This window comes from Carettochelys insculpta, chromosome 7 (genome assembly GCF_033958435.1).
Source record: "Carettochelys insculpta isolate YL-2023 chromosome 7, ASM3395843v1, whole genome shotgun sequence".
Taxonomy (NCBI): Eukaryota; Metazoa; Chordata; order Testudines; family Carettochelyidae; genus Carettochelys; species Carettochelys insculpta.
This window is the reverse complement of record NC_134143.1, coordinates 33,605,803-33,891,736: the sequence shown is the minus strand read 5'-3', so window position 1 is coordinate 33,891,736 and position 285,934 is coordinate 33,605,803. Positions and strand designations below refer to the sequence as shown.

The 285,934-nt window shown below is 45.0% G+C and overlaps 7 protein-coding genes and 1 long non-coding RNA gene across 14 annotated transcripts; 3 read left to right on the top strand and 5 right to left on the bottom strand.

Moving 5' to 3' along the window:
* Positions 1-25,498: 25,498 nt before the first annotated feature.
* DDIT4 (DNA damage inducible transcript 4) lies at positions 25,499-27,945 on the bottom strand. Its single transcript, XM_074999500.1, has 3 exons — positions 27,798-27,945; positions 27,348-27,592; positions 25,499-26,876 (listed from the first exon to the last, which is right to left on the bottom strand). Exons 2-3 carry the CDS (start codon positions 27,526-27,528, stop codon positions 26,386-26,388), a joined length of 672 nt encoding a protein of 223 aa, XP_074855601.1. The 5' UTR covers positions 27,529-27,592; positions 27,798-27,945; the 3' UTR covers positions 25,499-26,385.
* Positions 27,946-28,058: 113 nt separating this feature from the next.
* On the top strand, positions 28,059-31,777 carry LOC142015720 (uncharacterized). The gene is made up of 2 exons (XR_012646220.1): positions 28,059-28,365; positions 31,669-31,777. It is a non-coding gene; the product is annotated as an uncharacterized LOC142015720 (long non-coding RNA).
* Positions 31,778-47,246: 15,469 nt separating this feature from the next.
* ANAPC16 (anaphase promoting complex subunit 16) lies at positions 47,247-63,222 on the bottom strand. Of its 2 annotated transcripts, none has more exons than XM_075000290.1 (4): positions 62,928-63,222; positions 59,575-59,729; positions 49,509-49,583; positions 47,247-48,059 (listed from the first exon to the last, which is right to left on the bottom strand). In XM_075000290.1, the coding sequence occupies exons 2-4, from the start codon at positions 59,714-59,716 to the stop codon at positions 47,944-47,946; spliced, it is 333 nt and encodes a 110-aa protein (XP_074856391.1). In that variant the 5' UTR covers positions 59,717-59,729; positions 62,928-63,222; the 3' UTR covers positions 47,247-47,943. The 2 variants fall into 2 exon arrangements, with proteins under 2 accessions (XP_074856391.1, XP_074856390.1); XM_075000289.1 differs by lacking the exon at positions 62,928-63,222 and adding an exon at positions 62,731-62,777.
* ASCC1 (activating signal cointegrator 1 complex subunit 1) lies at positions 62,112-126,955 on the top strand. Of its 3 annotated transcripts, XM_075000286.1 has the most exons (11): positions 62,112-62,200; positions 66,859-66,997; positions 68,176-68,275; positions 71,259-71,356; positions 73,404-73,582; positions 88,918-89,054; positions 91,303-91,422; positions 95,265-95,389; positions 97,146-97,225; positions 110,419-110,480; positions 125,909-126,955. In XM_075000286.1, exons 2-10 carry the CDS (start codon positions 66,880-66,882, stop codon positions 110,437-110,439), a joined length of 978 nt encoding a protein of 325 aa, XP_074856387.1. In that variant the 5' UTR covers positions 62,112-62,200; positions 66,859-66,879; the 3' UTR covers positions 110,440-110,480; positions 125,909-126,955. The 3 variants fall into 3 exon arrangements, with proteins under 3 accessions (XP_074856387.1, XP_074856386.1, XP_074856388.1); XM_075000285.1 differs by lacking the exon at positions 110,419-110,480 and having other exon boundaries at positions 62,117-62,200; XM_075000287.1 differs by lacking the exons at positions 62,112-62,200; positions 110,419-110,480 and adding an exon at positions 62,815-62,915.
* Positions 126,956-133,673: 6,718 nt separating this feature from the next.
* On the top strand, positions 133,674-183,413 carry SPOCK2 (SPARC (osteonectin), cwcv and kazal like domains proteoglycan 2). Its single transcript, XM_074999497.1, has 11 exons — positions 133,674-133,922; positions 157,839-157,847; positions 160,573-160,618; positions 166,213-166,327; positions 169,692-169,806; positions 170,852-170,966; positions 172,223-172,342; positions 177,635-177,853; positions 178,877-178,939; positions 179,535-179,672; positions 180,768-183,413. Exons 1-11 carry the CDS (start codon positions 133,740-133,742, stop codon positions 180,902-180,904), a joined length of 1,260 nt encoding a protein of 419 aa, XP_074855598.1. The 5' UTR covers positions 133,674-133,739; the 3' UTR covers positions 180,905-183,413.
* A 30,763-nt stretch (positions 183,414-214,176) lies between these two features.
* Positions 214,177-226,994, bottom strand: TYSND1 (trypsin like peroxisomal matrix peptidase 1). 3 transcript variants are annotated; one of them, XR_012646218.1, is made up of 5 exons: positions 225,542-226,994; positions 223,498-223,628; positions 221,889-222,074; positions 216,698-217,489; positions 214,177-215,886 (listed from the first exon to the last, which is right to left on the bottom strand). XR_012646218.1 is itself a non-coding variant. In XM_074999496.1 (4 exons), exons 1-4 carry the CDS (start codon positions 226,684-226,686, stop codon positions 217,272-217,274), a joined length of 1,680 nt encoding a protein of 559 aa, XP_074855597.1. In that variant the 5' UTR covers positions 226,687-226,994; the 3' UTR covers positions 215,899-217,271. The 3 variants fall into 3 exon arrangements, 1 of the variants encoding a protein (XP_074855597.1); XR_012646219.1 differs by lacking the exon at positions 221,889-222,074; XM_074999496.1 differs by lacking the exon at positions 214,177-215,886 and having other exon boundaries at positions 215,899-217,489.
* Positions 226,995-235,186: 8,192 nt separating this feature from the next.
* On the bottom strand, positions 235,187-248,375 carry SAR1A (secretion associated Ras related GTPase 1A). 2 transcript variants are annotated; one of them, XM_075000283.1, is made up of 7 exons: positions 248,311-248,375; positions 245,746-245,820; positions 240,627-240,746; positions 239,379-239,444; positions 238,092-238,195; positions 237,408-237,539; positions 235,187-236,566 (listed from the first exon to the last, which is right to left on the bottom strand). In XM_075000283.1, exons 2-7 carry the CDS (start codon positions 245,801-245,803, stop codon positions 236,450-236,452), a joined length of 597 nt encoding a protein of 198 aa, XP_074856384.1. In that variant the 5' UTR covers positions 245,804-245,820; positions 248,311-248,375; the 3' UTR covers positions 235,187-236,449. The 2 variants fall into 2 exon arrangements, with proteins under 2 accessions (XP_074856384.1, XP_074856383.1); XM_075000282.1 differs by having other exon boundaries at positions 248,267-248,362.
* Positions 248,376-256,875: 8,500 nt separating this feature from the next.
* Positions 256,876-283,919, bottom strand: PPA1 (inorganic pyrophosphatase 1). The gene is made up of 11 exons (XM_074999494.1): positions 283,773-283,919; positions 279,959-280,023; positions 276,466-276,519; positions 275,251-275,370; positions 273,965-274,051; positions 273,367-273,493; positions 272,271-272,398; positions 264,836-264,921; positions 264,537-264,606; positions 263,753-263,792; positions 256,876-257,244 (listed from the first exon to the last, which is right to left on the bottom strand). The coding sequence occupies exons 1-11, from the start codon at positions 283,834-283,836 to the stop codon at positions 257,192-257,194; spliced, it is 894 nt and encodes a 297-aa protein (XP_074855595.1). The 5' UTR covers positions 283,837-283,919; the 3' UTR covers positions 256,876-257,191.
* Positions 283,920-285,934: the final 2,015 nt, after the last annotated feature.

Sequence of the window (285,934 nt, the reverse complement as noted above, 5' to 3'; positions counted from 1 at the left end):
TGTGGGATGAGTCGCGTGTTTCCTGCCCAGGGATGGGCTGTTGCCAGAACTGGCAGCTGCTAACGTGTGTGTCTGCTGCAAGGAGGTTAATGAAAGAGGCAGCATGAGGTTGCACTGAACTGCACTGTCTGTGGCTCACACATGACATCATGCCTGGTGAGGAGTGGCAAACCCAGTCAGTACCAGTCCAGGGTGAGGCCTCTCCTCTGTTGTCTCATCTCTTGCTCAGATCATCCTGTTTTGCTGGGTGAGACTTTGCACCTGCCTGACCTCAGTTCCTTTCTAGCACACCCGGAAAATTTCCAGGCTGCTGCTGCCGCCTTGACTGTACCCTTTCAGTGTTCCAGTTGCTCCTTTATGTCCGTTCCCCAGTTTATACAACTGGTGTGTGGTTTTTATTCTGTGCTTAAACACTTGGTCTAAACAGGCCCAGGCTGTGTCTACACTGCCCCTTTCGGTGCCAAAACCTGAGTCATTCAGGGGTGTGAAAAAACGCCTCCTGTGCGATAAACGTTTCAGTGCTGAAAAGCCACAGTATAGACGGCAATAAGGCTGCCGTCCTTCATTGGGGTGGTTTTCCTTTATTGCTGGGACAATTTAGGGGAACACTTTAACCCCCCCAGACATTCAGTAGAGGATTTAAAAGTAGCCACCTTTCTACCAAAAACCTTCAAAACTCAGTTACAAAGGGAAACAGCTGACCTAGAGCTTATTTGAAATGCAAAATTATACCACCTGTTCAATAGGGATCCAAATTGGTTAACCATTAGGGGCTCATACGCCTGTACAGCCGCTAATGTGATATATGCCATCATGTGCCAGCAATGCCCCTCCACCATGTACATGGACAAGCTGGACAGTCCCTGCGCCAAAGGGGAATACTTTAATCTCGCAGGGCATACATGAAGGGCTCTAAGATAACAACCTTGTTAAAAAGGGATTTTAATACCAGATTACAAAGGGAGACATCTGATTTCTTATTCATTTGCAAGTTCGACACATTGAACCTGGGGCAGCCATTGGGGGAGGGGGGCGGTGCAGGGAAAAATTAACAGAGATCTCAATTATCTTATACATTACAAGGACAATTTCCTCACCTTTTGATATTTGCAGGAATGCAGACATCCCACTTCATTTACTTTTTCCAGACAGTGTTCCCCAAACTTGAAACATCTGCATACCCCTTTCAAGAATTCAGCCTTATCAGCGTACTCCCTCTTCCGGTGCCATCCCAGTACTTATCTCCTGATTTTTTTTAGTAAATTGTTTTCTGCCGTATGCCCCTGGAAATCCTTTCTCGTATCACCAGTAGTATGCATACCACACTTTGGGAAACACTGATAGGTAACTTCCCCTCCCTTTGTCGTTTCTTTTTTTCCCCATCTTTCTTCCCCTTGTTCCTGATATATATCCTGTGTTCTCGTTTTTGCTCCAGAATCTGAAGAACTGAGTCTTACCCATGAAAGCTCACTGCAGAATAAATACAATTGTTAGTCTTTAAGGTGCTACAGGACTGCTTGGGGTTTTTTTGTTTTTGTTTTTTTTTAAACAATGGCTAGTAACTTCTTTCTTTTGCAGTCATTTTCTTATCTAGATACCTGCCTTTTTTTCCACTCCAGTTCAGCTGATGAAGTGAGTTTCCCCCATGAAAGCTTATACCCTGACACCCTAATACATCTGTCAGTCTTAAAGTGCTACCAGATGCCTTGTTGGTTTTGTTTGTTTTGTAGCTTCTTCCGGACAGGGGGATTGGTATGGTTCAAGAGCCTTGTTATCCCATGGCTAAGTAACTGTACTTTGAGGCATTCAGTGATACAAAAATTTGCTAAAGTTAACTAGAATTCATAAACTCTACATAGGTAGATTCCCCGCAATGTCACATAAGGCCTTTCATGACAGCAGCAGATGAGTTACTAAAGCTTTGCCTTTATATGCTTAGTGAATTGCACCTTTATAACTTGGCTCATTTCAAACTTTTGTGCCTTAGATATATTGATCAAGTTGGACAGGCCCAGTAGCAACTTTGGAGCAGACTCTGCTGGCATATGTGCATGAAAATATTGCTTATCCAAACCTAGCTGATGAAAGTATTTCTGAATCTAAAGCAGACTTCTTCAATGCCCACTGTTGCCCTAAGGGCTGCCTGTACTTACCAGAAGATCAACGCACTGGCAGTCGATCTTCCAGAGTTCGATTTTTGCACATCTGGTGAGGACGTGTCAAAAATCAACCTCTCTGGGCTCGGACGTCGACTCCATAGCCCATGCTATTGCGTGGAGTAAGAGACGTCAATGGAAGACGATAGAGGATCGTTCTTCACTAGGGAAGTAAGTCAATTCTGATACGTCGATTTTAGCTACACAAATGCCACAGCCAGAATTGCGTAGCTGAAATCAACTTATTTCCCTAGTATAGACTTACCCTAAACCTCTCTCTCCAATTCTCCACCTTCTTTCTCCTTTTGACCCTTCAGAGGCCCTGCCCACAGGATTTTGACTTGCCATCCCCCTGCCATAGCTGTAAAATGTATCACACCAGACACAGGAATGCTTGACGGGTATTGTGCACTGGGCCGATGCCGCATGCGTTTATGCTATAAGCACTGCAGGCATCGACCCACCGTCGCAATAGGCGGGCTGGGCTTTCTAACACAGTCCCACAATGCTCCTGCCTCTCATTCTGTGACTACTCAGTTCAGCGTCTCCCGCATTCTTGATTCTGAAATTGTTGTCGTTCAGAACAAAATCATCGTACATCCTCAAGCTTTCTGGTTCCCAGAGTGCAATGCAGGTAATCTCAAAAGTTTGTTGGGAGTTGTAAGTGACACCAACACAATTTTATTTTACAAAACTCATGTAGTTTATACACTGGAAAATGTTGGCTTATTCCGGTCAGATTTTAAAACAAAACAAAGGTCCCACGTGGGTCAGCTCATCAACTGTTCTCAACCAGCACTGTTCCACTGAGTTCAGGAACAGAAAGAACACTTGTGTTCTGGCTGTGCTCCTTGCACTGGCAAGTTTTGGAGATATTCGGCCAGCTTTGCACCTCTGTCTGTGTGAAGGGATTTCCCAATGGCCTGAGTCACCAGTATTATGGCTCTTTTCTGCTAACAGTTCTGTTGCAAAAGCGTTACAATGCAATGGAGAATTTGGCCCTTACATTGTAATCGCCTCAGGCCAGGTAATTAATGTTATTTGCGACTTAAACAGCAACAGGTACGCTGTCAGCACTTGTGTAATAATCTTTCAAAAGTTGGATGTTGTTTATCCTGGCTAGAGACAAATTCAAACCAGCTCTACAGTTCCAAACTTTAAGTAAGTTTGGAGATAATGAGGGCCAGGCTACCATAGTTTCTAGGGGCCCTTTCTCCATTAGCACATTATTGCATTAGCTTATTTTCATGAATTAATAACCTTTCTGTTCAGGGTAATCTGAAAGTAATTCATATCACTAGCCCCAAAGCCGCTCCTTTCTTCATCACATTAATTACGTATATTTGCTGACTTGAGCTCTATTCTTTAGTAAGATACACTGGCCAGAACTAGAAATAGGCAAAATCACAGTGCAGATGCTGCAGCTCCCCATAACATTAGACCCACCAAAGCGTTCTGCTTACCGTCAGCCCTGTTACTAAATGTATGAGAGTTTTAAACTTCAAGTCCACACTGAGGAGGAAATCTTAAGATATTATTTGCCTGTTCTAACACGGAGATGTCTGTGGAAAACCAAAGACTGAGACACAAGCCACAACATACCATACAGTAAGATGCAGTAAAATTTGCTTACTTGGGACACTTCAGTAGACAGCCTAGACTGGGAGAAAAGTAGCTGTAATAAGTGGCCTCGTGGGGCTCTATAGTTCAGTGTCACTGATTTCATGCAAAATGCACTCAGTTTACAAGTAAAAAGACTGGGGTGGGGCCATGGCATAGTGTAACTCCAGCCCTCCGCAGACACATAAGGAATTGGAAACTGAAGCTGGCTTCTCGCCATCTGACAGACTATAAAGAGCACTGGGGCTGACAGCCACCCCAGGCCTCAGGGAAAGGTTTTAGCCCATCTGAGGTATTTATTTTGCTGCCATAACCATGTTCTTGGTTTTGTACATCTCTTGATGGACTTATTTTTTCTGTTTGTCTCTTTTGCAAAGTCCCTGTCATCCTATGTCTATACATTGGTCTAAATGCCAGAAAGCTTCTTTTTCTCTTACAAAATATTGATTCCAGATTGACAATGGGAGAAACAGAGTTGGTAGTTATCTGTAGGTGTGAGAAACCTAAAAGTCCCAAGATCTTAGGCTCTTCCTGTTATTTTTTTCATAAATTGTATTATTTCCTCCCACATCCAAACTTCTGTTTTTTTAAAAGAGAAATTTAGCCTCTGTTATGACTAAACTAACCTTTACAATGTCACTGAACACTACTCCTCCCCCTGAATGTCCAGAGAGACTGGAACAAGAGGAGTGGGAATTCCCTCCATTGACTTTAAATGAGACCCAGTTGTTGCCATTAGTATTTAAGTATTAGCATTGTTAACCATTTCAAGGATAATAACAGAGAGATAGTTGTGTTAGTATGTATTCTAGCAAAGCGAACCAGCAGTCATGTAGCACTTTAAAGACTAACAAAATGATTTATTAGATGATGAGCTTTCATGGGACAGAGCCACTTCTTCAGGTCTATAGCATTTGCAGGCCAGACTCAGTTACATAGCATAGAGGTCCAAAAAGTCTGACCATCCTAGCAGTAATGATATCCAGCTTTTCCAGTTGGCCAAACTTGTTGTGACCTGGTAGCCCAATTCAAAGGAATTTTGGAAAGGAAGAAGGCAAGTATTCAAGATGCTAAGAGTTCAATATTTTATCAGGTTGCCTTTAATTAGTCACACACTAGGTAATATCCTTTAAAACTTAACATGAATCTAGTGTTTATGGTGCCAACTGCCAAAGCTTGCTTGATTTTTGCAGTGCAGTGTATAGGACTGTGCCAGTTTCCTGTAAAATGATACAATAGTAGATCGCCTTAATAAGATAATCCATATTTTTGGCTGGCTACATTGTTTTTGTTGCAATGGCTGGCACTATAGTATTCTCCAGCAAACATTTTTTTTAATAAAATAAGTTGTGTGCCAAACTTTCTCCTCAATCCCCATCCCCTCCAAATGTTTTACCCCAAACATCTAGCAATCCAGAACAAAGCAAAACTCATTGCCCGAGTTGAAAATGATCAGTTAAGGAATCTGGCTGATCCCAACCTGTAAAACTGCAACTAATTTATACTGCCCCCTGCAACCTCAACTTTGTCCCCTTGTGCCTATGAAAATGTGTCTCAATCTAGTCACCTAGCCAGTGAGGCATATCAAATTAGTGAACATGTTTCAAAATGGGGTGATCTCTTACACTGGCATGTAAAGTATGGTCCAGCAGAAGGGAGTACTGCTCCAACAGGTCTTCTGAGGCCCATCAAACCAGGGCACCCTCTCTGTGGACTTTAGTGAGTTGTAGAACGTTTTCTTGGACTAGTTCTCCCAGCACTGCTTCTTAGCTGTAGCACAGTGAGTATGCTCTATCACCCTGAGTTAAAATGTCAGAAATGTTATGACAGCTGTCGCCAAGTGGTGCGGTTAAACATAGGTGCCCAAGTTCTTAGCATGAGAGCAAATATTGTCTCTTGGAAAGAAACGCTGATTTGGGGTTATGTCAGGTTTGCACAGAGGCTGCTTGGGGATAAAAGAGTTTGCTTTCTGACTTTTTAGTCCGCTTAGAGTCAAGTTTTGAGACAATATTTCTTCCTGGAAAGCAGACATTGGTGTTGGGCTGAGATTCGTTGAAGGTGATTTTCATGAATGCTGTTTGACCATTTCCTTTCAGGACACATGTAAAGAAAGCAAATTACATTTAATATAAGCCCTTGTAACTGATCTCTGCTCCCCTGGGGAGCCACCCTGCAGGTTCAAACATGTACTAGCATTCCACAAAGGGCAGCATTGGTATTATCAGAAGGGAAAATAGTATTTATTCAACAGACGTCTCCAATGACCATCATGTAGAAATAAATAGATGCACTTTTACTATCCGTTGTTGTTAAGGATCCCAAGATATTTACAATATGCCTATTTCACAGGTAGAAAATACTACAAATAGCATTATCATAGAATTCTAGGGCTGGAAGGGACTTCAGGAGGTCATCTAGTCTACCCCCCTGCCTAAAGCAGGAGCAACCCCAGCTTAATCAACTCAGCCATGACTATGTCAAGCCAGCACTTAAAAACCTCTAGGGATGGATATTCCACCACCTGTCTCAGTAACACATTCCAGTGCTTCACCACCCTTCTGGTGAAACAGTTTTTCCTAATATCCAACCTACACCTCCCCCTCTGTAACTTCAGACCATTGCTCCTTGTTCTGCCATCTGTCATCACTGAGAACAGTCTCTTTCCACCCTCTTCAGAGCCCCCTTTCAGGAAGCTAAAGGCTGCTATCAAATCGCCCTGCCAGGCTTGTCTTCTGCAAACTAAGTAAGCCCAAATCTCTCACCCTCTCCTCTTAGGTCATGTGCTCCAGCCCCTTAATGATTTTCATTGCCCTCTGCTGAACCCACTCCAATGAGTCCACATCCTTTCTATACTGGGGGGCCCCAAAACTGGATGCAGTACTCCAGATGTGGCCTCACCAGTGCCAAACAGGGGAAAAAATAACCTCTCTAGATCTGCTGGAAATGCTCTTCCTAATGCACCCCAATATACTATTAGCCTTCTTGGCTACAAGGGCACATTGGTGACTCATATCCACTGTAATCCCCAGGTCCTTTTCTGCTGCACTGCTACTTAGCCAGTCGGTCCCCAGTCTATAACTGTGCTTGGGATTCTTCTGTCCCAAGTTCAGGAGTCTGCACTCGTCCATGTTGAACCTCATCAGATTTCTTTTGGCCCAATCCTCCAATTTGTCTAGGTCACTCTGGATGCAACCCCCCGCGTAAGTCGGGGGTCTACTGTGGTGACAATAATGGTGTCCTCCAGTCTTTGCAGTAGTTCCCCAAAATTGCCAGGCATCTTCCAATCACAAAACAAGATGGTTGCCACCCTGGGTGGTGGTAGATGCAGGCAGTCCATGACCGGCAAACACCTGCCCATACAAACAAAAATTCACCTGCAACCTCAGGCAGGAAATCCTTAGGATTTATGGGGCCCTCCGCAGTACTATTAAACTGGTGCCCCAAGGCCCAACGGCAACCTGGCAGTGGGGAGAGGATTTTTTAGAGATGTAGTTTTTATAATCTTCATCAACATGCTAATGAAATATTTTTAAAGTAAATTTTAAACTAAGGTCCCATAGATTAACACAATAAATCCAGGTTGGCAAATGTCTGCTAAAGGCCTTAATTTCCACTTGAATGGCTCTTTCACAGGCTCAGTGTTCTGCTGATAGGCCTGGCAGCTTCTTCACTTAACGGGATCTTCCCTGGAGGAAGCAGAGCCACAGAACAGGGATGGGAAGAGCTGGGTGGACATTGAGACCCGGTGCTGCCCCAGATTTTCAGATGCCCTTCACAGCTGCATGTTCTGTGCAGGGGTAAGGCCCTGGCCTCAGGGGAGGCAGCAGGAGGCACAGGTGTTAGCGACCAGCACAAGCGCTGGACAGAGGACTCGGAAAAAACAGGAGGTGGTTGTGCAGCCAGAGGCTGGAGAGAAGCAACACTCTGAATGGGAAACTGCTGCTTCTCTCCAGCTGCCAGTTGCTTGGCCACCTGCTGCTACTCTGGCCTGCACTCACGTCATTCACTGCCCTCTAGTGAACGGGGCTGGGTGTAGTCTATGGGTAGAGGCAGGGAATGGGACTTGCTGCAGCAGCTGGTGCAGATCCCTGGCTGGGGATGGAGTAGGGGATGGCAGCCCAGGGGTGCCCAGAAGTCCACTTCAGAATCTCCACCTCCCTTCTCATTCTCCTCTTATTAAATCTGCCTTTCTTCAAGCACCACCATTCAAGGTTAAACCAAAATCTCTTTCTACTGTTTTTCATTGCAAGCATGCAGTATTTCAGCTACATCATGGGATAAATAGGCTTTTGTGGGCTGGCCTGGGACCCAAATCGCCATTTATAACATTGTTTCTGTGGGAAAAGGGATTCCAAGTGCCAAATAAGTGAGACTTACAAACTTTTGAAATGCAGACCATAAATTCATAAGCTGGGGACTTCCTGTACTTGGACGATAGTACCAAGAAAGAGGTTTTCATAGCCGGATGTTGAAAGGGTTCCAGCAGACACAGATTTGCCGGCAATGTGAGCAAGGACATAATTTAATTAAACAGTTTTTATTGTCCTTGTGAATATAAGATCACTGCATGTTACAGTTTAATCCTCAGAATGGATTTCATATACCAAGTTAGTAAAATTCTGCCCTGTTCACACCAGGGGCAAAACTGTGCCAACTTAAATCATAATTTAAATGGTGGGTGGGTGTGAGGGAGAAAGCACAGCATGGTAGTGGCCCCAGCATGAAATTTGGCTGGTCCTCTCCAAAATATGTTGCAGCATAGGAACGTCTCTCACCATACAATCTGCTCAGATGGATTGGTAACTCTCCAATGACATATCAACCTATTTTTAAAAATGGCAATCATTAAAAGTGAAACTTCTTAGTGGTCCAAGAACCCCAAAGTTGGGGATTGTGTGTTTCTCCTGCAGCAAATTAGAGATGACCTTCCTTGGGTAAGGTGGTGACGAAAGGAGTTCAAGATAAGAGGTGCAACAAGTTAGAAGTCAGAAACCGGTAACCAAAGCAGGCTTTTGGGTCGGTATTTTCCATGAGCGTTTGAGTGGGGCTTTAGGTTTGGGGTTTTGGTAGCCAAGAAATCCCTGTTAACACCAGAATTATTGGAACAGGCTTGAAAAAAAAAGCCTGCTACTCCCTTAGTTCCACACACCCCCAATCCCCACAAGTTGAGACTGCCCATAAAGTCTGAAGTTTTCAGGATCTCTGCTTTTGAGGAATTCAACACTGGCTGGAATTCAGTCCACCTCCATCATGCTCCAGCATGTCAACTAACTCTTCTGTCCCCCTCCCACGCAGGCTCCAAGGAACATTTCACCCTCAGGCTGTGTTTACATGAGAGGCTTTTCCCAGCAAAACCAGTCTTTTGTTGGGAAAAACTGTCGGGGCAGAAGGTTGTGGAGGGGGGAGTCAAGAATTCTTGACTATCGAATTCTTGACTACCTAATACTAAGTCAATTTAATTCTTGACTCCCCCCGCCGACCTTCTGCCTCTCTACTCTCTGATTTGCTCACCTTGATAATATTTTTCTGAATTGTCGACCTTGATGACTATTTTTGGTTCTCTGTGTCTTAAATATTGAGTCTGTTCTGGTATGGCTATGGTCTGAAGAAGTGGGTCTGTCCCACAAAAGCTCATCACCTAATAAATTATTCTGTTAGTCTTTAAAGTGCTACTGGACTGCTTTTTTGTTTTAAATCTTCTCATCTCTGTATCTTTGATACTTAAAAGTCATCCAGAATTATTCCCTCAATTCTAATAAAACAAGAAGCAAAACAAATAATTCCGTCAATTCTAACAAAACAAATGAGCAGTCATGTAGCACTTAAAAGTTTGTTTTGTTAGAATTCAGACTGACACAGCCATCTCTCTGTTAGTCTCTCAATTCTAGGCTGATGGGGCTAGAACACTGCATGTGTTGGATGCCTGCAGGGAAAATAACAGGGAAGGAAACATTGTATGTCTTTTTATCTAGCAGCTCACAGAAGAAAACACAAGAAATGATGCTGACCGCTTCAACATTAAGAGTACCCAAATCCTCCTTTCCTAAATGGATAATTACTGTGAGACTAGAAGGAGCTGGACGAGGAGAACAGGGCAAGTCCGTAGAGCCTGCAGGAAATAGTAAACACATTCAGCCCCATGTGGAATTTTCCAACGTAGCCAAGCCTTTCTAAAGAGATGAGCCTGGCGTCAGTATCTCTCTGCATCTACTGTTCTGTTCAGCTTGATCCTCATGTCAGCATTGTCAAGTGCCTGTTATTACCACAATACCAACCCTGCCCTGTATAATTAGCTCGGGCCCACTGCTGCCGAAGAACAACCCTCTTTGTGGCTTCTTTTTGTCTCTGCATGGAGCTAAATAAAATCTTTTCAAGTAAAAGGACTCTGATTCCTCCCAGAAAAGCAGGAACACCATTCTGTCTCCATACAGTCCCTGAATTTTTCTCCCCTCTTTTCATAGGGAAAAGCCCTTTTTGTTATCAATAAGATTGCTTCAAACTCATTCACTTGTTTCTTGTGCTTATCCTCCCTGGACAGCAGATTCCTGTGTGTGCCGCTGGAATCACTTCCACAGTATCCACTTCAGACCTAAATCTTTTTGGTTAGGAGCTATTTTTTATTTTGTTCAGCAACCAGTACCAATGGGGACCTGACCCAGACGGGAGCCTTTGCGCGCTACTATAAAACAACTAACATCAGATTTCTCAGTCACTGAAGGTCAGGTAGAAAACATACTTACATAAAGTAGGAGTAGATGAGTGCCTAAAGAACAGTGAGGTGGGGGGGATGCAAATTATATTTCCTTGTGTCCAAGGCAGCAATTCACAGAGAAAACAGTAAGAGGCATTTACATACTGTCAACAAAACATATTTTGTGGGTCAAAAACACTCTCTAGTGCAGCCTAGAAGAGACCTCATGAAGTCACCAAGTCCAGCCCGTCTAAACCCTAAATAAGTCATCCCAGCCAGGACTTTGTCAAGCTGGGACTTAAAAACCTCTAGGGATGGAGATGCCACAACCTCTCTGGGTAACGCATTCTCGTGCTTCACCACCCTCCTGGTGAAATAGTTTTTCCTAATATCCAACCTACACCTCCCCCTCTGTAACTTGAGACTATTGCTCCTTGTTCTGCCATCCATCACAACTGAAAAAAGCCTCTCTCCATCCTCTTTAGAGCCCCCCCTTCAGGAAGCTGAAGGCTGCTATCAAATTGCCCCTCACTCTTCTCTTCTACAAACTAAATAAGCCCAAATCCCGCAGCCTCTCCTCATAGGTCATGTGCTCCAGACCCCTAATAATTTTTGTTGCCCTCTGCTGAACCTTTCCAGTGCATCCACATCCTTTCTACACTGGGAGGCCCAGAACTGGATGCAATATTCCAGATGTGGCAGACCTCTCTTGGTCAGACCTCTCTCACTTTTGGGATCAGAATAGAGTGGCCAAGGCTGATCTATGTGCAGTGCATATCTCTGTGAAATTCCCTTTTACAGGATTGTTTTATGCCTGGGTGCTGCAGTGTAAAAGGTGAATCTGGCTCCCTGCATCTCTAGACAAATGTCCTTGCAATAGGGAAGGAGGGGTTCTCAGTCTGATGTAGTATCAGAGGGGTAGCCGTGTTAGTCTGTATCTTCGAGAACAACAAGAAGTCCTGTGGCACCTTATAGAGTAACATATTTTGGATCATAAGCTTTCGTGGGCAAAGACCCACTTCATCAGATGTTGTATCTGATGAAGCAGGTCTTTGCCCACGAAAGCTTATGCTCCAAAATATCTGTTACTCTATAAGGTGCCACAGGACTTGTTGTTCAGTCTGATACAGAAGTGGGAATATTCCAAGTATGTATGTGAGAGAGAGTTTCTCTGAAGCCTCAGCAATTCTTTAAACAATGTTTTTTAAACATATGCTTGTTGCATGTTTTAGGCTAGCAGAACAGGACACTGAATTCCCATTTCATGCCTTCTGTAATCAAACATCCTGAGAGTGGATTTTGAACCTACAGAGAGGCCAAAGCAGTTTTAATGTTCAAGTTTGTGTTTTGGGGGGCAGGTGCTAAGGGACTCCCTATGTGTTATAACAGCTCACTGGCCAGGGGAGAAAGCAGGTGAGGGAATATAGCTGTGGTTTGCTTAGTGGACCTGTACATGACTATGAACCCCTGGAGAGAAAAGCAACAGAACACATCTGTTTGCCTCAGCATCCAGAGCTAGACGAGCAGGTCCCCCACCTGCCAGTTGTTTCAGAATTACTCAAGCCCTGTAGAGATCCATGTCAACACTTGCTCAGTAGCAGCTTTGGCTGGTTTCTGGTGATGAAATCGAGGTTGGGCAAGAGATGTCACCTGTGCCCAGCTTATGTAGAGCAGGGTACACAATAAAGCCCCAAACCCTGCTCCCTTTTGCATTGAGGAACCTTTTCTGTTGGCTTAAGTAGAAGCAGGATTTGATCCTGTGTCTCACACTGGATTGCTTTTTGCGTTCCCTTCTTTCTTGCAATAGTCCAGGCATTGGTTCCAATGTGAAATGTACTCAGAAGAATCCCAAAGGCAAGAGCTCCAGTGAAAACACAGTGGCACAAATGACTGTTTCCAAATGAGATATTGGGACCAGGCTGAGACAAAATCAGGGTTCTGTGTGCCTAAATACCTCATGGATGCCCCATATTTTCCCAAACAACCTTCCACTTGACAGACTGCCCCCAACTTTAGCTGACAGTTGTCTTCTGTGGAGAGGGTTGGTGTCCTCTAAAGCCTGCCCCTCCGTGGTATCTTCAAGGAGGAGTAGCAGACCGCTTCCCTATGATGATGAATTGAGGGAGCCCCCCTCAACATTCCCTCCATGGGGGTGGACACCATCTCCCCAAAGCTCTTCACTGGGTTGGAGGCTCCAGCTTCTTATCTGCCTTTCTCCAGGATTTGAGGAAGTTGGGTTTTTTCTCCCCTTATTTTGTATCCCCCGTCCCCAGGTATTCCCATGTCCTGGTGAAACCCTAAAAGTTCCTTTCCCTTTTGCCCATCCCTGAGAAATCAAATCCCAAATCTCACCTGAGCTGCTGACTGACCTCAGTAGCCTCTAAGGACTGCATCATGGCCACTTTCTGCTGCATGACCAACCATCCCATCATTTCTCTCTCATTCTCTTCTTTTTGGCTGAGACATCTGATTGCGAGGATCATTTGTAAAGACTTGAACTCTCCTAGCAAACTACCTGGCAGCTGTGGAGCTGGGGTGGAAGTAACTTTTAGGACTCTCTAAGTAGCTTCTAAATAGTACCAATGCAGTAGGTTTCCTAGGGTGCATGCTGATCAGTACAAATGTGGAAGAAACACGATGATTATGATGAACACAGTGATTCCTAAGTGACCAGCACTGTATCTGGTCAGTCAAGCCAGGTTTTTAACTCTGAACTAGTGCTGCTGACTTTAGAGTTTTTGTTGTCCCTACCAGTCACTGATACTACAGTCACTCAATATGTTGCCGACCTTAATAATTTAACTATCCAAAGCAACCTTGCCTTGCTTCTAAGACCTAGCTAGTCCAGCCCTAAATCTGACCCATAAGCCTCTACCAGGAACCAAACAAGACCCAAAACATGGAGAGTTTTATTTAATTTCTTCTGGCTTAGCAGAGTCTGAAAAGAACATCCAAACTGGGGTTGCTTATATGCTCCAAAGTGGACATGGTTTATGTCACGCATGGGATTTTAGGTTAGGGCTTTGCACAAAACAACCTCAAAAAGACTCTTTTATAAAGGGAAATAAAAAGATGCAGCAAAATGTTCACCATTTGAGCCTTGTTTGGTCAAGGTTTCCAATGCCTACAACCTCCTCTTGATGCTTACCTCATTTAACCTTGCCACCATTTCAGACGCATCTGTTTGAGATACCCCTGAAGATTAATTAAATGTTCTTTAATATTGTTCAAATGGGGTTAAAAACAGTCCAAAATTGCGCCCCGAGGGTATGCCCCAGCAATAGTTCTGACCATGAGAATCTTAAGAATGCATTGCTCTTCTTAGACTAGAGCCTTGGTAACTTTTTTTAAAAATAAAATATAAGTTTTTATGTCCATTAAGCAGTGCCACAGTAAGCACAGCAATGCTAAATACTTTTGAAACTCCATTGTTTTTGGTCTTTTTGCAACCACGTTGAACCCAGAACATTAGACAAATGGTAATACAGTTCACCAGAGATGAACCATGCTAAAGTATCAGAGAGGTAGCCATGTTAGTCTGTATCTTCGAGAACAAGAAGAAGCCCTGCGGCATCTTACAGACTAACAGATATTTTGGAGCATAAGCTTTCGTGGGCAGAGACCCACTTCATCAGATCACCCACTCATGCATCTGATGAAGCAGCTCTTTGCCCACGAAAGCTTATGCTCCAAAATATCTGTTAGTCTAAGACATGCGAAAGTAATCATCTTACATGGTTAAACCATGCTGTAAACAGTTATATTGATTGGACATCACTTATACTGGCCAGGGAACCTGCTGGTAAACTTTTAGTAGGCGCCATGTGAAAATTAGAGGTGGGCCTGATCCAAACATTCTTCAAGATTCTTTCTGTAGTAATCCAATCCAGGTAATGGACAAAACCAAAATTCCAGAACTCTGAGGACGTTTGGGTCAAGATCCTGGTCCGGGTATCATGGTTCAGTCCCATCTCTAGTTTAATTTAAAAATTGCTCTCTAGAAAGATGCCAGCCCAATTCAATACTTCATATAGACAGGGCCTCGTAGTTTTACAAAGCTTTGAAGAGTGTTCTGCCAAGGCAATGGGCAGAGGAGTGGGACAGAAATTTGACATGATGGAAAAGAAGAAAAAGATGAAGCTTGTCCTTTTCACTATCCAGATACAAGGTATTTTATCTGACCATGGGAAAGGGTTGCTGACAGAAGACCAAATGCTGTTGACAAATAGCAAGACACATTACACTGCTTGGAGCAGTGAGCAGTCCTGTGGCACCTTAAAGACTATCAAATTTATTAGGTTATGAGCTTTTGTAGGTAAAACCCACTTCCCTCAGATGAACTGCAGTGGAAATTACAGAATCCAGGGTATATATAAGAGCAAAAGAAGTTACCTGGGAGGTAAATCCAAGGTGAAGCAGTAAGGACTTGCTGGGGAAAAGGCTATTATGGACAACTAAAATATTTCATTGATTCAAGGTCTGTTCACGGGAGAGAATTCATGACTCTCTGTTATTTTCCAACCACCTGGACTTGTTAAAGAATCACCTATATGCCTTCCTAAAAATACAATTCCCATAGCCCAAGTGGCTTTTTGACAAATTGTTTTTATAGAGATAGTCAACTAATGCCTATGCTCAACGATCAATACATCTTAGCAGCCAGTTGAAGTGAGTATGTTTGATTTTGTGCAGTACAGTAGCTAGCCAAAGGAAGGTGTAGGGGCCTTTGCATGAGGCAATTTATGCTATTTAAGCCTACATATCAGATATATTGTTACCACAGTGTTTGCTAAAATGGTACAGAATTCATACTTCTGTTGCTATACACACACTGTGGCTCAGTAAAATTAATGGCTTAATCTAGCAGTAGTGTAATGTTTAGAGGGTCTGTCCACATTTATACTGTTCTAACTTTTTACTTTATTGAACTTTTTTGTAGAAGTGTACACCTCCGTCGTTTGAATGTGGTTTTGACGCTGGGAAATGTGGCTTTTGTAGTCATTTTACTCAGATGTCATCAAAGTTGCTATTTTTGCCCTTCATCTAACTTTAAAAAAATAATTTGGCTTAATTTCTCCATTTTTTTATTTGCACTGAAATGATAGTCTGTTAGACTTTAATAGACTGGAGCTCCTGAGTGCTGGCAGACTCCTAGAGCAGAGCATGTTTCTACAGATCGCGTCAGGCCTGTTGACAGCGGGAGGGGAGGATGACAAGGAGGGCAATTGCCTCCAGGCATGGCAAGCCAAAGAGGCCTGAAGTTCCTGGCTGCCATCCTAGTTCTTTGAGTTGCCACTGGATCACTCCTCTGCGTGGCTCTGGGGGATGAGGGGGTGGGATGTTGCACAATCTGAGCAGCACTACCAGCTGACCGCCCGAGGCCCTGCACTTCCTGTGTGAGGTCTTGCACCTGCCAGGAGCATGGAGCCATACTCCTCCCTGCCCCCCCCGCGCGTGCACACATACACACACACACACGCACGCACGCACGCACCCCTTGCCCTGGGGCCCCCAGTGGCTGTCAGCCTTGCAGGATCATGTACAGTACAATACCTTAATACTGAGCTGCCCAAACTGTGGTCCATGGCCTCCATTCAGGGGATTCACTTTTAGATTCCTCTAAGGTGCATGCCTAGGTGGCTGCACACAAGAGCATGAAGAGCTGCCCACCTCATTAACAGCTTGCAGTTGTGGCTCCACTGATTAGCTACCAGGACCCTGGCGAAGGCATACATGTGAGGTGAGGTTATGCCCTTCGGGGGGCTAGAGGAAAAGTGGGGGGGCACACTGAGGTGAGAAGAGGGGATGGGGGGTTTTGGGACATGCAGGGCTCCAATGGCTAGAGACAGAGGTAACTTTCCCCAGCTCCATGGCTATGGCTGCTGGGGAGAGATCCTGCTCTTTCCCAGCCCCAGTTTAGGGGCTGCTGCAACAGGGGAAAGGCTCCTATCAATATTAAAATACTAGATGTGTGTTTTTATTTCTAGAACAAAAGTGTTAATTATTAGGGGTTTTAATATAGCACTTTAATCCAAGGTGCTTTACAATAGGCTGTGGCCGCACTAGCCCCTCCTTTCGGAAGGGCTATGGTAATACGACACTTGGGAATATGCTAATGAGGCTCTGTCATGAATCTGCAGTGCCTCATTAGCATAATGACAGCCACACATGCTTCAAAACTGCCAGTTTCAAAACACACGCTGCCCGTGTAGCTGGGAGCCTTTCGAAATGGCCCCCTGATTTTGAAAACCCTTCTTCCCATAAGGTTTTGGGAAGAAGGGGCTTTCAAAATCAGGGGAGGTCATTTCGAAAGGCTCCCAGCTACACCGCTGGCGTGCATTTCGAAAGCAGCAGTTGTGAAGTGTGCGGGGCTGTCATTATGCTAATGAGGCACTGCATATTCATGGTAGCACCTCATTAGCGTATTCTGAAGTGCCACATTACCATAGCCCTTCCGAAAAGAGGGGCTAGTGTGCCCACAGCCTTAATGGTACCAAAACATTTGGAAAGATCATTAAGTGGTCTGCTGAGACCCTTGGCAATTTTCAGGTGGTCTGCAGGAAAAAACATTTGAGAACTACTGCCTTAATATGTTAGCGCTGAATGCGCTGGCATATGTTGGGTCAAGCCAACACTGCTGGGTTTTTTTAATCTTTCTTCTAAATCTTCATGTATAGCAGAATCTGCGACAAAGTTGTAATACATATAAACACTCATAATTGCCTTTTGGACACTAATTTGGGAAGCATAATCAGTCTCTGAGATCAGTTGATGATGTCTCCTTCAAGTGTCTGCTGGTATAAGAGGTAGAGGTAGAAGAGGGTCCATTCTTCAATAAAACTGTATCCCTTTGTATATGAATAACTCTGAGATTATTTTCTTGAGCTAATAACGTTTTCACAGTGAACAGTCAACTTGTGGAACTTCTTTCCAGAGGATGTTGTGAAGGCCAAGACTGAGAGGGTTTAAAAGAGAATGAGATGAATTCATGGGGTTGCATCTGGCGCAGCAGGTCTTTGCCTGCAAAAGCTTATGCTCCAAAATATCTGTTAGTCTATAAGGTCCCTCAGGACTTCTTGTTGTTTTTGAAGATACAGACTAACTGGGCTACCCCTCTGATTCATGGGGGATAGGTCCGTTAGGTGGCTATAAGCCAAGATGGGCAGAAATTGTGTCCTTAACCAGTGTTTGCCAGAAGCTGAGAATGGGTGATGGGGGACAGATCACTTAGGCTGTAGCCACACTACCCCTCCCTTTCAGAAGGGACATGTTAATGAGGCAGTTCAGAAGATGCTAATGAGGTGCTGACATGAATATGCAGCACCTCATTATCATAACAGCAGTCAGTTGTGCAATTCAAAAAAACACGGAATTAGAGTCCGGAGAAGGGCAATAGACTGATTAGATGCACTGGAAAAAAGGATTGCATATTCTGTACTTAATACTTATATCTATATGACCCTTTTGATCTTCAAAGTGCTGTGCAAATATTAATGAATTAATCCTCACAAGAACTTTTGAGGTGCAGAGGTGTATCCCATTTTACAGACTGTGAAACTGTGACAGGGAAGTTAAGTGATCTGTCCAAGACTTGCAGATCAGGAGTTCATGGTTCCTTACTAGAGCACACCTCTTCCTGAGATAATAGGACTGTTTAGTTTAGAAAGAGGTGGAGGAGGTGGCAGCTATCTGACACAAGTATATCTAATAGTGACTAATGTAGGATTCAGGCAAGGAAATTGCTTGATCTCTCAGTTAATAATGAAAGAGCTGTAGCACAATTGTTCACTGTAGGACAGGCACTCTCACCTGCACAAAATACATTGTGGTATACAAAACCCTAACAAGGAGGTAAATGAATACAACCCGTGGAGAAGGAAAAATCAGTTAATTTTTAAAAATCTTTAATTATCTGAGAGGGAGAAGCACCTCTGAGAGTGAAGGGTTACAATCCACCCAAAAGGCATATCGTTTGCTTGTTTATCATACAGGGACCTTTTTTGCGGGGACAGTTAATACCCATGGGAAGTTTGCTCACTGTCCCAGGACAGAATGCTCCGCCTATAAGTAAGCAAGTAACTGGCTTCCTCTGAGAGCACATGCACATGTACGGCCATTCACATTTTGTATTCAAAGTTCTTCTTGGCTCAGGTTCACTAGCAGCTGGTGCTAGGCATTTTGCTCCCTGCCTATGTCACAGAGGTGGAGGAAGTTGCGCTAACACGGCTGTCCACGGGGCAGATGCATGCCATTCCCATAAAAAGAAAGGGTGAATTAATTGAAAATTCTGGTGGGGTTTGGGGGGAGAGGGGAATGTAGCTTCTAAAAGATTGTCTCAATCCAACCACGCCATATATTCAGGACACAAAATTAGGTTTTTCCTTAAAGCTGAAGACTCTTTTTGTGAATAAGGATGAGTGAAAAAAACAAACAAACAAGCAGTCCTGTAGCACCTCAAAGACTGACAATTTTATTTATTAGATAATGAGCTTTCATGGGTAAGATCCAAAAGCTCATTACCTAATAAATAAAATTGTTAGTCTTTAAGGTGCTACAGGACTGCTTCATTTTTTGTGTTTGACTAATAGGGCAACCCCTCTGAGACTATGTACCATGCAAGGATGACTAAGTTCTTTGGGCTGCTCCTTGAGAGGCTGAGCTGCAGCTTCAAAACATTTGCCCATACAGCTCTTTTTAGAGCCCTACCCAGAACTCCACTAGCCTGAGTCGGTCCACCCAGTTGGGAGCTTGCTCCCACAGTACTGTGTAAACATACCTAAACACAAAAGTCACAAAGAAGAAATTGGTATGAGAACTACATTCAACAAACGTTTCTTAAAACATTTTACAGAAACCCTCTATTTACAAGTTATTCTGCTAACGAGCTATCCATGTTCTGTACTGTCTCTGCTCTGGTCTTCATCGCAACGAATGTCAGCCCTTCTGTAAATACAGTACACACAAAGTGGCAGAAAAATTAGAACTGAGGCAAAACATTCCATCTTCAGTCCCCATTGCCGGGAGAGAGAGATGCAAAGGGGAAAAAACACCTGTGGTAACATTCTGCTTGTTCTTTGCATTCAGGATCTTTGTATCGGCCTCTGAGGCAGTGCAGTGCATAGCACAGACAGTTGCACTATAGACTTGTCTGTGCTGTGGGTAAGACAGTGAAAGTAAAAACTATAAAAACCACAATCCTGTAGTATGCAGTTTCAACCAGAGTGTAGGCAGAGCCTTGTTTAGATCACGATGCACAGTTCCATCACAGGCACAGAGACAGGTTGTCTAGCTCGTCTTAATTTTAGTCAGACCTTTTTTCCAGATACACTGTCAAAATCAGCCAGGTTGGTCAATTTTTACAGATCTACATTAGTAATCCCCTTCATGATTTATCCTGAGTCAGGGCCTGATACAGTCATGGTTCATATTCATTTTTGTGTTGTTATCAGTCATTACATAACTGATAGGCTTGGTCTCTGAAAGTTTTCTTATGTATCTGTGTACAGCATTTAATAGTGCTTCCATTCTCTTTGCCTGGTAGGAATCCAGCAATACTTGACATACGTAATCCCTAACTGATTGTGTGTGTGTGTGTGTGCACGCGCACGCGTACACACACGCTCTCTTGCAGGCCCGCCGGTGGAGGGTGGGGGGAAGTGGGCAATCGCCGGTGGCCCAGAGACTCTAACTGGCCAGGGGCTCCCCATTAGCGCTGCTGTTACTGCAGCAGTGGCTGGAGCCCAGACCCTTTAGAACTGCTGCTGGAACACTGGGAGATGCACGCCACAGCCCCACGCTGCGTGCTCCTGATGGCTCTGAGAGCTGGCAAGGAGGGCACCACATGACCTGGGCAGTACTGAGAGCTGGCTGCTCCAGCCCCGACCCTTTCACCCAAGGTCTCTCCCAGTCTGTGTGTGTGGAGCAGGGCCCTCTCCATATATTACCCAGAGGCCTGGCAATCCTGCCAGCCCCCCTGAATACTTGTTACAGACTCAGGGCACTTAAATACAGAACAGTAGTTGAAGGCAGATGTACCGGCCACAACATAATCAGGTCTCTATTCTCTGGGTAACCAAACAGAGTCTCCTCCATGCTAATTCATGACAATTAGCCTACAAAGAGTCAATTGAGACCACCAGGTGAATTAAGGCACCTGAGGCCAGTGTGGTTGAAAAGAGTCATTTGAGGCCATTAGGCCATTGGAGGCACCTGAAATCAATTAAGGAGGCCCTATTAGCTCTGTTTGTTAACCTGTAAGGTGCCACAGGACTTCTTGTTTTTGTGGATACAGACTAACAGGGCTACCCCTCTGATACTAGGCCTGTTTAAGACCCCACCCTTCTGAGTCAGAGGAGCTAGAGCGGAGGAACTGCTACTAGAAGACTGGGAAGAACAGAAGAACAGTGAGTTATAGATGAAGGAAGTCTGCCTAAGGTAAGGGTGAAGGAGGTGTTGAGAGAGGAGCAGGTAGGAGGAGGAACTACATGGAAGTGGCCCAGGGAATTATAGCATCTCTGGTGATGGCATATTTAAATCCAATGTCGTTGGCATATAGAAGAGATTCCCTTTTACCAAAAAGCCTACTGTTAAATGTAGCTAATAATGGACTAGGTGTATTGAATGGCTACAGTTTCTATGTACCCAAGTAGAATATTGAGGAAATCCTTTGGGAAATCCTCTGGAACAAATGCCTATTAACCCCTTGTCAGCTGCCAAACAGACACATGCACCTATTGCATCCATGTGCTAAATACACTTTTGATTTACCATACACTGAACATTTTACCTTAAAATCATTGAGTACCTTAAAGGGACACTGTCAGGAAATCTAGTTATTCATTTATTTAGAAAGGGGTTATAATAATTTCAGGTCCTAAACCTGCCCGAATTCTTCTGCTAAATGTTTGTGGTTTTATAATCTCATTTTTTGTAAACACTCCCCTCTACCCCCATATCCCACTGCTACATGAGTGACCCCTCTTCTACACTCCACCCCCCACAGAGGAAACTGATTTTACACCAGAAAGCTCACCATATGCAAAGTTCTATCAAATGCACAAACAAACCAAAGAAAGGTCACATCTGCCCACTCACAAACTTCTTTCAGACATAGTCTCCTTTGGTGTTACCTATAACAATAACAGGTCCAACATCTCAGACAAAAGTGTGGTTTTTAAATTCACCGTCTTAAATAAGACATCCACCAATCCTGGATTTTACCTTATATTGGCTTCTCATGTTTAGATTTTTAATTTCTTGAAACGGGTTCTACCTTTAACTGTGTCTGAGTTGCAAAATACATTGCTGGCATGTGGACTCAGATTTTCAAGAGCAGCTCTCAAGGCTTGTGTATATCAAATCTCATACAGCCCTATGGCTCCTAGGGCTGGAAGGGACCTCAGGAGGTTGAGTCCAGCCCCTGCCCAGAGCAGGATCAAACCTATCTGAATAATCCCAACCAGGACTTTGTCAAGCCAGGATTTATAAACCACTAGGAATGGCGATTCCACCACCTCCTTAGGTAACAGTCCACGCTGGGAGTTTGCATTACTTTAACTATAGCAGTATAGTGGTATAACCTTATGTGCAGACAGAGCCCAATTCTGCATTCTTCACTCTAGCAAACCTTCCACTGATGTCAACAGGGAACTATCTTATTAACAGTGTGGCAAAACATACCCTTTCTCGCCTGACCACTGGACACTACAGATTTTTGCCAGCATTGCTAAGCGAGAAAAGGTGTAATCCTTGACTAACCTTGCTGTGCCAACAGCTGTCCCTAGGAGGAGTGCTTGGCAGTACATTGTAGGAACAGAACTGTATCAGTGAAGTTTAGTGTGCTCATCATGGCCTCATTTATGTCCTATCTCATTAAATGTGACGTAATTTCATGCAACATTGTGCAGGTCCTGCGGCCGTAGATCCTGAATAAAGAACTAGTGCCTGGGCCTCTGACTTGGCTGCAAATCCATCAGCTGATCAGGAGTCAACAGCGGGTGACACAGAAATGAGATGTTTGGCTCGGACTGCCTATATCCTCACTCTTCTCCATAGTGAGAAATGTCCATTTTGGACTGCATGGCCCAGACTCCTGGCCTCTTGTCAAGACCTGCTTGTTTGCTGGGGCCAAGAGCCACCTGATCTGTTTTTCTCAGCTTAGTGCTTTGTGTGCTAAGAATCCATTCATTAGTTTGTGTCTGCAGAATCCCAGAAAGTGGATATTTTGCTTCTGGAAACATGCCAGAAGTTCCTTTTAGTCATTCTGAGGGTCTCCTCTAAGAACTGAGTAAAGGGGAGGAGTCAAGCTATTAAAATGTCATGGTGGGATGATGACTTTTCATATAACTTTAAAAACAACATTACATTTCTGCATTCCTGCATCACTTTTGAGCCTGACTTGGCCACTCCTACTCTCTCTGAGTAGTAATTAAGTCAAAGTAATTACTTACCCCAGTTTTTCTTAAGGAAACTTTTTTTTTGAAGGGCGGTGTCAAAAACAGATTTTTGTGGAAAATCCACTTTAATTGAAAAAGTCCATTTCCACTGAAGAAAAATCTACATGAATATTTTTTAAAAATAGTTCTATCCTCTTCATCCCATATCTGATCCATTTTGCTTAGTTCTTAACTTATCAAGCAATTTAATTTATGTATTAGTGCATGCTTTTTTGAGTCCATAATTATAGGCTTATGTAATTCCTTTCATTACTTTGCATCAAAGGTCAAAGTAGTGGACAATCTATTATGGAGAATACTCCTTCACTGGGGATTAGAATGATCTAACTCATCTTTCTACAATTCTGTCTCTTCTCTGATTTTCCTTTCAGTGGCTATTTTGGCATAATTTCCTCTGCTTACAGATTATTGGCAGTGGCCCATTTGAACTCTTCATTTCCCATTCTAAGAATCAGCCAGACGTAAAATACAAATCAACTCAACTAAATTGTTATCTCAGCACTTGTACCTGAGCCACATGGGTGTAGTTTACACAGCTAAATGAAATATGGTATTTCTGACAAAACACAAAAGCAGTCATGTAGTGTTTAAAGACTAATACAATTTATTGGTTGATGAGATTTTGTGGGGCAGACAGACCTCCAGATCTGTAGATAGTCTGGCAATCAGATGGCCAAATGTAACGGTGGCAAGTAGCCATGACTTTTGAAAGAAAGAAAATTACCTATTCAAGACTACAGGCCATATTATATTTAAATTTATATGCAGTACCACTTACTAGGTGTAAGTCAAGGTAGAATTTTGCTCATTTAATGCCCTTTTCTGTATTGTGACTATTGTATTTTAATGGGGAAATAGGATTCTGAGGAATCTTTCACTGCACCATCCTCTTTTAAAGGCTTCCTGTCACAATGATCTTTAAGGAAGGATGGACACAGCTCCTTGAGTCTTCACTATGGCTCAAAGATATTTGAGAGAAGTGTTTCCTTTCGCAAGGGGAAAGCATGCTGCTTCCACAATGCAATGGACTGAAACAGACCAAAACTTCCATCTCATCCTATTACACAGACTCCTAGCTAGCTTGATGTGAAATTTGGGCTGGCAGACAAAAGCCTTGTACACTCTAAAGCTGTTGCTTCATTAGGTAATATCATTAAGTTAAACCAAAATATTTTGCTAAAACATGGGGACATCATTGGTGCTCTCCTATACACATTTCCTTTCCTAATCTTTTTAGGGGCTGCAGTAATCCCCAAAGAGGGACAAAATTGACCAGCCATATGAAGTTAACCAGAAACATATGGAACTAGGCAACAGGAACCATGAGCCTGCTTTAAACTCACTCCTGTTGTCAGCAAATGTATTTCCTCCTCCCTCAGGATTGGTACTGCTATCTTTAAATGTAAGGTTTAATAAGCTCCTTGGAGAAGCCATCTTGGAACAAGTTCATCCTGCCTGTAATTGTATTTATTTCAATTAATGTACAAAGAGCCACTCATCTCTGGGCTGTTGAAAGTGCCATACATACAGATTGTTTTAAATATTTACGTGTATCTTTATGGGGGAGGGGGAGCACACTAAAATGACTTAATAGGTGATGAGCTTTCATGGCACAGACCCACTTCAGACCTATGAACTCAGTCTGAGCCACAAAAACTCACTACCTAATGAATCATTGTTAGTCTTAAAAGTGCTACGTGACTGTTTTGTTAGAATACAGCCTAACACAGCTTCCTCTGTTACTATTCAGCATAAGAAGTGGTTCCAAATGAAAGCATTTGGGGATAGCTGAGAACTGCCTAGAGAAGGGAAGTGTAGGTGTCTCTTCCATCACCTGCCCATCAGAAGCAGGATTTTTTAAAATGGCTTTTAACCCCTTTGTTAGTGAGCAGCAGGTAATCAGTATTTTGTTCCCATGGCACTGCCTCAGACCCATTAGTACTGTCATTTGCACCTTGCTCAAGTGGCAGACATCAGTGCTTTATGGCAAGAGCTCATTTGTGGGCTCTAGGACTTGAGTTAGGGTGCTTGCTTGCTAATAATTAACCTCTATCCATTTAGCATGTCCAGCAATTAGAAGTTAATTGACGTGATTGTAGGTTTCATAACTGTACTTTGCTGACTTGAAGTACAGAGGTTGACACCATCAGTTTAGTCAAGTAAAAGACCTGTCCCCCCAAAATGCCAGGCCCATACATGATTTCTGAGCTAGATGAAGGACTATATTCTGTCACCTTTGTGTTCAGTAGCAGAGTGAGGGGGAAATCAGTGCTACAGCTGCTCAGTGGATGAAGGTACTACTGCACATGCAAAGCAGGACCTGGCCTTTATGGTGTATTATGCAAAACATTCTAAGTCTCATTTTGTAGGCTAAGCAGCCACTAATTTCAAGATGATTCTAGAAGCCTTGTTGCAGATCCATGTGCTAGCAGAAAGTTCTAGACAGGAGCTTGTAATACACATGCAAAGTGTATGGGCCACAGCCCAGGCTGCAGCAAACATGGTAGAAATCTTGCCTGGCCAGACAGACACCACCAAAAATAGATGATTGATGTTAAACAGAAGACACTAAAAAGGACAAGTTGTCAGATTTTATTAGAAAAGTAAAAAACCCACAAAATGATACAGTTGCATAGACATGTTGCACTTGAACATCAAGTGCATTAATGTAAACTGTAATCAACAGAAGCACTATGTGGCATATTACATAGGTGTTTGTGAGGGTTCCTGCCCTCATCTATAGCATCACACCACACCTCCCTCTGGCATGCAGTATTGGAGAGGAGGCAGTTCCCAGCAGCCATTTTCTTCACGCATCAAAGAGCCAAAGTCATCACAACTTTTGCATCTACATTCAACTTGGAGGCTATATGTAGCTGCCCTAATGTCAGTAGTGGAGCTTCATCTTTTGAGCCAAGTCCCATACTTGGTCCAAATCAGACTTTTGTTTCACCAGCACTCACACACATGCACCACCTGCTCTCCACAATATAAATGCATTAGGTACAATGTACTGTTACCAAAAATAAAAAAAAACAAGACAGCCAGGAATAGGGGGGACTGTCTACCCCCCAAAACAGTCCTGCTGCTGCATCTGGCATCAGAAGTGTCACAAGACTAACTGAAGTCAGTACAATAAAAATTGTCCTACAATCACTGAAAGGTTAAAGCTAGCACTAACTTGCTATGGAAGCTCACTCAGAGGTAGGGCAGCAGAGTGCAGTTTTGTTCTCCATCAACCTTTCTCCTTGCCCTCCCTCTGTTTTTGGGCTATTTTCTTCTATATTTCTACAGTCAGACTCCAGCTAACCTAACCATGGTGGCTCTAAGAAGAGCTGCCACACTTTAACCTGCTTATCTCCACTTTTTCAAAGCACTTGAGTAAGCAGAGAAACTCCAGTTTCTCTTGGTGCTGTACACCAGTTTAAAGAGTAATGATCAGTCATTCCTCTTTGAGGCACCTTCAGCACTCCTCTATTAGCAACTGCTCAGAGCTGTAGAGCTTCTTTTTAATGACTCTGAACCCAGTGCTCAGCTTCAGTGACTGACTAAAGCCCGGAGTGAAAGAAGTCCCAGAACTAAAAAGTCCCTGGATTTTAGGCCATAGTCGGGAGTCCAATCTTAACACAAGGGTCAGCTGGAAAGTAGGCACAAGATTCGGATCCACTGCAATCTGCCCCACACTGTGACACTCCTTCCCTTGTTCAACACACAGGTCAATGAGGGCACCTCTGAGGCCACAGGGCTCACTATAAGCCAGGTGAAGCAGCTCTTTGCTGACTTGAGAGACGAGTTGGCCTGGCATCACAAGTCTGGAGCAGCGCTTGGAATTGATGTTAGCTTTGTTCAGACTGACTTGAATTAGTTTCATGAGATTGTTACACAGAAGTTCATCTTCTGGGTCATTTAACAAGTCAAAGTCTGGCAGAGAAATGTCATCCAGGTACTCTGCATCTGTGAATGAAAAGAAACAAAAAAGGTGGCAGGTCAATATTGGCCAATTTACAAACTTGGCTTTTGTTTTACAAACTACCTACCCAAAAAAAAAAAAATCCTACAAAGGACTAAATGTTATGGGAAAGAATACTGATCAATTGACCCAAAACGCTTTTCTGAAGCAGAATGATGTAGATATAGGGAGAGATTTCCTGGCATAGGGGGAGAGAGGCTGCTCCAGTTTTATGGAACGGTCTTCTTTGTAAACTTAAACCTCTCCATTGTGTATTTTAGCTTTACTGAATTACAGCAATGGGGTATATTCACTGATTATTATAACTCTTAAAGCATATTTATTGAGCACAGTTTACTAAAAATTTTTTTTGCTAATCGTGTGCCCTATGCCCATAACGCTGTCCTGAATTGTTCATTATCGCCTACCCATAACGCCAAGCCACACTGCACTTTTCAGCCCAAAGATTTACTTACCGCCCTCCCAGCTCAAGCTGCTGTCCAGGGATTCACAGTCGGAGCTTTCGGCTCTGGCATAGCGATCGGGCACCTCCTGCTGCCAGCTCGCTCCCCGGGAGAGGGCGGGTGAGGGCTGGTTCTCCCTCTGCTCCGGGATGGAAGGCAGCGAGGACGAGAAGCTGTCCCAGACGCCGGGCATCGCGGCTGCTCGTCACCCTCCGGACTGGGAGCGGGGCCGTGGAGAGCAGCACGATCGGCCGGTCCTGCAGTGCGAGGGGGGCAGAGAAAGAGGCGGTCAGTAACGCGTGGATCTGGCGGCCGGGGAAAGATCTCGAATGCAACCGCGACTTAAGCGGCTCTACCCCGGGATCCGACAGCCCGCGGGCAAGACAGCGGGGCTCCGCACCCCCCACCCCTACGCTGCGGGCATAGCAGCGGCACGACAGACCATCTCAGCCCGATACTTACCGGCCTGGGCGCACTGGAAGAGGCCGGCGAAGCGTCCCTCGCGGGGATGGAGGCGGGGCGGGATAGCGCTGTGCTGCAGCCACCAACAACTCAGTCTCTGCTTCTCGAGGCTGGAGTGCCCCCGACCCTGGCCAGGCCCTTTAAATAGACAGCTCGGGAGCGGCCGCCCCCTGCCTGCCCAGCCAGAAAGCCTGAGCCAGCCCCTCTGCGCGGCAGCCGCCAGTGGCGAGCCGGGAGCGTGCTGAGGGCTCGGCCAATGGCAGGCGGGCGCACGTTCGCAGCGTTCTCCTGCCCGGTGACAGCAGCCGCGGCTCCGCCCCCCATTGTGCGCGGAGTCGGAGCTGCAGGCTGGGGCCTTGGGGCTGCGGAGTAATGGTGGGGGAGGGGCTGTTTGCTGGAGTCTCAGCGCTTGGCTGCACCCCGCGACCCCGAACGGAAAGAGGGGCCTCTCGGTTCTGCCTGGGAAGTAGCTGATGTGCACTGGGCTAGCCAAGTCCCGGACACCTGAGCCCCAGCTGCACTGCCGGGCCCCGAGCAAGGGGGAGCGTTTTGCTCGTAGCTGATAGCGGTGAGAGCAAAAGGAACTGCTGTTTCTCGTTTTAGCCAACTTTGAGTACTCTTAATTGCGCCCCTCCGGTACACACATGGCCATTATGCTGCTGCTCGTGTCCTGCTGGGTAATTTTTTTCCAAAGGGCGATGTGTGAATGTGGATGCTGCTGGCAGTTTGGGAGAGGGGGGAATCTGGGTTCATAGCAAGCCATTTATAACATGAGAGAAACCTTGGCATATTGGGTGTTAGGTGCTGTAACAAAGACAAGTGATTGCCTCGTATAAAATCAGTTCAACCCACTCCAGGCTGAGGAATAAAAACACCTCCTCGTTGGTAAACGTTTAGGCACTTGGGTTCACTTTAAAGGATGCGATAAATTCAGATTCTACATAAAATCCTCTGATCATCTCAACACCAAAGACGCTACAGTAAATTGCATCAGCTGTGTTGGAGGTAATCTTAGAGAGAGAGGTGAAGGCTGAGTGTATTTTCAGAGCTAAACATTTCCCCCATCCCTAACACACTATAAACATATGCTTTGTCAACTGTACACTGAGCTAACACGTTCCAGCCTTGGATTATTTATCAAGGTCAGGACATTATTGCATGATTTTCCTAACTTTTAGTTCTTAAAGCGCTATTGAGAAACTAGTTTATTGCACCTTCTTTACGTCAATTGATTTTTAAGGGATGGTGAAAGGGGTCGGACGCCTGATCGTGCTATTGATCACTCGAGTCGATAAGTTCCTTTGCTTGTTGCAATTCTGATCATGGGAATTCAGGGCACACGGTGAATTGTGCACGTATAAACCTAGCTCTAGGTAAACAATCCAGTGCAAGCTGCAGCAGTTCCGCGGGGTCCTAGAGTCCGCTACGAACTCTGGCTGCTTTGTGCAAATGACTGGGAGGATTGCATCAGGAGGGATGAGCCGGAGAGAAGAAAATTCCCAGCCAGTGCAATAAAGCAGGTCGTTTCATCAGAGAGAAACTACCAGCTCTACAACAGGAACAATCAAGCGCATAACTTTTGAAATGAGGGCTTAAAACTTGAAGCAGTCTAGTCTGAAGGAAATAGGTTTTCTTTGGTTTTAAAAAACTAAGCGTAGTGTAGCCTGTTTGATTATAATTATGAACTTTATAATTATAATGAACTTTAAATCATGGGTTGCTATGCTAGTATATGTGTAGTTAACTATCTTTTCTAGCTTAAGAGCCACACACCCATCTGTTGTCCTATAGCTCCAGATGGGTCCATAACAGCATATTAAGTACACAAATAGTTTAAAATGAAAAAGTAAAGTCTCTGAAATAAGGACCAGGTGGGAGGAGCTGAAACAAAGTGGAAGAAGAAAAAACACCAAATTATTAATAATAAAAACATCACAAACCAAGTAAAGACAAACATAGAAAACAGTAAAATAATTTCCCTGAATAAACAGAACCAATAGCACTATTAAGTAATTATAGCATTATAGATATGGGAGCAAGCCACTCAAAATTATAAGATTAGCCATAAGTGCTGCAGTTATGCCGTTCTAAGCCCTAGGTTTGTTCCATCAACATAGCTATTGCTGTTTGAGGAGGCAGATCACCCATCCTTCCATACAAAGGTGGGAAAAAGTAACCAAAAGTTACTTGATTAAAAATCAAGTATCGGATTAAAAATTGATTAAAAATGCGGCTGTTAGGGTGTGGTGGTGGGTTTACTTAAGTACAAGTTTCCCTTTGGAAAACTACTTGAGTAAAAGTACACACACATGCGGATCACATTTTGATTGTACTAGAATCCAGAGGTGAAAGAAGCTGCACTTGATAACTCAAGCAACTTTTTTGGGTACTTTTGCCACCTCTGCTTCCATAGCTGTAGAAAGTGCCTGTACTATAGCGTTATAGTCAGTGTGCATACAGACAAATGCAAGTATAGAGGGGTTTGTACTCAGCACAGGAGTACACTTTTTTCCATAGGTCAGTTCATACTGTGAGCTGGGACACACGCTGGAGATAACTGTTGCTCTTGGTTTCCCTCATTCACACAATAGACTTATTAAATGTCTTGCCGCCTTTCTCCTTTATGCCTGGCTGTAGAGGCTGAAAGTCATTTCAGTTCTCGGACATCCTCAGTTCACTGAGTTGGTAGTCCCTTGGCAGCTGCTTGGAGTCAAAGTGCATTATAAGCAGTGCTTTTTTTGTGCCCATACTCGCTGGTACTGAGTATAGGCAACTTGGCAGCCCCAGCTGTGGGATTCATTGTGGGAGGGAAGGTGGAGGCAGCTGATTACTGGCCTTTCTTTCTTTCCTTCTTCCTTCAAAAACAAAACAAAACAAAAAAATACCCTGCTTATAAGCATAGCTGTACATGTTAGGCCTCACAGACAAAGGGCAAAATGGGAACTACAAGTCAGTGGTTTGGGTAAACTGAGGACCTCAGTCTTGAATACTTTTGATGATCTTTGATCCAGCACCTTTCACAATACTGATTTTACTTAACATCTATATGCATATTGCTGCCCTTACCAGATTTTTTCTGGCTTAGGTAAGTTTCTATCTAGTCTGTATTCCTGGGGTGTCCAATCCATTTGGAAGCAGTAGTCACCATAGCTGTTATAGCAAACTACCCACATTATTCTTAAAATATATTTATTGTTCAAGCCACACTCAGCTGGCCAAATAGCCACATGTGCTTAGTGACTAGCATGTTGGACACCACAGCTATTCATCTGTAAACGTGTATAGTAACGATCACCTTGCTACAACATTTAAGTCACAGTCTCTGCTATTTTCTGCCTGGTTAGCTGTGGAATATAGCTTCTTCTAAAGCAACATGGAAGAATTTAGCATTGCTGAAGATGGTGATGGCACAGGTGGACAGGGATTGTGGACTGAACTCTGGTTCTCATGTTAATGTAAACAGCAATGCAAAACAAAACTTGGGGTTGTTGGGAAGATTATTATTACAGCAAGCTCTTTCATATCCACCAGCCCTGGGACTGGAAGGTTGCTGTGCCTGATATTCAAATATTCTGGATAATAGAGCAGTATACCTAGCAATGCATAACACTAAAGAAAGGTGAGATTAGATATCAATAAACAAACAAAAGTACTCTACCAACAACAGTAGTATTGTACACTGTAAACTTACACTATATTTGCTGTATTTATTTGTATTTACTTTCACTATACTGTACTTACGAAAAGTGTAACTGAAATTTACTTATGGTTAAAATGCTGGTTATTTGAGAGTTTTGGATAATAGAATGTTGGATATGAAAGAGCTTACTATATTAATGAATTAATACATTCTCATTTCTGTGTATTACAGCATTTGAAAATTGCGAGAAAATCAACAGCATTAAGTACAGACAAGTCCTCTCATTCACTCTGGTTTTCTTTTCATCTGTAATCATATAACATTCCTGCAGCAGCTACAAGCAACTACTTCTATTGTATACTTTCCTAACATTTTTTCAATGGAAGCAATTGCTATTTACTACAGTGACATTATGTCTACACTTATGTGCTTGTGAATTATTGGGGAGGCGGTTCCTTGGATAACAAATGGAAGTTGAGGTGGGTCCATGAAACGGTCTCTGGATTCAGATATTAGGTGATGAGCTTTCATGGGGCAGACCCACAAAAACTCATCATCTAATAAATAATACTGTTAGTCTTTAAGGTGCTATGGGACTTCTTTGTTTTGTGAAGATACAGACTAACATGTTTACCTTTCTGAGACTCTTGATTCAGATGTAATCCATGATATAAAATTGTTTGAGAATGCCTAGTCTAGGAATATTTTTCCCTATTTTTATTGGCATTCCTAACACAGGATACTAGCCATGCTACAGTATGTGAACATGCTAACCCCAGTCCAATCTCGCTCTAAGGTAACAGCTCTGCATTGTGAAATTGACCTATACTAGTCTGAAACTTGTCACTGCAAGTGTAGAGATCGCAAACAGCATACATTTAACATGCCCATTTTCAGGATTAACTCATATTCATTTATCAGTAATTGTATCATTAATCAGGCTTCTTGGCAATATTTAGGCAACGTATAAGAATGTTTGCTTAGTAGTTACCAGATTGGGAATTCTTCATGACCTGGTATTTCCAATAATACCTTCATTGCTAAAATAAAATAATTGCCATTTTGGCTGAAAGTTTATGTGCTTGATCCCAGTCTAGAGCGGAATTGATTTTAAGCCTGAGGTAAATCAGTTAACTACTTTCTTTTTTTAGATGCACAAGGAAATTATATTGGGCTTGCAATTCTTGTTCCTGTAACTAATACTTACTTCATGACATGGAAAAAGCAAAGACTTTCCCTGTACCAGCTCTTAGTCAGATGATCCTTATTCTGACTAACTCTCTCACTTTCTTTTGTCCTACACAGGATTGTAAATCAAACATGGGCCTCAGGGCATAGGGTCATTAGTGTGTTAACCATGATGGTTATAGGATACTGTATTTCTAAAAAATGACTTTGCCTTTTGTTATATAAAAAATGATTATCCAAAATCTGACTTAAGCTGTGAATTAGAAACAAGGAGTAGGCTTTTAAATTTTTAACACTTTACTACACTAAGATGGAATGTTATTTAGAGTAGGGGACCATGAGGACGTGCTTGCAGTTCAGGGAAGTGCTATAAACTAAAAGCACAGTAATTAGCTAGTATAAACTATGGGGAATTGGGCAGTGGATATCGCCGGTTTCACTTTGCCAGTGTATCCCAAAGTGTAGACAAGAACTCAGTAGAGCTGTGTCTACATGAGCCCCTTCCTTTCGGAAGAGGCATGTTATTGAGCAAGTTTGAAAGATGCTAATGAGGTGCTACTGTGAATATGCAGTGCCTCATTAGCATAATGGCAGCTATGGCGATTTGAAAGTGCGGCTTTCAAATCATGCGCCACCCGTGGAGATAGGGACCTTTGGAAAGGACCCCCCAGTCTTCGAAAGCCGCCTCTTACGAACACCAGATAGGAAGAAGGGGCTTTTGAAAACTGTGGGGGGGGTCCTTTCAAAAGGTCCCCATCTTCACGGGCGGCAAGCGATTCGAAAGCCGCACTTTGGAATCACCGCAGCTGCCATTATGCTAATGAGGCGCTGCATATTCACAACAGCGCCTCATTAGCATCTTTCGAACTTGCTCATTAACATGCCCCTTCAGAAAGGAAGGGGCTCATGTAGATACAGCTTGTGTGTGATTCTTGAAAAGATCAAATTAATCTCTTTTTGCTTTTATAAACTAACCTATAAAAGAGGAGTTAAGATTTCCCTGCAAATTGCGTAGGTCACTATTACTGTGAACTTCTAAAAATTAGAAACTGCAAATGTTAAATATCTGGGAGAAATCACACTGAACATCTCTGATTTGTTTGTTTTCTATGGTACTGATTACAAATTTGTAATTGAAATTGATCATGTTCTTAATCTGTTTTATGAGCTGTATTGGGTACTACCCTTCTTGAGCAGAGACTGAGAAAGCAGAGTGGAATAATATATATGGGTACAGTAGGAACTTGACTGAGAGACCTTCAAGGTCATATGGTTTAGGAATATGGATTAAGCTCAAACTTATTTTGCCAGTACTGTATTCCTTAAGCAATTTTTGCTTACTGGCTGCTGCAGATTACTTGGGAAGTGTCATAGCTCATTTTAGAGAACAGTTCACTGCCACTGACCTCAATTCCATCTACTAGAAACAGATCATTTTGTCTGCAGTCAGTCTGGCACCAGGTCAGCATTACAGATGTCAGTGCAAATTCCCTGTTGCTGACAGTATATGCAACGTGCAATGAAATTTTATGCTAGTTGTTACTGAAATAAGTTGAAGATGGACAAAGGAGAGTGTCCTTGTGGGAAGAGTTTTCCCTAGTATTTTCACCAATGTTACCATTCTGGTATGGCTATGGTTTGAAGAAGTGGGTCTGTCCCACAAAAGCTCATCACCTAATACATTATTCTGTTAGTCTTTTTAAAGTGCTACATCACTGCTTTTTTGTTTTCATAGGTGGAAGCAGTGATTGGAATATCAATGTAGGGCGGCATTCAATTTAACTCTGCTAAGAGCATGTTGAAATGATACAGTAGTTGAAAGGCTGCTGGTCATCTGCACTTTAGCAGTTGTGAAGCTGAAGCAGAGATGGGAACAATGAGAAATTTGGTGGGGATAGGGAATGTGGATGGGGTCTAAGGAGAAACTCAACATGGATCCATTAGTTCTGGAAGATTAGGTCATATTTAACGTATTGAGAGACTGAATAGCCCAGGAAATAGGTCAGGGAACTGATACTCTTGAGGGTGCCAATGGCTTTCTGGGTGACTGTCAGCATGCTGGATAAATTTCTGCATCTGTTTCCCCATTTGTTAAAAATTGACTGTATGTAGCACGGCTCGCTAATAACGAAAGGGAGATGAGCTAACAGTCTACAAGTACCCTATCTAAAGCAGTGATACTCCAATCTCAGTGATTCAGTAGCCAAATTAGTTCTTAGTATTACCCACATTGTGTGAATTTTCATTTTATATATACATATAATTTTTTTCACAGCAAAATGACTGACCAAGTATCCTACACTATATTAAAACACAGTAAAAACATCCTTAAGATTTGTTAATGATTAACACCATGTGTTGCAGAGACACAGAAGACACATTAACGAGCCCCTTGCAGCTCCCAAGCCTTAGCCTGAGTACCATGATCTAAGGTCAAAACTTCAAGGAGGGAATAGTAGTATTAAGAGGTTTACATGAAATGTTTATATATTAGTTATAATCATGAATAATTAGGTGTAAGGAAAGGAAGTTTCTGAGAAAAATATCCGGGAAACATTGGGTTAAAAATCTGAAGTCCTGTTGTGTGTAAATGGTTCTTGTTAATGATAACGTCTTGCATGCATAAGAAGCCCTTAGGGCTGTAATTTGCTGTGAAGTTTCTTTGTTCACGTTAGCCTCAATCCTTTAGTTTTGCGGAGTGCCTTCAAGTCCCATTTTTAATAAGATGATGGCGCAAATCTCATTAAAAGACCGTCTCTATTGTACCTGCAAAAAAAATCAATAACAAGTTTACAGGGTAAGGGTGCTGGATCCGTTGCAGATTAAGGGCGGTTTTTAAAGACGTCTGGACAAGAGGGAAATCAAAGTTCTACAGTATGAAAAGCTACAGCAGCTATTTGAAGAGGGCTAACCTTTTGGCACAGCTTTAACCATTGCTCTTCATTTGCCTGGGTTGATACTTATTTCCATACCCCGGTGCATATTTAACCCAGGAATAAGAAGTGGGTTATTGAGGGGTATTTTTTTTTTGTAAGGGCAAAGATGAACTGAGCTGAGTGATGCCCGTCCCCGGTTGGGGGGCTGCTTATTTTGTGTGCTGCCGTGTGGCTCTTCCGCCTGGTTTTACGTTGTGATCCAGGCAGAAGGGGCATGAAACGTGCCCAGAGAAGCGTTGCATGTGTAAGCCGAGGGACGGGCTGTACCAGTAAAGGGTTAACCGCACTCGGGAGCTGGAACGTGCCAGCCGAGGCGTAGGCCGGGGGCGGGAGCAGCTCGCCCGGGATTTGCCTAGGGGCGGCCGGGGCGCAGGCTGCTTGCAGCGGACGTGCTGAGCTCAGCGATTTTGCAAGCCGGCGAGCGGCGGGGCCAGGGGACGGCCTGCACGTCGGCAGGAGGCGGAGCCAGGAACCAGTGCCTAGGGCAAGGCGGGGAGAAGCGCTCAGCTGCGGGAAGGGTGACCAGGGCAAGGCAAGGGCGCTGGGAGCGGCGGCAGCCGGGATTGGGCGGGGAGACCCGCACAGAGTCGCCGGGCTCCTTCTCTGCCACGGGGAGAGCCCGCTCGCTTGGAGAGCGCGGGTTGCTACCCCCCGACCCCTTCTGCGCCTCGCCGGCCCTGGCCCAGCTGTTACGTGGCTAGAACCTCCCCAGAAATACGCGGCACCCTGGCCTGGCGTCTCCGTCCCCGCAAGCGGTTGCTGTGTTGGCGGCACGGGCTCTAGGGGGCAGCCGGAGCGGGTGTGTAGCTGGGGCAGGAGCGGGGCCCAAGGCGCAGGCGTTGCGGAGTGCAGGCCCGGGGGGGCGGATCCCATTGCCAGCGTGGGAAGCCGCTGCAGCTGCACCCTGGTACTGTGGTGCCCCCGGTGGGTGCGCGAGAACCCTAGCGAGCAGCCTCGGGCTGGGCGTGCAGCAGACTTGGGAAAGAGCCGGAGGGTGCAGCTCCAGCCGGGAATAGCTTTTAATGCTGCTCCCACTGAGGCTCACCAGAGCGGCATACAGAAGAGGGGAGGCGGGGAGAGAGGAGCCCTGCTGGTATGATGGGGAAAGGAAGAAAGCAAGTCCGGCTCTCAGTTAGGCGGAGCTGGCGGGAGAAGAACCTTGAGCACAAGAGGGCTGGCGTGGGGGCAGTACTCTAGGACGGGGTGAGCAAGCTTTTTATATCGGGTCCCACTTTTCCTTTCTCTGCAGTTAGCAGCCCCACGCCCATCTAATACAATCCAAACTGATGGAAATTTTGGTTATGCTGATGTTCAGCATGTGTAAGAAAATAAGTATGTAGAAACTTTGTTATTAATTAAATTTAATTGTCATATAAATGTGATGACACGCACATAAAAACAGTACCACGTTTCTAGCTTTCTTATGAGATGGATGAGTCTGAGACCCAGAAGCCAGTTACGCTGCGCTTAGGAAATTTCATGCCCCCCATAGGGGCCTATGTCCCACTTTGTGCACCCCTGCTCTAGGGTGAAGAAAAATGATGGCTCAGAGATAAGTGTTGGGAAGGGCGAGCCCAGTACAGGTTTTTGTGGTGGGAGGGAGGCGGTGGGGTGGAATATGATAAGAGAGGCAGCAAGGGAGAGCGAGCCAGTGAGACATGGAAACATGCACACAGACACACTTGAAAAATTGTGCGACTAAGGGGAAGTCAGACAACGGGAAAGGAGAGATGATTATCACGGTATATATTATACTGATGACATGCTTGGTGCTCTGAAGAACTGTAGCAAGTCAACATTTATGTAGAGCAATGTACAGCTTACCTGCAGAAGAGGGGCTGGTATACAGAGGTTGAACCTGATGGATGAGGGATTTTGAAGCAAGACAAGAAACTAGTGTGATTTTAAATGTAATAATAAAGAAAGGGACTAAAAGGAGGTGGATGAAGGGAAATCTAAGGAGCACAAGAGGAAGTAGAATGTCAGAGACAAGTGAAGAGAAAAGGGACAGAGAAGAAGAAGCAAGAGATGTCTGAGACCATGTTGAGCTTCCTGTCCTTTCTGTGATGCATCCCTGTTGGAGTCACTGGGGCCTGTCTCTCTTGGGCATGTTTGTATTCCTATGGGCCTCAGTGCTATATATGCTTAAAGCGCTTTCAGATTTCAAGCGTTGAATTGGCATTGAGGGAAATATTCAAAATCTCTAACAACCTCAAAGAGATTCAGAGAGAAATAAAAATAAGGGTCTGGACAGCAGCATAGTGGCAGTTAGCCAGCAGTGAGCCTGATGGGAGACACCCTGCCCAGCAAGGCTCCATGAATACTAATGTATCTCAAAACAAGCCAGTCAGCCTGCAAGATACCAAAATCATCCTGCCAGAGAAAGCAAGAGCTTTTCTTGTTTTTTGTGGTGGGTGGGTGGAGAGCTTTTCTGTTTATTGTGGCTAAATAGCTGTAGTTCTGGTATCAGGCTGCATTTAATCTTCAGCTCTGCACTGAGTCTGGAGATGCTATGCTGGTGGAACTGTCATCTTTCAGAAAAAATGTGATCAGTCAGAGGCCAGAGTGGAAAAAATTAAGGAGATACTGTGTTCTCTCAAATTCCACCCACAAGTTAAACTTCACACACTACTGGTACCAACAGTAGTAACTGGTACTACTACTACTGTACCTCTCACAGTACATTGTGCCAGCTCCTTGTAACCTTTGATGGGAGATATGGTAGCAGGGTGGCTCCTCTTGGCTCCACTGAGGACCAGGGAGCCGGAATCAGGTGTCAGCCATGTGGTTGGGTTCCTGGCTCCTGACACCTCCAGGAGCTAGGTGACAGCCATGCTGATCCGGCTCCTGGCTCCACTCAGGAGAGCCAGGCATAGCCATGTGGGTGCGTCTCCTGAGCCATGGGGAGCTGGCAACCAGGTGGCAGCCATTCCCTCTGCAAATACGGGACAATTAGCCCCATTTTTTAAAATAAATCAGGATGCCTTCTTGGTGCCTGAAATACAGGGCTGTCCTGCCAGAAGTGGGATGGATGGTCACCCAACTAACCAGGAGGAATTGGATGTGACTTTGAAGATGGAAGGCAATGTGTGGGGAAGGATGAAATAATAGATTTAATGGGTCTGAGGAAAAGGGAGTGAGAGCAGGAGACTAAGGAGATTAGACTTTAACAAACTCAGAGAGTTGCTTGGTAAAGTCCTCATGGGAAGAAAATCTAATAGGAAGTTAAGGAGGGCTGTCTGTTTCTCAGAGACATTTTTTGAGATATTCACCAAACTATACAGCTGTGAAGGAAAGAGAGGAGGAATAGTGCACTAGATGTGAGAGTGGAGAGTATTATAAAATTTGCAGATGACACCAAGCAGAGAAGCATGGACAAGCACTTGGAAAGATAAAATTAGAATTTAGCATCACCATAACAAATTGGAGAAGTGGTCTGAAATCACCAAGATGAAATTCAGTAAAAATGAGCACAGTACTGCACTCAGGAAGGAAACAATCAAATCCCCAATTACAAAATGTGGAATAATTGGCTAGGCAGTAGTAATGCTGAAAAGCACATGGGTTTATAGTGGCTCACAGATGGAATGAGTCAATGTGATGCAGTCCTAAAAAAAAGAGCTAATATTCAGAGGTGTATCAACAGGAGTGTTGTGCATTTAAAAAAACATAAATGCAGGAGGTGATTGTCCACTTCACTTACAACTGGTGAAGCCTCTGCTGGAACACTGCAGGAATTGTGTGTGTCACACTTTAAAAATGATATTGACAAAATTGAGATAGTCCAGAAGAAAACAACAAAAATGGTAGCAGGTAGTCCGTCGTATCCGACAATGACATCTTGAGCTTGCACAGGCTCATCGGTTGTGGACTCGCATGTGGCTGAGGAGTCCAGGCTTTGAACGGCATGGGCGTTCACAGTGGGGGGCAAGGGAAACATCCTGGCTCTGTTGGTGTGGCTGCTACTGTTGCTTTCTTCCTCTCACACGCATCAGAGGTGTATGTGTTGCTGCTCTTCAAAGTTGTCATATGCATGTCGTACGAGAGCACACCAGCCTGTTTGGTCTTTTGCATGCTGCTCTGGCTGATCTGGTTTTAAACCAGCATGAGCAATGTTGGCCTTCATGCAGTCTTTATATCTCTTGTGAGGCTAACCTTGATTCCTTTTGCCCTGGGAGAGTTCACCATAGAGGAGGTGCTTAGGGATTCTTGACTCCTCCATTTGTATGACGTGCCCTGTCCAGCAAAGCTGGGCTTTCAGAATCATGGCTTCAATGCTCATGGTTCCTGCTCTGTCCAGGACTTCCACGTTCATAACTCTGTCCTGCCATCGAATGTGCAGTATTGACCTCAGGCTGCATGTGTGGAAGTGCACCAGCAGTTTTATATGTTTTCTGTACAAGGTCCAGGTTTCACAGCCATATAGGAGACTGGTCAGGACTACAGCCTGGTACACTTTCAGTTTAGTGGACTGTCAGATATTGTGCTGATTCAACACTTGCGCTCTCAGAGGTCCTAGTGCTGGGCTGGCCTGGCAGATTCTGAGATAGTCCAGAAGAAAACAACAAAAATGGTAAGATGTTTTAAAAAACCTGACCTATGAGCAGTGTTCCTGCTTGGGTGGCTGCCCAGGAGAGATTCAGGTGCTACCCAGCTGATTAGCAGAGTGCCCAAAGCTACTCACAGTGGACACTGCATGTTTCTATTGGTGGTGCCCATAACAAAATTTATTTTGACCATGGATGGGAAAAAATAGAAGGAACAAAAGAAGATGAAATGTGGATCTAATAATGGCCATTTACCCCTTTGAAGGCTGTTACACAGAGAACAATGATCAGTTGTTCTCTGTGACCACTAGAGTGCAGGACAAGAAGTAATGGGCTGAAACTGCAGCAAGAGAGATTTATAATTGGAGATGCACATCTCCTAGAACTGGAAGGGACCTTAGAAGGTCATCTAGTCTGGCCCCCTGCCTGGACCAAGTGCCATCGCTGGTGTCTATTTGCCAGTCCCTAAACAGCCTCCACAAAGGTTGAGCTCACAACCCTGGGTTTAGCAGGCTAACGCTCAAGGCACTGTTTTATGCCTCCACCCAGTAACAAGCAGGAGAGGATGCCTTGCCTGACCAAAGACTTGAACCCTGGGACCTCAGATTAAAAGGCTGAGGGTCTACCAACTGAGCTAGCCAGGCTTGCAGAAAGGGATGCTAGTTTTATTTAGATTAGATACTAGGGGAAAAATCTAATATAGTGCTAGTTAAGCACTGGAATGGGCTTCCAAGTGAGGTTGCAGAATTCTTGTGCAAGATTAACAGATGAGACAAACATACATGGTTGGTCCTGCCTCAGTGCAGGGGACTGGACTAGTTGACCTCTTAAGGTTCTTTTAAACCCCATATTTTTATGGGGCTGCTGTACAGAGTAAAATGTCCTTTTCTGCATGTTATGTATTGCTCCAACCCCATCTGCTGATGGCATGACCCTTTTGGGGGTCGCAGTCCCTAGTTTGGGAACTGATGATGCAACTGATCACCATATTTGAGGTTCAGAAGGAATTTTCTCTCAGGTCAGTTTGGCAGAGACCCTGGTTTTTGCTTTTCTCTGAGACACAGGTCACGTGCTTCTTTGACCTAGGAATGCACATATTAATCATAAGTGGACTGGTTAAACAATTAAAGTTATATTGATGCCAGTAGTTGGGGCAGGGCAGCCAGGGTGGGGGAGCTTAGCAAGACAGGCATGATGAAGCTGCTGTGGAGCAGCTGGGGGCTAGAGGCTGGGCTGCTTCAGTGCTGCTGAGGTCTGGGGCCACAGTGGGGCAGTTGGGTCCCACAATCTGGATTCAGTGCTGGGATCCAGGGTGACTGTGATGCGATTGGGTTCCCACTGGCCAGCATGATGTGACTGGCAGTCTGGTTAACTGGCTACCAAGTAAGCATTCTGGTAAGACTAACACTAACTTGGTAACTGTTTAACCTTTTACATGTCTAGTTTGAAGAAAAGTAACTTGTGGATTTTGTGTAACTTGAAATCTTTCAGTCGTGATTCAAGGACTTCAGTAACTCAGCCAAAGAGAATGGGTTTATCACTAGTGTAGGTGGACAAAAAACAAGCAGTCCTGTAGCACCTTAAAGGCTAAATATTATTTATTCGGTAATGGGCTTTCATGGTAAGACCCACTTCATCAACTTTGGAGGAGATAATCATAATCCAGAGTTTAGACAGAAGGGAGTGGGGGAAAGGTGTGTAGGCAAGTGAGGTTCTCTGGCTTGTAATGTGCCAGAGGTCAGACGAGGTGATACAATAGGTCCCTCATGGTCTTAAGATCTATGAGACCCTGCTGTTATTCCAGCCAGCAGGTAGTATATGTAGTAGAAGTTTTTCCTCACAGAGAAATCCTCTGCCTTTAGTACAGCTGGTTACAGAGCTGCTGCATGTAGGCTACTCTATACGAGAGGGTTTTTCTGGCAAAACTGGCCTTTTGTGGGAAAAAACCCGCAGAGCATATACACACAAAATGCAGTTTGTCGACGGACTGTTGGCAAAACCAGACACATCTGTGCTGGCAGCATCCTTTGGAATTTAAGCATTTGGCTCATTACTTATGATTGTTCAGTGCAGTAAAATCTTTGTGTTTTAGAAAAGAGGTTAAAGAATATATGCTGAAAGTGTGCACAGAGATGATAACAGCTGCACTGATTTTTCTCCACTTCTTCCCAAGCTACAGTTAGTTTGTGGTTCACATGGCTATTCTCTCACCACAGAATAATTGTCCACAGTTAACAGTGAAAGTCTCAAACTATTACAAAAGAGAACCCAGTAAAATCATTCTGAGGTAAAAAATAATCAGAGATATGGACACCTCTCACTCTATAGTCTCCTTGAACATTGCTTAAGATTGTATTTGCAGAATTTTGCAGTCTGTATGGAGGCATGACTTTTATCAGTTAAAGGAATTTCACTAAAAGTTGTTTAACTTGTACTTCAGCACCTGTCTCTGTCTTCTGGTTAACCCTCTTTCAGTGACCTAAGACAGTGTAATGTAGTGCCCTTTGTTAGTAATGCACTAAAGCTAGTCTAATTTCCTGAAATGTCCTCCTCCTTGCTTAGTCCTAAGAAAAACATTTCCCCTGCTCTTCCAAACCCATTCCCATCGCTAAGGCCCTGGACAGTAGCAGCCACCCTTTCAAATAAATGGAGCGTTCTCCTTTTGGTAAACCACTGAAGCTGCTTTTTGACCAGTTTAAAAGTAATTGTCTGAAGTTACTTGACATAACCTCTTCATGCCAATGCAGTCTTTGGGGTTGTCCCCCACCTTCCCTGCCTTTCCCATACCCCTCCGTTCTTTTCGTCTCTGACCCACCACGTTCTCTCTTTCTGCACTGAATCCTAAACCCTCAGCTACACTAGGGCTGTGTCTACACGTGCCCCGAACTTCGAAATGGCCATGCAAATGGCCATTTCGAAGTTTACTAATGAAGCGCTGAAATGCATATGCAGCGCTTCATTAGCATGCGGGCGGCAGCGGCGCTTCGAAATTGACGAGCCTTGCCGCTGCGCGGCGCGTCCAGACAGGGCTCCTTTTCGAAAGGACGCCACCTTCTTCGAAGTCCCCTTATTCCCATGAGCTCATGGGAATAAGGGGACTTCGAAGTAGGCGGGGCCCTTTCGAAAAGGAGCCCCGTCTGGACGCGCCGCGCGGCGGCAAGGCTCGTCAATTTCGAAGCGCCGCTGCCGCCCGCATGCTAATGAAGTGCTGAATATGCATTTCAGCGCTTCATTAGTAAACTTCGAAATGGCCATTTCGAAGTTTGGGGCACGTGTAGACACAGCCTATAAGTCCAGTCACATTGGAGGATCTCGCATATTTCTGCTCATTAGTTTAGGGAGCTATCCAAGGCATTAACACACTTGATGGGAAAGATTAGGGCCCATTTACTTTACGTAACAGAACTGTACTTTTACTCTGTTGGAGGGAATGAGCAAAGTATAACCAGGTCCTCCTCAGCCCCAAAATTTTTTATTTTGCATACAGACAGAATTGTTGATCTCTATCTGCACCACGTATAAAGAGCAAGGTGACATTTATAATACTTTTTTTTTTCTAGAATGCTGCAGTATTGAATTACGAAGCACATTCTTGCAGGGTTATCAGTAGGAACCAAACCTGGTATCTTCAGCAAAACAAGCCTCTGCCACTTGAGCTGAAGTTATATAGGCTATGTCTACATTACGACCCTCCTTTGAAGGAAGGATGGTAATTAGGGTGTTGGGAGTTTACTAATGAAGTGCTGCTGTGCATATGCAGCACTTCATTAAGCAAATTCCCCTCTCCCTCACCCCCCGGTGGCAACTTCGAAGTTAGCCCGGCACTTCAAAGTACCAGCGAGTGAGCCGTGGCTAGATGCGAGCCGGTACTTCGAAGTTGCCGTGGGGGGGCGGAATTTGCTTAATGAAGTGCTACATATGCAGAGCAGCACTTCATTAGTAAACTCCCAATACCCTAATTACCATCCTTCCTTCGAAGGAGGGTGGTAGTGTAGACAAGCCCATAGAGCAGTTATATAGAAAAACTCTTTTTATTGGGGCCAACCACCAGGACAACACAATGATTTTATGCTGTAAATCAGCAGTGGTGTACTGCCAGCATTTCAGAAATGACATTAATTTGTGTATGTACAGATGGGGTGGGGCAGAAAGACAGATGTCTCATGTTGGCACATACTGCCCTAGTTTGAGCTTTGATTGAAAAGATTTGTTAAGTAACATTTTTTGAATTTATATAAAAACTTCTCAGACATTGCATTTTTCTTTTCTTCTTCAAGGGTGTGGTTGTGGGGCTGGGAGTCAGGTTCATTAATTTAGTTTTGGTATCCATAAAGCAGCACTAGAGCTGAGGTAAAGAGGAATTTGGAGCTATTTAGCTTGAGTTAGTACAAAATGTTCTTGTACTACCCACAGGAAACCCCAAGAACATCACTGAATAAGTACTTTGAGGTTTTTTTCTCTTGCAAACTTTTAATGGCACTTCACAGCCTTTCCCTCACTCACCCTTTAATAAAAATGTTGTGTTCTGCAGCTCAGGCAAGATGTAAAATAGCACAAAGTGATCACTGTAATGTGGGGATTAATTTGACCTGTTTCCTGATTCAGCATGTGTGATGTCTATTTTTTAATGATAAATGTGAAAGAACTCCAAGTTCATGTGGGGCAGAGAAAAATCAGACTAAATGAGCCTAGTACAACTAATGAGGAACGGTTAACTATATCCATAGCTGCCACCCCCACATCCCTGTGCATTGGATTCCATAACGGCAAGTGCCCTGTAGAACCATACCCTAGAGAAAAAACAGCTAGGGGCAGGGGGGAGGAGGTATTAAATCTGTAAAGAATAAACTGCATTTAGAGTACATAGAACCATATTCTCAGGAAACCTACTGTATTTGCTGTTATAAAACTGTTCATTGGAAGAAAAAAACATGTTGTTCCATTTGTGGTACAGTACATGAACTTTTCACTTCCTCTGACAGCACAGGAGGACATGTCTATTTTGGTATTACACACAGATACAAACAACTCATGTATAATACAGAGCTTGGTTTGTTTCTTCCTTGTTTTGCTAGTTGCAGTGACAAGACTGAGCACATTGGTTTGAATACCACTTGCATATGACTTAAATTTAGTCTTCATTACAGAAAGAGTGGGATTAAGTCATATGGTTATAACAGACAACTGCATCAGGATTTCTAGGTTCTCCTCCTAACTGATGTTGACTTGCTGTGCAACTTTGGGATAGTCACCTAGGCAAATATTTTAAAAGCAAGAACAGATTTTGGGTGTCCAACTTGAAATGCCTCAAACCTGCTTGTTAGGAAAGCAGAACCTGCCACAACTTATTGGAGTCAGTGGGAGCTGCTGGCATCCAACATATTTGATGATCAGGCACAAGGTGTCTCCAGTTTGCCACCCATAGAGGAAGGGGTGAGAGGCCATTTCTGAAAACTTTGGCCTTAACCCCTTTGTGCCTAATCTTATACATCTGTAAAACTGGGATACCAGTTCCCATAGAGGTTTATTGTGAGGCTTAATTATTTAAAGTGCATGAGCTCCTGAGACCAAATAGTAAACTATATTTCATCATTTGAGAGCCAACCTACCAACTACCAACCTATACATACATGTTGGATAGATAGTAAATAAAGGAGTTGGTGCTGGAAACCTGTAGGTTTCGGTGCAGGGCTTGATTCCAAATCAGCATTACGTGGCAGCCAGAGATTTGATAACAGATAAACTATTAAATTGTGCCACTAGTGTTGGCCTTGCTTTTGTTCAGTGTTGGAAATGTTGATAGAGGAACAGTATACTGACTTCTTATAGGGTTTGAATCAAAGTTAAATTCCTATTTCAAAAGCAATAGACTCAGGTTACCATACACTTGTAGAAGAAAGTTGTAAATTTTGGTGGTGTGACGTGCTGAGGAAAATGGTCCAGTGATTAGTGGGTCATCTTGGAACACCAGAGTTCAAATCTGCAATCTTTCACAGGCTTCCCATGTCTTAATTTCTCTGTGCTTTAGTTTCTGATCTGTGAAATGGGGTTGATATTGTGATAGGGTATGACACTACCCTGCAATGTTCTTGACAAATCTTATGGAATTAAAATAACCATTACTGAATTAAGGTGGATATCTTTGGGGTCCAGTCTATTGGAATGCAGTTAATGAAGTTACCTTCCTGGAGGGGTGTTCACAGATAAAGTCAAACTGGATTTGTGAGGGAACAACAGATAAAGGATATTTCGATAAATAGCCTGCTTTTAAATAAGCTCAGGACCTTCTTTCTGATCCAGCATGTGGAGAGGATCGCTGCCCCACTAAGGCTCCCGGTACTTAGGGAAGAGTGTGAAGGACTCAATCTGCTGAGGTCCATAAGAGTCTGTGTTGCTTTTATTTTAAGAATAAAATAGGCTTGTAAAGGAACCACTGTTTGGTAACTTGTTGATAACACTTTATCATTCTCTGAAGAGACAGCAAAGCAGGCCTGCTTTGGAAGTTACTTGCTGCAATATCACAGCATAGTCAGGGAACTGTATAGCCTGGAAATATCCCACTCAGAAGGGAGAGATGTGCATGTCCCCTTGAGAGGTAACAGCCAGAATAGTTGGAAGGTTGAGTGTGGGTTCCCTTGCTTTACCATAGAGGTGAATACAGGTGCAGTTGTCAGCTATTCAGATACATTTTTTCTGGGTGCAAAGTAAGTACTAAGACTGCTATTCGTAATCTGATATGAATTGCATCAGCCCATGACACCATACGCATTTCCAACTATGCAGAAATAGTGAATTAACTATACAGTGTAGCAAGTAACTGAGTAATATTGTAGTATATACTACTGGTCCACTATATTAGAAATGGATTCCTTGTCTAACAAATAGAATTTTATAACCTAGTAATATTGTTTCACACTTATATATATTTTGGCACATTGTACAGGGCTGGCCAGAGTAAGACAAGGGGTATTCGGTGTCTTTTTGGGGATTTTCTTAAAATTGGGTGTAAGCTTGGAAGAAGATTGCCATTGTAACTATGGTGCTGCCTCTGTTTTTCCATAACATTCTACCTAAGCCCACAAAAATGTTGATTTCCTTTCCTCACATCTACAAATTAATAAAATTCAAAAAACTTCAGCAGATTTCTTGAAATTTATTTGCCATGGAAAAATTGTAGTACATTATGGTAAAGTGAGAGCAGATTTCAGTGTCTCGAGTCACTGCCTATGCATTAAGCAGTAATTCCATCCTCCTCATACTCTGGACAGTCAAATAAAACAAAAGAAACATACCAGCGGAGAGAAAAGACTCAGCAAAAACAAGGAGATCTAAATATAGAAATCAGTTAACATTTTTTCTTTCAGCTGACTCCATACAGATCATTATCACATTCATCTTCAACAAGAACCTTCTTTCCATTCAGTACCTTATCTTTGCTACTATAGTCAAAATGCTCTAGGTCCTGAATGATATTACCTGGCCAGTTCAAGCATGTACATGCCATCATGAATATAAATAATAGTTTAAAAAAAAAAACAAAACACCTTCCCATCGCATTTAAACAAACAGGTAATTATCTAAGTCTTAAAAACTTATTACATCTCAGATGGTAGAAAAATTGGGCCCTGCTGAATTATTACCAAATGTCTACACTGCAGAAGATTAAAAGGATTTACAGTTTTGTGGTTGTAACCTACTGGATACTATTACAGAGCCACCTGGTGTAGATTTTAAAAAACATGATGAAGCTGGGAACACACTATAAATGGCAGCACATCTGAGTCCTGAGTGTTATATATTTGTGTTGTCTTTCAACACCAGTGATCCCAAAGCTTTCATCCTGAGGATGGAGTGAAGCCCAGCAACTGCTCTATTGGCTTGTACCGCCACTCATCTGCTTCGAGTTCTTCCACTAAACCAGCTAGTTTTTCCATCCGAGCAACTTGTTGATCTATAAAAAGTCCAAAGATAAACATTGTTTGCAATAATATTTCACTTAAATCTTTTAATTACATGTATTACCATTTGCAGCACGGATGTCCTTTCCTAATAAACCAGGCAATAGAAAATGGTTATGCTCCATTATGTCAGACTCGTCTGAATATTAAAAGAAACACACAGATGTGGTATTTTCCCTACATAAGTGGAGATTTCATCAATCATACGCGAGAACAGATTTCATTAACCTTTTTCAAGGACTAACAATGATATGTCAGGTGTGGAACAGGAGGTTTTTCTGTAGCTCCTTCAACATACTGATGCCATAATATGGATCAGAAACACAAGCAGGAAACACAAATTTACAAATATAAAAACTTGAAAACATTAATATATTGTCACTTTCTTTAGCATAAATAATTGGTGGAGCGTTTGTGGAGGGCTTAAATGGAACTCATTGGTAATTCTATGTATATTATATGTTTGAATATTGCTGCTGATCAATTCCAGAAAAGGTTTTAGACATCAGTGACCAGAACCCTGTAGATCTAGAGGGAAAGTGGAAAACTTAAAGGGGAAGAAATAGGAGAGAGGAAGACATGCTTGGAGACCCTGCCATCTGATAAGCACAGCCAGATTTCAGTATCTCTCTTACAGGTCAAACAGTTGCTAGCTGGCACACATTAATGGCCTCCAGCATAATAATCTCATATCGGCTCATGCTGCCATTAGAATTTAACATGTTGAGACTGTGAATGACTTACCTCCCACATCAGTAATAATGGGGAGTATGGAGGTAAGCAAAGAATACTTGACATGGGGATCTGGAGTAGGGAACACACAAAACCTGTGGCTAGGGGGCAGGGGGGTGGGGGAAGATAAAATCAGGAGAGCCTGGTACAGGGAAAGAAGTTGCAGTGGAAATGCTTGGGCTGGAGCTTAGACTCGGGACCTTCCCTCCTGGAGCATCCTGCAGCTTGGGCTCCAGCCTGAGCCTGAACATTTACACCACTATCTTACAGTTTCTCAGCCCAATACCTGCAAACCTGATCCATACGACGCAGGCCTGTCCCAAGTGTTTAACTGCAGCGTACATGTGTGATTATGATCAGACAGTGACTATTATAGATAAGATTAGAATTTCTGAGGTTTCCCCTCTCTGCCCACTGTTCAGACCTCACTTCTTACATATACAGTACAGCGAGCAAACAACAATGGAAAAATGAGGTTAGGAACGCTTCTCTGCTCCCACCCACACAGTGTGAGAGTTTAATTCAATATTTGCATCATGTTTAAAAAAGGACCTAATAATAACCTCACTTAGTGCTAATTTGGGAAGTTAAATAACCATTCTAATTTTGTGGCTGATGGCACAATATGTTGGCCTTTGCTATATTCACCTGTGCAGCTTCGGCAGTAAACATATGCATGTTGACAAAACATACAACATTTGAGAGCTTACCATGTTTCACTTGCTTTAATGTAGAGGCAACCTGATAACTGAAAACGGATTCACATAGGAATCTTTCTGAGCCATCTGTAAATGGAAGAGAGATGTGATTTAATTTTTCCTAAAAGTTTTCTGATTGAAAAGCTTTCAATAAGTGCTGTCAGTCTCTTGTTTTTTGATTATGTTCAGAATATATTTTTTCCCCTCTGCTCATCTACTAGACACTGTTCTATTTTGGAAACAAGCAGTACTCTGGTTTCTGAGCCAGGAAGTAGTGGTTCACGTCCCACACCAGAGCTTTGACTTTACACTCAGTGCTGATGACAAAATGCAGCACAGAGTGAGTATGCTACTGCACTGTGTGGTTTCATGGTATCCCTTGTCCCTGTTTCTGATAGTTGCTGTTGAAAAGGATATGAAAAGTGCCATAGTATTCTGATTTAAAGGAAATCAGCCTCTGGGCCAACAATATTTTCCTTAATAAAACAAGCTTAAATATTCTACAGCCGGAAAACTACTGCTGCATTTACAACCATTGTATTTGTCCACAAAATCATGGCTCTTAAGATCTAACTCTAATCCTTAGGAAGTCTTTTTGAGATGTAATTTGAAAACTGCTTCATATAAAGCTCAAGCTTTTCCTATGTTTCTGGAAATAAGGATAAAAATGAGTCGACTAACCCTGTCCTCATACAAAATGATGTAAGATTTCATCCTTAAAACTACATTGGTTTATTGAAAGTGTAACAGAAGTAACAGAAGTATTGCAATTTCAATTAAGGCTTAATTGTTCTGCAATGCAATTATAGAACAAAGCAGTGTGTCAGTGCCACAGTGTACTGAAAACCAGAAGGAGAATCATAACTGAAGACACTGTAGAAACTCAGCTGGAAATAGCTTTATGGGAGGTTGTAGGGTGAGTGACTTGTGTTCATAATGGTGAATTACTCCTTAGCTGAGGGCAGTGCAATGAAATATGAAAGTATATGTTTAGCACAAATGCTTTTTTGAAAGGTGTATCAATTCATAATCCTGGCCCGAATGAAAAGGAAAGAAATGTCTGTTTCTCTTTAAATTATATTAGTACTATGGCTTGCCACATCTCAGGTTAGTCAGGTGCACTTTTGTCATATAAAAAGCACAATGAAAAAAGATCAGGTTCTACAGAGACATAGTAGTTGACACACACTGTACTTTTTTTCAAATACAAGTGTTAAAGCAAGCCTTGGTCCATCAGCCTATCTATTGCACAAACACTATTATCTTTGTTATATGCAAATACAGACTCACAATAAATCAGAAAAAAAGGATACTTACAGCGGAGGAAAAAAAGGGGTCTGATCCTGCAAAGGACAGAGCTCTTTAACTCCCACTGTTACTGCTTTTTTGTGTTGTCAACAAGAGTTTACAGTATGCAACAATTCACAAGAGTGTTTTCAACTCTTTAGTACCTCCTCATATCAAACCCTGACTGGGCATTATTGCCTAATATAAAGGATGTTCTCAGGGAAAAACAAGGTGTATTATTCCATTAACTGATTTCTGCACCTGTAGGCAGAGCTTCCAGTATTCACCACTTTAAAATATTTTTTTCAGCAGCTGAAAAGGCTACAATACATAGCCTTCCTTAAGGCTGATAAAATCTAATTATCTTCAAGTTCTGAGGTAGACTTGAGTACATCTGATACTACACATTACTGAATATATGAAGCAATGGATAACCTTACCTTATAGTGAACCATGATTTCATACTGTAAGTGATATTTCCAGCCCTTATTATCTAATCCCATTTCATATGTACAAAATGGGCAATGGAGTTACAATGCTGTGGATCACTCCTACTCTTTCTCTCAGCACAAGAAGGGAAACTTATATACAGACTGATTTGCTAGTATTTGTGGATATTAGGATAAATGATACAGTTAAAATGTTTATACACATTCATTGCTAAATGAACTCTAACTCCAAAGGACACAGAGTCATCCAATGAAGAGAGATCTTTGTTGTGCAAGGCTACCTTTCAGTGCATCAACTATGATGGCCAAGCATTACAACTAAGATTCCCTCTAAATGCTGCAGCTGCACAACTGCCTAATAAGCCCTGATCTCCTCCAGCCACAGCAGCAGTGCTGGGTTTAAAAAGGCACTTCGGGGGCTGCAGCCCAGGGATGTGGGCTGCAGCCGGTAAAGTGCCTGTGTTCTGGGCCAGCCCTTCCAGATGGGGAGGTAGTGCCTTTGCATACTGCTGTTCCCCACTCCCTCACACCTCGAGCCACATCACCACAAGCACTGGAAAACTCTGTCCCCACATCTCTCCTTGGCCAGGAATCATGCCAATAAGGACTGCAGGGGGCAGTGCCTACAGGCGAGTTCAGGGCAGCAAGGAGCCATCTGTTCCCCCTTCCCCAGGTAAGCACTCCACACTCCAATCCCATGCTGCAGCTCCCATCCCAACCCTAGTTCCCTCCTGGAGCCCACACCCCAAGCCTGCGCTCCATCTTGCACCCTAACTCCTGCCCAGACCCTGTACCCCCAACCCAACCTTCTGCCTTGAGTCTGCACTAAACCCCTCAGCCCAAGCCTGGAGCCTCCCCATGCATGCCAAACACTTCATCCCAGAGCCCACACAGCTAGCCAAAGCTATCATCCCTCCAACCCTGTCCCATACACCGAACCTTTCAGCTCTACCCCTACCACACATCATCCAGACGTAGAATGAATTTTGTTATGCGCACAAATATGGGTTTGATGTGTTACAAACCATCTCCATATGGGTGCATATAAAATTCATTCTGCGCAGGTACAAAAGATTAGAGGAAACACTGATTAAAATATCCATCTATTAACAATGTCCTTCACTATTTTGCCACATCTTATTGCATGTAATGTAGCACTTCAACAGCAGTTTTAAAAATGAGCTGCTAACAAAATCTGACAAGTTAAATACATATTTCCATGTTAAAATGTCCCTACTAACCAGCTGTGGGAGGCAGTCAGCTTAGAAGTCATCTTGCATTGACCTTTCACAGTTATTTCTCCTACCTCTTGCCTATTTGGCCCTTCATGGGTCACTGAATAAATCTCAGACCATGACACCACAAATAGTAGAAACCTTTTGCAATCTATAATACCTGTATTGTCATAGAATTGCCTGCACTTAGCTCTAGGCCTAGATTCTCAAGGACATGAACAGACTGGAACTTTCCATATCCTGCCAAACCCTTTAATAAACTAATTTAAAATCTCATTCCTCTTTAAAAGGATGGAACAGCTACAAATACAAAGCAATCTATGCATTATTAGATAGAATATTCAGGTTCAACTCTGTCCTCAACCTAGCAGGTACGTAATAACTCTAGAAGATTCTCATCTGACAATGGGAATCTAACAGACACGTTTAAAAAAAACAAACAAACCACATTTTACCACAGTTATCAAATATTAACAATGGGTTGTCTACATTACCTGACAAAGTCTACCATTAATTTTAACTAACATTTAGTTGTTTAAACATGACAGGACATATTTTCAAAGGCATCACACCTATCAAACACGTGAAACTGCATGTTACATTCATTTTAGTTCTCTTGGTTCATCCTACAATAAGCCCATTTCCACACTACCGTGAAAGATTGACCTGCTCAGGGTCGATCTTCTGTGGTTTTATTTCACACATGTACTCAATGGTGCTTTCCGGGGTCGTCAACAACTCCAGAACTCCTCGTGAGTGGCAAGGATTAAGGCAGGTCAACAGGAGAAACAGTCCTGTCAACCTTCTTCTGCGAGGACAGCCTGTTAAGTCAATTTTAGCTATGCAATTGGTGTAACTAAAATTGTGCATCAGTGGTTGACTGCTATGTCTAGTAAAGATATAGACTAAGAGTCAGCAGTTGCCATATGCAGGTCTCCAGCAAAATGTCTGATAGAGCTTAACAATACTCTTCAATTGTGCATGTCACTTAATATTCAGAAATCCTATTTTCCTCCTTCCTTTTTCATGCAATGCTCCTTTTCCTACAGCCTGAAAAACACTCTTGCCTGGAAAAGCTTTCTAATGTCCTTAGACAACTGCTATCATCTACCGTATTTATTTTATCATTTTATTATTTTCTGGCTCTTATTGTTAACATTATCTTCACAACACACACCAGAGCTGTTTTGTCTGCAGATGACTCAAGTAAGTACCTCTGCCACTGTAAACATCTTCAAGCTACAGCACAATAAAAACAGTCTTTTTGGTCTTACTGTAGCTATTCAGAGCTCAGTGAATGGGAGTAAAACAGATCTGCAAGTTATTCCATTCTGCTTTTGCTGGAGAAACTGGGCAACAGCAGAGACAGGTGATAGAGAAATGCAGTGAGTAACATAACTAAAAACCAAACTGGTGGTGGCATACAGTATACCAGAGACCAGCTTGTTGCTTTCCTACACTGCATCAGGGAGCGGCACTAGTCCACGGACCAGTCATTGAGAAACACTGGCACAGAGTAGTTTAGCTCCCATTACAGCAGCCAGGATGCACAGGAAGAATGGGCTGGTAAAAGGGCACCCACCTCCATAGCATGCAGGTCACTTTGGTGGAACGGAAATAAAATGCTTTGTTCTTCCAGCAGCCAGAGGTGGAATGGGAGAAAGGAGACGATCCAATTTATTAAATAACCACTAGCTATCAATGATACTAAAAATTTAACCAAAGTGCAGTGGCAGTAACACTGTAGAAGTGCCAGGATCCTTCACTATCTAAGCAGCACAGTAATGGAGAGAAGTTGGCTCCTGACCTAGGACTTGTCCCTAAACAGAGGGGCCCCTCATCTTTCATACCAGTCCTTGGCTAGTGGTTTAGTTCTGTTTATTCAGGGCACGTCTTCGCTACTGGCTGAATTAGTTGGCGGCATAAGTACAGCAGGGATTGACAGAGTGCTCGCCCATCCATTCTGGTACTCCACCAAACTGAGAAAAGTAAGCAAAATCAAGAAGGAAGTGTCAGCTATTGACTTCCAGAGGTGAAGATACCAAAGTAAGCAGACCTAAGTACATTGACTTGAACTATGTTATTAGCATAGCTTAAGCTGAGTAACTGAGGTTGATGTCCCCTGGTAGAATAGATAAGGCCTATGTATCTAATAAAAACTTTCCTAGTTTTGTATATTAATACACAGGAGTGAGCAGATATAAGCGGAGCAGGCCAGAAAGGCTGATTGGATAAGCATACTGAGCTTGGAGAGAAGATCAACAATATAAGAGAAGAGAGACGTAATACAATATGGTATAAGACGACAAATGAAGAAATGGACACTGAAGACAACACAAGAATCTATAATAGGGACAGTGGAGTGAAACCAGGATGGAGAAGGAAGTTCAACAAAATCATAGGAGGTACATTTTGAAAATAACCTAGCACGTTAATAGACAGTCACACTGTCTTATTCTTTTACATTGCAGGATTAATGGTAGCACAGTATATTTGACTCTAGTCAACAAAACCTGAGTAGAGTTTAAGCCTTCCCCATTAGCGCTATTGGGAACTTTGCCTGACCAAGGGGCTGGACAACAAGGCCTAAGGAAAATGAATTTCCAACACACTGAATAGAAATTGAATGGAGGCTAATGTATATACAATACCCAGACTTCACCCGATTTATCTAAAATGACAATGTGATTATCCTGTATTACATCTTTTATTTTTTGTTTAGATAAACAGGCTGCACTTACAGAAATGCTACAAAACCATAAATGTGACATCATTCCTTTTTCAACTGACTTTAGCAAATATGAACCTGGAAGCAAACTAGAAGTCAGCTAATCTTCTGTCTGACTTACTCACATTTTAAACAATCAAATATATTAACTGCCTTCAATTTCCATAAAAATTATGATAGCCCTCTGCAGGTCTCTTAAAATTACCCATGCATTTTACAATAAACTGATAACACAATTATCTAAGAAATAAGGGAGTCTGCAATACTTTGACAAATCTGCTCAATATTTAATAGTACGGCTGGAAAGCCCAAAATTCTGTGGAGATTCCAAAGATACATTATTTTAAATTCTGAAACTACTTGAAAAAGATGTACAATTGGATAACACTTATATTTTAAATGCTTTCTTTTAAAGATGACCATCACATGGACAATTGCATCTATTTGAAGAAAAAAATGAATGCCTGGAATGTTATCTAAGAAATTTAGATCCTAAATTAAGCATCCTGTAAGGAGGATATCATTAAACTGCTACTGTCCCTCAAAACCGATTAGTTACCATATTATCAGGAACGGATTAACCAAAAGCCAGATCTAATACATGTACCTTGCCTCATGCCATATAGGGCTCCTAAACTAAAGAGCAGAAAATTTCAAAACCTTTCAGTATCAGAACCTTGCCACCAGTCCTGGAAAATACCATCCCAGGATCCAGTTCTATTTAAAAGGGATGAGTCAGAGGTTGATATACCATTCATTGTCATACTAGCTCATCTTCCAAGCCTCCTTTGCAATTAGAATGTGCTCAAAGGCATGAGTGATGTGCTCAACTAAAAGAATTTCTATGTTTCATACTATCTATCTATCTATCTATATATATATATATATATATATATATATATGCAACCCACCTTGTCTTTCAAATGAAACAATGGTAATACCAGCCTGCCAAGGCCCTTTAAGCCTACACACCAAAAATCATATTCTGCTGGCTGGATCTTGTGAAGCAGAATCACCTATCAATTCAGTAGCTTGAAGTATTTCATAGTTTTTATTTGTTTTGAGGGCTTAATAAGTTCTGTGAACAAGTCTTTAGACAATTATTTAAAGTCTGGCATACAGACTAATGTGTAAAAAACCTTAATTAGTGATATGGCATAATATGTAATTACTACAATGCTATAAGTATCCACCACACCAACTAACCAGGCTAGTATTACATGATAATTTACATTTACTAATGCCTTTCACTGAGAATTACACATACAGCTCCACTGAAGTGCAGCCACTTCCAAAGTAGAGGACTGGAATCAGACACAAAGCTCACTGCACAGCAGCAAAGGGAGGGGAAATTCTGGCCATGATATGGAGGCAAACAGCTGGGCTTACACATTCAGTGCAGCTGTATAAATATGGAGCATTGACTTAAATGGGAGCAGGAGACCCATGTATTTTCATAAATGCAGCATATTGTGCAATACAAAAACTTCAGTGGGACCAACTAAAACACAGGAATGTTGTGTTGCCCATAACCAACTGAAGAACCATTTTGCCTGCCCTGGCACTCTTCCATTCTATAGCTAAAAAGGAGAAAAATGAAGGTGGCAAATAGAAAAAACAACAGGAATAGTAAGCTGGTCAACTTTCATTTGAGCACATAACTAATTATTTACCATGGTCAAATACTGTAAATATTCCAACAAAAAAGCTGTGAGACAGGCAGTGGCCTTATCTTTTGGATTGCATAATGGTGCCATCCTAGCAAGTACAGTAAACCCTCGAATGAGCGATTTCAACTTGTGAACCCAAGTTAAACGCAAATCAGCAAATCAAATCAAAATCCCACACCCCCCACCCCCATTCAACCCCCTCTTCCCTGCCCTGCTCACCACCTGTACACAGCTCCAGTTCACACCCCAGCTCCAGCTCACCACCCCTCATGCACAGCTCCAGCGCAACCCCACCCCCAGCCCTGGTTCAAACCCCCAGCGGCCCAACTCACCCTTCCTGCTGGATCACCACCCAAGCATGACTCTGGCTAACCCCCCCACGTGCAGCTCCAGCTCAACCCCCACAAACCCGGTTCAAACCCTTGCACATGGCTCTGGCTCAACCCCCCTGTCCTGGTTCAAACCCCTGCACGTGGCCTAACCCACCCCAGGCTTAACGTCTTTGTCCCATCCCATGGCCCCAACTCACCGCCAGGCTTAACCCTCCCCAACTGTCCCCCCCAGCCCAGGACGTACCTTTCCAAAGGAGCTCCAGGTGCTCCTGCTGCTCCCCAGCTGCAGAATATGCATTCTGCCAGGGAAAAAAAGCTCCCCAACTTACCCAAAATTCAGGTCACACGAGGGCTGCACAGGAACGGAACCCTCGTGTAAACTGAGGGACTACTGTATACTTAAATGTCTTGATCACTCACTTCATTACATACTAATGCTACCCATTGAGGAAAAAGGTAAACAAACAAAGTTGAGCATCCTCAGTCTGAATCTTAAAAATAAACCTTGCATATATAATTTATTTGTATACTAAGCCATTTATTTGCAAAGCAGCTTACAAAGGACATTAAGCAAGTTAAAAGACGTAGTCCCTGCCCCAGAGAGGTTACAGTCTAAACTGACTAGAAGGGAGTTGGGAGGGAGAGGAAGGTTTACAATCATTAAACTGCCTCACCCAACACAAAGAGAACAGATTCACAACTATTAAGCTGCTCAAAGAGTTGGGCTGCTGTCTACCTAACAAAACTGTATTTAAAAATTACTTGCTTATAGTTGCTATATGTTTATTTCTGCTTAATTTCATTTTTCTTTTGTAACTATTCAGTCTTGAATAATATTCACACAAATGTTAATATAAAATTGCTAAAAAGGTAACTGTAGTAATTCTTTTTTAGAACTTTGTTTTGCATTCTTCTGAGTTAAAATAACTCAGTTAACTAACTTTTTTTTTCTAATTAGGCATACATATTTATGTAAGGATATGCCTACTGAAAAGCACAGAATCTTATCTTTTTGTTATTGGTTTAATAAATTAGTGCTTTAAAATATTTGACCATATTTGATAGTATTTCAAGGATCATCTGACCAATTATTTTGTACCAGTCAAATGGCCAACCCTATAAAAACAGAAGCAGTTTTCTAACTTGCATAAATCACAGGGGCACAAATATAGCAGCTCCAGGCTAATGAGCAGTCTTGCAATTGCAAATGGCTAAACCCTTCAGGGATAAGGAGCTGGTGACAGAGGCAGGTTTAGCTGGCAGAGGCACATCCATGAGGCCTCTCTCCTGCCAGCAGCCACCTCTGCTGAGTGAAACCTTGCACAGCCACATGATTATGCTAATAAGCATCCATTTGCAATTGTGAGATTGCTCATTAGCTTGGAGCTGCTAGGAGTCCAACTTCATGTAGACATGGCCATATCTAACCGGGAAGTACCCTGTGATTAGATTTTAAACAAATACAGTGGCATTTCAGGTACTCAAAAGAAACACATAAGGCCAAGTTCATCCCTGCTTTAACTCCACTGATTTCAATGAAGTAACACCAGGGATGAATTTACCCATATTCAGCGATCTGAAAAGCACAGGATAGGCCAGATTCATCTTTGTGCTGTTGCATAAACATAAACCATGTGACACACACATGCCGAGGGCCTGTATTCTGCTTCTATGAATGGCTCTGCAGCTTTATGCTACCACTGTGAGTCCCCTTTCCCTGGCATGGGCCCAGGAGTGCACAGAGTGGGTGAAGGTAACCTTCACAACTGCAGTGGCCTACTGGAGGAGGGGGTGCAAGTTAGCCCTGAAGTCTAAGCTAGCCTATGCTGCAGCCTGAACAGGCCATCTGTGTACTGGAGACACAAGCTGCCTTTGTTTCTATGATAGTTATGAATTTGATCCTAGGAACCTAAATATAAGAGGACTTACTGAAAAATAACAACTCTAACAGTAATCTCTACAGTAACTTTCAGTTAACACCGATAAGAAGCTAATGCAATCATGCTCTCATTTTTTCAGATACAGTCTTTCCTGTCACAACTCCTGCCATACCTGCTGCAACGTCTCAGATTGTTGTATTTATGGACCAAACTGGTAAGATAAGTTTTGAACCTACGAGGGGAAAAAAAAATACTATTGCATTTTAAAGTTTGAAATGAACAGGCATAAAGAATGTATCATAATTTTGGAATGAAGGAAAGAAACTGAAACCAGATATAAACCTAGAATCTGCCAACCCAAATCTCTTTGCTTTTAGAATTAAATCCTTTGACTACTTTCTGCCTAACATGACATTAAAGATTCTAACTTTGTATACATTCTGTCAACTTTATCAATAATAGTCCAATGATAGCAAATTGTGAAACAAAGCAATCACCTTCTAACATTTCTCCAGCTCCTTTGGGGTATGTAAAGAGTGCTTTCCGTGGCGGGGCAAGTTCTGAAACGCTGAACCCGGATCCAGTTACAGAGCTTCCACTGACACCACCAGCTGAGGAGGATGAAGAAGAGGCTGCCATTTCTCCCTTTAGACTGAAGGCAACAGAGAAGACATTACTGTTCCCATCTTTAAGTCTTGCTAAGGCAAATAGCACAGCATTTGGCCTTCTGAGACCTAACTTAAAATTGACTCACATACATAGGTGAAAATTTATATAGAGATTCCTATCTTAATCTTCCTCCATCCGCATCGCAAGCCCAACACAGTACTTGACATCAATGGTTACCTGATTGCAGGATGCAAATAAGGTCCACAGAGAGAGTGGCTAAGTTTCTAGACCAGCAATTCTTAAATTGTGGGTTGGCACGCCAATGTGGGTCACATGACTCTGTTTTAATGGGGTCTTGAGCACTGACCAGGAGGACTGAGGCCAGAGCCCCAATACCCAGAGAAAAAGCTGAGGCCAAATGGCTTCAGCCCTGGGTGACAGGGTTCAGGCCTCCCCACCTGGTACTGAAGCCCTTTACAGCAGATTCCTTATATCTACAGGTTGAACTTCTCCAACGTAGAACTCCCTCATCTGGCAACATCCATAATCTGGAATGATTTTATTTAGCTAGACAACCACTTATCATGGGTGTAGCCAAGTTTCCTTGGTCCCATAAAGTTTGTTTATAGCCACCAGTCCTGGCTCTCAGTGCTGTGTGCTATTATTTAGTTGCAATTTACCCCTAAATTTCTTCTAGTGGCCCAGTAAGCAGTGTAAGTGTTGGTAATGTGCTAGACGATATTGACCTCCTGTGGTCTGGGAAATTCTCTCATTCAACGTTGGTCAGGTTCTGAGAGTGCTGGACGAGAGAGGTTCAACCTGTATTTTAGTACAAAATGCAGTTCAGAATTTTACCACATGGTGGCACACAAAAAAAGGAAAATGCTCAAATGCCTTGGCAAAATGTAAGTATGAGTGGGACAAGAGTCAGATCAGGACTTTTTTCCACTATCCACAAATATGAAGAGAAAGCTTTACTCCTCAGCATGCCAGCACTTCAAAGTTTGACACTTAGAAGTTGCTGTGAGGAGAATTAGCCTAACTAAGTGCTGCATATTCATCACAGCACTTCATGAGTAATTGCCCATCACCCTGATTACCATGCCCCCCTTAAAGCATGGGGCAAGTGTAGACACAAGCCGACGAGAAGAAATTATATGGTTTTTAAAAGGATCTTGATTCCTCTGCTACATTTGACTCCCAAATATGCTTTTTGTGTTTTATCTTTTTATTTAAAACTTCATTTGACAACACTACCCGTTGGGAATCTTTTGCCATTTAGCATATTCTGCCATCTGCTAATTTTAATTCCTCACATACTGACCTCCCATCCTGCCTTCAATATTTGCCCTCCCTACTGTTTCAGCAAAGCAGAACTGCTTCAACGTATTTTGATAGGCCATTTGATCTGTCGGCCAGTCCTAGTGATCATTGTCCAGTTAGATACCAAAGTGTTTTTTGTTTTTATTATCCCCTAATTTCTTTCTCCTGCTCCAGATTTTTCAGTTATGAATTTCTTCAGTGCTACGCTCAGCCTACTGACTCCTTCTTCCTCTGTTCCATTATCCTTATCCTAGGGCCTATATCATCTTCATTCTCTATCACCTTCACTCACTTCCCTCCTCATTACCAATTCAGAATTTCCTCCTTGAAACCCAGGAAAGCTGGATGTCAAGTTCAAGGCAGGAGCAATATATTCATCCACTCCATGCCAATTTGAAACTACATTTCAGCTCAACATTTTGGGAAGAGATGCTGGTTCACCTGCAGGTCCATGTTTTGAACAAAAAGCTGACTGCAAAGAGAACTGTTCATGGTTGCATGGATTTCAGACAAGGTTCTCAAAGGTATTTAGACCATTTATTAAGTCAGGAGATAAATGAGGATCTGGGCCCTAATCTGATGGAACAAAGAGTGTCTGAGTTTGACCAGAAACAAACTAATGAGAGTTTAGTAAGTTTCCTTTTGAGTCTGACTACCTCTCAAAAGGGAAACTAACCAGGGTGCCACAAACTTAGCCACCCCCTATTAATAGTAGCAGGCCCTGTCGTTAAACTTTGATGCTGGATAAAAACAAAAGGCACATATAAATGGGAAGAGAATATGGGGAAAAATACAAAAGAGGGAAGTGAGCAAGGAGCAAAAGGGGGGGAGAGAAAACACATATGGGGAAGAAAACAAAGCAGGTGACGGGGGTAAAGAAAGAAGAAACTTGAAATAATTTTAGGGCAAATCCTTTTCTTCACAGTGAGCAAAAATGCAAGTACTAAAATGTTACACTCATATTGTGCTATATTGAATCTTTGCATGACACTCCTCAACATTAGTGGGAGCTTTACAGAGGATTGAGTGTGGCACTGGCCCTAACTTGTAGCCGCACTTAGAGGCCTCTTCCTAAAATCTGGCATCCCTCACTGCAGGGAAACAGGCTCCCACTTGGAAGAGGAGGATGTCCGTGCATGCGTGGAAGAGGGAAGGCAAAAGGAAACCACCAGGCGAGGAAGGCTGCGTTGGGTAAGGACTGAGACACCTCGATCCCCTCCAGGTGGATACTTAGCAGCCCCAGCAGTACTTGGTGTCTGTTTGCTCTGCCCATGACGGCTGGAGGGACGTTTCCCCTTTGCTCTAGGCGCGGGGTCTGCACATCCTGCACCCGGAGGTATTTCTGTCGGTCACCTCCCTCCCGCCAAGCGCTGCTGGCCTGACCAGCGCCCCAGGGGGGAGGGACCCCTCGCTCCGCGGGGCCGGGGAAGGGCCAGGCTGCCGAAGAGACCGCCACGCGCTCGGGACACGGGCGGGAGCGGGCCCTGAGCGCCGCCAGCCCCCCACCTTCTCCTCCAGCAAAGGAGCGGGGGCGCCAGGCGAGCTCTCCCCGCCCACAGCCGCGGCGCCTCCGCAGGCACAGCCCACGCGCGGAGCTGCGGCCCGCTTCCCCCTGAAACCGCCGCCTGTCCCCACGCAACGGTGCCCCGCTCGGTGAGGCGCCTGGGTTCGAACCCCTTCCGGCTCACACCTCGCACCAACCGCCCCCACCCGCATCTCACCTGGTGCCCGGCCCGCTCGGCGAAGGCGGCCTGCGTGCGCGCGTACATGCGTGCGCGCGCGCGAGTGCTACGTTTGGGGCGCGCGCGAGCACGAGCCCGCCCGCCTCTGCGCCTCTCTATCGGCCTCTGGCGGCGGTGCCCGACGTTGAGGGGGGGAGACCAGCCCCGGGACTGCCGCGCCCTGGGTAGGTTCTCACCTGTATCCGTTGCGTGGTGCGGTCCGGTACGGTGCGGGGAGCCGCCCGCCCGTGCTTGGGCCCCCCGGGGCCGGGCCGCTGCGCCACGTAAGCGAGTGCCGTCCCGCCAGGGCCCGTCGGCCTGTGTGCTGCAGCTTCGTAAGCGGCACATGGGCGGGGCGCCGCTCGCCTCCTTACCAGGGGCCCGGCATGGCGGGAGCCGGGCCGGCGGCTGTTCAGCGGCACACTGATGGCCGCGCACTGCTGTGGAGTTGCTCCATCGTCCCCGTGCGCTGCACCTGGCGCGGTCGCTAAGGCGTTATTCTGCAACACTCTTTCTGTGCCCCGTCTCGCGGTGATGGTGCACTGCAGAGGTGCACACACCCCCTCCCCCGCCCCACTGCCACAGTTGGGATAGCTAAAGGGGCTGCCCCCTCATACCTCTGTTCCCCTGGGTGGGACTCCCTCTGCCCCTTCCGTCCACAGGCACCAGCTGTCTGTGCATCCACCCCAGTATTGTTTTGCCCTTCCTGCAGTTCCGTTAAGTTTATTTACAGCCACCAGTCCTGGCTCTTAGTGTTGTGTGCTGTTATTTAGCTCTAACTTACCCCTAAATGTCTTCTAAGAGTCTACTAAGTGAGGAAGTGTTGGTAATACTGCTAGTCAATCTTGACCTGTGCTTTGGCAAATTCTGGGGTTCAGCATTGGTTAGGTCCAGAGGGTGCCAGGCTAGCATAGTCCAACCCCTAACTGATATAGCTTCAGTCATGCAGGGGGCTAGAGTACATGACCTCTTGAGGTCCTTTCCAGTTCTATGATTTTATACATCAGGGGTTTTGAGCAGACGCCTGCAAAATGTATTCAAAAGTTACACTACAAAAATAACAAAATTGGCTTTAAAATCTAGACACTTAAAAATCCCTATCAAAGTAAAAAAGCTTTATGTACCTTTTTGTCTTCTGATTTCTTTAGCTTTTTCTCACATATCTGCAACCACAAGAGATAAGAATTAGTTACACTCATCCCTTGCTATGTGAGCACAGTTGGTTTCCAAATTTCTGCTTGTAGGCAAAAACTCAAAAAAGTGACACTAATTCCCATTAAAATACATGTAGAAGTCTCCAATTTATTCTAAGTGCTTGTAATTTGACATAAAACAATTAAGTTTAGGTAATTTTTCTGATGTATTTGAATAGTTTGGCACCAGAAATAAGATGTAGTGTATGTATGTAGAGCAGGGATTCCCAATCTATGAGTTGGGACCCAAACGTTGGTCCCATTACATTTGTTAAGGGTCACCAGCTGGGCAGTTCTGAGCTGCAGGTGGCTGTTAAAAAAGCCATTTGCAGTTTCTTAACGCTGCTGCCTCAGGCAGAAATCTATCAATAGATCTCTGTCACTAGCAACAGCAAATTACCTAATGCCTTGGTGCTGAAAGTTTAACACTTGAGTTAACTGGTTTTAAGACTAGTACCTGCTGGGAGCAGGAGGGCTGGGGGAGGCATTTAAGAGGCTGCGGGAGGAGGAGGAGTGTCTGAGGCTGTGGTGGGGGGTGGGGAACCTAAGCTTGGGGGTGGTTTAGGGATGCAGGGGAGTGTGACTGGGGGGAGTTTGGGGCTGCTGGATGGTGTATAAGGCTGGGCGTGGTTTGGGGCTGCTGGGTGGGGAGGGAAGTTAAAACCTGGTTGAGGGTGAGATCTGCCATGTGGGCAGGGGGGACTAATACAGTAAACCCTCAAGTTATGCAGGGGTTGTTCCTGCAACCTGTGCATAACTCAAGTTTTCCTGCAACAGGAGAGAAGTAGGGAACCACCAGGGCTGGTCAGTTTCTTGGTTCCCAGAATGGCAGGATCTGGGACCCAGGGGCAGTCTGGTTCCAGTCTCATGGCTGGTCAGTTTCACATTCCAGCCAGCACAGGAGAGCCAGGAACCAGGCTAAGAGCCTTCTCCCACTTTTCCCCCAGCCACAGGGCTGTCAGACAGCTACATGTCTGAGGGAAGGGAGGGAGGGAGGGAGAAGACTCCAGCTGCAGGTCTCCCCCCGCCAACCCTGCCAGGGACCCCACACCTGCAGCAGAGCTAGCTATGGGGCTACAGAAATTCCCACCCCCAGCCAGGGACCTTGTGGCTGGCTCATATTAGTGGGGGAAGTTCACTCATCTAAGTGAACATGGTAGGTATATGTTTCCCTCGTTTTAGCAAGTATTCATAAGTAAAGTACTCGTTAAAAGAGGGATGAGTGTATTTAAATTAAAAAAAAAAAACCTCAGAGGTTCTTACACAATTACCTCTTGAACCTGGAGCTTTAAGGAAAGCACTAATGTTGTGGGACTGGTGGAAGAAGTATTTCTGGACCCAGATTAGGTTTTTTTTTTTTTTTAAAGGAGTATTTTTCCCCCCTTTATAGTGTTGTCATAATACAGAGTTCAGGTTTCTGATAAAGGGGAAATTCTTCGTTATGAAGATTAATGGGAGGAGGAAATGAACATTCATCTTCAAACTTCAGTAGTTGTCTATATGCAAGTTTTTAATGCATTCTGATTGTGTGGGTGTTGGTGACTGTGGCACGACAAAGTTAAAGTTTGGGTGCTTGAACTTTTTTTTACTGCTTATATACTTTAATATGTTTAGGATTATTTTGAAGTTTAATTAAATTTCCTATTTACATACTACCTGGCTTTTGGCTATTTACAATATTGCTAAAATACTGTTTACCCTAAATTTTTGATTTACATTTCAGTCTTCAGTTCATTTTAACACTGCTTTTGTTATGGAGTTTCTTTTTTAATGTAATTAAAAATTTCCTACACAGACACACTCTAAAGAATAAACTCAAAATATGTTGCCATATAATATATCTAATAATTTGAATTAATACAGTTTCACAAATAATTTTAAACCTTTATTATGAGGCACACAGTGGCTGGTTTATCTCATTCTGGAGTAGCACAAAACAGCTAGAACGTTTTGCATTCTTAATCCTGGATTCGCAGCTGCTTTTTGCCAGCACAGTGCAAAACAGCTGTAAATGTACCCAGCACTTCCTTGTGCTCTCACACACACAGTGTATTTTTCTCTTGTCTTCTGGCCTGTGCCTTGAGTAGATCTGGAGCAATGGATTACATTTGAAAAGATATATGTGAAATATATATATAGGATTAAAGATTATTTTTGTTAGTTTTCATAACCAAAATTTTACCTGTCAGGGAGATGTCCTCTTTTAAAATGGCTTTCATCTCCCATTGCTCTCTATTATCCTGAAGCCACAGCAGCTATCAGGGAAGATGGAGGCCTCCTGTGCTTTATGGAGGCAGACAGACACAGATCCATTCAGAATAGCAAGAGAGAGACTAGTGTGACTTTGCTTCTTTTGAGCACAGTGGGAAATGGCAGTGGTTTTGAAAAAAGTTATGTGTGGAATTTTGTGTAGTAAACCTTTATATTTTTCAGTCTCTGCTAAAGGAGAAACTTTCAGTTACAAAGAATGGGGAAAATTAACTGCTAATCCTTTAAAAAAAATTGTGTAGTGTATGCACAACATTTCAGTGAGCTTTTAATTATGGCACAGGAATTGCAAAGATTTTGAGGTTGACATTTGGGATCCCAAAAGAGTCTGGTGTTGGGAGCTAAATAGCTTACTCTTATTTCTTAAAGTTTGCTTTTATTTCTCAGTTTTAGTTATTTTAATTGTTTACACTAATTAAGTCTACTTGCGAATTCTCCAAAAATTAATTTCTTACTGAAAGGCAAAGTGCTGTTATATTGGGAAAGAGCCATTGTTGCTGTATTATTCATGCATAACAGAAGGTTCAATCCTTTGTTTTAAATGCATAATTCTGCCTTAACTACAGAGTCCGTACTGATGCCTGGATGATAGTCCATACAGTACATATGGAAAACATGGGAATTTATAATTTCTAGGGAGATGTCGACAGAATTATTTTTATTTCAGCAGGGTGTCATCATTGGCAGAATGAACTCAATGGAAGTTCTACGTCCAACACTTATAAGGATTGGAGGGCGCATTTATAGGAAAAATAATATTCAACAACAGTCCTATCCAAATGAAGAAGAGGATGAGTTCTATGCAGGTAAAAACTAATATGCAGGGGCTGAGTCCTATGTTAATATAGTATTTAAGAAAGTGGGGAATCAGCATTCGAGACTTATAGGGAGTTAGCAACTTCAAGATCTGAGCCTGTGATGAGCTCCTGACTGGGTAGAGGCATCTGTCCTTATAGCAGGATGGAGGACATAGTCTTTGGAATGCATTGTTCTCTAGCAGTCCTGGCCCAGAAGTAGAGAAAACTGTGGTTACAAAACACTGGTTTAGGGGATTGTGCAATTGTCTTGTGTTGCTCGCTATCAGTTAATTTGTTGACTGAAAAATTCAGCAGAACAATATCACCTGTGTTAAAAAAAAAAAAGGTCTTTTATTTAAAGTGTTCAGTAAAAATATTAAGACTTTGTATAAAATATTTTCCCTATTTGTGCATTTCCTTGAATTTTCCACAGTGAGTGTAATCTCAGAATTAATAGTAGGGGTTGAGGTAATTTATTACATCCCTGGAAGTGCTCAGGATCTTTTGAGATTTGCCCTAAATGGGTGTCTTGTTCTAGCTATCTAATATGGGTTTCGAAAGGCATCACCTGTTTACCTGTTCCTAACATGGTGTTCTCGCCTGTATGTATAACATATGAAGTGATGGTTGCATGCATCCTTGTAAATATAGTTAAACTCAAAAATATCTGGTAAGTATCTGCCATTTGTTTAAAGTAGAAAATACTGAAAGAACTGAGCAAAATCTACTATTTCTTGCTACCCAAACCCACCCCTACCCACACCGATCTAACCAAGTTTGGCCAAAAAACAAAATGACTAAGTGGTCCATGGGTGAGAAGTACACCTTTATTTCATCTAAGACTTAGTTCTCTGAAAAGGCCAGTGGTCTACTGCTCAACAGGCAGCACAGTTCTTTAAAAATTTCCTATTTGGCTTGTTTGTAAATTTAAGCCAAGAGAAAAACTGGTGTATAGTGGTCTGAAATGGCTACTTTCTTAACCCTGAGAGAATGGAACATTTAAAATTAGTGTCATGATGATGATTTTCTGAACAGGTAGTAACGTGAAATAAAAGCCAACTGGCTGTGGCAGAAAGAGTCCCTTTCCTTCTTTTATTTAACCTTGGTAGAAGAAAGCCAGTGACAGTATTGCATCACATAAAGCAATGTTGGCCTTTACAGGGCAGTGTGATTTTTCTAAATTGTAGGCCCTGGGGATCCTATGGATGAACCTTTTGATGCCTTCATGGTGGAAGAGACTGAGAGAGGTTTCCAGTGTGCAGTGGAGGTTCCCAGTCCACTATATAAGTGAGCCAACCTGTTTTATTTGAATTCTCTTTTACAGAAGAATCTGTCAGGGAGCTTGGATTCTGAGAGACAGCTGCAGGTTTTAGACCTCCCACATATTTTCCATTTTGTTGAGAGTTCTGCATTGTGCAGGGGAAAGCGGTGTGGGCCCCTTTCCAATGCATGTCTTGCACATTTGGTACTTGGCTCTTCACATGGTGGCAGCTGCATCCTGAGACTTCTTCCTGATACAGGTTGAACCTCTCTAATCTAGCATTCTCTCATCTGGCAGCATCCCTGGTACGGCATGGTTTTATTTAGACCAGCAGTGTCCAACAGGAATTCAAAGATTGTCACACTTGTGGTTGTTGTCTTTCCATTTTTGCCTCAGGCTCTCCCCACGTAGCCCTGCTCTAACTGAATGCCCTCCCCCAGAGCCAGGCACTCCCATCCTTACCCTAAATACAGGCTTCACCACCAGCCCTCCCCTTCTAATTTAATGCCGGCGAATTACCAGAGTCGCTGCTGAATCAGCAGCGAGGGCTGCTGCCACATCTGCTGCTGCTGAAGCCATCACCGGGGCCACCACGCTCCTCTCCCACCAAGCAGTGGGACATGCACACAGCGTGGCAGATGGCACTCCCCGTGTGCAGCTCTCAGGAGGAGCCGCATTTAAAGGTCTCAAGAGCTGCATGCGGCTCCAGAGCCTTATTCACCACAATATGGTGTCCTGTTCGCCACATGTAGAGAGTGACAAACGTATTGGGCACTGTGGATTTATACAGGTGGCCACACCCATGGTAGGTGGACAAGTTGTCCATGGTCCCACAAAGTTTATATACAGACACCAGTCCTGGCCCTCAGTGTTCTATGTTGTTATTTAGCTCTAATTTACCCCTAAATGTCTCCTAAGAGCCCAGTAAGCAGTGGAAGCATTGGCAATGCTGCTAGACAGTATTGAATTTCCCATGGTTCAGCAAATTCTTTGGTTTGGTACCAGACAGGTACCTACAGTGTTGAACTAGAGAGGTTCAACCTCTAGCAACTCAAAATCCCTCTCCCCCCAGCCCTGGCTCAACCCTTCCGGTCCTGTACAGCCTGGCTCACCACCCTTGGGCTACGTCTACACGTGCCCCAAACTTCGAAATGGCCACGCAAATGGCCATTTCGAAGTTTACTAATGAAGCACTGAAATGCATATTCAGCGCTTCATTAGCATGCGGGCGGCAGCGGCGCTTCGAAATTGCCGCGGATTGCCGCCGCGCGTCTCGTCCAGACGGGGCTCCTTTTCGAAAGGACCCCGCCTACTTCAAAGTCCAAGGTCTTTGGTCCCCTTGGACTTTGAAGTAGGCGGGGTCCTTTCGAAAAGGAGCCCCGTCTGGACAAGACGCGCGGCGGCAATCCGCGTCAATTTTGAAGCGCCGCTGCCGCCCGCATGCTAATGAAGCGCTGAATATGCATTTCAGCGCTTCATTAGTAAACTTCGAAATGGCCATTTGCGTGGCCATTTCGAAGTTTGGGGCACATGTACACACGTCCTTGATGTGTGGCTCCGGTTCAAACCCTATGTGGCACAGCCCACCACCCCCACACGCGGCTCCAGTTCGCTATCCCTGCGCGTGGCTCTGGTTTAACTCCCCCATGCCCCAGTTCAATCCTTGTGTCTCTGGTTTACCCCTCCCCGCGGCCCAGCTCCGTCTCAACTCCACCTCCCCCACCCTTCTGGAGCCCTAACCCACCCCAGGCTTAACTCCCCTGCCCCCTCCCATGGCCCCACACCACTGCCACTGCTTAATCCCCCCCAACCCCAGGACTTACCTTGCAAAAGGAGCTCCAGGTGCTCTGGCTGCAGAATGTGCATTCCGCCTGGGAAAAAACATCCCCCCCCCCACCCCGACTTACACAGACTTTGAGTTACGCAAGGGTACGTGGGCATGCAACCCTCACGTAACTCGGGGGCTGCTGAATTCCACTTAGGAAGGAACAATCAGTTTCGCACATATGGATTGGGAAGCAACTGTCTAGGAAGGACTCATAATCATTGTCTCATAATCATGTTTGCTTTTTATGGGATGCTGTTGCATAAAAAGCAAACGTGATTATGAGATGCATGAATAGGAGTGTTGTAAGCAAAACATGAGAAGTCATTCTTCCATTCTACTCTGTATTGAGTAGGCGTCAGTTGGAGTGTTGTGTCCAGCTCTGTGCACTATATGTCAAGAAAGACGTGAATAAATTGGAGAAGTCTCAGAAAAGAGCAACAAGAATGATGAAATGTCTAGCAAACATGAGCTATGAGGGAAGACTGAAACAATTGTTTAGTTTCGAAAAAAGAAGACTGAGAGAGGACAGGATAGTGGTTTTCCAGTACCTAAAAAAATGTCACAAGGAGGAGGAAGAAAAATTGTTCTCTTCCTTGGCCTCCAAGGGTCAGACAAGAAGCAATTAGCTTAAACTGCCCCAAGGGAGGTTTAGGTTGGACATTAGGAAAAGCTTCCTAACTGTCAGGGGGGTTATACACTGGAATAAATTGCCTAGGAAAGTTGTGGAATCACCATTATTGGAGATATTTCAGAACAGGTTTCAGAGCCCATTTTAGTACTGTAGATTGCTCAAACTTACTGCATGTATGCCTCCTCAACTTGGAAACTGCACCCTTCCTTTGAAGTGTAGACATACCCTTGGAAGTTTCTAGCTGGTATGATAGCTTTGTTTAGTGATATTTGCCAATTTTTTTTAGGAATGGTTGTATTACAATTATATAATAATTTTTTTTATTTTGGTGTGGATTTTTCTAATGACTGTGGTGAATTGTGTTCATGTGTTGCATGTTTGTTGGTCTCTGATATTCCCTTGGAGGTTGAATGTTATGGTGCTTTCAGAGGACCTTACTGGAGGAATCTCCTCCTCCCTCCAACCCCCAAAAGAAAAGAATAAAGCAACAAAACCCTACTCAGAAAAAGAAAATAGTGCCATTTTGTACATAACATTTGTATGTGTATAGGTATATAATTGGGAAGAAAGGAGAAACCAGGAAGAGGCTGGAAACAGAGACTCGAACTTCCATCAGCATTCCCAAACCTGGCATGGAAGGACAAATTGGTGAGCTTTAATGTGTGCAAGAGGAATGAATGTGCTCTTATTCTTTGTTTTTTATGTACAGGACTGGGAATCAGGAAATAGCTTTTTGCTTCTGAGCTCTAATATATCACTGATTCCGGGACCTTTTTCACGTCACTAAACTTTTCTCTCACTTACAAACCTTTGTAAAGTGCTGTAGTATTTGTAGATGAAAAGTATTATTTAAGATCTAATCTTGCTACCACTTAAGCATGTTCATGAATTGAAGTCTATGGGTAGTGCCTTTGAAGTTAGTCCTAGGAGTAGGCAGAAGTTAAGCATGTGCACAAGTGTCTGCATGGCTTAAGGTCTAAGAGCTTTTTATATTATTAATAGCAGTACTCATGGTGAGTTGTACATACATACCAAAAGATCTTCTCTGTGTGTATGTACATGTGGAATAAACTTTCTGTATATGCATAATAGGTCGTTTTAAAGCTGGGTTTCAAAAATTAGATGTATGCAAGTAACATTGTTGCATTTTTATTATTAGAATGTCACAATGCAAATTCATTTGTAATGTATACTCCTGTTACTTAGTTTGATGACAACAAAGATCATCATCATGCCCATAACATGCTGTACTTGATGGCTTCTGCAAAAGGAATGAAATGTGTGAAGTAGACCTATGATGCCACATGTTATGGGTGGTGGTGTGCCCATATTAGTGCCTGATGTCACAGTAATTGTATACATAAGTAATTAAAAAAAAAGTTGGTAGCATTTAAAATTTCCTGTCTCTTATTCTTGTTCAGAAGTGAACCTCCAGGCCAGAAGTTTCTCAGTCAGTGGGATGTGATTGTTTGGGAAGTCATGAAAGGGAATCAGGAGAATTGTGAGGACTTAAAAAATTAATTACAATTTAAGCAATTTCCTGTCTCCACAAGCCCTTTTCTTTCATGAACACGCATTCTCTTTCATCATCTCAAAGCACACACAAATTGTATGTAACTACTATTGTTATAATTGATGCATTTTTTACCTTCTTTTGCAGTACATACAAGGGTGTAATAAAGTATTCCCCTAAGCTGTGTGCTTGTGTGGTCACTCAAATGCGGCCCAGTTGATTAGCTAGGTTTTTGATTCTGCTGATGGTGCACACTCGCACATGCCTCGTTGCACATAAAAATTATTCTGCACATGGATGGGAAAATATCCACACATGGAAGAAAAAGATCAGAGGGAACACTGGTGTCATAAAAATATTTGATTTCAAATAAAGAGTTGTCAGCCTGACAAGTTGAGAGACAATTATGTAGACATTTCAAGAGCAACTGGACTGAGAGACTCTTAGAGTTTTGTTTTGGCCTCACAGCCCTATCAGCAATCTAGGCGCTACCTTTTTTAAGGTTGCTGAGGAGAAGGGGAAACAAACTTTTGAATGACATCCTCAGTTTATAGCGAAAATCAAAAATGTAAAGTATTGAAGTACAATTAATAGTTTAGCAAGACTTCTCTGTCTGTGTTTAAGGGATGTAGGATATCTTATCTTATTTTTCAACCTTAATACCTGGAATAAAAATACAATGCTGCCTGGTAATTAAAAAAATTTGTAGCCCCATATATTTCTCAAGTCAGTCTGCAGTCATCAATACTGCTATATCTAAATTCAACAAGGCTAATAGTATTGTAGACACCTGTCAAATAGGATCATAATTTTATTTTTATTTTGTATACTGATTGGAATAGTGACTGTTTTTTACATTGCCTAGTACAATAGGCCCAAAATAGTTGAAGTCTCTCGGTGCTACAGCAGTATAAATGCTAAATAATAATATTGGCTATTGCGAATTAAATTATTATTGGAATTCTACTTGACTGTCTTCTCCCCTGAGTCTTCTAGAACTTAATTCATATCTTTACTTTTCAATATCCTGCGGTATGGACACCATTAAAGTTATTAAAAAATACAGTGGAAAATCAGTGTCTTTTAAATTAGTTCTTAGCTCTTATGCACATTATAGCAAAATGTCACCAATCTTGTATGGATTTTATATAGCTACAGTTAGTGTCACTTCTTTGCTTTTAGTGATTACTGGGCAGCAGCGAAGTGGTGTCATTTCAGCCCGAACACGGATTGATGTTCTTGTTGAGAGTTTCCGCAAGAAGCAGCCATTCACGCACTTCTTATCCCTTGCTCTTAACCAGCCTGCAATTCAGGAAAAGTTTCTGCAGTTCAAGGAGGAAGTATTGGAGAAATGCTCCAAGGTAGGGAACCATATTGCTTAAAAGTAACCAATATAAAAATGGACACTCTCTTTTCCAAGATGGTATTTTATCATCATAAACACAAATTAAAATATATGCCATTACAGGAGATTGTCACTTGTAATTGTGAAATGCATAAGTAGTTTAATTATGGTGCCTTAAACGTAGACGTGGAAAACTAGTTATGCTTTAGATATTGAGAGCACTGTAATAAATGCTTTTGGAACATAGAATTGCTTTTATAATAAGTTTGCAGTTAAATGTTTTGGCCCCCTTAGGGATTTCCACAGATGTGGAGAAAACTCTGAGATTCAAAAGTTTGGTTTTTAAATACTTCAAAACCATTTATGTATGCATGTAATCTTTAACTGCATTTTGTGTGGTTCTTACTATAAATATCCAGCATATAACTCGTGGTTTTATGAGTTTGCTGCTGCTTTTTCACTATCCTTTTGGCCTCTGACATTGAACAAATGTGGGAGTCATTACCTTAACTTATAGCCAGACATGAGTTAGCTTGCTTCATGTCAAGTGTTACTTGCTTTTATCCTTGCAAAGCTGTGCTGATAACAACTGTTGACTGTCTTCAGATCTTCTTCCAGTGCTCACTCATATCTGTTTGAGTTAGGCTTCCGCATGCACATGGTTGTTGGAAAGTTTTCTGTAGCAATTACCAGCCAGGTCAGCTGGGGAACCCCCCTGGAGTGGTGCCTGTGCAAAGCCTTTGTATGACCCAGCTGACCCAGCACCCCTCACTTCTTTTCTTACTGCCTGTGTGGTTGTTCCATTGTGTGGTGAAGTACTTGTTGCTACGCCACAGCTCCCTAGCTCTTTCTGTGCAAATATAGGTTGAATCTCTACGAGACAATTTGCTGAACCATGGGAGGTCAATATCGTCTAGCACATAACCACGACTTGTACTGCTTACTGGGCTCTTGGAAGACATTTAAGGGTAAATTACAGCTAATAACACAGAACACTGAGAGCCTGGACTGGTGGCTGAAAACAAACTTTATGGGACCACAGGAAACTTAGCCACATTTCCATCTGTTCCTCTTACTGGTGGTACTTGAGGTTCTCAGTGGGCCACCTGCCCCTTCAGTTTACAGCACTTCCCTTTGGGCTCTCAGGCTGTTTACCAAAAGTATGGCAATGGTGGCTGCCACACTGTCTGGGTGTACCCATATCTGGACAATTGGCTCTTCCGGGGCTGGACCACAAAGTAGGTGCAGGCTCAGGTGGCATTCGCTAGACAGACTCTGGACTTCTACTCAATCTGACGAAGTCCTTGCTGACTGCCTACTCAGTGTATAGAGTTCATTGGAGCACTTCTTGATGCCATGTAAGCCAGGGGGCAATCCTCTCCCATCAGTGTTACCAGGCTCTTATCCAGCTCCTGTGCTCCATCTCCAAGGTTCCCCTTGCCACAGTGTGCACGTACCTCCAGCTGCAGGGGTACACGGCAACCTGCACATACTTGGTGCCATTCGCTAGGCTCCAGCTCTGTCTTTTCCAGGCATGATTGACTTTGCTGGGCCGTCTTCGACAGTACAGCCTGTACGTGGTTGTGGGCTTGCCTTGCCATGTCTCCAGCTCTCTCCGCTAATGGGTGTGCCCGCAGATCATTCTCATATGCATTCCCTTTCATGCAACTCAGCTCACAATGTCCCTTGTCACAAACACGTCAGCTTTTTGTTGGGGTGCTCACCTGGGTCATCTCACAACTCGGCTGTTGTGGATAGCGGAGGAGCTATCTCTCCACATCTACCTGTGCTAGTTCTGGGCCATTAACCTCACTTGTTTGGTACATCTGCCTCATCTCCACAGCCACAGTGCAGCAGTAAAGACAGACAATACAATGGTCATATATTACATTAACCGGGGGCATTCAATTGGGAGTGGAGAGAGGGGGTGCTCCTCTCCGCTCTGCTCAGAAGCTCTGCACCTGTGGGAGCTCTGCACAGCCCACTCTATTCACCTGGAGGTGTCCTTTCTCCAAGGGTTCCACAACCAGCTGTCGGACCATCTCAGTCATCGGTTCCTAGCCCTTGAGTGGTCAATCTGCGTAGACAGCCTCCACGCAATCTTCTGAAAGTGGGGCTTTTCCTGGCTGGACCTCTTCATGTCCCAGAGCAACTGCAAGTGTCCTGCATTCTGCTCTCTCTGGGACCTCAGCCTGGGCTCTGTAGCAGATGCATTCCTCATTCCGTGGACCCTGGATTGTTACCCACACAAATTACTTGTTCCCTTCCACACTTCAGGGACAAACACACAATTCCCAGTTCCTAGGGCTCAAGGTGAAACCCTGTTAATTCAAACACCCACCCTTACCCAATTCGTAGGGCCCAGGGCGTAACTTCCTTCAAGTCTGCAGGATCTATGGCATTGAAAAAGCCTTACATACATGTGTGTGCGTGTGTGCGCGCACACACACGTGCACTAGTAATATTCTTGGTCTTTATTTATTGACAATTACCAAATAAGCAGAATATATGCTGAGCACAAAGTGTCATGCTTACCAATCCTGATAAAGGCAGGCAGACTTCCCTTGTTGTCCAAACAAAATCAGTCTCTCTGGATGCTGGTTGCTGCATCTTATGGGCATGCAGAAGAGTTCTGGCAGCTCTGGTCTTAGGCTGTCTTGGAGGTGAGTTCTTCTTCCAGGTCTTTCCCTCCTTCTTTTCGCTGTTCCTTTCCCTTTCTTGATTCCCTTCCTTCCTGCTGTTTTCCTCCTTGGACTCCAGTTTATGTAGTGAAATTTGAGTCCTGCTTAGCTATATCTTGACCAATTATTTTAGTATAATTTTACTGGCCAGTAGTAATCTATTGTAACAGAATTACCTAAGCAATCAGACTCCACCACCTTAGTTGATTTACACTTAGTAAAATTAATTATACAGCATATAGAAACAATTACAAACCCAACAGATCATACAGACAACTAATAAGAAGAGTGAAGACAATCATCATAGAATGGGTATTCCACAACCTCAGCTATTGATAAATAGTTTCTTGCCAGATGAAATGCTGCTAAGTAAGTTTTCTCTATCCATCTTGAGGTCTGTTTATTAGGTGACAGTGGATGCCATCAGGTCAGGGTCGTCTTCTTAACAGCCTGGTGTGGCATTATTGTAATGATATTTAGATGGAGTGTGAGCATGTGACTCCCAGCTTTACAGCTAATGGCTGCTGCTCTTCATTTTGGCTGCAGAGGAAGGCTTTTAGGCCTTTTAGTGCAGTTACAGAAAAAGCATATTATACTGTTACAGGGTCTGCTCTGTTCCTTTCCTGCATTTCCACTTGTGCACAAGGTGCTTCTCAAAGTTCTTGGGGATAAGGCGGATGTAATCCTCATAGGCCCAGTGCGGGCTCATCCCATGCTAATGGATTGCTCTGTTCTTCCACCCATTCAACTTCCCCCTGGTTATGGACCTCATCACACAGAAATACGGTCCCCTCCTCTGGTCCCTTCACCTCATGGCATGACGGCTTTGTGTTTGACACCTGCCAAGCAGGCTCGCTTAAGGCCAGTGCAGTGGGTTCTCCTCAGCACCCACAAGCCATCTACATGACTGTCCTACCTGGCCAAATAGTTACGCTTTCCCTGCTGATGCAGTCAGAACAATCTTTTCTCTCTGTCTACCTCTGTTGTGCAGATGCTAGACTACCTAGTTTCTCTGAAGCACCAAGACCTTTCTTCTTCATCTGCAAATGTTCACCTGGCAGCCATATTGGCGTTTCATCCTGGGGAGGCGAGGGCTCCATTTCTGCATACCGCATGGCAGGGCGCTTCCTCAAGGGCGTGGACTGACTTCAATAATCTGGTCCTCTAGGTGCATATGGGTTCTCCTTCAAATCTCTGGCCCCTTGTTCTTTCCTCAGCCTCTCCTGGAAAGTGGCCTTCCCTGGTGGCTGTCACCTCTGCCAGAAGGGGGTCTGAGATCTGGGCCCTCACGTCTGAGCCCCCTTACATGGTGTTCCAGAAAGACAAGGTCCAACTCCATCCTCACCCAGCTTTCTTTCCAAAAGTGGTCTCCAGGTTCCATGCTCATCAGGACATTTTCTCGCCTGTTTTCTGTCTGAAGCCTCATAGCTCCTAGTGGGAGCAGCAGCTGAACTCTTGATGTGAGAAAGGTGCTTGCCTTCTATATTGACCAGACTAAGCCCTCACTGTTGTAAGTATTGTTCTTTGAGATGCGTTGCTGATATCTATTCAAAACCCACCCTCCTACCCCACTGTCAGAGTGGATGGCAAGAAGGAACTGAGGGCTGCTGGATCAGGTGTCATATATAAGCATAAGCACTGTGAGGGCTGATCCTCACTCTGACACTCTGAGTGCAGAAAGTGGGGGTCCACAAAAACCTTAAAAAATATCTTGCCTCTATAAGCTCTGCTTAAAAGAAACTCCCCAAGGTCACAGATTCCCTGACCTCGGAGGGGTGATTGCCACCACCACCAAGTGAAAAAAAACCAAACCCTTAAAACCCAGGAAGACACAGTTGGATATCTCCCTGTGGGGTAACCCCAAGCTTCGCCCTTTCCTTTGGAGATAGGCTGGAAACAAAAAGCTGTAATCTGATAGCTGACCCTTCGGCCTAGGCAGGCATTTACACAGACGCTCCTCTAGGACACAGAAATCAAATTGTTGCTTTTAAAAAAAGTAATTTTATTCACAAAACAAAAGATGAAAAAAATACCAAGAAAGTAAGCAAGCGTACTTGGTTGCTAGATGTAATTAAATCAACTAAAATTATCCAGGCTAGAGCACAGAGAATTACTTCCCAGGGTTTCAGCTTAGAGGTTACAGAGTACAGGGGAAAAATATATCAACTAGCCTAGAAAGTCCCACACCAAATCCAAAATAAAAATAACCTCCATCTCTAAACATTTCCTTTCTACTTACACATCTATGTGCTGATTATGACGTGGCCAGGTTATTTACTGGATTTATTCATCCTGGTTAAGCAGCTTGTCTGTGTCTTTCTGCTTCAGCCCAGAGCAAAGACACTCTCTCTCTGGAGGCAATTTATTTCAATTCAAAAATCCCTCTTTCTCCTCATTGCCTCGCCTGGCTGCTTCCCACAGAGGACCCTTGTTCTGGGTATAACCTTTTACAGGCATTCATTTATAACAGGCACCACTCCAGAGGGCTCCCTAGCTTACCCGGTTGGTAGTTGCTACAGAAAACTTGCTGACAGCCATGCACACGCACACCTAACTCAAATAGATACGAGCAACACATCGCAAAGAACGGTAGTTACATTGGTGAGTAACCATTTTGTACACTGATAACAGCAGAAAATAACTAGGAACATAATTGAGAACAGAATGCAGTGAATGCTGTATAGTCCTTTTTTAAAAAGTGGCTAATTTATTATGGAATTCAGAGTTGGTGAAAGCTAGCAACTAAAGAGCCATTGAATCAGTTCAGAAAAGAAAGCAGTGTTTCAACAGAAAACTGGGAGGACTATCTTTTAGGGAAGAGAGACTAATTTAGTTTAAATACCCATTCATTCGTTGGCCTCATTGAGGAGGCTAACAATGAGAATGCTAGATTGTGTGTATGTGACAGTCACTTCATTTATCTAGGGTCTGATACTGGTGTTTATCACAGTACCTGAGTACTTGTGCAGAATAACTCTTTTGCTATGAGGAAGGCTTCGTTTTTAAAAACTGAATATGAAAGATCGGGGGTTTTGGTGTAGGAGTGCTATTGCAGGAAGGCTTTGCATTCAGCTCTGTGCAGCAAGGATAGTGTTCATTTTTGTCTAACTGGGAGTGCCATAATATTTGCCTGCCTTTTTGCTGTTGGCTTGCAGTTCCATTGTTCCAGTGGAACAAAGCGGTTGTTGAAAGAGATGACTTTCAGATCATTAGCACATTCTAAAGCAGAGCTCTTCATGTATGATTTTTTTGTAATAAGCACCTTAGTGACATCCTTGTTCACAGTCTGGAGTTCCTCTTCTCCAGGTTCGTTAAAGGTGTTTTCCAGTCTGCCTTCCACCTCTTGCGTATCACTGGAACTGTTTTCACAAAAATACCTCTTCACAGTCAGAAGCAGTACTTAGTTCTTGGCCACCTTTTACACAGCCATGTTCCTTCTTTCTTTTTGAAATCTCTTCCTCCTTGGCTTCTGCACCTCTGCCCTTGCCTAGTTCTCCTTCTGCACTGCTATTTGCTTTTTTCAGTGTGTCCTTTGAGGGATCATTTTCTTTTTACCTTATCTCTGGGTTATCTCATCCACAAACAAAAATTCAACTACTATGTCTATGCTGATGACTCACACAGCTCTCTCACTTTTCTAGACCTGTCTCCTTTCTAGCCGGTCTAAAATCTCAGGCTGTCGCTCTGGCATCTTTTGGTGAATGTTGCGCCATTAGCTCGAGTTCATTATAGCAAAAACAGGGCTATTGTCTCTTCCCTCCCTTTCCTTTATTGATATTTAACCTCCTTTATTGAAGGTTTGGTCCATAGGTGACTATTAGCAAGGGGTAAGATATGGTGCCCAGCCTTTTGTCGAAGCCGGGAGATGGATGGCAGGAGACAAATCGCTTGATCATTGTCTTCCGTTCACCTCCTCTGGGGCACCAGGCAGTGGCTACTGTTGGCAGACAGGATACTGGGCTAGATGGACCTTTGTTCTGAGCCAATATGGCCGTTTTTTATGTATCTCAGACAACTCATCCTGTTTCTTGGCCCATGTGACTTGGATATCATTTGCAAATCAGATCTGTCCTCACGTCCAGCGTATTTCTCAGTCTTGCCATTTCTGTCTGTGTGACATCTCTAAGATGAAATATGGATGAATAGAAAGTATGCATCTTGAGTCTCCGCAATGTCCTTTTCTCTGTTCTTGACAAATGAAATTTTGCCCCTCTCATATCCATTCAGAATGTTTCTGCAAAGGTCATTTTCTCAGCCTGGGGACTGTCCTCTGTATAACAAACACATAAATTACTTGTCTTCACTTTCAAGGCCCTTCTTGGCCCACCTTAGCTTTAGCAGAAATGAGTAATGATAGGTAATGACTTTTTTTTCCTCACCTCTGACTGGCCCATGGCATCAGCTTGTTCAGGGGGGGATGGCGGGCAAACAGTCAGCAGTCTGGCCCTGATTCAGGGCGGGGCGGCAGGCAAACAAATAGCTACCAAAGCGGTGTTGCTTGGGAGAGGTGAGGGGTTGCCTCTCCAGCGGTAGGGTAGGGGGATGCAGGCCCTCCCACTCCACTGCGTCCTGGCCGGGGTCCCTAGCAACAGCTCTCGCTGAGCTGGGTAGTGGGGATCCAGGCTGCAGCACTCTACCTTGGGCTTAGGCGGAGCATTCCCTGGGCCACTTCCTACCTCCACTTCCATCAGCGTTTGGTCCCACTCGGAGATGTGGAGATACCTGACTGACTGGGCAAGCTCAGGAAGGTGGGTCTCCTCTGGGTAGGTAGAAGCTAGCAGGGTCAGGCTCGCTGACTGGTTGCCTGCCCCTCCACCCTGAACCAGGGCCTGGGTGTGTACGCTGCTGGGCAGTGACCCCTTTTAAAGGTGACAAGACCCCAGGGAGACGGCTGCCAGCCCCAAGGTCGGCCATATGCAGACTGGGGCAAGGTGCGGAGGCCCACGCTGCCCAGAGGGGGTACCCGCCACAGGCCGAGATTGTTACAGGCCTGGATAGGGATGTGTGTACTGTTGATAGCCCCTGCACAGCTGGGGAAGCCCAGGGTGCTGAATCCCACAGTGACCATATCCATGTCTACTGGGCGGATGACCCTGTGCAGTAGGATGCTGTTTCTCGCACTGACTACCTGCAGTGGGGGGACAGATAAAGCAGAAATCACAGGGGTGCCAGAACACCTGCCAGTTTCACCCCACTTATGAGGAGCAGCCCCCTGAAACCACACCCATCCTTTTTCGGGCTTTGCGGGAGCGGGACAGAATGAACTCTATTGGGGGATCTAGGGATGCCCATCCCATCCACCCTTGCTCTGGGTCAGTGGCGCAAGACTGCCATACTGGCATGAGCAGGGCCCTGGCTGTTGACCTCCCCATGCCGAACTGGTTCCTGATCGATTGGCAGCTGTCTGGTGCTGTGATTTTCCAGAGAACGATGGTGATACGCTTCTGGAGGGGGATAGAGGGCCTTTTATGTGTCCCGTTGCCGCATGGCAGGTGTGAGCCATTTACGGATCTCGAAGAAGGTCGCCTTCTTCATTCTTAAGTTGTGGAGCCACTGCTGGTCTCCCCAGGGCTCCAGGATGATGTGGTCCCACTACTGTGCACTGTTGTCCAAATGCTGCAGGGCACAGTGTCCAGTCCCTGGGAGGCAGCCTGCAGCTGCTGGATACCCCAGATACCCAAGTAGGGTCTGCCACACAGGCAGGGGTTGGGTCCTGCAGGTCCAGCATGGCAGCCTACAGAAAGTGCTGCGTAACTTGCAGTAGGAGGAGCAGCAGCTGAAGACTGGCCAGGGGCAGCTCTGGCTCCATGGCAGGGAGTGTTGTGGTGCCCTGGATCAGGGCAACCAGAGCGCACAGTGGCTACCCAGAGGGGTAGGCAAGCAGGCAGGGAAACTGAGAAGCAGCTGTCCAAGGTGGTTCCTTTAAGAACGAGCCTCAGATGCCATCAGGGAGCAGCCACAGGAAGCAGCTTCAGCCCTGGTGCCCTGCTTGAACTGTTTCTGGGTGGCCCTGAATGCGAGATAGCATCCTAACTGTGTGGAGGCCCCACTCCTGAGTGCAGTTTTGAAATACATTTTGTATGTAGATTTGTTGTTTCGAAATACGATATTTCCAAACATCTTATTTTGAACTAATGTTGCAGTGTAGAGGTAGCCTTGGGGACTGTGGTGCTTTTAACTTTTCACTCTTTTCCCTCTCATCTCGACTATCATTATTGTTCATACATTCATAAAAGTATATTTCAACTCCATATCTTTCAATCGTGCTACTGTGTCACACAACAAGGTCTGCTAGAAGGCATATCAGTATTGAAAACCGTTGTGCTTCACAGTGCCATAAGAGAGCTTATAGAGGTGTCTAAAGGAATAGAGGATTTTTCAGGATGCTTAAGGAAACCTGAACAGACTTCAAGTAAGGAAACTGTATCTTTGTTTCTGCTACAGCTTCAAAAGAGTATGGAGTCATTTAATGACTCCAGTACACACAGAAGTTTACTAATGATAGTGAAAAGCACATTTGTGTAAGTTAGCATTTCTTCTGTTTGCTGAGCATTTGTGCAGGATTCTTTCTGCTCTAAAATTGTTACCATGACAACCATTCATCCATACATTGTAATAATGTAGTCTGTGTCCGTATATATTTTGCATTACTTTTTCGATTTCATGAGGATTTTTAAGTTGATATTTGTATTAAAACATCAAAAATCATAAGCATTATCAGAGCCACTTCTTTTGGTTAGACAACCAGGCAGTGAAGTGGCAAAATCGAATACAAGGGCTAATATTTAAATGTGTGCCAGCTGCATCTGACTGGGAGGATGGTACTGTTGTGATATGGAAGGGTGACTGTGACAGGCTTGAATCACCAATGGGTGGGGAGTACCGAAATGTTTATAGCTGATCCTGGGGGTGGAAGAGGAGGTATGCTTTGCTCTCCACCATGCTTTAATGGTTGGTTATGGAGCAATATTGCTAAGAAAAATCTGGAATGGGTCTTTCAGTCGCTGCAAGTGCTACCTTTATGTTTTGCAGACTGCAGCTGTAATGTGGGATGGAAAATACAACTACTGTAGTGGTTTGGCAGTCTATAAATATCCAATGTAGATAACTACATAGAATGAAAGGAAGGTATCCTGGGGTGGGGGGAGGTAGAGGGAGAGGATGTGTGTGTGTGAGAGAGAGAGAGAGAGAGACTTTCTCCATTCCAGTGTCTAGTACATCTGTGATTCTTTAGATTGTTTTGACGAATGGTAAAGTACCCTGCTTATTCCTTATAGATGTATACATCAGGATTCAAGTGGGCATGTAATTTTGGGTAAGAAATAAAAATGCTTATAAATTGTCTTGTAAATATTATGTTCTTGGGTAATAAAAAGGATAAAACTGGGAAGGAGGAAGCTCAGTATCGAATAGTCTTGTCAGATATCTTGCCATAGAGGATTTTTTTCTGAAACGTGGTCTCACGAATTAGGAGTAATGAAAATACAATGATGCTTGGGCTCTGGGACAAGAAACAGGTGCTTCAATGAAAATTTTATCTGGCATTCTATCAAAATAGTCATATCCAGGAACAAAGGCATCAGCAGTGGGGAGGTAGTCAGATATTTAGTGGTGAAGAAATTGGATCTCCCCACCTGTCACTCTCTGGAAGTGGAAATGGTGGTCCATTTCCCTTCTACCATACCTCTGGGACTGTGAATGTGGTTGTCATATTTTTGTTGTATCACAGTCATGGAAGATTGGACAATTGAATTCAGGATTTTATCAATGTTCGTAAAAGGCCTGCTTTCCTTCTCAGCAAGCTCTGTATTGAACATGGTGCCTCTGTTTATGTTGGTATTTAAATATAGATGCACAAGAGCAGTAGGCTTAGATAGGGAACACAGTTATTTTGTTCCACATATAGACTTGCAAATTTTTTAGTATGAATGACATATGTGACTCTTTGGGGAAAGTATGTATAAAGTTAGTGGGCACTCAGTGTGTTTGGTGTCATAAAATCTTCATGTATAGTTGAAACACTTTTTTTTCTGGGAAAAAAAAACAAAACCCAAAACCATAATTATTTTCCTACCACTACCCCTTCTTTGGTTGAGGAAAAATCACAACCCTGTCATCTCTTTCCCTTCCCTTCTATAGTGCTTATTGTGTTCTCTGTACACGGGAGAGACATAACGCTTGTTGGCAGGTCAAACAAAAGGTATCACAATAGCTTTCTGCCCAGTAGAGAGCAGTGTTTGGAAGGCAGGAATACACAAAAAAATTATTATGTAGATATTACTTGAAGGCAATTTTCCCAAGATCCCCGCATGCATTATTAAAATTGGCTTACTGAGACGCGATTGCTGTTACTGGCTTATAAATATAAATATGTATAACTCAAAGGTGCTTTATGCTAAACAGGCCATGCAGCATATAATTTTAAAATTACAACCTGCTGAATCTATATATCCTATTTTTGTACATGTATTATTTTTGTATGTGAAGTTAGAAATGTGAAGTGTGAATCTGTTTTCAGTTCTAAATGTGCTAATGGGGGCCATTAGGGATACTTAAGGAACTTAATGGTTCAGTACATAAACCAACAACCTGTGAATGGTTTTGTTTTTCCTGTAAGGCCAAACTGTGGTTGGTCCTATGTGACCATGCCAACTGGTACTGGAATCCATCCTGAATCTAGTACTTTTCCATGAGGATGGGGAGACTGAACAAAAGGTTCCCACCCTGTGGGAAAGTCTGTCTTAAGGAAGGGAAAAAAAAATTAGATCTTCGTCTTCAGGTGGCCTTTGAAACTGTCTCACCCACCCTAGGAGGATACACGTAAGAAACCTGAAAACAACAAACACTAGAGAACAAGTACGCCTCATGGCATCCATGTAGAACAAAGATTGAAGCAATTCACAATATGAGGAGGTATCCACCTATTTTTTCCTTTGTCACCACAGCTATTGATGTTGCAGGAAGTAGGTTTATATCACTTATGATGGTGGATGCAGCAAATGAAAGAGACAGGATAAGAAAAAATTGTATCTGAAAGAAATTCATATTTCTAGGCAGTACCATTGTGACCTAAACAAAAATAATGCTCTTGTGTCTGCAATTTGTCAAACTGTAGAGGACGAATATCTCTGATGTTTCTCATTTCATTTTCTACCAGGATGAAGTCTGCATATTAATGTAAAGCAAAATGTGACATCTTTGGAAAATTCCTGTGTTTTATAAGACAACTCTTTCAAAAGAGATTTTATGTACAATGTGCCTTTCTCTGGAAGAAAGAGGTAGCTGGCAGGAAACTTATATTTTCTCTTTCCTTTTCTCCCTCTTTTAGGGAAAAATAGCAGCAGGGGTTTCCTCTCTTTTCGTGCTCACTTTGTAGAGTAGAGGAAGCAAAGATGTGTCCTCTGTTCCTCCTTCCTAGTGGGTTATAGGACAGAAACTGCTGTAGAGGAGAAGGAAAATAAGAGAGTAATTTTTAGCTAGGATACCTTTCTTGCATGTTTCAGATGCTGACGTAGCTCCACCTGCAGGGAGTCTCAGGAATCTCTCAGCCAGGCACTAGCTCTTCTGATCTCAGATTTCCAAACCTAGCATAGCTATACGTTCTGAAACAGACTTAAACTGGGCAATAGGAGGAATGCTCTCTAATACTGAATTTACCCAAAACCAGGCTAAGAGGAAGAGAGGAGTGTTCACTTCTTCCTGCTTGCCTCTCACTTTAGCCTTCGCCTGTGACAGGGAACTGCTATATTCAGTTTTCAGGTGGGGAAACAGGCATTCAACTTAAATGAGTTGTCCAGTTTGATTATTCATTGTGAGTGTTGGCAATGGAACTCATGGCCCCTGGGTCCTTACCCATTGCCCTAAACTTATGCAAGCAGATCTTTGAAAATTTTGTTTTTTAACAAGACTGAGCCCAGATGCAGCATCTTTCCATGGAAGTCTGAGGATTTGTGGGCCTATAAAACAGGAAGGGTGTGACAAGGATTTCTAGCATATGCCTGAGATCCTTGGGGCTACAGAGAGAAGATAATGTGGCTCTTGGGCCGTTCATTGTGGTCCTACTTCCCAGTATAGAAAACATGGCTTACCCAGGTGATGTACAACCACTGGCTCTGCAGTCACCAATCCGTATTTCAGAGGCATTCAGCTGGTGTTTGAAAGCTACAAAGGGTACAGCTCTTCAGGCCAAATGCAGATTAGACAGTACAATTTGGGTTGAATCAGCCCAATATCTTTCTACCCTTCAACTTCTGCTTCATAATATTAGTGTAGTTCTCTCCTGCAAGCTACATATTCACTGTGTTAATTTTATATTCATCTGTATGCATTACAGAAATTAAAATAAATTGTTGTCAACACTTGGAATAAAGCAAGCCTACCTCTCACTCTATCCACTGATGGGCTGAATATCTGTGGGCTACCGACCCACCTTAAAACCCAAAACCAAAGAAGGAAATCTCTTGTACCACAACCTAAATATGTCTTAAAGCAGAGGGAGTATGAGCCTTTTCTTTGGTTTCATTTTGATGCCAGGCAGAATATAGAAAAGCTAGAGAATTGAAACCAAGTGGACTCTCAAACAGAAAGTCCCTGCTTTCTTATGCTTTTGAGGTTGCTTCTCTAGGTAATTTTCTTTCGTTGAGAAGCTACTATGCTGCATTACACAGGAGACAGAGGGAAGGAAGGGAAAGTATAAGCAGAAAGGGGGAAGGTAAGGCAGCCCCTTTTTCAGATGATGTAGGCAGCCTTCTCTTCCCATTTCTGTCACTGGTATTGGGTAATCCCTATGTGTTCTCCCTCCCAGTGTAGCATAAATAATGAAGGCAACACTGTAAGTGAAATAACAAGGTATATTGAAGGAGCTGAATTGCAGCAACTGGAAAATGGAACAAGTAATAATCAAACAATCACACATCAATAATAACCATATAACTAAATAACAGTGCAGGGATTACATACAGAAGGCATGAAGTCTAAGCCCAAATACCCATTTGGCCAGAGGAGAGACAGGATAAGAGGAAAGCATCCAAAGAGGAAAAATAAGAAAAGTGTATTCTTTGGGTGATGTGCGTCCGAGGCCTGGGACCTACAACCCTTAAGCTAATTTTAAGCTCTTGGGAAGGAACTCCTGGGAGATAGCAGTGAAGATGATCTGTCTCCTGTTTTGATGTAGTAGCTACAGTGGCCCGATGCAGGTGGAAGTAAGATGAAAAAACCATGTACACACACTTCTGGTAGAAGGGCTAGGTACTGTATATCATGTCTGGGCAGTGTGCAACAGTCTTGGTGCTGTGGGCACAAATCTGTGCTGTGTGCAAATTTGTACACCCTTCTGAGGTACTAGAACTCTGTTTGTGGCAGGAAAATCCGGTCATGACTGGCTTAGTCCCTGACCCTGAGTTCCAGAATGGATCCTCTCTTTTCAAAATGGAAGCTCTTCCTCATAAGAGACGTTGGCATACCAGAGTCCAAATTATTAACATTAACATCCACCCAGTAATTCTAATACCCCTTAACAGCTGGGTTGAAATAGGAAGATGGCTTTGACACCATGTCAGGTGTTTGGCATTAGTTCAGCAGTGGGTTAATTAACAGCAGCACAAAGATCCACCTCCCCAGGGCTGGAGAGTGTTTCCTCTATAGTGCTATGAGGGTTTGCCAACTTGTGACTGAGAGCAAGCTCCTGCATGGGATCGTGTGAGCTCATAAGTCACTTGGCTGGCCTATAAATACAAACCAAAAGAAGTGTGGATTTTGGTGGGTGGGGGGGTGTACTAAGGTTTTGGTAAGTGGGTGTGTGGGGTCTGGGGTCTGCCTTGATTTATCCACGAGGCTGGGAAACCAGCCAATGGGAGTGGAGAAATTGTGCTGAACTGAGCAGCTCCCAGGAGAGTCTCTCAGCTCCCGTTGTTTCAGTTCATGCCTCCTTCCCTTGTTCTAGCATGAAACTGGCCGATGGGAGCTGAGACGGACTTTGAAGTTCTTCCCTCCTCCTCTGTGCAGGAGCCAGCTGCGGGCCGGATTAAAAGGCTCGGTGGGCCAGATTCGGCCCTCTGGCCACATCTTACCCACCACTGCTTTAAACCTTTGTCGAGAGTAAGGACCCGCTGCTAGCCTGCTCTATCTAGTGATCTAACGGGAGGCAGCTCCAATCAGAAAAGCTGGGCCCAAGTTGAGCTGGCTGAGTGATTTGGAGATCTACTCTTGAGAGGTCCAGCAGCAGTAGAGTCTTCTTAGAGTTCACTCATGCTGCGATAGTGCCTATGCTTGCTTACTTCCAGCCTTGCTCCGGTCTAGCTCCACTCCTGCTCCTACTCGACACTTCCCTGCACCTTCCTTGCCTCATCTCACCACAGGTCATGTGGCTCTAACATATAGCCTCTGATTCCTGACCCCTGTTCTGACCAGTAGGCACAGCTGCCCACATCCCAGTCAGTAACACCCTGGCAGAGTGAAGCAGGGCACCATGGAAACATTTTAAAGTGGAATTTTGAAATGTAACTCTGAATCTTGTGTAGAACTTTAAAGCCTTCCTCTCAATTAATGAACTTTATTTTGAGCCAGGGAAATGTGTGACTTTCACTTGGGACTAATTGGCCTTTTCTAATTTTTGCTGCTAGAAATTGTGACCCAAGTAGAAATAAAACCTTTCTTGCTGCATTTACAATAGGACCATGGAGTTGATAGCAGTCTGTTCCAGAACCCAGCAAAGCTCCATCTTACTATTGGGACACTAGTACTCCTGAACGATCAGGAGATCCAGAAGGCATGCGAACTTCTTCAGAAAAGCAAAGAGGAATTTATTGAGTAAGTGAAATGGGGGCATGGTCACTGAGTGCAGGTATTTGGAGAACCAAAATCATTTTAGAGCATGGGTAACAAGTACAAGAGAGAGAGTGGTTCACCAGTTTAATGTAATTCACCAGTTTTGAATCATTGTTTGAAAACGTGTAAAATACGTTTCAAACAAAACCATCTAGAAATAAGACAAGGATATTTATTGTATTTTGCATCAATCACTGAGGATTTTCTGTGTTTAACAGAAACCGCATTTCTTTCCTTATGCTCCAGCAATCCCCATTATTTTGCTATGAACAGAGTTTTTTTTTTCCTTTGCCTGCCAAAAGAACAAGAAGAAGTCAATTGTCAGACAAGTTGTGTTCTTTCAGCTGAAAACAGATGTTAATGTGCCCCTGAAATACATCTTTTGGGACAAGTAGGCCTGTGCTGAAAACCTTAAAGACCTGAAATATTACCTCAATGCTACGATGGCACTGAGACTATGACGTGTTCAACACTGGTCCTCTTTCCCTCACTATTTCAGTATGGTCTGGCATATTGGAAGAGGTAAGGCTTACTTGCCATAATGTTTCACTGTCTTTATTCTAGTTTAAAAGTCTTGGTGAAGATCACAAACAAAGTTTATCTAGCAGGTGCACTAAAGAGAAGCTAACAAAATTAGTACAAAGTCATGGATGCATCTGATTAGCTTTGTTAAAGGACCATGGATTTGGTAGGGCCCTGCTTATGTGCTGTATGATGGTATCAATCCATACACAAAACTTTCCCAACTTAGAGTTCTCTCTGTGAGTTGACGGTAGAGTATGAGTTAGTCTGTTGATCTAATTTAATTATAACATCAACTATCCAGTGTCCAATATAGGTCTCTATTTCAGCTCTCAAATGGTATTTTCATGTGTCTGAGCTTCTTAATATTTTGTAAGCTTTTCATCTGAGTGTATACTTGTGAGCCTGTTGCAAAGCAGATGGAGCCACTATTCTGCACATAACCAGGGCGTCTCTAAAGCCTGATTTGTTAGGAGAGATTGTTGGTCAGGATTGTGCAAGCTCCTACCATCTCCAAAATATGTTAAGATAAATACAAAGAAGACCATATTTTAAGTAGGGGTGTTTAAAGATTAACCGGTAAGCCTCATTTAAGTAGATGAGGCTTACCTGTTATGGTTGAATGGTATGGGCTGGAGCAGCTTTCCTACCTGTTCTGTGCAAAGGGTTGTTCTAGCCCAATAATACTTCTACAGGTGGGGACACTCCAGCTAGGCGGGACCAATCCCATCTGCGATGGCCCTGGGCAGGAGTGCTGGCTGGAAAGGCTGCTCAGCTCAGATGGGCTGGAGTGGCTCTCTGCCACAGATAGGGACAGCCTTGGCCTGTCTGGAGTGCGTCTGCCATGCAACGCACCTGAGTCTGCTGTGGATGGGGCCTGCTCTGGCTGTTCTGGAGAGCACCCCCATCCAGGGCAGTGCCACAGGCAAGGATGCTCCAGCCAGTCCAGAGTAGCCCCCGTCCCTGGTGTGCCATGAACAGGGGCACTCCAGCCAGGCTGGAGCAGCCCCTGTCCACTGCTGCTCCAGACTGGCTAGGTTGGAGTGGCCCTTCCAGCCGCCCCCACCCTCACCCATTTATTGGTTAACTGTTTATACCTAGCATTTAACTGGTAACCAGTTACATGAGATTTTACATTCCTAAGCTTAAAGCATACTTAAAATGGCAGTAAGTTTAATAATGAAGCACCAACCATTTTATTACTAAACCAAATAGAATGTGATATAAATCCAAGACTTATTAGAGCATTAGTCCATGATTTTTGTCCTAGAAGTGAGTGCTTGGCACCTGAGCCTTGCTGAATTGTCATTGTCATGTGAAAGGAAGTCTGTATGTGATGCCTGCAAAGTCAGTGGCCTGTCATTCTGGATACAGCAGGCACAGCTGTGAAAGCCAGTGCTGGTGAATAGCCACTTTCTAGGTTTTGGAATGGAAGCTGGATGTTAGGTTCTTGGAACTTCTGCATTCCTGTCAGGTATCATAATGAGGAGGAAAACTGTTAATGATTTGGCTTATACTTCTCGTAAGTGTTGTAATGATTTGACTCTGACTAGCAATTTTACAAGCATTGGTGCTTGACTTCTGGAGTAGCTGCTCGTAAACACAAATGAGGGTAAATGTTGCTTAAATCGTAAATGTGCATTCAGCTACTTTTGTATTCAACATGAATAGGTTTTTTAAAATTATCTTGGAACTTTTTGTTTTTTAGCAAAACTGTTGGCGGCAAACCCCTGACTGTGGAGATGGCAGGGATAGAATACATGAACGATGATCCTGCCATGATCGATGTTCTTTATGCAAAAGTTCACATGAAGGATGCATCAGACAAGTGAGTTACCTCTTTCATTCCACAGGGGAATGCAGACGGTACCTGAGGCGGTGGACATAATGTAGTGAAAGTAAACCTCTTGTCCTCTGAGCTGATGCGTAGTGGTGGAGAGCATCACACTAGCAATCCAGAAGAGGAGGTGCTACTACTTTCTAGCCAGTGGAGTTAAAGTTGTGATGTGTTTGGATCGGTGGTTCATAGTGTTGCATAAATGTGTCTGTTGTTTTTAGCAGCCTTAGTAGTTGAATAAGGGAGTCAAGAAAGGCTGAACACCTGCTCTTCTGTGCTGGATAAGCAACGTTATGATAAACGTATCAGAGATGGTGCTCATGAGACAGCATCACACCACATACCAGCTCTCTGCCTGCAGGAAGCTCCCGACAAAGGTGTAGTGCTCTGACCGCGCTGACAGATTTATTTAAATATTCCCAGAACACACACACATTTTCAGTTCTTATGCTTAAAAAAATATGCCAAGTATGACCAGAACCAGACTGGCTGTTTTTCTGTCTGTAAGCAGCCTGAAACATGACCTCTTAGAGGAGTAGGAATTGTCCCCATACTTGAGTTAAATGCTGAATCCTAATAATGACTGTTTGAATTCTTATATTTTTAACCATTATTTGCCAATCATCTAACATGGGGAGGTGTGCAGAAAATATCAAAAGTAATGGCAGGTAAGGTAGTGTTGGGGACATCCTTCAAAAATAAGGGGAAGGTGTGTTGATGTATTGTCGTTTCCTGTAGAGTCCCTGTTGATAGATGATAGGAGACATATGAGTTCCTGTGCTTCTCATGCTCATGAGAGGAGTAGGGAGACGAGTTGCTTTAGCTTTTCATTTCTGTGAGGCTGTACCTTTTGTCATCATTCCTTCTGCAAGCTGCCTCCCTTCTCACTGTAGTACAAGGGGTAATCAAAGAATGGAGCTCAGAAGGCAGTACAGTCAGCAGTTAGGGTGAGGAAGAAGAAAGTTGGTGTTGAGAGAGGCTTTGGGCTGGAAAAGAGGATCTGTTCTTGTAAACTCCCTTGCCCTAAGACCAAGATGATGAAAGAGGACTGCAGATAATCACTGAGGCATTGAGGTAGGACATAGGATGGAGTACAGAGTGAGGGTAAAGCTCAGAGTGGGGAAATGGAGTGTTACAGGGCTGCGAGCCCTGGGTGCTTGAGATGAGGGAATGAAGTGGGGCTGTGATGGCCACATGAACCCTTTTGTGATTGAGGAGAGGGAGGAAGTAAAGCCAGAATTGGTTGCTGAGAATCCCAGAGAATCACATGGTTGGCCCACACTTCTTTTTTCCTTCTAAAATTTCAAAGGATGCTTTGTTGGCCAGTTGGAGATCTCTGTGCAGTAGTAAATGAAACTGTCTAAATCCCTCAGTTTTGCTGTGATCTGTGAGAGAGATTGCTGAGGAGTAATGCCAAGCATCTCTTTTCTACTGAGAGCTGGTAATGCTGAATCTGTGATACTACTTTCTGCCCAGAGAAGTATGTGGCTGTGCGAAGTACCACTTCTCAGCTACACGGCTAGTGCTAATAAGGGATTTAAGGAGGATAAGGATATCCACATAGTTTGCTATGCCAAACCAGAACCTTGGTCCAAATTTGGTAACTTGCTTCTCACAGTAGCCATTGTTACCTTAATTTACACTGACCACCACCCCAAAATGACACTCATGTATTTTATTAAATGCTCCTGTTGGATTAAAGGAAAAAGGGGACCCAGCTTTCAAGCATATATCCACACGCCTATCCTCCTGCAGTCATGCACTTACCCGGAAGAATTCACTCAGTGAAGAATTGCATAGGAACAGCTGAGAAAGTCAAGGCATAGTGAGTCCAGTGTGTTTGCTAGCAGTCAGGAATCTAGGGTGGTGAGGTGATTGTATGAGCCCCTTGTCGGCTTGCTCTTGTCAGTGTAGTACTCGGGAGCAGTCAGTACTATCCACCCTGGAGTGAGGCAGAGGCCCAGGGTTAGCCAGCCAAGACTAACTCCTGCAGCCTAGTGTTGTGGAAAAACTGCTTTAAGGGTTAAAAAAACCTGGGGACACCGAACCCCAGGGGAGCGGGTTCCCCGACACTAGTGGTGGCAAGAAATTCCCTATAGCTTTGTACCCATCTTTTTATGTGTTTGTCCAATAGCTCTTGTCCTGTCTCACTTCCCCAAGACACTGTATGACCATGAGTCATCAGCTAACAGCAGATAGGACTTCGATCTACTTTTGATGAGCCCTCTTTCTCAGTTGGGTTATGCTATGAAGCAGATTTGATTTCCCTGTCTTAGTTCGCATAGCCCTAGATGATATGAGATGTTGTAGAGCCCTTCTGACTATATATTTGCTCAGCATGAGAGAGATCATAGTCTGATGCTTCCCACGTGGCAAAAATTCACATTATAATTCATTCTCATTTGTTATATTTCCTTGATTACCTTTATAACGTAATAAAACACCATTTTAAATTTAGCTTTCTCTATTAATTTGTTTTCGTATCATATGTAATGATATTCACTTAATCTTCATGACTGCAAATTTTAAAAATCACTGGTATAAAGCCAGAAAGTAAGTGATGATAAACCATGACAATGTTTGAGTGTGTTGAAATTCACATGACCAGTGTAAGCCTATAAGAGGCAGCACAGAGCTAGTAAGTAAGCTTTAGAGTTGGCTTCTGAGGGCTCAGCAAGTGACATTAGGGGGTTGTTACTGCTCTGTGCCTCTGTTCAGCTGTGGCCACACTTGGCCAAAACTTCAAAATGGCCATGCAAATGGCCATTTCGAAGATTACTAATGAGTCTCTGAATTGAATATTCAGCACCTAATTAGCATTAGGACACCTCTGGACATGGCGCTTTGAAAGCTCTGCTTTCGAACACTCTCGGCTCGGTGCGGCTACCTGGGGGTCCTTTTTGAAAGACCCCACACCTTTCGAAATCCCCTTATTCCCCTCTGCAAAGAGGAATAAGGGGATTTCAAAAGGTGCGGGGTCCTTTTGAAAAGGACCCCCAGGTAGCCGCACCGAGCCGAGAGCGCTCGAAAAAGGTGCTTTCAAAGCGCCGCGGCCGGAAGTGTCCTGATGCTAATTTGCATGGCCATTTCGAAGTTTTGGCCAAGTGTGGCCACAGCCTTCCTGATTGGAATTGAGGGACCTAGGTTGTGGCATACAGTGGAGAAATGGGGAACTATTGAATGATCTATGTTCATGTACATGGGTAGTGTCCAAGCTGTAAGAAGTCTGTTCCATTTAGTGTGTGTATCTCTTGTTTAATATATTGGAACTTTGGTTTGTATTGATTGCTCACTGGTTGTGGTGTGCTGAAGCATTACTTATGTTGTGAAGGGAGAACACTATGAAAAATGTACAGCTATTTAAAAAAGTGCATCCTTCCAGTTTCAATATACTCTACCATGTCAGATTGGGTAAATGTCCTATTATGCTAATGTCCTCTTTCAGTGATATATCTGTAACAGAAGATATCATCCAGGAACCTTTGTAAACAGCCATAGCTTTATTTGTTTTTTTTATTTACAAAAGCTCTTATTTTCTCCATCCCCTCAAGACTGTGTGGGGAAAAAAAGAAACAAACAAAAAAAATCTTCTTGCTAAATACAAAAATAACTGACTAAACACAAAAACAATGAAACAATCTTGCTTGGCAGAATTTTGATTAGTCTGTTATCTTTCAAACAAGAGTGTCATTCAGTTTTTCCTCTTCACATATAGAAACTTCATTTAACACACATGCTACCCTTGTTCACAGAAGAGAGGAAAAATGGGCAGAACAAGTATTTTTCACTTGGCTTCGTAATATCCTGTTTCTTTTTCCCCTCTACCTTCCTAGGTTACAGCTAATAGCTGATAGACTGATGGAGCTGTTTGTGGCATCAGGGCTGATGATGAAGGAGTGGGATAAGGTGAAACTTCATGCTACCATCATGAACACCCTCTTTAGGAAAGACTCAAATGGTGAGTGTCTTTAGAACCTGTCCGGTGAATCTGAATTACAGTAGTACCACTGAAGAGGAAGTTCAGTGTTTCCCAGTATTGTGTGTCCAAGTATTGGTGCAGTTCACTTTGTAGCAGACAGTTGGCCCAAGTCCACACTATGACTTGGGCTGATATACAGTAGGGTATCTAAGGTTCACGAATTCAATTATTTGCAAGTAGCCACTTCGCTGGGGCTTTGGGGCACAGAGCGCTGGCAGCTGCCGCTTCCTTTTGCTCCGGGGTGGAGAGCGCCAGTGGCTTCCACTTCTCAGGGCTCTGGGCAGCAGTGCTGGTGGCCACCACTTCCCCTGAGGCTCCAAGTAGGAGTCGCAGCAGCTGGGCTGCAGGCAGGAGTGGCTGCCATACAGTACAGTATTCGCAACGTTAGCGAGTGTTCTCAACATGGAACCCTCGCTTATGTTGACACTCTACTGTACACTGTGGTTGCATTCAGATGCAGTAATACAAGGTGTATTGCATTATTAGAGGTGCTGATCTTTCACGTGGAGTTAAACTCACATGGCCCAATATAATCATCTCTGGGGAAGGGGAGGGAGTTACAGATTTCATTATGCCTTTTGAAGGTAGTTCAGTTTTTTTCCTCCACTATTCACATTCTTGTTAAATTAAGTTCTGCTGTCCAAGATTGACTGAGCTATTGCTGAGTGCTTGCAGTCTGCTATTTCTGCCAAAACTGTGTCCGCATTGGCAGGCTTTAATTTATTTCTTACCTCATTTATTACTTTAGTAAGCACTGTAATATGACTTGCATATGGAAGAAGTTATGTAGTAAAATCAAATCATAGTAGTTGTCAAGTTGGGCATTAAAAATTAGTGGAATTTTTTTTGACAGTTTTGGTTTTCATCTTTTGTTGCCTGAATTCACCGGGTCTAAATTGGGGGTAGTAATACCACCTGTTCTGAGGCAGATGTTTTGATGGTAAGCTCATTAATATTAGTGACATACGCTGATACTGTGGTAGAAACACCACAGTAATGTCTGTGAGGAAACAAATAACTTTGTATTCAGTGCAGCAGGCTTTGGATAGTCCATGCTAAGTGAGGCCTCAGACCATACATTGATTGTTGAGGGTAGAAATAAATACTGAATAACAACCCATTCTCTAAACGAGGCAGAGAAATCTTGTGGAAAAAATAGCATGTGATCATTTACTCGAAGACTGTATTATTGTACATAAACAGAAAGGAGATAAATTCAGATGGCAGTTCCTAACTTTTCTGGGTATGATTGCAATTTTACTGTTCATTTCATGTATTTCTTTTGTTTGTTTTATATATTTTATATGTCCAATGAATTACATATACATGCAAGTATATTATATACATATATATTAAAAAAGTGCAAGAACATTTCTCAGAGACGATTCCAAATTTTTCTAGATGCTGTCAAGAATGTGCTTTGCATTATCATCATATATTCAGTAAGATAATTTGCATTATCCCAGGACATGCACAAACTTGTCATTGCTGAATTTCTGACAGGTCAGAGAACTCGGAATCTGCTTTCCCTGGCTGATTCCATTATATCGTGCTGTCAGCAATGTAAAAATCTTCAAACCATATTTGTGATTTGGCATGTTTATTTTTTTAAATTGCAGATTTTTCTCACAAACACAATTCTCTCTGCATTTTTATTAACTGGATGCATAGGTTTTAGAGAAAAAAAGACTGTGCAAAGCATCCCATCTGAAGTTCTCTCGTCATTTTTTTGCAGTTGAAGAGCGAAATAATGCAACTACAGGCAAATCACCTTTCAAGGAACGGGAGACATTTGATGGACGAAACATACTAAAGGTCAGTGTTAAATGGTCCCTGTGTCTTAGGTGGGTTGTGTTACTGTATGTCCAAAATAAGGTGAAACTTCACTTAAAATGTATTTGTGTCGTATACTTGAAAGACAGGGGAAATAGCTATTTCAAAAATAAATCTAGATAACAACTAATTGGAGTTTTTTTGAGTAGTCCCCCCCTGGGTGCTCTACCCTGGCGGTCAGTGGGTCCTCATGCCATCACTCAGACAATCTTCTGTAGTTGTGGTTTCCCACCCATGCACAGTAGCACCTCCTCATGTTATATGGCACGCTTGTGGCGTGGAGCCCCTCTGTTCCTTCTCTACCATCCTCGGCAGCAGATAGAGCTCTTCTGTCTCTGGGAAACAGAGAAATAAATTAGTTTAGTTTGCTGTTTGATCCCTCATTGTAATTAGGGATCAAACCAAGTTTGTTACCCATGTTCAAAAAAAAAAAAGTTAAGGTGGTTGTTAGTATTAGAGTAGTTTTAGTTGCTGCCTCATTGCCATGCTGGGCTCCCCAAGCTTCAAATGATGCACAACGCGCTGGAAAGCCATGCCTGCCTCCCAGTGACCACATGTCATGTATTAAATGCTTGGGTGAGGGTCATCAGACTCAAACCTGCACCCACTGTTCCAGCTTCATTGCAAGGGCTAGACAGGACAGGGCCAACAGGTTGGAAATCTTCTTGTATAAGAAGTACCTACAGCCACCAGCTCTTGAACAGTCATCCACCACTAAATAGGCACTGGAGCCCACAAGTACGGACTTTGCATGTCCCTCTACTTCGTCCCGTACCCCAATCACTAAAGTGGGTATTTCTCCAGCTCGTTTGTGGTCTCTGGTGCTGTCATCACGGGCCACACCAGTTGAAAAGTCCGCCACAATGCCCCTGGCACCACTGAAATAGATGCATTCGGATCTGAGCCACCAACACTTAGCACTGTTGGCAGTGCCAGCTCCATGCTCGTCAACATCTGGGCAGAAGCGGTCATCCACAAAATAGACCCTGCCCTCGGTGCCAGAATTGGAACTGAAGTGTCACTGCTCCAGCTCCCCACACTGTTCGGAGATTGTGCAGGACTCACCACCACAAAAGTCCAGCGCCAAGGCAGCACCCCACTCTTGTGCAGCACTGTGGTTCATCCATCATTACCTGTATCCCCATCAACCCGCTTCACACTTGTCCCCCTGGGATTTGAGGTCTCAAAACAATGACCTTTCCGATACGCTCCATAAGATAAGACCAGTAAAAAGTAGGACATTATGGGATGAAAGGTCTACTTGTTGAGGACCCTCCTTTGGGCAGCAAATTATGCGGACATTCTGGCTGATTATGACCATTCAAACTATTCCAAACTTAGGAACTGGTCTTGTCCCTGCCGGAACAACAGTGCCATATCCTCCTGAATGTGATCCAGGAGAGGCACGTCATCACCCGCATGGCACTTCAGTCTGCTGTGAACGTGGCAGACATGGTGGCCAGAGTCACTGCCTCCATGGTTGTTATGCGGTGTACTTTGTGGCTGCAGTCCTTGGGGTTCCCAAAAACCTTCAACAGAAGGTGGAGAACCTCCTGTTTGACAAGACGCACCTATTTACAGAGAAAATGCACAAAGCGCTCCATTCCATGAAGGACTCTCATACAACGCTGCACATATTGGGGATTCACACTTGTCCCTTCAAGTGGGTCCAGAACTCCTCTTACCAGAGGCTGAGGGAGCAGTTGTGGCAGCAGCCACAGCAGTATGACACCTGGCAGAGGCCCAAACCTCACCGCCAACAACGTAGAAAGTCTGCCACTTCCCACCCTCAACAGTCTAAGTTGAAGTTTTAAGGGTTTGGTTGGGAGCCAGAGAGATCTTCCCATTCCAGCCATCCCATGCTCTCATCCCCAACAGTTTCACCACTGCCTCTGCCCCCTTTTCCACCGATGGGCTGTCATTACATCGGACAAATGGGCCCTAGAACTCGTGGCCTGGGGCTACTCTGTCCTGTTTACATCTGCTCCCCCTACCTGCCTCATACCCTGTCTCTCTTCAGGGACCCTTCACAAGAATCTACTCAGTCAAGAGGTTGAGCACTTCCTACCTCTGGGAAGTGTGGAGCCTGTCCCAGTCCCATCCTCCATCCTTTTTCTGAGATGGGAAGTGTGTTGAGTAGAACCCTCCTACCCCAAAATTCTGTTGGAAGACCCATCCTTGTCCTCAGGAGGCTCAACGAATATGTCTTCTAGCAACATTTCAAGATGATTACCCTTGCGACCATTATTCCAGCACTGGACAAAGAAACTGGCGCTCGACCTAAGATTCCTATTTTCTTATCACAAATCACCTGGTGTACAGGGGCTTCCTGCATTTCACAATTAGCTACCACCATTATCAGTACAAAGTCCTCCCATTTGGGCTTTCATATATGCCCAGGGTATTCTCGAAAACACCGGCAGTCATGGCTATCCGCCTATGATGCCTCTGGGTCGTCATTTTCACACACCTGGACAGTTGCCTCATAATGGGCCTTCGTTTCTGGAAGTGCTTTGCATGGTCCATGTTACCATGGATCTTCTGCTCAGCCTAGGTTTTCACACAGCCTGTGAAAAGTCCATGCTTCAGTCCACTCAGACTCAAATTTATTGTGGCCCACATAGACACCATCACAGCCACAGCTACTCTTCCTGACCATGTATTCAAACCTTTTCGTAATCTTACTCAGGTGGTGCAGCTATCCACGACCTTCATGGTACGCATTTGCCTAAAGCTTCTGGGACGCATGGCAGCTACCACGTTCCTGGTCAGACTGGCCAGATTTTACATGTGGTGTCTCCAGTCTTGGCTAGCCATGTGCTACACCCGAGCCAGGGACCTGCTGTCCAAGTCAGTAGCCATTCCACCATGCATTCTCACCTCCCTCCAGTGGTGGGCGAATCCAGACAGCATTCTAACTGGGATGCTGTTTCATCAACTGCCCCCTTCTATTACCTGTACTATAGATGTGTCCCCTATGGGGTCATGGGCCCATTTGGGTTCCTTTACAGTCCCGGGCAAATGGTTCTTCACCAAAGGAGCACTCCACATAAGTCTGCTAGAACTCAGGGTGGTCCGATATGCTTGCCAACAATTCTGATGGCATCTCGCACGCAGGATGGTCAGTAACTGGACAGACAGCACCACCTCAATGTATTACATAACCAGCAGGGCAGGGATCAATCTCCATCCATGCGTGCAGAAGCCCTAAATCTGTGGACTTGGCGTCCTTCAACACCACATCACTCTGGTAGCTACGTACCTCTGCCAGCAGGGTACGGAACGTGACCACAGGTTCCGTCAGCCTCTTATTCAGCAGTCACCACAAGTGGGAGATAAACGCAATGGCCCTTAATCATATGTTTCAACTCTGGGTTCAACCTTTTATAGATCTGTTTGTGATATGGGTCAACAGGAAGTGTCATCAGTACTGCTCCAGAGTGGGTCTGGGGAAGCACTCCCTCGGTGTTGCTTTCTCTATCAAACAGGCTGCGTCCCTCATCTATGCGTTTCCTCCCCTTCCCACAATCCACAAACTTCTGGTCAAGGTCAGACTGGTCTGGGCTCACTTGATCCTAACAGTGACTGAGGCGGACTTGGTATCCTTACTTTGCAGGCTGCCTGTGGCAGATCTGTATCCCTTTCCTCCATGTCACAACATTCTGTGTCAGGACTTCGGCCACACCCTTTACCCCAATTCACTCAGACTGCGTCTCCACACATGGTTCCTCCATGGCTCCAAGATGCCAAAATCGGTGCTCTGAGAAACAGGTGAAACAGGTTCTGGTTAACAGCAAACATGAGTCTGTTTGCAAGTCTTACCTCTACAAATGGGTGAGGTTCTCCTGGTGATTGAGTGCGAATCCTATGCTTCCTCACACAGTGCCACTTCCTGTTCTCCTCGACTACCCGTTGTACCTGCACAAGTCAGGCCTCCTTCTCAGTGCGTGGAAGGGTACACACTTCGGCGGTGTTCCATCAAGCAGAAGGTGGAGTCTCTTTCCTCACCCATCCTGTCACTAAAAGATTCCTGACAAGTCTACAGAATAGCTTTCTGTCCATTCGTCCTCTGGTCCCTATCTGGGACCTTAAGGTCCCACCCTATGAACCCCTGGCAGTGTGTTCCTGACTTCTTCTCTCAATGAAGATCTCATTCCTAGTTGCCATCACATCAGCTAGGAAGTTTGGGGAGCTTGCCGCTCTTATAGCTGAATCTCCAAACACCGTGTTTATCTCAGATAGGGTCATGCTCCCAGCTCACCCCAACCTCCTCCCTAAGGTTCCCTCTCTCTCTCTCATATCAACAAACCCATCCACTTACCTGCGTTCTTTCCAAAGCTGCACTTTGATCCTGCACGTGTGGTGTGGCGCAGCGTGGACGTTTGTTGGGCATTAGCTTTTTACATCAACTGCGTGAAGCCTTAGCACAAGTCTCTTTGGCCCTTCCTCTCTTTCACGGAACACTCCTGGGGCCATCGCTCTCATTTCAACATCTTTCCAGATGGATCTCCACCTGCATACTCACCTTTTACGTTCTTCACTGGAAAGATCTGGGGGCTGTCACTGCCTATTCTACCAGAGCTGTGTCTTCCACCACCACCACCTTTCTCAAAATTGTTCCCCTTATAGACATACGCACAGCACTATGATCTTTCATTTTCAGTTGCTTCCTCCATTCAAGTGGGCCAAGCAGTTCTGTCAACTGCAATTGTTACTGGGCTCCAAACCCGCCTCCAAAGAGTGACTATTGGTGTATAGACTCTCAGAGGGGAGCACCCACAGGGACACTGCTTGAAGAAGAGGAAGTTACTCACCATGAGCAGTAATGAAGGTTCTTCTTCGAGTGGTCCCCGTGGGTGCTCCACAATAGGTGTCAGGCTCGCCTGGCGCTGCAGATCGGAAATCTTCCAGCAGTTTCTCCTGGATTGTGCATGCGCCGGCGCGCGCCGCTCCCCTGCACGCCCCCGGCCACGTGCGCTATCCGGTCCCCGCCAGTTCCTTCTCAAACGCTATCGGCTGCAGACGGAATCCGCTCAGGCTAAGGCCAGAGTCAGATTAAACAGTGGTTTTCTACATGTAATTTGTTGTTTGGTTACTAAAAAAAAAGAGAGAGAAAGCAAAGATAAAGAGAATATCAACAAAAAAAAAAAGAAAAAGAAAAAGAAAAAAAGAGAGGAGCGGAGAAGAGAAGAGCGGACGTGAAGGCCATTTAGGCCGCCCGCTGCCCCGCAGGCCGGTGATTGCTATTTGGGGTGGAAAGGCATGGATTAAGTGCTAAGTACCCTATTAACAGTAAAGGACTCACCACAATGGCCTCTTCAGGTTTTAAAAGTGTGAGTCACGCTGCGAAGCTATGCCGGCCTCCGTTGGGCATAGCGAATGCATCCGCTGCCTGGGGGAATCACTCACTGTGCTAAGCTCACAGCCAGGGCCAGGAAGGACAGAGAGATGAGGCTTAAAATGCTCTTGTTGATAAGGCTCTCTAGCCGGACTTGCTGGAGAAGCCTCACCCAGCAGGGCCCTCTGGGTTGCATAAGAGGAGGGCAGCTTCTCTGACCCCCTCGGTGCAGAAACGGAGGAAACTCTCCCTGGCTCGATCCTTGCTGGCGTTTTCGGTGAGCAGGATGAGCGGCGCATACAGCCCCCAGCCGCATACTCAGGCGAGCGGCAGCGCACGTGGCAGAGGTTGAGCCTCCAGTTACACAATGGCCGGCAGACACGGCGCCCAGAGCGTCAGCGAGGCAAGCGCTGGACCCGGCGGCACCGTCGCAGGCGGCACCAGCCCCTGCGGCACCAACGGTGCAGGGGCGCCAGGCACGGAGCCCACAGGCTCCGGAGGAAGCTACCCGCGTGGCACCGCAGCTGATTGTGCCGAGCGCGGTGCCGACAGCGGGGCCGAGATCCCCGGCATGGGAGGGGGCGGTGCCGGCCCTGCAGGGGAAGGGCAAGGCGAAATCAAAAACCCGGCACCGCAGCCCATCTCTGGACAGGGCTGCAGTGCTGTTAGCACCAAGCCCTCCCCCTGTGATACACATGCCGCACCAAAGGCCTGTGTCTCCACTGGCTTATCCAGAACCTCCTTCTCGGTTCCTCCAACCAATGTCACCAGGGCTTGGGCCACCTTCACCATTTCTGGGAGTGGATCCCCTGGAGTACTCTCACAAGCCAGTCTCACCTCTGCCTGTGTCGTCGCGGAGGTCTCGCTCTCCCAGACATCGGGGGTACACACTCCGTGGGTGGTCCAGGTCTGCATCCCCGGACCCTTGCCCATGCTGCTATGGTCGTCCTCATCATGCTGGATGCAGACACTGCAGGCCTACATCCAGGGGCAGGTTCCCCCCAACCCCCGGCCGCTTAATACCCCCATGGACACTCTCGATTGGGGACGGAAACACAGTTGTCTCAAGGGGAGTTAGTTTTAGAACCCTGTGACTTTCCTTCACAATCCTCCAGGGAGCAAGTGTATCATCGACCGCAGGAGCCTGAGGGCTCAAGGGAGGTTTACCCCAGTGGTGGTTCCTCATCCTTTCCAGATGAGGCCATGGCCCCGGGGGATGTCTCCCCCCCGGATGACCTTAAACAATTTCAGAGCTATTTAAAAGGGTAGCTTTCACGCAAGACATTCAAACGGCAGAGGTGCAGGAGAAACAGCACAAACTCCTGAAAAATTTGAGACCCCCGGCTTCATCCAAAACTGCTATTCCGCTGGACGAAGCCATTATGGAGTCAGCCACGACCATATGGCAGACTCCGGCCTCTATCCCGCCTATGAACAAGAGAGCGGATAAGAAGTACTTCGTCCCGGCAAAGAGCATGGAGTTCCTCTTTAGTCACCCACAACCAAATTCCTTGGTGGTCGAATCGTCCCAGCAGAGGTTGAAGGCTTCTCAGTACAAATCGGGGAGATTGGACGAAGATGCTAAGAAGCTAGAGCTGTTTGGCAGGAAGGTATATTCCTCTTCTACCCTGCTATTGAGAATGGCAAATTATGCAGCACACCTAGCTAAACATAATTTTGATAATTACCCCAGACTTACTCCCCTCATGGATTCACTTCCAGAAGACAAGAAGCCGGTGTTAAAGGCGATTGTTCAAGAGGGCTACGCAGCATCGCAGATGGGAGTCCAGTTTGCCCTGGACGTGGCGGACACGGCGGCACATTCAACAACTACAGTAGTGGTCATGCATAGAGAATCCTGGCTCCAGACGTCTGGTATCCCTAGGGACCTACAGGCGAAGGTTGTGGACCTTCCCTTTGATACACAAAAGCTGTTTGCAGACTCAACCGACTTGGTCCCTCACTCCAGTAAGGACTTGAGAGCTACACTTAGAACCTTGGGCATTTATACTCCCCCATACAGGAGGAAAAATTTTTATCCTCAGCAAAGACGCTACGCTTACAACCACAGCGTGTTCAATATCAACGGGGCTATGGCCAAGGGCGCCATCAACAGCAGCAACAGTACAGAACTCCTAGGCGACGTTCTCAACAAAGCCGTACGCCCTCAGGGCAGGCCCAAAGGCAACAAGTTTGACGGGTATGTCGCGGGCTGCCCTATCAATACCATTGCTCAATGCCACTCTCATCTCATGTTCCATCATCACCTCAGACCGTTCCACTCCCAATGACAAAAGATCACCACAGACAAATGGGTGCTGGAGATCATAGCCACGGGTTACACGATCCCCTTCCAGTTGCTTCCACCGACGAAGCCTCCCACCAGGCCTCACCTCAGGGGCGCTGCCCACAAAGCGAGGCTCAAGCAGAAGGTGGATCACCTTTATGTTCATAGGGGCAGTGGAAAGAGTGCCGGAAGAATTCCAGGGGAAGGTTTTTATTCATGCTACTTCCTAACAGTGAAGAAAACAGGAGGCTGGAGGCCCATCTTAGATCTTCGGGGCCTCAGCCGTTACTTGCGCAAGCAATGTTTTTCGGATGATCACAGTTGCCTTGATACTCACGGCACTGGACGATGGAGACTGGGTTGCAGCCCTCGACTTACAAGATGCTTACTTTCATATAACAACCCACCCGGCACACAGATGCTTCCTCCGCTTCACGGTCGGCAAGAAGCGCTTCCAGTACAGGGTTCTTCCATTTGGCCTCTCCTCGGCCCCCGGAGTCTTTACCAAAACCCTGGCAGTGGTGTCAGCCTACCTGCACAGACAGGGGGTGTTTATTTTTCCCATATCTGGACGACTGCCTGCTGAAAGGGACCTCGAAGGCAGAGGTCTCACGCATGATACATGTCACAGTGGACACGTTTTCTTCGCTGGGCCTAGTCATCAACCTCGCAAAGTCAAAGACCGAACCCATACAAGATATAGAGTTCATAGGGGCACGCATACACTCTGTCACAGCTAGGGTGTACCGACCCAACGCCCGCTTCCGCGCCATCAGTTCGCTGGTGCAAGTCATCACATACAGCCCCACGGTGCCGGTCTTAATGTGCTTACAGCTGCTGGGCCACATGGCGGCAGCGATGTTTGTGGTACAAAATGCCAGGTTGCACATGCGAAGCCTGCAGCATTGGCTGGCGAGCATTTATAAACCGGCATTCCACACTGTCCACAGGGTGGTGTCGCCCACAACAGAGGTGCGCAGATCCCTGGCATGGTGGGAAAACCCCAAGAATCTGCTAGTGGGAGTGCCCTTTTCACCAACCCCAAATTCCCATTTTTCTTACTACCGACGCCTCCCACATAGGATGGGGAGCGCACATCGGCGACAAGGTGACGCAAGGGCGATGGTCCCCTGCGGAACAGACATTGCACATAAACATACTGGAGCTCAGAGCAGTGTTCAATGCCTGCAAACATTTTCGAGATTACCTACATGGCAAAGTAGTCGGGATCAATACCGACAATACCTCCACTATGTTTTACATCAATCGACAAGGAGGAGCACGATCCCGTGCCCTATGTGCGGAAGCAGTCCGATTGTGGAACTGGTGCACCGCCAACAACGTAACATTGAAAGCCTCGTACTTGCCGGGTGCTCACACCGTGAAAGCTGATCAGCTGAGTAGGCGCTTTGTACTCACGCACGAATGGCAGATCTGCTCCGATCTGCTACGGCGCATTTTTCGTACATGGGGGTTTCCCCAGATCGATCTGTTTGCCACCCAGTACAACAAGAAGTGTCCCCAGTACTGCTCCAGGGCAGGAGTGGGGCAGGGGTCCCTGGGGGACGCATTCATGTTTACATGGAGGGGCCCTCTACTTTATGCGTTTCCCCCCCACAGTGCTTATCCACAAGGTCTTGCAGAAAGCCAGAAGGGAGAGAGCTCGCATGATACTCATAATCCCGATTTGGGATTGGCAGCAATGGTTTCCCTTGCTTCTGCGCATGTCAGACCGCCCACCACTCCCTCTAACGGTGGCACCGGACTTACTCACACAGGCTCAGGGGTCCATAGTGCACCTGCACCCTCAGGGTCTGCGCCTACAAGCATGGCTAATCAATGGCTCAGCTCCTTAGAGAGCACGTGTATGGAGGGAGTACAGCAAGTCCTGGAATGTAGCCAAAGGACCTCCACCAGGAGGACTTACAAGCAGAAATGGACTCGATTCACAGCCTGGTGTTCCGCCAAGCAGTTAGCTCCCCTTGATGTTCCTATACCTGTAATACTAGAATACTCATTGGACCTTGAGAGAGGCGGGTTTTCTCTATCCTCGCTAAAGGTCCACCTCGCCGCTATATCAGCCTTTCGGCATACAGAGGAAGGGCCCACGGTCTTCGCCCATCCTATCGTTACCAGGTTCTTGAAGGGGCTGGTAAACCTGTACCCCCCTCGGAAACCGCTTCCACCATTGTGGAATTTGGACTTGGTGCTCAGCACGCTATCGGGTCCACCTTTTGAACCATTAGCCACAGTTCCCCTACGTCTCCTTGCGATAAAAACAACCTTCCTCCTTGTAATTACGTCAGCCCGCAGGGTGAGTGACCTTGCAGCAGCGATGGCAACGCCACCCTGCACAGTATTCTCAAAGGAGGCGGTAACCTTAAGGCTGCACCCAGCCTTTGTTCCAAAAGTCTCTTCGGAGTTCCATCTTAATGAGCCAATAGTTTTACCCTCGTTTTACCCAAAGCCTCACAGCTCCAGCAAGGAGGCACGCCTGCATCTCCTGGATGTGAGGAGGGCGTTGGCCTTCTTCATAGACAGAACTAAGTCCTTCCGGAAAACGGACAGGCTTCTAGTCTCTCTCGCTCCCAGGTCAAAAGGAGAAGGTCTCTCTTCACAGAGACTCTCAAAGCACATTGTGTCCTGTATAAAAATGTGTTACGAGCTTCGAAAGACTCCTTTGCTGGCCCCGCCCAGGGCTTACTCCACCAGGGCAGTGGCAGCGTCAACAACCTTCTTCAAGGGCATCGCGTTAAAAGACATCTGTAGAGTGGCAACCTGGTCATCCTACGACACCTTCGCCAAGCATTATGCCCTGCATCGGGTATTCAAAGAGGATACCCATCTGTCAACAGCAGTCCTCTCGGGGGCAAGCTGCACATAAACCGATTACCCACCTCCTTACTTGGGTTACTGCTGGGTAGTCACCTATTGTGGAGCACCCACGGGGACCACTCGAAGAAGAAAGAGAAGTTACCCACCTGTAGTAATGATGGTTCTTCGAGATGTGTCCCTGTGGGTGCTCCACCACCTGCCTATCCTCCCCGCTTTGGATCTCCGTCTAGTGTTTTTCAGGAGCATCCGAGGCGGTTGGTCAAGGAACTGGCGGGGACCGGATCGTGCACGTGGCCGGGGGCGCGCAGGGGAGCGGTGCGTGCAGGCGCATGCGCGATCCAGGAGAAACTGCTGGAAGATTTCCGATCTGCGGCGCCGGGCGAGCCCGACACCTATTGTGGAGCACCCATGGGGACACATCTCGAAGAACCATCGTTACTACAGGTGAGTAACTTCTCTTTCTTCGAGATGTGTTCCCTAGTGGGTGCTCTACTTCTCGCCCTCCTTCCCCTGCTTTGGAGACTCCTGCTCTGTTTGTTAGGGTAGAGAAGGAACAGAGGGTTCTGCACCACGCTCATGCCACATAGCACAAGGAGACGCTACTACGCGTGCGCGGCATAGGAAACCATGGCTATAAAAGAATCTCCAAGTGCAGCATGAGGATGCGCCAATCCCCAGAGCAGGAGCACCCTACTCAGGAACACACATCTCCAAGAAACGATGTTACTGCACAAGGTGAATAATTTCCTCTATTGTGGTGTGTGTGTATATATACACACATTCTTAAGGTTAGTGAGATTTTAAAACACAGATGCCTGTGGAAGAGGTACTTAACAAGCATTGTGTTGTAGTTTAGTGAAACAGTGTTTACCTCCTGGAGACTTGGTATTTTATTGTATTGCAGAATAAAAAATTATTTTGTTGCTTTTACCATAGTCACTAGTCAACCTTTTTTGCATTGAGGGCCACACGGCAATTTTTTACATGTTTCAGGGGCTGAACCCTCTCCCGCATCGCCAGGATTAATCCCTCTCAACTCCAAACTGCCCCTCCCTCCCCCCCGCCCATGGCCGGCTTAACCCTTCTCAGCCTCAAATCTACCCCCCGTTCCCAAGGATTAACCTGCCTCACATGACAAGCTCCACACACTGTCACTGCTCCTCCACAGCCACTGCCTCTCAGCCCTTCTCAGTGTGGCTGCATGGCTCCAGCAGGGGCAGACTCAGCCACTCTTCACCCAGCTCTCCTGCTCACTTTCCCACCTGCAGCATGGGCACTCCCGGCTCTGTTGCGATGAAATAATGGAACTCAGTTTAATTGGTTTAATGGCCGGATCCCTCCCACCACCCTGCCAGCCGCTAAACCAATTACATTGAGTTCCATTATTTCAGGTGTGGCAGGGCAGGGATCCGCAAGAAGAGTCGGTGGCGGCAGTGTCCAGAGCCGCAATGGCTCCTTAAAGAGCTGCATGTGGCTCTGGAGCCAGAGGTTGCTGACCCCCTGCCCCAGCCTGGCTACACACTGTGCCCCACATGTATTTTGGTTGTCTTGGTAAAATGGCGCTGCTGCCACAGGGAAAGGTTTCTTGGGCTGGATTTTGACCCATGGGCCGTGTGGTGGCCACCCCTGCACTTGTTTATACTGTCCTCAGTTAAACCACTTGTCACATCATACATTTTTATCATGATGATGAATTTTTGCTTAAAAAATTCCCAGGTTGGAATTAGAGGGTGAAGAGTGGAAGAGATTCATGTCAGATCAGGACTGACAGCATTGCAGGAATCTGTTGGCGTTCAGGACTGGCATACCAGATAATGCAACTTTTAGCCATTGAAACCCACAACAGAAAGAGAACCATCCATCCCAGAACATGGTGAATGTTATGTCACTACTCAGCATTGCAATATGTTGAAGTGGCATATATGTCCTGTTATCACACATTGAGGCAATAAGAACACAACCATTGCACTGCTCTAAATGTGAGCTAGGATTATGGAAGATTCCCAAAATCCTAATGCTGGCTCTAAACCAGACTGCTGCATGTCAGGAGTGAGATGTACCAGTATTTCCAAGTAGTAAGCTTCCATAGTACCTGGTTGCAAGCATGCCTAGTTCAGACCAATCTTCCCAGTGGCTTATTACATAAACATTAAATTTGTCCTTAAATTATAATGAGAGACAGAAAATTCAAACTGTTTTTTTTCCTTTTATGTTTTATTCAAAAACAGTGCTTTTTAAGGAATAAAAAAGTGCTCTCTGCTGGCCCCACAATTTATAGATTGCTGCACCACTGTGTCTTTAAGACTGTCTTCTCCAGTGATGTATGTTATATAAAAGCAGGGAAATACATCCAGTCTCTCACAAATGTCTATTTCTCATTCTCCTGCTTTCTGAAATATGAGACAGTGTCTTTTTAAAAGTCCCACTTGATTTGTACTGTTTTAGCCAAAGGAGTTACTGGCTCTTTGGCACATGGACAGACTGTTGATAACTACTTCAAGTCTTGCTGTCAGAAATGCAGGCATTCTCCTCCACCTCTATTACAGCGCTGAACCTGGTCACTTAGGCTGTGTCTGCACAGGAGCCCACTCTCGAAAGGGCAAAACCGAAGGTCAGGAATTGGCATCCTGGCGTTTGAAAGCATCTGATCACGTGGCAAAGGCAGATCACGGGTCTGACCCTTTCTTTTGGTGTTCTGTCCCGCTTTTTCAAAAGGGAGTGTCCGCACATGTCTGAGCGCCCTTTCGAAGGAAGGAAGGTGGAGACACGGCGGAAAGGTTTGCATGGCTATCGAGCCCTTCTGGGGCCCACAGCTAGCCACCTCCTTAAAGAGCCCCCCCCAACTTCCCCACCCATCATGAGCCGAGGCCTGCGGAGGGCCAGGAGATGGGCTACGTTGCCCATGTGTTCCTGCAGGGCCCCGTGGATGCCCTCCAGGTGGAACATGAACCAATCCCACACCTCCCTCCGCCACGCCAGGTTGGCCTCCTTCAGCCAGAGGTGTTGCTCTGTCGGCTCAGCCTGGCGGAGGCTGGTGGTGATGTCCCCCATGCACTGCTGCGGTCTCCAGCTGCGCGCCTAGTGCGTTTGGTGCCGCTGGTGGTGCCTGGCCCCTGTCTGCCACCTCCGGGGGGGCTCTCGGGGACCACTGAGATCAATGGGCTGTGTGCACCCTCGCTTGCTGCATCTGGAAGGGGAGACAGAGTGTGTCAGTCCCCAGGCAGCACCCCGCCCTCCTCTTCTCCCCTGCGACACCGGCCCCCTTTCCCTGCAGGGCCCGGGTGTGGTAAGTACGGGATCCGTGCAGCATTGGATGTGCACAGGGGTTCCCCCCGGGTGGGACCGTCCATGGGTGTGGGCCAGCCTGCCTACGTCCCACTGGGGGTCCGGGTGCTGGGTGGTGTGGGCAGGTGCCTGGCCCTGGGCCTCTGGGTCTGTGCATGGCCCACTGGAGGCCGTGCCACCCCCACCCTGCCAGCCAAGGTGCCAGCCCTGTCATGCATTTACTGGGTGGGGTGTCCCACAATGATCTCTGGAGATGCCCAGCTCCCTGTGGTGCAGCTGGACGACCGAGAGGGGACGTCGATGACAAGGTCACCCTCCTTGCTGGACTAGTTCCAGGTGGTGTCCGCCTCCTGGCTCCTCCAGCCCCTCTGGATCGGGTTGGTCCATAGGGGTATCCAGGAGCACTGGGGGTGAGGAGCTGTCCTGGGGCCCCAAGATGGAGCAGAGCTCCCAGTAGTAGGGGTAGGTGGTGGGACCTGCCCCTGAGTGCCCAACCTTGTCTTGGACCCAGGAGTAGTTCTGCTGGAGCTCTTTGACTTGATCCAGGGTCTGCTCCAGGTGGCCATGGCTGGTCAGTCCCCGGGCCAGGCAGGTGAAGGCTGTGGCATTCCTTCATTTGACCCCCATCTCCTGGAGACTCTCCTCTTCTTTCCAGAGACCTAGGAGGTCTTGGAGTTCAGGTTCCATCCAGGAGGGGGCCCTTTTTAACTCTCTGGGGTGGGTTCCTAGAAACTGTCTGAGGGCTCTGAGAGGGGGCCCTGCAGATAGGAGGCTGCTGGGCGCTGGCCCCATGGCCTCTGGAGTCGTTGGGGGCAGCTCAGCAGGCGTACTGTTAGCAGCTCATGCACTCGTAGCTTGCCTGCTCTCAGCTTCCTGCCAAGGGGTTTCTGGGTCTGTGCAGCTTTAAGAGTGGCTGGATGTGCGGGTCATAGACCCCGCTCTGCAGGACAGGGCGTCTCCATTCTCAAACTGGATGTCACCATGGAGGACTCCTCTTTTGAAAGAGCGCCATGGAGTGTCTATATGTGCCTTCTTTCGACGTGGTTTGTTGACGGCGGGGGGGCGCTCTTCCCACTATGGGGTTGGGGTCCGGCTTTCGACATCTGGGCTTTGTTCCTCCGATTTTCAATCAAGAGAGTGCATGGCATGTGTAGGTGCTCCCTCTGCTCTTTTGAAAGAGGTCCAGTCTTTTTAAAGTAATGTGCATGTGTAGACACACCCTTAGTGTTTTCCTTGTGTCAGCTACACGCCCCTAGTGACATCTGTAGGCACTAATTAATTGTATGACTCCTAGGCTACGTCTACACGTGAAGCCTACATCGAAGTAGCCTATTTCGATGAATAACGTCTACACGTCCTCCAGGGCTGGCAACGTCGATGTTCAACATCGACGTTGCGCAGCACCACATCGAAATAGGCGCAGCGAGGGAACGTCTACACGCCACAGTAGCACACATCGAAATAAGGGTGCCAGGCACAGCTGCACACAGGGTCACAGGGCGGACTCAACAGCCAGCCGCTCCCTTAAAGGGCCCCTCCCAGACACACTTGCACTAAACAGCACAAGATCCACAGAGCCGACAACGAGTTGCAGACCCTGTGCATGCAGCATGAATCCCCCGCTGCAGCAGCAGCAGCCAGAAGCCCTGGGCTAAGGGCTGCTGCACACGGTGACCATAGAGCCCCGCACGGGCTGGAGAGACAGCGTCTCTCAATCCCCCAGCTGATGGCTGCCATGGAGGACCCCACAATTTCGACGTTGCGGGACACGGATCGTCTACACGGTCCCTACTTCGACGTTGAACGTCGAAGTAGGGCGCTATTCTGATCCCCTCATGAGGTTAGCGACTTCGACGTCTCGCCGCCTAACGTCGAAGTTAACTTCGAAATAGTGCCCGACGCGTGTAGCCACGATGGGCGCTATTTCGAAGTTAGTGCCGCTACTTTGAAGTAGCGTGCACGTGTAGACGCAGCTCTAGTGAACTGCAGACTTCTCAACAATAGAGCCCCGCCAGAGTAAGCCATGGGTCTAGTGATGCATTCTAACTCAACCGTGCTGAGATGTGCTGATTCTCTTCCTACATCCCCACATCCTCCATTTCGTATACATTATTTACGGTCTGCTTAGGAGGTTGCTGATTTGCAAAGTGGCTTCATTAACTTCTGAAAGAGAATGTGAATGACAGGCTGGTAATAAATATGCGGCCTTTACTCTTGCTGCTATTTCAGGGGTGTTCTGTTGCCCAAGTAATGTGCTATACAAACTTTGTCTTTTTCTCACTCTCCAAACTTGATCCTAAAGACTTAAGGTGAAATAGCTTTTCATCAGTGTAGCGTGAACTGTGGGCGTGTCACAATATTGGTAATTTAAAACATTCCATTTTTTCTACTTGTTTTTGGCTCCTATTAGCAGTTTTAGTCCTCTCTCTCTCTCTCTCTCAAAAAAGAAAATATCTCTTTGAATGAGGTACATTTGGAAAATAGCTACTTCCATTTTGGAAAAAAAAAAATAATGAAAGACTCCCCTCTCCAACTGATGCCTTGAGCTCAGATGGAAAAATATTGGTCTGCCCAACAGTCTAGTGTTTAATATCCAACACAAATGTGCTAGATACCCAGGCTTTAGGGTGCAGATGCTAGAAATAGTTTTTAGATTGTTTCATGGGCAGCAGATATTATAGACTGGGGTTGGCTGTCTCTCCCCAGAGAGCCTGGCATGGCCCCACTCACATTCTGCCCTAGGCCCTTTCCTGCAGCTGTTCCTTCCTGCTCTTCTGTAGCCCAGGCTTGCCAATTGAATGTGGTAATCTCAGCTATATGGCACTGTGGACATATTGTGCAGTGTTGGGATTTCATAAAGGCATTCAGTGTAGTGCTATATTAAAAATCTTATGATATAGGAAAAATAACTTCGTAGATAAAACGTACAGTAACATGGATTGACAGCTGTCTGCCTGTTGGTAGAGTAAGCATTAATGGCACCACATCCTGGTAGGGAATGTTTTTCTTAGTATTGCACTGAAATCAGTACGTGGACCAATACCTTCAGCTGTTGTATTAGTGCTGTTAAGGAAATAGATTCTGTTTAAAGTTAAATTTACAAATAATACACAATCAAAAGGATAGGAAGTACACATAAGGAGTGATCAAGACTGTGGAACAGTCAGAAAAGATTAGACTTTTTTGTTGAAGTCAGGAAGGTGATACAGTATAAATAAACCCATAGTAGTACAACTGGGGAGAAATGGTAACCAGTATAAAATGAGAGTACTATTTAGAAAGTTCTGAACTATAAAGAGATTGTGTAAGAGGGAAGCTGAATATGAGCCTGTAATATGCAGCATCATTATATGGGGAGGTGAGCTAATACTTTCACAAGTATGTTTGTTTATAGACTTGAGCAGAATTGCAAATTGGCAATGCCACTTTGCAGAGTATTGCATGCTAAACTCAATTTTAAATATGCAGTTATGATGGCACTATGATTGGAAGACTGTTCTGAATATGACTCAAGATCAGCATTGTACTGTCTGGGGAAAGAATGGCTTAAATGGAGGTCACTGTATAAATACTTGCATTGAAATAACAGCCCTGGCGAAAACCATCATCTGAGTATGGCAGAACAAGGAGTACTGATCTGAAGTGGAAAATGAAAATTCCTATGAGGTAGGCGTAGGCGGGGAAAAGTAATTTGTTAGAGTGCTCAGTCATGAAAGGAGAACAAAGAATCAGCCTAGCTAGCATTTTATATATTTTGTACTGCTTGTGTCTACAAGGCTGCTTCATAGTTGTTCTCAATTAGAACAGGTGGGTAGCAGGTGACTTCTGTTGTTGAGATGAGTCACACTTTGGAAATTAAGAAGTTAATTCAGGAGCTGTAAAATATTTAACATGTATTCGCTACTTTGATGTATAGTAGACTTTAGAGAGCTAGCAACCTGTAAATATGCAAAAGCCTGGTGTTTAAAAAGATACCTAGTAATTCAGTTAATTCTGAGACACACTTGCATTTATTTGTTGGTTTCCAAAGTACCTTTCACCACAGCAGCTAGGCCATCTTTATGTATTTGAAGCCTATTTATTTTATAAACTGACAGAGAGAAAAGAGACTCAGAAGCTCAAATAAATGTCTTATTATGCCCTGAACATTATAAGATTTGTGCTTGTGAGGGGGAGTGGCTTCTAAACAGAAAGGCATCCACTAAGAGGACCTGTCAGCCAGCCTCAAAGAATCTAGCTTCAAGAAACAACAGCAGGCAACCACCAGGTTAATTTTAACTGTCATGATGGAGTGTATCTTACTGACTACCTTCCTGTTGCCCTTAACTTAGGTATCCCTCTCTCCTTGCTGATGCAGTCATCCTAAGATTTCACAATGAACTGGGAGTTCATAGAACAGCAGTTAAGAAGGGACTATTTGTTACATTTCCAACTAACCTGTGAATTTTCACATCTACCAGGTACTAAAATGTAACAGGGAGATGACAAGAGCCTGAAGGTTTTTTTTAAAGTAAGATGGCAGTGGCAAGAAGAAGGTCCTAAATTACGGTCAACAATCTTTGGCCTTACTGAAACCCAGAGTCAGACCTCCATTGTTCTAGTAATTGCTGTAGGGGAAGCTGCAAAAGAATTGTTTGCAGACTCCCAGCCATAGAGATGGTTCTGTGCTGACTGCTTTAAGCTGTAACAGTCCTAAATCCCCTGCATGCAACCTGGGGGTTGCTGTAGTCCACGTCCTTCTCAAACTGGGTCAGGAGGGGAAGTGAATATTTAAATGTAAGCTATGTGGCTAGATTCCCTGTGTAGCTTTGAAAAAATCTCAATTCTAAATATGTATTTAGATACCTAAATAAATGCCCTAAATTTTCAAAAGTTCAGAACATACCACAGATCCTCTAAATTTATTGGGTGCTCTTGATGCTAAATGTTTTTGAAAATTCATTCATTCATGTATCTAAATATTGACTGGCATCTTGTTTAAAATAGTAGGTATTATCTTATCTGTACCTAAAGTAAATTTAAGTATTTTAGAATTGTTGTATGAAATTTGTGGAAAACATCTAATATGTTGTGTAGTGCTTTGTTATTCTTACAGCAAATATTTCTTTGCTTTTTGTGAGTGCTTTACTTTGAATCAGTAAAAGTAAACTTAAAGCAAATGTATGCAGTGCAAAAATTGTAAACCCTCACCCACATTCTTAATAAGTAAAAACTTTCTGGTAAGAACAGATTATATGTTTTGTGCTCTAAAAGCAAAAGCATAGCTGACTTTATAAGAGGTTGATTTCAACTTTTGTTTCCTTTTTAGAAAATACAGAGTTTTGTTCTGAGCTATGGTTTACGGTGAGATTTTTTCAAACACTCAGTGGCAATGGTTTATTTGCTTTTCTTACAAAACCAGTTAATAGAATTAAGAGAGAAAAAGATGAATTTGTGTTAAATTAAGATATTTACGTTTTGAATTGTATATAAATTGAGATGATGATGATTGGATCATTTGAATTTTGATGGCACTAGAGAGTCTGCCAGACTGAAGTCCATGCTGCTTTTTTGCACGTGTGATTAAAAAAAAAATACATGCATGTCTTGTGCATCCCCTTCAGAAATCTAGAAGGATGCAAGAAATAACATGTAAGGGGTTGTGTACTTCACAAGGATTACACTGTGTGTTGGTGGGGAAGTGGATGTGGATCAGAGCCAGATGCAAACAAGTTATTCAGATATCTGATGTTTGTTTTCATCTTGCTGAGTTTAAAGCTCTAAAGTGAGGTGTATGCTTGTGACAGCAAAATGCCTTCCCTCTCTTCCACTCCCAGCATTTTTTTCCTGTGCTTGCTGTAGAACTCCTGTGGAGCACATCTTAATCATAGAACACCTGTGCAATAATTAAACTTTTTGTTCATCATCTGGCTAGCATGCTTTAAAAGCCATTAAAAGGGAGCCGCTTTCTGATTTTGACAGAAGGTGGTGTGCATTATAAGGAGCTGCCTCTCTGGATCAGCACCTGTCTGCCTGCTCTTTCTGCAATCTTTTTACATTATTGCTGGCAAGCTTCCAAATGTCATTAAACCTCTGTCAGACAATCATTGGGGTAGCAGAGCCCAGAGTGAATAATAACCAGAGTAAAATCATTTTTGGCATTGAAATGCTTCAGAAAACATTTTGAATGTGAAAATAGAAAGCTATTAATTGAACAAACTTCCCAGAATTTGATGCATTGCCAGGTTATAAGTGTTTGATCGCAAATTTGTATCTTATCTTCTGTGATCTGACAGGGGATTTTTAACTTTGAGAAGATTACGTAAAAATGTAGTTTTGGTCACAAATGCAATGAGTTTGATTTTTCTCTCTGCATAGTCCTTAAGGAGCATTTGCCCCAATTTACTATTATTGGCAAATTCTACTAAAAGACAAACTTTTGCTGGGAAAGCAGGGACATGGCACAGAACTAAGTAATATTGGCAAATCTGGGTGTTTCAAGTAGAAAAGGTGAGTGCAAAACAGGATTGAGAAGGATCAGGGTATGTCTGCGCTAGCCAGTTAGGTTGAATTTCTTGTCAGTTTTCTAGCACCTGTTTTTGTAAAGTTGAGGGTGCATGTCCACACTGGTACATAAAGTCGACGGAGTGTGTCCCCATTAAGTTTCCAGGTTTGACTTTTTCAGCAGTGCACTGTGGGTACCCGTCCTACAGTTCCTGCTGCCCATTGCATTGTGGATATCTGTCCCAGTGGGACAAAAATGTGCCGTGGGTGGTTGTGGGTTTGTAATATCCCCATCCCATAGTGCACTTCACCCTCCCATTCCCTTTGGAAAGCAACAGCAAAAAGTGTTTTAGCTTAATCATTTTTATTCAGGGGACACTAAAGGAGTTCATGGCAGAAGCTTTGGGGGTGGGTAAGCAAGGGCATTTTATCACCACAGCCTGTCTGCTGCACACACTCAAACTCTGTTCACCTCCATTTTTATAAATCAGTTTTGTCCTGAGTGATTTTTGCCATCAATCACTTTGCTCTGCTAGTCCTTCCACTCTTCCTTCATACCAGTATCAGTTGTGTCATGGGGAAAAATGGGAGATGGCACTTAGCTAAGTGCCCTATCTTCTCTAGTCCTGTATTGGTATTGGACTTCTGGTTTAGACAGATTCTGCAGAGTGATGATACTTTACTCTTCTATAGTGTGTTCCATCACAAAATATGAAAATATTATACAAATATTAATTGCTATATATTACCCTGTGAGACAAATAAGTAACATGATTGTCGTTTGACAGACTGATAGCCTGAAATAAGAAGAGAGGCTTTGACTTGTCAAGAGATCCCACAAAGTGCCTTTTGATCTCTCTATTTTTAATTAACTTGCAGAGCATCCTTTTTCTTCTGGGAAACCATCCATCCTTTTGTGCAGATCTGTGTCTTGGAGTGTCTTTTGAAATGGCTATGGGTAGACTAAAAATGAATGCATAGGTTGCTTTATGCTGTTAGTTCAGTTTTCATGTGGGTTGTATTCACTTTAAGAAATGCGACGGCATCTTCCTTTAAAATTTACTGGGCTGCATAAGGGAAATCCCTCCCTAACCTACTGTTACTTTTTAGTGATAGGAGAGTTTTTATTCCATCTGAATTTAGATGGTTCTAGTTTTACAGGCTGCCCCAGTCGCTGGGCTCCCACATCTCACTAACATGACATTGTTTCTTAAAATCTAACATGGACTTGAACCTTCCACTTTGGTGAAATCTGGCATCAATAACACACTCGGCTCCACGGCCCTCAATGCTCTTGAGGATGGTGAACTTCCATCACAAAATACATTTTCTTGGTTGCATGTGTTCATAATCAGGTGAGCAGTTTAACGTGCAGGTGAATGCCTGTTGTGCTGCCTTCTAGAATCATACTTTTTGGTGCTTTAGTATTTTGTCTTTTTAATTCTACTTTGGTTTCCAATTATTATTTCATCTATTTGAATGCAGCTTCTAATCAGAACCAGCTCAGTAGTTGGATGTGTTTGGGGAAGATGGTGGCTGCTGTCGTCACAGTTTTTAAAGCAGCTGACCCTTTCTGTAACACCCTCTGTGAGCCTGAATTTGATATCCTAGCATAAGCAGTCTCTACACGTCTGCATTGCCTGACATTTCTGTCCACTGTTTCCCAGCACTGTGTCTTGTGTGTACACAGTGCTGGATTGCTAATTGCATGCTGCGATTCAGAAATTCATTTTTATAAGAGCTGCACGCTAGCAGGGGTAGAGCAAAATTATCCTAGTACACTGCATACATGTATTTCTCTAGGAAGTCTATGGATGTGCAGCACCTGCATTCTGGAGATAAAAGAGATTGCTGTATTATCCTCCCATCTACCATTGTAAGCCATTTGATATTTTTTAAATACTTGCCACTACCCTTTTTCCCCGTTTCCCAAAAGAGAAATTGCATATTTTTTTTACTTGCTTCAGGTTGAAACGCTTGGGCATATCATAACTAAGAACTGGGCCTACCATAGCCATAGTCTAATCTTGTAGGTTAATCAGGAGGTTAATAACATAATATGCCTCAGCTGCACTGCAGTGCTGATTCACCAGGGACAGTTTTGTAGGGTTAATCTACAATAGCTGTACCCTAAGGCAGTACTTATGTGGCTGGAGTTTGCAGCAGACTGAACTCCCTGCAGGCAGTGTGTGTGCGTGCATGTACATTTTATCCCGTGATAATGCAGCTCTTTGGTTGTAGTTTTTAATCACAATACACTGCAGTGAGTTGTTCCTTTTAGCTTTTGGAGTCGTGAGACTCTCTGAAGAGCTGCTTGGACTCTTTGTCATTTTGGCCATGCCACTTGAGGCAGAGCAAAGCTTTCAGATTTATCAGTAATTCTGACAATAGCAGTCAAATCCCAGCCAAGCAGCTGAAAGTGCAATCTTGAAAGATTACATGAAGGAAGTTTTAAACACTATTTCTTTCTTCCCTTCTCTTGTCTTTTGTCCTTCTCCTGCCTCTTCAACCAAATCCATTAATATTTCTTATGCTTGTTGCACCTATGATAGATTATTTTAAAGTACCAGTTTGTGCTGGCATTCCCACTCAGAATAAATGGAGCTGGAGTGCTTTGCTGCTGTCTTTATGTGGTTTAACTCTGTGATTTACCACTGCTGTTCCAAGGTTTGAAAACAGAGGTACGGAGTTATTCCGGGAAAGCTGTCTAGAGGAGACCACAAGATGTAAAGCACTATAGTGATTAGTGCTTTACAAACTGAGTATGTTTTCAAAAACACAGGCAAAAGTTTACCTATTTTGATGGGTTTCTTCAATTTACAGTCTCATTAAAAAGGATGTTGTTGAGGTTTGGACCAAAATTTGTCATAAAATTTTTGCTTAAACTTGTAATGTTTGTGTGTGTGGTTACCAAAGCAAGTACTTCGGTGTTCCATCTTTGTTGTTATAAAATGACTGCCAGCATGCCTGTTACACCCTGCAGTGTAATCTGGGCATATTAGAGGGGAATTAACCTCTGCACAGGAGCAGTTTATTTTTAAACTTCCAACAGGAGCCTCTGAAATGAGAGGGACCAGGTCTATAAAAATGGCAGTCATTTTGATTGAGTCTCCTTGGCTCAAAATAAATGACTATCCATACTGTGTGGAAATTTGGAAGTGAAATATTTTTTTTTTAATTATAATTGCTGAAGGGCACTGGGCCCTTGATAAGTGCCTACTGTTGTGTTTCTAAGAAGGCGCAGGCAGTTTTCTGCTGGCTGATGTTGAAGGAAGGGTAGACATGACTCTGTATATTCTGTTCCTCTTTTGCAGTGTTTCCCAAACTTAAAACATTTTGTGTACCCCTTTCAGGACTTCAGCCCTATTCATGTACCCCCTCTCCCAGTACTGTCCCAGTGCTTATCTCATGATTTTTAGTAATTTATTTTCTGCTGCATACCCATTGGAATCCTTTCGTGTACCACTGGTGGCACGCATCCCATGCTTTGGGGGAGACTACTCTTTTGGATAGCTGCTCCTGTGAAAAACAATTGGGGGATAGTTGTTGCATTCTCCCAGTCGTGGTGGCGTTGGTGTTGTGTGCCCCTGCCCATTCTTTAGTAGTATGTATAAGTGGAGGGTGAAGCTGCTTATTCACGGTCACTGTGCGCCTCCTTTAAGGGGAGGGGAGTCGCAACATATAGAGAGTTTGCAGTAGTCTATTTATGCACACCCCAAGGATTTGGCTCCACACAATAGACATCTCAGACTGCTGGATTAAAACTAAAGAGAGGAGTGTGTCATATCATTTTCCTTGGAGACTTTCTCGTTTAGCTCTTTCAGAGGATCTCTTTTGAAAGGTTCTGACATCTATTTGGGCATATGTACTAGGCTTATCAGTTGTATTTTTGGTGAGCCCACCTACCTCAACATGCATTTGTTTGCTTAAGGACATTCTAGGACTTAGTTTGAAAAGTGTGCACCATGTTCTCTAGTGCCAAGTCAGTTTTTTTAGGAGAAAATTAGAATGCACTTGTATGAATGGGTAGAGTTAACTGTTCATGCTTTTAGTAGTGTAATCCAAAACATGCAACAGGCAAGTAAGGCATTGATATGTGACCCAGCCTCTACACCCATCACAGCCACCTTCATTTACAGTAATAAAAAACTCCTCTTGTTTATTCTTGAGGTATCAAGACAGCCAATTTTTTTGTGCGCATAGGATTTATACAACTAACATTCTTCTGCTAAGCCTCATACTCCATCCCAATCCAATGGCTCAGCATTTGGTAACCATGTTGAACTCTTCTGCTAGTTAATTCCTATTGATCTGTGATTTTTTTTTCCCCCCAGTCTCTGTTAAGGGGTGTAAATGAAAACTGAGCAAGTGGAAAGAGCCTGGGGATTAGACAGTTTTTAGAATTAGCACACTTCCTACACATCATTTTCCTGGCCAGTGAATAGACGGCTGGAGTATGTTACGCAAAGTATTTCACTGGTTGTGCTCCACCTCCCTGTGAGCAAATTTCCTGGAGGGTGAGGAAGTCAAAAGGAAGTTTCTGTACTAGCTCTGCCTTGGCTAGTATCAAGAGAGGCACACAGAGCAGTGGTCAAAGCAGGGGGATGATCCTAAAAACTGCTTCTAATCATGGTGCAGCTATATTGACACAGCTATATCGTTGAAAGGTGTTTTGTGTAGCTATGGCCTGAAACTCGGAAATTTCCACCACACACCTCTGGATCTTCTTTTAAAAAGCCAAGGGATTTAGAAGCTTGTCGCTTTGTGCATTGTATGAATGGAAAGCCTCTGATCTAGACCGAGGGTGAGCGTGAGGCTCCACTTTTCACCCCTGCAATTAGCAGGGCTCTCCAACCTGTCTAGTGTAATTTAAATTGATGGAAATTTCAGTTATGTTCATATGTATTAAAAAAAAAAAAAAAACCTTTTGGCATGTATAAGAAAGTAAGTCTGTAGAATGTACAAACTTCATTAATCGGTATAGAAATGTGACTGCACAGACATAAAAACAGTAACAGATTTCAACATTTTTAATGAGATGGATGAGCCTGAGACCCAACAGAGGATTATGCTGTGCCCCGCTTAGGAAATTTCCTGCCCCCTTCTCGCCTACCCCCTGAGGGGGACCAGCTCCCACTTTGCTCACCCCAGATCTAGACCATGGTTGCCTTACTGACAAAATGACTGACACCACTCATGAGGCTTCTTGCTGCCACTTATTATTTTGAGATGTCCGTTATATATAACAAAACCAAGCTGCTTTGTTGAAAGATCGCATAAATAATTATGTTGAAAGGATTGCTATTACAAACTGTTTTGTGTGTGGATTTGCTTTCATTGGGTTGCTATGGTGACTCGACCACCCCCAGTATTTAACTTTATTATTTATTTGTAAAATTCATGGAATTCTGAGTACATTGTTTTCCCCCTAAAAATAAATGCTTCAGTTTTCTCTTGAAAAATAAAATGCCAGCATCTCCATATTCACAAGACCCTTATATGAGGAAGCAGTTTTGTGCTCTCTTTTTCCAAGGGAGAGGGTTATAAGGATGAATTTGGGGGTAGAAGGGGGCGGGGGGGAGAAACTATAAGAATGTCTTGACAGAATTCAGAGTTTCAACATTTTCTTATGGTTGGTAGATTTCAGGCCAATTGGCACTAAGCCTTGTCTGGAGATGTAATCAAAATTATTCTTCAGATTTTCAGCAATCAAAGCAACAACAACATCAAAAAATGGGGAAGCCATTTTACCTTCATCAGTGCTTGTCAATGAAACACTGTGGTCCTCCATGCTTTTATGTGAACTTTGGAAGCTCCTGGAAACACGCTTACTCTTGATAATTATATAGCATAGGGATTGGTCTTTCTTACTCACTTCTCATCTTTCCTGCCTCATACAGTTTGGATACTTTATTAAATTATCTAATTTTAAATAGTGTGTGCAGTTGCATTTCAATTAAATTCTGTGAGAATGATCAGCAAGAAAAAGCATTCCTCCTGAATCTGAGTACTAGAACACAGGTTTCCTTCACTGAGATGGAATAATAGGTGAAGAAGCTTAAACGGAGCTTGCCCAAGGATCAGGACAGGAAGAGCACTTAGCACTTGGGAGACTGGGGTTTGTGAGTGACCTCTTGTTCCTCTGGGGTACTAGATACATCACAGGAGTAAGACTTCTCGTACTATTGGAGGAAGATTTAGCTAACGCTGCGTGGAAAAGAAGCTCTTTTCAACACAAATGGATTGGGCAATGAGGGGAGGGCATAAATAATGAGAAAAAGATTACCTAAGTGTGTGGATGACAATCCTAAAGTCCATCACTGCAGACCAACTAGAATTTCTGCCTTACAAGCATAATCTGCCTTCTTCCTTACTTAACGTTTACAAGAATGCAGTGACCACTACTGTGGAAGAGCATCCTGCCAGGAAATCAGTCTGGGGAACCCCATCAGCAGTGCAGCTGGCCTCTGTCCGTGCCAAGTGCATTCTTGTAAATTACCTTTTGGTGAATTCCAGCCAGTTTCTCTCACTTAATAGGAGTATGAAGGATGAGGTTGGTAATTCCACCACTAAAGTGCCGTTAGAATGTCTGCTGCAAGTTTTGGTTAGCTATGTGCTGTATTCTGAAAACAGAATTAATGCTTTAATAATTGCTAATTTTAAGAAATGTCACGAGGAGATGGTAAGATCATGACTGAGTGGTAATGATACACACAGCTGTAAGATTGGTATGTCAGGTTCTGTTAGTATGTCATGTTGGTCACTGTTTTAAACCTATCCTGTGCTGGAAAATAAGAATATGGAGAATAAGCAGAAAGTTACTATTCTGTAGTTTGGTGACTATGAAATAAATTGCTGGTTTGAGCCCATGTCCTAGTGGACAGATGTCTGGACAATCTGGCTCTTTCATAGAGGTATGGGGGTTGTATTACTTGATAACTGAACTACCCTCCTGTTGCCGGAGTAGGTGCATCCAGGCCACAACTGGAGCAGTCTGCTGATGTAGCATTGAGGGGAGGGAAGTAGCTCTTGTCACCAGTTTTCATGTGCTAAATAGGGAATTTCCATCTCCAAAGCTATCCATTAGGCAAATTTCACCAGAATTAAATTCACTTGAAAGTAAAACAAGAATTATCCCATGAGCATCTCCAGTGCAGTTTTTGTTGTTGTTGTTGTTTTTTTTTTTTTTTTAATACAGAAAGGGGTATTTGCATTGTCAAACCATTTTGGCAGATCCATCAGTCGAAGTAAATGGTATAAATCTGTGCTGGGGAGAGTTGTGTGCCTTTGGGAAAGGGGAAAGTGCATTCTCATAGCTGCTAAGTAGATCTTGGGTTTAAGATGATTATATATGGAATAATCAATGCATCATTGACTCTAGAAGGGCAAGCTTTAATGAACTTAGTCTTTTCGTAGCCATTAATATTCACAAGGTCCATAATGGCAGGAAGAACTGTGTGTGACTGTCTTGAGACAATGTTTTTTGTAAGGACAGATATGAAATTCAGTAGGGGAAGGATGGAATGAGGGTTTATTTCCCTGGGTGGAAAGGCTGTATCATTCATACCTGTGATGACCCACAGCAATGCAACGTTAAACTGAGTTTGAAAGTAGTATTTTACTGGAAAGCTTTCCTAAGGCATCACTGGTATTTTAAGGTAAAGTAATTGCCTGCATTTTAATGGAATGGGAAAAGCACTTTATACTTCAACATGATGCATTTCAAAGCAGTATTGCTTGAACTTTCTTATAATGAATTCTGATGTCACTTTTGTGTGGCTCATAAATGGCATTAATTATTGGACTGATTCCCTCATGGACTGCATATTGGTCCCCTTCCACGCCCCGCCCCCCATCACTTGGCTCGGTCTTGAAAGTCGTTGAATAAAGAGGGACTCTGGTTTGGGGGTTAATGTTAAAATAAAGAGCCTTTCACCCTAGTGTACAAATCTGCATGTGGACCAAACTGGTCTTCTGAGAACATTTTGACTCATGAATGGTCTGGTCTCAATCCAGTTTCTTATGAACATTGTGAAACTAACTGTAGTTAGCTAAGGCTGGCCTTTTTGATGATGGTCTCTACTATGGATTGGAATAGGACTGAAGATTGAACAAATTTCTTATGGTGGTATGGTTTTCTAGTTCAGGGGTGAGTCCAGTGAATCGGGTTGGGTGGTGAAAGCTTGCACTGCCACTGTGCTGTACTATAGGAATTCAGTTTCCCCAACTTAATCTGGCATCTTCAACAAAGGCTTATCTCACTGTCTATTAAAAAACCCCACTGTTATGAAGAATTCTGCTACTAAATGGAATATGAATACAGAAGTAGAGCTAAATGTCAGAGTTTCCCAGGTAGAGTTTTACAGCCAAGTCTGAAAACATGCCTCAGTTTATTTTGTTTGGATATTACTCATGGGTTCTAACTCCTTTCTTTCAGAGCTTTGAGAATTTCTACTTTGGAGAACTGCAGCTGAATTCAGTCTGTCTTTCTCAGAGGTTCTCCACAGAGAGCACTGGTTACTACGCTACCTCTGGGCAGATCACTTTCTCCTGAAATAACAACTTGGTTGCCTGGCAGATCTGTTGGAGCAGCCAGAATGGCAAAATAAATCAGATATTGATTTAAAGAGTTACATTAAATTTGTAGCCTCATTGATTATGAAAAGAGACCTCTTTTAAGGATTCTACAAAGACTGGGATGCCATTTGGTTTCTTCAAAGACCCATGCACAATCCACAACAGATGGTAGAACCTTTCCTGCAGTCTTTCTACAAATACCCCATCCCCCTGTCATGTCAGAAAGCTCTGGGCTCCTCCATGTCAGACAACTTTTGTAATTTCTCTTCTAGTTTATAGGTTTCTTCTGCTTGGAACCGAGCTGGCACCTGTAGGATAAAGGGTCATTGTCAGCTAACCTATTTCTTGTTTTTAATAAGATTTTTGATGCTGTTACAAGTTTACATTTATTTCTCTACAATCTATTTCCCTCTGGCAAATGTTTGTCTCGTTCAGCCCTCATTTGTAATGGAGCAGAAGATACAGCTCCATTTTGTTTACTTTCCCAATTTAAAGCCCAAGGAGGTCAGTGAAAAGACTCCCATTGAAGTCAGTGGACTTTGGATCAGGCCATACACGAAAAGAAATGTTGCATGTGTCTGTTCATATTGATCATTAACCTGCTTGTAGACCAACAGAGGGTGCACACCCAGCTTTCTGGGGTTAGCACCAAATTTGTCTTCAAATGAGGAACTAACTCTCAAAATAAGTATTTAAAATCCAGAAGAGCTCTACAGACCATAAGGCAACAATGTTAGAGTCTCATGATTTGGGACCCAAACAATTTGGCAATGTTTTTGTAACACTAGTAACGTTAATCACCAAATAAATTCAGTTTCAAAACCAGAGTTTAACTTCTGTCACGTTAATAACGCTTTCATAAATTACTTTTGTATACTGTCCTCACTTTTATTAATAAAGCATTTGCAATGAGAACTTGTTTCAAGCAATTATTCTTGAGGCTATCAGAATATTTAATTTATTGTAAATGGTCTTTTGATAAAGAAGCAAAAATGTTACTACAGTTAGGGATATTTTAAGACTGTATCTACACCTCAAGGCAAAATCGATTAGCGATTTTATAACTCTGGAATTTATAAATTCGATTTTCATCATCCTCATCTCCCCCCATGCTCCTCACAAAGTCGACTTATCATTGTCACACTCAATTGGTAAACACCAGCTGTTACAGTAGTGCATTGTGGGAAGCTATCCCCCGGTTCCCTCATCCCTGGAGCATTCTGGGTATGCTCTCTGGTCTTGACATCATCTTCCCACATTGCATTTTCCTCATTCCCCTCCTGTGTTAAGCAAATGTAGATTTTTCCTGTTGCAAGGAAGGAAAAGAAGGGCATCCACAGAGATGGCAAAGCTAACAGAAATCTTTCTTCTGTAACTGAATTCTCAACTAGCCATCCACTGACTTCCCCTCCCTCCCATGATTGCATCTGATCTCTGAGTACAACACAGGGACCCTGAAAAGCCTGAAGAAAGAGCTGATAGGAGAGTTTTGGGGGGAAAAAGAGTTGCTGACGTGGGGAGGGTCTGTGACTTTCCAGTGCACTCTAAGGCTTCTGTGCAGAGGCTGTGTTCTCAACTGGCCATCCACAGAGTGTCCCTCTTCCCGTGACTGCATCCAATCCCTGAATCTAAGACAAGGACAGACTGTGTTCTCAACTGGCCCTCAACCCATTCTTCCCTGTCTGAAGGGGTGCAAAGTCAGAAGAAAGAGGACAGACGAGTCCAGGAATAAAGAGATTTTGTCTTCTCTCTTCACTATACATATTGCCAGCACAGGGGAAGGCAGTGAAATCTCATGCGCTGAACTTATAATGGAAACAGGAATTGCAACTGGCCCTCCACCCTGTGTATTTTTGGGGGCAGGGTCTGCGGATCAAAGCATGAAGACAGATAGGAAATGTTAGGAAAAAGATTTTATAACAGAAATATCAAAGCAGCAGGTGTCTGCAATGGACAGCCAGCCCCCAAAAATATTTGTTGCTGGGGAGGGCTGTGGTGTGTGGCTGCAGAACTGGTTGAAGTAGCCCCCCCAAATATGTTAGCCACCAGAGGAGACTTCCTCCTGGCAACAGCAAGCCCCATGGGCCCCTTGCTAGGGATGTGGTGGGGGTCAGTGGGGAGGGCAGTTGAATTAGTCCCCCCCAAATATTTTAACTGTCAGGAGAAACTGTCCTGTCTCCCCACTGGCAGCAGCAAGCCCCCAAGACTCTTAGCCACTAGGGGAGATTTCCACCCGGCAGAAAGGCCTCAAAAATATTTTTGGTGGGGAGCCAGTTGAATTAGTCCCACCTGAATATCTTAGCCACTGGGGGAGACCCCTCCCTCTGCAGCAAGCCCCCAAAAATCTTTCCCACCCTTGGAGCCCTAACTATGTGCAAGCCAGGAAGGACATGGTGCTGCCTGGCAGCATGGTCCACACTGAACAGCAGGTGTCCTTGTATTGGGTTGGGGGCTAGCCGCGTGATGTGGCAGAAGGCAGGAAAGACCCCTGACTGCATGATGCCTGTGGGAGAGGGAGGAGGTTCGTACACAAATGTAAACTGCTGAGGAGACGTTTCTTGGCCTCTTAGGCAAGCACAACCCCTCTCCCCCGGCTGCCATGTGGTGCAGTGGGGCAGCAGCTGGGGCCGGGCAATGCAGAAAAAAATACCAAGTGTAAAGACAGAACCATGAGCTCCATGCTTGGGCTATTTGTAATGGGTAAATGCACTCACAGCACTAAGCAAAGAAGAAACAGAGAGAAAGCCATGCTAGTCTATGTACTATCAAAACAAAAAAGCAGTAAAGTAGCACTTTTAAAGACACAAAATAATTTATTAGGTGAGCTTTGTATATGCCCAGATGCTTTGTATATTGGAGAGACTTCAGGCTCTCAGACAGAGAGTAAATGGGCATGAAACAGACATCAAAACACTCCTGATCCACAAACCAGTTAGTCTACGTTTTAATGGAGTGGGCCATTCTGTTAATGACTTAAGAGTGCGTCTTATTGAAGAAGAATTTTCACTCTGCTTTGGAAGAGACTGCTGAACTCTCTTACATATTCAAATTCAACACATTAACATGGTTTGAACTGGCATGCAAATTTTCTGGGACACTATAGGGGCTCTTTTGCATACTTAGCTTGAACCCCTCTCCCTGCCCCTTGCTCTCTGATTTGCTCACCTTGATAATTTTTTTCTGATTTGTCAACCTTGATTACTATTTTTGGTTCTCTGTGCCTTAAATATTGAGTCTGTTCTGGTACAGCTATGGTCTGAAGAAGTGGGTCTGTCCCACGAAAGCTTGCCTAAAAATTATTTTGTTAGTCTTTAAAGTGCTACTTTACTGCTTTTTTGTTTTCAAAGAAAGAAAGACATTTCTCAGGCTCGCATACAAACATGACCCCACAGCCACAGGCTTTCTGGTTCCAATTTGAAATTCATGGTCTTCCTCTTCCTGTTGCCTAATTCCTGCGCACCTGAAGAGCAATGGCCAGAGCAGAGCATTGAGGGGCATTGTGGGTTACATACAGGACACCCCTGGAAGCTAATAAATCCAATTTTAAGATGCGGTACTTCCACACTGGCCTTTAATTGACCTTTTGAATTCGACCTTGACGCTATACCCATCAGGTAATGAGGATATTGTAATCTTGATATTAGTGCTCCCTAAATCAAACTAATGTTATTTACAGTGAAAACAGTCATGTGTTTATATCGAGCTAACTGCCTTAAATTCAAATTTACCTCATAGCGTAGACAGCCTGAGACAGCCTCTTAAGCCAGTTTACTTAAACAGTGATGATCTGTTGTATAGGTTTTATTTCATATCAGTTAGAGTTAATAGCTTTCCATACTCATCAATAGTGCAACACAGTCTGCTTGTCCACTAGAAAAGTTTAAAAACTGGTCATCGTACTTCCTTCACTTTATATCAAAATAATTCCTTTTGCTCAGCAAATCTTACCTGTACCATTCAGCCTTTTAAATCTGAAAATGTCCTGTATTCTCTAATAGGGTGTTTCTCCAGCTCTCCTCCCCTACTGCCTAATGACACTGCGCAGTTATCTTTCCAAATGCACCTCTTCCAAAGCCACCCTGAGCGCTGCTTAGCTCGTAAAGCATGTGTACACATACTTGGGACCTAATCCTGTAAGATGTTGAAAGCTCTCATCTCCTGTTGGCTTGAGCTTTCAGCAAGTTTCAAGAAACATATTTCAGGATCATGCTGTTAGTTTTCCACCCACAAGCACAGAACTGCATTTTCTTTTTGAGGTAGGTATACATATAAAAGCTCTTAGCATGTTTTGTTTTTCACATCTGTAACCAAGGAGTTGTTTATGCACTTAGCAGTGCACTTCAGACTAAATAGTCAAGCTCTGAACACAATGAGTACTATTTTTATTCCTTTTTGTAAGCAATTCCCTCTTTGAGTCTGCAGATACAAAATTAGGCCAAATTTGTTAAGGTTGATTTTTCTGGCAACCAATTTTGTAGGGTGCATGTCCACACTGATACATAAAGGCAACAGAGAGTAAGCCGTGCTAGTCTATACACTATCAAAACAAAAAGCAGTCAAGTAGCACTTTAAAGACTAGCAAAATAGTTTATTCGGTGAGCTTTCGTGGGACAGACCCACTTCTTCAGACCATAGCCAGACCAGCTATGGTCTGAAGAAGTGGGTCTGTCCCACGAAAGCTCACCTAATAAACTATTTTGCTAGTCTTTAAAGTGCTACTTGACTGCTTTTTGTTTTGATAAAGGCAACAGTGTGTCCCTGTTAAGTTTGCCAGATTCAGTTTTGTCAGCAATGCATTGTGGGTACCTATCCCATAGTTCCTGCTGTCCATTTGCATTGTGGGTTTCTGTCCCAGTGTCTGATGGGAAATAATGTGTGGCAGGTAGTTGTGGGTTTGTGATGTCAGCAACCCATAGTGCACTTTGCCCTCTCCCCCTCCCCTTGGAAGCACATGACAAAAAGTGTTTTTGTGACCTTTTTACATACCCTTGCAGATGCCATTACAAGCCCATGCAGCTTAGAGCTCTTGTGCAAAGTGTTATGAGCACCTCACGCACCGTGCTGCGGTATGTTCAGAACCTAAGGCGCCGGGAGACAGCTGAGGACTCCCGAGAGGGAACAGACATACGTGAACATGAAACACTGGAGAGAAGGAATGGGGAGATACTGGATGCAGTGTACACAGTGGCGGGCAGGTTCTTTGAGTAGCGTCCCAATCGGCACTCCACTCTGGGTGTTGGTGAGTCCTTGTGCTGGTGCTCGAAGATTCTTCTGTAGCCATAGCTTCCTCACACTATCTAGTGCACACAACGTGGGCTCCTCAGTTCCCTCTGTACCATCCTTAGCTGCAGATGGAGTGTTGTGTAATGATTTTGATTATGTTGGGCCAGATCCTGCCATCCTGGCTAAAGCTGAGTGTAGTTTCTTGCTCCATGAGTAATCCCATTGAAAGCAGTGGGACTTGTGCCGTAGTAAGATACTACTTCCCTTGAACAAGAGTGGCTGGATATGGCCCTTTGTGTACAAATAGTTGTCAAGTGAGCGAGCACAACTGTAGAAGAGGCATTAACAGCTGATGCAGCACAAAACAGTGTTTGTGTAGGTCCTCGAGGTGTTTCAGTTTACATCCCATGGAGACCTGTGGCACTTTACAGACTAACAAAATAATTTATTAGCTGATGAGCTTTCATGGGACAGACCCACTTCTTCAGATCTGGCCCAATATAATCAAAAGCATTTAGTTAAAAAATTATTTCAATGAGAAGAACAGCAAGAAAAAAATCCATATTAAACAAAAAGGCAAAACTAGTTGGAAAGGAAATTATATTGCTGAGGCTTGGTCTACACTAGGAGATTAATTCAAATTTAGGTGACTTAGGTAGGTTTTATAATGAATCAGTCTCCACTACGGGGGTCACTGTCAATTTTAAGGGCTCCTAAGGTCACCTTTTGTACTACTTTTCACAGAGAGTAATTGCAAATTTGACTTTGCAAGGTCAATCAGGGTAGCATAAATGGACTGTTATTAAATTTGACATTTTTGGCCTCCTAATGTGTCCCACAGTGTCCACTCTGGCCATTGCTTTCAGCTCCACTGCTCTCCAGGTGTGCAGCAAATGGCCTGGGAAATCTGAATTCATTTCCTGCTTGCTCAGCATGGTGAGCAGAGCAGGCAGAACAGCTCAGAAGCACATCTGGCTTTAAATTCCTAGGGCCAAAGACGAGGTGCAGGACCTCATTGCTGGGGCAGATCTGAAGAAGTGGGTCTGTCCCATGAAAGCTCATCAACTAATAAATTATTTTGTTAGTCTGCAAAGTCCTATAGGACTGCTTTTTTTGTTTTGTTTTGGGAAGATACAGACTAACACGGCTACCTCTCTGTGACTATCTCAGGGAGTGTTAAAAGAGCGACGGTCTGTTTCTTTTTCTGAAGATTTTCTTGAGTCTTGTTAATTTCTAGGACTGAAAGCCAGCCTTTCGTTTGAAAACTGAATCTGGTCAGCTTTTGTGCCTCCAAAATGTTTGGCTACTCTGCTTTACAATTGATCTAAATATAATATATTATTCCTCTTGTATGGAAAAAATGTCAATTCCCAGAAGCCATTCTAAGAATGTAACCCTTTAAAGAGGGAGAGTGTCATCTTCAAAATCAGTTGTCTGAACACGTTGTAGCTACTACTGTGACAAAAACCAGCTACCCTTGCTATAAATGAAGTTGGTGATTTTTTTCCTCTTGTCCATTGATTCCTTTGTGCATTTGACACACAGCACAGTCAGTCAGGCTTAGTTCTACAGGAAGCTGCAAAATCCCACTGACTTCAATGGGGGTTTGTGTGGAAGCCACGGGTGAGGGGTGGGCTTCTGGCATGGAGCTGATTGCATGATCTTGACTTCACTGAGGTGCTAGCAAGGCCTGAACAGGCCCTGTTCTTGAAGGGGTGCTCTGTCACACCTGGGCAATGATCCAGAGCATCGCTGGCCTGCAGCTCTGCAGATTTACTTCGAAAGAGCTCTGCACCTCGATTTAAAATGTTTAGGCCTCTGCAACTGGCACTGGCCATTGTCGGCAGAGGGGATGATGGGCTAGATGGACCTTTGGTCTGACCCAGTAATGGCCATTCTTGTGCTCGTATGCAATAGTCTTCCCTGCAAGCTGAGGACTCCGGTGGCCCTCCAGGGAGATTCAGGTGCTGTTCAGCTGATTAGCAGAGCACCCCATGGTGCTCATCTGCACCTGCCTTGGTGCGCATAACATTTATTCTGCCCCAGGATGGAAAAGCTCCAGGGGCCCCGGACTGCAAACAAAAAGGGCTGAAATTCACTTGCCCCAGATAATCGTTTCTAAAACTTCACCTTCTCTGGAGCCCCCCCCGCGGCAACGCCGAAATCCCTGGGAAAGCCCCTCGCCCACTAACCTCGCTATGCCTCTTCCCCGGGCGCCAGATCCCTTCCCGGGAGCCGGGCTCGCCCTCCTGGCCAGCTGGCCCCGCCCTGTCCCACCGCCCCAGCCCGGCGCGGCGCGGGGCGGGCCCGGCTGGCAGGTGTGATGTCAAGTGTGATGCTGCGGCTCCGGGGACTGAGGCAGCCGCGCCGGCGCAGCCGCTGTGGTCCCGCCCGTGCTTGGCTCGGGCTGTCCAGGCGCCGCTCGGCACAGGGCGCAGCAGCGCGGCGGGAGAAGCCCGAGAGCGGAGATGCGCGGCCCGGGCTGCGGGCGGCTGCTGCCGCTGCTGCTGCTGGCGCTGGCCGGGGCGGCTGGGGACAGCGCGGCGGGGAAGGACGGGGACCGCCCGGGCAATTTCCTGGAGGACGAGCAGTGGCTGTCCTCGGTCTCCCAGTACGGCGGCAAGATCCGGCACTGGAACCGCTTCCGAGACGTGAGTCCGCGCCGCGCCGAGCCGGGCCGGGCCGGGCTCGCCGCAGGGGGCGTCCATGGGCGGCAGCGGCCGGCAGGAGACCACCCGTCCGCCGCGGGGCGGGGCGGGGCGGCCCTGCAGCGCTGGTGCGCGTGCGGCCGAGACCACCGCAGCCAACCTGGAGCGGCGGGACTCTACAGCGCAGCGCCCCGCCCGCCCGCCAGAGGGCAGCGGCCGAGCCCGAGGGGGAGCAGAGCTCGGCCCGCCCGCCCCGGGTCCCCTCCTTCGGCCGGCGCGGGGAACGGACCCGCAGCGCAGCCCCCGCCGGGCGGTGTAGGCCCCGGCCGAGCAGAGCCCGCCGGGGCAGCGCGCCCGGCCCAGGAACGCCCCGGCGCAGGGATTGGGTTCACTGCACCCCCGAGGCTGGCTGAGTTGTGCCCCGGGCGCGGCTCTTAAGCTCAGTTGTCGGCGCAGAGCGGGGGGGCCGCGCTCCCTGGGTTGGCCTCAGTCTCGCAGCCCGGGCAGCCTGTAGCCGCGAAAACGGCAGCAGTGCTGGGCCACCTCGTGGGCTAACATATTTTGGAGCATCAGCTTCCCCGGGCAACGACCTGCTCGGGCAGCTGCGGGTGTTGTCCTGAAAAGCTATTTGATTCCCTCTGACTTTTTGTTATTGTTGATTTTAGATTAACTAGGACACGGGGAGGGTAGCTGCTTCCTTGGGGTGCGAGCTGGACTGCAGTGTAAATAGCCGCTGCTCTAACAGCCCCTTCTGCAGTCACAGAAGAGGGAGGAAGTCCCCCTCTACATGTCCTTGCCAGTCAGTGCTCAGTAATTAGGAGAAGGAGCAGGCAGAATCAGAGGGATCCTTCCTTCTGGGTTTGTGCAGCACCTGTAGATCACTGGGGAGAAAGGAGGACGGTTTTTCAACAGAGACTTGACATCTGTTTCTCAGTTGTAAATGCTCAGATGTTGTGAGGATGGTGGATCTGTAGCTGTGGGCACTGGGAGCAGCTGTAGTTTCACTTCAAGGCTATTACATTAAGAGGAAGAGCAATTTGATTAAGTAATGAAAGGTTTTTTTTTCCCCCTCTTGACACCATTTCCCCCTCCTCCTGCAACGTTTAGTACTGGAGGCACTAAAGACTGGAATTCCTCATTTCTGTCAGATGATTGACTCAGCTCAAACCTCATTTTTGCTAAGGATTGTGCACACCTGCAATTTAACCTTTGAATAAAATAACACATAATAGAAGGGCTGGGGTATGTAGAGATGGTGACTTGTATTGTTTCATTTGAGTGATTTGTAAGTGTAACCAGTAAAAGTGGATATGAAGTGTTTGACATAAAGCCTGAGCCAAGCTTACATGTTAAGGTTTCCATTTTGCATTTGCTATGTTCCATTCTGTATCATTACAGATTTTGGCTGTGAGAGTTCAGGTGATTGTCTCGCACTATGCAATATTTTGCCCCTTTTCATTAAATAAGACTAAGCTGCTTTTATGCTAAACACTTTAATTGCCATCTGCTATCAGTAGAAGTCAACAACTAGACATAGTTCCCCTTTTGTTGACGGTCTTCTCAGGGAGGTTGTGGGTGAACTAGAAGGCTGAATAAGTCTTTTCCAGTTCTAATTTCTATGACCTTGTGCAACAAAACACAGGAGAAATGGGCTACACCCATGCCCAATGCTGATAGAGGTTTGGAACTGGCCTGATCCAGATATAAATAGCTACAAATGTATGTGTATTAAAATTACCTTTTTAGTAGAGGCAGGTGACTCAGTATCTGACTAATTTTCCTGATGGTTCTTCAAGCCCTACACAGCAACATATATTGTTGATTGTAATGAATTTGATGGTCTGAGGAAATCTCTACAAAGTAGAGGAACACTTCAAAGAACTGTCCTAATCAGCTTTTCAGAGTTTATCCCTGGCTCTGTAATGGTGGTCCCATGGGCTGCATTCAGGTTTTTGTCAGGTTCATGCGAGATGCTAGCATTGCAGCTAATGTACCTGTACCTGACTCTTGCTAATCTGTCCTACAAGTAATTCAACATATTCAGTTCAGGAGATTACTAATGTAGCACCTTTCATAATTACATGCAGTCAATAAATTATCAGCTGTATTTAAATCCAGACTTTACTTTGCTATTGTCCAAGGCAAGTTGGAGTTTTTACTGCCTCTTCATGATTGTACTCATGCAATAGTTATGAATTTGAGGCTATTTTGTGCCTTAGAAATTCAGCTTGTAGTACTCTGTAAGAGTCAAATAAACCAGCTCTAGGTTATCACTAACATGAGCATGGGGGATCTCCTTGTTTAAAACCAATATATGATATGATATGATATACTTGTCCAGAGCTGCTCAAGACTTGAGCAGAGGAGGGTGTGGCAGGTCAGAACTGGGTGCTTCAACAGAACTATGGGACAGCCTGGGACTGGAATAGCAGGCGGCCTGAAAAATTAGGGTTGTGGTGTATTGGCAGAGTTATGTGGGTAAAGCTCACACATACATCTCACATGCCATTTCTAGATAAAGGTGTTGATCCCTCCTTTTCTAAGCACCAGATCAGAACATTGATAACCTTCAGGGATAGAAGAATTAAATGGCTACTTATATGTGATTCTGTCTGCAGAAGAATACTGTTCTGTACCCCTTATTGAAGGTTTGTATGTGTACTGTGTCTCCCGTTTCAGTGAGCTTAAGATGACAGGCTAGTATTCTTGATGCATTTCATGCTCAAGAGAAGCAGAACTAACAATCCAGGTCAGATACTAAAACTGGGCATGCTGTGGGGTGTGAAGGCTCCCCTTACATGGTGCAGCCAATGCACCTCTCTTCCAATCTGCAACACTTGTTTCCCTTCCAGTCTCCAATCTCCCTGAACAGAGAAGCTCATTTAACTTGAAGTGCTCAACAGAGAAACTTCCATTTGGAACTAGTGGCCACCAGAGCCGTTTTACTTGTGCCCTGATCTGTATTACCCAGGCCTCCAAAGGTGAAAGGGAGCAAATGATCTCCGATGGCCGAATTGGCTGTAAATAGTGGAGACTTACAAGAAAAATGCACTATCATTTGTGTGGATGTTTGTGGAATAATTTATGAGTTAATGGACTCACGTTTCCCTTTTTTGACATCTTGGTTCAAATCCCAGAGAGGTTACAAGAAAAGCATGAGTGAATTAGCCAAGTAAACGTGCGCGTGTGCACGCACACACACACACGGATCATCACAAACACACATTCACGAAGCATCACAAAGCTACATACAGGATGTCATAACTCATTGTGGTGGTTAGGAGACATACAAGACTGCAGCAGCTGGGCTATTGCAGATCGGAGGTGTGCAAGAGAAGCCTGAACAGAGTTTGCCTTTGCTGTGCTTGCAGCTGCAAGCACTGTGAGTCTTTCATTTAAGCACAAGTACCTAATTATTTCAGACATTCTCCCTACCAAGTAGAGGGCTCTGCGGCCGTCCTTAATTGGTGATGAAAGAGAGCCAGAGCAGAGGGCTTGTGAAGTTTTTTAACTTTCATAACTGATGTGACAAGCCCAGAGGTGACCTGCTAAGCCTTGAAGTGCTGGGCCTCTGCTCTGTGGCCATAACAAAAGCCAGCAGAGCACAGCACGGAGCATCTAACTCAAGCTGCAGCTGTTTGTATGTAATCATGAATATGCATGGGTCAGAGCTTTAAATGAGCTGATAGGGGTGAGCTGCAACTCTGTTAAATAAACAAATTAGTTCAATAGAGAAAGAGAGAGGATAAAAGGAAAGGGGTTTTCCCCTGTTTAATGCTTCCCAGTGGAGATCTGATATGAATACTGTCCAGTGCAGGACTGGTAAATCCCTTTTTCAGTAATTTGTTAATGCTTGTAAGGTTTTAGATATTTGCAAGATCTGGTTGACTGCAATATAATCTGTCTTGTTGTCAGAGGAAGTAGCATGCAGGAAGAGGTGCCCCACTCAATTTAATATCTCTGGGATCCTCTGGGAAATCAGAAGGGCAAGTCTGGAATGGCTTTGCAGCCTTTGATGCATTAGGGCTTGGATGCAGAGATGAAGTCTGAACACATCCTTAGCATCCATTTCTTTGCAAAGTTTGTTAATGTGTCCAAGAAGAATCTGGGCAGTAGGGCCAATGCAGGGCTGTTGGGGAGGATGATAAGGCACTTTGAGAGCAGTGATTGCAGTCCCCTGTCACGAGCACAATTTATTTGTGCTTCTGGGTGTACAGAAGAAACCAAGCCAGATTGCAGACAGAAGAGCACATGCACCTTTGCTGTGTGTGCATGTCTATATTTGTACACACTGACAAACATGGTTATGCTGCACTGAATACCTATGTACTGAATGTGTGTCTGTGTACCTGAGAGGACAGAGTTGTTTGTGTAGCTGTAATTCATGTCTATTTTTGCTTTTTAAAGTTGCTTAGACAGCAGTTGAAATCACACTCTGTTATGCCCAAGGCTGAAGCTCTGAAGCAATATTCAATAATACTGACAGATAGCCTGGGTTAATAACCAAGCCCTTGGGAACTTATTTCTGCTGAGAAATTCTAAGTTAGCTGGTATGCTATTTTCTTGTCATCTAGGGTAGGATGCAGAGTAGCTTGGAAATGAGATACAGGATAAAAGGAAATATAATTATTTGGCAGTGAAAAATCCTTCCTCCTGTGTTCCTGGCACCGTAGCTAGAACAAATGCAATTGTTCTTGCAATTGTTTGGGAAATTGTTTTGCTCTAGCTGTTGTTGTGCTGTGTCTCTTCTTCTTCCCTCTCTCTCTCTCTCTTTGACGCGTCTGTGCTGATCTAGTCTGATTCTCGGAGGCTATGCATCATCAGAAAGCCACACCTGCATGGAGCTGTCAAACACTGCAGTATTACTAATCATGACACGAGAGTGAAGGCTATTGATTGAGCTAAAAATAACCACTTTGTCAGACCAAGATAAATTCCATTCCGCTGCCCAAGATCAGCATTCTCACTGCTTTCCCATTACTCATTTCACTGCTACTTGCACATTGCAAGTGAAACTAGCCCTCCGACCAGGGTGTGCTTCTGCACAGAATGCCATCTCTGAATTTTAAAGAGGTCGATTGCTTCACCAGGGCTGATGTGTACCGCATCAGGACACATTCTCTGTAAATGGGAATATCAGCAAGGTGAAAAAAAAGTCACAGTGCCACAGTCTTCTGATTCTAATCTCTGTTTCATGGATTCTGTTCCTATTGGACTTAAAAACGCAAGTGATGCCTGTATCACTGCTGAACTGCGATCCCTAGTATAGTTTTGGAATGATCCCAGGGCCAGCCCCAGAAGTTCCAGCAGGAACTCCCTGCCTGGTATCTCTTGTGACAGAATGTCACTTTAAAGGACTGTGGACTCCCTAGTCCTGGCAGTCCTTCACTGGCCATACAGACACTCAACCTCTTCATTAAATCTTCATTTAACCTAATCTTAATGTGATGTTGGTCACACCAGTCATGTCTGCCTTAGTTAAGCTTGGAAAGTTGCACTTCTGCCTACACACACAGGGACAGAGACGGGTGTAAGCACAGGGGTCACCATACAGGGACAACCCTTCCTGTGGTCACAGAGAGGTAGCTGTGTTAGTCTGTGTCTTCACAAAACAAACCAGTGGTCCTGTGGCATTTTACAGACTAACAAAATAATTTATTAGGCGTTGAGCTTTCATGGGACGCACCCACTTCTTCAGGTCTGGAAAATTCTAATCAAAATGAATGAAGATTTCTACAGCAGCTCTGACTTGGCTACCTTGTGCATCTGGTGTGTTTTGTGGCATTTATTTCAAGACACAGAGTTATATATTAAGACACTCATCTCACCTAGTATAGCAGCTGTGATTGGGCAGCTGTTTGAGTACATACTTAGGGTCTCGGACAGGACCATTCGTGGAGCAGCTAACCCACCCTGCCACCACAGCTACAGTGTTGTGTTGATCAGAGCTAGCATAGGTATGTCAGCTCAAACTGGAAATTATTTCTGCCTTGCTCCAGTGTAAATGTACTCCAGGCATCAGTGAAATATATAGGCCTTCCCTTCTAGGAAACTGGCCAGTATTAACTTTAGGTCAGCAGTGACTGAAAGTTACCAATGATAGCTAATGGCATATTTGGGTGTATGATGAGGAGCATTTCTAGCAGATCTAAAGAAGTTATTATTACCCTATATTTGGCACTAGTGAAGCCACATCTGGAGTACTGTGTCCAGTTCTAGGCCCCCCAGTATAGAAGGGATGTGGATGCATTGGAGAGGGTTCAGTGGAGGGCAACAAAAATAATTAGGGGGCTGGAGCACATGACCCATGAGGAGAGGCTGAGGGATTTGGACTTATTTAGTTTGCAGAAGAGAAGAGTGAGGGGCAATTTGATATCAGCCTTCAGCTTCCTGAACGGGGGCTCTAAAGGGGATGGAGAGAGACTGTTCTCAGCAGTGGTGGATGTCAGAACAAGGGGCAAGGGTCTCAAGTTACAGAGCTGGTGGCAGGGTGGAAGGTTGGATGTTAGGAAAACCTATTTCACCAGAAGAGTAGTGCAGCAATGGAATGCTTTACCTAGAGAGATGGTGACATCTCCATCCCTGGAGGTTTGTAAGTCCTGGCTTGACAAAGTCCTGGTTGGGATGATTTAGTTAGGGTTGATCCTGCTTTAGGCAGGTGGGCTGGACTCGACCTCCGAGGTCCCTTCCAGCCCTAGGATTGAACAATAACTATTTAGGTGGCTGTGTGAAATAAACTGGTGGCCTATGTCTAGTTCCCTGGGAAAGGTGTAATAATAAAATACCATCACAGCTAACACGGCAGATATGTCTACACTGCAGTAAACCTCCTTGGCTAGCCTACAGCGGCTGATTTGGACTCTCAGACTGCTGGACTATAACTTTGCAGTGCAGACATTTGGGCTGGGAATAGAGCCAGTTTTATAAAATGTTACCCTACCAGCTTAATTGTCAAAAGCAAACAAATACCCCACCCGCCCTCACAGTGCCAGTTGCCTCATCAGTGCATTCCTGCTTACAATGTGAAATCCTTCTTGGGGAGCGGAAAGGTATTTTTTCCCTTTTCTTTTTCATTTTCCTCTCTGTGTCTGTACTCTGCTCTAGGGAGCATCCTTGTTTCCCAGTCAGTGATTTCCATCCTATTTCACTCCCTAGTTAAGAAGAAGTAACTCAATAGGTAATAATCTGCTGTCGGTCATGTAGAGAATGTTGTCTTAAGAGTGGGCAGCAAGGAAGAGGGAGAATGAGAATCTCCCAGCTCAGAGCTGCAGAGAGACAGGTCCAGGTACTTGTGTAAGGAGAACCTAGCATGCGTTGTGGCAGATCTAGAAACAAACCCAGACACCGTGATTGACCACAACTTTTTATTGGCTGGGCTATTATCATTTTAAAGTGGTTCATTACTTGAGAGCACTGCCAGTGTTTTGGTGGCCCCATTGGATACAGGAAGAGAGGTACCAGGTTCCAGATATAATACCTTCTGAAAAAGGCCATAGTTTCCAAACCTGCCTCATAGAACAGCAAAAGCAGACTCTGCATTCTATTTTATATTCAAGTCCAAGGGGACCACAGGAATCTGTACCTGTATTAAATTGAGATGTTAACTGGTGACCTCTTGTGAACAAAGCAAGAGCTTAGAATGCTTTGACTGGTCAATAACCTGCCTTTTGTTTGGTTGTTGTAGTTAAACCCTTGGGTCTCCTGGCTAGGTCTTCCTTTGTTCCCCCACTTTGGGAACAAAGGGGAATATGACCACTGGCGTTACCCGAGTGAGGGCTCTCCAGCACTGCCCCTCACCTTCCCCAAGTGAAAAGCTAGTCTGGAAGGATGGGCTCACCCCATTAGTTCTGGCTTTGCCTTCCTCCCTCTCTTGATGGTGTCATTGTCACAGTATCTTCTTTAACAAGTTATTGAGGAACAGGTAGACATTACAGAGACCTGTGGTTAGAGTGGATTAATTGTGGTATGTTTGATAGAATGGGCTGCTCTGGGGAGCAGAGAATGCTGTAAATTCCAGCCCCTGCTCCATGGGGACAAAACAAGTCAATGCTTTGCACAAGCTAAAGAATTATATGTTTTGGTGTTTGTGTGTTTACTGCATGTTGGATTGTTTTGTTCATAGATTGGGGCCTGTTTTTTTGTATGGCTTATATGTGCTGGGACGTTGGGAAGACTCTGTGCCTCTCAGGTATTTTCTAGGGATTTCGTATGTTGACTCTCCTGTTCAGCTTCTCAGGGGCTCCTGCAAGGGTATAAAATTAGTTATGATGGAGAGGTAAGGGGATCCCATGTAGATCTAGAACTGGGATTTATCTGTGAGAAAGATAGGACATGGCCTCTAGAGCTTGATGTTAATGAAGGAAGACTCTCATGTTCATGGGCTCAGATGCATGGACTGATAGTCATCGGCTGTGGAGCTCATAGGTAATAGCTGTGAAAAACTCTTGGAACTGTTTAGATCATTGAGCCTATTCGCCAGCAGAAGATGTATGTGATGTTGTACTTGGCGAAGAAACTGCAAAAATCTGTTCTCTCTTTTGTGGTGGTCACAACCTCTCCTGGTGCAGTGTGGCCTATGCATTTAATCAACATTCTGTCACTCCCAGGTCACTCTGACTCTGACCCCTGTGGCATCCTTCTGCTCCTCCCATAGCTTGGTATATTGCCATTTGACATCATTAAACTTTGTTCTCAGGCCTTAAGGCATGTACCCGCACTCCTTTCCAAGCCAAAATCAACAGGGCCACTGCAGACTTAACAATGAGGAGGAGATGCATGGGATGGGGAGGGGAAGGATTAGAGCATGGCTTCCCAAACTGGGGGGGCGTGAAGGAATTCCAGGGGGGTGTGAGGCGACCCAGCCCCCCCTTCATTCCCCCTGCTCCAAGAAAGAGCTGGCCTTTCCTTCCAGCTCTCATCCCCTGCTGTTTTACGTGGGTGACCCTGTGCAGTTGCTATAAAAAGCAGGCTGCTGGCAAAGACCCACGTGGAACTAGCTGCCTCCTGCAAAGGAGTGTGGGTTGGTGGCGGAGGGAGGAGGATAGGGTTAGATGGAGGCTGATGAAGCCTGGAGGGGAGGGAGGTGGGGTAAGAGTGGGGGGATGGTGGTGCTTGCCTTTGGGGGAGGGGAGAGGCTCAGGCGGGCAGCTTGTGGGGCTCGGGCAGCTGGCCCCAGCTTGGGCTGGCGGGTGAGCGGCTGGTCCCAGCAGCATGGGACTCGGGCGACTGACCCACAGTTTGGGTAGGCAGCTTAGGCAGCTGGCCCCGGCAGCTGGTAGGCAAGTAGGTAGCTGGCCCCAGCAACTGGTGGGTGGGCGGGTGGCTCTGGCAGTGCAGGATCAGGCGAACGGGCAGCTAGTGTGAGCAGATCTGGTGGCTGGCGTGGGGCTCAGGCAGCTGGGGCTGCACCAGGCATCTGCAAGGTGGGGGCTGTGCCATTAGCCTGGCTGGTCCATAGTCAGCCTCCAGGCTGAGATGGGGCCGACACAGCATCTGGCACCCCAGCCAGGGCTGCAGCTGGTCTCTGCAGGCCTGGGCCACACCTGCAGCTCTGGGACCATGCCAGCAGCCCATTCAGGGCAGAGCTGGTGCCCATAGGGCCTGGGCCATGACCAACATGGGGCTGGAACCAGCCGTCGCAGCCTGTGGCTATGCTGATGTCAGCTCACCAGGGGTCAATGTCCAGCAGGAGGTAGGGGGGCCTCGAGGCTGTGGGGTGTGGGGGGTGTGGGTGGGCACTAAGGCTCTGGTGGTTGGTGCACGGCTCAGGGCGGGGCGGCACAGCTCTACTGAGTCCGCTATCTGCTATTTTCCAGACAACTTTTCTGGCAACCCCATTAATAAATTAGTAAGCAATCCATTCAGTGTTGATGTCGATACATTGCCAGAAGGATTGCAAGAAGCAGCACTGGAAATAAAATATGATTCAAGTGCAAAAGAATTTCGAAAACTCAGGCTTGGAGGAATTTTGGATAAAATATTTCCCAATGTACTTGAAAGTTGGGGAAGAAGTGCTATGTATTATTCTTCCATTTTTGTCAATATACCCCTGTGAAGAAGGCTTTTCAAGTTTAGTCACATTAAAAATGAAACAAAGAAATCGACTGGATGTCAAAAACGATTTGCATTGCACACTTTCACCTTTCAAACCTAGGGTTCCCCAACTCGTGAAGAAAATGCAGTGTCATCCTTCACGTTAAATTCATTTTGTTTCTGATGTTAAATTACATTTTTATTACATTTTTGGTCAAGAAAAGCTATTTGTGCTCATTTTTAATTTTAAATAACATTTTTATATCAAGCTTTTGTGTTTATTTTAAATTATGAATTAAATTTTTGGTTAAGGGGGGTTGGGTAATGGTAAAGAAGAGTTGGGGGGTGTGAAGGTCTCTCAAAACTCAAAAGGTGGGGGGGGTGATGCCAAAAAGTTTGGGAACCCCTGGATTAGAGGGTGCTTATCTGATGGGGTAGTTACTAGAACAGAAGGAGGAGCTGGCAGCTAAGATGTTGTTCTAATACATACCATTGCCCCCTCTCATTCCCAGCCCCTTCTGCCTTGGACTTCAGTCCAGAGTTCATGGGGGTGTTTTCACCAGGATTCAGTCCACAAACATTTGAGTGGTTTCCTAGGGTGTTGTATCTACTGTGAGTCCTCCGTCTAGTGAAACATACAGTGGCTTGGGAATACTGCTAATATAACTGAGTTTTCAGCAATGGCCACAGTACTCCTTTCCCCTGGGAATGGCTTCTGGTTTAGGGGATCATATTTGGCATTACTGTGCCAAAGGACTCTGTCTTCTGTGGTGTCCTGTTTAAGCCTGCTCCATGGCCTTCTTGGTCTGAGCTCTTGTATCACAGCTGTTGTCCCCTTCACTAGGAAGGGCTAGCCAGGACTCCATTGGAGTCTGTCAGTATCCCTGACTAACTGGTTACTGCAGAGTTGCTTTGGACAGTCAGAGCACACCTAGAAACTAGTCTTGTGCTCCAGGGAATGGAGAGAATGAGAGCAGGACACCTGCAACTCAAACAACACTGATCTCAGCTGCGCACCAGCGTGGAGATGTAAAATCCTGTTTAAATGGTTAACACTAGGTTTAACCAGCTAATCAAGTCAACGGGCTGGGTGGGGGGTGGTCTGTGGGCCGCGTCAGCCCAGTTGAGCGGGAGCAGCCACCGAGTCGCAGACAGGAGAGGCTCTGGCTGGGCTGGAGCACCCCCACTTGCAGTGCCCTAGGGACCAGGGCTGCTCTGGCTCAGCCAAAGCAGCCCCAGTCCTGATGTGCTGTGGTGGGAGTGCTCCAGCCTAGCCAGAGTGACTTCCCCAGCCACCCCTCCCCCATCAGGGACCACTGGATGGGGTTACTCTGGCACAGCTGGAGCACCCCCATCCATGGTGGCCCTGTGAGGCTAGGGCAACCCCCTGACCGCAGTGGGTGGAGGGCTACTCTACCCTGTGCTGGTTAAACTTTAACATCCCTAGCTCAGCAGGGATCATGCTGATGTCTTCCAAGGACCAGTCAGGTGCACTATCAGATCTATTGGCAGTGGTGATTGTTTTAATAACTTTTATTATGACATCTCAAGGTCTCAACCAAGATCAGGGCCCAATGTGTTAAGCACTGAGCATACACACCTCCATTAACAAGCGTACAGACCAGGCTGGCCAGACAAATGAGTGTTAGCCCTCCTGTTTTACAGATGGAGGACTAGGACATAAAGGCTACAGCTTCACTGTAGGCATAACTCAAAATAACTTATAATGTATTTTGAGTTAACTTATTTCAAACTTTGTGCCATTGAAGTTTCTGCTACCCTCATACGAGGGAGGTACGAGAACTGGAACTGCAGTGATTAGCCACAGAGTTGCTGTTTCCAGATACATTCATAACTATAGTGTAGCCATGACCTCACCTGTTTCAAATTTGTTTTGGAATAGCATGTGCATAGTGTAGACATAGCCTGAGGTGACAGGTTTAAAAATTGTACAAGCCACGCCCACAAGTTAGGAGTGTTTATTAATTCCTTAGCTTTTCAGCTAGTTTTTTTTCTAATTATTGAGTATTAAGGGCATCATTAGTCCCTCTATCTACTCCCTCTATTTGTTCATAACTACAGAGAAGCCATAATTCTCTGCCTGGGCCAGGAAACCAAGTATGGTAACTTATGCAAGTATTAAACCATACCTATGGAAATAATACTCTGCTTTAAGATCCTTTGTTCAAAGCACTTCACAGGTGATGCTAAAACCTATAAGCTAGAGCTCTGTGTATGTACAAAATTTAGATTTGCATCTGATCTGCAAATGTGGTCCATGGATACGTGGATGCGTGTATCCGCAGATATGCAGGGCTCTCCTAATAACTAGAACTGGTCAAATTTTTTCTAATGGCCTAGTTTTCCATTGGAAAATGCTGATTCCACAGAATCAAAATGTTTCAAGGGACCCTGTTGATTATGTCCAATCAGTACAACCATTCTGCATGACAGGTTTCCTGCCATTTCACCAGCAAAGTGACTGGCAGATACAGAACTGGGCAGCCCATGGAGACTGTCTGCCCACTTGGTGAGCCACCTGGCTCTGTAAGATGTCTGGCTGCTGGGCTGCCTAGATAGCAAGCTATCCAGTCTCTGCCCCAGGCATTGCAGCTGGAGAGCTCTTGGGATCCCTGGCTCCCCATCTCCCCAGCTGGTACTCCCTGGATCCCTGGCAGTCTGCCTGTTGGGCTGTCAGGATACCAGCAGCCAGCCAGTCTGGCTGCTGCCTTGCAGTAACCTGGCAAGCTCGCCAGCTGGGGAGCCGGTCACCTGCTGTCCAGACTAGGAGCCTGCAAGTGGAGACATTCAATTTCCAGTCTCCCAAAATGCAACTTTTCTTGCCTTTTCTTCCCATTACAATGTCTAGAGCTGTTTTTGTTCTGGCTCAGAATAAACCCTTTCAAACTCTTTACATTTGCATGGAACAGAGCCTCCAGTTCCTTCACAGCTCTCCAAATAACATCCTGTAAGGAAGGGAAGATGGGTAAACTGAGACACAGAGTGACTTAAGGAAGTGTTGTGGGAGGGTTGCAGTGGCCTGAGAAACAGACAGTTTTCATGCAAATGTCCATGGTAATGCAATGGGAAATACAGCTCTGGCCATCCCTTCGTCCCCTTTTGCTGTCGCCAGGGCTTGTCTTGCAGAATTATTTCCAACCAGGAATGCAAGAGACCAGCTGCTTCCTGAGAACTGCAGCAGGAGAACCTCTGAAAATGGGCCCCATTGTTGCCAGTGTGAATGTGCTTCACCGGAGGGAACAGGAGTCACGTGACTTGTCAGTGCAGCCTACTGTGCCGTTGAGTCTTATTTTAAGAGCCGTTGCTGCCATGTATTCTCAGGCAGTGCACTGACATTTATTGTATGTTACAGCAATTATCACGCACTGTGGCTGGGTTGAGATTTTGGCTCATCTTTTCTATTTCCGTTTCTTTTTCCTCCCCTCCTTCATATGAACAGGGGCTGAGGAGGCTTTCAGTGTCTCCCTGGGGATCACTGAGATCTGCAGGGCACCTTGCTTCTCAAAGTCACTGTCTTCATGTTTCCTCTAATGTGCCTGAGTGCAACTGTAATGGATATGCGGAGCGGAGTGACCCCACTCGAGCTGAGTACCCGGGATGGGAGCACAGACCAGGCAGCCGTTAATGGCTTTCGCTGAACTGCAGCGGGCCAATGAGAGCTGATGCAGCAAGTCAGCGCTGCTCTGGGTTTTGCTCTTTCTTTTCACTTGGTTCCCAGGGTACTTGGGGGTTATGTGCTTTGGTTATTATTTCCTTTCATTTTCACTCTGATCTCTGTCTTGTCTGTCCTTTTGTATTGCGTGGCTCTTTTCTTTTTATATGTCACTTAATTTTCTTGCCTCTTCCTCTTCTTTATTTACTCTCTTTATTTTTCTTTAATCTCTCTTCCTCCTCCCTCATTCTTTCCAGATACCTTTTCACTCGGGTAGAGTGTGCTGGTTCAGGACGGTCCGTGTGTCAGAATTAATAAGCTGTCAGCTTTCATCTCACGCAGAGCTTGACAGAACTTCTAGAAGTCTTTCCCCGAAAAGCAGCATGAATTGAACTTAAAATGGTTTCTACTCTGGCTGTTTGGAGCCTCTCCTATGTCATGCTGCGTGTTAATGTCCATTGCTGTCCTCTTTTATTGCTGTTAATGTTTCATAATGCTTTGGAGATTTAGATCTCGTTCCATCATTGCATTGCCAGAGCACATAACCCATAGCTCTTTCAAGGGACCAGAACAGACAAGGACATTCATGGCCATGCAGCAACTGAGTGCCGGAGAGGACAGAGAAAGGAGTTCTGCTTTGCCACAAGATGCTGCTGTGCCAACCCTTTCCATGCAGAGGGGTTGCAGCTGTCCTGTTGTACTGACTAGAGAAGTGTGCGTGTTTGGAGTGAGACCTAACAAACCTGACTTTCAAAAACCCCAGGACTAATAAGTGCCTTGCTGAGGCTGCGGGATGTGGCAGCCTCATTAGCTAATGCAGTGCAGAGCTTTTTGAGTTACTGTAATGAAATTAATGAATGTCCCTACTCTCACCTCTGTTCTGTGCTTATCTGCGGCTCATTTTAAAGCACATACCGATGATCAGCCAACTAACAGAATCAATGGCTTGTTCCCTGTGGGGATGGGGATATGAGTGAGCCTGGTGCTAGTCTGATGGTGATATCCCTGGTTGCCTGAGTCCTGTGTCGGGTGTGTGCCAGCTGAGCTGGTAATTCAGGCATTTGCGAATGGTGCCCTAGGTGTCTACTTCAGTGGTGAACTGTGCTGGCACCTGATGTATTGGTGCTGGTCCTTATCCTTTGAGTCGGGTACCATCACAGAATGTTACAAACCCTCGTCCTGTCATCATGAATCTGTGGCTTGGAGTGGCCAAACATCCAGGGAGGGTTCTAGTATGCATAGATGGTGAGAGGCACCAGCCATTGTTGTCTGATGCCAGCCCAGAAGTTTTGCCATGAATTGGGACCATTGCCCAAGAGCATTGGAAAGTCCTGGTCTGCTTCATCCACATCCTCCAAACTCTCTCTTCTTAGCATGTCTCAGACCTGTGTTAGATTAGCTGGAAAAAGAGAGAGTTGTTCAGCCAACAGGCCCACTGAGTTCTCGTAGCAGGGAAGGGTGGTACACATCATGCCACAGCCAGGTGGAAGAACTCATGACTTACTGTAGTGCTAAGCACCGCTAAAGAGTTTTTGGGTACCCCAAGACTCCCATCCAGCCAGACCAAGTGTGTAAATTACTTGTTTAGCTGAATAAACTTGTTAATCTTTAAAGTGTCACAGGACTCCTCATTGTTCTTTCCTGAAACAGACTAACATGGTTAGCCCTTGATAATAATCTTGAATCCTTTCTCTTTGCATGTCTGAGTTGCTCTGAGCAGTCACAGAAAGGTAGCTGTGTTAGTCTGTATCTTCACACAACAAAGCAGCAGTCCTGTAGCACTTTAAAGACTAACAAAATAACTTTAGGTGAGGAGCTTTCAAGGAGCAGACCTTCTTCTCCAGGAATGCTTTTTGCCTTCCTGTGAGTAGCCAACCAGTGGGTGGTTTTCCCCCTTGCAAAGGTGAGAGGGAAGGTAACTGAGCAAACTCTGCGGACTCTTGCTTTGTCGCTACATTTCTTTGTCTGCCTGCTAGTGTTTTCTTACCTTAATCTTGTGGACGGCAGCAAGGATGTAGCAGCAGCTTTGAATTTTGGAATCTTTGTTTTGAGTTGATAACCTGAGAATTAACGCATCAAAGGCATGTCTCTCCTTGTGACTGAGCAGCAGTCCATCAATACAGAGCTATTCTTTACCAGCACAATGCAGCAGTTTATTTCTCCTGCAGTCCTAGTCAGCACCATGATAAATAGATCTTCGATTTCATCTTAAATATAATTGTTGCCTTCTGGAGCCAGACTGTTCTATTGTGACACGACAGGGCTGAGTTTCTTCTCTTCTGCCTACTTGCTTTTTTCCTCCTTAAAATTGCAAATCAAAAAGGGATTTTATTAAAAAATGTCCTACATTGTATGTTCTATTAACCTGTTCTTAGACCCCCTCTGTAGGACAGGGTGCCTAGACCAGATGGGGTTTTATTATTCCCCTTCCCCCCATGCCTCCAATATCCTGATATAAGAAGAGAAGTAGCTAAAACCATAGCACTTGGGCATTGCTGCTGATGCAGTCTGCCAGGCGTATTTCCACCTGAGTGGAAGCTGCATTTAAATGGTGGGTAAAACGATCTCTTTGCCAGGAGCCTGTGAAGCACTTTCAGACCCTTTGGGATGAAAGGTGCTGTAGAAATGTTAGGTGTGGTAGGTGAGAGCTTGGCACCTGTCATGCGTGTGTTTCTGTGTGATCTACATGGGTGCAACTTTGCTTTTGAGCTGTCCTGCGGGGAAGTGTGAACTGTGGGCACCATGCGACTCTCGGGAATTTTTGATAGTAAGCAAGCCTGTAGCAGCAACTACTGAGAGCGCTGGTCATCCTAGGATTGCCTCTCCCCCACCCCTCAGCTGCTCCCCTGAGGCTGTTACATAACCAGAGGCTACTAGTGCGCCAGGGAGTCAATAATGTTGCATGGTAGCCTTGTGTGTGTCTCTGTATTAGGTTACATCAGAGCGTAAGTGCCCCCAGCAAGACGAGGGGCTGCCATGTGAACAAGAAGAAGATCAGAAATCCAGTAGCTGGGATGCACAACATGGCAGCAGAGAAAGGCGAAGCCCCCTGCCAACTCCCCTGCTCCCAATCCATTGGTAAAATGTTGTCCTTTGGCTGGTAGAGGTGCTGCCGCAGCCTCTGAGGCAGTGTGGTGCCAAGCCAGTAGGTCTTCTCCCTGTGCCCATAGAGAAAAGCAGCGGCAGAGGGGCTGGGGCTGCAACTGCTGTCAACTGGCAGGGGTGGTGCCCCACAGGCTGTTTATGGGGTAGGAGGAAGCCGAGGAGCTGGCTCTTCGTGTGTGTGGTAGGGGGACAATGCCCAGGACATGGCTCTGGGGATGCTTGCTCAGGGCAGTAGTAGCCTGGCAACAGGATGCCCTTTCTTGTGCCTTTTACTTACTGAGCAGACCCCACTCAGGAGCCCATGCTCTGCCATTGCTTCCTGTAATGCGTGGCTAGGGCAGGCTGATCCCAGGTGTCCAGCCTGGCCTCCAGTGATGCTAATGCTGTGTGGATGGTTGGCTTGGAAAAGACTAACCACACCCAGCAATTCACCTTCCTGCCTTGGTATCATAACTGGTAACTCCTCCCCAGCTCCTCCCAGCATTGCTGTTTACTTACTTTTAGTTTAGATTCACCCCACTCCACCCTTGCCCCCTTCAAATGCCAAGCAGTGCCCTGAGAGTTGGAGCCACTGAAAAGCCATAGATAAACCAGGAGAGGGCTGGGAAAACAATACAGTGGTTCACACCTAGACCAATCAATACGGGGGAGCAACCCAGGCTCCTTTGCATCTACAAGATATTGCTTTCTGACTAATAGCTAATTTGCATTGCCAAACAATCTTTACAGGGTTAAAACTTGGGTACTCAGGGGTCTCTCTTTCCACGTGTCTCTTCTCTGTTGGTCTTTGCTGTTCTTGGAAGCTGCTAAGTGTCTGATGAAATTGAAAGACTCCCAAGAAGACATCAGTTTCTTAATTTAAAAAGCCTATAATGGGAATGGTGATTTTGCTCTGGACAGGTGCGTGTGGCAAAAACCACTGTGATTTCTCTTATACCAAATCAAGGACTAACCAGCTGGTGGGAAGCCCTGAATCGCTGTCTGGAGGCAGGAAAGGAGAGGTTAGAAAAGGACCCTGCTGAGATGGGAGGAGGAGAGCTATTTCAGGTGGGCCCCCACAAGTCAAGCTGGGTTATTTTGGCCAAAGGCTAAATCAAACTGCACTTCTCTCCACAAGGCCCAGCTGTAGGCGTATATTGGAAGGAGACAGGTGAGTATTGCCTGTGCCCTGGTCTAGAAGAGGCTGCGAGGAGAAAGGACTCCTAGCCCAGCAAGCTGCTGCTTTTAAACATTTGATAGCTTTGTTTTTCACGCTTTATTTCCACCTTGGAAAGAGCATGAAATTGGAGGCTAGTAATACCCCATTCCCCCATCCTTGCCCCGAGCTGCTGCTTTTTCCTATTCTGTAAGCAGCAGAGCTCTGTTGCAGAGACGTGCTGGTGAAAGGTGCTGGCTTGACAGCCACAGGAGACTGAAATCTTCGGTTCCTCCATTATCTGCCCTGCTAATGAGTCTCAGCTCTGAGCAGCAGACACCACTGCTGAGGGCGAGAGGATCGTTCAGTTTCCATCTCTCAGCTGAGGCTACTGCTGTAAGACATGGAGGGCTTGGAAAGAGGAACTGGAGTGGAACCACACAGTCATTGCACAAAGGACATGTATGCTGGCAGCTGTTCACTTTCTGTCTCTACTGAATTGGACTGGATTTGAACCACTGACTAGGTGGTTAAAGGCTCCCTCTGCCATTATTGATCCTGGCTCCCTGCTGTGGCGGCCCCATGTCTGGAGGTTACAAAGACTCTGGGTATAATAAATGCATGTCTGACAGCAAAGTGGCTGAAATTTTAAGACCATTTGAAAGGAAATGCAGGACTCCTTCGGCAGTGCCGTCATGTTATTTAGAATCTATCATCACCTGAGATGGATTGTGGTCTGATAAGTGCAACCAGAGCTCTGAACTACTGAGTGCCCTTTACTGATTGCACTAGGCAGCTCAGCTGCTGGGAGAAGTAGCAGGGATAGAGCTGATCTCAGATCAATAATACAAAATGGAATGGATGCAAGCAAATAGCAGCTTCACGGTGATACTGCAGCACTGGCTTACTGGGTCACCTGGTCTGCATGCAGCTAGCATCTGCTGAATAGTAAAGCACAGCACATCCCTGGGGAGCATATGGGCTGGTGCAATTAACCACATCTCTTGGTATCTGCCAGTAAACATTTCTTCCGTTTGCTGCTCACCCTGCACCCTCCTGAGCTGGGAAAAGTGACTCACTTCCCATTCTGTCCTGGGGCTGCTCCTGTTCAGGAGGTCTCTCGCTGGACAGCTCCTCAGTAGCACTGATCAGTGTAGTGGAATTAGTCAGCCATTCTGTCCTGAGTGTAGGGATTCATTCCCCGCATCCTGCTGCGCTCCTGATTAAATGGCTCCCCCAGCATTGTCTGTGCTGTGGACATTAGCTTCAACTATCAAACTCAAGGACAGAGCTTCTTGTCTAAGTTCACTCTGACATCCCTGTAAAGGGAAATCCACACAGAGGAAGCTTATGGCTCCTTGGGCGGGTACTCAAAGGCTCTCCAGGCTCTTTTAGTTCATCCCAGTTTAGATGAGTGACTGTTATTTCTACTCTGACCAGGGATGCCAAAAAATTGCTCAGCAAAACAGCTACTGAAAGGATGCCCCTCAGCCTGCCACTTGTGGAGTGAGAATAAATAATGGGGCAGCAAGGGGTAATGCGTGGATGTCTGTCTCTTTCCATCTTTCTCTAACACATGGACACTTGTGCTCCTAAAGAGCCTGCCTGCCCTGGAAGCTAGCACACAGAAATGGCAGCTGCTGTGTGCCTGATGCACACAGCTCGGTGTGATGTCATTAGAACACATCTGGAACAATAACTGCATTACCCTGGGCATGACCTAGGATGTGATAGATCCATGGGCAAGAGAGAGTACAACCAGAGAGGGAATACCTTACTCTGCCCAGTTCTCTGCTCTCTTCTGATCTCCTCCCAGTCACCATTTCTCTTCTCTAATTTCCTCTCTTTTCCTCTAGCTCTTATCGTGATGGAATATTTGCTCCCCACTCCTTGATATGGGATGTGGTTTTCTTGCATGAGGGAGTGTCAGAAGAGTTTGATGTTTGCTGTGTACTAACAAATCAAGGGAGTCTTTTTAGTTTTGCCCTTTAGAGAAATATTTTTTCTTTAACTCCCCTGAGGTCCTGCATGTGAAGCAATGAGCATTCCCAGCCCCCTCTCCAGGGCCTTTGTTGTGGTGACACACTTCCCTTTTATACCGCAAGATCAGACTCTCTCTGTTTTCCTGTGCTTTCAGCTCCTGAGGGAGCTTCTGTCTCGAGTGACCTGCACTGTCAACAGTAATTTTCTTTCAACTCCCACTATAGAATGTGACACAAACAAAAGTGCTGGCTCACAGGCTTTATTTAAATAATCTTGTACAGTCTGAAAATAAATGTCCAGAAGAACGAGGCGGGGACTGATTACATCCCCTGCGACCGTGAGCTTAATGATGGCATTTGAAAGAGACTTGGATTTGGGGACTTTCCAATGTGAACATAGTATGGTGCTGCTTTCAGGTTTGTTAGGTCTCACTCCAAACATGCACACTTCTCTAGTCAGTACAACAGGACAGCTGCAACCCCTCTGCATGCAAAGGATCGATACAGCAGCATCTTGTGGCAAAGTAGAGCTTCTTGCTCTGTCTTCTCCTGCACTCAGTTGCTGCATGGCTGTGAATGTCCTTGTCCATTCTGGCCTCTTGAAAGAGCTATGGGTTAGGTGCTCTGGCAATGCAATGATGCAACGAGATCTAAATCTCCAAAGACTCTTCCATGCAAAATGCTTCCTACAGCGATCTGCGGAGTTAAATGGCAAAGTTGCAGAGAGGCAAAGTGGCCAATAGCAAATGGAGGATCAGAGGGAGCGAATTTAGATGCAGGATTTCACATCCAGATGAGGAAGGAGAGTCAAGGGCAGGTGGAACTGCAGGAGGGACAGACAGTAGGTGGAGGGAAAGGAGAGGAAAGTTGTCCAGAGCCCAGATTTTTCTTTTGAGCATTGGAGTAAACCGGGACCAACTCCACTGACATTCACATGTGATATTACACTTGCATAAAATGGGCGTGAGTGCCGGGAGCAGTGAGATGTGCTGGACGCTGCAGTGTGTGTTGTTTGATATTCCCGGGGGAATAGTTCTCACTCCCTCGACAGTGCCGGTCTCAGGGGTTCTTTAGGAAGGTGTGAGTTGTCCCTCCCCTCCCTTTTCAGGCCCCAGTGTGGGGGTTTTCCTTCCCCATCCCACACAGCTGACAATAAGTGCTGCCTTCCCTTCCGCCATCTCATCCCCTCCCGCTGGGTGAGGGTTCTCTCCCTCTCTACTACTAGATCAGGAGTAGCCCATTTTCTTGGTCTTGGTAATTTACTAATAACCCTGGTATGGAGCAACGAGGAGAAGGTGTACCTGGAGGGTGGTGTTAATGAATCACCATTGGATAGTTTATTACCCATCTTGGCTTTCTCTGGCAAAGTCGGTGCCTGATGCTTCAGCGGACGGCGAAGTTCCACCCCCGACTATAGGAAAGTGTCTATGTCAGGCTTCTTTCTGAGCCTGTGTCCTGGTCAGCTTACATCTGAGGTGTCTTCTCACTGATGGTGGGGACACAGGAGGTGCTTTGAGAGGTCTTGTCCTTTGTCTGCCAGGTTTCTGGCTAATAGGAGCTGAGAGATTTTGCTGGATGTTGGGGGGGTAGCAAGTGAAACTCTCCCTGGTCTGCAGTACAGAGGGTCACAGGGGACAGCCAGCTGCTTTGAGTGGTGCTGCTCTCTGGTAAGGGCAGGCGGGCTGGATCTTAGCTACGTCTAGACTGCAGGCTTCTGTCAACAAAACCTCTGTCAACAGAGCACGCGTCCAGACTGCAGATCTGTCGGCAGAGACGCGCTGGTAGGGACTGTTCTGTCAGCATCCTGTACACCTTGTTCCACCAGGAAGAAGGGATGTCCTTCAGAGGTCCCATGTGGACCGGCCAAATGTCAAAGAAGCCTCTCCTGACAGAACTGTTGGCAAAAGATATGGAAATTTTGCACCGCATTTGCGTATCTTTTGCTGACAGTTCTCTGCAGTCTAGGCGCAGCCTCAATGACTGAGCCAAGGGGCAGGTTTCCTGTTAGGAGGTGTCCTCTAATTGTATGTCTGCTGCCATTTTCACTAGACAGATGCAGTGCTATTTAAAAGCCTTACTGGATTCGGGACCTAACCTGGGACCCCTCTGGCCAAGCTGATCTCCCTTTAAGGGGTCCTTTTTTGTTTGCTCCTGCAATCCACATTTTTAAAATCTCTCAGCAAATAAGGATTTGTGATCCAAAAACTTCAGGGTTGTGTACTGAGAAATTGTGCTTCATCCAGGCTCTCAGAACAAACAGGAAAGACAAGGAAACTGGGACAGGTTGTGTATGTGTGTGTTCAGTTATAGCAATGTGGACATGTGTGAGTGTGTTTACTAGAGACGCAAGGGTCCTGCTAGTCTCACATAAACTATTGAGAGAGGAAATGAAGCCGGTGTTCAGATACAAATATCCTGCTAGTAGAATGGCCAGAGAGAATGAGGGTTTTAAAGGTCTATGATTTGATGTTCTTGCATTGCACAGAGTTGGCTGAATTAGCACTTGAATTTGGTACTCGTCTCTGTGTGCAGCCAGAGGGTGAGGGAAGTAGTAGGGCTGACACTACCAAAGATAGGGTCATTAAAGAAGCACCGTGAAGAGGGAAGAAAAGCACTTGGAGACTGTGGGATGACTGTCAGTTGGTAGGGATAGGCATTTGCCTGGCAAGACCTCTAGATCTGGCTTTGAAGCAGTAATGAGAAGCCTCAGGTGACAGCAGGCTCCTGACAGCTGTAATATTCTTGAAGGGCCCAACTGCATCATGCAGCATGAAGAAGTTCCCATCTGATACACCCGTATGATGGATTCATGGCTCACTAGGGAGGCAGGTGTCCTAGAGCTCAGCTGAGCTAAGGACCTCTACCTTATTTCTCCTTTACAGATAGTTGCATCCAGAGAATGGGTTGTTATCACTCCGTAACCTTCAAAGGCTGGAGGTGCAGGACACCATGTGCTATCACAACCACATTTTCCTTGGCCCTATCCAAGTGAGTTAGTAAGACCTTCTCTAGGATCAGCCCCTTGCTTGGAGGCTCTGTGAGAGAGCGGCGTCCCGTAGGAACTTACTGTTGAAATATAGCATTTCTCTTAGCTATCTTTGGAATAAATGTGAAGCCTGCATAGGAGCTAGCTCTTCTCTGGAGCTGAGCTGCGGCTGCTGGTCCGGCATGTGGTGTGGCTGATATCAGCCCCCGGGGCTCTTGGACATGTCAGAAATGGTGATTAATGGTAGAGCTGAAGATAGTGAGCCGAAGAGAACAGCTGGGACCAGAGGGCCAGGAGCATCCATTTCCCCCAGAGCCAAATAACATCCTATGACAGCAGTAATTTGGCTTAAATCAATAAAGAAGTCTCTTGCAATACAATATTGGTCACTGCCAACTCTCCTAATGATACCACCCCTCTCCTCCCATGCTCTAAAATGTCCCTTCCTGAGTGAATGAGAAGGGAGTTGGCATACCAGAAGAGCAGTCAGGATTTCAATGCTTGCAAATAAACCATAAGTTTTGTTTAATATTATTTTATTGCAGAGAGAATGCAGAACAATAGAAAGGAACTTGTATTACTTGGCAACCTGCTGTATGAAACATTACATCCATCTAGTGAAACATCACTGTTTCCGTCCGAGGGATAACTGCGAAGTGTTGGGAGCAATGCTGCCACTCACAAAAAGCCCTGAATTATCAGCATTTGCCTTAATTTTTGTTCCTTGCTATCAAATTCCATTGTGACAGAAGTATGACTTGATAAATGCAAATTAGGAAAGCAAGCAAAGATGCATTGGGGGAGTCTGTATAAAAACACATCACTTGGAGTAAATGAATTATGACATTTCAGGGAATTTAAACAAAGAAATACTGTCTGTGTGATCACAAATCCTCCCCTTTCTTGCAGCCTGAGCTCTGGAAATGTCAATATATTTCATGTGTTTTCTCTTCTCTCTCTCCTTTTGCTTTTTCACCTACCCTTCTGCTGTGGGCTGCGTTCCCAGGAGGTGGAGGTTAGTATCTTTAATAATCTGATTTCATTTAATCTTTACATGGTATCTGTGCCATCTTCCCAGGATTCTCCTCCCCAGTGTCCTTCCCCTGGTTTTAGTTTACCAGGAGAATGTTTTGAGTTGCCGTGAACAGTTGTGTGTTACATGAAGTATGGCCGGGGTGAGAATGTGCATGTGTAGAGCTCTGCAAGTCAGCTGCTATCCATGAACCATTTTTGTGGATCGTGGGTGGTACAGATCCACATTTTGTATCGAGAGCCCTGCAAATCTGCCTAGAGCCACGGCATATCCGTGGGCCATTTTTGCAGATCCTGGATCGGGGGTGGATCCACAGGGTGGTGTGCGTGCGTGCGCACACCTTTAGGTATGCACATATTCATATTGACGGCCACTTAAATGGAAATGACATGATGCACAAGCCTTGTGCTGGCCCTTGGTGTAGGGATGAATTTCATCCTGTTCATGGAGTCCTCACCACAAGCTAGAGGGCACCACTGAAGGAACCGAGCCAGTGTCTGTAAGAGAGGATTATTATTTGTTAAACATTGTCTCCATGCTCAGCGCTGCATAAAAATCTATGAAGACCCTGTTCCTGCCTCAGATTAATAGTCAAAATAAGTCCAAACTGTTCAAGGCAGGCGTCTCAAGGAAGAGCATTCTACAGGACAGTGAGCCTCTGGTACCAGCAGCTGAATTTCCTTACTGGAGACAACAGTCAACAGTACTATTGTTCAAAGGGTGTGGAGCGTGTGATCTGCCATAAATTAACACAGGCCATCAGGGCACTTCCTAGAGTTGCAATGGATGTCAAAGGTCAGAAACCCACAAGGATAAGCCCATTCTAGCATGGACCTTGCAAATGAGAGGCAAACCTGTGCTTTCCTCCAGGGCCTGAATTCATTTACTTTTAAACCCCTCCTTTCTCTGGCATTTTTGTAGTCTTTGCCTTTGATTCTATGTATATAACATATTGAAGGCCAAGGGAATCAATTATTTTTGTCAAGATCCAAATGTCTTGCTCAAGGTGTAGCCAAAATCCAGGTTCCAGAGGAAATAATACAGAAATAATAATGATAGGTAAATAAAATGACTTTGCATTCTATAGAAGAGCATTGGCAGGTGTGAATTTGGCCCACAGTTCACCTGTTGTCTACCCCCGTTAAAGGAGAACAGCTCCAGTGATTGTGGTGGAGCAGTTCACTGTTGATAACTTTCCAAATCTGGAGAGACCCCACAAACTAGGGGAGGTTTAACCTTTGCACATCAGGGAGTGGAGATGTGATTGAAGCAGGGTCACCATGAGGTGGGAGGAAGAAGGCAGAGAGAGCCTAACCTCCCCAGCCACTAGGTAAAATTTTGTCCCACAGCAGCTAGTACTCCTGGGGCTCCAGAGGTGGTGCAGTACGAGCCAGCAGGTCTTTGCCCCCGCGCACAGACAGTAGTAGCACGAGAGCTCAGGCTGGTTCCACTGCCAGCCGTCAGGGATGGCACTGCCTCTCTACTCCTGCCCTTTTGCTTGGTGCAGACAGAGGCTCCTGTCATGGAGAAGCAGTGAGGGACCTCTGTGCTGAGCCATTACAAATGATGGCATCAGAGACAAAGGACCTGGGGTGTTTGTTGCCAAGCAACAGAACTCGTGCAGCACCTTAAGAAACAGGAGAGAGCACAGCCGAGCAGCACGCTGACATTCCAACAGCTGTGCCCGTATCTGAGGTGCAGATGCTCTTCTGGCCAACTCCAAGCCATGACCTGATGGCCCCTTCCAGTGCAGTGATGCTGGGGCAGCAAGCAGTTACTGCTACGAGTGTGTGGTGGCCCCAGCACAAGGGAGATTAGGCCAGTAAGTCCCCTAGGCTCTAAACTGTAGACTCTCCCCATTGAATATGTTTGTGGAAATGCACCAGGTGAATGGGGAATATGCAGATACTCTGCAGGTCTTCACGGATGCTTTGGGGGCCATTAACCCAAGTCTGAGCTTTGGGCTGCTTCTGCCTCCTATGTGCTGGAGCAAGGTTCGCACCTCAGCAGTGCAGCAAGAATGTATGTTCTCCAGTGTTCCTGGTTGTGGGGTTTGACATTCAATGAACGCTCCAATGGACAAGGCAAGGGCCACCCGGAATTAGCTGGAGCGGCTGGCCTCCGGTGTTGAGGGCGCAAGCACGAACGTCCTGCCATCCCTCTGCATTGCCCTTCTGCACAGCGCTGTATGGGAACATGCGACAGGCTCGCTCTGGAGCAGTGGATCGGCAGAGCTCTGTGGCTGTGAGGCAAACAGGGTTTTGTGTGTTACAGGCCAGGAAGGTTAGTAGAGTGGTGTGTGTGTGCGTGTGTACATGCACACGCATGCATGCACATGTACTGTCTGCTACAGGCCAAGAATGTCAGCAGACGGCTGTGTGTGTGTGCGTGTCCGTATATGTTCTCTGTTTCCAAGAGGACCAGCTTCCCTTCACCAGCAATGAATAAACCCAAAGAATAAACATGATAGGAATTTTTGCATTGTTTTTGTAACCACGTGTACCCCTCTGCTAGAGTCCCAGCCATGAGGAAGTCATTATTGTTACATCCCCAGACCAACATTAACTTTAAGTATTGATCAGGCTCATAGTTCTGAACATTTGGATTGTGATACTTTGCATGGTCTGTTGATTGAGCTGCTCTCTCTCTCTCTCTCTCTCTCGCTCGCTCGCTCGCTCTCTCGCTCACTCTTTCCCTCTTTCACTAGGATGACTATATCAAGAGCTGGGAAGATAATCAGCCAGTTGATGAAGGTAACTTTATTTTCTTGGTTGTGTTCACTCTTTTTTTTAAAGTGCTGCTGATGAGTTTTCCAGGGTAGGTCCTTACTGAAAGTCCTCTGAACTGAAGCCCTTTCCGAGACAGAACCTTTGTACCCCTGAGGAACCCAACAAGTGGGGCTGGTGATTCAGGATGTGCTGCTTTTCCCTCTGAGCCCTGCCAGCCAGTGAAGGGGCAATGGACGTGCCTCCTGTTGGATGAGATTTAAGCTGAGGACTTGACCTCTGGGGCCATTGAAGATCTCATTCCCCTTTTGTAAGAGTCAGTGTCCTTCCTAAATTCCAGCTTGAGTAAATTCCGCCTGCATTTCCCCAGACATTTCAGCCTGATACCTTTTCTTCACATAAGTGCAGAAGGTTTGGGTCAGGATGCCATGTGCTGCTACAGCTATGGTCCGCCCTGTTTTTACTGTACTTCAGTATTGAGTCATATGGTCCTGTCGGCTACCAAAGCTTAGCCCTGGGGCTCAGGGCAGTGCTTGGGACTGTCAGCCAGCAAAAGCTTAGTTCTATGGCTTGGGGCTGTGCTTGTGGGTTGCAGTAGATGAGAGGCTGGGTCAGAGTCAACAGTGTGCCCTGGTAGCCAAGAAGGCTAATGGCATATTGGGGTGCATTAGGACAAGCATTTCCAGCAGATCTAGAGATGTTATTATTCCCCTCTATTCGGCACTGGTGAGGCCACAGCTGGAGTAATGCATCCAGTTTTGGGCCCTCCAGTGTAGAATGGATGTGGATGCACTGGAGAGGTTTCAGCAGAGGGCAACAAAAATGATTAAGGGGCTGGAGCACCTGACCTATGAGGAGAGGCTGAGAGATTTGGGTTTATTTAGGTTGCAGGAGAGAGGAGTGAGAGGCGATTTGACAGCAGCTTTCAGCTTCCTGAAGGGGGGTATCTAAAGAGGATGGAGAGAGGCTGTTCTCAGTAGTGACGGATGCCAGAACAAGGAGCAATGGCCTCAAGTTACAGAGGGGGAGGTGTAGGTCGGATATTAGGAAAAACTGTTTCACCAGGAGGATGGTGAAGTAGTGGAATGCATTGCCTAGAGAGGTGGTGGAATCTCCATCCCTGGAGGTTTTTAAGTCCTGGCTTGACATAGTCCTGGTTGGGATGATTTAGTTGGGGTTGATCCTGCTTTGGGTAGGTGGGCTAGACTCGAACTCATGAGGTCCCTTCCAGCCCTAGGATTCTATGATTCTTGAAATGCTGGATCAGCCTCCCAGCCTGGAAGTCCAGGATCAGCATCTGGCTCCTCTGGTGGCTGGGGCCCAACTGGGCTTCTGGCTGGGACTTATATACAGGTAGTCCTGCCCCATGCTTTCTGGCCAGGTGAGGGGGTGGGGCTAGGTTCTGGCCAACAGTGTTCAGGGAGGGGTTCTTCCCCCTCTTGCTCAGTAAGAGGCTACCCCTTCCCACTACAGGCCGCTCTTGTAATGATGCTAGGTGTTGTTTTGTTTTCATTTGCTCCTGTTGCTGATTCTCCAGTTGAAGTCAGAATCCTTATTTTGACTCCACAATGAATTGCTATGGAAACAAGGTAGCCTTGTGATTCTTACTTCAGGTTCAGAAGCAACGTACGTGAAGAAGCAATGATCTAACATAAGAATGACCATACTGGGTCAGACCAAAGGTCCATCAAGCCCAGCATCCCATCTGCCGACGGTGGCCAATGCCAGGTGCCCCAGAGAAGGAGAACAGAAGACAATGATCAAGTGATTTATCTCCTGCCATCCATCTCCTGCCCTTGTTATGAAGGCTAGGGCACCATACTTTATCCCTGGCTAATAGCCATTTATGGACCTAACCTGCAAAAATTTATCAAGCTCTTTTTTTAAACCCTAATAGAGTCCTGGCCTTCACAGCCTCCTCGGGCAAGGAGTTCCACAGGTTGACTGTGCGCTGTGTGAAGAAAAATTTCCTTTTATTAGTTTTGAACCTACTACCCATCAATTTCATTTGGTGTCCCCTAGTTCTTGTATTATGGGAGAAGGTAAATAATTTTTCTATATTCACTTTCTCCACACCATTCATGATTTTATATACCTCTATCATATCGCCCCTCAATCGCCTCTTTTCCAAACTGAAAAGTCCCAGTCTCTCTAGCCTCTCCCCATATGGGACCCCTTCCAAGCCCCTAATCATCTTAGTCGCCCTTTTCTGAACCTTTTCTAATGCCAATATATCTTTTTTGATATAGCCATTTATCTGATCTTCATGAAGCTATTGCTAATCCTACAAATGAAGGGAGAAGTCCACTTAGGGAATATGACACTTAGGTTAAACTGAATCAGACTAGGATGTATTTCAGGATTTGGTCTGAGGCAGCCACTGCCCTTTAGATAAGTGATGTTCTTTGATTGTTGACTATCCTGGCCCACACCGCTTTGCACAGTTTTGCAGCTCTCCTAACAAGTACCCGAAAGTTGTTCCCATTTGGGCCTGATCCCTGTAATGGCTGCAGTATACCGGCCCATCCTGCTACAGGTGTACTACTGCCCCGTTTCTAAGCCTAATGTAGATTTTCTTTCAGCCAGGGCTGGGTCTGCTGTTTGCTCTTGTGGAGAAGCATCTACACATGCTTGTGAAGGGCTGTGGAACACAAGGCATCTGCTGGTTCCAGGAGCAGTTTGATAGCAGCCTGCAGCAGCTGGTTCTCTGCCCACAAGGAGATTCTCATCTGAGAGCCAGCATGTGAAGCGTCATTTTTTTTTCAGTACTTCAATAGGCCCTTAAAGTGCAGTTTTATCAAAGTGGAGGGACAGGAGCAGGGCAGAAATCGGTTCTACCTCAATTACAGATTCATAGTTTCCAAGGCCACCGCTGTGATCCTGTGATATCACTTCCTGCAGGTCACAGACATCCCCCAAAACAAGTCCTAGAGCAGATCTTTTAGAGAAACATACAATGTTGATTTTAAGTCGCTGCCGATGGTGAGTCCACAACGCCCCTGGGTAAATCGTTCCAATGGTGAAGTGCCAGCACTGTTAAAAACGTGTGCTTTGCTTCCAGTCTGAATTTGTCTAGCTTCAGTGTCCAGCCGGAGCAGCATGTTACATCTTTCACTCCCAGGATCAAATATTTTTCTCCACATCGGTACTTATTGATTGAAACCAAGTCACCTCTTAACCTTCTTGTTGTTAAAATAAATAGAACTCCTCAAGTCTGTCAGAGCGAGAAGCATTCTACCCCTTAATTGTTCTCGTGGCTCTCCCCTGAACCTTCTCCAATTTCTCAGCATTCTCCCTGCACTGTGGGCAGCAGAACTAGATATAATGCACCAGCAGTGCTTGCACCCATGCCAATGCAGAGTGACAACAACCTTTCTACACCTACTCAGTCTGGGTGTCTGTGCATCAGTGGTGTCAGATGGCAGAACAAGGAGTAATGGTCTGAAGTTGAAGAGGGAGAGGTGTAGGTTAGATATTAGGGAAAAACTACTTCACCAGGAGGGTGGTGAAGCATTGGAAAGCGTTGCCTAGAGAGGTGGTGGATTCTCCATCCCTCGAGGTTTTTAAGTCCTGGCTTGATAAGGTCCTGGCTGGGATGACTTAGTGGGGGTTGATCCTGCTTGAAGCAGGGGGCTGGATTAGATGACCTCCTGAGGTCCCTTCCAGCCCTGTGATTCTGTGAATCCCCATTAGTGCCTTGGGGCGCCAGGTCACACTGGGTGCTCATGTTGAGCTGATTATCCACCGCAACCCCCAATCTTTTTTACAGTCACTGCTTCCCAAGTTAGAGACCCTGTCCTGTAAGCCCAGCCTACATTCTTTGGTCCTGGTTCTACACATTTGCATATAGCTTTTTAAAAATATGCAGCTGCTAGCTTTGATTTACATGTATCAGTACCAAATCCCCTTTCTTTCATTTACACTCTCTCACATGATTTTGTTTTTTATAGCTGCCTTTTCTTCCATGCTAAATGAAGTTGGTTTTTGAACCAATATGGCCTTCTTCACAGTGGGTTTTTGGGTAAAGTATCCTTAAATAATTCTGAATGATCATACTCATTGTTTGATTAAATTCTGTCTCCCAGCTGATTTGGTGCACAGTCATTTTCCCCTTTGTAAAACTGGCCCCTTTAAAGCAGTAAGGACATACAATACAGGTCTGAACTATATTCTTTTTGCACATTATAAATGTGATCATGACTTGATCACTTGTATGTAAGCTACCGTTAACGTTTCGTTCTGCAACCAGATCCTCTTTATCTGTCAAGCTGAGATCTAAACTAGAATTCCCCCCGGTGGATGCAACACTTATTGAGTTGGGAAATTGTCCTCTGTAATATTTAGAAATACCAGGGGTGTTTTAGTATAGTTGGCATGAGATCTCCAGCATATGTCACTCAATTCAAATCATGCAGCTCTTTCTCCTACACATTATATGTAGGTGAATATGGAGCTGGTCTTCCTGTTCCTTAGTAGTTTTGTTAGTTGGTAACAGACATCAGTGAATTTGTGATCTTGTACTTAGTTAGCTTTTACTGTGTTATCCATCATGTCCTGACGTGGAAAGGCTGGACTCCTGGTCTTTAATCTGCCTGAGCATGGCGCTCAATCCCTCTGTGTGCTGCCACAGCAAGAAAGCAGCATCCATGAGCACCAGGAATTCATCAGTGACTAATGTCTGTATTTGACAAACTGACTTTTTATTCAGTTGATAAATTTCTATTCAATAGACTCCAGTGAGCTGGGATTCTTCACAATTCAGACTCTGAGCAAATAAATACATGCCATGTTGTTGACATGATCTCTCTGTGTTGTTAGCTCTACATAGCACCTAACTGTTGCCTCATAGTATCAAAACAAAAAAGCAGTAAAGTAGCACTTTAAAGACTAACAAAATAATTTATTAGTTGATGAGCTTTCGTGGGACAGGCCCACTTCTTCAGACCATAGCCATGCCAGAATAAAGTGCTACTTTACTGCTTTTTTGTTTTGATAGTATATAGACTAGCACAGCTTTCTCTCTGTTACTATTACCTCATAGTAGTTATGGTACAAATACAGAACGGAGTCCCTTCCTTCTGCAATGAATTTTCAATCCAAGTACAAGACACAAAAGAACAGATGAATACAAACAGGCAGATCGGGGAGTACAAGAAAACAATGAGACAGTATTGGTGAGCATGATAGGCAAAAGTCTAAGAACAGCTGCCTAATTATTGCCAAGGTTTGTGTAGTCCCAGCTAACAAGAATTTTAAAGATGCATTTGAAGGAGGATGTGAGGAAGAGCAAAATGACTGAAAATCATTTGGAGAGTCTGCAATAGAGCCAGCTTTAAAACTTGGATGTTCATCACTCCCAATCCTGTACTCAGACCACTTGACAATGCTTTTCATAAACATCAGTACATGTTGTACTTCCATAATCCAATGTTGCCGGAGTTGCCCTTTTGGAAAAGGAATGCAGGACAGCTCTTTGCTTTAGAATGTTCTGGGGAAACAGACTTTTTGCAGACACCCATAACAGCTGTTTAAAACAAAATCCTGTTTAGACCTGGTGGAAAATTTACAAATTTTGATTTTGCTACAAAATGTTTCATTGAAATTTCTTTTTCTGTCTTCAGCTCTGGACACGACCAAGGACCCCTGCCAGAAAGTGAAATGTAGCCGGCACAAAGTGTGCATTGCCCAGGGCTACCAGAGGGCTATGTGTATTAGCCGCAAGAAGTTAGAGCACAGGTAAGAGGGAGTCTCAGCTCTGTGCAAGGTTTCGGAAATGGGATTGTCTCTCTTACAGTTTATTGCACTGGGGAAGATGGAGACATTCTTTCCTCTTCCTCCCCAGTCTCTTTTTAATACATAGCATCTCTTCTGATGGCCATTGCTGGAAGCAATGTCTGCATATAGAGCCAATGACATGCCCTGGGAAACCAGTGATGTGTGAACAGTCTCATTTGGCAAACAGTGCTACAGAAGAGAAGGCATAGGTCAGACACAGAGATGCACTCAAGTGATCCGTTTTGGCAGGAGCAGACTTGGTCAGATGCTGCATTGGTATTAGTTCATCAATTTGAAATCAGTTCTTGAGTTCATTGCTCTTTATAATAAGCTTCTTGACTCTGATGGGAGAATTTTTTTCTTGTTTCCCAATTCTTACCAATGTTGCTTATTTTCTTTTGACAGCGGTTGGGAATGCTTTTTGTTTCGTTTGCTTTGTGAGAAAACAGGTTTGAGGCTTTTTAAAAAAAAAAAACAAAACAAAACAAAACAGCCCTAAGCTTATAACAAAGATACTTTGCAAACAGACGATGAGGGAAAGAGAGAAAAGTTTGGCTAAGTTGACCGTGGCAGTGTTTTTTAACAGTGCTAAATAACAGCCTGGAGCTCTGGGCCCCGTTGAAATTCTGGGCTCTGGTGCAGGGCCTCCCACCCACCCCCTAGTTCCCTCCATATAAGTGGGGCTGCCTGTATCCCAGACCCTCACACATAGAACAGTGCAGCCCTTCAGTGCTTACCAAAACCTTGGAGTGGCCCCTCATCAAAAATTATTACCCACCCCTGGCTTACACTCTGTGAGCTTGGTGTGATTTTGCTCTACTCACCTAACCAATGCCTATAATTTACACTGTTATATATGTCTGTACGGGGGCTGTGCTGTGCCTGTACTTTGCAGGCAGTGTAGAGATAGCTCTAGGAAAATACTGGCATGTTTGTTCTATGTCTGGAAAATCCCCGAAGCCTGCAAAGCACATGAAGTGGAACAGAATCTGTCTCCTCTAAGCTTAATAGGAAACAAAACATCGTTGAGCCTTGCTTGGAATAATGCTTTAGCCATAGGCTGACAAGCCGAGAGCAAAAGAGAGTCCCAGAGTCACAGGCACTGTTGTATTAATTGATATTGCACGTACAGGCCTAAAAGTGTTAGTGCAACCCAGTAGCAGTCTAGCATTAAACAGTTTTAAATTAGGTTTGGGGTTTGGTACACAAAACCTTGGTCTGATTGGTTCCATGGCAAACAATCCATCCAAAATTCTGTTAGCTTTTGTACAGACACACCGAAAAGGAGAAACAGTTAAAGCATTTGGAATGTAAACTATTAATTTAGGCTGTCATTTTAGCAACATTCCTTGTTCCCTTTTTTGGTAGCTGAGGAGAATTTTTTAGAAGGAAAAAACTCTTGTTTGACAGTCTTTGATATGGTATTAGAGATGGTAAGAACTCCTTTTTGGGGAAAAAAGACGACGTTAGTGAATGCAGTTTGCAGCTGTTGTTTCTCTTATGATTACCATCTGATCCCATGTCCTAGAACAGGGGTGAGCAAACTTTTTACGTTGGGCCCCACTTTTTGTCTCTGCAATTGGCAGTGCCCCACAACTTGTTTAATGTAATTCAAACTGATGGAAATTTTGGTTATGTTCATATGAAAACAAACAAACAAAACCTTTCAGCACGTGTAAGAAAATCAATATGTAGAATGTAAACACTTTATAAATGCGAATACACGTACATACAATATAACACATTTCAACATTTTTTAATGAGAGGCTCAGCCTGAGATCTAGCAGCCGATCATGTTGTGCCTCCTTTAGGAAATTTCATGCCTCCTCAGGACCCTCCCCCCACTTTGCTCGCCCAGTCCTAGAAGACGAGCCAAACATAGACACAAAAGGAGAGAAAAGAATAGCGCGGAGAGAAAACGCCTTTTCTGTGACTTTTGTTGATTCTTGCTTGCAACTTTGCTGCTGCAGAAGCACAGGCATAGTACATGGTCTTATCAACCACTCAGACCTGGCAAATTCGTATCAGCGTTGGGTTCTTCAGGGCATTACATTTAGCTGCCTCTTTCTGGTCAGAGGCTAACAGCAGTGTTGAAGATGTTCTGCCTTGGCCATCTAAGACAGATTCTGACAGTGAAGAAAAAAGGAGAGGAAAATATAAGGTGGAAAGAAAAGGGGACACAGATAAGTTGGGGATGACAAAGTATCACATGCCAGCTGTTGAATGGAGCTTAGCTGAAGCCAGTGGAAGTGTTGACGTCATCTGGTTCTCTCCTTCTGCCCTGGTCTGGTCAGGACAATTTGGGTGATTTGGATGAAGAAGGTCTGGGGTCTCAGTAAACAGTGGGTCTGGAGCCATGATGCTAAAATTCCTTCCTTCCCATCCTCTCTTCTTTGAGCCATCCAGCAGCATGGTAGCCAGGGTGACCTCCACAAAGTCTGAGGACTCCAAGCAGGGAGTGGTGGGTGGTATCACCCATCCTTATTATTTGTCTCCCAACAGGCCTAATTTGGAGCCCAAATTTAGTGCGCTGATTTGCAGTTTTCTACTCGCCTTAACCCAGCCTTTGGGTGGCATGACTAATACGCTTCATGCTTACACTAATGCAGCCTTTCCCTCTCCTGCTTTAATCTTTTCGTAAAAAGTTTTCTATCGTTGATCGCTGTGACCACCTGGGAACTTTAGCTCGCTTTTTACAGTTGGACTTGCAACCGGTAAATTCGTGGGCTCTGTTACGCTAACAGCTTGCAGTGGCCAAAGCCCTGCCTCTCTCAGTACTTCAGAGCATTGGTTGTTCCAGTTCCAGCAGTCAGAACTGCGTCGATGGAACACTGATTGCCACCAGACCCCTCAGGCAGCCTGACCCTGTCTGAGCCCATTATCACTGTAGGTGTCTCCCGTTTGTTTTTCTGTGGCCTTTGGTCATTTTCTTGTTCTCTTGGGAGAACCACCTCCCACCTGCCTTCCCTCCAAGTCTTGAGACCCAGGCAAGACAATCAACTACAGTATCACTTGGACTTTGGCTCGAAATCTGTTGCTCCAAAGATCACTTCCATCCTGCCTCACGCAGGGGCCTCCACCTTCCCCACCGCCCGTGGCTCCCCAGTTCGACAGACCAGCGAACAGCTGTCTGCAGGTCTGAGAAGTGAAGATGGTTTACTGCCAAATGATAAGGGTTCTGGATTTCTTTGGGGAACCAAAGAGCAGAAGCCTGGAGCAAGTTCCGTTGGGAAGTGGGGAGGTATGGGTGACCCTACCTAGCACCTACCCATCTCTCTCTCTCTCTCTCTCTCTCTCTCTCCCATTGCCCCCACCCCGTGGATAGAATCAAGCAGCCTGCCCCGAAGCACCAGGGAAGCAAAGAAACCTTTTGCAAACCATGTCACATGACCCAGCTCGCCTCTGTCTGCGGCTCTGATGGACACACTTACAGCTCTGTGGTGAGTGGGGCTGAAATGGCGCGTGTATAGATAGGAGGGTGGGTGTCAAAGGAGCCGCTGGGCTTCAGGGCTTCCCATGAAGAGTCAGCTAGTGCAGCTCAGGTCTGCATGGGCGCTCACAGCCGAACTGCCACCAGTCCCTAGCCACACTCTGTGGGCGTGGTGCAGAGGTGCAGGAATGACTGAGCGGGTTGGCCCAGTTGTCCGGGAGGGGTGATGTGAGCGCGTGCTGGTGACCTGGCATCACCATCTTGGATTCCGCATGGTGGTGTGGTGGCAGCATTTGCAGCAGTTAGACCAAAGCTTTGCAGGGCAGCATGGCTCGGGAGTGACTCAGCTCACTTGGGAAAACCCTGTGTGCTGTGCTACCCTTGGTTTGTTGCCTGGCAACTAGCAGATGGGAATCTGTATCAGCTAAGCCTTTATCCTCAGCCTTCAGAGCTGTCGGAAGCAACTCCGCGCTTCCCCCCGGGAGTACAATGTGGGTATAGTCTCCTCCTCTGTGCCCTGGCTGAACAGGGCTGCAAGAGACTGGGTGCCAAGAGCCTGTTTGTTAGAAAGGGGAGGAAGTAACCTCAGGAGCGGTTGGTGGGAATGATCTGGTCCATATGGTTCTGTATAGACAACAGTGGTGACTGAGTAGAAGGTGGTCCCTGCAGACGCCTCTTCTGCTGGGCCTTGCGGTTGCTTAAGAAGATCACACACAAGCAGTAGCAGGATCGGGGCAATGGACTGACCTGTGAATGGGCCTGGTTGTTGGGAAGGAGTCCTGAGGAGCGCGGAAACATGAAACCCAGAGAGGCACACTTTTAGCAGGTGCCTTCTTGGTTATGCGTATTCTGGAGGCAGTGGGCCAGCCGCCTGCTCTCACACCTTTAGCCCAGTGGGGCTGTGCTCTTAGCGGGGGTCATGCTTCTTATCCAGAAGGTTGACTGGGGTTTCCGTTTCCATCCAAGAATCAAAGGGGAGGTGGGTGGTGTGACCTGCCGAGTGCTCAGAGCAGGACTGCACTTACTCCACTGCCTCTTCCTGCTCCTTCTTGCAGTGTAAACTGGAGCAGCAAGCCTGCCTGAGCAGCAAGCAGCTGGCAGTGAAGTGTGAGGGCCAGTGCCCCTGCCCAACTGAGCATGGCCCCACCTCAAGCACAGATGTCAAACAAGGTAAGAGCCAGGCTGCTGCCTGGTTCGTTTTATTTCTGTGGGATATGAAATAAATGAGCCGAGTGTATAGCCTGTGATGAGGATGGGAGGACACAAAGAATAATGCTGCAGGTGCCAGCCCAGCCGGCCTTTGGCTTGGGGGGTACGTCAGTGAGAGAGTTCCTTGCCTCCCTCTCCCAAACAAAATACATGAGCACAACTGTCTCCAGCTGCAGAAGTGGAGTCTAGCATCTGCTAGAGTCAGCGGCAACATGTGGAAAGTTTTCTAGGGACAGTCCTGGAAAGCAGAAGGCAGTTCAAGAGCCACTGAGACCCTTGGTCAGAGGCCTTTGTGCACCAGCCTACGTCTACCTGTCAGATTCTTGGACACCAAATAAATAATCAGTAGTGGGAAGAGAGAAGAAGGCAAGTGGAGGGTCAGCTCCAAAGAAAGGCAAACGCTTTGAGTGCAGTGGGAGCTGCATTGGCTCTAAAGGCAGAGCCTGTAGCATGGGGAGGGAGAGTAGCAGAGACAGAAGAGAAAGCCAGAAGTGAAGGCACAAAAGAGGGTGAAGGAGAAAAGAATGGCCATCAAAGGGCTAGCAAGAGAGAATGAGAGAGGGAGAAAGATGACTGCATCTGTCTCGGTATGGGCAAGAGTGCAGCGAGATGGCCGATGTTACGACGATATGGCACCAGACACTCCCAGGTGGCATCCCCTTTCCTGTTTGGAAGAGACGCCTGCTGGGGGTCTGCCTCAGAAAGCCAGGAGGCTGGAGAAGCCAAGTTGTGAGCAGCCCCAGTAGAGATGGAGTTCATTCATTAACTCTGCTTCAGAGTGAGCTTTTGTGTGGCCTAATGTCCAGGCACAGCAAAGACCAGAGAGGAGAGAAGAAGAAGTGGAGACAAGTCATTCCAGGGCAGGCTGAGAGCCCAGCCCCAAAACCTGGGAAAGGGGTGAGAGGTGGTGCTGTGGAGACTGGGAAAGTGCTGGTTGTAGAGGGGGTCACTACCGAGAGGTGTGCATTGAGGGTGTGTTTTGGGACTGTCTCCCCATTTTTCTGCTTTTATTCTCTCCACCTTTGAGACTATGACAACGGGCCTCTCTCACCCCCTCTAGAAATGGTGGGTACGTCAGCTTCTGTGCTCCTGACAGCACATTTGTGCCCCGGGCTCAGTAACTACCCCAGCTATCCAATCCAGGCATCACGTCCGCCCTCCCAGCCCTCGGTGGCAGTTGTGATGCTTGTGTAATAGCTTTGCCATTTAATTTCCAGATACTTGTACCGGGCAGGACTTGGCAGACCTGGGGGACCGTCTGCGGGATTGGTTCCAGCTCCTACATGAGAACTCCAAGCAGAACAGCTCTGGGAACCCAGGGGCCAATCCCGTGAATGGTAAGAAAACTGTGCACATGCAAAACCTCTCCTTGCCACTGGCTGCGATGAGCTGGGAAGAGTGGTCTGCAGACTGTGCTCAGGGCAGTCTGGTCTGGCGCGTGCCTTTCAGTTAGCTAACTACAGCATCCATTAGTTCCCTTCTTCCTAGGCCAGCTTTCTGTGGCACAGTGCAGCCCATGATTGGCGTGGGCTTGGATGTCTCACATCGGAACCTTTGCCCCTCGTAGTTCACCCAGACACCAGCTTCTCTTCCAGCTGCTGTTACTAGTTTAATGGTGACACAGACATACCTTTTAATTTCTCCTATCTCAGAAACAACACAGTAGAAAAAGGGAGGTCCAGAGAAAGGCCATATAAATAATTACTTTCCTCCCCATAAGGGGGATGTACATAGACTGGAATAATTTCCTTTCGAGAAGACAAAGAAAGAGGTGGTTGAAGGCGGTGTATAATAAACAGCAATATGGTATAAAGAAGGCAAATCAGATGCTCCTATTTATTCAAGTGTTTAGCTATGCATGTGACCCCCACTTGCTGCACTACCTGAGCTCCACAGTCTATAATGTATTACTCCTCACAACCTCTCTATGAGGTAGGTGACTGCTTGTGACCCTGTTTTACGCAGGCACAGAAAGGCTAAATGACTTCTCCGTGGTCACACAGGAAACCTGTGGCAGAACTGGGCTGTCCCACACTCCAACAAGACCAGGGGCAGGCAATAATTTTTGAGGGGGTGGGGAAAGGTTAGCCGGAATTGTGCCTTTTTTAGCTCCCTGGAGAGCATCCCAACTTTTTTAAAAATAACAGGCTAATTATCCGGTATGTTGCAAAGCAGGGACTTGAATTTTAAAGAGACGGCTCCTTAAGTAGCAGGGCAATGTGGGGGAAGAGGGGCAGAGCCAGGCTGCCTGGCTGCTGTGTACTCTGCTAACACTGCCTGAGAAAGACAAAGGAGGCTGTGGCTGTGTCACAGATAGTTCCCCCACCCCACCCCACCCCACTTCTGGTAGGTAATAGGATTGGGATAGAGAAGGCAGGGCCCTATGGCAGAGAACTTGGGGTAGCCACTTAGGAGCAAGGGGGAACAGCTGCTAGGGGGTTGCACTCAGCTTGGTAGCCCGCAGGCAACACAAACAGGCAAGTCTCTGGAATACAGTGCAGCTAGGCCCAGGCCAGGGGTTAGATGGGGGCTCATGGGGTTTGGAGGAGTCCCATGAAGAGTAGGAGATAGGGGTCAGGAGGGAGCAGAGATAGGAAGACAGGGGGCTAGGAATGTGGAGGGGATAGCTCAGTGGTTTGAGCACTGGCCTACTAAAGCCAGGGTTGTGAGCTCAATCCTTGAGGGGACCATTTAGGAATCTGGGGAAAATAAATTTAATAAAAAAGGATGGTGCTTAGTCCTGCTAAGAGGGCAGGGGACTGGACTCAATGACCTCCTGAGGTCCCTTCCAGCTCTATGAGGTATGTACCTCCATTTATTATTTTTATTACTGTAAGTAGGGTGGGATGAGGACAGAATTTGGAAGGAAAAACTTCACAGAATACATAGGTGCTGCAGGAAACGAGGCGGTATCCCTCCCCTCCTTTGAGTCAGTGCAGGACCAATGTTTTAGCAAGGAGCTAGCTGGGCTTTGGCTTTGAACTCTTTAGCATGGAGCTAGCTGGACTGTGTTGCTGTTTTTAAGATCTCAAAACCGGCTGCTCAGCATGTGTGGTTGTTAAAAATCCTTTTTGTAAGAATAGGCATGTCAGCCCAGGAGTCCCAGTCGGATTTCAGCCTGGATAATTTCATTCTTACTACCTGAACTTCCTTGGGAGTTTCAGTGGGAAACTGAAATCCTAGGCTGAACTGTTGTATAGTAGAGCTGCCGCATCTTGGCAGCAAATGAAATGATATTTATTAATCTCATGTGACAATGCTCTGTTGAAATATCTTCGTACTGTACCCCATGGTTCCAGTGGTGGATGGTGATCAGGCCATTTTAGCTGATGGCTTTTGGTGCTTTGAAGTAATTCATACCACATGTGCTATTTTTAACTTGCTGCACCTTGCTTGGTTTGAGACCACTTCAGCAGTAAGTTATGGCCAGTCTGAGTGAGGACCTGCTGTGCAGGTAACAAGTTTTTAATGTATGCAGAAGTTTTCTGAGCGGCTGAAAGTGTCTGCTGTGTAACTTTTAGGATTGAATGAAGGTCAACCATGCAGAAACCTGGCTGGCTGGGATTGTAGCCATTATTGTGTTAGATACACACTTGACTTACTTGACTTTAACCCTTGTTTTCCAAGTGGAGCATAGGTCATCTACAAGTCTCCTCTGCTTCACTCTGTCTTGAGACAAAACTTCTAGTTGACTCCAGGAATACCCCAGTTGTTGTCCTTCAGTCTCAGTAGATCTCCACCTTGTCCGAGGTTGTCGTCTTTTGTGTTTTCCATGTGAGAGTTTGATGGACTACGCTGGATGATGGTTTTCTGAGAGTGTGGCCTAGTCATCCCCACTTTCTTCTCTTCATTTGAACGTGAAGTGGTTCTTGTCCTGCTCTGTTCCAAAGCTCTTTATTTGTGACAAAGTCTTGCCATTTGATGCTAAAAAGGTACCTGAGGCATCTATTTATGTCTGTAGCTTGTGATTTGAAGACAAGAGTGCACTCTTCACATTTGTGTTGAAGATCCAGTTTTGTCTTCACAGATGGTATTTGTGAACTCCATATGGAACACAGAGTCTTGAATGCAGCTGTTGCTTTCCTTATCCTGGCAGTGATATCCTTGTTTGTTCTTCCATCTCGTCCCATAATACACCCCAAGTAGGTGAACTGCTCCACATCTTCCAGATCATCCCCTCCTAGTGTAATGGTGGTGTTGGACTGGTTGTACCTTATTGTTTTGGTCTTTCCCTTGCTAATGCTCAATCATCAAGGCAGTTTTGTCTAGCGTTGTAACCTTTTCTTCCATGCTTTCATGTCACTGTGAAAGGAGGGCAACATCAGCAAAATCAATGTTCTCTAGCTGTTTGAAAAGCGTCCACTGAATGCCCTATTGATGGTCATCTTTTGTCCTGCTCATAATCCAGTCTGTTGTGATCAAGAACAGGAAAGGTGACAACAGACACCCTTGTTGCACCCCTGAGAGTATGCAGAAGGATTCTATCAAGACACCGTTGTGAACATCTTGGCACGTTGAGGGTTTATATGTTGAACGGATCAGGTTCATAATTTTGGATGGGATGCCGCGGTGTTGCAGCAGTTTCCACAAAGTGTCTCTATCAACACTGCTGATGCTTTTCTGAAGTCTCTGAAGGTTACATACAGGGAGAGTTCCAATGAAGCAACTGTTCTATGATCACTGTGAGAGTTGCTATTTGGTCAGTACAAGATCTCTCACTTTGGAAGCCGGCATGTTCTTCCTTGAGGTCTCTCTCAAATTCTGTCTTCATCCTCTCCAAAACAATCCTCTTGAACACTTTTCCTGTATCAGGCATTAGGATGATGCCCCTCTAGTTGTTGCTTTGCTTCAGGTTGCCTTTCTTTGGAAGCTTGGTAAAGTAGCCATGTTTCCAGCCTTGTGGGATCTCCTCAGTGTCCCAAATAGATTATACATCATGTTTACTGATGTCTCACTACTGTCTTGATTGCTTCTGCTGGGATGTTGTCTGGGCCAGGTGCTTTTCCGCTTTTCAGATGGGCAATGGCTTTTCTGATTTCTTATTTTGTAGGTCTGTTGCTGTTTGCAGGTGGTAACTCCAGAGGTTCCATGTGGGCAGGGTGGTTCAGTAGCTCTTCAAAGTGTTCCTTCCATCTACTGAGCTGCTCATGTGGGCTCATTAGCACATGCCCCTCCTTATCCTGTACTGGCCAATCCACTGTACGCCATGACCCCACTAGCTTCCGAGTGATGTCATACAGCTCTTCCAAGTTTCTCTGCCCTGCAGCTTTTTCCACCTGTGCAAGGTTTTCCACAAAGTTCTTCTTGCCTCATTTTACAGCCCTTTTAACTTCTCTGTTGGCTTCTGAATACTGTCTCGGAGCTTCCGCCTTGGCTGCTCTTGTTTTGCTGTTGTTGACTGCTGCTTTTCTGTCCTTTCATCCCTTCACTTTTCTGAGTTTCGGCTGCAATAGATATGCACTGGTCAGGCAAAATAATGAGGGGGGTCTGCATGGTCCATCAGCTGTGCGAACTGCTGTGAGCACAAACAAGGCAAAGCAAGTGTTCCTGTTAAAGCTGAGTCCCTCCCTGTCCCTGAAGTAGCCCCTGAGGTTGGTCCCAAAGCACGTGTGAAGTGTGAAGTGAACTCAGTCAGGATGAATCTGGTTAGTTTAAATGTCAGTGAACAAAAAATGTCTGAGCAGATGCTGCCTGGGGGGAATTTGTTTGGTAAAAATCAGCCGTGAGAGCTGAGTCTGAGACAGACTCTGCACTGCCACCCCCGGCCCCACGAGCTTTCCTCACTCAGCTCTGACAGTCAGAGCCAGGAGTCACGTTTGTTTTCTCCAGCTGCCAGGAGGTCCACCCAGAAACAAACTGGCAGCTGCTTTGTACCCTGTGTGAATAAGGAAAGGGAAGCAGGGGCTGAAGAACGTTGCCCAGTGACTCCGGCAAACAATCCTCCTTGCGGTGTGGATCCTGCAGGGATTGCAGTGCACAGCAATGCAGGACTCACTGGGTAAAGTGCTTGGACTCTCCACTGCTTCAGTGCTGAGCTTTTATGTCCTGTGATCCTCCCTCCCTGCAGTTCTTTCCGACTTCCTTCACCCTGTATAAGTTTGTCCAGGGGCAGAGGCCCATTTCATCTGAATGTCACAGGTTCCTTAGGCCGTCTCAGCGTCATGGCCTCATGTCAGGGCATGTCACCAGCCTCAAAAGGAAGCACTGCTGCCAAAATTGAAAATACAAGGCACATAGCAGCCCATTTGCCCCAGTCACACCAGCACACCATTCACTCTGACACACAAAGGACACTGCCAGGGGAACTGTTCCGGGTGAGAAGTAGCAGAAGCACTTCAGCTGACAAACATAAATGAGTTTGCAGACCATCTAACAAGGAAACCCACTGTCCCAGGGTAATCCTGTTCTCACTTTTCCCCCCATTTTATTTTCTGTCCTGAAGCCCATGATTACACACACAGTTCAGCCCCTGAGTGCGAGCATTGTGAACATGCCACCCCGTCAGGAGGCACTGCCCTGAGAGTACCGGCGTGCACGGTGGGGGTGCGGGTGCCAGGGCTAAAGGCACTGTTGATTTGACACTCTGCTGTTCCCTCTCTTTCCCCTGCGCTCCCTTGGTTTGCTCACAGTGCTGGATAAAAGCCTGGTGGCCAGCTGCAAGGACTCCATTGGCTGGATGTTTTCCAAGCTGGACACAAACAATGACCTTTTCTTGGATCAGACAGAGCTCGCAGCTATCAACCTAGACAAGTATGAGATTTGCATCCGGCCTTTCTTCAACTCCTGTGACACCTATAAGGATGGACATGTCTCCACTGCTGAATGGTGCTTCTGCTTCTGGCGAGAAAGTGCGTCACCAGCAGGTTTTTCTTTAGAGTGCTGCTTTGTATGGGCTTCTCAGTCAGCAATTCCATATGCTAGCAAAGAGTCGGTACTCTCACAAAATGCCTGCCCTCGGCTGTAAAGCCCCAGCTGGTTTGGCTTGCTAAAGAAATCAGATTGTGGGAGCCCACTATTTCTGTGTCGCATTACAGCAGGTAAGGTCTGTTGGGGAGCCTCTGCTCTCAGGTCCCAGGACAAAAGTCTCTAGAGTAATTTCAAAAAAGGCTCCTACCTTTCTTACTCACTGCCTCTGACAGTTCACTGCAGCCAAGCTTTGGTCACCTTCCGGGCACGGTGTACACCCCGAGGGCAGTAAGGCGTGATTCCCAGGCAGTGAGGGCAGCCATTGTTCTACCCGCATTTGTTCTGACCACTTTCTAAAGTGCTTTCAAAAAGCAGTGAGGGGCTGTGGTTACATACGTGTGTGTATCACAGTAAAGGGCAGAATGAGCTTAGCAGATGGTCACCCCACCTGACATTTCCATTGAAAATAGTCTCAGAGGGGTAGCCGTGTTAGGCTGTAGCTTCTCAAATAACAAGCAGTCCTATGGCACCTTAGAGACACCACTGCCTCAGATGAAAGCTCACGGCCTAATACATTTGCTAGTCGTAAGGTGCTACCAGACTGCTTGTTGTTTCCACTGAAGTCCAACAGGAGAACAGCCCCACAGAAGAGTCACTGTTTCAGGCTGCGTCATTTTAACAGGGAGCAAGACAGGAAGGTAGCAGAAAATCTGTGTCCGAGGCTCTAGATTCCATTGGGTGAGGGATCCCTGATAGGCACAGAAAGAAAGGTGGGAGGAGTGGGGTTGGGTAAAGATAGAGATTGAGCAAACCTCGCTCTTCTGATCAATTGAAGGTGATCCTCTCCCCTGTTCACTACTAATTCCCTGCTCACTTCTGAAGGAGTCCCCCTCCCTGCATGGAAACAGGCAGGCATGCTGAGACAACCACTTAGCTCTAAGAGGTGTTTGCTTTGGGTATTACAGAGCCCCCCTGTCTCATGGAGCTGGAGAGGATCCAGATTCAAGAAGCAGCAAAAAAGAAACCTGGTGAGTCATGAGCTGTGTGAACGTCCCAGTAACGACTGCTGGGGTAGACTTCACTTCTCTTCTTCAGAGACGCATCTAGTCCTGGAACAGCTTTTGGCCTGTGGGCTCCATATTGCTAACAATTTTGGGTGAATTGTGGTTGGGAAGTTCTCTCACCCTTCACATTCCTTTGGAGCACAGTTGGAATCTGCTCTGCCCCTTTATTTCCCTGCAGTTTAGATCTGAGCGCCACAGGACACCTAGATGATGATATCTCTCACTGTGATGCACAATGCATTACTCTGAGTTAGTGCTGGCCTCATCTGAGACCTTGTTGCAGGATGTTTGCAGCTGTGAAATTCTTGCTTTGTGAGCTCTTCCCCCGAACTACTGATAAACGCATTCTGTGACCTGACCCACTGCGCAGTCTCCTAATATTCCACCTTCTACTAAGGCAGCATCCACTGGTTGCTGGATTTCTGAAACACTTGCTCAGTAACTTTCTAGGACAGCTGAGTCCATCTCTGGTTTCAAATGCAGCAGTAGCCATCACACTGTACGTCTTCTGGTCTCACACTAGGCCCAGTTTTGGAGAGTCCTGTAATTTTTCTCCCAGGTGTTTTCATTCCGAGCTGTGATGAGGATGGATACTACAGGAAGATGCAGTGTGACCAGAGCAGTGGGGAGTGCTGGTGTGTTGACCAGCTTGGCATGGAGCTGACAGGAACACGGATACATGGAAACCCAGACTGTGGTAAGGACATGAGGAGGAGAAAGGAAGAATTTATGTCTATCTGACTTGGAACGAATGTTGCGCTGCAGAGGAGCAGCTTTGACTGCTCTGTTGCTTCAAGGAATGGCAAGTGACTCTCACAGGAGCCACGTAACACAAGCACTCCTGCAAAGCCTGCCCCCAAAGGCTCACCAAAGCCTATGCCTGAATGCTAAGGACTCAGGAGAGTGCCAAGGCCCATTGGTGATCATGCAGCCTGATCTTCTGCTTAGCATGGTCCATAGGGCCTCCTCCACTAACTCCTGCATTGAGCCCAACAGGTGGGAGGTTAGGTCATAGCAGATGAAACAAAGACCTCATCCTAGTCCCTAATGGATGTTCATTTACACTGTAAAGCCAGTACCCAGCTTGGCCTGGTTTGCCCTGAGTGGAGGATGGCCCTTGAGGGGTGGCTGTCTATTACTTATGGGGAGAGAGGTATGCTGAAGAGCAGTGTCAAAGCCTGGGGCTGGGATTGAAGGACCACCACTGGGGAAGAACGGGATGCTTTATGAGAATGGGACAGGGCTGAGTTTTGCACTGTGGGCATCATCTGTGGGTAGGTCTGCATGGTAAACACTGGCAACTCTAGGAGGCATCCAAATTAGCTTTAATCTACCTACCTTGGGTCACGGAGCAGAGAGATCATGACCATACATGTTTCAGCACAGGTTGTATAAGCCAGTCCAGAACCCTGATAGTTACTCGTGGGGCTAGTCTGTGCTAAAGTGCGTGCTGCTCCCATGGCTTCCTTTGCTTTGTGACCCAGTTTAGCTACACGAAAGGTCGCTCAGGTACTTCTGCTTGAGCTGCATACCCCATGTCCTGGGTGGCTCTAGTCAGTGTTCTCTTGCCTTAGCCTTTGAGAGCACTACATTAAGGATCTTTCTCTGCAGGAACTAAAGAGAGGAAGAACATGGTTGGTGGTGCTACTATCATCTGAATCTTATACAAGGGGCTCTCTCCAAATGAGTTTCAAGGCAGCTAGCTCCCTCTCTAAGCCTACAGCAGAACAGGAGGTATGCTGGGGTCCCAATGGACGGATTTTCTCTAATTTGCACTCTCTTATTCTTGCAGATGATGTTGTTGGGTTCTCGGGGGATTTTGGGAGTGGCGTTGGATGGGAGGATGAGGAAGAGAAAGAGACCGAGGAAGCTGGAGAAGAGGCTGAAGAAGAGGAGGGCGAGGCAGATGATGGAGGCTACATATGGTAGAAGCAGAGAAGAGCACAGTGTGGTCAGGAGGCTGGCAGCAGGGCGTGAATACAAACTCAAAAGAGATAAGCAGCTTAATGAGATGATCAGGAAACACAGTTGAATGTAACTCACTATAGTAGAAAAGGTGTGTGTGTGTGTGTGTGTGCACGCGTGTGTGGATACTTGGAGTGCTATTTACAATGCCCCAGGGACACCCTGCATTCTCCCAGTATAGCAGAAAGCATCACTGTAGCAAAACAAGGGTAAAAAGCAGTTTGCAGTATTGGTTCAGGTTTTTGTTCCACTTTTAATTCTGTGTTGATGAGTCGTTCAGCCCACAATGTGCACCTGCTCCTACATGCCCAGACTCGTGGAGTTTCACAGCTATGATAACCACTGAGCAAAAACCCCACCAGGAATTAACACCCTAGTATACGCATTTGGCTGCTGAAGTTGTACATAGCATATACTTCAGAAAATGACAGGAGAGTTTCCCCAGTCTGCATTGCAGTGCATGCACTGCCATGGTTTGAATGACTGGCTGTACTAGTGTGCAATTCTTCATTTGAATAAAGTTTAGATGAAGACTTGTATTGCCGTAGTCCAAGTGCAGGGCTGTACCCAGTGTGGGAATGATGGAATTGTCCTTGTGCCAGTTTGAGAGTCCTGCTTTTTGGGGGGAATTAACCTATAAGGGTATTGCATGTTGCTGTTGAAAGCAGAGCTCTTGTGGTAGGCCAAAGACCATTTTGGCCCTTGTGGCTTGCTCAGCTACCTTAAAACTAAACCAGGCATTGAAGCTTTTTGCGAAACAGATTGGTCTTGAATTAATTCTGCATCTTCTAGTGGCACAGAAAAGGGAATCAGGCTCTTTGACTTGCAGACCATTTTACTCATGGGAGCAAAGTTTCAATCAATAATTGTAATAACCTTTTTGATCTTGTGTGAGGAAAAAACATCCCTGAGCATCTTGGTGCACAGCCATCAGTGGTGTTTGGAGAAAGTATGCCCTCATGGGAGGGACAAACCATGAACAAGTGGGATCAACTGGGCACATACCGTCCTATGAAAACCCAAAAGCTTGGCTGGAACTTAACTGAGACTGTTATTGCCCAAAAGCCATCACTAAATGATACCTATTAATGGGGCCAGGTGAAACATATTGGTAATGCCAGTCTATTTATTAGAGATTAGGAGAGGGGGAGAAGAGAGAGGAGGGTTCAATGACAGTGGGTGGTCACGTACCGTGTAGCTTTGTCGTGTCCAAAACATTGAAGACTTTTGTGTGAGGGAGGTGTGTGGCGGGCTTCAGAAAACACTTCCATTGTTTTACTCTTTGCAAAGCTGGGACCTGCTCAGACGGCTAGAACTGGCTAGAAGGCTGCCCATTAAGCATCTTGAAACCATTCTGTAATTCCAGCCGCAATTTCCAGTAGCCAGTGCCGTTAGCCAGTCTTAGAAAGCCTCCATGTAGCGGGAGATGAGATGAGTGACCAGTGGCAACATCGTACCAGTTCACTTCTTTCCCTGTTTGTGGGAATATTCTGCCATTTCACCCTGCCAGAGAAGGGGAAACAAAGTCTGAAAGGTCAGTTTGGCACTTTCCTTCCCCTACAGGAGACCAGGCATTTACTGAACATGAACAATGGCAGGTACCGGTGTTTTTGTGTTTTTCGTTATTGCTATCTCTGGAAGGCACCTATAGTTTCTTGTGTCGGTCAGGGGGTTAGGTTAGGCTGAGGTATTTTTGGTCACTTCTAAACTTTCTGTTAGTTGCTGCATGTTTAAGGAGCTCTGATGAGCTGGAAAAGCTTCTGCTTTAGATTTTAATACAAAAGAACCAGCTCCTTAAGGACAGTTATTTAAAGGTAGGAAGCGCATGTTTTAGTAGGGCATAGGAAGCAACATGCACGAGGCCCCAGTGCAGCTGAAGAGGAAGACAGACCTGAAAATGACTTTCCTTCAGTTAAAGGAAAGCCATCTCCCCTTTCCTGCAACAGCCGCCCAGTGTCTTTAGCACAGCTGTCAGGATCTCAAAGTGAGTGGCTGTCTTTTTGTTGTTGTTGTGTTGTTTTGTGGTGGAGATACTTACAGTGAGTGCGTACACACATGCGCACACGCAAACAAATACGGGATAGTATCCTGTTCCTATGAAGTCAATGGTGGTTATGCCAGTCACTTAACTGGAAGCTGGCTTGGACCAAAGCTACATTAGTTACAGTTTGGTGAAATGCCCCCTCCCCAACACTCAGATGCTAATACTGTATGTGCAGGCCTAGGGGCATCTGGGTGTGTGCCTTGGAAATCTGTGCATGTGGGCGCAGTGTAAACGTGTCCCCCATTGCAGAAAGGGAGAGAGCGGGTGTGAGTGTATGGTAAAATAGCAGCAGCCAGCTTTGCTAACGTTGAGCCTTCATGTGACATTAAGGCTGTGTCTACATTTGCATTCCTCTTTCGAAAGAGGTATGCCAATGAGGGAAATGCAAATGAGGTGCAGATTTGCCTATCTGGCACCTCATTTGCATATTCTCAGTTCAAAAGAGCTTCTTTCGAAAGAGGAAAACCAGTTTAGACACTGCTCTTTTGAAAGTAAACCCCATCTTTGAAAGAATCCTTTTTCCCTTTTTTTATGGGAAGGAGGATTCTTTCGAAGATGGGGTTTACTTTCAAAAGAGCAGTGTCTACACTGGTTTTCTTCTTTTGAAAGAAGCTCTTTTGAAATAAGAATATGCAAATGAGGTGCCAGATAGGCAAATCTGCACCTCATTTGCATTTTCAATTTCCTTCATTTGCATACCTCTTTCGAAAGAGGAATGCAAGTGTAGACACAGCCTAAGTATAAAAGGCTGAACTGGAAGCTCAATGTGCTATTGCATAGGCTTCACAAAATTGAAAAAGTTAAAATCCCAGCAAACCCAAATAAAAAGCTTGCAGCGATACCATGTCAGTGAACACTTATGTAGCCAGCTATGATAATAAATGCACTTTGCTATGGTGGAACGCTTTACATTCCTTTTGTGCCCAATGTCTCTCTTAAAAATACACATAGACAGCTTCTCCCTCTTTATTCAGCTATGTCTCCTGATCATCTGAGGAATGAAAAATTGACCATGACTGATGAGGAGAACATGCCACTCCTTAAGGGAATGACCTTCTCAGTGCGCTACTTGAAATGTTCTGTTTTTCTTAGGATTTATGTTTTGTATTGACTTTTTCACCCATGAGCATCACCCCACAAACCATAACACATACTTGACCTTTCATTTCTAAAATCTCATTTTTTACATTGCCCCCTCTGATTTCTGTCATTGCCTTTTGGGGCTGTTCTAGTCTCTTTTGTTTGCTTCAGGCCTGCTTGTCTCTGGTACCGAGTGCTTGGCTTCCAGTTGTGCATGTTTAATAATCTGTAAATATGTTTTTGAATCCAATAAGCAATTTCTTAATTCCAAAGCGCTCTAGCCATGTAGAGCGCCCCCGCGCTCCAGCCCTGGGAAGGAGGGGATTGCATATGAATTTTGGAGTAGTTATTAAGGCACTGGCGTCTTTCTGGCTCAACCAGGCCCAAGGCTGCAGTGGTCGTGCTAGGATTCTGTTCAGCAGTTACAACCTCCACTGGCGGTGTTTGCCTCTGCTAACAAGGCCTGTTCTACTGCAGAATTCAGATCTTCCTTTAGCTGTAGAGGCCAAAGTGCAAACAAAGGACTGAGCATACAAGTTATTTGCAGCCCTTTGCTTTCCAGAGCTTTACCTCCCTGCCAATGCACTCATTAGGTATTCTAAGTTGTAAATACAATGACCTGTGTGTTGGGATTCTTGTTTGTTTAACTGACACCACCACCATTTCCCATAGGAATCAGTTGTGTTAGCACCACCATTTCCTTCGCAAGTAGTTTGATCATCAGACCTGCCCAGAGATAGAGCAGTTGTGCTAGTATAATGTGTCATCGGCAGGAGGTGAGTTAGGAAAGGAAATGTCTTGCTACACTTTATGTTCTTTTTCCGCAAAGACTGACCTAATCCATTGCAATGTCCTCAGCCTCTGTGGCCAGTGCACTGCTGTGGGGGACACCTAGCTTCCATTCCTGCTCCTGGTTTCACAGCCCGAGATGGCAGCTGATGGGAGGGCACTGGTGCACCAGTCTCAGACTCTGATGCGCCTTTTGTTCCACAGCAGCACCCCTTCTGGAAAAGTAGGAATGGGGCAGATGGATGTGGAGCAGAGTCTTAGCTTTCTGGTCCAGGTCAACAGACTGAGAGGTGAGATCAGGGAATATGCAAAGCGGGCAGACGGCAGGTGGGCTCCTCAGGCCCGTAGAGCACTAGCTAGCTTTTGGGCTCAGCTGTATGCTTTTCAACTGTGGCAGATCATTCTGTTTTTGCATTCAAGCTTCTTGTGGATCTTTCCTATACATGCCTCGTTTCCTATGGAACTGTCCTGTCAATACAAAATGTAGCATCGTGGCTTTAAACCATTTTTTCAGTCTTTTTCTCTCTTCTCCTCCAAACTGGAGATTAGCTCCCTAGCAATTAAGAGCTATGTATATTAAAACCACTAATAGATAAGTATTTTGAAGGTGTTTGAAACATGTTCATTTTGGTTTTTTTTAATTATATACTTAACAAAAGAAAATGACCAACAAAGTCAGAGAGGAGCAACAGCATATAGCCTGAAACATTAAACTATCTTATGTGCAATAACTTTGAACTTAGAGTTAAGAATCGTGTTCAAGTGCTTGGATTTCAGTTTGTATATTTAAGTGCTGAAATTGTCTCTCTCGGTAATTTTTAGATGTTAATCCAAACCAAGTGTTAGAATGTGTGTGTGTGTGTGCATTTGATGGGCACTAGCGCGCCAAGCATTTCCCTTCTTAGGGCATCTTTTTCCCAGCCGTTACCTGCTTCACAAGGCTGCCAGGGAAAGCTGTTTCACATTACCTGTCTCTACCTAGTACTTAACCTAAGGAAACAAGTAACACACACCGAGAAATGAAATACGTTATTTTTAAAAAAATAAATAAAAATTTATAAACACTCTTGTTTCCTCCCCCCGGCCCCCAGTGCTCTCGTCATCTCTGTTTCAAGAGATTTGGGCTGAAGTGTGAATTCAAAATGGCAGCTGACACCTAGCAGGGGAGACTGTTTATCCATCTGCTCGAGCGGTAGCGTGCTGAGCTGCAGGGGAAGGGAGGGTGTGTCTCGAGTTCCACCTGGCCATTCTGTTGCCAGGCAGCTCTTGCAAGAATTGAGACAGTGCCTGTCAGCCAAGAAGGAGTCGATCAGAATGCAAAATCCTGAGAACGGATACTACAAAATTAGGGACAGTCCTGCAGATCTGCCAACAAGAAGGGGGAGAACCATTCAGGATAAGAAACGGCTACATCCAGGGTCTTTCTCATTGGCATTCCCTTGACTTGCAGGGGAACCCCCAGCTTTCCCCGACCCTCTGCTGCTTTCCTACCACCCCCAAGATGAGACCCTGGAGACAATGCCGTACAAGGAGAGTTAGAAAATCTCACAGGATCTAGCTTCTTGCCATGAAGTTTCATGCCCCTCTCGCTGTGTGGCGTTGATTCTAGGAGCCATAGGGTATGTCTGCACTACAGAGTTATTCTGGAATAACGTGCTCACACTACAGAAAATCACCAAAATAAGCAAAACTTACTCTAAAATAGTGTGTCCACACACAATAGTCTCTATTTCGGATTAGACTCCCTGGAAGCACTGCTTCTAGGGGCTCTAATCTGAAATACTGTGCCTACACAGCAGCTTTATTTTGGAGTAAGCTATTCAGGAGTAGCTTATTTAGAAATAGCCCCTATTCTGAAATATCTGTTTCAGAACAGGCATCAGTTCTCGTAGGCTGAGGTTTACCAAATTCAAAATAAGCCATCTGCTTTTTTTTGAAATTATTTCGAAATTGTGGTTGCAGGGTGTACATGCTCACAAAGTTATTTCAGAATAGCGGCCATTATTCCAAAATAACTTTGCTGTATAGACACACCTTTAGTGATGTTTTTTAACCCCCCTCTCCTATATATCATGAACTACAGTATGAGCATGGGCTTAAGACCTGGCAAGCTACCACTGTCACCTCTACTAGGTTCATTTCCTGACAAGGACAAGCTAGTTCATTCCATGCTAGGACACGGATGTTGCTGGATCTGAGAGCCTGGGTGCCTGGAAGCATGGGCTGGCTGGGGGTTGGGGAGCTGTCAGGCCTTTTTCAGTACTGATCAGGTCCTAAGCATGCCAGACCAGGGATGTCCAACTTGTAAGTAGGCGGGGGTGTGGGGGGAGAAGGCCCAGTTTTCAAAAAGTAGGACTGCTACACAATGGTGTTTCCCTCCCAGCTTTCCCTTACACACCAAATCCAGATTATTTGGCAACATTAGGATGTATCATTTCTCTTAGCCAAGTTCGGTGAGTGGGTCTAAAATCAAGGAAATGCCTTGTCCCTGTTCTCCAATGATGGTTCTCTGTGACCCAAATTCAAAGATGAACGGAAGAAAATGTAACCTGTACCATGCCTCTGACTTACCAAGGCTTGGTCTACACTAGACGATCAACTCAAATGTAGGTGACTTAGGTTGAATTTGTAACAAGTCAGTCCTCGCTAGAGGCCATTCCATGAATTTTTAAGGGCTCTTAAGTTCAACTTTTTACTCCTACTTTTCACAACGAGTAACGCAAAATTCCGTGTTGCAGGGCCAACCCTAGGGTAGTATAGCCAGAAAGCTGTGAAATTTGACATTCTTGGCCTCCTGATGTGTCCCACAGTGCACTACTGTGACCACTCTGGCCATCACTTTCATTTATGCTGCTCTCCAAAGCTATGTCTACACGTGAAGCCTACATCGAAGTAGCTTATTTCGATGTAGCGACATCGAAATAAGCTATTTCGATGAATAATGTCTACACGTCCTCCAGGGCTGGCAATGTCGACGTTCAACATCGACGTTGGGCAGCACCACATCGAAATAGGAGCTGCGAGGAAACGTCTACATGCCAAAGTAGCACACATCGAAATAAGGGTGCCAGGCACAGCTGCAGACAAGGTCACAGAGCGGACTCAACAGCAAGCCGCTCCCTTAAAGGGCCCCTCCCAGACACAGTTGCACTAAACAACACAAGATACACAGAGCCGACAACTGGTTGCAGACCCTGTGCATGCAGCATGGATCCCCAGCTGCAGCAGCAGCAGCCAGAAGCCCTGGGCTAAGGGCTGCTGCACACAGTGACCGTAGAGACCCGCAGGGGCTGGAGAGAGAGCGTCTCTCAACCCCTCAGCTGATGGCCACCATGGCGGACCCCGCTATTTCGATGTTGCGGGACGCGGATCGTCTACACATGCCCTACTTCGACGTTCAACTTCGAAGTAGGGCGCTATTCCCATCCCCTCATGGGGTTAGCGGCTTCGACGTCTCACCGCCTAACGTTGATGTTAACATCAAAATAGCGCCCAACACGTATAGCCGTGACGGGCGCTATTTCGAAGTTAGTGCCGCTACTTCGAAGTAGCGTGCACGTGTAGACACGGCTCAAGTGTGCAGGATGCAGGAAGCAGCCTGGGAAATTGAAATTAATTTCCTGTGTGGCCAGCAGGGCTGGAGGAGCAGGCAGCGCTCTGCAGCAGCACATCTAGTCATGAATTCTTAGGGTTGCAGAAGAGCTCCAGCATGGAGTATGCAGGAGATCCAGGACCTCACTGCTGTGTGTGCATGAATCTGTGCCCAGCAGTGCCATGTGCAAATGAAGGAGCTCAGGCAGGCAGGCGTACCTGAAGACAAAGGAAGTAAATGGCCATTCTGAGGTCATCTCTGCAAACACACTACTTCTATGAGTAGCTGCATGGGATGCTAGGGCGTGACCCACCCAGTGTCCCCAGACAGTCTGTTGATAGCTCTGAGGAGATTCCTCAGGAAGCCTCTGGCAACAGCAAGGAGGATATGGTGGATGAGGAAGAGGAGGACAATGGTCAGCTGGCAACTGGAGAGCAGACAGACAGAAGCTGTTTGTAACACTGGCTCTCTTCCTCTCAGCCAGGGATGTTTCACAGCCAGATCCTGATGGTAGGGAGTGAACTTCTGGTGTGTTCTCATTTCTAATAATGCTACAAGTGGGCTAAAGTCATTGGAACTAATCTTTTATGGCTGTTGTACCTACACAGCCCAGAAGCCCTGGAACAACTTGTTAATGTGTTTGGGAACAGAGCACTGATCCTCCTTGCACATCTCCATAGAGCCCTCAGACAGGTACTCTTTCATTTTTCTCACAAGGCTCCTGGGGAGGCCTGGCTTATGCCAACCTCCTCCAGAGGGCACCTTTCCTCACCAAGCCACCAGTGAGCAGAGCCACCACAGAGCAGGTTTGCATCGTGACTGGCCCTGTGCCCACGTTGAGTTAGCCCTGCATTCCTGATCAGTTTTTCTTAGTCTAAGCCGCCCGAGTCACTTTTGGCACCCTAGAGGAAGCCGGAGAAGGAGTATTAAACTACTAGATGATAGTACAAGCTGCACATGCCTGAGCCACCCCTCTCCCCAGGCTGCTAGGGGTGGGAAATGTTCACTGTCCCAGCAGAATGGCAGAGCCTTGTGATGCCCTGGAGAGCCACAGGAAGGAAAGCAGGGCACAGGGAAGACCACACGAGAGAGCAAGGCGCACAGCCAAAGAAGCTGCTCTGCCATCCCTGGCCTCCTTCCCACCCCTTGCTTCCCTCAGCTGCTGGGGAAAGGAAAACTTTCACAGTCCTGTCCAGGAGGGAGGGACGAGACTGACCACATGGACACAAGATGGGCACACACAGTGACCATCCCTGCCACAGTCCCTCCCGTCTGCTGGCAGCATGCACAGCTGCAGAAATGTCTTTTGCAGTCACAGGCTCGAAAGCCTGCCTCCAATCTGTGCCTCACCGTGCCTGGAAGTGAAACGTGGCAAACTAACTTTTACATGGCCAAATGCACATTCTACCACCATTCTGCACTTACTCCGCGTGTAGTTGAACTGATCCTTACTGTGTTCCAGGCTGCCTGTGTATGGGAGCAAGGGGTAAGTTGGGTACCCCAGAATCATTGTTGGCATCTCCATGTGTCCAGTGGTGATTTGCTGGTCTGGGAAGCAAGTTCCATGTTGTAGCTTTCTAAACAGACCAGAGTTCCTAATGATATGTGCGTCATGCACCTTTCCTGACCATCCCCCATTGATGTTTGTGAAACGACCCTTGCTATCCACTACCTGCAACACCACAGAGAAGCAACCCTCGCAGCTTATGTACTCTGTGGCACGGTGGTCTGGTGCCAAGATAGGGATGTGCATTTTATCTGTCACTCCACCACAGATTGGGATCCCCATCACGGCAGAAATGTTCACTACGTCCTGCACCTTTTCAACAAATCACTGTGTTTTGTCGCAGAACGACAGCAGCCCCCAGTGTAGATTTGCCCACACCTATTTGATTTCCCACAGAGTGGTAGCGGTCTGGCATTGCAAACTTCTACAGAGCAACTGTCACATACTTCTGAACTGAGAGTAAGCCGTGCTAGTCTATACACTATCAAAACAAAAAGCAGTCAAGTAGCACTTTAAAGACTAGCAAAATAGTTTATTAGGTGAGCTTTCGTGGTCTGAAGAAGTGGGTCTGTCCCACGAAAGCTCACCTAATGAACTATTTTGCTAGTCTTTAAAGTGCTACTTGACTGCTTTTTGTTTTGATACTTCTGAACTGTCAGAGTGGCTCTCATTTTGGTATCACAGTGCTTCAGGGTAGGGGTGAAGCAGTTGGCAAAGTTCCATGAAAGTGGCCGATGCATGCAGAAGTTTTGTAGCCACTGCTGAGTATCCCATGCCTGCAGAACAATGCAGTTCTATCAGGCTATGCTTGTTTCAAAGCACCAGAACCTGCACTCCACTGCATACATAGCATCCAGTGCAGCCAGCATCTCTCATTCCTCCTCTCCAGGGTTGCACATTCCTAGATGTCTGTTTCCTCCTGGTAACCTTCATCACTCTCATGGCTGCTTAGGCTGTGAAAATAGGCAGCACAGTGCGTGAGGTGCTCATAACACTTCCCTCAACAGCTTTAAGCTGCCCGGGTTCCATGCTAGCCTCGCAGTGGTGTCTGCAAGGATGTGTAAAAGGGGCATGACAACATTTTTTGCCTTTGCTTTCCAAAGGGAGGGGTAGGGATGAAGTGCGCTATTGGATGCTGAGTTCACACACCCACAACCACCTGCGGCGCAGAAAACCACACTGCAATGGGGAACAGGAACTGAGAGATAGAGACCCACAGTGCATTGCTGACAAACTCAAACCTGCGAAACTTAATGGGGACACACTCCACTGACTCTCTGTACAAGTGTGGACAGGCCCCCTCGACTGTACAAAATCGGGTGTTAGAAAATCAGCCTCAACAAATTCAACCTAATTCCTACTGTAGCCGAACCTTAACATTTACACACACCAGGCCCATCACGGGCGGCACAGCAAAGGAAGCAGTGGCCCCAGATCCTGGTGATTCAAAGAGGCCCTGGACTCTGGCCACTGCTGCAGTAGTGGCAGTGGCAGACAGAGCCACAGAGCCTTTCACTCACCGACAGAGGGCTGCACCACATAGTTCCAAGGGCTGTCGGGGGGAGAGGGGCATGGACAGATTGGAACTGAGGCCTTGCTGCCCTTGGCTCTGCCCTCTGCCCCGCCCCCGCCACCTTTCCTAGGGGTCTGCAGAGGCAGTTGGCTCCCCTGAGCCAATCCACCTGTTTTATATCTTCCATATGTCAAACAGGATGACTAAAGTAGAGCACCGGAGCCTACTCAGTGATATCCTTTCTTGGGAGTGTTGCTTCAGTTTCTCCTAAGAGGCTGGTGGTGGCTCCTGTACTTTCTGGCCTGGCCTGAATACCATGCTCAGCTGTCAGCTCTGCAGAATACCAAATTCTTCAGTTGATGTTGTGGACTAGCATGTACTCCAATACTTTTTTCCAAGGGGTTATCAGTAGACATAAAAATACTCAAGCCCAGCAGGTCACGGCACAAAGGCTTTTGTACCATACAGAACAGCACTGAGTCCCTGGAAAAGGTCCTGGTTGGGTAATTTTTGGTTTGAGCATGACATGCCATAGAAAGCTATGTACTAGCCTTAGCAAACCAGTGCAAAGCACTCAAACGCTATCTGGGCACAGCACTGCATATGAAATTCTGCTCTGTTACACTCCTACTGTGTCCTGCCTTCTACATGGCTGTGAGACTGCAACTTACTCCAACATGGGTATGTGTCATGAGAGGAGAATGCTTCATGGACAGGCCCTGACAGAGAGTAAAGGAATGCATGAGGAGGAGAAGGCAGTAACCAGAATTCACATAACCCACAACTGAAAGCCCAGTCACCCTGGGATTTACTGGAGCAAGTATTTCGTGAACCCTGGCAGACAGCTTAATTAAATTAATAGATTAAAAACATAGTCAATATTAGTGTATCACTTGAATTTAGCCTCTTGTTTTGGAAGCCCCAAAAGTAAACCATTCTAGGGCACAACAGTTTTCATTCATTTGAACTAAGTTTAGCTTTCATTCATAGGCTGATGGTAATTAATATTTCTTCCCTGAGATGCTGAGGGTTACCAGGTTTTTGTTTGGGCTAAGTTCTGCAGTCTGTACTGAAAAGAGCTCTCGCTCCCCCCACACTTGCTTGTACTGCACATTCAAATCCCAGCCGGGGGCAACTGAGTCCTGCATCTGTCCAAGAAGATCAAGTAAACTGAATACCGGTCTGCACATATATCAACATCCTCTCATCCTATGAGAAAACTCCGTTCAAACATTTCCCTGCTCCCATAATTCTGCCCCATGGAGAGGGTGAGAACAAACCACAAGACAGATGTCACATTGCTAAATCCACTCCTTGAACGTGCCCAGAGAGGAAGCTGACGGGAAGTGAGAATCTACACTGGACAGAAGTGTCACAACCCTAGCTACTAAGAGAGGACTTTTTAAAATGCTAGTACTGCGGGTCCAAGAGCAACAGCGACCCCTTTGCAGTGGGTTTAAAAGTGTCAAATTGAGATCAAGAGAGGTTCAGCCAATCAAAACCATTCAAGGTTTACTTGTACTTTGGTACTTGTACTTTTTGTGCTGGTGTGTCCCTATGCACATCTCAGTGCCACAGAGCAAGCAGGTCGTTGGTACCAGGTAATGTGTTTTAGCTGGCCTAACCAATTTACTGATAGTACAATTTGTATCTAGTAGTCTGTACATAATGTATTACTTGACAGTGACATGGCCAGGAAAGTTGGTAAAAGAGGTCTGCCCTAGACAAAAGAACGTGTATTTGCTTTTCTATTCAACCTGGTCATCAGCAGAGACAATAAAGATGTATTTTCATAGATGATAAACAAAGCTAGAAAGTGTGGGGAGAAGATACTGCGGGGGGAGCGGGGGTTATGCCAGAGCAAGAAAGAAACTCTGTCTGGTCTGCAGAGTCAGTGACTCTCATCTCTGAACCTCCAATGTTACATAACGAAATCAAGTGGCTGTCTGTCATATTATATTATTTTAAAAGTGGAGCAAGTGCGGAATTTTGTGAATCCCTAAGACACACTTGTGATTAATATCACCATGAAATACATGTATCAATATCAGATCGGGAATTTCAAGATACTCATTGATATCATGCTTTACATTCTCTGACCAAACAAAGAGAGGAACAGCTTTTACCCATACAAGAGTGAAGGCAGGTACCTACTTGTCTCCAATGAAGTGAAGCAAGGTATGACCAAAAGCAATGGAAGCTCATCTACACAGAAATCAGCAAGAAAAGGAAGAACAGCACAAGCTTATCTTTCCTCTTGATAGAAGGTCATTGAACGCGAGACGCAGTAAGAGGTGGTTAGAGACAACGCATACTTTAAAAATTGGAAGTCAGTCCCCCCTGAGCAAAACAGAAAAAAGCAACAAATGTTAAGTCAAGTGTAAAAGTATAATTAGGCAATCCAAAAAGCATTTGAAGAGCAATTAGCAAAACCCACAAAAAACTAACTGTAATTTTAAGCACATCAGAAGCACGAAGACTGCCAAACAATCAGTAGGATCACTGAATGATTGAGGTGCTCAAGGAGCACTTAAGGACTACAGACATTGCAGAGAAGCTGAACAAATTATTTTTATTGGTCTTCACTGAAGAGAATGCAAGGGAACCGCTGTCACTCTATACTGCAAAGCAATGCAGTAGCACTCCCAGATCCACCGCTGTTGTATAATAGCAACAAATCTTGTACATAATATGTCATGTGAAGTGTCACTGGAAAACTTATGCTTTGCCCAATATGATTATCCTAGGTGTATGCAGGTATCATTTTTGTATCTGAATGCTATATTTTGTATCTTAATACTGTGTCCAAATGTGTTTCCTCCTGTGATAACCACCACAAGCTAGTTTTACTTCCCGTGTAGCCAGCACATTGTTAATAAACTATTCAAGCTGATGACCCACCAGTGACCACAGTGGGCCATGGAAGAAACGTATGCCCACCTGATGGCCTTTCCTGTGAACTTTTTGAGGGTAGTGGCCCCTGTTATGACATACGGAAGTAAGCAAAGGCATGTGACCCACTCAGATGAAGCTGTCCCCCATCTTGTGCCTGCACTTTTCCGCTAAGTGTGCTGGGGGCTTTGTTGGGGACAATCAAGCTCCCTCCCTGTGGAAGAAGTTATAAAAGGGGTGGGGGGCAGTAACTTCATCACATGGCTCCAGTCCCCCAACAATTCAGCACCTGGAAACATCTCAGGAACAAAGACTGAACTAGAGAGGTGGTCCCATGTAGGAAAGGCAGAAAGAATTCCAGGCTGTGTGAGGAAGACTGACAAAAATTTGTGTCATCAGGGTGAGAAACTGCTTGATTCAAATCCTGTCTAGTTAATAGAACTCAGATTATGATTTTTGTTTTATTTTTTTCGGCAATCTACTTTCAGCAGTATATTATCACTTTAATCTATCATTCTATAGTTAATATGTTTGTTTTCTACTTAAAAACAGTCGGTTGTTTGAAGTGCAAAGGGAAAGCTTCTCAGGAATAGGGGGCTGGTGCATTGTCCTCTCCACACTGAAGGAAGGGTAGACTGGGAAATGAACTTACACTGCTCAGGCTTCTGTTCAGGGCAAGATGGTACAGGGTGAGGCTCTAGGCTTCTCTACTGTTGGCTCATGAATCACCAGCAAAAGCATTCATGTAACTCAGTTCGTGTGTCCGTCCCTCCGTCCGTCCCCCTGCCTGTATATGTTTGTCTGAATTCGGGACAAGGAGAGGTCTGCAGCTTATCTTCCCATCACAAGGAGTGAGGGAGCCAAGGCCGGTGAGACAGTGCTCTGTGGTACTCCAGTTTCAGTTTGCAACCTGGGGTAGACCCCTGCCTAGAAACAAAATTGGTAACCTCATCTGCAAAAATGATATGTGGCTATCCATATCAATGCATTTGGATACTCATGAATATAAAGCAGATATCTGCAAATGTGCAGGGGTTTAGATACAAAATTAGTATCCACATCTGTGTCAGCAAAAATGAGCCCCAGATATCTGTGAATGTTCTGGGCTCAAACGCAAGAAACACATCACAGATTTCCACAACTGAGGTATTCTTTTTTAGGGGACAAATATGAGGACTAGTCCCAGATTGAGGGGTTTTGGAACTGCTAAACACTAATAAGTCAACAGGACCAGATCATATTCACACAAGAGTGGTGAGGAAACTGAAATATGAAATTGCAGAACTACAAACTGTGGTATATAATTTAGCATTTAACTCAACCTCTGTGCCAAATAACTGGCAGGTAGCAAACATTCCAGAAATGGTCCTGGCAATTACTGTCCAGTATATCTGATTTCAGTAACAGGAAAATTGGTTGATGTTATAGTAAAGTGGTATCAGACTTAGATGAACACAATATGTTGGGGAAGAGTCAATGTGGCTTTTTTAAAGGAAACAAACCTTTTCAATCTACTGGAATTCTATTAAGGTGTCAACAAATATGTGGACAATGGTGATCGAGTGCACATAGTGTGCTTGGACTTTCAGAAAGCCTTTGCCAAGATCACTCATAAAAGGCTGAAAGCAATCTTGGGATAAAGGGGAAGAGCCTCTCATGACTTAATATCTGGCTAAAATATAAGAAACAGAAGGTAGGAATAAATGGTCAGTCATCACACTGGAGAGAAGTGAATAGTAAAGTCTCCCAAGGATCTGTACTGTGACCCGTTTATTGAACATCGTCGTAAGTGAGCCAGAAAAAAGTGGTAAATAGTGAGATGGCAGAATTTGCAGAAGACACAAAATTACTCAAGATTGTTAAGTCCAAAACAGACTACAAAGGCTTACGAAGAGACTTCACATCTCTGGATGACTGGGCAAGAAAACGGCAGGTGAAATTCAGTGTTGATAAATGCAAAGTAATGTTCACTGGTAAATCTAAGCCCAAGGATACCTATAAAATGATGGGAACCTAAATTAGCTGTTCCCACTCAAGAGTGAGATGTCAGAGTCATTGTAGCTAGTTCTCTGAAAACATCTGCTTTATGTGTTGCAGCCATAAAAAAAGCAAGCATAATTTTAGGAATCATTAGGAAAAACATAGCTAATAATATAGAAAATATCATAATGCTACTAAACAAATCCATGGTATGTTCACACCTCAAATACAACATACCATTCTGGTGATCCCATCTGAAAAAAGGTACATTACAATTGGAAAACGTTCAGAGAAGGGCAACAAAAATGATTATGGGCATGGAGCAGCCCCATATGAAGAGAAATTAAAAATACTAGGGCTATTCAGCTTGGGAAAGAGCCGAGAGAGGGGATATGAGACAGGGCTTTAAAATCATGAAGGGTGTGGAGAACGTGAACAAGGATCCCCACGCATAATACATGAACCAGGGTCTCCCAGTGAAATTAGTAGGCAGCAGATTAAAAAACAAACATAAGGAAGTACTTCTTCATACAATGCACAATGAACCTCTGAAACACATTGCCAGGGGCTTTGTGATCGCCTAAATTGGGTTCACAAACGAATTAGATAAGTTCGTGGAGCATAGCTCCATCAATGGCTATTAACCAAGCAAACAAAGTAGCAGAAATGTCGCACTTTAAATACTAACAAAATATTTGGTGATGAGCTTTGGTGGGACAGAGCCACTTCAGATCCATTTCATTTCCAATACAGCCTGACATTTATAACTACAGAGGACCAAAAAAAAACAATTGCAATTAAAAACTGACAAATCAACGAGGATAGACGGAAGGGGGTGAGAGGTGGTCTTTTTGGTCCTCTGTACATATAAATGTCAGGCTGTATTGGAAATGAAATGGATCCAAAGAAGTGGGTCTGTCCCATGAAGGCTCATGACCAAATAAACCATTTTGTTAAAGTGCTACATTTCTGCTGCTTTGTTTTGTTGGAGTACAGGCTAACACGGCTACATCTCTGTTACTATTAACCAAGAGGTCAAGGTGCAACCCCCCCTGCTCTCGGCATCCCTACCTAAACATCTAACTGGGAGTGGATGAATCACATGATAAATTGCCCTGTTTGTTCATTTGCCCTCAAGCCTTTGATGCTGGCCACTGTCAGAAGAAAAGATACTAGGTTAAATAAACCACTGGTCTGACCCAGTATGGCTGCCCTGATGTTCAGCATTCATTACCGGACTGATGCAAGGGGCCAGAACTCTGGCAAGTTGAGAAAGATGACTTCTTCAACTAAAGGGAAGTGGGGGTTGAAGTCTCTGGCAACTGTGTGCAAGTGATAAACCTGTTTAGGCAAAGAAGTAGCTTTCACACAGACAAGGGAAGCCCTGGTACTTGTGTGGAAGGTTCTGACTGATGGAAAAAAATCACCCATGGCTGGGAAGAAGACTGGGGAGAGACATCATCTCTGACAAAGCCTGTACCCACTCGTTGAACAGTAACAAAGAGTAGCCATGTTAGTCTGTACTCCAAAAAAACAAAGCAACAGATACGTATCACTTTAAAGACTAACAAAATGATTTCTTTGGTGATGAGCTTTCGTGGGACAGATCCACTTCATCAGAAAGCTTTCTTCTCTCCCATGAACGCGCCTCACCAAATAAATCATTTTGTTAGTCTTTAAAGTGACACATTTCTGCTGCTTTGGTCTGTACTTGCTAGGTTCAGCTTTAGATTTGTGGTTTCACTTCTATTTGTGTGTGTAACCATCTCTGCTTACAATATTTTTTATTTGGCATCACTTACCATACGTCCTGTTAATAAATTTATTTTATTTTTACTACTACATAAACCAACTCAGAGCTGTGTGTGTAAGGAAGGCTGTATTTACCCCAGTTAACCCACAGTGCAGTTTTGGCTCTTTGAAGAAGTAACAACCCTTACGTTCCTCTGACTAGTTCAGGACAAGACTGGACATTTCAGAGCATCCATTCTGGAGGGAATTTGGGGGTCACTATATCAGCTGTCAGCCAAGGCTGGTGGAGATGAGTGGAAGTCTGTGGTATTACAGACAGACTGCTAATGTTCAAAGCATTGGAACAGGGCTGCTCAGTATACAGCCAGAACGCATGCCTGTTGCTAACCATGAGTGTCCCAGGTAGAGAGCTACTGTAGCAAAGCTGATAAGGTATTCCAGAGTTACTGGTAAGAGCTGCATTAACTCTTTACTGCTCTGGATTGCAGTCCAGAATTGGACTGCAAGTTGTTATACTATGATCTTGGTGCCTACATATGCTGTATGATACTTCTATCTTTCCTGCATCCCACTTGCTCATCTGCTAGATTAGCTTCTATCTGTGATCTCAGTCTCTCCGTCACTATCATCATCAGTACCTTGCCCAGATGACGCATTAGGGCAACTGTTCTGTAGGTCTTTCACACCAGTGGGCTTCCTTTCTTGGGTAGTGTCACTAGCCCGGATCTTGTCCATTCTTTAGGTGCCTTCCCTTCTTTCCATGTTATACTACATAGTTAGTGTATTTACTGAATCATACTTCCTCCTCTGTATTTGATCATCTCTCCTGTGATCTTATCATTTCCAGGGCTCTGGTTGTTCTTTAGTCATTTCACTGCTCTTTCTGCTTCCTCCTTCAAAATATTAGTCACTCTCAATGATCAGCGATGATATCTTTCAGTTCTTCTATCAGTTTCTCTGAGACACTCAGGTCCAACTGTGCTTTGTACAGATCGGTGAAATAGCTCGTCCATCACTGCACAACCTTCTCCTGCTCATGAGCACCTCGCCATTCTCATCTTTGATCACCATCTGATTTGGCTGCCACGTCCTTTTAATATTCCTAATCATTTTATACACCTCCCTGGTGTTACACACCATAATACTTCTCTATAGCTTCACACCCTTTCTCTAACCATATCGCCTTATCCATTTTGGCCTCTTTCCTTACCTTGTTTCATTTCACTCTGTGTTGCTGTTCTGCCCTCTAGGAAACATCCCTTCTGTTCTTTAGTGCTCTCTTTTCTTGGAGTAATTTCAGTGTCTCCTGCAAAATCCACTTCTTATTGATCTCTTCTTCCAGAGCCACCTGCTCAATTGCCTCATCTATCGCCGTGGCTATCCCTTTGACACTCTTCTTCCTTCTCTCTGCCCGCATTCCTGATCTTCTCTTTGAGCACTGCTCCGAATGCGCTCCCTATTTCTTCCTTACCTCGCCTTGCCACATATCTTTGTTTCTTGAACTGATTCTTATACTTTCTCTTGAGTTTCATTTTGATGTTTGCAATCACTCCACTATGGTCCAAATCCATATATGCTCCTTGGAAAGTTTGGCACTGCCATACTGGTGATACCCATCTTCTTCTTATCAAGATCATAGCTATCATGTTCTTGGACGTTCCATCATTCAATCACCCTGTCCACTCCCTACAGTCCTTTTGTTTGAATCCTGTGTTGCAGATCATCATCTCATGCTCCATAGCAAACTCTAGTAGTTTCTTTCCTGATTCGTTTCTTTCTCCATATCCAAACCTTCCCATGACTCTCTCCCAAACTTTATCTGTTCTGACCTTTGCGTTCCAATCTCCTCCAATAATCAACACATCTCTCTTCGGTATCTCCTCCAGCATCTTTGTCAAGTCTTTATAGAATAGCTGTATCGTTTCCTCCATGCTGTCCAAGATGGATGCATACACCTGTATGACCAAGATGTTGAACAGTTTCACTTCGAATTTTGCTCCAATCGTTTCTTGCACTCAGCGGTTTGTAGCCTAACAATGCTCCTCTATCTCTTTTGCTAAGAAGGAATCCGACTCCTGCCTCGTGCTTCGTTTCGTTCCCTGACCAAATGACTTCGCAACCGCACATCTCTCCCAATGCCATCCAATGCATCTCTGCCAATCGAAGTATATCGCACAGGTATCACTCCCTCTCCTTTCGAAGCAGCTCTAACTTGCCAATCGCCCACAGCATTCGGACTTTCTACATGCTGATTGATAGTATAGGCGTTAGATGTAATTTTCTTTTAGTAGCCAACTTATCAATCCAACCCTGATCACTCAATTGGCATCACAGACCTTGTTTATCTGGGCGATGTCCAAGCCAGCATCTTTTATCACTTAGTTGTACTGGCATCAGATTTCATTCATATTGTTGTTTTATGATCACTGCATCAACACGCATCTGACCAACCCTCCTCCTTTATCCAGGATTGGGACTGGCATGGAACCCCTAGAGGCTTCAAAGCAGGGTTAGAGGCTTCAGGAAACACACTGACTATGTACTATAGTGTGGCAAGAAGGGAAGGCACCTAAAGAATGGACGAGATCCATGCTAGTGACAAATACAAGAAGGGAAGTGCATTAGAGCAGAGCTCAACAACAATATGGAGACAGTGGTGAGATGCTGCAGAGATTTGGGAAACTGATTTAGAACGAGTAAAAGTATGAGACAAGGAGATCTGACATTGCCGAGTATCTTCATCACACACCTAGAGAGAGTGATGGACAAGACCAAGGAAGAGACAAAAGGGATATCAGTGCACGGGATGAGAATTAACAACTTGAGGTTTGTGGATGATACAGTTATCATCAAGGAAGATGAAGAGTAGCTAGCGAGAACGGTGCAGGCCCTAAATGAGGAAGAGAAACAGTATGGACTAATTATGAATATTGATAAAATGAAGACAGTGGTATTTGGAGATAGGAAATAGGAAGGATGATCAGTGTAGGTGGGAGCGAGCTAGAGAACATACAGAAGGTCATGTATCTGGGGAGCAACATGACATATGATCTAGATTGTAAGAAGGAAATAGCGACTAGAATCGCAAAAGCAAGAGCAAGTTTGAAGGTGATGGATAAGATCTGGAAAAGCAAAGTGATTAGCTTAGGAACAAAGCTGAGCATCTTGAAAACGTGTGTTCAGCAGCATGTTGTACAGATGTAAGATATTCCCAGCCTTGCTCCAAGTATGTTTCACCAGGGTGTTTTTACATGGATTCATGAAAGCTCATTTGAAGAAATTCCCTTTAACGTGTAACTAAATACACCCAGCTTACAAAATGCAAATCTAACTGTAGAAGCAATCATCAGCCAGCATGCAATTAAGACAGCAAATCCCTTCTCTCTTCACTTTTTTTTTTTTTTCCTTCATCCAGAAATCTCATACTCAGAAAGCACAGCCACAACTGCCTGGCAGGAACAGTTCTGCTTGCTCAGGCCATGCCAAAAGGATCTTTAGCTACTACTGTACATTGTGGTTTTGCAACCATAGCGAGAGGCCTCCTTACAGTGTGCAGTATAATTAGCCACACTGATGGAGTGTGGTGTTGTATTGCTGGCACCCGCAGGATGCCACATGAGATCAGCTGAGCTTGTGGCAATTGGTGCATGTGATGTGCTCGTGAGAGTGCGACCATGTCCTGCCAGTTTGCAGCTGCATACAGACGATTAAATATGCTCCCTAGAAAATAGAAAACCAGCAGCACTATGGGAGAGTCAGCTAGTAACAGCTTCTCTGTCCCTGGAGCACTGACAGCCTGTCAGCTTCTTCTGTGCCTATCCAGCTGACATGAACCTCAGCCCTCTGGTGCTGCCAGACAGCCTCACACCAAAGCAGCAAAGAGCAAGCCAGAGAAGCTAGACATAGCTCTTCTCAGTAACAGCTGAGACTCAGGTCCTATTTCTCAGTCCCTGTTACTGACTTAGATGCTGATTTATTGGAACCTTTCTGGCTAGATTCCCATAGCTACTGCAAACCCAACACATAAGATCAGAGATTGTCATGTGGGCTGGCAGTCCCCGGCACTGAGGCATTTGTATTGAGCACATGGATGATGAATTGGGATGAGACCAACCGCATTTTCCATCAGAGGTGTTGCCACTGGGTAATAACATTTAAATGCACCTGTTTTGGGGGGGGGTGTCCGCTTCCACGCCCATTGACCTATGCGGTGGAAGGTCCGGTACTTAGTGCATTAGCTCTTCAGGACTGGAGACCCAGGAGAAAATTCTACATTTGGCCACAAAAGGGAAAAAAATCCCATTTTGATTTGCAGCCCACTCTTCACGACACCACCACACAGTTGGCAGCCTCGACTTGGGAGCATGCCAAGGATGATGAGCAGACACACGGCACTGAAGGTTGGAATAAAAATGCACTGGCATAGGTTGGAAAATGCCTAATAACACAGGGACAAGCAGTGAAACTGAAAAGGCTGCAAACTGATTCCAGGAATTGTATTTTCTCTTTGCATGTAATTATGCTGTAGAACTCACTGTCACGGGGTGACGTTCAGACACAGAATTTAGCAAAATTCAAAGCAGCTATAGATGTTTAGATGGATAATGAGTATGTCCAGTTACAATGATGCTAACAGAAGCGTTTTGGAAGCAATATAAAACCTTATGCTTCCAGGCTGAAGACAATATTAGGTGGTAGGATGAGACTGTGGGGGAGATTAGCCCACATCTGCCTATTGTGGGAGTTATTACACTGCCTGCTGCAACATCTACTACTAGCTGCCATCAGACACAGGATACTAAGGCTGAGCCAGTCTAGCAGTTTCTATATAAGCTGCCATAGCACCTACCTGACTTCAGCTTATACTAGCAGCCTTCCATGTCCCTGAGGGGTTTTGCGGTAGGTGGTTAGCCACCCTACAGGAGTCCACACAAACAATGACTAAAATAATTGCCACATGAATGAGCAAAAAAAACAAACTCAAAATTAAAAGAGTGCTCTGACAAGCGCAGCTTGTTGCCAGTGTCTCTCTGATCTGACGCTAATTCCTGCTTCCTCCTGCTGCATGAGGCTATGGCATCTGCAAGACAGCTTGTGAATACAAGAAAGATAAACACAAAGTAACGTTGGCAGCACAGTGAATCCCATTGAGTAAACAAATGGCTGAAGGCGCAGGGAGGAGGGCTGTCAGAATTTTACAGCAACAAGCAGGAAAGTCTGTGTCAGAGCCTTGGGGAGCAACTGTTGCAGGACTCTGGCTGTAACAGGCAGGAACGTCAGAAGACACGGCTGTGGAAATGCAGCACAAACAGATTACTGTACATAGACCATATAGCATGTCACTGCTCGGTTTCCTGGTGGCATGGCATGATTTCATGCAGTCACTGCAGATTGGTAGTATCAGCTCTTGTTTCCCTGGGAACTCATTCATTATGTCAAAGCAGTGGTCAGCTACTAACCTGCGTTTTCCACTCCTGAAGTGGTCTAAGAAATCATTTTAGCTCTGGCCCTAGGCAGTAACAACAGCACTTGTTGCGCTATACTTTGATGACTTGAGTAGGGCTCACGTCTTAGTCTGTTCTTGACCTTTATATATGCAGACTTTGCATATTTAGTCTCTCACACACCCAGCCTCACAAAATGCAATAAACTGTCAGTCATGCTATTAAAGCTCATAATCAAGATGCCCTTGTCTGAGTTGCCTAACCTTAAGCCATTTCCAGGTGCCAAGTCAAACCAGAAAGGGGACTCATACTGGCTGCACAGGGGGAGCGCATCTGAAATGCTGACAATGAAAAGTGGTGCAGAAGTGCTAAATACAATAAACTCACATCATTTGTCATTTATTTTTCTAGTGTGGTGCTGTGGAGAGCTTTCATGCTTTATCTTCAACCTTTGCTGTAGATTAAGCACCCCCCAAAAAAGGGCAGTCAGAGAAGAATAAATGTGGCTATCTGGGGACCTAATGCAGAATGGCCATTTCACAGCAGTGATTCTGGATTAGTTCCTCTTATAGCCAAGCAGATGTTTAACTTTTTAGAAACAAAACTGCGCCTGTGATTTTTTTAAACAGATGACTCACCGATGGACTGGTGGCTAAGTGGCCACCAAACTTAGGCCTCGAACAGTGTGCCTTTGTTTCTTTATGAATAAAAATGAGAGTCCCAAATGCGCTGCCCAGCCACATTACGCTGTTATGTCGGCACTGTCAGATAAACCTCTTTACAGTAAACTCTCGCTTTAACAGCCCCCAATTTAACAGCCTTCAGCCACAAAGGACGTCAGCTGCCATCAAGCATGCCCTCTGCAATGAATGCCAGTGACTCACTAGCACTGCTGGCATCAAAGCTGCCACCTCTGGGGCCACGAGGGCTGGAGGAATTGCCGCCACTGCAACAGCTGAGGTCACAGGAGTGGCTGGGGCTGCCAGGGCCAGAGGAGCCACTGCCAGGGCTGGGGCCTGAGGAGCTGCAATGCTGAGCTCACTGAGAGCAGCAGGCGGTGGCAGGACCCAGGCCAGCATGCAGCTCCTCTCCCAGTAATTGGGAGGGGGAGAACAGGCCAGGAGGGGAAGGGAAGCAGGGGACAGAGGACAGGAGTCAGTGTCGGGCTGGGAAGTTCAGTGCATCGTCATGTAGAATAACCATTTGGATTTCATGGCCTTTAGGCATTACTGGACGCCCCCTTCCTGCATTAATCTGTTAAATCGAGGGCTTACTGTACTCCCACACTCCTAGCGTGCTGATGCAGCAGACCGGCTCCTTTTCCAACCGTGCCTTAGCAAGAGCTGCTTTTGCACAGATTAGCCGTCATCCCTCCCCCACCCCCCCACTCGCACAGCCCTCCCAGTTTGACTAGGGAGATTCTCAGGGGGTGCTGAGTGCCCGTGCTGCCAGCTGAGCTCAAGGGAGGCTGAAGGTGTTCGGTATCTCTGAAAAGGAGGTAGTAAGGGCAGACTCTATGACGGGACTTGGGTATTGCAACGCTGAGCAGGGAAAGTGTTTGGAACAGGCCTGGCCCCAGTGTCTCTCACCTCCTTGGAGGGTGCCCTAAAAACTGGGTAGAGGGTAATGCTCACAGCCTCGCTTTGGTCCAATTGACTATTTACATCAGGGTGGGGAACTGACTTGGCTGGAGCTGAACCCCAAGGCTGCAGTGCAATGGAGTGTGGGGAGCCCTGAGCCTCACAGACTGCAGCAGGCAAGCCTGGGCCGGAGCCAGACTGTGGGGCAGGCGGAGGTGGCAGCTTGACACAGCACCGCTGCCACTCGCCCCCACCCCCAGCTAGGTGAATGCAGTGCCAGAAACCCAGCACGGGAGGGCTTTCCCACACTGCTCACTAGCCAGATTTTGGCCAGTGGGTGCAGAGCAGGGCAGTACTTTGGAGCAGTGGGGAGGGAAGCTCCCGGTAAGCACCCGGCCCCGCACTTCCCTCATGGCCAGCCCCTGCACCTCCCCCCCCCCCGCCCTGCTCCAGCTCCCCCCACCCCCAGCCCATTCATGCACCCCTTGCCAGGTGCTCTTCAGGCCGGGTTTCACTCCTGCACCTCCCTCTCATCCACCTCCAGTCCACTCACGCACCCTCCTACCTGACCAGCCACCCTCATCTCCAGCCTGCTCCTTCGCCTACCCTTGGCCTGCACCTTCCCTCCAGGCCAGATTCTGTGCCCTCCCTTGCTCCTTCGCCATCCCTCCTGGCCAGACACCCTCCATCCCAGCCTGCTCCAGCACTATGTCTCCCACTCAGCGCTCCAGCCCTGCCCCCATCCCTAATCCACTGCCTTCTGCTCACTGACACCCTCCTTTTGGCCTCACCCCAGAGCCTGGTAAAGGCTCACAAAATCTAACTGTGGGCACCCCCACAGAAGCGTTAATCTGGCCTGTGGGAAGCCCTGAAGCTTGGTCCTTCCTGACTCCTCCCCTCACCCGCCTTCCCCTGCCATGGGGTTGGACCACCAGGGGCATGTGGTATCTCTGTGTGTGTGTGTGCGTGTGTGTGCGCACGCACACGCACCATCGTGACTGAAGTTAAGCAAGCAAATATGTTTATGCAGACTTGTTTTTACATACGTGGCAGCTGCTTATTAATAAGTATTAGAGCCACAGAATTTAATCTGCCCTTTAAATTATTCTAGTCTTCGTCCTGGCTTCACTACTGGCTGTAGGGGAAAACACTTGTAATACAACAAAGAATGGATTCCAATTTCAGGTGGGCAATAAACAGCAGGAGCAGATGGATGAAGAAACAAAGAGCCCATTTTCATGCTAATAGTCTTAGCAATTAAAAACTAAGGAAAGAGACAAAGAGAAAATGATGGCATTGTCTCTGCACAGAACTGTGTTTCAAGTTCTGTATGAAGTGTTGATGGAGCTTTGCTGAGAAGAGAAGCTATTCATCTTCTCAGAGAACAAGGACAGGCATATAATCAATTAACACAGGCAATGCTACCTGGCAGCAGGGAGAACTTCTCCTGTAATTAAGTCAGTTTCCCAAATTCGTGTTGCACTGAGATAGAAATAGCTAAGTGGTTCTCCTTCAGCAGGGTTCATATCACACTTGCCAGATTAGAGTGCAGCTTCCCTTGGGCCTGAAAGAGTCAGCCCTACTGAGAGGAAATAATCATGCAATCCTAGGGCTGGAAGGGACCTCAGGAGGTCATTGAGTCCAGCCCACCTGCCTAAAGCAGGATCGACCCCATCTAAATCATCCCAGCCAGGATTTTGTCAAGCCAGGATGTAAAAACCTCCAGGGATGGAGATTCCACCACCTCGCTAGGTAACATATTCCAGTGCCTCACCACCCTCCTGGTGCCATAGGGTTTCCGAATACCCAGAGCTTTTTTTCTGCCAGAACGCCATGGAACAGTGTTCTGGTGCTTTTTTCCTGGCACTGCCGTCGCCATTTCGGAAGGCAGCTGGGCTGCACTCCCCGTTTGCCACATGTGGTGGTGAACAGGGCAGTGGGCGGGGGGGGCGCAAAATGGCATTAGAGCCTCACACATGAAGCGCCCCTTGGCCTGCTCTGCACATGTGGCTCCAGTTGGGAGCCGTGCACCTCCCCCGGTCCTGGCGTGTCTTCTGCAGCTCCATGCTGGGAGCCACATGGCTCCAGCCACCCTGGCGCCAGCGGCCTGGCTCAGTCCCGGAGGCCCGGTACGATTCTGGAGGCCCAGTATGGTGCTTACATGGCTCTGACGTCAACTCCGCTGTTGCCAGTCCTAAGCCCGGATGAAAAAGGAGGAAGGTTGGGCGTCGGGCTAGCAACTCGATCTCGTAAAACCTACCAATTGCTACAGAAACAACAAGTGCAACCAAAAATTTTGGTATATTATGGGAGGAGGTAGAATTATTTGCAGCCAACCGACATCGCTGGCAAGCACTTGTTGCCCAATGCGTCCAGATGCACAGGCAGACCTAAGTCTAAGTCAGAATAGCGTGGGTACAGAAACGGCTTTATATTTATTGTAAAAAAGAGTAACATCGCAGGCAATTTCCCATTTTGTATGTGTGCATCTGATTGTTCCTTCTTTGCCCACATAAGCTTATGCGCCCAAATATGTTAGGCTATAAGGTGCCACGGGACTTTGTATGGTCCTTCCTAAAAGGAGTATTTTCCATTTGTCCTCATTAAATTTCACCGTTTTCTTCAGACCTTTTCTCCAGTTTGTCCAGCTCACGTATTAGAAATGTTTTAGGGCTAAGGATCACAATGGAAGGTGTGGTCTCCTCCCAGCCAGGAACACAGGCTAAACAAAGCCTCAGACTTCAATCCACATATCAGGAATTTGAGTCATCTGGGAATCTGCCCCTGGGGAAATGCCCCAACAGGCAGCCCTTCACTGAGTGCATGCTCAGGAGGAGAGAGCTTCCCTCCACACACCGCCAGGCTATAAACACAGTTCTGGCCGTGACCATCTTGACTCAGTCCTCAGACCACTGATCTCATCCTCCATCTTGGCAGGCACATCTGTGCTATGAACTAAGCCTGTATAGACTGGGAATCCATAGCCCAGAAGATGTATTTTCAGCAACTTTCAAGATAGCAGCTGTTACCATCAACTGTAGCCTACACCATGAAATTTGATTTGTGTGTGTAATTTGACCGCTTTAACAATTTTTCTCTCTCACCCTATGCTTTGTCCTTTCTTAATAAACATTTAGATTTCAGAGTCTCTAGCGGATAGGCACAGTGTGCTGTTTTGGGTAAGATCTAGGTATATATGGACCTGGAAGAATCTTTGTGGCTTTGATGAAATAGGTTTTCATAATCTCACCTGCATTAGAAGGGGTACTAGTTTGGGCCTTGAAACTGCTGGAGAAACTGTGGAATTTGCTTGTGTAACTTCTGGCTGGCCAGAAGGGCTAGCAGAGGAACTTTTGTGACTGGGTTGGTTTGCCTCACTGGGGAGGAAACTCCAGTCTGGGCTGTATGTGGCCTGGTTTTAAGCAGTTTGCCCAGGAGAGGTTCTTTCAGAAGTGACCCAGAAACCTCTCTATCCATTACAACGCCGATGCAGGAATACCACAGAAAGAGACCTAGGGTCAGCGTAGAGAAAAAGCTAAATGGGTGTGAAGAGTGGGACACTGTTTCCAAAAAACAGTTGCAGCTGATGAAGTGGGTTTTTGCCCACAAACGCTTATGCTCCAAAAATGTTAGTCTATAAGGTGCCACAGGACTTTTTGTTGTAGTTGCAAAAAAAGTAATTGTCCAGGAGGCGATTGCTCCAGGAAGCTCCTGCTCAGCAGGACTCAAGCAAGCTGCCTGTGACTGGTCCCCACACCACTCCAGAAATGCTGGCTGGCTAAATGCAGGCACCCTGCGTGTAGAAGCAGGGGGTGAGGGGAGTGCTCTAAGTACCACCCCCATTGGCCCATTCCCAGCCAAGGGAAGCTGTTTGGACAGTGCTTGGGACAGCAACGTCAACAAGGAGCTGCCTCACCCCTGCTCCCAGGGGCTGCAGACTGCCTTCCCCCACTGCTTGCATCCAGCAACAGCATGGGGCCTAACTGAGGGTTGTGATCCACTGGCAGAGGGATCAGGATCTACCAGCTGCTCACGACTGACAGGTTGGTGGCTAGTGCTTTGGCCACTAAGGCCAGCACAGCAGCAATGGGCTTAAATTACGGCACCAGAGGTTTAAATTGAAAAACCTGTTTAGTGATTAGGGTGGTTAAATACTGGACTGAATTGCCAGGGAGATTTGCACAATCTCCAGCAGCGACACTTCTTAAAGCAGCTTAAATATCACTGGCAAGAATGGTCTAATACTTAGTCGTATCCTGAGTGCAGGGAACTGGACTGGAAGAACTCGATGCACCTTCCAGTCCTATGATTGTATTCCGCTGGCTGAGCAGTTAAGTCATGCACCTGGTTACACAAATCATACAGTTGTCCCACTCAGGAACCACTACACAACCAGAGGTGGCTGAAGGAATACAAATTACTACTCATTAAATCAAAAGAACATTGGAAGCAATGCCAGATTTTATTTTCAGGCATGCAAAGCTCTCTCCAGCATTATAGTTGGAGAGCATTTACTCTTCTCTGTGTAAGGTTTAAAGGACAGTCTATGCTGTTCAGGAACAGACCCTTTTAAATGACTGGAATACCCACAAAGCCACAGCTAATCTCAGACTGCCTCCTGAAACAGAATAACCATTGCAGAGGATTACAATGGATCAAACATCTGTAACTCATTATCAAGCTGAGCCTGCCCCTTTGTGGGTTAGCTTTAAGGACAGCAGCTCCATACTAGGAAGAGGAGTAATTATTGCAATGCCAGGCTGCTACTATTAGCTGAGTGCAGATGACCATGGCTTCCTAGAAAGGGAGAATTTGTTTTCTTCTAGGAACATTTGTTGTTTAAAGAAACTCATTCTGCTTCTGTATGACAGAGGAAGACTGAGATGACTTCAGAAATATTTATTGCTCAAGAAACACAAAACCCAGATACTTTATGAACCACCAAGAAAAGTTGTCCACTCAGGTCTTCATTGCTTAAGGGCTAGCAAGCCCCAAATGGATATTTCTCAAGCTGACTCCAGGAGGCTGAGAGAGAAATGGGCTGCACATGAACTTGCCAAAGGATCTAACCACAAAAGCAGTCAATTTACTCCAGCTGCACCACAGCAAGATTCAGTTTTGCTTTTATACCCAGGGCTTTTTTTCTGCCAGAAGGCTGCAGAATGGCATTCTGGCACCTACCGGACAGGTAGCCGTGTCAGTCTGTAGCTTCAAGAACAACAAGAAGTCTTGTGGCACCTTATAGACTAACATTTTGGAGCATAAGCTTTCGTGGACAAAGACCTGCTTCATCAGATGCATGAGTGGGGGGAGGGGGGTGGTTTCAGAGGGGTATTTAAAGAGTGGGGTCCCAGTAAGAGGGAGGGCCTGAGCTGACAAGGTCTATCCAGCAAGGTGGAAATGGCCCAGTTATCAAGAGTACTTATCAAAAGAGTTAAAAACAAGTCAGATCAGGCAGGGGGACGTGAGCCATTGTCAAGTCCAATGGGGAGATATTAACACCCTGAGCAGAGAAGCTGCCTTTGTAAGCTGCGAGCCACTCCCAGTCTCTGTTTAATTCATGGAGTCAAATTTGCAAATAACTTGCAGCTCAGAGATTTCTCTCTCCATTTGATTTTTGAAATTTTTTTGTTTCATTGTCACCCTTAAATCTGCCACTGAATGTCCAGGGAGATTGAAGTGTTCCCCCACAGGCTTCTGTACCTTACAAGACAGGCCTTGCAAGCAAAACAAGAGACCATCACAGACAGCCCCCACGTAAGGCCTCTCCAGCGCATCACTAGGGATCTGCAACCCATCCTGAACAATGATCTTTCACTCTCACAGACCTTGGGAGGCAGTCCTGTCCTCGGCTACAGACAGCCTGCCAACCTTAAACAAATCCTCACCAGCCACTACAAATCACAAACCAGCGACTCCAGGCCTGGAACCAGCCCTGCAACAGTCTTCACTGCCAACTCTGCTCACGTATCTACACCGGTGACATCATCACAGGACCTAACATCAACTATACCATCAGGGGCTCCTTTACCTGTACATCTGCTAATATAATATATGCTACAATATATATGCCAGCAATGCCCCACCGCAATTTACATTGGCCAAACTCAGTCTCTCCATAAAAGAATAAATGGACATAAATCAGACATCAGGAACGTTAATGTACAGAAGCCTGTGGGAGAACACTTCAATCTCCCTGGACACTCAGTAGCAGATTTACGGGTGACAGTCCTGAAACAAAAAAATGTCAGAAATCAAATGAAGAGAGAAATCTCTGAGCTGCAATTTATTTGCAAATTTGACTCCATGAACCATGGATTAAACAGAGACTGTGACTGGCTCACAGCTTACGAAGGCAGCTTCTCTGCTCTGGGCGTTAATATCTCCCCATCAGACCTGACAATGGCTCATATCCCCCTGTCTTATCCGACTTGTTTTTTCCTCTTTTGATAAGTACTGTTGATAATCGGCCATTTGCACCTTGCTGAATAGACCTTGTCAGCTCTGGCCCTGCCCCTTTACTGGGACCCCACTCTTTAAATACCCCTTTGAAACCACCACCCCTCCACTCAATGCATCTGATGAAGCGGGTCTTTGCCCACCAAAGCTTATGCTCCAAAATATCTGTTAGTCTATAAGGTGCCACAAGACTTATTGTTATTCTGGCACATGTTTCCTGGCTCTGCCACTGTCATTTTGGAAGGTGTCTGGGTTGCGCTCTCTGTTCACCACATGTGGCAGTGAACAGGGCGGTGGGGGGATGGAGAAATGTGGCTCAATAGACCCACACATATGAAGCGTCCCTTCTCCCCACTCTGCCCGTGTGGTGCAGCTGGGAGCTGTGCAGCTCCGCTGGTCCCGGCACGTCTTCTGCAGCTTCACCCAGGAGCCACACAGCTTCTGCTGCCCTGGCGCCTGAGGCCCCGCGCAGTTCTGGCGGCCCGGCGTGGCACTTGCACAGCTCTAGCTGGAGCAGCCTGTGGTGCCAGGTCCGTACCTCACCGGCATTCACTTGGGAGGAGGACTGGGGGTACCTGGCTGCGGGAGAGCGTTCAGTTGGGGGGATCAGGGGTAGGTGCTTTTGGGGAAGGGGGAGGGCATTCAGTCGGGTGGGCTGGCGGTGCCTGGTTCTGGGAGAGGGGAGGGTGTTTATTTACAGCAGGGAAGAGGGGCTAGAGCTACAATGGGGGGGTGAAGCTGCGGGAGACTCAGGCCCAGCTGGGGGGCAGTTAAGCCACCCAGGGAGGTGGCTCAGACCCCGACAAGGGGCGTGGCTTGGGTCCTGCATGGTGTGTAAGCCACTAAGGGGGAGCGAGCTAGGCCTTGGAGTGGCAGGGGTGGGAGGGGGTAGTTTGGAGCTTGAGTTTCACCCTTTTTTCCCCTAGCAAAAAACCACTGTTCATACCTGTTTGTCTTCCTTCCCACAAGCCAGTAATTCCAAGTGGAGCGTCAGCGGTGAGGGGTACCACAGGAAGCTGTACTTTTCCCTTCAGACAGACCTATAATGCATGATTGGAAGAGAAGAGGAAGGCTCCTACCGCAAGAGGCAGCAAGAAGCTGTATATTCATTACCACTTTACACCGAAATATCTACTCTTTGTTACCCACGCAACCAAAGTTAGGCTTACACAGACATATCCACTGTGAAGTCCATACAATGGTTTAGTACAGGGATTGGCAACCCCGGTACGCACGCCAAGAACAGCATGCAGGCCTATTTCTATTGGCACATGGGCTGGGTTGGGCGGAGTGTGCATGCCACGGGGCTACAGGCTCCACATGGGGATCGGAAGCCCTGGGTGGGAAGAAGGACGTGCAGGGGCCATGCCTGACCCTTTGCTCAGGGCTGGGGAGAGCAGAAGGTTGCTCACAAACAGGGCTCCAAATGCTTCTGGAAGGACGGTGGGCTGCCAGCTTTGGAGCCCTGCCCCAGCTCAAGCCCCACCCCCAGAGGAGCACCAGGTATGCCCCCCACCACCCCCCAGGCTCCCTGGGACTGTTCCCAGATCACTTGCACCCACCCTGCTCCTGGCTACCTGTCTTGGTGCACTGCCACAGCCCCCAGGTCCCACTGGAAACTTTGCCTCAGGAGCATTAATGGGGTGCAAGGTGAGGGTGAGGGCCATGGAGCAGGGGAACCAGCCTAGGGGATGCATGCTGCTTAGTCTCCTGGCCCTGGGTGCACCTCTGCTTTGACTGCTGAGGGAGCTAGAGCTAGAGGCGTGGCGTGGCCTCCCCACTGCTCCCAGAGCCGGACCTCGAGCTGCGAGCTCTGCAGGGGAAGGTGGAGGCAGGTCTGGGGTTCCGCTGGAGTCAGCTAGAGGTGCTGGAACTTGGAAAAGAAGAAAACCTAGACTCTGCAGCCACTAGCAGATTATACCACCCTTGCAATGGTGAGTGGGGTTACATCTACATGGCCTCTGGTGCAGCCACAGTGCCCCCCTCCTCCTGCCCCCACCACTAGTTGTCCCCTCAAGCAGGGCTGCTCCACTCTCCCCAGGGCAAGTCTCCCCTGCAAGAACTTCCTTGTGCTCTGGCCTCCCTTGGGCTCATTTGGGTGGTGGGCGGCATGGAGCTGGGTGTGCACCCTGCCCCCACAGGGATGCCTAACCTGACAGGGGTGCAAGGCGACCCTCTGCACACCCCAACTGCGCTCTGGCTCCCCACCTTGCCAAACTGCAAAACTGTGCTCTGTTGTATTCGCCTGCCCTGGGTGCATGGTTAAGGGGGGAGTCTTGCAGAGGAAGAAGGGAGGTGTTCTTGAAGTCTGGCTGCTTTGGATCAGGGGTCCCTCTAACTTTTTTCATCCTTTAAACAAGCACCTTGTATGAAAGGCTGCCTAAGATTACAAGGGATTTCATCACAAAAATGAAAAGAAAACGTGACTTGTGACCCCATCCCATGCCAAAACCCAGGAGGCAACTACGACGGCCCCCCCTCCTTTTCAATGATTTTAATTGAATGTGTTTTGAAGGTGAGCGGAGCCTGACTCTTTTTTGAAAGCTGAGGATTTGTAAAAATGAGTGCAACACTGTGGCCAACCCCTCCGCTAAACCGTAAAACTGCACGTTTATTAATGAAGCTGTTGTAAGTAGGACTATTAGCAACTTTAAAAAGTAGCACTGGCGCTCAGACCATACAGAGGTCAAAAGGTCAAATTTCAGTATTCCACCGTGGAAGGGAGGCTGATCCTTGGTGCGGTATGTAGTTTGCAGGAACAGATCCAGCTTTACTTCATCATAAGTTAATGACCAGCTGTCTACTTCCAAACAACTTTGTTGTACATGCAGCCCCTGCTTCGTAGAGGGTGTTTGGGGGGGAAGGGAAAATCCAAAGAGGTCAGAGATACTATCCACAGACAACATCAACCACCAGCAACTGGAAAAGGTTTTGGTGCAATTATAAGCAAATAACTGAACCACTGCTAATATACTTCGGACACAATGACTAGAAACGATGGTTCTACGGTGTATACTTTCCAGTCCTTATATCACACATTTCAATACATTCCCTCCCATGTTTGTACACACTGCTTTTATTAGAGGCATAAAACCTGTATCTGAACAGTTATTAACTTTGCAATCAGATCCAAACTAGGAACCTTAGGCCAATCTCTGGTCTCCCAAGCTAACAATTTTACTTCAGCATCCTTGAACAGGGGGAGAAGTTTAATCATAAATGCATGCTTCACTTTATCAGACTGGCAAGAGCAGATGGATCTGCAGTTTCTAACAGATCGCTAGTGAACAAATTCACATTCTTGTGATCATGGAATAGGGTGCTGCAAGCAGTTGACTCAGTTCAACCTCAAGCAAGATTTCTAATCCCCTGCCACCCCAACAGACAAAAAGAGAATATACATGAATAGCAATAAGCTGTTAACAAGTCTTGTCATCGCTACTGATGTTGGAGTATGAGTGGCATCCAGTGGCCACAAGAGGCATTTGATCCGAGTATGATTACTTGCCTCTTCATAGAGATAAAAGATTGGATAGCAGAAATAAGTCTCCAAGCTGAAATTTGGCACTACAAGTTGGCACTCCAATGTGTTTGGCACCAACATGTTTACTTCAGGCCTTTTTGTGTTTTAGATAGTTGGGCAAACTTGATCGAACACCATGAAGTCTCCCCCACATCAGCAAAGCTGCGTGCATTATAAAACACTCTCCTTCTGCATGCTTCCACAAGGAAGACTCAGTTCTGCTTCTGGAGGAGCCTTGCCAGTAGTTGACCTAGCAGGTGCAAACCTCCAGATACAGACATTTCCAAAAACTGTAGCTTTAGCCCACCTTAGCTACGTCTACAGGTGAAGCCTACATCGAAGTAGCTTATTTTGATGTAGCGACATCGAAATAGGCTATTTCGATGAATAACGTCTATACGTCCTCCAAGGCTGGCAACGTCGACATTCAACATCGACGTTGCGCAGCACCACATCGAAATAGGCGCTGCAAGGGAACGTCTACACGCCAAAGTAGCACACATCGAAATAAGGGTGCCAGGAACAGCTGCAGACAGGGTCACAGGGCGGACTCAACAGCAAGCCGCTCCCTTAAAGGGCCCCTCCCAGACACAGTTGCACTAAACAACACAAGATCCACAGAGCCGACAACTGGTTGCAGACCCTGTGCATGCAGCATGGATCCCCAGCTGCCGCAGCAGCAGCCAGAAGCCCTGGGCTAAGGGCTGCTGCACACGGTGACCATAGAGACCCGCAGGGGCTGGAGAGAGCGTGTCTCTCAACCCCTCAGCTGATGGCCACCATGGCGGACCCTGCTATTTCGATGTTGCGGGACGCGGATCGTCTATACGTGCCCTACTTCGACGTTCAACTTCGAAGTAGGGCGCTATTCCCATCCCCTCATGGGGTTAGCGGCTTCGACATCTCGCCACCTAACGTCGATGTTAACATCGAAATAGCGCCCAACACGTGTAGCCGTGACAGGCACTATTTGGAAGTTAGTGCCGCTACTTCGAAGTAGCGTGCACATGTAGACACGGCTCTTGAGATACAACAGTACCACTTGTAATATTAGTTTCAGTAACAGGAAATCATGGTATGAGCAGCAGAACACTTCCAGAGATTGAAAATTCTTACTGAGCATAGTCTCTACCAATGGTTTATATTAACTAGAAAAAAATGGAGAGGTAGAAATGTGTAAGGTAAATGCATTCATGTTTAGAGCCAATGCATGCCTTTTCTTCAGAGCAATAGTCTTGATTTTCCTTCCAGTACTCCGTAGTCAGCATTTAAAGCTGGACTGAATAGACAGAGGAAACAACCGCTGAAACAGCTGAACAATAGGAGACAGCATAAGGATTAGCCAATCTGTAGAATATCTGTGGGTTTATAACACACTAGAGGTGCTCTGAACTAAAAGTGAGCACACCCACAGCTATGCTTCAATCTTCTTTCCTGAAGGAGACATTAAAGATGGAAGAGTTATCAGATGATCCTCTACCACTACACAGTATTATTCACCTCTGTGTTTACACCTAGACAGGACTTTAAATATCTCACACAATACAATACCATGGCTTCAATTGTGTTATGGTGGGGTTGGCGGGGGAGAGAAGAAGAAACCTGACTTCAACATATTTTCCTTGCACCCCCAACATCTTGAGCAATTCATCTCCCTCCATCTGACACTAAGTACTTCCAGAAAATCACGCCAGCCTTTAACTAATATGAATGGCCAGGCAATCACTATTCTTGCCTAATAAGCACCTCCCAACAATGAATAGCCAGTCAGCATCTACAGCTGAAGGGAACCGCAATCCTGGGGACAGCACTTCCAGGAATGAGGGAGAGGAGCCTGGCATCATCCTAGGAACTCACCTAATGTAGCCTGGCAAGCAACCCATGGAATCACTGCAATTCATTTCTATAGTTTTGTTCTGATTGGTGCCACCCAGTATAACAGCTGCTGCACGTTTTGTATTTTCACTCAATTCAAGCAGATCCAGCTGTAACACCACTGATTTCAAGATAGCTGATCAGCCCCAGGGACTCCATGTCTTCAGGTAGACCCTGGAATATTCATAGCCAACGCCATAGCTACAGATTACACACAATGAAGTACATGAAGTCCTCCTTCTATTCCCCTAGAGCATCCTGCTCATAAGAGAGTTCTGCCTTTCTTCTGAGATGGCCAGCCTCACAGCTTACTGTGCAGTCCCTCTGTGGTCTTTCTTTGGAGCCTCCACACTAGTCGGATCCTGTTGTTGGCCCTGTTCAGCTCCTGAAAACTATGCAGGTCTCCAGTACGGCTGTACTCCAAGACTGCTGGCTGTAGAACTGTGATAGGAATGCTGTAATTCAGGTGAGGGTATGTAGCTCCTACACTGTTGTCCTTTGTGTTGCTAGCAACAATCCCTGTATGTGGAAAGGAATAAAAAGTACAGTTTATGAACTTGCGAGTTGCTTCAGAAACGAGGAATTAAAAACGTGCCATCAAACAATGGATAGATTGCAGGACCCAGACAGAAACAAAATGTGTCATTTGCTACTTTGTATCAAGCACAGACAAATCTTATTCCCTGAATTTAGCTATCAGTACAAATAAAAAAAATCCAGAATAAGATTTCAGACTGCAAACACAAAGAACAAAAAATGATGGTTAGCATTTAAATATCTATTTATATCCACACCAGCTGATTAAATATTTACTCAGGTTTGCAAAGTTCTAGCTGTTTTCAGAGAGGGAAACTAAGGCACAGATAGTTAAGTTCCTTAGCCAAAATCTACTTAAATAAAGGAAAACTGGGACTAGAATCCCAGTGCAGTGTCACCATAAGAGAAGCTTGCAATAATGAAAAGAAATAATAGGGAAAACAGCATTATGTTTTCTAGCTTCCAAAATGGAATTGCTAACACAAAAAGATACAAATACTGAACCCTACCCTGGACATAGCACACTCTTTCTATTGAGGAAACAGTTACACTAAATAATCAGGTCTCACAACAACAACTGGCAACTGAGTTTTGTGGTTTTAACTGCATAGAGGGAAGGAACTTCTAGCTGCATCTCATTGGCCAGCACATACCACCAGCACTTCAGACAGACCTGTAGAACTCTAAGCCGATTAAAATTTCAATCATAAAAAATTGTATTCCCCTCCCACTGACAGGCAACTTAGGCTGTGTTCCCGCACAGCACTTCAATATTTAATGTAAGGAGTCCTTTGTAACAGAACAACACAAAATCTCATAGTTAGGCACGCACTTTGCTAGACTGCAACCTCAGAACACAGAATTTAAGGCTTAATCTCCAAGTGTAGACCAGGTCTAATTTAGGTGACTTAAGTCAATTTTCTAAGCAATCAGTCCACATGACAGGGTCTGTTCTGCCAACTTCAAGGGCTCCTAAGGTTGACTTTTAAACTCCTTTTCAAGAGGAGTAATGCCAACTTCAAACTTTCATGGTCAACCTTAAGGTAGTGTAGATGGAATATTGTGAAATTAGACTTTCTTGGCCTCCTGAAGCTGTCCCACAGTGATCCAATGAAGCCACTCTGACTAATACTTTCAGCTCTGCTGCACTCCAGGTGTACGACTAGATTGCTGAGAACTGCCAGCAAAATAAAAGGAAATTTCGCACTGCATTTGTATACCTTTTGCAACAATTCTTTTGGGAAGAGGCTTTTCTGACATTTGGCCAATCCACACGGGGCCAAATGTCAGAAAAAACCCCTATGCTGTGCTACCCCTCCTGCTCCTGACAGGCAGATCTCTTCCGACAGATCTGCAGTCTGGATGTGCGCTCTGTCGACAAGACTTATCTTGACAGTTTTGCTGGCTGAAGTCGGCTGTCTAGACATAGCCCAGGTGTGCAGGAAACAGCCAGAAAAGTTTGAGTTTCATTTCCAGTGTAGTGAGCAGAGCAGGAGGCACACCTCAGCAGCACATCTGGCCATGAATTCCTAGGGTCACAGATGAGCTCCAGCATGGAGCATGCAGAAGATCCAGGACCTCATTACTCGGGGGTAAGGGGCAGGGGAAGAGACACGGCACGATGAAGCTGTGTTGACAAAACTATGAAGCAGCAAAAGAAATGCAGACATCTACACCATGATCTGACAGGCCATGGAGGAAAAAGGGTACATGAGGGAACCCAGCAGTGTCACATGAAAATAAAGGAGCTGAGGCAGGAGTACAAGATGACAAAAGGAAGCAAAAGGACATTCTAGGTCATTGCTGCAAACACACCATTTCTGAGAGTGGCTGCCTGGGATTCTAGGTGGGACCTAGCAGGTGAATGGAGCAGCTCTTCTTACCAACAGTCTCAAGCTTTTTCAACTTTGGATCCCATCCCCTCCCTCCCACCGGTGTGTCACGAGGGACATCAGCATGGGATGGCTGGGAAGGGTGCAAGACACATGCATCTTTAGTGATGCTGGTCTGTTCAAAAAGCTGCAGAACAGGATTTTCTTCCCAGACCAGAAAATCATCACTGGAGATGTGGAGATGCCAATAATAATCCCGGGTGTTTCAGCTTAACTGCGGCTCCCTTAGTTCAGGAAGCCATACAGTACAGTGTCAGTCTGGACTGCAGTAAGGAGCAGTTCAACTACAGGCTGACCCATAATGATGGCAGTGAAATGACCCTGGTACTCCACCAATGCCTGCTACACCATGAAGAAATACCTCTTGCAGTTTTATGGACTCTGTGGCAAGGTGGTCTGGTGCCGAGATAGGGAAGTGCATTCCATCGATTGCCCTACCACACTCAGGGAACCCTATCGGTGCAAAACCGTCCACGATGTTCCGCACATCTCCCAGAGTCGCTGTTTCAAAGCACAAGGTGATTGATAGCCTCGACTACTGCATCACAGCAGCCCTCACTGTAAATCTGTCCACTCGGTATTGATTGCCCACTGAGCAGCAGCTGGCTGGCACTGCAAACTTTCACAGAGCTATTGCAACTAGCTTCTGAACTGTCAGAGCAGGTCTCATTTTGGTACCGCAGTGCTTCTGAGCAAGGGAAAGCAATTCACAAAGCTCCATGAAAGGGGCCTTGTGCATGTGGAAGTTTTGCAGCCTCTGCTGATTGTCCTATTACCTGCAGAACAATGTGACCTCATCAGTCTGAGCTCGTTTGGTAGCACCAGAACCAACCTCCCATTGTATACTAAGTATCAAGTGCAGCCAGCATGTCCCCATTACTCCTCTCCAGTATTTCACAAGCACATATGTTCCTGTCTTCCTGGGAGTCTTCATTCCTCTGACAGCTGCTTAGGCTCTGCACATACCACAGCACAATGGGTGAGGCGCTCATAACACTTGCCACAACAGCTTGAAGCTGTATAGATTCCATGCTAGCCTTGCAATGGCGTCTGCAGGGATAAGAAAAAAGGGCGCAAAAACACTTTTTGCCAAAGGGAGGGAGTTGAGTCAAGTGCACTATGAGAGGCTGATGAGACATACCCAAAACCACTCATGGCACTTTTTTGCCCCATCAGACAATGGGACAAAAAAACCACAATGCAAAAGGGAAGCAGGAACTGTGGGATAGGTACCTTCAGTGCACTGCTGACAAAGTTAAGCCTCGGATCGGAGGGGTAGCCGTGTTAGTCTGGATCTGTAACAGCAACGAAGGGTCCTGTGGCATCTTATAGACTAACAGAAAAGTTTTGAGCATGAGCTTTTGTGAGCAGAGACTCACTTCAGACTGGCAAACTTAATGGGCACACACTTCATCAACTTTCTGTGCAAGTGTGGACATGCCCCCTCGACTTTACAAAATCAGGTGCTACCCAACTGAGCTTAAATTCAGCCTTATTTCCTAACGTAGACATACCCTGAAAGAAACGGCTACAGTGCAGCAAAATGTTGGCAGGAACTGTGCACAGTTTTGCTACATTTCCCCAGTCCTGGCTTGGAAGCTCAGCAGCTATTCCAGCCTTGGACAGTCCCCTGCCCAGCTACTCTGAAAATTCAGTGAAAATGTCCCGTGCCAACTCTCTCATTAACCAGCTACCAAGTGGGTGAACTGTAGAATTTTTGAGATCTGCATAAAGAGATAGCAAAAGACAACCAAAAATCTTTTTCCTGGTTACCAGACTCAGAATTTCAACTATGGTATCAGAGTAAAGAGGGTATTAACTTGCTTAGGCCTGAAATAAGAAAGGTTTCAGCTAGTCACAATGCAAGAGGAGTACTAGTCTCCCGTGAGGAAGTATTGTGCAGTCAATAAAACAACACCAGGAATAAGGAGACCCAGATGCTATTCCTACCTCTGCTGACAAATATCAAGTGGTCCTGTAGCACCTTAGACACTAACCAAGTTATTAGATTATGAGCTTTTGTGGACAAGACCCACTTCCTCAGATGACCGAGCAGAGAAAATGGCTCTTACCCACGAAAGCTCATGACCTAATAAATTTGTTAGACTCAGCACTACAGGACTGCCTGTCATTTATGAAGCTGCGGACTATCTACCTCTGTTGACCTGAATGAAAGTTTTCGTGTCTTCGATTAGAAATTATCACCACACTCTAAAGGGCCACTGAAAGAGTTAATTTCTGTGACACAATCAGAAAGTCTAAGATGGAAAGCTTTACAGAAGCCTCAGGTATCATCCTCTTATCCTACCATTTTACACAATGGTGGCCATTTAACAATGTGTGTAATCTTTGTAAAAGAAATGTCTTTCCGGAATGGGTGGTCATGAGAACAGAGAAAGCACCCAGCAGCGTGATTCATTACTTGACTGGCCACGCCCCTCATTTGGGGTGAGGAGGGGAGATAAACTGAGACCAAGCATATTATTTACCTAGGAGCTTTCCACTGTTTGTAGAGAGAAGGGCTCCTCCACTTGAGCCACCATGTACTGCACAGGTCGTCTGAAGCATCACTGGCTTGTCATCTACAGTGACCACAGCTGATAAGATTCCTGATGTCACAGACGGGCCGCAGCTCTGGCCAAATGCACCAAAACTAACAATAATCACATCTTCTCCTGCACAGAGGAGACAAACAGCAGCAAGAATCAGAATCAGGCAGTGCAAGGTATGGGAGGTAAATAAAGGGGAGAATATGAGTAGTCAGTAAGAAGCAGAGACTGACAGGCTCTCAAACAGATTTTCCTGACTTCTTCCATTACAGGCAATGAGAGAACACAGACTGTGATCTTGAAGCAGAATGTTTGCCCTTTACTGAAGGGTCAGCAACACAGAGAATCATTATAGCAGGGCTTTTCTGAGTGCCAATATGGAGCTCCAGCCCACCGGGTGGCAGGAGACACTAGCTCCGCCCCTGTGAGCTGGCTGGGGCGCAGAACCCTGCTGCTAGCCCCAGTCACAGGAACCCAAGCTGGGGCCAAGGGAACCCCAGCAGCTCAGGGGCTGGGAGCCCTGCCAGCCACTCCAACCCTGGGGACCTACCAAGTTGGTGCGTATTCCCTCACAGCGGGGAGCTGGCTGGGCTATGGAGCCCCACTGGCAAGGGGGAGTACCTGCTTCTTTCTTTACAAAAAAGAATTGTTCATTAGGGTAAATTTTCAGAGCACAAATGGCAATTAGGTGCTTAACTGCTGTTTGTAGCTTTGAAAATCTCCCCTACTAGCTACAGTAAAGACAACTGGAGTTCCCATTTTCTGCTTATATTTGTAAATGCCCTACATCCCATTTTATTATTCTTTTGTCCAGGTTTGTTTTCCACAGTTTAGTTCAGATAGTATGTCAATACAGCAATCAACTGCTTCCAGCAACATACAGAACTTTACCATGCTGGTAACAAGACACAAAGGCTTCACCACCCCGCAGAGGCAAAAACGATCCCTACAGTAAACTATAAGCCAAGCCCTTTCCACAGCGTATACTGTTGACCATCCTTGAGTCAGTTTTCAGGACATGGGACTGCCTACATATCCAAGTGGAAAGTGGATGAAGACATTTGATGCAGTGTCTTACCTAATCTTTAGAGAAGCTCAAGTGTATCACATCTATCTGTGCTCCCTTCCTCTGCTTTGCACTTTATTACAGGTCTTAAACCTGATGACTCCATGCAAGCATGCAAGACACTATCCTTGGACACCAGAAAGTGTTTTATGTAGCGGGAACGCTGGCCAGGACACTGACTTGGAAACAAAATCCCAGTCTTTTGATTTGCCAATTAAACAGCCAAATAAAAAGGGACATTTCATAAATGCGTTTACCTTGCAAAGTAGCAAGCAAGATGTCAAGTTCAGCTAAGCCTTGCGGTTGTACCCAAGTCTAAGTCTTGGCCATGTGAAGAGTTATTCTAAAGGTAAGTGTAACCAGACAATCATAACCACAAAGATCTTCGCACTTTCACTTCTCCAGCTGAGGATTCAGGCCCAGTCAGACATCCAACTCGTGACCAGCAAAGCTACAAGCAGGATGATAAAGAAAAACAGTTACCTGCACAAAACTTGGAAGTTAAATCCGGTTCTGCAAAACAAAGCAAGTTTTCTTCTAGGTCTACCAGTGCTATATCATATGGAGAATCATCTTTTGTAGCAAATACCACTTTCCCTTTAACGGCACAGCTCCTAAGAACAAATATAAACAACGTTTCAGTGCAAATTATAAAATACTAGTTTTAGAAATGAACACAGACTCCAAATCTAGTAAGATATTGTATTACCAGGTTCATTCCTCCAAGTTTGCCATGAAATGAAGTTCACCCACAAGTACGAAGGATTTAACTTTTCAACAACTATGGGCAACCCCCATATCAAAATAAAATAAAAAGGTAAAATAAAGCAGGTCCCAAGCAGATTAAACATCCCATGTGCGACATACCCTACCACCTCAGCAATCCACCTGGCCCCCTATGTGTTGCAGTATCACATCCTGAAGAGCACAGCTGTCTTCTGGTCAGGACCCTCAGTTCTGAGTAGAGCTCCAAGCTCTTTTACTGCTGCTGCCTCAGTTCCTCTGCAGAAGTGCTCAGGCAGTCCCCACCATCCCTTTCACTGGTTATCAGGTGGGTACAATGGCATTAGGGTGCACTGAAATTGGAAAGCAACAGAAAAGGGGCTTTTAAACCCGCTTGTCAACTTGATAAAGCCTTCAGCAACATGAAATGTCACCTAAACTGAGACTGCAACCCACATGACTGAAGAAATATTTAGTACAGGAAGTGAGGGAAGGCATGCATCAATGAGTGTGCAATACAATTTATGCAAGAGTTGTGCTGGCAGAAAGACTGCCTTCTGGAATTAAACAAACACAAAAAAAGGGATCTTAAGAATGCCATCTGCACTGGGTATGACCATGAGACAGGGACCTGGCCAGAGAATGAAAATTCTTCAGAGCAAGTGGTGATCTCAGACTCCCAAATCACTGCTTGCCTTAGACTATCAACAGCTGTCTCTGTTACTGAAATTATGACTACAGCAGGAGCTTGATTCAGAATAAAGGTATGCATGTAAATTTTCAGACTATAAGAACAGTCTCCTTTTGTACAGACATTCTAAAATATTTTAGTTTCTAAAGTGCCACAGGAATACTTCTTATCTCCACCACAGGGGATTTGCAGAAGCCCTCTTGTAGCTTTGAGGATTGTTGTCTCATTTGTCTCACACATCTGAGTTTAACTCCTCCCACCCCCACCTCAAACCTCCAGTTGCACCTGTAGGGTATTACCCTTATAGGACATCTATGCTACTCCCATGTGAGCCATTACGTGGCAGTAGAGAGGGACAGATGTCTAGAGCCTAGCAAATCTGTGGTGATCTGCAAACAGTCTGCAGACATGGATACAAATTTTGTATCTGTGCAGGACACTAGAACTGCTCACTCTGGGTAACTCTATATGAGGGAAATAAGAGGATTTCAGATATGCAGTTCTAGCTATGGCATCTGCGTACCTAGAATCGATGTACTGGAATCAACTTACTCCCCTTGTGAAGACGGAGCCTCTATAGTCTCATGTGGATGTTCCTTACCCCATGCAAGGGCATTGAGTACAGGGCTTGACAGCCGAGCCCAGAGAGATCGATTTTGCGGAGTCTTCACCAGATGTGATCAAAGAACAGGCCTCAGTGATGCATAACACTCTCTTTGACACTGCTACATATGGGATCCTCTTGTTGGCATCAAGGTTCGAAAGCTAGCTGCATGCTGGTCCTGGCTCATACTGTACTGGTTCAGAAAGGCACAGTATGGCATGGTAAATAAAAATTGGATGTGCGCTTCCAAAGTTGGGTCAATTAGCATTTGAAATGGAACATACCATCCATTTCACATCTATTACCCAGAACCAGCTGGTTCCTTGGAAGTCTGGATAGCACTGTTTGTTAGATGAACAAGAGTTTTACTAGAAACTTCAAAATGGTAATTTAAGGAGGAATATAGAATGCAGCGTGTGGCACGTCACAGATTATTGCATAGCCATGTGGATTGTGCTGTTCTATTTACTGACTATTAAACAAAAACAAAAACAAGAGCCAGAACTTACTTTTCAAGGCCATGCTGTAGCCTTACACGGACTCCCAAGGCTTCATTCACAACATGTCGACAGGTCACCACTAGCCTTGAACTGACCAGCACTCCAGATCCCCACGTTCGACCACATTCCACCAAAACCACTGAAGACAGTGGTGCAGGCCCAGCCCTGATTGCCACTTTCTCATTTGGCTTAGAAATCAACTGCATGTGAGGCCACCAGGTTTTCACAGACTTTCCAGACTCAACCAAGAAGCTCCTGATATTCTTTAAAATATGGCCAAGTGAACAAACCAGTGTCAGTCCAACCCATTCATTGGCCTTCCAACAAAGTGGAGCCACGATTATTCCAACTAGGTTGAAACTGTCTCCAGAAAACACAAAAACTCCTCCTCCTTCAGTGCCAGGTAAGCAACGAGCATCAGTCAGAATAAGGACGTTGCCTTCTCCAGCTATATTACTCACTATCCCTTTACTAAGGGTGTTCATGAAAATGTCTGGGCAATAGGAACCAAAAGGGGAGCCACAGGCAAACAGCGTGTCACCTTTCTTTAGTGACTTGGCCAGCATGCAGCTCACTTGAGCTGTATCAGGAGAGTTGATGTCTGGAATTTCCAGCAAAGCAAACCAATGCAGATAGAGCAAATCATCCAAAGACGCCCCATGTTCATCTTCACTCCCAGAGAAATGCCACTGATCAGTATGGATCAAGATTTTAGACAAGGTGTCTTGGAATTCTGGGCAGGGCACCACCATGAGGAGCTTGGCCTCGTGCTGCCTGAGGGTGCCAGGAGACCCCTGTCGGTTTGAAAGGGGATTGAACCCCAGAACTGGGCTCCAAGCTTCCAAATCTTTGTCCAGCACACCTGCATCATCCCCTTTCCTTCTACCGCCTGCAGCGCAGAGAACCTGGATCTGAACATCGGGGGAGAAGTGGTTTGCCAGCAGGACTCTGCTCTGGAGCCCACTGTCCCGCTGTGCTGCCCGTACCTCCGCCGAGAGGAAAGGAGAGAAGATGGCTCCATGGCACAGCACAATCCCTGGACTCCGGCTCAAGATGACCCCACTGCAGCTCCCAGGTCCCTGGCCTAGGGTCCCCGCGGAGCTCCCCCGTGCACTGATGACACAGCAAGCCCCCTCCCCAGACAGCAGCGACATCTCCAGCCGCGCCTGGGCCGGGGAGTCGCCCGCAAGGACTAGACCCCCGAGAAGTGCGAGGCACAGAGGGGGAGGACGCGGGCGCGCCGGCCAGGAGCAGAGCGCGAGAGCAGGGCGGCTGTAGGAAGCGGCGGCCTCGCCTGGCCAGCAGAGGAGCGCACCTCGCTGTAGGACGCGCGGGAGCTGGCACCAGCGACTGGCGGGGCGCCCGGACCCCCGCCGCGCAGACCTGGCGCGCGGTAACCTCAGCCCGCGGGGGAGGGGTGGCGGCTTGACGCCTTTCGGCAGCCAACTTCCGCAAGCGCGGCCCCGCGCCGCTACCCTCGTTAGCTCCGCCCACGGCCACGTGACGGTCCCCGAGCGTTTTGTGTTATTGGCCCACGTGTCCGGAGCGAGTGGGGATTGGCTGTAGTGGCTCAGAGGGCCACAGGTCCTGCGTGGCGGGGGCGTGAGTTCGCCTCTAGTGGCGCGTTGCCTGCTGGGAGCTGGACCCCGCTCCGGCCGTCGGGGTCCGCCAGGCGGTAGCCGCGCCGCCGAGCCGGGTGCGAATTGCCCGAGGGGCGGGCCCGCGTGCGGTAGGGGAAGCGGCTGCGGCTGCGGCTGCGGCTCGGACAGTGCCTGGCTACCCGCCGTGCAACGCGCCGCAGCCCGGGGACAAGCTTCGGCGCGTCGGAGCGCTCGGAAGGCCTGTGCAGTTGGAAGGGGCCTCGCCCGTCCTGGCTCTCTGCGCCTTCCCGTGAGCCACGTACGTGTCGTCCCCACCTCCCCCGCACGGGTCCGAGTCCTGCCGGGCTTCGGCCTCCATCCCGTCCTGCGGCGTTGAGCAGCACAGTGTGATCACGTGCCGCGCGTTCTGCGGCCAGGTTCCCCCGTATCAAAACAAAAAGCAGTCAAGTGGCACTTTAAAGACTAGCAAAATGGTTTATTAGGTGAGCTTTCGTGGGACAGACCCACTTCTTCAGACCGTAGCCGGACTGTTCTGGTCTGGCTGTGGTCTGAAGAAGTGGGTCTGTCCGTGAAAGCTCACCTAATAAACCATTTTGCTAATCTTTAAAGTGCCACTTGACTGCTTTTTGTTTTGATGGCATATATGATGTTAGTAGAGGAGCATTAGAAAGTGCCTGTGATTCTGTGAGTAACCTGGTTAGGTCCAGTGATGGTATTTCCAGAGAAGATATGTGGACAAAGGTGGCAGCAGGCTTTGTTGCAGGGAACGGTTCCCCTGGTGAAAGTTCCTTTCCTGCTGCTGTGACCGTGGTTTCCATTCAGCGTGTAGCAGATGGATTGATTCCTGATGTACTGCCACAGAAAAGCCCCTGATCCAACAAATTCTTAAGCATGCACTTAGCTTTACTGATGAGTAGTCCCGTTGAAGTTAGTGGATACAGTTAAGTACAATGGTTTTAAGATGTGTAACAGCTGCCTAGTTTAAGGCCTTAAGTGGGCAGACCAGTAGACTCATACCTTTAAGTAATCAATGTTATATGTATTATTCAGTGGGCTAGTCTGTATTCATCCTGTTCCAATGTGCTACTACGGCTGTTAGTTGGTGGCTCTTTTGTGGAGCCAGCCATAAGCACAAATATGTGTTTGATGCAATTTTAGCACCTGTCCCTTCTGTGATGTGAGGGGGACCCTGACACACATACCTGAGTGCACTGCATTGCAGACACTAATGGCTCTTCAAGGACGTCTTTAGTTTCTGACTGCACTTTTCCTCACATCTTTATGCTCACTGCAAAGTCATGAGATCTCCTTATCAGACTCCTGCTGGGGCTGGCCATCTATTTCATCGAGGAAGCCTGTGAGGTGTGGTGGTATGCTACATCTGTGTGGCCTATTTCTACACTGCCCTTTGCTTTGCATATTAGGCATAGTTCCTGAGCTGTCCACTGGTTTCCTAAGCATCTTTGAGGAGCAATGGGTATAGTCAAGGGTTCTCCTGCTGTCCCTTTCTGGATCCTTTATTTTGAACCTTTGACCCTCACTCCTGACCCTGAGCTATACCTGATTTTGCTTGAGCCCCCCATGACCAGGTTCAGAAGCTCCTCCCCTAAGGCTGTGGGAGAGCTACTGCACCAGAATTCAGAAGGTACATCCAGAGCTCTCTCATCCCTAGGTGATTACCTGGGAGCAGGATTCCCTCTAATTTTTTCCATCCATGGGGAGAATAAATTTAATGTGCACTAACATATATGGAGATGTACACCACCAGTAGAAACATGCTTTTGGCTGTGGGTTCTCTTCTAGCAAGCTGGGTGGCACTTGAATCTCTCCAGGGCCACCCGAGCATTCTGCTTACAGGGAACATGGCCTGAGATAGGGCACCAGAAAGGGTCAGGGGTTCCCACCACAAACACACATAGTTGGCGACGGGCTGGGTCTGCTCTCTGCTTCCTGCCTCTCTCAGGAAACAGAATAACCCAGCTGAGAGAGAGTGATGAAGCAGTACAGGCTGCTGCATTGATCATCTTCCCACTGCCACAGTGAGTGCAGGGAGGCCTAGCACCCCTGCTGCTGCCCCACACCAGGTCACCTGGTAATCCTCTAGATCATGTCTCTTAGAGGAGGGGATTTCAAGGGAGGGGGACTGGAAGAGGGCATAGCAGGGGTAGAGAGCAGCAGAAGCAATGGGGAGTGTTGGACTGAGGAGCCAGCAGATGAAATAATCAGATGACTGACTATCCTCAGTACAGAGAGGTTGAGTTTCAACCCTCCCCCCATATATAATCACCAGTAGTCAATTAGCATCCACACAAATTTAAGGCCAACCCATATATTTGCATATAATTTTAGGAACAAAGCAAGGAGTTTAAACAGACATTTGAACCTTTGGAGGCATTAAGTTCAGCCTTATGGTTCTCAAAACTTATATGCCGCAGTTTACGATTGATACTCAGGACTTTCTACTCTGTGGCTCCTTGGAGGAGAAACAGTGAGGAGATCCCTTGAGGCTGATGTCTACAGTGATGACTTGCAGTTGCTGGGCGAGGTAGGGAATGAGCAGTTGAGATGTCGGTTTCACCTTCCTGGTGGAGTAGGTGAAGATGGCAGCTTTCATGGCACCACTAAACCTGAAATTGAAGAGAGTCTTGGAGAAGTGGTTCAGCTCAGTGGTTTAACTCAGAGATTCAACTCGGTGATTTAGCTCGGCTCTTATGACTGCACCTTCATGCTAGTCATATATGCCAAAGAGAGGCCCATATGTGTTTGTCAGGCCCTGGTTAGCCCTGACAATGACAACAGTGTTTATGCACACAGGCAGCTCTGGCTCAGCTCAGTCACATCCAGCTCTGCTTCCAGAGATGGCTTTCTCCTGAACCTGCTTCTCTTCTGATCCTCTCTCTGCTGTCTTCTCCTTGTTTTCTCTCCTCTGTATGTGGGAGAGCCCATGCTTTATATAGGCTCTTGGATGGTTGAGTGCTGTGTGCATAGACTTTAGTGCCATGTGCATAATCGCAGTTCTCAATTAGGTCCATTTGTCCACTATGTCCATTAGCCATCAACAGGTGGCGCTAAAGCAGTCTTTCCCAGGCTTACAGTTTTAGCCTGACATGACAATACATCCCAGCCACCATTTTAGAACAACATTTATAACTCAGCATATTAAAATCATCTTTTACCTGCCAGGAGGGTAGGAAGAGTGGCGGGGGCGGGGGGGAAGAGATGGGGGCAGAGTCTGAACCAGGAGGGGTTCCCAGCACCCCACCCTAATAATGGCCCTTAGTTTACACAGCTCCCTGTAGCTCCAGGTACACCACTTGAAAAATTTACTGGAATCATTAGTAACCAGAGGATTAAGCTGATGAGGGGGCCCCTCTCCAAAGGTAACTCCCAGTAGAATAACCCACACGCTTACCTAAAGCAAAACTCCAGTAAGCATTAGCTGACCAATTATTGATTGGAAGTAGGAGGGAATAAATACAGCCTCAGGAACTGAAGAGGGTAGACATTTCTGAAATCTTGAAAGAGCATTGAACGCTTACTGATCAGATCTACTCCTCAGGAGGTGATATTTCCTTTTTCACTATCTCCCTCCAGCCCACTCTGCTCCTACCTTGCAGAGTGAAACCTATTGAACATTTCTCTAGCTATTACCAGAATACTTCATATGTCTGAAGGGCTAAAATTAGAGGTCTACCCTAAAAATATACTAGGCTGCCACATCTTGAAAGGTTTGAAGATGCTTTCTGTTGAGAGTGAATGGAAGGAAGTTTGCCATTACAAGGGCTTCCCAGCACGGGATTTTCTTTTATTTTTTTTTGTGCACATAGCAAAACAAAGCTACTAATTTACAAAGCATGTGTATTGAGAATCCTACTTTATGGTTCTGAGGCATGGACCACCTGCTTGAAGGAGGAGAAAAAACTGAACAGCTTCAGTCTTTGCTGCCTCCACAGCACTATGAATATCAACTGCCAAGATAAAGTTTCAAATGCAGATGTCCTGTCAAGATCTGGCATACCTAGCCTCATAGCGATCCTCAACAGCAGAAGACTAGGATGGCTTGGTCATGTGAGAAGAATGGGCGACAAATGTCTTCCCAGAGAAATCCTCTTTGGTGAATTGTCATGTGGCTTGAGAACAAGAGGAAGAACAAATCTAAGATTCAAGGATGGATGCAAAAATGCCATGAAAAATTCAACATGGATCCAAAATCCTGGGAATCTACATCAAAGTGAAATACCTGGTGACGATTGCTACGACAGGGCACATCATCCTTCAATAGTATATGTGCAAGCCACACCAAAGAACGTTGTCTTAGAAGGAAAACCTCTCAGACTCAAGAATTTAGAAATAGACTGATACGTGGTTCTTGCAGTCAACCCTTCAAATCCAGTATTGGATGGATAAGCCATGAGAAAAGCTGCAGACTCAAACACTGCCCATAGATCCTCACCGCTGCTGTTAACCACTGTCTCTCAAGACGAAAAGGGGCTGTTAAAAAAAATAGCTGCAGCTACACCAGTGTGTATCTCTGTGTAACACAGAACCAGAATGCCTTTATTTCAAACAGGTAAATTGCACCAGTGCAAGTAATTTTATACCACTGCAGTAGGTATAGACTAGGCTAGCATAAACAGGCCCCAGGTGTTAATTCCTAGTAATACAAAAAAGCTTGTTTTTTATCATCACATTACTGTGGTATTGTCACCTACTGCTGCCTGTTCTAAAATTTACAATCCAGGTTGGGGAAGCGTTAGCACATGGTACTTGCAGGAGGGAAGCATTCTTGAAAATCTTGAGCTGTATAACCTTTAAAATCCCAGTACAGGCTAGAGCATATGGTTATTGCTATTTCCATTCAGTGCCAAACATGGAAGCCAAATTCTTACTACACCATCAGTTTTCCCAGTAAAACAATCTGCAAACTTCCCATTGTCTTCACCATCTTTCTGGTGAAGACATTATTGAGCAGTCCCATTGTAACAGAGCTCTTAGCCATAAGTCAGTGAAAAATATCAAAAACCCAAGCCCACAGGTGAAACTAGGATGGGAAAAAAATCAGACCCAGAGCTCTTGAACAAGTCACTAATCAGCTGCATTTTATGTTTAATGTTACAACTACAGCTGTTTTCAAGGCATTTTAACTTATTACATGATCAGGATTTAAAAACACATCCAGCATACAGGTAGTGTGATGTCTCAGAGAGGAAAAACCCAGAAGGCATCAAGACTGAAATTCCAAAGTGTAGGTAACTAGAAGGGCTTAGCCAGAAGATTGACAAGCCGAAGAGAGGGTAGTAAAATGATGGGACTGCATTAATTTCTCTCTTCACTAGTAATTTGCCAGATCATAAATTTTGCATATAGAATCCTCAAGTGGAGAAGAGCTGAATGTGTCTTATAAACAAACTACATATATTCACGCAAGTCTACATACATTTGAGGGATGTAAACCCTGTAGGAAAAGAATTTGCCTAATAAGAGAGGAGTGGACGCAGCAGAAATAAGAAAACCTGTCTTGCAATTAATCTCAAAGTAGAAACCACACTCTGCCTGGCCCATTCAAAAGCTGCTGACCAATCTGTACTAGCAAGGAACTGGAAGCAGAAGCAGTAGTAGATATTTCCTCATACCTGATTCCCTTTGTTATGTTGCTTTCATTTTACATTGTGAGGTCCTGTTAAGACAAGGAATTCTTTTAATATATTTGACTAGGAAGCTGGTGAATTTTAGTGCTTATGAGAGTGAGACTAATAACATTAAGTTGTGTACAATACAGACAGGTACTCCACAAGTTATCAACACAGATCTGGTATTGCACTGCAAGTCACACACAAAGTGTTACTCCAGTCATGAACATTTATGCAACTGTTTTGCACTATGTACTGTGTACCTTTGAATCACTTCACTGGCCAATGCTTTTCCAAACTCAGACTCTTTCCCAATCTTTTTTTGATATTAAGTGGTCCCTTTGTCTCATATGTATCTTCATGCCTTTTCAAACCATGGCCACACAAAGTGTTCTTCCAGTGAAGAAGGCATCTTCTACAAGATTGTCACACAGATATCGTAACTGACCTCCCAATAGCATTATTCTCAGCCAGGTTTGAGCTATAAGCCAGTTTTGTCTTTAGTTAAAATGTAAGCTCCAAAATCTTCATTTACATTCTGTAACATATTTACATGTGACATCCTTTAATAATTTGAGTCTAGATATTTTGTATGTATGATTTTCCCCACCTTGTACATGTTTCATAACATGACTTTCACATCTTGCTATCAATGTCTTCAGTCTTTCCAATCTCACCCATGGAACTTGTACTCCACATTTCCACGTCCAGTTTTATAATCCTACATGTAGTCTTCCTCACTATATAAAGAATGCCAGAACCCAGTCATTCAGCCTGGACTTTTAATGAAAAAAAACTTTATTAAAATTATCTGGATACAGATGACCTCCCTTCGCAAAAATATGCATGATTTCACTTTTCCAGAAATAAGAAAGTAAGTGCTTGCTAAAACAGACTGAAGAGTTATCTAGATAAACTATCTGCCTGCTAGCCCAATTTCTGAAATATATATTAAACGTTTACAGCAGAACATTGCAGGGAACAAGTTTCACCTACAGGTGCACAGAACAGATGTGTTATTTACTGTTCCCTCTTTCTCCAGTGGTGGAGACACCACTTTCACAGAAGGCTTTGCTATGTTAGAATACTACCTAAACAAACACGTGAAATGTGCGTAGAACTGAGGTACACAGTTACAGATGATCAGAGTTAACAGGTCTTATATCAATCAATATGAGCTAGCCCCAAAACAACCATTCTTATTTATGAGCCAAGTATAGATTGGCCCTAGATTCTAATGGTAATACTGCAGTGTTTTTGACTGAGCAAAATCAGCAATATTCAACTGGTTAGTGGAATCAGATATAGTGAAGGCCAGGTTCATGAAAATGCCTTTGCACTAAATGAACACTAACCTTTATGTTAGTATTTGAACTGGTATGAGATGCTTCACTCAAACCGTTTTAAAAGGTTTGAAGTAATAAGCAGGCCCGATACAGGCCCCATTTCTGTGACCCTGACTGACATAAAGCCCAATGGGGACACATCACAGCAAATTAGAATGCTAATCTTTCTATATTCCTAAAGGTAGGCTGACAACTTCCAAGCACCAGGAAAAATCTGCTTTCTATCAGTTTCTTCCTCTTCAGGAAATTGGTCATTCCTTGAATCTTTTCCCATAGTAGGCTCAGCTCAACTTACAACTGAACACTCAGTCAAATGTAAGGGTTATATGTTTCTATGCCAGATAAGAACATACCATTTTTAAAGCACAGTTCATATTTAACATATAGCAGTATCAAGTGCTACTGTTGAGTACTCCACTGTGTCACTTACACAGAAGATTCCAACACCCTAGAAAAAGACACAGCTTCTGACATGCCAGTGAATGGGTGACGAAGCTGGCTCAAAATGACAAACACACCATAAGTAAAAATTGTTTCTTAATGTTCACTACAGGTTGAATCTCTCTAATCCAGAACACACTCAACTCAGCAACATTTGTAATCCAGGATCATTTTAGCCAGCCAGAAAACCACTTATCATGAGTGAGGCCAAGTTTCCTGTGGCCCCAAAAAGTTTGTTTACAGCTACCAGTCCTGGCTCTCAATATTCTATGCTGTTGTTCAGCTGTAATTTACCCAAAATATCTTCTAAGATCACAGTAAGCAGCGAAAGGGTTGGTAATGTGCTAGACAATACTGACCTCTGTGGTCTAGCAAATTGTTTCATTCGGCACCAGTCAGGTCCCAAGGATGCCAGACAAGAGACTTTCAACCTGTACCATCACTTGTGGGAATGGAGTCAGCTGACAAGAAAGACCAAGTACGACCTCACTAATTGATCCCAAAAATTCCTGTTTTCTAGATTAGGAATGATGGATGCTGGAACAGGGAATTAGAGCTGAAATGTCTCAATTTTATAGGAGTATGATTCTACCTATCGTGGGGATTTAATCTGAATAATGGCAACAGACAAGAATCTACAAGGCTTCAGAGCTAAGATTTATTTTACTTCCCACTCATATACAATTTTTCCATTTTTCCCATGAGTATTTATTAGAGGGGTGGCAGGCAAGTTCACAAAAGCTGTTCTCAGGCCTCATGTTGCATAGCATCACAGTAAGATTCTTCACTTTCCCTTAAGGATGGATACTTGCCAGTTATGAAAGCTTGAATAAATTTAAACTAAATATCACCACCCCTTGTGGACGAAGATATATATTTTATTAAACTGAAAAAAGAGTTTGAGACAGTAATGAAACTTCAGACAAAGCCTCTTAAGTATAAAAGAAACAAATGGTGCAGTCTATATGAACAACCTTATATGCAAATGTGGAACACTCATGCTACAGTAACAAAATAACATCATGATTTTTACTGTTATAATACAGTGGAACCCTGCAACAAACAACAATCTATATTCTAGCGTGAGAACCCAATAGACATAATCCACCAGAGAAAAGCGACTGATGGGAAACTGAGCTACTGTCCCTTCCATAGCATCACCACTTCAAGAAGCTGAGGCTGGAAATTGCTTTCAAATACCTAAGCACCGGGCAGCAACAGAACATACGTGCTTGTCTGTGTCCTTTTTTTTGACTAAAATCCCTGTAATGAAGTTTCATTGCACGAGTCTGTCCCAACAACACCCTCTTCATGATCACTCAGTGTCACAACACAACCATCCTATAGACCAGTTAAGCCCAAATCTATGTTTATTTAGGACCTGATATCATGATATTTGGGGATCAGTAATTTGGGAAATATCTAAACACCATTAAATAATTTTTAAAAACCCTAATAGACTCTGGACCAACAAGATAACCAAAAAGTTAGAAGGGACACCGCTTACATTAACACTTCTTTTAAAAAATATAATTGTTTTCTTTAAGTCAATTAGCCACAGTGGTGAGACGTATTCTCTTTTTCAGCTGTTACAGTGCAGTGTGTAGAGTTGGATTCCAGATCACACCAGCCCCACTGTAACCGAAAGCCATGGGTTCTGTGGAAATCAATGGCAACTGAAAGGGACAACTTGCACCCGTGTGCAGAATTATGTTATCTCCCAGTCATGTGGAAAAGAGTTGTCACACCACTGTGTAAGAGGATAGTTGAAAACCAGGAGTCTCTTGGTCAATGCCAATATGTGGCAAGAGAGCCTTCCACATTCTAATAGAAAAGTCCATAAGGAAACTGTGAACATGGATCAGTCCAGAGGAGTAAACCTCTATGTCTGTCCAAACATCAGTCAATGTACTGCGATAGCCAACGAAAGCCTTCGCCATAGCCTTGTCTCTTCAACACGCTGCACATGAACACTTCCATGGGACGTGTGTTCAGGTCTTTCAGTGGCACGTTTCCCTGGGAAAGCAACCAAATAGGAGAACATCAGAATTGCAACAACAAGCACAGAGTATGTAGTTGCAAGGAGGTATCGTTTCTTTATTCTTACAAAATGGTAACCCAGTAGTCAAATGCTGGACTAGTAAGATTTTCCTGCTGGGGTTTAACTTACCAGTCTTACAAAGACCTCTTTAGTATTCTTTAGTCTTCTTTAATAGAGCCTTTTAAAATTAGTTGTCCGTAATGGCATCTGAACAACCACTCCTACAGACTTAACAGCCAGACTGTAGTGAGCCAAGAGACTTAGCTAGGCAGTTGAAAAATAAAATCATGGAAATACAGGATCTGAAGTGAGAGCATCTGGGCACCTATTCTGATGTAACATTTAATGGATTTTAAACTTGAAGTACAAGATACATATAGTGCAGAAACTCCATAGTGAGCCAAAAAATGTATTTTGCATTTTTCCTGTATGTTCTTTAATATTTGTGTTTAATCATCTTTTTAACACTGTTTTATAAGAAAGGTCAGTCATTCCCAGCACAGCAAAATGAGCAAGAATGCCTAAGACAGGACTAGAAGAGTTAGATGCAGTACAAAAAGCTTCCAAACTGACATAGTCTTCCAGAAATATCACATCTGTGCCAAGTCTTAATTATACAGAAAGTTCCCATTAATACTCCAGCATTTTTAATATCTTTCTAATAATGTTTGGACAGAATGCCCTGGTAAAAAAAATCCTGATGTGCATTTTTGGTAACATATTAAATCATTTTATTTAAAAAAAAAAAACAAACCAACAACATAGGATCTCAGTTTTCTTATGAATAGCCAAAGGCTCAAACTCTTTTCTTCTTACCTTTCCTGTGGTCTGTCCATAAAGTCCAAAAATCTCCCTCAGTTTCTCCTCACTGATGGCCTCTGGTCTGTCAATTTTGTTACCCAAAATAAGGATTGGCACATTGGATATTGTTTCATCTGTCATTAGTGCCTACAAGCAAATTAGAAGTATTAATATGATGAATTACAAAAATTAATTCTCTGAAATCTTATTCTTTGATTCACATCAAAACTGGCAGCAATTTAAAATAATCCTTAGATGTTGTGACTTTTGAAGAGACTCCTTAGAATTTAAGTACAAATCTCACCACAACAGGATCTTGAAGACAGCTACTGTGCAAAGTACACTGGCTATTTAAAATTACCTGCAGACTTTCAGTACAACCTAGGAAAAGTTTAAATTATTCCCATGACTGTACAATAGTTAACTCTTCATCTCAAACAATGATTGGAATTCAAGATGTTGGGTTTTTTGGGGGGGAAGGGGAGGCATGTATTGGGTGATAGAGGGTGAAATGTTAAATGCAAAAGGTGATTAACCAAGTCAAATTCTATTTGAAGGGAAGAAAATTATAATGCTCAGAAGATTTCTCTCAAGGACCAAGAAATAATTGTATGTTAAGTTCCAGCCCACTTGAAGGGGGAGAATATTTGCATCTATAAAACTGCATGGTTTTTCTACATGGAAAAATTGGAAACATACATTAAGTTCAACTTTGGACTCCATGAGACGTGAATGATCAGCACAATCCACCAGAAAGACAATCCCATTAATTGCTGGCAAATAATTCTTCCAAACCCGGCGAGCTAGAAAAGAAAAGAACATCTCTATGCAAACCCTGCTCTGAGGGAACCACATGCCCATAAACAGGGAAAAATAAAAAAAAGATTTATTTAGAAGTTTAAACATTTCAAATGAATAGCTGCATTGAAGCCAGCGAACTACACTGTCATTGATCTCTCTCCTCTTCTGTCACCAAAAGTAACCAAATCTTTCTGCAGGCTTCTAACTTTTTTTTTTTTTTTTTTTTAACTTTTTCATTAATAAGACATTTGAACACAAAAGTAATTGACTTATTTTTGTATGTTTAAAAGCTGTGTTCTTGTTCAATTTAGGATCTCACACCAAGCCCATCACCATGGTATGTACTAGCCTTAGAGGACTGCCTAGACCAAGAGTTAAAGGTGACAAGGAAAAAAAAAGGCTTGCAACCTTTGTTTCTCTGCGGTGTAAGATGTCTGAAATGTTTTTCAAACTTTAGAAGTGCACATCTTGCCTGGCCTGGAGAACTTGTAAGATGGTTACCTACCCCAGAATTGATACACAAAGCTGAGTTGTTCAGGGGGAAGGGATTTTTGCCAGGTAATTCAAAACTAACCAGTACTAGAAGTCTACTTGATTTCGATTAATAATAATTTTGGAGAAGAGAATTCTTAAAAATTCAACATCCCATCCCCTTCAGTTAAGATGTAAGCGCAGACAGATTGCACAGAAGCTAATCCGCAAGACAAGGAAATCCAGGTTTGACATTCTTTATATTTCTAAGATGCCCTCATCCCCCGCAATCAAAAAAATCAGAGAAAGCTTTCGGTATAATCTCTAATGCTCAAAAATGCAAAAGAAACACTTGAGAGTTCTTTGTAAGCCACTTTGTGGAAGCTTCATTGTGGTTCAATGCACATGTAACCCTTCTATGGTTAGAAAAGTTTAGGGCAGAAACATACCGAAAGAAAGATTGTGGGCAAACAGTCAGAAGCAGATGAACCAACATTTATCTACTACAGTAAATACAATCAAAGTTAAACAGAATGATTATCTATACATATAACTAAATATTATTCAATTTTAACTGTTAAGAGACCACAGTCAGTGCTTTCCAATATATCTTGATTAATATGGCCAAAGTTTACTCTTACTGACTACAGAATTTAGTGTAAACTTCACTACTTAATTATTTTCAGTACCCGTGGTCTGAAAAGTCTCTCTTACCTTGCTCATGTCCACCCAGATCGAAAGTTGTGAAAGTCATTCCAGCAATTGTCAGCTCTTCTGATGCTAAAAAGAGTTATGGTTCCAGTTAGCTGAATTGCAGCCTTTATTGCATCTACCACATTTTACTTTACTATAAGGTATTAGAGTAAGTTTAAGTTCGGTTAATAACATATATATGGATTGTAAAGAAAAGGTCCTGACTAGCACACAGAAGGAAGGCCTTGAAAATAATGAGTTATGAGGCCTAAGAAGATGAAGTAGAGAAGACTTCTGGTTCAGAGAATACCTAATAAAATAAGTTCCTAAAAAGAAGGCCCTGATTGAGAGGGATAAGTGCAGATCGATTTCAATGAGACAAAAAGAACCTCTTCTTAAAGCGTCAACATGGACTGTCCCACCCAATGTGCCAATGTTATCTTGCATGGACCTGTGTGAAATGAAAGCTGTTGATCAGCAGGACAGAGTTGAAAAGATAAGGAGGAAAAAAGATATTTGTAAATACTACTTGGATTAAAATTAAAAAATGTGGGTGAATTGTCTCAAATTAGTTGTTAGCTATAGTAGTAATTGGCTACGACAGCGTTTTCTGAAGACTACAAAGTGATGAAGTTGAGGGTTCTGTGCCACACCCATCTGATCATACTGGGGCACACCAGGGTAAGACTGTTTTCACTAGGAAAGTGAGTCTAATGAGTCTCTAAACTCACCTATTAAAGTATACTACTCAGTACACTTAATTACTTTGAAAAATTCTCAAGGTATAGCAATTGATTATTTTTAGGCCATTAAGACATATTTAGAACAACTATATTAAATAGTTGGTAGGAATAGTAGAATGATGGAAGGAGCCTGTTACATAAGGATAAAGCCACTGAGGATAAAAGTCATTTAATAGGATCATTAAAATGGGTAAGGACTTGCTCTTTTCCAAGAGTATATCCTGATGAGTCTCTTAAAGTAAGCCTAACTAAACTGAGTTAGTCATTCTGCATTCACTTTATATAAATTCAACTGATGCTTCCTTACAAGACTTACTAGAGTTAAATTTAATTTCACCTCAAGAGCTAAGATACTACACAAAAATCCTCAGTTACTTAGATTTTTAAAACTGAAAGTGAATCTCTAAAGATGAAAACTATTGTAAGGATTTTTTCCATCACTTCAGCACAATATTTATTTTGTGAGTGATTTTATATGAAGAACCAGTAAACAATGGACTCAAAATCAGATCACTGGATAACTTACTAGGATGTAGCGTAGGGACATGTTGACCCAATCTATCATCTTTGAGCATATGCAGAAGAGTGGTTTTACCAGCATTGTCCAAACCCAAAAACACTAGTTTTCCAGATTTCTTGTACAATCCTGGAAGTGAAAACAGGTTTACATTTGCAATTATGTAGAAATATGATCTAATATAGTATATTAGACTATAGTATATATAAATACTGCAGTGGTATCACATAATGCACACATTCCCAAGACAACCATGTGAAACTGTCCACAAACTCCCACCACAGTGGGAAACAAACCTATGGTAGCCTTTTAAATGTGAATCAATGCAATGAGACCTTTTAAAATCTGCACAGAGCCAGATTCAGTATTGTCACTAATGTCAGAGAAGAAAAGGAGGGCATGGCTACCTATGATAGGGGAGGTCAGAAAGCCCTGGTTGCTACCATCAGGGTTAGGTAGCTCCCAGGAATATTCACATCCCCACCACTGAGGGGAAATTCCCTATAGCCATCCAGCAGAGGTCTCTACATAGAGATGGGACCTCAATGACACTACCACACCAACTCAATGGAAGTGTCTGTGCACAGACACACCATTCCAGCAAATTGCTAGAGTGATGACATAAGGAGGACCACACCCATGGAGCCTTCTGCTGGAATGGCATGAGTCTGCCCACAGCATCCTCTACACCCCATCTTCTAAAATGGTAGACAAAGGGTATCTCTACACAACAGCCTTATTTCGAAATAAGCTATTGTGGAAGAGCTTATTTTGAAATAATGCTGCTAGACACAAAATATGCATTTTGAAATAGCATTAGCTATCTCAAAATACAGCATCTACATACACACAGTCTATTTCAAAATACAGACATTGGGCATACTATAGCTTATTTCAAAATAAGACAGGGAATAGAGCCTAACAGCACCTATTTCAACTTTGCTGTATACACCTACCCAAAGAGCCACCACACTGCTGCCTGGTTTGGGGCCAACTGGAGTCAGACTAGAAGGCAGTTCTGTCTGTGGTAAGCTCTCCTGCCACAACTTCAGCAAAGCACCTAACACCTGGCTACCATAAATTGATTTATCCAACTAGCTGTGCTTTATTAATTTAGCAGGAAAGACAGCAATAACCTTGTTCTGTTTCAGCAACGAGGACCTTTTTTGGGTCAGGGGCCTCTGACCCACAAAAAAAAAAAAATCAGCTGGGGCTCCACGTAAAAGTGAGAAGCAAAAAACCGTCACTTATGTGGCCCCTGACGGACATCTCACTCCCCTCATGCTCCAGAACCACAGGCAAGGGGGCAGTGAAGGGGGGACTGAGGTTCAGAGCCGAACTGACTCTTCTGGGAGCTTGAGGTGGGATCAAAAATGGAGGGGGGGGCAGTTCAGTGTGCAGGAGGGGCTGATGGGGAGCAGTTGTGGCCTGTGTGGGAGGGAGGGTGCAGAAGCATGCTGAGGTGCGGGTCTGGGTGGGAACAAGGGTTGTGGTTGGGACAGGAGGGGACACAGAAGTGGTGGGCTGGATACTGGGGAGGGGAGTCCTGAGCCTTAGGGGCCAGATTCAAGAAGCCAGTCTGGAGCTGAAGCACAGGCCAGGGGTTCCCCACCCCTGTTCTATTTGGATCCAATCCACATCAGTTTGGTTTGTACTGGATCTAATGTTGGATAGATAATAGAATCGAGCTCAGTTCAATTACCAACAGCCTTATGTCTTGGGGCCCCAGTATTTGGTGTGGAATCCAGCCAGCAGGACACTGAACAGGAGAAGACATTGCTTGGTTGCTGAAGTATGCTGGTCAGGCAATTCAAAGATTTAATCCTTGCGCCAGCAGGTATTGTCTAAGTTTTCCAAGTCTTGTTAACATGAGTTAAGTAACTAGACAATAGGAAACAGATGCAGTATAGTTCAAGGGAAAGCATCTGTATTTGCAGATGACACCAAGTTGTTCAGGACAGTCAAAAGCAAAAGGGATTGTGAAGAACTACAAAAAGATCTCAGCAAACTGAGTGATTGGGCAGCAAAATGGCAAATGAAATTTAATGTGGGTAAGTGTAAGGTAATGCATGTTGGGAAAAAATAACCCAAATTACACGTACTACATGATGGGGTCAAATTTAGCTACGACAGATCAGGAAAGGGATCTTGGAGTTATAGTGGATAGTTCTCTGAAGACATCCGCGCAGTGTGCAGCGGCAGTTAGTAAGGCAAATAGGATGTTAGGAATTATTAAAAAAGGGATCGATAATAAGACAAAAGATATCATACTTCCCCTATATAAAACTATGGTACGCCCACATCTCGAGTACTGCGTGCAGATGTGGTCTCCTCACCTCAAAAAAGATATATTGGCATTAGAAAAGGTTCAGAAAAGGGCGACTAAGATGATTAGGGGCTTGGAAAGGGTCCCATATGGGGAGAGGCTAGAGAGACTGGGACTTTTCAGTTTGGAAAAAAGGCGATTGAGGGGCGATATGATAGAGGTATATAAAATCATGAACGGTGTGGAGAAAGTGAATATAGAAAAATTATTTACCTTTTCCCATAATACAAGAACTAGGGGACACCAAATGAAATTGATGGGTAGTAGGTTCAAAACTAATAAAAGGAAATTTTTCTTCACACAGCGCACAGTCAACCTGTGGAACTCCTTGCCCGAGGAGGCTGTGAAGGCCAGGACTCTATTAGGGTTTAAAAAAGAGCTTGATAAATTTTTGCAGGTCAGGTCCATAAATGGCTATTAGCCAGGGATAAAGTATGGTGCCCTAGCCTTCATAACAAGGGCAGGAGATGGATGGCAGGAGATAAATCACTTGTCTTCTGTTCTCCTTCTCTGGGGCACCTGGCATTGGCCACCGTCGGCAGATGGGATGCTGGGCTTGATGGACCTTTGGTCTGACCCAGTATGGCCATTCTTATGTTCTTATGTTCTCTCATGAAACGCAACTGAAAAGACCCAAAATGGACTTGAAAACAATGGTGAGCTGTACACAGAATAGTTAAGGGTATGCTATCACACTAGAAGTACATACCTAGTGGATGCTTCAGGGGGTCTGTCCTGTGTCTGATAGTATTCTACATTTTCATTGATTTAAGTAACACGGTGCAGTGTGCTATGCCTTAGTTACAGGTATTTTTCGTAAAAGTCATGGACAAGTAATAGGCAATAAACAAAAAGTCATGGCCTGTGACCTGTCCATGATTTACAACCCCAACAATCTTTTTCTGGGGGCCGGCCAAGAACCACAGCACAGAGGGTTGCTGCCAGGGCACATGTGTGCAACTGGGGCTGCCCAGGTAACAGCTGCTTTGGTTAGCCGCTCTGGGGCCTCCACTTCATCTCCCCAGCTACCGCAGAAGTCACAGAATCCATGAACTCTAAGACAGACATAGATTCCTACTTAGGACGTTTTTGGGTAACAGCAAACTGGAAAGGGGCTGCAAGCACTTTGCAGGACAGGATTCAAATTCAAAAATGACCTTGCTACATTGAGAAACTGACCTGAAATCCACAAGATGAGATTCAACAAAAAGGAGTGTTAAGTACTATACTTAGGAAGGACAAATCAAATACACAAATAAAAATGGGGACTAACTCACAGGTTGGTAGTACTGCACAAGAAGATCTAGTCATTTGGGTGGATTGAAAACTGAGTGAGCAAATGTGATGAAATCACAAAAAGTCTGATATTATAGGGCATGTACTAACTATATCATATCATATCATATGTCTTACATACAACAAGCATTAGGACTGGTAAGGCCTCTACTGAAGCATTATGTCCAGTTTTGGGTATCACATTTCTCCATATCACTGAAGGACAGACAAGTTGTAATCAGTTTAGTTTGCAGTAAGGAATATTTAGGTTAGATAGTAGGCAAACATTTCTAACATAATGTTAGTTAAGCACTGTGGAACTTCCATCATTAGAAGACTTTAGGACCAGGTGAAAAATGCCTCCAAGGGATGGTCTGGATCAAGGGTGAGCAAACTTTTTACACTGGGCCCTATTTTTTGTCCCTGCAATTAGCAGGGCCTCTCACAACCTGTCTAATATAATCCAAACCAATGGAAATTTTAATTATGTTAATATTAAAAAAAATTCAGCATATGTAATATGCAGAATGTGAAAGCTTTATTCATCAGTATATAAATGTGAATACACAGACATAAAAATAGTAACATTTCAACATTTTTGAAGAGATGAATGGGCCTGACACCCAGCAGCTGATCCAGCTGTGCCCCCACTTATGAAATTTCATGCGCCTTTTCAGGGGCCTGCCCCCAACTTTGCACACCCCTGGTCTAGTTATTGTTGGTTCTGTCTCAGCACAGAAGAACTCTGCATGTCCTTCAAGCTCTACATGTCTATTATTTGATATTTAACTTTAAACCAGAAGGAATAAAGTTAAATATGGTCACTCTTCCTGGGTAAGCCACAGATTTTCCTGAAACACAATGGGCAGGTAACCTAACTTCTGTGCCTACAATTGTGTCCATAAAACTCAGAATAATAGTTATGCAGAGAGTTGGAAAGATTAGGTAATTGTTCCAGAAGTATGGAAGGGGAGAATATCTTCATTATAAACTGTGCAGTAATCCTGATACAACAGCACAGCAAGAGGCAAGGCTCACACAGATAAAGGAGAAGGAACATTTCAATATATTAGTTGTCACATTTTTAAAAATTAAATTGTGGGCCTAGTTTCTCTTATTACTCAGCTATTTTGAAAATTAGGTACAAGTCATACTACCCCCATCTCATCAATATTGTTTGCTATTATAACAGGACAGAAAAATCCCAATGAACCATTACATTCATTAAGGGTGTTAACTATACTAGAAAAGGTGCATCTGTTTAAACTTGATAGTCAACTAGATTTTAATCTGATCTAGTTAAAAGTAGTGCAAAGGCTCACTACAGATGTTCTCAAGCCAGCTTAAATATTGTTAAAATGGTTTATCTTGTGTAGGTAAGTTACCAAATTAAACTAATTTAAGCAACAGTTAAACTTGTTTGTGTGCATATTTAGCATTTGCACTGATTTAACCAGAATAATTTAAAATCTGTTTACTTAAGCCAACAATTTATGTTTGAATGTGAATGCACATTTGAAATATTACCTAAAAATTGCAACACGCTGCTGAAGCCATTGTAAATCCATTCAAAAATGAAAGACATGGTTGAAGATTAGTTGCCTGCAAAAAATAAACATGAGACATTTATGGGTAAACACATTAACCCCCATAGATTAAGATGCTAACCTAAGATTAGTAAGGGAGGGTATTTGACAGGTCCAAAAGTAACTGCTCAACTGATTGCTCAAATAATGTTAACAATGATAAAATATTTTAAAGCACAACATTTTAAAGAATTGTAACAGGAAGGGGAAAAAACCCACCATCTTTATAGATTCCAACAGGTTTAACCTTAGATACTCATGACTAATTAAAACGAGTTATTTAACTGAGTTACTTTATCTAAAAAAATGTGATCAAGTTAAGAAAGACACAAAAGACCATGATGCAATCAGAAGGGTAAACAGCCACCTATATCAGGGTATGCTTGATATGATTTGATGATATTTGTGGTCAAAAAAAAGGCAAAGATTTGAGTGGTTTATTGACATTGACTGGCTTGCCAAACCAAGTATACTTGCCTCTGTACCAGAATGCAGAATTCAACTTTTTATCCAAAATATTACTGGAATTGAAAGAGGGTATTGGGTCCCCATTTTGGGTGGATGCTTAAGATCCCTGGAAATTTTCAAACAGTAGGGACAACTTCATTTTAGGTCAACATCTCCTCTTCCACAAATGGCATGATCAATTGATTGCACAATAGCAGCTATATGTACCAGTGGAGTTGGTGTGCTAATAGTATTGAAATCATCAGTCTGTGCCACTACACAGCACATCCCACTAACTTCTATGTTAACGATAACTGCTCATGTCTATTGCACTCTTACAAATAACATCTCTCTTATGGTCATACTGGGATATTAATGTTAACCAGTAAACATCTTCCTCAATGGATTAACGGTTATGGTTAGCTGGTGGGGAGCGAAGCAGCCCCCTGGGTTTGCTGTACCAGGGGTGTTCCAGCTGACCCAGAGCATCCCATGTCTCTCCTACTCCAGCTGGGCCAGAGGAGTCCTTGTGCATGGCAGGGAGGCAGCTTCAACCCAGCCAGCCACCCCACACCCTCCAGTTTAACCTGTTAACTAAATGGAATTTTACATCCCTACATCATACACAATGTAAACGTTTTCTACATATCTTGAGAGTCAAAAGTCCATTAGACCCAGGCTCTCTAACTTCAGTGCATGGTGACCCCAATGTGACAACAAAAATGAAAGATCGCAGGGGATCAGAGGAAGAGAAGGGAGCTTGTAATCTCAGCCCCACCATCCAGGCCTGAAGCCCTTGGGACTGGGCTTCAACCCAAGGCCAGAAGGCCCCAGCAAAATTAAGACCAGCCCTGGTGATTCCATTAAAATTGGGCTGCTATCCAATTTGAGAACCACTATATTAGACCAACCTTTACAGGTTGGTTGACATTTCAGCAGCACTCAGAAGGAAATCCAAACACAAATCAGATCCCCAATCAAGGTTTTCCTTCTCAAGAACTACAAGGCAATTAAAAACAATACTTAGTGAAAGATCAAGTATCACAAAGTAAGAGAGAGATAGCCCTGTTAGTCTATATTCTATAGAAACAAAAAAAGGTGTCCAGTACCACTTTAAGAAGTGGGTCTGTCCCACGAAAGCTCTCCACCAAATAAGTTATTTTGTTAGTCTTTAAAGTGCTATGGGACTGCTTTTTTGTTTTGAAAGTATCACAAAGGAAGTTGCACGTTTATTGGCTGCACCCAGCCATGATTAATGCTTTCAACTTGTCGTCTTTAGTCTTAAGTAATTATGATTTGGTGCTTACAAGCCAGCAGTGACTTTTAAGTACCAGGAGCGCACTGACTTCTCACCTAGTGCTGTTGCCATAATTAGGATTGTGGCTAATGGTTAGCCTATGTCAATTACAGTACCCCAAAAATAAAACAGCACCGAAGGGTCCTGTGGCACCTTATAGACTAACAGAAAAGTTCTGAGCATGAGCTTCCGTGAGCACAGACTCACTTCATCAGATAAAAGCAAGCCCAGGAGAAACAACCCTCGCACAAATAACTGCAACACAACCACCATAATCCTCAAACAGGCGCCTGAGGCGAAGGTTGAAATCCTGCCAGACGAGAGAGCAGCCAGAGGGGTGAAGTACCTGCCACGGGAGCAGAGCTCCCTCAAGGCAGCTGGCGGGGTGCTCCTGCTCGTCCGGTCCGGTTCGCGCGGCTTGTGGCACCCCCCTCCCTAGACGCGGCGGCCGCAGCGCACGGAGAAGGGAGCCGGACAGAGACCCCGCGGAAGGGCTGGACTCCCCACCCCGCGCCGCCCACGGCAGAGCAGCCCCCTGCGCGCGCGTCGCGGCTCCCACCCGAACCGACTGCGTGTCACTCGGCTCCCCTCCCCCACCGGGCCCGACCGCGGCCCTACACCCCAGGCCCGTATCCCACTCGCCGCCCCGCCCGACCCGGCCGCCCCTCACCTCCCCGTCCGGCAGCAACCACTCGCACCTCCCCCCCGTGTGACTGACCCGGGCTGCGGCTCCTCGGCAGTCGTCGGCCCCCGCTCACTTACTCGGAGTCGGCAACCGCCAGCTACACGCCGGAAATACGTAGCGCCTCTTCGCCCGGCTGCTTCCGGGGGCTGGGCCCGCCGCGTTGGCTGGTCACGGCGTGGTGACGTGTTACTTCCAGGCCGCGGGTTCGAGTGCCGCCGCCTCTGGGGCTTTTGTTTTAGGCTGTCAAGGGGCCGGGCGGCTCAGGCCGCAGTGGGTACCGCTGTGTCCGGTCAACTCGCCGCTGCATCCCTCTCCCCCGCCCCGTGGGACCGGCCTTCACCTTGCGCCCAGCCCTGTGACCCATCCTCTCCGCTTCTTGCCCCTCACCCGAGCGGCGGGCGCTTTAACTGAGGGAGCAGGAAAGGACGAGGTGAGGTTCCCCTGGTGCGAGCATGGCTGTTCTCTAAGCAGTGTACCTCCTGCGCCGGCAGGTGGAAGCCCCCGGCGGAGAGACTCAAGCTACAAACATCAGAGGGGTAGCCCGGGTCGTCTGCATCTTCGAGAACTACAAGAAGTCCTGGGGCATCTTATAGACTAACAGCTATTTTGGATCATGAGCTTTCCTGGGCAGAGACCCGGTTCCGCAGACGTATGACTCATGCTTTCTGATGAAGCGGGTCTTTGCCCAGGAAAGCTCATGATCCAAAATATCTGTTAGTCTATAAGATGCCCCAGGACTTCTTGAAACTCTCGAAGCTACAGACCAGCATTTAAATGATTACAGCGTGTGCTTTCTGGGCACATTCTAATAAACTCTTTTGGCAGGAATGAGGCAGAGCACATATCAATTACTTAGTTCGGGGTGGCCGGCCTTTTTTCATCCAGGGCCACATGGCAATTTTGTACGTGTTTTGGGGGATGCACACAAAATAGCCCCAAACTCACCTGCCATTCCCAGACTTAACCCCTCTCAGCCCCAAAGTGCAGCCCTTCTCCAAGCTTAAACCCATCTCAGCCCCAAACCACCCCCTGACTCCCAACCTTAACCCTCCAGCCCCCACCCACCCCAGGCTTAACCCCTCTCAACCCCAAACTCCCCCCCCCAGCATAAACCCCTCACAGCCCCAAACTTCCCCCGCCCACTGCCCCAAACCCAGGATTAGCTTTCCTTACACAGGAGCTACTGGTGCTGCTGCCACCTCACAACCCCCGCTGCACCTTTAATGGACCCCTGCATCCTCCTCAGGGCAATTGCAGCCCTCCTACTCCTTCTCCCACCTGCAGCTCACGTGACACTCTCCTCTGCTGCACTGAATTAATGGGACTCAATTTAATTTGTTTAATGGCTGCATCCCTCCTGATGCAGTTGCTAAACCAATTAAATGGAGTTTTACTCTTCCAGCAGAGCAGAGGAGTCAATGGTGGGAGCTGCAAATGGCCCCTTAAGAGCCACCCCGCTGGCTTTCAAAATGACACCACTGCAAGCTCTGCAGGCCAGCATCATGTTGGACACCCCAGTCTAGACTGTAGCTGTAACTTGAAATAACTTAAGCAATTTGAATAAGTTATTTTGAGGTGACACTGAAGTTCAAAATAAGCATCTATTTTGAACTTCCCACTAGATGCCTCACATTGAGCAGGAACAAAATACTGTGCTCCGAATAGTCCTGCAATTTGGAGCACGGTGGTTAACCACGGGATTGCTATTTTGGGATACTTTTATATCCTAAAATAGCAGCCACAGTCTAGACATAGCCTCAAGTAACAAACAATCTGCACAAGTAACTAGTTGCTGTTTAATAAATGGTGATAATGTAAGAGAGACTAGAATATGCAGGTTGCGCAGTACAGTTTAACCAAAGACAGGCAGTATCAAATGGTGGATCTCTGGAGCTTTGTGCATGAGTCTCTATGCAGTGGTTCCCAACCATTTCAGTAACATGGCACAGCCACTTTTTTCAGCTAAATCAATTACTCATAAATGTCCTTCCTTAGACAGTAAACCCTCAAAATATGCAGCTTCAAGTTGCGTGTAACTCACTTTAACACAAGTTAAGCACAACTTGAAGCTGCCCTGTGGCTATCGGCCTGCCTAGCTGCCTGCAGCTGCAGGCTCCTAGGCAGGCTAGGAGCCCCTTCTCCCTGCCTTCCCCCCAGCTGCATGGCTGTCAGCCTGACAGCAGTGCTGCTCAGGGGAAGGCAGGGAGAAGGCTTTTAGCCAGCTGTGGGCAGCTAGGCAAGCTAAGAATCCATTCTCCCTGCCTTCCCCCAGCCATGCTGCTGACAGGCATGCAGCTGGGGGATGGAAGGGAGAAGCATCAGGGCTGGTCAGTTTCCTGGCTTCAAGGAGTGGAGGGGGCCAGGCTGCCCCTCCTTCCCTGCTCCCTTCAACTGCAAGGGAATGGGAGCCAGGCTGCTGTTGGGTTCCCAACTCCCTGCTGCTTGCAAGACCCAGGAAACTGACCAGCTCATGGCCAGTCGGTTTCCTGGTTCCTGACAGCACAGGGCATCTGGGAACCAGGCTGATCAGTTTCCCACATCCCACAAGCAGCCCTTAGAGGAACCAGGCTGCCCCCTGGATCCCAGCTCCCTGCCACTCTGGGGGGAGTTTCCCAGGTCCTGCAAGGCCCAGGGTCTCCCCACCAACTTACACAAAAATTTGAGTTACATGGGGGTCGCATTTATTATGGTTATGGTCTTAGACATGTTCGCAACATAGCATACAACAAGCTAAATAAGGATCACATGGGATGTTGAGTAATCAGGTAAGTGCTGAAATGTTCCATTACTTGCAGGGTGGGGAGGCAGGTCAAGAGAGCAGGGAGCCCTTCTTGCCAGCCTAATGGAGATGGGACATGGCATTTAACTGTATCCCAGCTTCAACTGGCTCCTGCCCTCCCACTTGCCACAGCAGGGAGTGGGCTCCTGGCCAGCCCATTCGGGCAAATAAGCAGTATTTGAGTTGTCTCCCAACATGAAAAGGCTTCTGTGGGGTTGGCATGTCTCTTCACAGCAGCTCCGGTCCGTTCCCCCCTCCTGGCTCTGCCAAGTGCCCAGGCCAGGGGAAATTGATGAAATTTCACGACACACTTGGATAGTTCTCACGGCACGCTGGTTGTAAATCACTGCTCTATAGCTTGAACTAAAAGCCAGCTAGCTTAGAGCTAAGGCTGTAGAGGAGACTCTTCCTTTTTCTCAGTAAGTGGTTTAAGTGCTACTGCATGGTGAGAGAGTTACAATAGCATTTACCCTAAAAAGCTATTAGAGAGTTTGAAAATAGTATGTTACTTAAATTAGCCGGTTATATAAGGCGGGGTGAAAAAAGGGGGGGAGGTGGACCATGAAATTTTGTAAGGAGGGCACAGCATGATTGGCTGCTGGGTCTCAGGCTCATCCATCTCATTAATGTCGTGTAAAAACCATCTACACAGGCATTATCACCCCCTGTGAGTCAGGGACAGCATGATTTTGGCAGGAAGGGGCTGTATGATAAAAATTCCCCCAGATACATGAAGCTAGGCAGGCTGACAGCCCCAGATACATGAAGCTTTGCCATTGCTTGCCCACTGGCAACACTGTAACGGTTCTTTTCGACTGGTAGCTCCCCCAGGAATCTGAATTGTTCCATGCACTCATCCATATTCATAAGTCAGGGGTATTCAGATTTGCATAGGGGCAATCTGAGTAGGTGAGCCTCAGTGTTTTCCAGAATTTTCCATCAGAGTGTGCACCTAGTTGAGGACTTTACCTACATGGTAATGATCTCATGAATTATTCAAGAGGACCTTCTATAAAAGCAGAGCACACAGCCCATTCTGGGTGGCCCTGGATGGGAAGGCGTGGCTCGCAAGAGCGTCCACCAAGTCCCTAGGCCAGCCCTTTGGGGCGAACATCAAGAAAGATGCAAGACTGTCACCAGCCTGCGTTCCTGGGGCAGCAGCTTCAGCAGCAAGGTGGTGCCCCTGAGAGCAAGCACACCAGAGGTCGAACTGCCCTGCATCTGCGCAGGTACTGCATCTCTGGTGCTGCAAACCCCAGGGCCCACCACGAGTCCAGCCGCACCTGTCTTTATCACCTGCTCATGCAGCAGTCTACTACTGGATGTGACAAATCTTTTCAAATAAGTATCCTAACTTACTGGCAGGCCTGTGCTTTGCGCAGGGTCTGCACACAGAGGCAGCTGCATTCCCACCAGTAGCTTAAGGGACCCCTAGTAGGGGAGCAGGACTGATCCCCTTGCTGTGTGCCTGTCAGGCAGGGTAGGCACAGTACCCTGAGGACCCACCTTAGGCTGGGCCTTGCTGGCTGCTGGCTGGGTTCCATTACAAAAGACACTCATTAAGACTTCCTTTAGCTCAGAACTGTTACCACTTTAATTAATTTGTTTATTATAGATAGTTCTTTCAAATATTAGTTCAGTAGATAAGTTGCTTTGTTAATAGGAACCTTGGTAATAGACAGGATTGTTAATTAAGTTAGTAATAGATAGGATTGTTAAATCAATTTAGTAGTAAATTACAGGTAATAGTTGTTAGTTTATTGATAATCTAGTTGGGGGGAAAAATGTTGTTAGCCTGTTGAATTATTGGTACCACCAGAGAATACTTGCCAGGGTGAAGGTGTGGCCTCCCCTCTCCTTGTCCATCTATTTGGTCTGATAGAGAGGTAACAACCTCCATCGGCCTTTCAAAAAATCACTATTGGGATTAGAGTAGCGACCCGGTCCCCGGTAAGGGTAAAGAGGAGTAGCGCCCTCTCCCTTCCTTTTATTTAAAAATACCTACATACAAATTACTTTCCTTTGAAGTGGCCCTGGGCCGAAGTTACCCGAGACCACGTCACAATCTGGTAGTAAAAAATGGTCATCTTCCTGTTACTCCACGTAAGTGCATACCAATATTAGAATAAGACTGACAATACTACTTCCCATTCCCTCCTAGTTTATTAATAAATCAGTCGTGTTTCTCATCTCTGTGCCTGCCTCATTGCTCTCCCCAACCTCAGTCTTCCCGGGGGGTGCCAGCGTGGGTCCACATCCGCTGGGGGCGCACCCCGACAAAGGCCATGGGGGTGGGTTCCAGGACCTAAAAGGTGGTGAGGGTTTTCCCACCACCTGTTGGGGGCCCAGCATTGCTGGAGAGTCCCTGAGCAATTAAAAAGGTTAAGAACATAAGAACGGCCATACTGGGTCAGATCAAAGGTCCATCCGGCCCAGTATCCTGTCTGCTGACAGTAGCCAATGTCAGGTGCCCCAGAGGATGTGAACCGAAGACAATGATCAAGCGATTTGTCTCCTGCCATCTGTCTCCAGCCTTTGACTAAAGGCACCATACTTTACCCTTGGCTAATAGCCATTTATAGACCTAACCTCCAAAAATGTATCAAGTTCTATTTTAAACTCTGTTAGAGTGCTGGCCTTCACAACCTCCTCCGGCAAGGAGTTCCACAGGTTGACTGTGTGCTGTGTGAAGAAAAATTTTCTTTTATTAGTTTTGAACCTACTACCCGTTAATTTCATTTGGTGTCCTCTAGTTCTTATATTATAGGAACAAGTAAATAACTTTTCTATATTCACTTTCTCCACACCATTCATGATTTTATATACCTCTATCATATCGCCCCTCAATCACCTCTTTTCTAGACTGAAAAGTCCCAGTCTCTCCAGCCTCTCCTCATATGGGACACTTTCCAAATCCTTCATCATTTTAGTTGCCCTTTTCTAAAATTTTTCCAATGCCAGTATATCTTTTTTTGAGGTGAGGAGACCACATCTGCATGCAGCACTCAAGATGTGGGCGTACCATAGCTTTATATAGGGGAAGTAAGATATTTTTCATCTTCTTCTCTATCCCTTTTTTAATAATTCCTAACATCCTATTTGCTTTACTGACTGCCCCTGCACACTACGTAGATGTTTTCAGAGAACTACCCGCTATAATTCCAAGATCCCTTTCCTGATCTGTTGTACCTAAATTTGCCCATATCACATTGTATGTGTAATTTGGGTTATTTTTTCCAATGTGCGTTACCTTACACTTACCCACATTAAGTTTCATTTGCCATTTTGCTGCCCAATCACTCAGTTTGCCGAGATCTTTTTGAAGTTCTTCACAGTCTACTTTGGTTTTGACTGTCCTGAACAGCTTGGTATCATCTGCAAACTTTGCCACCTCACTGCTTACCCCTTTCTCTAGATCATTGATGAACAAGTTGAGCAGGATTGGTCCCAGGACTGACCCTTGGGGAATACCACTAGTTACCCCCCTCCATTGTGAAAATTTACCATTTATTCCTACCCTTTGTTTCCTGTCTTTTAACCAGTTTCCAATCCATGAAAGAATCTTTCCTCCTATCCCACGACCACCTAATTTACATAAGAGCCTTTGGCGAGGGACCTTGTCAAAGGCTTTCTGGAAATCTAAGTATATTATGTCCACTGGATCCCCCGTCTGCATGTTTGTTAACCCCTTCGAAGAACTCTAATAGATTAGTACGACACGACTTCCCTTTACAAAAACCATGCTGACTTTTGCCCAACAAATCATGTTCTTCTATGTCTGACAATTTTATTCTTTACTATTGTTTCTACTAATTTCCTGGTACTGACGTTAGACTTACCGGTCTGTACTTGCCAGGGTCTCCTCTAGAGCCCTTTTTAAATATTGGCATTATATTAGCTGTCTTCCAGTCATTGGGTACCGAAGCTGATTTAAAGGATAGGTTACAAACCACCATTAATAGCTCTGCAATTTCACATTTGAGTTCTTTCGGAACCCTTGGGTGAATGCCATCTGGTCCTGGAGACTTGTTACTGTTTAGCTTATCAATTAGTTCCAAAACCTCTTCTACTGACACTTCACTCTGGGACAGTTCCTCAGATTTCTCACCTACAAAGGACGGCTCAGATTTGGGAACCTCTGTAATATCCTCAGCCGTGAAGACTGAAGCAAAGAAAGGTTGAAATGTTATTGTTTTTATGTATTTGCATTCTACACACTTACACATGCCAAAAGGATTTTTTTCCCCCCATATAAACATAACCAAAATTTCCATTGGTTTGGATTACATTAGACAAGTTGTTGGCGCCCTGCTAACTGCAGGAATGAGAAGGGGGGCCCCCAAATGAAAAAAGTTTGCTTATCCCAGTTCTAAAGCACCTTCATGAGAAACAAATGAATACTTGATTTTAAAAATAACTAACCTTTATAGGACTAAGTTAAAGAACAGTAGCCAAAGAGTACAATCATAATTTTGGGATCGTAAAGACTTCTGCTTTCCCCTGGACATTTTGAAAATTCAAAGCTGCAAGCAGAGAAGGTCTTCACAGATGGCACTCTTATTTATGACTGTTTAAACCTCCTGGACTCAGACGGCATCCATCCATTAGCTTTTACTGTGCTTCTAACAGGTAAAAAAATAGTTGTCCAAAAGACAGTATTTGTTCCTTCAGCACACACTTGATTTACGATAGCAAGTGTATCTTTATAGTTTTGCAAAAAGAGAAAATACTTAAATCTTGCAGATGGGCAACTGAGGGACAGAGAAGGCATTGCTTAGCTAAGGTCAAACTGGGATTCTAGTAGAGCAAGTAACTGAACCCAAGATTTCTGAAGTTACAGTCAAGTTACTTAACATTAACACTTCATACTTGTCACCCTTAGCATGTCACTCATGAATGCACCTGTAGAAAAGAGTAATTTCACTTTAATTGAATAAACCAGATGAGCTTAGTGAACTCCTGTTTTAGGTACTTAGGCATTGACTACCACCAGTTGAGTAATTTAGCTTTTTTTAAATAAAGCTTTGCAGTAAACATGTATTGCTCAGTATTGTTAAATATTTTAAGTTTATAATTAGTTTAAACCTTATATAAAGCTATCAATTTCAGAATTTTAAATAGTTTTTTTTTTTTTAACCACACAAAGGTAATTTGAATCAGATTTTTAAAATGAGTTTGCCCCCACCCTGGTATGAAGTAAATAGAATATTTTGCTACTAGTAAATTTTAATAATTACATTACACATAATAAAAACACTTAGGGTTCATCTACACTAGGAACTAACTTTGCAATTAGGCACTACATCGAAGTAGCCAGCAGAGAGTCTACATACATTTCCCTTACTTTGACCCTGACTTCAAAGTAGGGAGCCCACCTTCGAAGGCCTTACTTCATTCCTGAGAAGTAGGGTATGTGTAGATGCTCTACTTCGAAGTTGTATTTCCAAGTAAGCAACTTCAAAGTTATTTCTGTAGTGTGGACACAGCCTTAGTTGTATAAATTTGTGAATCTGTACAAGTTAATATACTCAATGGTCTCTGTGTTTGAGGGTCTAGCTGATACATAGGTGTAAGAAATTTTAAATTAACTACCGCCCTGAGAGTTTGATTATTGCTAACCTGTATCTCTAGGTATAAGCATTTTCAAGAAGAGACACTGTATTTTTAGTCAGTGAAATTACATGTCCTGATCCCTCCACCGAATCCTTGTGCTGCAAATCACAAGATCGACATATGCAACCTTTGTCTTGTGATAGAAGAAACTTGTTTTTAAAAGACGCATTTGATTCATCAGAGTAGCTTTGTATTTAGACAAAAAACTGGGAGAGGAGAGAAAAGGAGACAGGAATCCACAGAATTAATTTCAGCAAAATAACTTTATTTTTAATTAACATACACCGAACACCCATCAAGTATTCTGTACACAGTTGAGTTGTACTATTGTGATGTACAAAGATACATGTTAAGACACAAAGCCACTCTTTTACAAAAAGATTGCTTTTAGTCTCTACATGACTATGGTACATCTTGAACATGCCACATCATTGGTAGATATGCAATTCTGTTTTAATAAGTTACCTAATGTAAGACCATTTTTTCCCCTCTGGAATGTGTAAGCTAGTATTTCTCATCTTTTTCCCCCTCACTTATGGCTTCCTGATGGGATGAATGTAGGCATTTCAAACATTCACCTTTAGCTCTTGGTTCTTCTGATAATAGAACCACTCGTCCACTGTAGTCAGAAAAGAAGAGAGATTTATCACCCATTTATCACGATAATTTCAAGTTCTCCAGGACCCACAGACCATTAATACTCCTGCAGAAGAGTTCATGGACCCAATAGTATCCGCCATTGGTTATCAGAAGTTACTTACCACCTCAAACTATTCTCTCAACTTAATTATTTCCCCAAATCAGGGGTGTGCATTTGTGAAATTTCAAAAGGGGGGCACAGCACAATAGCCCTCCCAACCCACCATGGGGGCCCTCTGTTGCCTCCCCGTAGCTTCTGTCCACAGATGTACTCATGTGCTGCGCTGCCTGCTTCCCTCCCAGCAGAGGGCTGGCTTAATTTCCGGTCCTACCCCCTGCGGGAAGATGGGGGGGCTCTGTTACCTCCCTGCAGCCTCTCTTGACTCCAGTGCCCACCTCCCTGCTCCTTTAAGGCTCTACTATTGTTCACATTTTGCAGAGGCTGCTGAGTTGAGGTAAGCTTTAACCTGCACAGTCCCTGGTTTCAGTTTCCCCATGAAAGTCCAGGCCTTTCCCCCCTACCCCCACCCCCCAAGTGCAATTACAGTATGTTGTTTTTTTGTTTACTTTAAAAGTCTGCCTAGAAGGGCTGGAAAGGGGGAGCATGCTCTTTAAACAAGAGGGAGCCGTTGTCACTGCTGATAACTACCTGATACTGCTGGAGTTTTGAGGGCTCTTTAAACAGAGTGACTTTTGTGTTTTAATACCTGCCTGGGAGGGCTGGGGAAGGAGGCTCTTCAAATATGCTTTGCCTCCATCTATAAAGCGAGTATCCTCTCTCATTGCACCACTATAGTTTATGTTGCTGCCTCACAGACTGGCACATGCTGAAAGGTTACCTAAGTTTCCATTGGTTTGGATTTTATTACGCAGGTTGGGGGACCCTGGCTAATTACACGGATGAAAAAGGGGGCCTGACCTAAAAGGCTTGCTCACCCGCTTCCGCAGCTAATGGACTGAAATGCATTTTGGAACCGATCTTGTTCCTGCTACCATCAGTGGAATCTTTGTTATTGAGTAGAATGGGAGCAAGACTCTTCTTTTTGGCATCTTACCAGTATTGCTAAATAGAGAAGCAATTAAAATGGTAACAATACAGCCTTAAAGTTAGCTAAGGCACATTATTAAATACAGGGACTGCAAACATTGTGCTACCTCAGTTAATAATTTTGTAGTCTGCGGATTACTGCAGTCCACGACAATAGTGATTTTTTTTAGGTGCTAGGGAAGTATGGAACTAAGACAAAAGAGTGTTGAGCAACTGTTCCTTAAGACTGAAGTCCTTTTCCATTCTGGCCTTTTACTATATTGAACTTAATTTTTTTTTTTTTTATATAAACACACAGAGCAGATCAAGCATTCTGCAGAAGGTCTGGAGAATATTAAATGCTGTAAATTTCCAGAAAAGTCCCTAACTAGCACTCGCATCAAACTTAGTTAACTAAGAACATTTAATCTGTGTTCCTGCTGCTTAAGCAACCTCCAAACTTGTTACTTTGGAACTGAATTACCACATTTGACTCTCCTTGGCAACAAGTCAGCCATTTTGATTACCAACTGATTAAGAAAAAAGGCTAAATTAGATTTCAATGAATCCCTAGCTATGAAATTGGAACCTTTACCCCCCAAAAGCCTGATCCCTTTGTGAGGTGATGGGGCTTAAAGATGACTGCTCATTTCAGTCATTTCCATGTATTACAAAATTTTGATCCCACAACTTCTGCAGTAAGGCAATCTGTGAAAAGATTTTGCTAACAGACTTAGTTTAAGACTGGACTGCTGCTAGCAAGCTCAAGATTTTAAGATAAGAGGCACACTATAGCATGATATGAGTAAATATGATAAAAGAATGGTTGTAGCTGTGATAACTGCTTCAGTATTGGCATCACAGAATCCAAGCAGTGGAAGGAACCTTGAGAGCTCAAGTCTAGTCCCCTGCACTTGTGATAGGATCAAGCACCTTCTTTTTCTCAGACTAAACCATTTCAGTTCTTTCAATCTTCCCTCATAGGCCATGTATTCTAGACATTTAGTTATTTCTTCTTGCTCTTCTCTGAGCCTTCTCCATTTTGTCCACATCTTTCCTGAAATGTGGTGCCCAGAACTGGATACAATACTCCATTTGAGGACTTAGTATGGAATAGAGAGGAACAATTATTTCTCATGTTTTCCTTACTACTCTCCATCCAAAGCTATGTCTGCACTACATGATGAAGTTGATTTTAAGGTAGTTAGCTTGATTTTTTACAGTGTGGCTGTCTTCACTGTATATACCATTGGGTCAATTTTATGGAGCGCTAAGGTCGATATTACACCCACAAAGTGAGCCAACGTAGTGTCAAGTTTAAATCTAAAAGTTCGAATTAAGGCTAGCATGGAAGTGCCATGACTTTAAATGGATTTGATTAGCCTCCAAAGGTGGCCTGTATGTATCCCACGATGCCCCACAGATGTTGTTCTGGCCACTTCCATCATTGCTGCTCTCCAGGTGCAAAGGGATTAGGTAACAGGAATCCCACAAATTTGAACTGGGCACCAGGAAGCCCATGGTGACTAAGCTGTAGGAGTCATGCTTGCACAAGAGGCCAAGAAACTTCTTTACAAGTCAGCATGGCAATCACATCTACCCATGAAAAAAATAGCCCCAAAATGGAGCGGTGGCTTCTTTATTGCACAAGATATAGCAGGAGAGGCAGAGATTTTTTTGCCAGTGCTGGCACCAACCCTTGCCCTACCACACCACATGGCGGCTAGGCTGTGGGGGTCATGCTTGTATGACAGACTGCGTAACTTTTCTACGGTTCACAGTTGTACAGGGGCAACCCCTCTGCCCACATCTGGTGGGGGGGGGGGGGCGCGCGGGGGTGTCTGTCCCACACTGAACTACATTGCATGGCTAGCCCTCTGACTCAATAAAAGCACATGCCTGCAGACATGAGCAGACCATGCTGCCTGACAGCACCATGTCCTGGCTTGCTGTCACTGTGAGGGAAGACTCCCCCTGTGGCAAAGATCTTCAGGGGCTGGCTATCGCCAGGAGAAAAATCTCCCTTTGCAGCAAAGATTTCAGGGGCTGGGTGTTGATGGGTAACAGATTACAGCTTGTGATATCCAGCACACCGATGACACCCCTAACAGAATGTAGTGGGGCCAGCCCCCACAGTCACAGGCAATTGGGACTGGTTCCCCTGCCAGAGTAACACACTGGAGGGACCATTTCAGCTGGCCTTCAACCAATTCAGCCCCCCCAACACCCCATATAGTGTGTGTGGGGAGGGGCGCGCGCAGATATCAAACAGAAATCTGTTCCTGTAATATTTTCAGGAGCAAGGGTGCTTTCAAGGGAGAGGGAAGTGGCTGGAGGGCCAGTTGAGATGACAGACACCAGGGTGATCCCAGGGCACAGAGTCATTCTGGCATGTGGAAATTTGGGGAGCTCCATGCCCCATTTTGGTCCTGTCTGTGCAGTGAAGTGGGAAGCCAAAAATCCTGCACCACAAATTGTCTTCTTTCCCCCGCCTGAGGGAGTTGACTTTAGTTGTTATGGTTTGGATTTCCCTCAACTTTACTATCCCGCACTTTCCTCAAGCAGTATTGTTCCTGTATATTTTTCAGGGAGCATGTTTCTAGTTTCAAGGAGAGCAAAGTGGCTCGAGTGCCAGTTGAGATGGCCTAGTCACATGGATGACCCCAGGGCAATATGACAGCCCCCTGCCTGGTGCACGATACTTAGTGAAACCAGCCTATTTGGTTTTCCTTCACCTGGGATTCCCTACTTTTCCTTCTTTCCTTCTGAAAAAATGGCTGTTTGCTTGCCAAGGGAGGGAAACGAGGGCAATGCAATGTGGGCAGATGGCACCACATACAATCACTTGCAGGGCCTTTTTGCCCCTCATACTCCACCAGCAAAAAAGCCAGAATGCTACGGAGCTGAGGGAACTGTGGGATAGGTTCCCACAATGCAACGCTGCAACAGTCAATGTTTGGCAATTTAGTGTGACAGCAATAAGTTGACTTTGTGGGGAGGTGAGACTAGTAAAATTCAAGCTTATAAAACCCAGCATTATAAAATGGATTTTAATAAAATAGAATTTACACTGTAGTGTAGACATAGCCTAATACATCCCAGAATTTTTTTTGGGGGGAGGGGTAATCAAAGTGTTACACTGTTAACTCATTTGTTGTCCATTATGACCCATAAGTCCCTTCCTACAGTGCTCCTTCCTAGGCAGCACATTTTCCATTTTGTACATGTGACACTCATTACTCCACTTGGGAAACAACACTCCACATTTGTCCTTGTTGAATTTCACCCTGTTTACGTCAGGCTATTTTTCCAGATCATTTTGAATTATAATTTTATTCTCCAAGTCACTTGCAACCCCTCCCAACTCGGTATCATCCACAAACTTCATAAGCGTACCAATATGCCATGATCTACATTACTGAAGATACTGAGCAGAACCAGAACTCATTCAGTGGACCCCCATTCATTATACTCCTCCAGCTTGACTGTGAACCATTGTTTATTACCCTCTAGCAATGATTATTCAACCAGCGATGCACTCACGTGGACTGAGCCCCTATAACATATTTCTCTATTTGTTAAAGGGATGGTCATGGGAGACTGTACCAAAAGCCTTACTGAAGTCTTGATACATCATATCTACCACTTCCCACTTGTCAACAAGGTTTATCACCCCATCAAAGAAGGCAATCAGGTTGGTTTAAGATGACTTGTTCTAGAGAAATCCATGTTATTTCCTATCACCTTATCTTCTGATGTTTGGAAATGGATCCATTAATTATTTGGTCCATTACCTTTCCTGGAACAGAAGTTAAGATAACTGGTCTGTAATTCCCTGGGTTGTCCTTATTTCCCTTTTTATAGATGGGCACTATATTTGCCCTATTCCAGTCTTCTGGAATCTCCCTTGTATTTCACAACTTTTCACCAGATAATAGCTAATGGGTCTGATATTTCCTCATTCAGCTCCCTGAGTATTCTAGGATGCATTTCATTAGCCCAGGAGACCTGAAGACATCTACCTTTTCTAAGTACTTTTTAAACTTGTTCCTTCTCTATTTTAGTTTCTGAACCTAACCCATTTTCACTGGCATTCACTCCATCAACTTACTTGGTGAAAGGCATAACAAAAAAAACTTAAGCACCTGGGACATTTTTACATGTTCTGTTATTGTTTTTCCCCTCTTCGTTTAGTAATGGGCCAGCTCTATCCATCTATTCCTTGCTTCTAATAGATTAGTAAAATGTTCTCATTACCCTTTAGGTCTCTAGCTACAGGTTGAGCTTCTCTAATCTGGCATCCTTGGGACCTGACCAGTGCCAGATAAGAAAATTTTCTGGACCACAGGAGGTCAATACTGTCTAGCAGCATTACCAAACTTTCATTCCTTACTGCGCTCTTAGAAGGTACTTAGGGATAAATTGCAGCTAAACAGCATGGAACACAGAGCCAGGACTGGTGTCTGGAAACAAACTTTATGGGACCACGGGAAACTTGGCCACACCCATAAGTGGTCATCCAGCTAACTAAAATCATGCCAGCCAAGAGAGTTCCAGATTAGAGAGGTTCAACCTATAGCCCGAGGTCATTTTGTGCCTTGGCCTAATTTTGCCCTTACGTATTTGTAGTATGTTTATATTCATTCCTTGGAACTTGCCCTAGTTTCCACTTTTTGTAGGACTCTATTTTTAGACCATTCAAGAGCTCCTGGTTAAGCTAGGGTGGTCTCTTGCCATACTTCCTATATTTCCTATTCAGCGGAATAGATTGATGAGCAATCACTGAGCCCATTTAAACTTACTAGGAATATCCAATTACAAGCTTAAAGATACAAGCATATTCATTCAATGAGGCAAAAGCGTTTTCAGTGAACAGTTCAGACAGTACCAAATGCTTGAGAAACTGATTAGAGAAAGCTGTACTTTTGTGGCTACTTGTCTGGTATTTGCTACTTATGGGTCCTGTGTGGCCTCTCTTTTTCCATTTTTCATTTATGCATCACACTATTAATGGATGTTACACTACTATTAAATTTGCTACCACGTCACACTACCATAAAATTTCATTTTTTCCACTCCTTTCACTTCTTGTGCACAAGGTAGGGAGATGTGCTTTTTGCTGCAATCAATAAGTTTCAGTCCTCTGGAGTGCTTTTCTTAAAGGTCAATAAACATACTAATCCCCTTAATTCTTTCCTCTTGTTTTTCTAAAACTAATCAAACTGTAGTAGTGCTCCAGATTGTTCACATGTACATAATTAGGAGTTAAGACTGTGGAAAAACTACTCAAAATTTTTCAAGTGTTACTTACAGTAACTACAGTTATAAATCCCACTTTCAGTTGTTCTATAATGCTTTTAAAATTCTACTATACTTAAAATATTTGCCTTCCATTTTCCTACCAAAAATCTCAATGATTCTCAAAGACAATTTGGAATGAGATGTAGGTATTAATGCTTACCTTTAGGTGGTATTGGCTTGGCAGTGCCACAGGGCGCTACCTGATAAATAAGAAGTGTATTAGGGGTTTGTTTTTACTGAATCTATTGAGGTACTGTTAAGATTTTCACTGTTTATTATTTATTCACAATAATAATACATAATATAAAATACTTAAGTGCCTAACATTGTTATCACCTTAATTACGTGAGAAAATATGAAATGACACAAATTAACAGGATCATGCATGGTAATTTGTAAATTTTCTAAGGACTGTTTCTCTCCCCTCACTCTGCCTCCCCAAAGGACCGGTACTGGGCTACAGACCACACTTTGGGAAATGCTGTCCTACAAGTCTGTGTTTAGTTTGGCTAGTGAGAGTTATTTTAGCCAGTACAAGTTCTCCTGTAGAAAAAAGGAATTTGTTTACTACGCCACCTACTCCCCCACCTTCTTAATTCTTTATAATCATTGACACAGAGGTGGTGCGTACACTAGCACCCCTCTTTAGAAAGGGCAATGCTAATGAGGCATTGCACTGAATATAAAGTGCCTCATTAGCATAATGGCAGCCAAGGCACTTCGAAAGAGCTGCTTTTGATCACACGTAGCTCACCTACATGGGGTCCTTTTCAAAAGGACCCTGCACACTTCAAAATCCCCTTATTCCTATAACCAAACAGCAGCACCTCATTAGCATATCCCAAAACGTCTCATTAGCACTCCCTTTTCGAAAGGGGGGTGCTAGCATAGACATAGCCTAGATGTTATTAAAAATAAAGATATCCAAATCTATTTGTACTTACCGCTTCCACGGTAGTTTTAGCACATTCTTGACTAATACAAAAGGGGCTGTCTGATACAGTTGTGTTTGCGCTAAAAGAGAATGGTCAAATTGTGAGACACAAATTCTTCCTTCCAAGAGCGTTAAACAGCAGTAACAGAGTTAGGGTAATCTTTAAAAAACAAGCGCTGAAGCCTGAGTTTTTGAACAAGCTACAGAATAATTAGTTAATACCAGCATAACAAAAACTTCTACTTTTTTTGCCCAGTTGCTTCAAATTTTTAACAAAAAAGGTAGTATAACAAAAGAGGTATGACCTACCAATTGATTCCTCCACCATCTTTTTTTTTAGAAACTAGATCTGTCCAGTGTTCATGAGTGGTTTTGATGATCTTAATTGCAAAATCCTAAATTAAAAAAAAAAATTCCATGTTACCAGCAAATACTCTAATCATTCAGTCCCTTTCTGTCAATTATATAGGAACCAAAGCAGCCTATAATATCTACCTATAAACACTAAAAGAGCAAATGCTCTTGCTATAAACAGACTAAGTAACCCTACTGTTACTTTGCCCTCTGTCACTATTCATATTATAGTAATAGCTTGAGCTTCTGAGGCTGTCTATGCTATAGAATAAAACCAGTTTTTAATAAATTTGACTTTTTAATCTCAATCTTATAAACTCAAAGTTAATTGTCCACAAATGTTCTGGTATTTCAATGTACTGTTTTCTCCGTGTCGACTTACAGCATCTCCATTGCCTTATCCAAGTTTGACTGCATGAGCAGTGCATTGTGAGTACCTATCCCACAGTGCTTTAGTCCTGTTGCATTCTGAGGGTTTTATAACAGTAGAATGTGGGGGGAAAAATTGCTGCAGTTGCTTGTGGGTGTTTGTCACCATCCCACAAGACAGAGCACTCCCCCAGAATTCAGATAACCCACTAACCACACAGGAGATCGAGACATTCTTTCCAACAGAGTGCTTGTGCAAGCATGGATGCTTGAACACATCAAGTCATTGCACAGGCCATTATGGCAACTTCACAGAACGTCACGCAGTTTGTCTTTCGACAATGAAGGCAGTGGGCTGAGGTGATGGCTGAGGATGATGATTAAAATGGAGAGGAAGTCATTCAACTGCGGACCAGGAAATCTCAAATCCTGGCGGCCCTGGATGCACTGCTGACAGTGGACTGGCAGTTTTGGACTCATGAAACAAGCACACACTGGTGGGACCACATCATTTTGGAGTTCTGGGATGATCAGCAGCACGTGCAAAACTTTTGGATGCACAAGTCCACTTTTATGGAACTTTGTGATTTGCTGGCCCCTACCCTGAAGCTCAGCAACACAAGAATGAGACCAGCTTTAATGGTTCACAAGCAAGTGGCAAATCGCTCTATGGAAGTTTGCAATGCCTGGCAGTTACTGGACAGTGGCAAATCAGTCCAGGGTGGGCAGATCTACAGTGGGGGTCGTGGTGGTGCAGGTAGCCAATGCAAACGGTCAGCATCTCCTGAGGAACACCGAGACCATGGGAGATGTACAGGCCACAATGTATGGCTTTGATGCCATAGGGTTTCCGAACTGTGGTGGGGCAAGAGATGGAATGCACACTCCCATCACGGCCCCGGACCACCCGGCCTCTGAGTACATAAACAGAAAGGGATACTTTGACAGAGTTGCAGGCAGTCATGGATCACAAAAGTCGTTTCGCTGATATCAACGTGTGACGGCTGGGAAGGGTTTACAGTGCACGCCGCTTCAGAATTCTGGGCTGTACAAAAAGTACCTGGGTGTGACTTTTTTCCTCAGAGTGGAAAAATCAAGACTGGCAATATGGAGATGCCTACAATAATACTGGGTGATCCTGCTTACCTTCTGGTCCCATGCCTCATGAACGCATACACAGGGTCTCTGGACTGCAGCAAGGATTACTTCAGTTACCAACTGAGCAAGTGCAGAATGGTGGCAGAATGCACCTTTGGCTGTTTAAAAGGTTCAGATGCCTATTGACTCATCTGGACCTTTCAGCAACTAACATTCCCACCGTGGTTGCAGCATGCTGTACTTTGCTTGGCCTTTATGAATTCCAGCAGGAGAATTTCATGACAGCCTGGAGTGCAGAGGCTGACACCATAAGCAGGGCTTATTGAAGAATGCTCTTGTGGGCAGATGCAAATGTGAATGCAGAGGCAGTGGCAATGAGGGAGGCTCTGAAAAATAGCTTCATGAATGATCAGGCAGCCACATGATCCTGTTGCATTTGACTGTTGTAATACAACCCCCCACTACACACACTCCCTGTAATGATTTGTGCACCCCACCATAACCAATAACAATATGGAACAACAAATCAGAGTAGACCTTTCACAGAAAGAATACTTTTATCTGTGGAGGAGAGGGTTAAGGTGCAGGAAAAAAGAATGGATGTAAAGGGAGAGTTATTTTCAAAAAAGGAATGTTTATATTTTGTTTAAAACAAGGGAAGCCAGCCGGTGTCCAGGAGCAGGGGAAAAACTTTTCTTGATGACCCCCAGAGCAATCCTCCACAAGGAAAGCCCACCTGTGCTGGTCAAGCTGGTGTCCAGGAGCAAGGTCCCCAGAGCCTGGCAGCCGCATGGCAAGGGGAAAGATTCGATTCCAGACGCGTGGCTGGGTGGGTGGGGAGGGTTCTGTGTAAAGTGCAAAGAAAGCAGGACAAAGTTTTCCAACCACATGGAGGTGGGCAGGGGGAATGTTTCTTGGTGGCCCATGATCAAGCCAGCAGCGTGGTGGGACGGGAGAAGGCCAGGAGAGCCTGCCAGCTGCATGGGTGGGGTGGAGGAGACAGAACACCTGCCAGCCATGTGGTGCAGCAATGCAGTCAAGGGAAATGTAAAAGGTCAGGGATCACTGCAAAGAAATCTAATCAAAATTCCCATACTTCTGTAGGTTGCCAAAGACGACATCACCCTCCTAAGAATAACAGACAGGGAAAAAGAAGAGAGATGCTCATCCTGTGTGAGCATGAGCCTTGAAAATCTGCCAAAATGCAGTGTGGAACCACGATACCAGATTGCTATCTGGTTGCCTGGCACGACAAGGTGTGCTACTGTAAAAGCCTCAATAAGTCAGGCCTGCCGAAAAACCTTGCAGAAAAAATACAAGAGTACCTGGATGAGAGTGATCTCAAAAAGGATAAGCACTCCATCACCAGAAATATTAAACACACTGTTCTGAGGAGCACAAAGCCATAGAAAAGTTACACCAAAACCCAGCCACAAACCACTTGTAGCATTCTAGGAAAAAAAAAATACTCACCAAAACAGCTGGACCCTAGTGGTTTGGGGATCAGTGTAGAGGGGACTGACTTGAGGTTGAGGGTGAAGAGCGCATGGCTGTCATGAATGGTTTCCTGTGGCCCCTGCAGGCTTCCCCTGTACTCCTCTCCATTGCCTATTTATAAGTTCTCCTGGCCGCATCCCCCACTTCCCCCATAAACTCGGCTCCTCTCGGGTCACTCTGGACTCAGGAAAAGGGCTTCCTGAGGAGTCCAAATTAAGCACGGATATTGTGGTCGGGACCCTTCCAAGAATTGCGTCCAGCTGTTCATAATACCAGCACATCTTTGGAGATGACCCAGATCGTCCACTGGCTTCCCAGACTTTGAGATAAGCCTGATGGAGTTCTTTCACCTTCACCCGGCATTGCTGAGCATCCCAGGAGTAACCACTATTGATAAGCCCGTGCAAAATCTTTTCACATATTTCTGCATTTTGCTTGGAAACAAAGTCTACCCACCACTGATTCCTCTCTCCAAACAAGTAGATCCATGATCTCATTATGGGTCCATGCTGCAGTTCTTTTGTGACCCTGAGAACTCAGATCACAAACCTGAGTACTCATGATGGCAAGAGATGGCTACTGATGCGATGGCTACCAATTGTGCAAAATTACCTGGTGACCCTTAAGTGAACAGGCACGCTCAGGCATGTTTGGGTGAATTGCATGGGCACTTGAACAACACGGTGAGGTATGTGGGGTGGAGGCAGGGTCCAGAGACCCTTTTAAATTGTTATAGGGAAATATGCCTCAGCACAAACAGGCTAAACCACTAACCCCACACCAAGAACTGAGGAACCAAGTGAATTGGGCAAGTCTAAATCAGTCAGCCACAGAATTTACTGAACTGCTTGCAGATTGCACTATCTGCAGCCTTCCCCCCGCCCCGACCCCCGTCTAAAAGTGACAAACAGGAAAAACCTATACAGGAAAGATCCATGGCCTCTGACCTAGGGCCAGCTGCATACCTTTAAAGTTAAAAATAAGCATGACGTATGGCTGTGTAAAATGGGGAGAGGGGCTGCAGGCGAAGAGAAGCAGAAGCATCCAGGATGTGATGTGTCAGGCCTCAGGTGGAGCCAGCAAACGGCAGGACCATAAAGGGGGCTACATGAGGGTGAGGAACTCCTGAATCCTGGAGAGACCGGACTGATCACCCTTCACCGCTCCTCCCGCCTGCTCACGAGTTAAACAGTGTAGTGCGTGAATACCTATTGGTACCACGAAGAAATTTCTAACAGTATAGCTCAGATAGCCAGATGCAGGGTTTTGTTGTTTTGTTCCTGTACCTGCTCAGCTGCGTAAGTAAAAATTAGCATTTGCATTTTTATCTCTGGTTTTCCTTTTAGTACCCCGCCATAGCTGTGTGTATTACTGAGTGTATGTCTTTAGTTTCGTGAGCCTGTAAGGGTCCCGTGTAAAGCTGAGGCAAAGACGCCCCAGAACCCTGAAAGTTTTGACCCAATGACCAGGAGGTTCTGAAAGCAAGCTGCCTCAGCTGGGAAGCGTGGTCCACGGAACCTCCGTATTCCACAGGACAGTTTGTTTGTATCTGCACGTCACGCTCTCCTTTCAACCCTTAAGTCCTATCCCCTAAAACTCAAAACTCTCACTTCCTGGGGACAGATAACAGCTCTTAGAAATCAGGATAAAAAGCCAATGAATTCCACCAGCCCGTGGGCTGTTTTAGATAACTACTGGGAGTTAGAAAAACCTCAGGGGGTGTTTCTCTTTCTTTTGGGTGTAATCCTATTCCTCCTGTTAGTAGTGTGGTATAAGTCATGGCTATAACACCACCAGTTTCGTAATAGCAAAATCAATCCCAGTGGTGCGGGTCATCACTGAGACGCAGCCCTCCTATTTTTTCCCCTGTTCAACACTTCACCCACCTCTCACCTCCACCCTTATTCAGAACTTGGAGCACAGCATATTTGCTCCTCACCAATGCGAAGTGACGGCTAAAAGAAATTCTGAGTTCCAGGTGCCCTTTAAGTTTCTTGTGCTTGCTGGTGATTAATTCAAATTCATGCACTTACTGTGCACCTAAAGAGCAGCGGGGATGGACTCAGCCAGAGCGGACAACCGTGGGGCATTGTGGGATACATACGGTACACCTCTGGAGGCTAATAAACTTCATTTAAAGACATGGCATTTGCACACTAGCCTTAATTCGAACTTGATGCTACGCCAGGTTGCTTTCAATGATGTTATATCAACCTTAGTGTTACCTAAAATTGACCTACTGGTATTTACAATGAAGATACCAACATTATAAAATCCAGCTAAATGCCTTAAGTTAGACTTCATCATGTAGTGTAGACATAGCCTAAATGAGATTAGGGCCCCTTTATGTTGGGCACTTCACAGATTCCTAGTAAGGCAACTGCCTGTCCCAAACATCTAAACGGGATATTATAGAATTTCCTCTATTTTAAGATGAGCCAAGACACCAAAAGTGACGGAACAAGTTTGAGGCACACAGAAAAATTCAACTCTGATTTCCCAAATCTCAGTCCAGTACCTTTAACGTAAGATTATTTTACCTCTCCCTAACAGAACTTCTAAATTAGTGAAAGAGGTTAATGTTTCCTAATGTGTGTTGGCTTATCCTGACTTAACCTCTACCCCTATTTTAAACAAACTCTTTAGATACAAGTACTGCAACATCTAAGAGATTACATGGAACAGGAAAAAAGAGCAATAGCTGTGTAGAGTAACCATAGCTCTGGTCCATTTTTGGAAATAACATTTCCTGAACATTTAAAGAAAGGAGACATTTCCAAGTAATTTTTAGGCAAAGATGATGTTAAAAAAATAAGGGGAAGATTTTTGTGAGATTAAATTGTTTGATTCACGGGCAACCTGACACAAGAATCCTTTCCTAGTATATGACCCAGAAAGTGAAACTACCGATGTCATGGTTTTAATCAAAGCCAAGTGAAACGCTGAGTCAATATGGGTAAAAAAAGATTTTTTAAAAATCCCCATTCTTTAGAAATAATTGGCAAGAAATGCTATAAGAACAAAACGAAATCAGGGTGAATTTCAAAATGTACCTACAACCAAGCTGTAGTAACTCAGATATAAGTCAGCTCCTTGGTTATAGCAGACTAGCAGATTTGCCCAGCATTGCTTGAGTCCTTAAGTTTTTTCCCCTTTTTTTTTTTTTTTAAATATGTGCTTTATTTAAATGATTGCATTTTTTTTTAAAAATACTTTTTAAAAATTTTTTAAAAATTTTCATCACAGGTTTCTTTTAAAAAGGAATTGTTAAAATGTCTATTTTTTTCCCAGTAATTTGTCAGGTGTATTCTTCTTCTTCATCTCTATGAACACACACAATTTGCTATATTTTAATAAAAAAGTGCTATAATCACGTTTGGTTTCCAACAACATTGTCTTCCAGTTTTCAAACCTTATCCATTTATTTAGCTGTGCCAAAACAGAGCAATACTCCAATTTTCTCCATTCTCTCTCTTTTCTGTAAGGTTTAGTAAGAACCAAACTTATTCTAGATTTATCCTATTTTTCTGGCTCATCTTGGCTCAGTCTCTTTCAACATTCACTCAGTTATGTTAGTTTCCAAGGACTGTACTTGATTTGGGGATTGTCTCTCTTCCGTTAAGACTTATGAGAAGCAACTCCATCCAGGCACAGCCCATTTTCCTGGCACACACAAATCCATGTATTGCTTTAAGTTATAATAAGAGGAATCTGTATACCAAATTTTAAGGTCCTACCTCCTCTTACCATTTTGGAGGAATTCTTGATCAAACAAACAGACAAGCTTTATTTATATATATATATATATATATATATATATATATATATATATATATATATATTAATTAGAAGAACCCATATCTGAAAGAGAAGGGTGTGTACTCAAGCTCACTACCCAGTCTTCATGGGCTGCCTGCGTATTTCTGTCATCTGCTACGAGGCTCCAACAGGCCAAGTCTTAGGAGTACGGGAAGGAAAAGAGGAGATCGGTGATATGAAGTGAAGCCCTCCATCATGCCTTCTTTGTTCTGGCTAAGTTCCACATGCCAACAAATTGCCTGGAAATTACCACACTGATTCCACATCAGAAAATCCCATGTGTTGAAGTGAGCCTCCTGTAGAGGGATACACCTATTTTACGTGTAATTTCCAACAGCTGGGGGGTATTCAACAGCTGTGCTGCACTAAGGAGGTAACCCACAGGCTGGGGTGGAGCTAGAAAAGGAATGAATCAATTTCTCTTACAATAGATAAAAACCTAAGCCACTTGACTATGCTCTATGTTAAGTGCAACTTCAGTTGTGCAGGCATGCTAAGCATATAATATGTGCTTTTCACAATGTACTACTGTGCCTCAAATGTAATGTGCTTTTTGATCAGATTTTTTTAAAAACAGATTCACAATAATGAAAACCTGGTTACCCACCTTGTCTTTAAATTCTCCATTAAATGCAAACTGGTTTTTTGGCTTCCCGTCAGGTACCTTGTACTTTGTAAACCAGTCCACTGTAGCTTCTAGGTATCCAGGTTTCATCTTTCTGACATCATCAATATCTAACAACAGAGGAAAAAACTCATCATGCAAAGAGATAGTCTCAAATTAGGTATGCAGTTCTCCCATCTAGACCACCTTTGAGCCTAGCACTAATGAGGAAGATAAACATGATGATTGTTGGCTACAGGAGAACACCTGCAAGATCTAGACAGAGTATACTGTGCTCTTATGAGAAGTCATTTGTTAGGGACAAAGTTTTACAATGCTACTGTAACTCAGTCTTTAGCTAGAGGTTGGATTTTAGACATCCAACAAGAACAAGATATACCTCCCCTCCCAAAATTATGCCAAAAAAGGAGAGAAACGAGTTAGTTTGAGAGGACAAAACACAAAAAAAAAAAAAAGATGCCAGACTTAATGCTGGCTGATACGCTCCAAGTATATCCAACTGTTAGAAGTGCAGAAGAATTATTTTTTAAAAGATAATTTATTGGTAAACTTTAACGGGTTCAGTTAGCCCACGTTACTTTACTGGATTTTTTTTTTTTTTAATTTTCAGGTGACTAGGGACATGTGTTTTCCCCAAGAAAGCATCTGTTACACTGAGGTGCAAATTGTGCCTTGTGCCAGCAAAATCTCGAACACTGTGTATGCAATTTACCATCACAGTGGCAGTTCCACTATCACCTTCACTTGGGGAATTGGCTGCACAAGGGCAACCAACTCTTGCTGGCACCCTCCAAACAGTTTCTACCAGCTGAGAGGATAAAGGATGACAAAATAAAAGTATGCTTCTGCTGCCTAGGCCACCATCTTTTCCTCAAAAATATATGGACCCATTGGCACAGGAAGCTGATGGAAGTGGGAAAGTGGATTGTGCTCACCTTGCTCTGTCAAAGCCCTGTGCAGAAGCAGGCTAAAATCCAGCTCCTCAGATTTTAAATGCAGATTTTTCTAGTATGAAAAACATTCTTTTCAAGATCCCCATTTGGGAACTAGAACACCACCTTCCTTCTGTGCTACTTACTGTTATACTTGGCTGCTTCAGGGTCTTCAATATTGATTGCAATTACTTTCCAGTCTGTCTCCCCCTCATCAATCAGTGCCAGCGTGCCCAGAACTTTCACTTGAATTACTTCTCCTCTTGTGCACACCTGATTAGATAAGTTTCTTAAGTATTTCTACAAGTATACTGTGGGATTTGGAACATACAACAAACTACAATTCAGCAAAAAGTTAAATTTCAAACAAGTTCAGCAAGATGATCAATACAAAAGACCAACTGGCTAACAACTAATCTAAATCAACATCACTGGTTAGCCATTAACCTGAACCTTGGCTTGAATTACATGAATTTAGAGAATTAAGATTCATAACATTTCAGCACCAGAATTCTCAGTGTCAGCATTAAAAGAAGCCAAGTTCCTACTTCTGGATCTTTTATTAAGAGTTAGTCTCTGAAAGTCAATTAATTTAATAGATTACAGTACTCAGATAAATTTGTCTTTAATGCTACAGGATTGCTTGGTATTTGTGAAGATACAGACTAAAATGGCTAACCCCCTTCCCCCTCCCCCCCGCCCAAGTTCTCAGAAATAAACATTGTTTGTAAGATAGCACATTACCTTGCTTCCAATGTCACACACATCAATTGGATCATTATCTCCATAGCAGCCAGTATTTTCATCTTTATGTCCTGGATACTCCCATGTCTACATATTGGGAAAAAAAGAAACAGGAGAACTCCAGAGATTCAGTATTTACATGAAGGGATGCCTTTGAGTTTTTCATGAAGGCAGTTATGTTCTAGTGAAGAAACTTAATTAAGATGTGAAGTTTCTCTGTGGGGCTTCAGTTGGAAGAATGCCAGTTTTGACTGCTCCTTAGAAAGTTCCCATGTGTTCTCACATTTAACAAATTATCAATTTTAAGTTAACACTGACCATAACTAACTAAAAGCCAAGCCTGCATCAATGTGAGATAGAGTCTGTATCCAGAAAAGGCTAGGACTGGTCAAAACACAAATCTGAAGCTCAGCAGAATGTAAGTTTTAATACTGCACATTGTCTAATACAGTTTTAGTATGATTACTCATAGGACACTAAAGCATTTTCAGTGTATGTACATATTAATGATTCTCTATGACTTTTCACTGTCAACACCCTGGTGGAGTGTGGAGTTCCTTTTCCCAGATAACTAACAGTATCCTGACAGGCTGCTTTTAAGAGGTGGGTCCTGGCCACCAATGTGGCCTCAGTCTCATGGGTATCATACATGGACATGGCCTCGGCCCCATGGGCACTGGCGTCAGCTCCAACCAGGCTTCTGGTATGGCCCCAGTCCCAAGGGTGACATACCAGCCCTGCAGAGGCCAGCTCCAGCCTCAGTGGCTGGCTCTGACCGGCTCTGTGGAAACCGGCTCCATCCAGGTTCTCCTGCGCAGTGAGGACAGGCTCTGGCAAGCCCTCCCCCAGTAGCATCCATGGTCATGCCAGACCACAGATGTTGCCAGATCAGAGTGTGTCAGTTTTAGTATGTTTAACCTGTACTAATTTCTGAAGATGGTTGTGAATTGGACTGACAGGTGGTGGGGTCATTGCAGTTTAACAGCTGACATTTTATTACTGGCAAAATACCAATTTTATTCTAAATTAGTATTTTGCTACAAGTTTATCCTTGTTAGCTTGTTTACAACATGACTTGCATACCTACCTTCGCCTTGAGATTTCTGTCACTACTGAGTACGTATTTCCCCTCTTTAGTATTAATTATTTAGTATGAATAGATTAAGATGATCTTGCTTTGCTAGTGTACTACTATTCACTTTTTTAAAAAATATATATAATATTCAAGATGGTGATTTGTGCTGAGTATCTTATTTCTATTGCAAGATAAATGTACAATGTGATACCTGTGGGATAGCACCATAATTCCAGATATAGCCCTTGTGGGGAAATACATTAGCAACATAACGCAGCTCTCCTTTCTTCACATCTTGTTTAATTGGGTTTAGAGAGTCCTTTGTTGCAATCTGAAACAGAAAAGTGCAGTTACTGGCACTTTTTAAAAACTTTAGTAAAACCAGAATAATCCTGACCCCAGATTTTCAAAATTGGAAATGTGTAATTTCAATCCAATTTGCAAACCTGGCTGCTTGTGTACGGATGCTGAAAACCCATCAACTCTCATTAAAGTCAAGGGAAGTTGCTGGGTTCATGACCTTTGCAAGTCTGGCCACAAAGGCAAATTTCAAAATATACCCAGAGGCCTTTTTCTTCTTTCATAGAAAGTCTTGGCTTGGGTTTTCCAGTATGAAATAAAAACTATTTGACACCCTGGGTACATTTTGCCCCTAAAAGAGTTACTTAAAATGGTATCTGATCCAGCTCCTATTCTGGAGGAGTCCCTTACTTGGAAATTAAGATTCTTCACAAGAGTACAGGCTCTCCAAAGTGTGATTCAAGTTGTCAGGGGCCAGAGATAAAGGGAAGGTTACACCTAAGGTATGTATTCAGATACAAGATGTGAAAGGACTCCTAAAGATGATTAACACCAAAACCCATTCCTCTCAATTATTCAGACAGCATGCAGCCATTTCAGTGCCCAAAGTACATGGATTAAATCCCTTCCTGGAAAAGGTCTCTTCCACTAGGCATCTAAGTCTGCAAGCAAGAATCTTAAATCCCTACTAACACCTGGGTCTTGGACTGAAGAACACTGCACCACACAGAAGCGTGATCCTGACCAATAATTATTATGTTTTTAGTTCATTTAGCAGTTAGCTACAGCAGAACTTTGATGTAATAAGTTTAGGGGAAAAAAAAAAAGAAGTTATCCATACTCTACAATTCCTTTATACAGGCCAGCGTACTCGGCAACTGATTCATCTAAACTGAGGCATCCACACTGGCCAAAGCTTACAGTTTCATATTTTATTTCCATATTAATATACTACAAAGCTAGTTAAAGTTCTAAATTAAGGTTTGTTAATTTTGCTTTTTTCTGCTTATTCCAGCGCACAAAGTACATTAGATGACCTCTTTTACTGTAAGAAAGACATATCATTTCAGCACTAAAGCACCAGATGCAGACAGACCTTCAGTTATCAATTTAATCTTCCACTCACCTCCATCTTTGCATTTGTCCATCGAGGTACTTCAACAATCATGTTGAACACGTTCTGAAACAAGAAAGAGGTAGGGCAGCAAAATCTCTTTGAAATGACATGTACAACCCCACATTCTAAACAAGCATGAACTAATGAAAAGCAACAAGTTAAAGTTGTAACATTTCATTGTGTCCGAAAAGTGAGAATTTTGTTACATCTTGATAAAAAACAGGGCAGCAAAATTTTAAGTGTCAACAGTGAAGTGTTCAACTTTCAGATTAAAGTTACTCCCCCATGCAAGTCCAGCATTAAGGCGACTTTATATTCCAAGTGTGGGTTTTTTTGCAAAATTGGCGTAAGAGGCATTTTTTTCCAGCGACATAAACCATGACACTAGTAGGTCCTGAAATACGAGTTTTACATTAAGGGCTTTTTTTTTTAATTGAGATACCTCTTGCTATATGATTATGTGAGTTGTTATTGCAAAACAAAATGGAGACCAAAGAAAGTACAAGCACAACCATGACACTAATGTTTCATTTTTCATGTACAGGATGAATATAATTGAGGCCATTCTAAGAAAAATAATGTTTTTGATAGGCATTATACGTTACAATAATACAAACTCCACCCTGACTAAACAAAAGAATCAAGGAGCTCCAAGGTGTTCTTGACCATTGTTCTTCCTCCTATAATTTAAAAAGCAGTTTCCTTTTCTTGTCAATTTTTAAACTTCCCTTTTTACAATAGTTTATGTTTAACATAATACTGTACTGTATTTGCACTTTTTTGGGGGGGCAGGGGGAGAAAGGAGATCTCTGCTGCCTGATTACATACTTCCTGTGCCAGATGAAGTATGTGGTTGACTGGACAGTTCATAATCCTGAGATTCTACTGTATAGAGCTGCCTCTTGCGGTACTGAGACTATGGATGGGACTTGGCAAGAATTTCCACTGAGTTAGACCAACAGAGTATTTTTTCCTGAAGTCTCATACTAGCATTCTTTCTTCCTCCAGAGGCCCAGAGCTCTTTTCAAGTCATGCCCTAAATAAGATTGAGTTGATTCTTCTCAAAGTGCTGAGCACCTGCAGCTCCTGGCTACATACCAACCACTGGTTCATCTAATCCCCAAGTTAAGCAGCATTCGTGTTTCAGAACAGTTACATCAGAGATGCTAAATCCCTTGCCTCTGCATTTCCCCATAGTTGGATGACTGATAGTATGCAACTGACATTACATGTTCTCCAGTTTCAGTTTACTGCACCTTCTCTTTCAATATTGGGGCTCTTCCTTGTGGGTTCAGAGCTACATTACTGTTTTTGCATGGCTCAGCTAAGGAGGGAATGCAAAGATTATTAGCATGGAAAACACACTGGATCAGAACAGGGTAGACAGGATGTCACTGTTTAAACAGTGCTTAAGTGTATGCAAATAACTTTTGAAGGGAGGGGAAGGAAGTTGAAGAATATTAGCTTGTGTACATGTAAAAGGTATTCATATTTTGAAGTTAAGTGGGTGAATTTCACATGATTCAGAAAAGCCACAATTAACGTAATAGTGTGAAGAAGTCACACATTTGGAGTATTAGGAGGGCAAGAGTAAACATACAGATAGCAAAACATCTGAGATGCGCTAAACCTGAAAAACACTTTACAGTCCTCTCAAGATTTTAAAAATACCAGGCTTAAGAGCTGCAGATGGTGCCCAGACAGAGTAATATAACCTTTTGCCCTAAGATGGAGTCCCTAACAAAGCAGCTACTGAAACAGCACAGTAACCAGGAAAGTTCCCTGAGACAGTCCTGCAATAAAAAGACAAGTGATGTACTCAACAATTGCATTATATAGTTGAATATTGTACGATTTAAATCACACTTGTTTCTCACCAATGACTTTTGGACTCACAACCCACAGACAGAGGTAATGTGCACTTCTTTACCAATCTCATATCGGCAGTTAGTGGGTAATCCTGAAACTGATAACCGCTGTTCCATAAAAGTAACAGCACAGAACACCAGAAGTCAGGAGTAGTGGCTGCAAACAAAACTTTATGGGACCATGGGAAACTTGGCCACACCCATGATAAGTGGTCATCCAGCTAACTAAAAAATGATGCTAGATTACCGATACTGCTGCATGAGTGTGCTGGATGGATTAGAGAGGTTTAACCTATAGAAACAAAAGCAAGCAGAAACAAAAATATGACGAGCCAGCTCTCTACCAAAAGTAGTTAAGGTAGCATGGATAACCCTGCTCCTTTTGGCAGGTCCTCTTTGTAAGACTGAGCTTCAGAAATTACTTTGCATAATAGCAAATCAGAACTAGTACCTGAGGGGAGAGGAGGAGTGAGATTTTAAAATAGGGGAGGTGGAAGAGATATCCCCGAGACACAGATTTGTATTTTGAGCCAACACCTTGATCAAATATCGATACTACATAACTTGATGCCATTTCACAATTTGTCAGAAATCATTTTGAAATGCTGAATCCAGAAAGACACATTCAACTCTGCTATAGAGTTTCATCCATATTCAACTCTCCCATGGATGCCAATGGAAGTATCACAGTAACTCAAGGGGCTTAAACTTTTTTTAAAGTAAGGTTTTCCAGACGTAATCCGAGAGTCTTACACTACTCCCAATCACGTCGGCACAATGTTTTGACAAAAGTACAAGTAGTAGTATAATAAAAACCCACATGGGGAGAATGGGGAGGATATTTAAACACAATGAAACCGCTCTGTCACACACCATATCGCTCCAAAAATCATGAGCTGCCGTTTAGAAAAGTTCAGGGTAAGGTGCGCAGAAAAGGTGCTGTTGGGCCAGCACTTGAGAGCAAGTCAGAGCCAGCATTTTAAATTGCAGGAGCTGCCAACAATTTTACAGACTTCTTATGCCACCCATGAGTCATAGCAAATGCCAGGATTCCCCAGCCACACACCTCTCAAAGCAGAAAAATTTTATAGGAGCTACTGCAATAGTTCAGTACAGCCTGATCACCTTACACCGGAAAGTTACTTCAATACCTGGTTAAACTGGAATTAAGCCAGATAGTCAGTGGGAAAGTGACAAAAAGCAGCCCTACTTCGTTTGTATTATTGTTCTTAGAGTTTATATTTTTGTAGCTCTCATCCACAAAGCCAGCCATTTTAGTTCGTTAGACTAATAACATTAACTTATATGTATGAAGTAATCAAGCTGGCTCAGCAACATGGCACCAGAAGTTAAGTTCCAAAGTTCAGGTGACCTTACTATTCATTTAAGATTAAGATCATACTGAATTTCCCCTTTCCCCCCCAAGAAGAGCATGATGCAAGATTCTAACCCAGTTTGCTCAATTAGGGAGACAGCAGTTGCATTGTTTGGCCAGTGGCCAGCTACTTGTCATAGTATATGCTGCACAGTCATTTACCATAGAGCTGAACTGAAAGGAGAAAACAATAGTATCTGTAGGAAATAGATTTCCAGTAGGCAGCTAAGAACCTGCTTTCCATAGGCATATACGTTACCTTGCTATCATCTGGATACATAGGAATATCATGAAATGGTGAAATGTATTGTTCTTTATCGTTTTCTGAAAAAGCAACATATTAGATAGTAAGCAACAATGTATTAATTAGCACTAATGAAAACAATTTAACAAATTATTGCAGCTATAAAGGTGGCTTTACTTTCAAATGCCTAGCTTAAAAATGTTGATGAGACTGAAACATTAACAGGTGACACTAGTTTCAGAGATACAGTCTTACTATGTTACAGTTCCACTACTGCAACACAGATCTTAAACAAGATTCATTCAGAAATACAGCACAAGAGAAAACTAATAAAAACTCCAGCCATCACTTGTTTGCAGAGCTCAACTTATTTGAAAATATTAAGTTATTTGTGCAAAGGATTCTTTTCAAAATGAGGGTTGTGAATACATGAAGTAACAAGATTTATTTTCAAAGCATAATTATTCTACTGTGTCTATCTTCCTAATCTCAGCACAACACAGAAGGACCAACTGCCAAAAACATTGTGTCAAACTCTAAGATGGAATTGATATCACAGGTGTATAATATCCTCAAGTAGTTAGACAAAAATACCTGAAATAATTGAAGTAGAACATGGCACATTGAGGAACTTATGGGAAAAATGGCACAGGACAACCTCAAATGACACGTATGGAAGTGACTGGATCTCATAAGATTATACCAATCAACAACTGTCCCATGCTGCTCGGAAGAAGAGTCACAAATAGCATCTAGACCTGCCAGGAAACTGTCTGGATTAACTTTAAGACCACCTTAAGATTCATTTAGCTTCCAGATGCAACACGTCTTGGGGTTGCATGCTAAGAGTTCCCTTAGTAGCTACACAGAAGCTTTCTCACTAAGCAAGACCAATGATTTTTTCATCCCTGTAAGTACTATAGATAACCAAGCAAGTCAAAGTTTTTTTCACTATATATGGCACATGCAAATGGCCTTTATTTAGGACTAACTCTTGAAGGCTACCAGCTAGTTCATGTTGACTACTCTCACTCATGAGTTAGAGAATTATCATATTTCCATGTCCTAGCATTGCTGCACTAGTTTTCAGAGAGAGAGAGAAGCATCCTCACCTCACAGGAATGAGTCTCAAGCAGTTTCCCTCCCCAGGTAACAGATAACTGGGCAGAACATGAAGGGGACTGAAGCCAGAATCCTGTGCTCAGGGCAGGTCTACACTAAGGGAGAAAGTTGACCTAAGATATGCAACTCCACCTATGAGGACAGCATAGCTAGAGATGATATACCTTAGGTCAGCTTTCATCACCATCCCCTCAGCAGGAGGTCAACAGGAGAAACTCTGGTTGACTTCCCTTACTCCACACTAACCAGAATTGATGGGGACACCCGCAGTGTTCAATTTAGCGCACCCTACCAGACATACTAAATCAAACTCCGGAAGATCAACCACAGCATCACTGATCTTCCACTGATTGTAAACAAAGCCTTAGCAAGCTCAGCATCCTTGCAAAACTATCCTGCCCATGATTGCTAGTAACTAATTTAAAACCTATCAGAGTGCTCAGTGAAAGTGGCTATTATCTTTGATGTACAGTAAATTGAAACAAAATGGTCTCCAAACCACACAAACAAACATAGTATAAACAAGGACTGGAAAGTTCACCATCCTCTGTAGCCGTTCTGCTTTCCTTCACATTCTGGTGAAGTTCATTATTTAGAATTGCAGCTGGTATTTAAAGCCATTACAGCAAAAGTGCTGCTTTTACCAGCCTGCATAGAACCAAATTTTTGAGGGGGATCTGTGAATGAACAGTTTAAGTTGTGTAGGTATTTTGGTACTTGTTACTGACCTATTCATTCCAGTATAAATGAGTTAGTTTGTTAGTTGCCCTCAGGATTAAGAGAGTCACCAGGCTGTGATTCTTATGTAGACAAAGTGAAACAGGCAGCATTTCTCCTGCTAACTGAATACAGTAAACCCCCGATATATACAATTTCGACTTGCGCTTAACTTGCGTTAATGCAAGTCAAGTGCAAGTCAAAATCCTAGGGTTCCCCAGGGCTAGGGAGAACACAGCTCCTCTGCCAGGCTCCTTGCTCCAGCCTCTGGTTCCCCCAGCTGTGGGACAGAAACAGCCACACCACCATGGCTTTCTCCAGCTGGGGGAGCCAGAGAACAGACAGCTGCAGTGGCATGGCTTCTCCTAGCTTCAATCAGCTGGGGGAAGCTGGAGAGTAGTCCTTATCAGGAGCCAGGAAACTGACCAGCCCTGGTCAGCTTCCCACCTTCTGCAAGCCCAGGGGAGCTGGGAGCCAAGCTGCTGCCTGGTTCCCAGCATCTCCCAACTTGCATAAAATCTGTGTGACATGAGGGTATGCAGGAGCGCAACCCTCATGTAACTTGGGGGGTCTACTGTACTCAACTCCCCGTCCCATTTTCTCTCACACCCCTATTGCATGAGTAGGAGGAAAGTATGGAAGAATTCTGTTATTCATAATGTGTTTTGCCAATTAGTATCACCCAGATATTTTGTAGTGTAATAGACAGAGCACCTGCTTTCTCTCTGTGGAGTACATTTAAAAATCTTAGCAGGTCAATATTAGATGTTAACGCTTCCTACAAAGCAATAATTAATCTAGTTCTGCATTATCACTCCACTAAAAAAATTATATTGATACAAAATATTTTGTATTCTCAGTAAAGACAGCCATTAGGAGATTAGTCACTTATATGACTGTGTTAGAAAACCCAGACAGAATTCTACAATCTCCCTTCAGAAAACTGAGTTGAGAATTTTGTACTAAATTAAGCTTGCCTTTATTTTTTTTTTTTTTTGGGGGGGGGGGGGGGCAAAGATACCACAGAATAGGTATAATGTTTGTGAACAGTTCAGCATCATGCTCCTTTTCTCCAATCTATGGGAAGCCAACTTCTTAAAAAGCCACATAGGTGATGCAACACTCAAGAGACACAGATTTGTTCTCTTTACCGCAACACAACTTCTTACTTGAAAACAACCACAAGTCAGGAGTGGGTACAGTTGAGAACAGTTCTGTCTCTGTAGGCATGGAGAAGATTCAGGGAATGCCAGCAGAGAAAGTTGCACTACATTAGTAGACATGTCAGTGCGATACACCTTACTGAGAATAAGAGAAAGAGGTTAAGTAGCCACTTCTCTGAGGGAATAAAGAGCTCTGTAGGCTTTAAGGACAGATTTTGAAGAGCTACTAGAGATATGACGAACAGCATCAAGGAGCTTCTTTCCCCCACGATCCTTCTGTTCTCCCAGCCCTGAGATGTGGACGACACGCCCCTCCCCACCAGGCTTTCATCCCTTCTATGTCAAACCCCCTGAGTAGGATGTACGCGCGGGCCCCCGGCGAGCTGAGTTCGGCAGGACGCGCCGCTCAGGACACGCACCATGGCTTTCACTGCCCCCCCTGCACGATGGCCGAGCCCGTCCCCCCCAGCCACCGCACCCGGCCACGCTGAGCGCCCCACGCGGGGTTGCCCCCCAGGCAGCGCCCCACGCCGCCACCCCCGGAGGCCGGCCAGGCTACAGGTGGCGCCCACGGCTCTACTAGGAGAAGCCTGCCGAGAAAAGCCTCTTACGGGATTATGGGGCCGGCCCCACCTGCGCGGCGCTCAGACTTTAACCCGCCCGGCTGGGGCCTGGGCGCCGAAGCAGCTCCCCAACCATTTGGGCTGCGGGCCCGGGCAGGGGCAGGGGCAGGGGCCGGGGCAGGGGCAGGGGCCGGGGCCGCCGCGGGAAGCTGCCCCAAGCGGGGTGCTGCATGACCGGGGCCGGGGTCCCCGCCGCGCACTCACTGAAGAAGAGCCGGTACTCCAGGCTGTTGGGGACGCCGCGCTCCTCCACACTGTAGCTGGCCATGGTGCCGCCGGCAGCTAGCGAGACGCTCACACACGCCGCTCCGCGCCACTCACCAGCACGAGCGTTCTCGCTCCCTTAGAGCAACACTGCGCAGGCGCCAAGCCTTACCACCCTCTTGCGCCCCGCCCAGCCAGAGCTCAGACCCAGCATTGCGCATGCGCATGACTAGACAGCCCCTCCGACGGCTTTGCCGAGGAGAACAACGCTGCGCAAGCGGATTACCACGCCTCACTTCCTGGCCCATCAGCGTGAGCGCTGTGCGCATGCGCCTTACTCCCTGCCTCGCTGGAACTGGCTGTCAAGAAAACACGTGGGTTTCCCCTGCCGGCGTGGCGCTGGCAGGGTGCTGCAGGTTACTCTGCAGCGTGGCGGTCGCTCCCCTTTCTCCCTGCCCTGGTGCGGTGAGCGCCGCGGTTGTGGTTTCTCTAATGACAGGGCCGGTCCCGCTCTGGAGGGGCGGGTGTGTGGAGCCCTGCCCTGCCCTGCCCTGCCCTGTCCTCTCCTCTCCTCGGAGACCGTGGAACTGCGCTCTGGGGCATCCAGCTCAGCAGCCCTTTTCTCACTGCTCTCTTCACAGCCGGGCCGGGCCCGGCCCGACCCCGCAGCCCGTGCAGTGGAGCGGCACAATAAGGCTAACAAAACCCAGAAGTGTGATGTTTTATTCTGTCATCCGTAGCCCGGGATCCAGTACTGCCCTTTTGTGCAGTGTGGAGAGAGTAGTCACAAAACACCGAATAACGATTCTGTTACAAGAAAAAAAAAAGGCAGTCAAGTAGCACTTTAAAGACTAGCAAAATGGTTTATTAGGTGAGGAGCGTTTTAGTCACGGCGTTGCTAGAGGCAAGAGATAGTGGCTAGTGATGTATTAGAGCAAGAACAAAAGAAAACAGGAAGTGATAGAAATGCAAATTCCAAGGAACACTTTTTTCCTTCAGCTTCAACTTTTTAAGGTGATGTTTCAGCTGCACTAGGCCCTGATGTGCAGGCTGTTCTAAGCTTGACTACATTGAAGTCTCCCCCCCCACGGCAATGATTTCTGGGGCTTGATGCCCACTCCACCTGAGCAACACTGAAGGGACTGTCTCATCTGACCCTTCAACCAACAGCCCCACATCACACATCCACCCATACATGGGGAAATGTGTCTAGCTCCATCATTGTTGGATGCGTTTATGTCATGTAGTGGGAAGCCAAAAATCCTGCATCATAAATGTCTTTTTTTCTAACCTTTACTATCCTCATTTTTCAAGGTTTGCGTTGTTCTTGTAATATTTTCAGGGATGATATTCCTGGATCCAAGGGGCGGGAGAACAGTGGCTGGAGGGCCAGTTGAGAAGACACAGACACCTGGATGATCCCAGGGCACAGAGTCATTCATACGTGTGGAAATTTGGCAAGCTCCATCCCCCATGTTGAACACATTTGTGTAATGAAGTGGGAAGCCAAAAACCCTGCATCACAAAATCTCTTTTTTCCTAACCTGTATTAGCCTTTTCTTTCTTCAAGCTTTGCATTGTTCCTGTAATATTTTCTGTAATATTCCTGTAATATTTTCAGGGGTGTTGTTTTGGGATTTGGGGGGGGGGGGAAGGGGGCAGGGAGTGGTTGGAGGGCCAGTTGAGATGACACAGACTCCTGGGTGATCACAAGTCACTATAACAGACCACCTGCCTGGCACGCTACACCTTCTGAAACCAGCCTGTTTGGTTTTCCTTCGCTTGTGATTCTCCACTTTTATTTATTTCACTCTGAAAAAATGGTTATTTGCTGCTTTTTGTAAAATCTTTGGTAATTTATTAATAAAAGCAAGACATTTCAGTTAATTTGGCAATCTTTGTTGATGCTTTCTTTCCAATCTTCATTTCTTTTGGAAGATTCCTTATCAAATAGCTTCCTTAAGACAGGTCATACCATACTGTGGTTTCAAGGGATGGAAAGTAGCTGAGGGACCAGTTGACATGGCATAGTCATCTGGATTATCCCAGAGCACACACACATTGTGATTCCCTACTTTTCCTTCTTTTCTTGTGGAAAAATAGCCATTTGCTTTCCATAGGAGGGGAATGAGGACAATGCAATGTGGGAAGATAACATCACA

What these genes read in the sequence shown, in the direction of transcription:
- DDIT4 (XM_074999500.1), bottom strand. Translation starts at nt 27,528, where the DNA reads ATGCCCGGCGTCTGGGACAGCTTCTCGTCCTCGCTGCCTTCCATCCCG. An exon ending in CAGCTTGAGCTGGGAGGGCG is followed by an intron (nt 26,877 to 27,347) that starts GTAAGTAAATCT and finishes TTTCATTCACAG; the next exon opens with ATGCAGAGTACCTGGATGAC.
- ANAPC16 (XM_075000290.1), bottom strand. Translation starts at nt 59,716, where the DNA reads ATGGCAGCCTCTTCTTCATCCTCCTCAGCTGGTGGTGTCAGTGGAAGC. An exon ending in AGCTGGAGAAATGTTAGAAG is followed by an intron (nt 49,584 to 59,574) that starts GTGATTGCTTTG and finishes TTCCATTTACAG; the next exon opens with ATGGCTCAGAAAGATTCCTA. An exon ending in ATTAAAGCAAGTGAAACATG is followed by an intron (nt 48,060 to 49,508) that starts GTAAGCTCTCAA and finishes GACTTTTTATAG; the next exon opens with ATCAACAAGTTGCTCGGATG.
- ASCC1 (XM_075000285.1), top strand. Translation starts at nt 66,880, where the DNA reads ATGAACTCAATGGAAGTTCTACGTCCAACACTTATAAGGATTGGAGGG. An exon ending in GTTCCCAGTCCACTATATAA is followed by an intron (nt 68,276 to 71,258) that starts GTGAGCCAACCT and finishes GTATGTGTATAG; the next exon opens with GTATATAATTGGGAAGAAAG. An exon ending in CTTTAGGAAAGACTCAAATG is followed by an intron (nt 95,390 to 97,145) that starts GTGAGTGTCTTT and finishes ATTTTTTTGCAG; the next exon opens with TTGAAGAGCGAAATAATGCA.
- SPOCK2 (XM_074999497.1), top strand. Translation starts at nt 133,740, where the DNA reads ATGCGCGGCCCGGGCTGCGGGCGGCTGCTGCCGCTGCTGCTGCTGGCG. An exon ending in GACACACTTACAGCTCTGTG is followed by an intron (nt 169,807 to 170,851) that starts GTGAGTGGGGCT and finishes TCCTTCTTGCAG; the next exon opens with TGTAAACTGGAGCAGCAAGC. An exon ending in AAGCACAGATGTCAAACAAG is followed by an intron (nt 170,967 to 172,222) that starts GTAAGAGCCAGG and finishes TTTAATTTCCAG; the next exon opens with ATACTTGTACCGGGCAGGAC.
- TYSND1 (XM_074999496.1), bottom strand. Translation starts at nt 226,686, where the DNA reads ATGTCGCTGCTGTCTGGGGAGGGGGCTTGCTGTGTCATCAGTGCACGG. An exon ending in CTACAGCATGGCCTTGAAAA is followed by an intron (nt 223,629 to 225,541) that starts GTAAGTTCTGGC and finishes ATTTGTTCTTAG; the next exon opens with GAGCTGTGCCGTTAAAGGGA. An exon ending in AAACAGTGGAAAGCTCCTAG is followed by an intron (nt 217,490 to 221,888) that starts GTAAATAATATG and finishes TTCCACATACAG; the next exon opens with GGATTGTTGCTAGCAACACA.
- SAR1A (XM_075000283.1), bottom strand. Translation starts at nt 245,803, where the DNA reads ATGTCTTTCATTTTTGAATGGATTTACAATGGCTTCAGCAGCGTGTTG. An exon ending in TCTGGGTGGACATGAGCAAG is followed by an intron (nt 238,196 to 239,378) that starts GTAAGAGAGACT and finishes TTTCTTTTCTAG; the next exon opens with CTCGCCGGGTTTGGAAGAAT. An exon ending in AGTCCAAAGTTGAACTTAAT is followed by an intron (nt 237,540 to 238,091) that starts GTATGTTTCCAA and finishes ATTTGCTTGTAG; the next exon opens with GCACTAATGACAGATGAAAC.
- PPA1 (XM_074999494.1), bottom strand. Translation starts at nt 283,836, where the DNA reads ATGGCCAGCTACAGTGTGGAGGAGCGCGGCGTCCCCAACAGCCTGGAG. An exon ending in TGAAGCAGCCAAGTATAACA is followed by an intron (nt 272,399 to 273,366) that starts GTAAGTAGCACA and finishes CTCTGTTGTTAG; the next exon opens with ATATTGATGATGTCAGAAAG. An exon ending in ATGGAGAATTTAAAGACAAG is followed by an intron (nt 264,922 to 272,270) that starts GTGGGTAACCAG and finishes TTTTTAATTTAG; the next exon opens with GATTTTGCAATTAAGATCAT.